This window comes from Plecotus auritus, assembly GCF_963455305.1.
Source record: "Plecotus auritus genome assembly, chromosome: 2".
NCBI classification, from domain to species: domain Eukaryota; kingdom Metazoa; phylum Chordata; class Mammalia; order Chiroptera; family Vespertilionidae; genus Plecotus; species Plecotus auritus.
In genome coordinates this window covers 102787128-103075485 of record NC_137771.1, presented here as the reverse complement: position 1 = coordinate 103075485, position 288358 = coordinate 102787128, and the positions used below count along the sequence as shown (strand labels likewise).

The 288358-nt window shown below is 43.2% G+C and overlaps 4 protein-coding genes across 4 annotated transcripts; 1 reads left to right on the top strand and 3 right to left on the bottom strand.

The window, feature by feature from the left end:
* Positions 1-16962: 16962 nt before the first annotated feature.
* On the bottom strand, positions 16963-20979 carry FOXI3 (forkhead box I3; the record flags this gene model as incomplete). The annotated part of the gene is made up of 2 exons (XM_080655646.1): positions 16963-17579; positions 20292-20979. 2 exons carry the CDS (start codon positions 20977-20979, stop codon positions 16963-16965), a joined length of 1305 nt encoding a protein of 434 aa, XP_080511772.1.
* A 39966-nt stretch (positions 20980-60945) lies between these two features.
* On the bottom strand, positions 60946-62954 carry LOC308241388 (xaa-Pro aminopeptidase 1-like; the record flags this gene model as incomplete). The annotated part of the gene is made up of 1 exon (XM_080654795.1): positions 60946-62954. The coding sequence occupies one exon, from the start codon at positions 62952-62954 to the stop codon at positions 60966-60968; it is 1989 nt and encodes a 662-aa protein (XP_080510921.1). The 3' UTR covers positions 60946-60965.
* A 33066-nt stretch (positions 62955-96020) lies between these two features.
* Positions 96021-98979, top strand: SPMIP9 (sperm microtubule inner protein 9; the record flags this gene model as incomplete). Its single annotated transcript, XM_080658452.1, has 3 exons — positions 96021-96047; positions 97139-97231; positions 98557-98979. The coding sequence occupies 3 exons, from the start codon at positions 96021-96023 to the stop codon at positions 98977-98979; spliced, it is 543 nt and encodes a 180-aa protein (XP_080514578.1).
* A 48776-nt stretch (positions 98980-147755) lies between these two features.
* Positions 147756-267678, bottom strand: EIF2AK3 (eukaryotic translation initiation factor 2 alpha kinase 3). Its single transcript, XM_080657770.1, has 17 exons — positions 267165-267678; positions 249557-249686; positions 220954-221148; positions 218659-218789; positions 216229-216460; positions 214887-215049; positions 212408-212548; positions 211233-211355; positions 209728-209957; positions 209267-209379; positions 205686-205808; positions 200742-200891; positions 171219-171996; positions 166926-167093; positions 157858-157959; positions 151287-151349; positions 147756-148921 (listed from the first exon to the last, which is right to left on the bottom strand). The coding sequence occupies exons 1-17, from the start codon at positions 267626-267628 to the stop codon at positions 148715-148717; spliced, it is 3513 nt and encodes a 1170-aa protein (XP_080513896.1). The 5' UTR covers positions 267629-267678; the 3' UTR covers positions 147756-148714.
* Positions 267679-288358: the final 20680 nt, after the last annotated feature.

The window sequence follows — 288358 nt, the reverse complement described above, 5'->3', positions numbered from 1 at the left end:
GAATCATTGATTGGGTACCTCCTGCATGCCCCACACTGCAAATCGAGCCCATCTGAGAATCAAACTGTGACCTCCTGGTTCATTGGTCAATGTTCAACCACTGAGCCACACTGGCTGGGCTCTATTCTTTGAATTACCTTCTTTGTTTTCTATTTTAAAGCTAAGGTTGCCATTTTGTAGGAATTTTTTTTTGTTTCCTTTTCTACCTTGTTAATATTGTATAATGGAAAGAAAATATGTTTTCCATATTTATTTTATAAACAGCAACTTTATTGAATGATCTTACTAGGATCTCCACACTGAAGCCTGAATATGACTCTCGTCAACATGGAAATCTAGTCATGCCACTCCTCTGCTTAAAATCCTCATGTCTCCCCAGTATACACAGAACAGTGTTCAGAATCCTCCTCCTGGCTGCATGGGATCTGCCCCACCACTCCAGGCCTTGTTCCTGTGCTTGCTCACTCAAGAAACTTGAGTCCCCCTAAGCTACTCCCTGTCCCTCTCCCCTTGGTGCCCTGTCTTCTGTCTGAGATGCCTTCTGCTTGTCTACTGGGCCAGCTTAGCCTCCAGGTGAAATCTAAGGGTCTTTGGTGACTCCATCGACCTTGTTGTATCTGTAGTTATTCATACAATTATTTGTTTACTGACTACCTCCCCCTTTGGAATACTTTTTTATTTTAAATTTAAATTACAGTAATTTATTTTTGAATAGACAAAACATTACATAGCTCAAAGTTAAAAAGTACAAGAGATTCTGCACTGAGGTGTTCCTTTCACTTCTTCCTCAGCACCCTACCCACCAGTCCAGGGTCTCCATAGATCCAGCTTCTTTCATTGCTATCAGGAAGAGTTTATGCATTTATAAACAAAAACACATTATCTTTTTCCTTCCCACCACATTTTCTTACATAAGTTGTTCTAGATTATATATATTATATACACTTGTCTGCTTGCTGTCTTCTCTCTCCCGTTGTCGTCTGACTTTTTAATTTTTTTTACTTATTTTAGTAATATTTCAAGAGAATAAAGATAAATCTTCATTCAATCAGTCATGTTTAACTAGAAGCTAAATGGGATTTTTTTCTCATTTCTTTTTGTAACCATTTTTAGGTGGTATATAAAAAGTATGTTAATATATATGTGTTTATCTTCTTCCAACCACTTAAAATTGGCAAAAAAATAAAAAATAAGCAATATTTATATCACCCATTATTGATGAGGGGATATAGGAACTTACCGGTTAATAATGCAGATTATTTTCAATAGATGGAGTTACACATATGTTGATATATATGCTATTTGATATGTATGCTATTTTGTTGTATTGACAGCAAGCTTCAAAACTTCATATGTCAAATTTGCTGAAGGTGTTAACATCATACGTATCTTTACGCTTAAAAGTGTCGAATTTCATGCTAAAAAAAAGAGCATTTGCGGGAAGTTTTAATTCATTACTTTATTTTGAAGAAAAGTGCTGCTGAAAGTTATCGTATACTTCGGGAAGTTTATGGTGAACATGCTCCATCTCAAGATACATGTGAAAGCTGGTTTAAATGCTTTAAAAGTGATGATTTCGATGTGAAAGACAAAAACCATCCAGGTCAACCGAAAAAGTTTGAAGATCAACAATTACAAGCATTATTGGATGAAGATGTGTGTCAAACTCAAAAACAACTTGCAGAAAGATTAAACATTGTTCAGCAAACAATTTCTGATCGTTTACAAGCAATGGGAAAGATTTTAAAGGAAGGAAAATGGGTGCCACATCAACTGAACGAAAGACAAATGGAAAACCGAAAAGTCATCAGTAAAATGTTGCTTCAACGGCATGAAAGAAAGTCTTTTTTTGCATCGAATTGTGACTGGTGATGAAAATTGGATTTATTTTGAGAATCCCAAATGCACAAAATCATGGGTTGATCCAGGTCAACCATCAATATCGACTGCAAGGCCAAATCGCTTCAGAAAGAAGACAATGCTCTGCGTTTGGTGGGATCAGGAAGGTGTGGTGTATTATGAGCTTCTAAAACCAGGTGAAGTCGTTAATACTGAACACTACTACTGACAACAAATAATCAATTTGAACCATGCTTTGATTGTAAAATGACCAGAATGGGCCAGAAGACATGGCAAAGTAATATTGTTTCAATGATGATGCACCATCACACACTTCAAAACCAGTTAAAGACATTAAAAGATCTTGCCTGGGAAGTATTAACCCACCTGCTGTATTCACCAGACCTTGCTCCTTCAGATTACCACTTGTTCTGATAGATCTTTCTGAGCAGCACTTCAAAATGTACGAACAAGTGGAAAATTGGGTCTCTGAATGGTTTGCCTCAAAACAAGAAAAGTTCTATTGGAACAGTATCCACAAATTACCTAAAAGATTGGAGAAATGTGTAGCTAGTGATGGACATCATTTTGAATAAAGCACTTTTAATGTTCCTCTTGAAATTATCGTGTTTTCTTTGATTACAAAATCTGCATTATTAACCAGTACACCTGATAGGTGGCTGGCAAACTTTTAGAAAACAGTTTGACATTTTCTTTTAAAATTAAAATGACAAATATGGTGCACTGGCCATAATAGACCATCCTTTCTTTGTTTCCTTTCTTTATTTTCATTCAATGTCTTTGGTCTCTGGGACATATCAAACTCCCTTTCTTCCCTTCTGCTCATTCCTCCTATGCCCCTTTGGTGGAGTCATCCCCTTCTACCAGTAACTCATGGGAGTCCTCCACTCAGCTGTGGTGCCCTCTTCTCTCCTCATTTCACACTCCACTTGCTAACTGATTTCGTCCACATCTACTGCCTCAATTAATATATTATTAATTTTGGAAATTTCTCAGCCTTATTACTTTAGTTTTTCTGTTCTTCTCACTTTCTTTTCTTTCTGGTATTCTTGTCACATGTAAGTTACACTTTTGTAATCATTCCACAGATCTTGGGTAACCTATTCTGTCTTTGTCACCCTTTATTTTCTTTGCATTCCAGTTTTGGAAGCTTCTATTCTATCTTCAAACTCACTCTTTCCTTGTCTGTGTTCAGTTTACTGATGAGCTCATCACAAGCATTCTACATTTCTGTTAGAGTGTCTTAGATTTCTAGCACTTCTCTTTGATTCTTTCTTAGAGCTTCCTGCTTACCCACCTGTTCTTGAATGGTCCACTCTTTCCAATAGAGCCCTTGGCATATTAATCAGTTATTTTAAATTCCTAGTTTAATTGCAATACCCCTGCCACATTAGTCTGGTTCTAAAACTCTTTTGTTTCTTCAAACTATTAGCATGCTTTGTACATGTTTTTTTGTAAGCCAGTCATGATGTATTGACTTAAAGGATCTGAGTCAGATAGGTCTTCAATGTGAGGGTTTATCGTATCTTTATTCATCTAGGAGTTAGGCTATGTTTACTGTTTGCTATAACTATGTGTCAGAGGGTAACACTTCCTTTAATGTCCTCATATTTTTCATTCACTGTTGTCTTTAGGGTTCCCTAGAGACTCCTTCTTAAAAAAGAGGCTGATCCTTATAGTTCTTTTAGCTGTGATCCACTGTTACTATACAGGAGCCTGACTGAGGTGGTGGTGAGGAGTGGGGGCAGGGAAGCATTCCTTCCTCCAGGAATCTGCCTTTCAGTGGCCTGTGCTCCCAGCCTGTGCAGGAGCCGACTGAGGTGGTGAGGTGGGGGGAAGGGAAGCATTCCTCCCTCTAGGAATCTTTCTGTCTTCCATAGAGAAGAGGGTACCACAGCTTAGGGTACCCCGCCTATGACCTTCATAGGTGTTTCTGGGCTTTTTTTGTTTTTTTCCTTTAGATGAGACATGAAGACTAGAGGAGGTTGGAGTTGGCTATTTCCCTTCCCCCAAGTTAGTTAGGCTCCGATAAAATAAATAGCGCAGGCTGTTATGGCCAATAGAACCTCTAGTTTATTCAAAATAGTTACTTTCTCCCCCTTCCTACCCTCTCACCCCCTAAACCCTCCTAATACCCACCCCATAAACTCCCCTCCCACCACCCCCCAGTCCTCCCAACCCCCCCAGCCCTCCCACCACCACCACCCACCTCCCCCATCAGAAGCGAGAGAGGATTTTTTTCTCCAATCCTGACTCTGAGAACCTGAAAGGGCTCCTAGAGGTAAAACTCATGACAATGTGGGGACCCCGTGAGACTGAGCCCTCAGTGTTTGTTATTTTAAGTTGATTTGAGAGAGAGAGAGAGAGAGAGAGAGAGAGAGAAACATTGATTTGTTGTTCCACTTGTTGTTCCACTTATTTATGCATTCATGGTTGATTCTGGTATGTGCCCTGACTGGGGATCAAACCTGCAACCTTGGTGTATCGGGACGAAACTCTAACTTGCTGTGCTACCTGACCAAGGCCCGAGACCCCAGTGTTTTAACTCTCGAACTTGTTCACACTGATCTTTCAACAATTTGTCAATTACATCCCAGTTTTTCCTACCAGTCCTGGCTCCAGTAGCAGGCTTATGCTCCCAGTAAACTGTGATCCTCAGTATCCACTTCTCTTTCCAGTTTAGGGGCAGTGGTTTGACCCCTGATGAATCTAAGAAAAGTTGATTTCGGTTTTCACCTTTTTCTTATTAGGAGTATGGAAGTGCATGTCAGAAACAAGAAGTCTTTCAATTAATATTTGTATACCAATGACTCATAAGTTACATTTCCAGCCTAGACTTCTCTTCTGAGTTCCAGAATCATCTATATTCCCATTTAAATATCTCAGTAGCACCACAATTCAGCGTATCTGAGACCAAATTTATTATCCTCTCCACCCCTTCCCCCAAATAATAACTGATCTTGTTTCAATTTTCCTCATCTCAGAAATGGCTACAGATCTAAAACTCATCCTGGATACCTTTCTATCTTACACTGCTGTACCCAATTCTTGTTGATTGTACTACCTTGATACCTTTCAAAAGAATCCATATCTGTTTCTCTATTGTCACTATCCTGGTCCAAGTCGCTTACCTGAAAAACTGCAATAATGTCCTGCTCTCTTCACCTCATTCCTGAGACTCACCCAAGCACTGAAAATGCAGATTTGATTGTGTCCCACCCACCACACTGTTCCCTGTGCCCAGGCCCTTGGAGTGCTCTTCAGCCACTCCAGGGTGCGGCCCTCTTCACCACAGGGAGTTGGTAAACTCAGCTCCCTCTGCCTGCAGTGTGCTTTCCTTCCTCTCACTGGTCCATACTTGCCCACTTTTTCAGACTCAAGTCAAGGCCCGGGGCCCATAGGGAAACCTTTTCTGGCTCCCCAGGCTAAATTACTTATGAGTTCACAGAACCATGTCCACCCCTTCACAGTGCTCAGGCCACTTTGCAATGACATGTTCATTAGTGAGATTATTTCTATTTATACTAGAGTGTAAACTCCAAGAGAGAAGGAACAAGTCTGTTTTACTCACCATTGTGTCTTTAGCCCATAGCTCAATGCCTAGCAAAGACACTGCTGAGAATTATTTATTAAATGACCAAATTAAGTCTCTCATACACATCCTGGTATCTCCCAGGTTTACATAGCCAGCCTGGTTCCTCCTTCCTAATCTCAGTCTACAAGATTTCAGCTCCTGCCGGAAAGGTCCTCGTGAGTGGCCCAGACAGCCTCCTCTTCTGGAGGCCCTGACCCCAGAAGCAGAAGCACCCTCCCCCTGCTTCAGGCAGAGCTCTCACAGTCTTCCTGAGGGCCTTCCATCCCCTGAATTGCCACTTTCAGAAAACCACTGAGTATGTCCCTGCCTGCCTCCTAAATGTCTCTCAAACTTCCCACTGTCTTCTTCTCCAGTATTCCCACCCTACTCAGACTCCCATCACCTCATTTATATTACTACAGTGGTTTCTAGAGGGTCTCTCTTAGATTTTGTTTTTCCAAAGAATTCTCCACAAAGAATTGTATTTTACAGATTTCATTCTCAAAATTAAATTGAATTCCTTTCTATTCTGTTTTATTCCGCCCAATTCTATTCTCCTGATGGACTTTATCAGACTCCAGATTCACCTCCACCTCTGTCACTGCCCTTTCCTGTCTAAAAGTGCTGTATGTGACCCGCCTCAGTATAGCTGTTCTCAGTTCCCCGAAGAAGCCGTGGTCTCTCATTGCCAGGCCTGCACTCTGCTTTCACACAGCCCAGCACATACATGGACTTCCTCCCTCCACACAGCCCCCCACACATGTTCTGTAGTTTTCCGAGTACAAGTCTTTTACCTCCTTGGTTAAGCTTATTCCTATGTATCTTAGTTTTTTTGTTGTTGCAATGGTAAATCAGATTGTTTGTTTAGTTTCTCTTTCTGAGAATTAATTATTGGTGTATAAAAATGCCATTGATTTCTGAGTGTTAATTTTGTATCCTGCTACATTGCCGAATTCATTTATTAAATCTAGTCTTTTTTTGGGGGGGGAGGGGGGGCTATGTACACTATCATGTCATCTCCAAATAATGAGAGTGTTACTTCCTCCTTTCCAATTTGGGTGCCTTTTATATTTTCTTCTTATCTGATCTCTGTGGCTAGCACTACTATGTTGAATAAGAGTGGTGAAAGCAGACATCCTTGTCTTGTTCTTATTTTTAGGGGAAATGGTTTTAGTTTTTGCCCATTGAGTATGATGTTTGCTATAAGTTTTTCACACATGGCCTTTATCAAGTTAAGATATGCTCCCTCCATTTCCACTTTGCTGAGAGTTTTTACCAAAAATTTGTGTTGGATTTTGTCGAATGCTTTTTCTGCATCTATTGATATGATCATGTGATTTTTGTCTTTCATTTTGTTTATGTGATATATCACATTTATTGATTTGCAAATATTGTACCAGCCTAGCATCCCTGGAATAAATCTCATTTGGTCATAGTCTTTTTAATATATTGTTAGATCCAATTTGTTAATATTTTATTGAGGATTTTAGCATCTATGTTCATCAGGGATATTGGCCTGCAATTCTCTTTCTTTGTAGTGTCTTTATCTGGTTTTGGAATTAGGATAATGCTGGCCTCATCAAAGAGCTTGGAAGTGTTCCTTCCTCTTGGATTTTCTGAAATAGTTTGAGGAGTATAGGTGTTAGTTCTTCTTTGAATGTTTGGTAAAACTCCCTGTGAAGCCATCCAGACCTGGGCTTTTGTTTGGTGGAAGTTTTTTTATTACTGCTTCTATTTTATCAGTTGTTATTTTCCTGTTAAGGTTTCCTGATTCTTCCTGATACAGTTTTGGGAGGTTATATTTTTCTAGGAATTTGTCCATTTCATCCACATTGTCCAGCTTGTTGGCATATAGTTGTTCATACTATTTTCTTACAATCTTTTGTATTTCTGTGGTGTCAGTGGTTACTTCTCTACTTTCATTTTTTATTTTATTTATTTGGGTCCTCTCTCTTTGTTTCTTGATGAGTCTGGCTAGGGGTTCATCAATCTTGCTTATCTTTTCAAAGATCCAACTCTTGGTTTCATTGATTTTTTTGTATTGTCATTTATTTCTGCTCTAATCTTTATTATTTCCTTCTACTTACTCTGGGCTTTTCTTGTTATTCTCTTTCTAATTTTTTAAGTTGTAGGGTTAAATAGTTTATTATTAATGTTTCTTATTTTCTGAGTTAGGCCTGCAGTGCTATGAACTTCCCTCTCAGGACTGCTTTTGCTATGTCCCAGAGATTTTGGGTTGTTGTGTGTTCATTTTCATTTATTTACAGGAAGTTTTTTTATTTATTTCTTGATCTCATTGGTAACCCATTCATTGTTTAATAACATGGCTATTTAGCCTCCATGTTTTGGGGTATTTTTACTATAGTTAGTTGATTTCTAATTTCATTCCACTGTGATCTGAGAAGATGCTTTATATGATTTCAATCTTCTTGACCTTGTAGAGACTTGTTTTGTATCCTAACATGTATCTCTGTGAATGACCCATTTGCACTTGAGAAGAATGTATATTCTGCAGCTTTGGGGTGAAATGTCAATTAAATCCATCTGATCCAATATGTCCTTGAGAGTCACTGTTTCCTTATGAATTTTTTTTGTCTGGAAGATCTATCCAGTGAAGTCACAAGGGTGTTAAAGTCCCCTGCTATGACTGTATTGTGGTCAACCTCTCCCTTAAAGTCCTCTAGAAATTTTTTACATACTTAGGTGTTTCTATATTGGGTGCATGTATGCTTACCAGGGTTATATCCTCTTGTTGGATTGATCCCTTTAATATTATGTAGTGACTTTTGTTGTCTCTTGTGATGACCTTCATTCTGAAGTCTATTTTTTCAGATATGAATATTGCTACACCAGCTTTTTTTTTGTTTTTCATTTGCATGGAGAACTTTTTTCCATCTCTTCACTCTCATCCTATGTGAGACTTTTGTTCTGAGGTGCATCACTTGTAGATAGCATATAGTTGGATCATGTTTTTGTATCCATTCAGCTACCCTACGTCTTTTAATTGGAGCATTTAATCCATTTACATTTAAGGTTATTATTGATACGTACTTATTTATTGCCATTTCAATTCTGTATGACTAGGTTTCTCTCTCTCTCTATTCTTCTCATATTCTCTGTTTTTTCCTTTAGCATTTCTTGTAATTCGGGCTTGGTGATGATGAACTCCTTTAGCCTTTTTGTTTGTTTGGAAGCCCTTTATTTTACCATCTATTTTGAATGATAGCCTTGCTGGATATAGTTATCTTGGTCTCAGATCCATGCTTCCCATTACCTTGTGGACTTCATGCCATTCTGTTCTGGCCTGTAGAATGTCTGATGAGAAAGCAGATGACAACCTTATGGGAGCTCCTTTGTAGGTAACAATTTGCTTTTCTCTTGCTGCCTTTAAGATTTTCTCTTTGTCATTAATTTTTGACATTCTAATTATGATGTGTCTGGGTGTAGACCTGTTTGGGTTCTTCTTGCTTGGGACTCTCTATGACTCCTGCACTTGTGTGACTTTTTTCTTCACCAGGTTAGGGAAATTTTCTGCCATTATGTCTTCAAACACATTCTCTATCCCTTGCTCCCTTTCTTCCCCTTCTGGCACATCTACTATGTGAATATTGTTTCATTTCATGTTTCCCCACAGCTCCCTTAAGCTGCCCTCTTGCTTTGTAATTGCTTTTTCTTTTGGTTCTCTGATTGAATGATTTTTCTACCCTGTCTTCTAATTCACTGATCTGATCCTCAGCTTCCCCTAATCTTCTGTGTACTCCCTTCCAATGTGTTCTTTATTTGTGCTATATCATTCTTTATTTCCAACTGTTTTTTTTTCATAGTTTCTATATCTTTTCTCATGCTGTTGAGCATCTTTACCATCATTATTCTGAATTCTATATCAGATAAATTGCTTATCTCCATTTCATTTATCTCTTCTTCTGGAGAATTCTCTTATTCTTTCATTTGGGGGTTGTTTATCTCCTCATTTTGGCTGCCTGTTTGGGTTTGTGACTATGTATTAGGTAGCTCTGCTATGCCTCTCATTTTCTAGTGCAGGATAGTGTCAAATGCTGCTTCTGATTAATTAGATCAGGCAAGAACTCTAAGCCTCCAGAAACCACCTCAGTCTACAGACTGATTGGATTCAGTCTTGAGTAGCCCTCAGGCAATCATCCACAGGTGGTGAGAGGTTTTCCAACAGGGTGGCACAATTGCTTCTGCCTGGAGGCTAATTATTATTCTCAGTCTCGTAATGGGCCTCAGAAACTCCACACTGTGGGGCAAGGTGTTTTCCAATAGAGTGGGTTAACTGTCTCCCCCTCAGGCAAAACCCCCTGGATAGCAAATATATGCTTGAGAAAGATGTCCTCCACAACATGAGGGAATGACTCAGCACAGGAAACTGGGACATCTGCCTTCTGAGCTCTAACCCCAGAGCCCCCAACCCTGGCTTCTGCTCACATAGCTCCATTCTACCCGCCCTCTTCCAGAGCACAAGGTGAGTGGCTACACATGAAATTTTGTATGTTGGTCTTTTAAGAGTGTGCCTGCATTTCCAGCTGTCTTTCCCTTACAGACAGCATTCCTGCTGCTTTTCACAGCCAGATGTTATGTGGGTAACTTTCTCAGTTCTGGTGTTCTCTGCTGGGGGGCCTAGCTTGGGGATTAGATACCAGAGTTCTCAGTGGCAACCCCCCACAGCTGAGATATCTCTCTTGAACATCAGCTGCTGTCTGTGGGAGCCCAGCCAGCCCTTTTGTGCCTCTGCCCTTCCTACCAGCCTCTATGTGGTCTCCACTTTCCATCCTTGGTTATCAGGGTTCTCTCCAGGTAGTCTTCAGTTGATGTACTTATTCAGGATGTACTTTGGTCATAATTCCAGTTTGGTCCCAGGAGCATTTCTGTGTAGCATCCACTTACTCTGCCACCATTTTTTATCTCTGGAGACCAATTTGGGATACTAGAGCAAAGAGGTCTTGCTTAGGGCTTGGATGTGGAGGGTGAGGGAAACAGAGGAAGCAGAATAAGTCTTAGTAGGTGTTCAGAATATTTATCACTGGACTCTTCCATTAACCAGATCAGTTACTGAGTGAACCTCCCTTTCCTGGTGGCTGGGTGGCTCTGTTTTTACTTTTCTGTAATAGGAGGACAAATTACTGACCCTGTAATGCTGTTGGAAAACAAAATGGATAATATTGACCTCAGTCTTTCTGAAAAGAGACACTGGAGGCTCTGAGGGTGGATGAGGATCCCTTCTTGATGTTACCATTGGGCAAACGCACAGATTCAATATAAAGTAGATATATTAACCTTCTCAACAGTCCTGTGAGGTAGATATTGCTATTTGATACCATTGTAATTTAACCTAGTTATGAATAACTGGTAAGTAGCCAAGGGAAGGCCAAATATTGTAGCATGCCCAGTAAAGTCTGGGTGAAATAGGGAAGTTACTTTCCTGTCAGTCACACCTGGGAACAGGTCATTTCCCAGAGTAGGTGTGGGCACTGCAAGTGTGGGAAGATTTGAGATACTTAAGCTCCTAAACAAAAGAGTTTGTTTTCTCAACCTCTTGCTCTTGTGTTCTTTAGACTCTTGTTGCAGGGTATGTGCCCTCTTGGCTCCCCTGCACTTCCCTACATGGCCCACAGCCATGTGGACCAACATACAATGGATTAATGGACTGTAAGAAGCTTGATGCTACACTGGACCCAGCTCCACCATGGACACTGGCTTTGCTTCTAGCTCAGCTGAATTCCTAGCTGCACATTTTCCAGGACTAGACTAAGGGAAATGGGACTTTGGAAACTCAAGAATGTAATTCCACTCAAATAAAGCTTTCTACCACATCTCATCCTCCCATGCGGGCCTCTCAAAATGCTTCTTCCAGTGGTATCCCAAGAATCCCACTTGCACTAGCAGCAGAGAAAGGCCATTCACGCATTTCTCTGTTAACACTATGATTCATTTTATAGAGGTGAAGACTGAGACCTGGGGAGTTTGTGCATCACCAGGTGTGGAGCATTGGAGGTGAGCAGTTACAGAATGGAGTTAGTTGGCATCATCTTGGAGATGAAAGAAAAGAGAGGTCCTCATGCTTGTTAATGCTCAGCTTTAAGATCTCAACATGGAGCAGAGGGATCCCTACAATGTGGTTTGTTTAATGCATTTCAAGAAGGTAAAGTGGGGAGGAGGAAGCCTCAAGCTTCCTTGGAATTACAGGACAGACACCATTCTCTGCCCCCTGGGGCTGGGGCCAGGGCTGGAAGCTGACAGCCGGGATGCTATGTGGCTTCACTGTGGCTGGGCCAGCCAGGACTGGAAAGGTGGGAGGGAATTGAAAGGACTTTAGTCTGCACCAAGGCCCTGGGCCTTTAAGAGCACTCTACTTACCCTCTGGTACTCTGTCACTCAGTCAGCCCAGCTTTGAATAACACTGGTCCAGGTCCTGTGTCCTTACACCAGATACAGGAAAGAGAAGGAGTGATGGTGTAAGTTTTCCAGATTAAACCATCCTATCTCCCCCATCACAGGCTGGTAGCCAGGTGGGGGAACCTCACTTCAGCCTGGGAATATTTGTTCTAGGCCACCACTGGCTTGCTAAGGATCATCTCAATGCCTAGTACAGGGTCTGATAACCGAAAGGGATTTCTTGAGCCAATGGATAAATATCCAATGGAAGTCAGTGTCCCCAACCTCTGGCTTCCCTCAGCAGCTTCAGAGCCTGAGATCTGGGCCCCTGACCTGGCTGTTGGCTGATCAAAGAAAAGTGACTTTTCTCCCCATTGCTTACCTTCCTGTGTCCTGGAAAAAGATCCCCAGACACAAAAGCCTAGAGAGCATACAGAGGAAATTCCTGAAGAGAAGCTCACTATGGGGGATAGCAGGCAGGAGCCCTGAAGCTAGGCCCAAATCTGCAACCAACAAGCTGTGTGGCCTTGGGCACCTCATTTAATCTCTGTGCCTCTTTTCATCTCCAAAACAGAGATGCAGCACAGAAGGTAAGGGCAGCTGGGCTCTGACATTGGTTGGCCTGATTTTGAATCCTAGTTTGACCACTTTCCTCAGATTTTTGACTAAGGCCTGGTTACACCCATGCCACAGGCCTCAGTGCTCTCATTGCTGAAATGAATAAAAACAGTATCTACTAATGCACTGTTGGGAGGTTAATATAGCTAATTTATAGACATGCTTTGGGACAGTGCCTGGCATCCAAGAAGTGAGTTATTATTATTATTGTAATGTTCCCTTGTTTAAATGATAAAGGGCTGCTCTCCTGGCCTCCTAGGGTTTTGGTGATGCCCTGGCATCATGAATAAAAAACCTGGGAGGAATTTGGTAGCTACCTGATTTCTTTTGTTTTCAAATCTGACTGGAAACTCCCCTCTTTAGTGGTGCTAGCCACTCACCCCAGCTGACTGCTCTCCATAACAAAAGGCAAGGCCTGGTTGGCCCACCAGGTCTTTACCCCAGAACTGGCCAGCTCCTGCTGGCACAGAAAACCAAAGTGGCTGCTTTTTCGACAACCACTGGTGCAAGAGCATGTAAAGAAGACAAGACCCAGTTAGACCCCAAAGATTTAGGCTCTTTCCAAATTTGGGGATCTGAGAGAAGGAGCACACTTTTGGAATTCCCTCCAAAGTTCAGTGAGGCTCTTCCTGTACCCAGTTGGCCCTGGGAGGAACCGGGAAATGCCCTTGGGGGTTGGGGAGGAGCTGGGTTAAGGCACTGTTTTTTTTGTTTGTTGTTGTTGTTTTTAATATATTTTATTGATTTTTTACAGATAGGAAGGGAGAGGGATAGAGAGCTAGAAATATCGATGAGAGAGAAACATCAATCAGCTGCCTCCTGCACACCCCTCACTGGGGATATGCCCGCAACCAAGGTACATGCCCTTGACCGGAATCGAACCTGGGACCTTTCAGTCCACAGGCCGACGCTCTTTCCACTGAGCCAAACCTGTCAGGGCTAAAGGCACAGTTTTCAAAGTCCTTTTCCATTAAGTTTAAGAATGGGGTGAAAGGATCCAAAAGTATTAAACAGAAAACCTGAGCACTGCTGATTCGGTTTTCACCTTCTCCTTGGCTCCTGGCTCTGAATAGTACACGAGGTTCTAGAAGGCCAAAGGCAGGTGCTTTAGGTTATAAAGGTGCATAATTGGCCTCAACCTGACATCAGCCCCCAGTCCAGGAACCCCAGAGAATGAAAGCTGTGGAACAGTGTGCCATAGGTCCACATCCTTTCCTCTGCAGTTCTGAGCACCACAGAGTGAAATTTGGCTCAGGTTTGTACTTCTGACCTGGTTCCCAATTGGAAAGTAGGTGCAGACTTTGACCCGAAAATATTACAAGCACAGGCAGCTTAGTCCCCTTCCCTTTAATCCCATGCCCAGCAGGAGGCACAGCTTCCTCAATCCTGGGAGTGGGATCTGAGGCACCTGCTGCTCTTCCCAGTTAGTTGTTCTTCTCATCACCTTTGCTCTCACAGATACCAATGTTCTGGCATTTAATAGCCATCAACCACCCAGATCTAGATACTTCCAAATACAGGTTAATCATGTTCTTTTAGCATGTCCTCCCTATGCCTGTGTCCCGTCCCCACCCCCACCCCCACCCCCACCCCCACAATAACCCAGATCATTTACTACTGTTCAATTAAAATTATCCCCAGCCTAGATCTCTAATAAAAGAATTAGATGCCAAGAAGGAAGAAATCTATAATCAACAACTAAAATATTGAAGGAGCCTACCTCCAATGTGACGGGGCGAACCATAGGTCCCAGGCTTTGAGAAATGCCCGTTACTGGGTTACACCTGCTCACAACTTATTCTCCTTAGGAGAAAAGGCATCTCAGGACAAACTACCTGCACAAGCCCAGAGGTCTAACTCATTCAGGGCTCAACTGCTAGCCCCAAGACCCAGGACTTTCTGTTGGGGACTGAGGGGGCTTCCTTTCCTCCTTGACAAACTGTGGTTGTTGGCCTACATCAGTGGTTCTCAACCAGGGCTCATTTTGTCCCCCAGAGTACATTGGCAATGTCTGGAGATACTCTTGGTTGTCACTCATGGCCAGGGCCCTGGGGGGGTGGGGGGAGTCTAATGGGTAGGGACCAGGAATGCTGCAGACACCCTGTGGTGTAAAGGGCCACCTCCACAACAAAATTCAGCAATGCCCAAACATCAGCAATGCTGGTGCTGAGAAACCCTAGCCCAGAAGCCTATTTCAGGTTTTTACAGACGAAGCCATTTTCAAGTTTCCTGGGAAACGCTGGGCTGCCTGTGGCCCCCTCGAAGACTGGAACACCTGGGGCTGCACCCAAGGTGAAACTTTTCCAGCACATTTCTTTCTGCAACAGAAATTGTCTGGTGCACTGAAGTGCACTTTAATCTAAATGACAGAACTGTGACTCTAATAAAATGCTCATGCCTGTAAGACCCTCCCCAGAGTGGCTGCTCCATCCCTGCTCTTTCAGATGGGGGTGGTGGAAAGATGCCAAAGGTCAGTCGCACCCCTCTCAACACAAAGTCCCTGTGGTGGCATTGGTGCCATGACACTCACATCTCTTCTTTTAGGAGAAAGAAACTGAAGGCAGAAAAATAGCAATGCAGAAAAATGGCCAGAAGTCATCCCACTTAGTTTATTTCATGAGATTCTCAGCACATAGTGTACTTTCCTAGGGAAAATTTTTGTCTCAGTTCACATTATAAATTATTTTACAAATATAGAACTGTGTTAGAAATAATATTTATAAAAGTCCATAGGATTTTCACATAAAATAATATCCCCTGAAACTAGATTTTGTGCACAGTGTGGGTGGGCAGTCTCTTTGGTTCTTTCTGCAGGCAAGCCTTGGATACTGCAGTTTTCTGTGCCAGACCATTCCTAGAAAGCAAGTGTCATCTTTTTGCTGGTGGGGGGTCTTGCCTTCAATTTGTAAAAAAATGCAACCTCTGTGAAGCTCAATAAAACCAGGTACACCTGTTCATAATATTTAAATAATGGTGATGTTACTTGTACCTCAATAAGCTACTTTAAAAATAGTTTTCTGTAAGTTATTTCAAAATAAAAATTTAAGAGTAATGCTGTGAGTTTCAAGAAAGAATACACAGAGGAAAGCTAATTTTTTTGACAATGTACTTGTGTTCCTTTAAAAAAAAAAAATTAAAACCCCAAACCAACAACATGGCACTAAGGCAATTCATAGGACATTATCTTCATCTTAATGTAACATTGTTCCAATAAAATCAACTAATACTTTTTGGATAAGTTCAAGTTCAAGCAATGACTGGGTGTCTGCCAGGCACCAGGCTCTCTGCTGGGTGCTGGGAGGCTAACCATACAAATTATTCAAATGAAAATACCTCTTGAGAAGTAAAAGGGAGTGCTAAAAATAAATTATATTTTAAAAAAATTTACCACAAATGGTTTTTTAAAAAAACCATTTGTGGTAAATAAAAATTCAATTTAAAAGCTATTTTTAATAAAATTCTAATACTTCGTTTAAAGAAAAACCCAGGACACATGCTAAAAGCAACAGGATGTCAGGTTCGCGAGGACAATGGTCAGCCCAAGCCTCAGGACTATGGCAGCAGAAATAACACGGAGGTGGGGGTCCATCCGTGCTGCTCATGGGAACATCTCAAGTGACATTTATTTCAACTGGAACCTTTGGTCAAATGTGATCTAGCTCATTCCTACTCTCTATGCACTGTCTGCCCTTAGGAACTAGAAACACAAAGCTATAAGCACCAGCTCTAGAGCCAGACTGCCTGGACCTGACCCTGCCCTGCTGCATGGCTGATACCTGCATGGCCTGGAGTGAGCCACCTGACATCCTGGTGCTTCACAGCCTCATATGAAAATGAGGCCAGTAATATAACCTGTCTCCCAGGCTGTGAGAGTTAATGAGTGCAGTGGTATCTACCATGTATCAGATGCTGAGCATGAGTCAAGGGGACTCATGAGCTGGATGGAGCTCATGGGTTTTGGGGGTTTCCCAGTACAGTATTTTTTAAACTTTAATTAGCGGCCAAGAATTCAAATGGAGGTTTCCTATGAAAATACAGATGTGTCTTTTCTAGGAAAATCAGAATGTTGCCAGGCAGAAGGAAAGAATTAGCTGCCCACAGCAGCCTTCAGTGGGTCAGTCCCAACTACTCCCTGATGCTTCCAATGCCAATTGCTATCTTTTTCCTCCTCAGTAACATCATTCACTTTTTTTTAGCTGGCCATGTACACATTTGAGCTTGTAACCCTGATCTACAGTGATGAATGGAACAGATGTGGTCCCTTGTCCTCACAGGGCTCACAGGTGCTGTCATCCTAGGACAGAGTGGGATGGCTGTCTCTCCAGGGAGGCCCTATCCTGAGCAACCTGGAGAAGCTTGCTGGGTTGTAGAAAGAGTTGTCTACTACACCCAGGCTACTCCCAGATGTGATTAATGGACCAGATCAGCCAGGAGCTCCAGAGAAATGCAGAACCTGCTCCAGACCAGCTGCCGTGGAATCTGGATTTTAACAAGATCTCAGGTGTGCATCTTCAAGTCTATACCTCAGAGCCCTCCCGTGGGTAGATGAGGCTGTTGACCATGCTGAAGTTGTAGAAAGGCGGGCTGAAGGGACTGCTCTGCCCCGCACCAGTGCTGGCAGGGAAAGGACTATAATAGGAAGATCTTTGGCTGCTGCCATTGCTAGTGCTGGTGCTCAGCTGCAAGTTGTCTGAGGCTTCTGAGACGGAGCTGGCGGGAAACGTGCTGCTGGAGGGCAGGTGGGCCCCCTGGATCCCTAGGGGGTGGCCACCAGCCACAGCTCGCTGGGTACTCCCACTGCTGCTGACACTTAAGGTGCTAAGGCTGCTGAAGAAGGTGTTGAGGCAAGGGGTGGAGGTGAGCACGGCTCCTCCAGGGGAGGAGACACTCTTGGTGCCCTCAGGAGGCTCTGGAGACTGGGAAGGCCTTAGCAGAGCAGAGGGGCTGTCTTCTTCCGGCTTCCCACCCGCTCCAGCCCCTAATCCTGAAGACAGACCCTCTTCTGATTTTGACGTCCCTGCAGCCACTGTGGAGCTGCTGCTGGCCTCAGAGCGGCGCTTTCGCTTCCGGCGGAAGTTCCCGTTATCAAACATTTTCTCACAGTTTGGATCCAGAGTCCAGTAATTACCTTTCCCTGTGGAGATGAAAAAGACAGGTGTTAGAGAAGGAGCTAGTTTATGCCTGCTCATTCAGCTTCTATTTTCAGAGAAGGAGGGCAGACTTTCATTAAACGCTGATGAAGATGCTCAGTTGACTATACTGTCTAGAGCAGTGGTCGGCAAACGCATTAGTCAACAGAGCCAAATATCAACAGTACAATGATTAAAATTTCTTTTGAGAGCCAAATTTTTTAAACTTAAACTTCTTCTAATGTCACTTCTTCAAAATAGACTTGCCCAGGCTGTGGTATTTTGTGGAAGAGCCACACTCAAGGGGCCAAAGAGCCGCATGTGGCTCGCGAGCCGCACTTTGCCGACCACTGGTCTAGAGTTATTCTTATGGGGGAGATTTTATTTACCTTTAAAGAGAAATCTGGAACAAAGAGGTTCTGTCTGCTTTCACCTCCTCCTGGCAGTGTCTGCTACTTAAATTTTAAAACCTAATTCAATTCACGAGGCACTTATAATTACCCAACACCTTCCCTTCTAGATCCAAATGGAGTGGCCTCCCAAAATCCCGGTGCTATTTAATAGGGATAAGAATAGCCCCCACCTCATAGGTTGGTTATGAGGATTAAATTATATCTTTGCCCAGTAGCTGGCAGTACACAGTAAGCAGTGCAAAAACAGTAACTGCTATCACTATTATTTGCTGAAAGTGTATAACACTTGTCCCTAAAAATACTCCCCTGGAAAAAAGGCAATCTCAAATACTCAATCCTGTGCCTTGCTGAACAAAAAAGACAGCAGTTAGTACTGAGCAACCACTTGTTTTAGCGTCTTGGATGGTACGTTGGAGGACAAGGGAACGCCTCTCCTAGAGTCTCTGTATCCCACACCCTAGGCAGGAGGTGCCCCCACATCTCTTCCAGGTATTCCCTCCACTGGGCAAATCTCGGGGATCAGGGCTCCATTTAATGCAGGCAATGCTAGTCTCCTGCTTAGAAAATTTCACTCACAATTTATCTAACACAATCATCTTGGAGGATTTTATCTCTCAAAAGCTCTTTTCACTTCTGGCAAAAACAACTGTCGGTGTTTGAAAGTACTATTAAGCACTTATCCTGTATTGAGTGCCTTGCATGGACAGCCTAGGGTACTCCTCACAGCTCCATGGAGACAGGTAATTTATTGCTTCCATTTCTCAGATGGGGAAACTGAGGTGCAGACTGGTTAGTAACCTGCCGTATTCCCAGTTAACAATAGTAGAGCCAGGAATGCTCTAGACTCCGCATACCTCACTAGCCCCTGTTATGCTACCTCACAAACTAACACACACTCCTCACACCCATTTCTCCACTGACACATTCTCCGCAAAGTCTCAGAAAAAAAATATATTCATAACTACCATCTCAATAATGCCCTCACCTATCGGGATAATTATATTGTGCCACCTTTGTACCAAGTACTTTGACAAGACACTCTACAGATCCTTGAACTTTTGGAAGGTCCAAGGAGTGCATGTAAAATTTATGTGGCCATCTCAGGTGCTTTAGAGGCGGAGTTGGAAGATGCACATCTAGAATTGCAAGCCTGGTCCAGTGCAGTAATCACCAGCCCCACGTGGCCGATGGGCACCTGAAAAGTGGCTAATCCAAAGCGAGATGTGGGGTAGGACACACAGGGTTCTGAAGACTTGGTACCAAAAGTAATGTAAAGTACCTCACTAATGATTTTTATGTTTGTTATAGGTTGAAACAAATTTTGGTTTACATAAAAAACACATTAGGATGAAATTCACCGGTTTCTTTTTAATAATGTGGCTACTAGAAAACTTACAATCACATGAGGTTTATACTGTATTTCTATTAGAAATCACTATATAATTTAAACAAAATTCTAAATCTCTGGAGTATGCAACTGAAACGGTTTCTATTTCTTTTCTTTTTCTATCACAACTCTGCCCATACCGCCCTTGTCCTGGGCTCCTTCTGAAAACCTCAAGTAGGATGCTGTTTCTCTCTCGTTTTCAGCTTTTCCGCACCTCCACTCCCCAGGTAGAAGGAAACAATCACAGCACTCCAACTGTACCCCAGCCCTCCTCACCCCAGGGCTCAGATCAGAGAGAAGCAAATTGGGGGTTTTAATTTTTGCATTTTCAAATACTTAAAGTACCAAAACCACAATTTGCAGGACTCAACTGACGCTCTCTGATCCTTCTGCCCCGTCTCGTGTCTGTGCCACTTATCCTCTCAAGAAAGGCAGAAGATCTGCTTTGTGAAGGACCCCGGAGGCTCAGGAAACTGGTGCTGGTGCGGGAGGCTCTCACCACGTCTTTTGTGAAATGTGATGGGATTCTCAGCTCATCCGAATCCCTTTATAGTCCCCTTCATCTGAGAGCTCACAGGTTCTCTCTCAGTCTACTTCCCCTCCGGCGGCACGGGCTCAGACCCGCCAGCCTCTCCGAGTGGAGACTGGGGGTTGGGGGCGAGGGGCGAGCTTCTCCCTCCCCGGGTCTCGCTCAAAGGATCCTCTGATACTTTTCTTTGTCCTATGGGTTCTCCTCACCCCAATCAGACGAGGTTTGGGTGGTTATCCCTCCACTGGCTCTCATCCCCAGTTAGAACCAGAAGACTCCGCGTGGACCTCAAGTTAGCCACGCCGAGAGCACCCACCCATCCACCCTGTCCGCGCGCGGCTTCCCCGCGCTCCGGCCCGGAAGGAAGCACCTGTCCAGCCGTCCTCACCTGGGTCATCCTCGTCGCGGGGCACCTTCTTGAAGCAGTCGTTGAGCGACAGGTTGTGGCGAATGGAGTTCTGCCAGCCCGCCTTGCTGCGCTGGTAGAAAGGGAAGCTGTCGGCCACGAACTGGTAGATGTGGCTGAGCGTGAGCTTGCGCTCGGGCGCGCTCTGAATGGCCATGGCGATGAGCGCCGAGTAGGAGTAGGGCGGCCGCACCATCTTCATCAGGTCCTCGCGGCTGGCCATGGACAGCCAGCCCAGGTCGCAGGGTGCGGCGGGCCCCGAGGGCGCGGCGGGCGCGGCCTGCGCGAGGGACCGCTGGGCGCAGGCGAAGGTGCCGGCGGCGGTCGGTGGCTGCAGGAAGGGCCCGGCTGCGCCCCTGGATGGCGGCGGCGGCGGGGCGCCCAGGTACGCGGCTGCGGAGGCGCCCGGAGAGGCGCCCGCGCTCGGCCCGTTGAGCCACAGGTAGGGATTGGCGGCGGCGGCGGGCGGGGCGGCGTAGTCGGCCAGCCCGTAGGGCGTCCTGGAGGCCGGGGGGGCGCCCGCGGCGGCGGCGGCGGGGGGCAGGCCGGGCTGCGAGTACACGCCGAAGTTGTCGCCGCAATAGAGAGACATGTCGGTGGACGCCGGCGGCTGCGGGGCGGCGGCTGCGGGGGGCGAGCGGGGCTGGTCTCGCCGCTCAGGCAAGAGCATCCCTCTGGGAGCCAAGCCAGCGGCGCTCGGCCCGCAATCTGCGACCGTCGCTCTGGGCGGGGGCGGGCGGATGCGCGGAGCGCCGGGGAGCCGTCCTCTTATACCTGTGTGCGCGCGGCCCCCGGGCCGGGTTGGGCGGTGGCCCCGGGCGGGCTCCCCTCCCCCACCCCGCCCCACCTCCCCCACGCCGCCCCACCTGCCGCGCGGCCCGGGAGCGCGCCCCGCCCTTGCAGCCCCTCCTCGCTGGGCCCGGAGCCCGGGAGGCCGGGGGAGACTGGCGACTCCAGGTGTAAGACGAAGAGGACCCTTTCCTAGCTAATATATTCTTAGCACAATCATGAAATAAAATAACGAATATTAAAACAAAGAGATGATAACCAAGAGCACAAATATTTCTCATAAGTCCGTGCGTTAACTTTGGATGGCCGCTCGGGCCACCTGCCTAATTCCCTCTGATTTTCCTACCTCCAGCCTCTGCACTTTTTGTGATTGAGGTGCATTGAGGTGCAGGATTCAGGTCTGGTCTCAACTGATCCGCTACCAGCTAAGCATAATAGATGTGATTTACAACTCTTTGGGATACAGCGTAGTTTATATTAACAGGCATCCTCTGTGATCAGAGGGACTGAAATCGGTTTTTAATTTCTCTAAACGTATAACTATTTGTTCGTTCACATTCGGGCCGTATTTGTTCATTTTTATGTTCGCTGTGTGCATTCCTTTGGTGTGATTTGTCTTCAGAAGTAGAAGGGTGAATGTTTCAAAAACATTTAAATAAGTGGGTTCGGAATTAGCATTTTAAAGCCAAGTTCAATTTATACTGTGTGCAAGAAGCGCTCTTTAAAAAGAAGAAAAGAAGGAAGGAGAGGAGGAAGAGGGGTAGGGGGTTGGGGGAGGAGGAGGTCACAAATTATGTGTTACTTTTGTAAAAACGTACTTTTACAAACTACTTCTGTAAATTCTCAAATGCAGTTCCTGCCTGGGAAAACAAACAAAACCAGTACAATCCTGTATCGACACCACATGCCACGCAATCATTATTTATTGGCTCCCAACAACAATAAGAAAATTGTGGATTTTTTTACAAATTAAAACTCTCCCTAAATATGTTCTTAATAAGTGACAGGTCTGAGATTCTCATTTAAGGCAGAGGGGAGAGGAAAACGTTTTTCCCCTACTTGCCAATTGCAGACTGGCAGCTCAGAGTACTTAATCCTAAACCCACACACCTCCCAACTTGCATTTATTTTCATGAGAAAATTAGTTATGTACTTGGGGGGAAATTATCGTCTTCTGCATATAACTTCAGGGTGGTGGGGGGGCGCAAATGAAATCTAGAACTACTTAACTAGCAAATTTTGGTACCTGAGATCCAAATCACACTTCAAATGTAACTATTTTCCCATCTTTTCTGGAACCAGAAAGGAATTAGTTGCCAACTCTTAAAGCACACTATTTCTTTCAATCTCCTGACAAATGCTATAGAGTGGGATAGTATTTGCCTTAATTGTATTTTGATTTAAGGGTCTAAATGTTTCTTAAGTTAGATAAGCATGGGCTTCCCCCCCCCCCCTTCCCATATAGTCCTAAATGAAGTTGTTTTGTTCTATTATTCTCTTGGGGTGTTAATAAGGATGACAAGGATAGTCCAGGAAGTTGGAAAGTAATTTTTAATGAGTTATAATGCCCAAGTTTAACTTTTTTTTCTTAAAGGTAACAGTCTAAACTAAATAGGAAAAGTCCAAAAGAAAAGCTGGGGCCCTAGCCAGTTTGGCTCAGTGGATAGAGTGTCAGCCTGCAGACTAAAGGGTCGTGGGTTCAATTCCAGTCAAGAACATGTACCTTGGTGGCAGGCTTGCCAATCTATGAGACACATAGATGTTTCCCTCTCTCTGTCTCTCCCCTCCCTTCCACTCTCTCTGAAAATCAATAGAAAAATGTCCTCAGGTGATGATTAACAACAACAACAACAACAAAAGCTGGGAACCAAATGGCAATAAATTAGGAAAAATTTGGAACAACCTTTCCTTTAGTAATTAGCATCCTTAAAAATATACCTTCCCTTATTTCTTAGCAAATTGCTTACCTATACATACTTTGCAGTCTTGCAGGGTTATTTTTAAGTCTAATTCTCAATTGAATAGCTCCAAATTATTCTGAGAGGCCATAATTGCAGATTTTTGTTTCTTGCTTTGGTTAAAGGTTTTGCCTACTAGAGGTGCTGTACAGTATTTTGTTCCTTAACTATACATTATCTTTTTCGGACTTCAGTTTTATTTAAAAATGACAGAGCCACCTAGTGGCTCTTTACCGCTGTTACAGTGTCTGTCGGGGGCGGGATCTGTGAGACAGACACACCCTCTAAGGATCTGGAAGTTCCTTTTCTATTTCCAATCATACCTTAATTAGGCAAGATTGAAACTATTCTTGGTCATAGCCTGTGTTTTTTAATGTCAAAATGATAATAATGTTTTAAAATCTCTATTTTAAATATTAAACAAATTTTAAAAAACAAGTTCCTCATAATGTTTTGTCAAATGTCTTTTCACAGGAAGATATAACCAAGGCAATTAATTAATGTATCTCTGCCAGTATAAAATAAGGATGGACTGATCAATATTTTCATCACTGGAAAATAAACATTTGGGATATGATTCTATACCAAAAAAAACCTCATTTATTTTCCACTAACATTTTATAACATTCTTGTTCTTCTTTGAAATAGCTGAGTGATTTATAATGGAATGCTGTCATTTTAAATAAATTATGTAACAGAATGTAAAATGTATTACACTCATGAATTTATAGCATCATAGAAACATTGGCACATTAATGTTTGCTAGTATTTTTACACATTTCTAGAGGAAGCAAATGGTAATATAAATTGAAAATAGCCTCAGTGCTCTTAACTTCTAATGGCTGCCAACTTAGAAGAACACTGAGCTGTGCACAGAGTCGGTCCTCCTATCTCAGCATCATGTGTGCCTGTATCATCTATGAAAAGCCACAGGTGAAAATAATGAAATCTGCTCATGTCTCCTACTTGGTTTTCCACCTTGCATGATTATTATTATGCCTATGTGACCTCTTTGAGTAAATAAGAGTTTTTTTCAAGACAAATCCTTTTTAAAACAACATTCACCCAAGAATATGTTTATTGATTTTTAGAGGGAGGGGAAAGGAGAGGGTGAGTGAGAGAGAAAGAGAAACATCAATGTGAGCAAGAAACATTGATCGGTTGCCTGCCACATACACCCTGACCGGGGTTAAACCTGCAACCTGAGTAATGTATGGAGAACGCCTCAACCAACTGAGCCACATGGGCCAGGGCAAAGACAAATCCTTTTATGTAATTTTGTTTTTTAAACATCTTGCCCACCATAGAATAAACAAACATCAATTTTAAAAAATTAGTATCTGTTGAATTAAAGAATTACTAGTAAGTGCCACATGGAATATACATAAGCCCACTCAAGGATGTATAAACTCGTGGGCACACACACACACACACACACACACACAGGACTAGGGAAAATTTTCTATAACAAAAAAGAATAGAAGCATTACTTAGATGTGGAGGAAAAGCCCAACTCAAAATAATTTACTAGATTAATGGGAAACATTTTTAGAAAATATCTGTTTTGTTCTCAGTGAGACATAAGAAAGCTTGGCTTTTATGAAACAAGAAATCAGACTAAGATAAAAGGTAAACAAACTCTGGTGCAAGTAGGAATGAAAAAGGAACTAGAAGAAGTGAGAAAAGATACAAGATAACTTGAATTGTAGTTGAAGAGCAGTTTAGAATAAATGAGGTGAGAATAACTACCACATAGGCCAAATATATAAGATGAATTAGTGAATTTATTGTTTTGGTGAGAAAAGGATAGATTATTTAAGAAAAGATGCTGAAATAACCAGACCTGGACCCATTAGTTCATTACTTACTTGCTGTAATTTATTTCCAATTTTCTCTACTGGTTCTCATTTTAGAGCTGGTAGTGTCATTAATGAGGGGCCAACTGAAGAGCCTTTGTCTCCACCCATATATACCTCAAAGGCTGTGACTTACAGGGGACTGAAGCAGAACTCAGAGGGACCATCATTTGTTCCTTTAACAAGTATTTTAGGGCTCTACTTACTGAGTGTTGATGGGAAACTGAGGCAGCTCTTTTCTCCCAGAACCTCAAGCTTTCCACCAATTTGGAATTTATCTCCTGTTCCAATACTTTTCCCTTGGAAGCCCTTAATGTTGATGTTGCCAAATTGTCCCAGCCAGTCACCCACTCGGCCCCTGGGGGTCAGGGAAGACTGGAGTGAGCTGCAAGTACTGAGCGGGACAAAAATCACTCAGGGAGTCTCAGAAGCAAGGGCATGGCCCAGAGATAACCCAGCCTCATGCAGCTGACCCCAAGGCTCATAACCCTCTTTCCACTGCAACATTAGGCACAGGAAGTGTAGCAAAAGGGATAAATCCTGAGGATTGTGGAAGCCTAAAGCATCTGGGGATACCACAGAAGTTCCATATAATTAATTCAGAAAAAAATAATCAATCAGCCAAAACACTGGGCTCCAACCAATTCCTTTGAACAATTATTGATCTGCATCCCCTCTCCTCCCCCTGAAGCTCTTCCAGTTGACTCACTGCCCCTCCCTGTTCCTCTGGAATGCTTCCTGGCCTCTGGCTCCATCTAATTAGCCCATTCCTCAGCTAACTTCTCAGACTTTTCCTTCTGCTCCAGGCTTCCAGAGTGTCTTCAGCTTTCCTTCAGGATTTGCTGTGCACAGCTCCCTGCCCTGGGGCCACCTTAAGTGAAGGTTACACATGCAGCACTCCCTCCTCTGGGCTAGAAGGCCCTCTAGCCCTGCTATCATGCTGGGTGCTGCCCACATACGCCTGGATGGCTCATCCAACAACTGGCCTTTTATTTCCAGTAACCAACTCCTCTTCTCCAGGTCAGTACTCACTATACTGGGTGTTACTAGATGGGGAACCTCACCTTTTTTTGAGCTAACAATTAAGGAACTGGTACTAAATACCTGGCACTATCTCATTTAATTCTCACAGCAATGCTATCAGATAAGAGCTCTTAGCCCACATCTTACAAGCAGCAGGCAGTAAGGAATTTTGCTGTGATTTGCTGTGGAGCCCATGCCCTAATTACCTCCTCCAGTGTTTCTGCAGTGCCCAGTGCAGTACCTGACATTAATGCATGCTCAATTATTGCTAATTGCTTGACTAAATTAAAGAGCTTTGTTTTTTAAGTATAAAATGGAAAAAGTCTCACGCCACAACCTCCTACCCCTCTTTGCCTCTCAGCAAAGGCAGTTGCTGGCTCTCAGTGTCTTCTGTTTTCCTCCGGAATGTTCTGAGGTGCTTACCACACAGCTGTAACATTTCACAGTGTACAGAAGTGAAGCCCGTGCTACTCGCATGGCTCTGCACCTTCCACGCACATGAATATATGTTGGATCACTTTCCAAAACAGCCCAGATGTCCCTGTGTGAGCCTAATTCTACCACCTGACAATCCTTTCCTGTGGTCTCAGTGAGGACTCGCCCGGTATGGCTGTGTGAGTGGTCCATAGCCAGTGTCTGCTCCGATTTGTTTGTGTCCCTCCATACATGTTGGGCAATATTTTGAATTTAACTTCTTTTTTATGTGTATTTGGATTATTTCCTTGTTTTATTTTTCAATATATTTTATTGATTTTTTACAGAGAGGAAGGAAGAGGGATAGAGAGTTAGAAACATCGATGAGAGAGAAACATCGATCAGCTGCCTCCTGCACACCCCCTACTGGGGATGCGCCCGCAACCAAGGTACATGCCCTTGACCGGAATCGAACCTGGGACCCTTCAGTCCGCAGGCCGACGTTCTATCCACTGAGCCAAACCGGCTAGGGCTATTTCCTTGTTTTAAAAAGATGCCTTAGCCCTAGCCGGTTTGTCTCAGTGGATAGAACGTCGGCCTGCGGACTGAAGGGCCCTGGGTTCAATTCTGATCAAGGGCACATGCCTGGGTTGTGGTCTCTATCCCCAGCAGGGGGCATGCAGGAGGCAGCTGATCAATGATTCTCTCTCATCATTGATGTTTCTGTCTCTCTCTCCCTCTCCCTTCCTCTCTGAAATCAATAAAAATATATATATATTTAAAAAGATGGCTTAATTTACTTATGACAGGAACCCCCTAGCTGGGGTTTGCTGGGCTGGTGAGTGTGTGTGCCTTTAATGTCTGACTCTGACAGCGCCTACCCAAGACCACTGTTCTACCACAGCAGGTGCCCCTGCTTTCCTTCACCTCCGCTCACACTGGCTTTGCCTTTTTATTTTTGCCAATCTTAAAAGCACAACAATATTTCTCAAAAATATTTTGATATTTTTTTCTTTAAGAATGAATTTCAGTACCTTGTCATATGTCATTTTAATTTCTCTTTTTGTGAACTGCCTGTTTTGATATTTTGCCCATTTTTCTGTTTGTGTATCTTTTTTAATTGATGTGTCTGAGCTCTTCGCAATTAAGTATATCAACGCTGTTGCAAATCATGGCTCCCATGTAAAACTGTCCCTTCTCTTAGGATTTGTGGTAACCTGCTGTCCTGGCTGTTTTCTTTCCTCTTCTACATCTTCCTCAAGGACATCTGTGTCTCACCTCATCCTTCAAACAGTGTTTTCTTCCCTCAGGTTCCTAACTTCATCCCTCTTATTTTTCTTCTACACATTCTTCATGGGTTGCCACAGTTCCTTCTGTGGCTTTAGAATCTGCAGTGGGCATGGTTTGTTGTAGCTGTGATGGCCTATTTAACAGCCCTGTAGGAAAAGCTCTCATTATCCCTGGTCCTTGAAGATTGGCTGGAGAGTGAGACCGGCCGCCCTGTGAGCTTCTCACTGCTCCTGTGATCTATCTGAGGTGCTGAGTGATGTCAGACAGGTCATGTAAGATCTTCCTCAGGACTTCTGCAGGTTATCATTCTTCACAGGGATTGCTTTCTGTGAAGAAATTGTAGTCCTGAAATGGACACTTTTGGTACCATGAGAGAGAGCCTGCCTATGAATGCAGGTGACCCCACGTAAAGTTAAGTGACATAAGTGAAAACATCCTGGGTCCAAGAAATGAATCCTTTCATCCAGAATCCTCCTTTACCCACTGCCCTTGAACTTCCTGGTTTTGTTAGCCAACAAATTTCCTTTTCATTTAATAAGTTAGGATGGTATTTGTTATAGGCTAAATCATGTCTCCCCACCCCACCCCCCAAATTAATATGTTGATATTCTAACCCCTACTAGTTCAGAATGTGACCCTATCTATTTGGAGATAGGGTCTTTAAAGAGTTCATTAGGGCCTGGCCAGTATAGTTTAGCGGTTGAACATCGACCTGTGAACCAGGAGGTCACGATTCAGTTCCCAGTCAGGGCACAAGCCCAAGTTGCAGGCTCAGTCCCCAGTAAGGAGCATGCAGGAGGCAGTCAATTAATGATTCTCTCTCCCTTTCCCTTCCTCCCTGAAATTAATAAAAATATTTTTTTAATTGTTAATATTTTTAAAGTAAAATGAGATCATCAGGGTGGGCCCTAACCCAATATGACTTCTTCCTTTTAAGAAGTGATCAGGACAGACATGCACACACACAGAGAAGCCATGTGAAGATCCTGAAACGAGACAGCCATCTACAAGCCACAGAGGTACCAAACCTGCTGACACCTTGATCCTAACTCCAGATATATGAAGAAATCAAGTTCTGTTGTTTAAGCCAGTCGGTCTATGGTACTGATATTTTATTTTGGCAGCTTGAGCTGATTGATTGATACAGGTGAGTTTTTGTCTCTTTCTAAAGGAAGTACTGGTGACTCTAATCCAGATCTCTTCCATGAGCTCCTGGCCCAGTAAATAACTCCTACTGGATATTTTTTCATTTTCTTACAATTCACCTCAAGTACAACATGTCTAAACAGGTCATCATAATTTTCTTAAACTCTACTCCTCCTTCTGTATTCCATATCTCTCTGAAGGGCCCCGTTCCAACCCTGACCCAGGTATCTAAGTCAGAAACCAGAAATTCTTCTCCCTTCGCTCTCTGTGTCCTACTTGCAACACCAAGGTTTAGGCCACCATCATCTGTCGCCTGGATTATTGAAGTTGGCTTCTAATTGGCCTCCCTGCCTCCTCTTGTCACTGTCCAATCAATCCTCTCTTCACACCACTCTCATAATGAAACTGTAAAAGTCATAAACCCTCTCCTGCTTTCATTCTTTAGTGGCTACCACTACTCTATTTTGTTTTGTTTTGTTTTTGTTAATCCTCACCCCGGGGCATGCATATGTGTGTGTGTGTGTGTGTGTGTGTGTGTGTGTGTGTGTGTGTATATATATATATATATATATATATATATATATATATATGACGGAATGGAAGGGAAGAGACAGAGAGAGAAACATCAATATGAGAGAGACATCGACTGGTTGCCTCCCACATGCACCCTGACCAGGGCTGGGGATCAAGCCTGCAACCGAGGTACATGCCCTTGACCAGAATTGAACTTCAGTCCACAGGCCAACACTCTATCCACTGAGCCAAACCAGCTAGGGCTCCCACTGCTCTTAAGATAAAGTCCAGCCCAGCCAGCATGGCTCAGTGGTTGAGCATCAATCTATGAACCAGAAGGTCATGGTTAAATTCCCGGTCAGGGCACATACTCGGCTTGTGGGCCGATCCCCAGTGTGGGGCATGTAGGAGGCAGCTGATCAATGATTCTCCTCATTGACCTCTCTCTTTCTCTCTCTCCTTCCTCCCTCCCCTCTCTCCTCTCTGAAATAAATAAAAATATATTTAAAAAGATAAAGTCCAAACTCTGTAAGTGATCCTGGGAGAGTCAGCTCATTTTGTAAGCTGATCCAAAACTGAAAATATATTCCTCAACTAATGATCAACTTAGTAACAGTGATGCTCAGCTTAATGGTGCTTATTTTAAAATTAAGATGAAGACAAATTTCTACATTAGTAAAACAGTTTTAACCATCATGACAACCTGCAATTTACATGGGAATGGAAAAAGGCACATAATCGCCCCACTTGATAGGTTTGGCTATTATTCACAAAGGTTGATTCAAGAAGCCATCTGAAGTAATCCTTAGGATCTGTTGTAATTTGTGAAGACATAATCCAAGATTACATGCAAAACGGGATAGAGCAAGGATTCTTGTGCCCTGACTACTGCCGCTGGGTGCTGCCTATGAAATCCTGTCCCCAATCCTGTCAAGTGTTTTTTACTCTCTTCAAAATATTTCCGGCAAATCTTTCAGGTGACTTTATAACCTGGTTCATTTATAAATTCAAGAAATAGTTATTGAGAAGGACAGACCCTGTCCCTGGCTCCAAACAAACAGGATACCATGAGTCCCTACCTTCACATAGCTTCAGACAAGGAGGAGTTTCCACCCAAAATAACCTAGAGGACCAAGGGACCCAGGCTACAGGCTTACGGTTGTCAAGGTCACTGTATCTGGCTTGAGAATACTGAAATAATCTTGTCTTTCAAAGGTAAATTGGGCTTTCAAATGAGGAAGACTTATCTGTAAGATATGCCAATTTGCAAATCCTCGCCAATCATGCAGATGATGTCCATGGAGACAGAAGTTTTCTTATAGACTTAATTCTTCTCCTATTTTGAAAAGACAGGCCTGGGGCTGCATACGAAGCAGTAGTCACTGCCCAACACTTCATAAAGTTGAAAAGATTGAGAAGACAGTGACCTATGGTTAACATAACTTGACAATTTAACTGCCTCATGGATCTTCCTGCCTCTCTTCTGTGGCCAAGACTTCCCCAGTGTACACAGTGGATAGTGTTGGCTCTCCAGCCTGAATGAAGGGCATGCATTCCTCTACTGAGCCAGCCACAACCCCAGCATCCTCCATGCTTTTCCTAATGCATTGTTCCCATGTCTTGTTATGTTTTGCCATGAATGAATCAATAAGTTAAAAAAATAACTGCCGTGAACAGTGTGGCTCAGTTGGCTGAGCGTTGTCCTGTGCACAGAGCTTTTGATTCCAGGTCAGGGCACATGCCTGGGTGTGGGCTGGATCCCCAGGACAGGACATACAGGAGGCAGCCAATTGATGCTCACATTGATATTTCTCTCTCTCTCTCTCTCTCTCTCTCTCTCTCTCTCTCTCTCTCTCTCTTTGAAATCAATAAAACATATATTTTTTTAAAGTTAAAAAGTCAGTTCTCTTCCTCAGATGTAGTAGGCAGGTCAAGATATATCTATGAGTGCTAGCTGATTTGGCTCAGTGGATAGAACATCGGCCTGTGGACTGAAGGGCCCCAGATTCGATTCTGGTCAAGGGCCCTTACCTGGGTTGTGGGCTTGATCCCCAGTAGGGGTCCTGCAGGAGGCAGCTGATCAATGATTCTCCCTCATCATTGATATTCCTATCTCTCTCTCCCTCTCCATTCCTTTCTGAAATCAATAAAGATATATTTTAAAAAAGAGAGAGAGAGAGATCTATGATCCTAATTGGGCCTATTTGACAAACACACAGATGAGCTGATTTTATAATATCCATGGTTTTGGCAGTTTGCTAGCCTCCATTCCATATAAAACCTTTGTATAAGCATCAGATGCATTTTACTGGTTTACTGCCCCTCTTTTTAGCCAACGTCCAGTGGAACCCAGATTCATTCTTCTAATTTCAGTCCCCACATCCTTTCTGTCCTGGAGCCCTTTACTTTTTTCCCTACTTTTTAAGATTGGTAATTGCCTTTCATATAATATGTACCCCATAGATAGTTTTTGATGATAATGATGATGATAAACTTGACCTTATGGCTGCTTCCTGACTCTACGATTGCTTGGGTCAACCCCACTTAGCCAGGGTGAAATTGAAGCTGGATTGACCTAATTTTTCAGTCAGTATTTCCCAGTCTGTGGTAGAGCTTGTTAAAATACAGATTCCTGTCCTAGCCGGTTTGGCTCAGTGGATAGAGTATCAGCCTGCAGACTGAAGGGGTCCCAGGTTTGATTCTGGTCAAGGGCACATGCGGGTTATGGGCTCGATCCCCAATAGGGGGTGTGCAGGAGGCAGCCATTCAATGATTCTCTCTCATCATTGATGCTTCTATCTCTCTGTCCCTCTCTCTTCCTCTCTGAAATCAATAAAAAAAAAATATTTTAAAAAAATACAGCCTTGACCCCACCCCCATGAGTCTGACTCTCTAGGGTGGGGTACCTCAGGCTGTATAAGCCCCATTCCACCCCTCACCCCATTACCCTGACACTTGAGTTTGGGAGCATAATTACCTATTCAAAACTTTAAAATGAGAGAAAATGTTGCTTTATAGATACACATAAATGATAAAGCAGTGATTCTCAAGTTGGGAAGATTAGAGAGGGCCATCAAAAATCAAAGTGTTGCCCTGGCTGGGTGGCTCAGTTGATTGGGGCATCCTCCTGTACACCAAAAGATTGTGGTTCCATCCCGGATCAGGGCACATATCTAGGTTGCAGGTTTGATCTCCAGTCAGGGTGAGTACAGGAAGCAACCTGATCATTATTTCTCTCTCACACTGATTTTTTTTTTTTTTTTTTTTTTTTTTTTTTTACTCTCTTTCCCTTCCTCTCTCTCTAAAAATCAATGAAAATATATCCTCGGTTGAGGATTAAAACAAAAATATCAAAATCTTTTTCAAGTCAAAAATCCTTCTCCTTGCCCTTGTCTCTTTTGGAGAAGACTGTCATGGCAAGCCGGGACCAGTAAGTGTGTGCCTGTAGCACCCCTCAGAAGTCAGGGGCAGCGGGAGACAGTTGACAGCTATGCTGAGGAGCAAAGAGCATACAAGAGGCAGAAATAATCAAAGAACACTTCTTTTTTTTTTTTTTAAATATATTTTATTGATATTTCACAGAGAGGAAGGGAGAGGGATAGAGAGCTAGAAACATCGATGAGAGAGAAACATCGATCAGCTGCCTCCTGCACACCTCCCACTGAGGATGTGCCCGCAACCCAGGTACATGCCCTTGACCGGAATCGAACCCGGACCCTTCAGTCCACAGGCCGACGCTCTATCCACTGAGCCAAACCAGTTTTATAAGAAGAACACTTCTTATAAACATGTTTGTATACATAAATTTTTTTAAAGAAGGGAAGTTCTTTGGGGGAAGGGGAATTTTTTAATCCATAATAGAGAGTTGGAAGGTGAAAATGGAGTGAACTTGAATGCAGAGAAAATCGTCGTGGGATGCCAGTTAGATCTACCCTCCTAAAGCAGGTCCTCCCACAGACCGCAGACACAGCCACAGAAGCATTGGGCCCCAGAGCAGCATGTCCCAGGTGTCTGGTTTCTGCAATGGAAGAGACCTGGGCTCAGGTCTCAGTTTTGCTGCTTATGAAGCTTAGGGAATAGGACCACCAATAAGAATCTCTGAGTCTTGATTTTCTCATGTGTAAAATGTAGATGGCAGCTGAAATTGTTAAAAAGATTAAAGGTGGTCATGTGCATAAAGCACTAAGTGATAGCTTTTATTATTGCCTATTTTTAATTTTTTAAATTGATAAACCTGAGAATGAAGTGTACTGCTTTTGATCATAGTTAAAGCATGGATTAAGGACTTATTAATAATTATTAGTAATAAAACTACTAGTAATTATTAGTAAATAGTTATTAGTAACAAAAATTAGTAATTTCATTATTTTCTAGAGCTCTTTATATTTGGGAAAGATTGAGCCTTTGTCTGTAATATGAGTTATAATTTTTTCCCAATATTCTCTTATGACTTTGCAGTGTTTTGTTTTGTTTTTACTCTGCAGATGTCATTTTACATCATCTTATTTAAGGGCTTCTGGGTGTTGGTTGCATCATAGTTGTCAGGCTTCCACATTCTGAAATTAGGAAGCAGTTCTCCCATGCTTCCTTCTAGTTCTTTGGCAGTTTCTTTTATTATATTCAAATCTCTGATCCACTGTGACTCATCTGGATGTGAGATAAGGCTTCAATTTTATTTTTCCAGAAGGCCACCTGGATGTCCTAACACCATGTATTGATTAGTCCCCTTAAGTTGTTTGGGCTTGTCTTACCTAATAATAGACAAACATGTAAATTGACCATACCTCCCTTATGCCCACAGCCAATCAGAGTGATTATGCAAATTAGAAGGCCAAAGATGGCAGCCACCCAGCTGCTCCAGGTGCGGAGTGGCCAGGTGGGCCAGGACACCTGCTATGAAAGGGAGGTCGGGGGTGAAGGGATCTACAGGAGCGGAGTGCCAAGGTGAAGACAAGACTGCAGACTCCGGAGTCTGCAGCAAAGACGAAGACGGCAGTCTGCAGTGAAGACGGCAGACTCGGGCTGGAGTCCGCAGCAAAGACAAGACGGCAGACTGGCCAGAGCGAAGGCCTGGGTCCCGGGTGCCAGAGAAAAACCGGTGCTGGAAGCCAAGGGAAGGAAGGCCTATTGCATGAATCTCTTCATGCAAGGGGCCTCTAGTAGATAATATAAAACAGTTTGGTATTGAGTTCTGATGGCAGAGTGACTGATATTCAATAATGATGAACCTGAGGCTTCAATAAAAATTAAATCATGTTGTTGTGTAGCCTCTGTTAAGAGGGAAAGGGAGTGAATGATTTATATAGAATGATTTTAAATACTCATTTATCATTTTGTTGTTTAAAGGCAATCATTTGAAAGTTTACATCTCATCACCCAATAGTCAAAATAAATCTTATACAAAGTAGAAAATGAAGCACTCTTTTTCGTATTTTTAAGCTCTGAGGTGGTAAAAATTCCTTGGTAACTAAAATGAATATGAAAACCTCAGAGAAACCCTGTCTGCAATGATGAGCCACTGACAGCTGAGGCTGCATGGGTCCAGGCCAGCTGGCCTCACACACTAGTGTTCCAAGATCAGAGCCCTGAGATTCAAGAATTCTGAAACTCTCAGTGGAAAGAAGCCTGGGGCCAATATATAAGCCAATCAACAGTATGATTTTTCTCCCAGCCCTTATCCAGACTGAATATAAACAAAGTTTGCTAATATGATAAATAAAAAATATCTCATTTATTGTTTTACCTTGCTGCTTTAAATTTTAGTAATCTATATATATAAAACCCTAAAATGCAAATAGACCAAACGGCAGAACAACCAAACAACCAGTTTCTATGACGTGTTCTGACCACCAGGGGGCACTCGCGGAACATGGCAGGCATCGGCCGCGATGGGATGGTAAGCGGGGACGCCAGACCAAGGCAGGGCACTGATCGCTGTCATCAGGACGAGCCTCTGGTGATTACTGAAAATTCTTTGCTCCCATGCGCACTGCAATCCTGCCTGGTTTGCACCTGCTGCTGGTGCCAGCCCCACTCGCACCCATTGCCAGCGCCCGGTGACAGTCCTGATCACTCGGCACCATCAGCAGGTGCAAGCAGCTGCCAGCCCCGAACACCCCTGAGGGCTTCTCCACCTCCCCCTGTTCCTAAGGGGCGATTGGGGCAGCAGCCTCCACTCATACCCGCTGACGGTGCTGGCCCTGCTCTCACCTGCTGTTGGTGCCAGCCCCAATCACTCCACACCGTCAGCAGGTGCAAGTGGGGCCCACGCTGTCAGCATGTGGGAGTGGCAGCAGCGGGAGTGGGGCTGCCGGCAGACAGGGGACCAGGGGCCATAGTGGGAGGGGCTGGGCGGGGCATGGAGGATGGGGTCAAGACCTGCTCCTGTGCCCACTGCAGCCTCGTGGCCCACAGTTCCTTTCAAGGTGCACGAATTTATGCACTGGGCCCCTAGTTTCATATATTTTTTATGTGTGTTCTTTTTCTGTGAATAATGTCCTTTGTGCATTATCATTGAATTGCTTGACTTTTTGTTATGTGTTTATAGGAATATTTGCATTAAGACCATGATAGACAAATCACTTAGCTTCTCTAAGCCTCAATTTTCTAATGTGGATGATGATTGTTAACTTGCATTGAGCACTTGCTGCAGGCACTTTGCTAAGCAGTTATCCTCGTTCAGGATGCTAGTCCATAAGGTGCCTCTGTAAAAATTAGGAAAGGCGCCCCCTCCTCAGGTGGGCACCACCCTGCACTAGGGCACAGGGCTTGGAGAGCAGGCAGTGGATTTCAGCCCTACTTATCGTCTTAGTTGCTTGCCCTCATCCAGGGCTCATCTGCCCAGCTGCTCACGGAGCGAGTCACAGAGCAAGTCAGTGGTGACTTTGTGGCCCTGGATGAGCCACTGTGCTGTGTGACACCCACGCACAGGCTGTGGTCAGTGTCAGGATGGCCTCATGGCACTCCGCGCGGTGCCTGACAGATAACATACCCCTATTAAATGTACTAATGGGAGCCCTCAGTCTGTTGTGTGCTGCAAAGATTGCTTCCAGTGTTGTCATTTGGCATTTGATTTTGCTTGTGGTGTTTCCTAACCTACCCAATTTTTATACAATCAGATTTCTTTATCTTGCATTATGAGTTAGGTTATGACTTTTGGTTATCATTGTAACAACAAAACAGTTAAGATAACCACTCCAGTGTTAATTAGGGAATAGGCTAACTTAAAGAGACCCCAAAATACAAGATTGCGCTGTGTATGTCTCTTACAGAACAGGCTGGGCTTGGGAAGCGGCTTTGCGCCAAGGCTTCCCGGGGACCCCATGTTCTAGGAAGGCCAAGGGAGTGGAAATAGAAAACAAGCAATTTTCTTTAAAGGAACAGACATTCATTTCAACTTAAATCCCACTGGAACGTAGTCACTTGGACATGCCTGACTACAAAGGAAGCTGGAAAATTTAGTCCTAGTGGGTGGCCTGTGCCCTGCTGAAGCCAGTGGCCTGGCAGGCAGGGGCCTGGCTCCCATGCTAAAAGAAGAAAGGAAAGCTCACCAGTCCACACCATACCTCCCAGACCCTGTGTTCTCGGGTGTGACAGTGCTCACTTGCTGAACTCACTTCTGGATAACTTTTGCTCAAGCTGCAAGAATTTCAGTTCTTGTAGATGAAGTTTTTTTGTTTTGTGTGTGTGTTTTTCCTCCCCAACACCCCATGCCCCCCCCCCCTCTCCCGCTCCTGGCCCAAGCTCTTTTGTTGGGGTTAGTTATAAGAGGTAAGTCAGAGTTAGGAAAAGAAAAGAGAAATAATACTCCTTGCCTTCCAAGGGTCTTGGCAAATTCTCCTTCCTGGGCCTGGACCACCTCCCAGTCTTCCAGCCAGTTAATTGCTACCTGTTCTTCAGATGCCAGTTCAAAACCCCATCCTCAAAACAGTGCCCAGCTCTTTCCCTCCTCTGCCTCCCAAAGTAAATGAGGGCCCCTTTATCATCAGCTCATGTTACTTTTATTCACAGAGTAGGTGCTCAATGAATGTTTGCTGGATGAATGAATGAGTGAATGTTGAGAGAGGAAGACAGAGGAGCTCTGAGAGAAGGAGGCTGAGATAAACGTAACTGATACCTTAGCATGGCCATGGGTGGCCTGTCAGAGGGTCAGGTGGGCTGGACGTGGGGAGGGGCAAGCGGAGCCAGACAGGCCTGCTGGGCGCTGCTGAGTTCCACATGCTCTGCACTGCAGTCCCCAGTTGTCCACGGGTGGGGCCAAGAAGGTGACATCCCTTTCAGGACAGAGGGGTGCCGTGAGAAGTGCTTGCTCCAAGTCCAGTGCCAGCTCGAGACCTCTGTCCCTTTAGAAGGGGTATGGACACTTAGTAATCGATTGCTAAATTAGTGAAATGTTCCGTGTTGGAATTTTCCCAACCTTAGCTGTGAAATAAAATTACTTGTTCCTTGACTTCATCCATTTTTCTTGAATGAAGCTAAATCCTCTGTCAGGACCTACAAGTGATATTGACATTTAAGGAAAATCTACACAGTCGTCCGCCTTATCTGTGGAGGCAACATTCCAGACCCCAGAGGATGCCTGAAGCTGCGGACAGCACTGACTCCATGTAGCCTATGCTTCTTCCTACACACACACACACATGTGATAAAGTTTAATTTATAAATTAGGCACAATAAGAGCTTAACAATAACTAACAATAAATAGCACAACTGTAGCAATATACTGTAATAAAAGTTAGTTAATGTGTGCGCTCTCTTAGGCCTGTTACCTGCCTCTATCTTCCCAGTGATTTTTATATATTTCATTGCAAACCTATTTCTGAACTTGTGTGACCATCCCTTATTACAGTAAATGTCTTGCTGTCTTGTTTCAGGGCTTCCTTTCTGAAGTCTTCCTATATGCTCAGTGCTTTCTTGAACATCACATCGATTGAAACACATTTTCTGTTCATATTTTCCACCCACATGTTTAATGCCTTTTCCATTGGAACTGAGCACTTACCACGCACTGTGGTGTGACTTTTGCAGTGCCACGGCAAAACTAGCAAGGGTTTCTTTTCACCTTCTTCACAGTTTTACAGATAGAAGATTCGTTCTTACCAACCTCATCATACAATTTTTTTTCTTACCTTATTAGTCGAGCACTTTCACCTTTTCACTTAAAGGAAGCACTTTACAGATTCTCCTTGGCATGTCCAAATTCCCAGCATCACTGCTTTTGCACTTTGGGGGCGTTGCTAAGCAAAACAAGGGTGACTTCAGCACAAGCACTGTGATACCTGGACAGGGGATATGATAACCTGAGATGCTACCAAGTGACTGATGGCGGGGCGCTTATGCCACATGCAGAGGCTGGAAGAAGGGATAATTTACCTCCCCGGTGGAACAGAGTAGGAAGGCCACTCTGGCCTGCAATTTAAAACTTATGAATTGTTTATTTCTGGAATTTTTCACTTAATATTTTTGGACCTCAGTCAATTTTCTGTGTTTAAATGAAACCGTGGAAAGTGAAACTGCAGATAAGGGGTTCCTGCTGTATCAGGACAGCATAACAAACGCAATCAGGGCCCCATTGTTTCCTGTTGTCGGTGCACCTCTGGCATTGTTCCTGGCATTTGGCAAGTGTCCTCGTCAGTAAGGTGCACAGCATGTTGACTATAAAACTGCTGAGATACTCTCATTTCGCACAGATGTAAATTACATTGCATGTACTGTATCTATCTTTTTTTAAACTTGAGATTGCTCAAAGTTTCTGCCTTTTTTATAGGAATGAGCAAATATTTTAATTAAATGTTAAGAGGAAAAAAACACTTTGGAAAGCATACAGAGAAAAGTAGTCGATACGGAATCACTTATAAGATGGAACCTCAGGGAGTCTAACAGGAACTCACCTTCTATCAACTTTTGCTTTTGTAAGTTCCGAATCTGACTTCATGTCCCAATGTATATGGAAACAACAGCTGCTGAGAGGGAGTTGGAGAAAATCCCTAGAGAATCAAAGGGTTTGGGCTATTCTCTGGAAGTTTCTTGATCTGCTCTTTCTGAATTTCACTTTCCTCTCTCACTGTCGCCAAGGAGTGAGTAGTCCACGGCAACCTGCTGGAAGAAAACACCCTGTAATGTTTTCACTTTTTGAGCTGCATCTACACATGTGTTATTGGCCAATGACAAAATTTGCACTCCTTCAATTTGGAACATTAAAGCCCTTTGCAATAGGCCATCTCCCTGCTTGCTCTCCAGGTTTTCTCAGCTTCTAGGAGATGAAAGAAAACAAAAGCCAGAAGGGATGAGTCAGCAGTTCCTTTATCCTGCCTATTGCACAGCACAATCAATGCACCGTTGTCTCTTGCAAAAATTATTATTATACGATGTGATTCTAATTTTCTCTTATGAACACATCTGCTAGATTTTTATTGCCTGAATTAGTCCATTTTTATTGTTGCCATTATGGAGAATACTCCTCGGAGGAAAGCCATTTGAAAATAACACTGATAGCATCCAGCTGAGGCACCTGAGGGCTCGAGGAGCAAGTCTCTGATGGAAGGTGTGAATTGCAGCCACTTCAAAACAGGTGGTGTCTCTCCTGCACAGCCGTGAACGCATCTCCGTGTCACTGAATTTTCAAATCTTGTCTGGCCAAAGATTAGGTCTGAAAAGAGAAATGATTTCAAGTCTAAGGAAAGCATTAGGACGAAGGCCAGGAGGACGGAGCTGGAAGCACCGGCCTCGGACGCTTTACACTTGAAAGCCATGGTTCCGTGGGCAGCTTTATGCCTTAAAGCAGGGCTTGGCTTAATCTGCACCTGCAGACCCACAGGAAGCAGAGATGAAGTTTCCCACTGGGCTCTTCACAAAGCCAAGAGCAGCCTTGGAGTCAGCCCCAACCTCTGTCAGCCTAGCGTTCTCTCTCATTCCCCAAATGCTGAGAGTAAGATGAGGGGGTCAGAGTGGCAATTCTTTATGATTCCTCCTAAGTCAGAAGAGACGCTTTTCTTAGAGAGCTGTGGAAAGGAATGCGACTGCTGAGTGCTTTGGGAAACTTGATTTAAAACACCTGTGGTGACTGCTGCTTCCTCAAAGCCACCCCCCTGCCCAGCCCCAGCCCCTGCCCTTGCACACTGCGATTCCTCTAGCTGCCAAAGACTTGCTCCTTCAGTGTGAGGACTGAAAGGGGTCCCGCACCCACTGCCAAAGCAGGATGCAGTCGTCGTTATTGGCGGGAATGGAAAGCTCTGTTACACCAGGTAATCTGTGCCTGCCTCTCACTGCAGCACTCAGGGCTGCTCATGCACACACGGGCTGGGCCGGGCTTCTGGAACTGGGGAGACTTGTGCCCTGGTTGGTGCTCCTCTTCAGGATGGGCGCGCTCAGAGAAAGTTCTGCAGAAACACAGGGCCCTGAAGCGGCTCCTGCCGCCCTTGGCTGGTCAGTTTACTCCTTCGAGGTCGGAGAGCCCGAGAGAGAGGACTGACACAAAGCATCTTGTCACCTTTTAGATGGGCAGGACTCAGGGACTCGCCTCCTCTCAGATCAGGGCTAGTGTGCTGGGCACGCAGCTAGTCCTCATGTCTGGCTGGCTCGTCTGTAAACCCAGAAAACAAGAGCTGCCAACAGGGATGCTCAGAGATTTAAAGCTTCGTTTTAAAAAATGCTGTTAACTCCTCAGAACAAAACTGGTTCTGTAGCTACGTAAAGAGTTGAAATCAGTCCTGCCTGAGAGAGGCGGTAAAGGAAGCAAGATGACTGCTACTGGTCATCACTCTGTCCAGGGTGCAAAGAAGTCTGTGGCTTTAGAAGGTCCCTTGCCTGAGAGGTGCGCGGGGACTGCCCGGGGGAGCCCTTCCCTCCCGGATCCTGTGCCAACTGCAGGCAAGGGCTGGGACTGCGGTGTCCCCGCACTGACACGGAGGCTCACTCAGATCGCAGGCACATCGCTGGCTGATGGAATGCTGGCTGGAGTGCTGTCGTTAATCAATTAGCAGGGTTGACAGCACCCTACCGCCTCAGGTGTGTTCATGTAGCTTTCAAAAAAATCCGCTTCTCTGAAAGGTAAGGGGTGTTTATTTTTCATTTCGAGCTTATCCTTGAAGGAGCTTGTAACTGATGATGGCACTGCTTTTATTCAACTGTTTTCACCTACAAAATATGCATTATGGCTTAGTTGATAATGGCCCTTCTGTTGCAGATCGTGGGCTTTCTGTAGAAAAGTGCCATTTTCAGATGTGTGACAGAATTGCATGTCATCGACCATTTCTCCACTCTTGCTCATTCCTATTAATCCTGTCATTTTACTATAAAGACTTATATAAAATGGGGAATATTGAAGCCATTTTCCTGTTTGAATCATTCCAGGTTTAAATTTTAAAATTGATTTCTCAATAAATACTCTCAACAAAGTGAATAAGCAGTACTCAGTTAACTTTGTAGCATATTCCAGTGATAAATAAGATTAGTTCCAGATAATAATTTGCAAATGCACAGGAAGAAATTACTTGAGTCTAAGTAAGCAGGGCTCTGGCATCCATAGTTTTAGTGTGGAGCCCTGGAATCCAAGTCTGCATGCAGTTGGCTTACAGAATTAACATCTAATTATTAATTGGAGAAAAGACTACTATACCTGAATCTCCTCTACAGAGAAAGAGAAAATGTCGTTGCTAGAAATAATAACATGCAGAGACTGTGAAAATACACCTGAATAGTTCTCTCTTACCAAGCAGATATATTAAGAGTATATCTCAATTATACAGTGTCTACAGACCGCAGAGAAATTCAGAGTTTTCAGAGATAATAACCAGTTTATTATTTAATCAAAGTCTGAGCTATAGCTCTAATGGTCCTGATACCCCTACCTGAGTTGCTCTGATGAGAGACAGTGAAGGAGAGGGAGAGGGAGAGGGAGAGGGAGAGGGAGAGGGAGAGGGAGAGGGAGAGGGAGAGGGAGGGGGAATAGAGAGGGAGGGGGAGAGGGAAAAGGAGGGGAGAGGAGAGAAGAGAGGAGAGAAGAGAAGAGAAGAGAAGAGAAGAGAAGAGAAGAGAAGAGAAGAGAAGAGAAGAGAAGAGAAGAGAAGAGGGAGAAGAGAGATGGAGGGAGGGAGGCAAGCCTGGCTTCTTCTGTAAGGGCAAGAGCATTTCTTTAGGGATGTCTGAAGAAAGAAACAACTTTGAGAAGCACCATCTCAAAATCACAAAAGAAAAAACTGAGAAAATTAACAGTTGTAGGTCTGCATCTTTCAGTAGAAATGTTCATGTTTTAAAAATGTTCATCTCTTGCCCAGCCGGGATAGCTCAGTGGTTGAGCATCGACCTGTGAACCAGGAGATCACTGTTCCATTCCCTGACAGGGTATATGCCTGGGTTGCAGGCTCAATCTCCAGTGGGGGAAGTGCAGGAGGCAGCCCATCACTGATTCTCTCTCATCATTGATGTTTCTCTCCCTCTCCCTTCCTCTCTGAAATCAATAAAACAATATTTTTTAAAAATGTCCATCTCTTAAAAATGTTGATGTGGAAAAACGTTGATGAGAAGTCTCCTTTAAGGGACTCAGGCTCTGTGAATTGTAACTGGCCAATATTTGAGTTTAGTATTGTCATGGGCTGTGTTAGTAGACTGGAGCAGATTTGGATTTGATGTAGGGCACACTTTTTATTACAGGAATGCACTAATATATTACATGCTTTATTTTACATTACAAAAATATGACAAAAAGTGAAACAAGCTGGCAGTCCTAATAGCAAATCTGAAACATGTAAAACAACTGGCAGTTCTGGGTTATCGCATCTCAGCAGTGAGCGATGCAGAGCATGGACACCTACTTTATCTGCTTCTCTTTCTTACCCTGTGGGAGTTTGCGGCAGGGGATGCCCCAAGTCCCCCCAAAATGCTGTAGTGTCTGTACATCCGTGATCAAATCCACGTGGCAAGCGAAGACGGCCAGATTCTTATTGCAGCATTTCAGGGGAGGAGCCCTGGCGGAGTGGGAGTTTAATTTCTGAAAAGCATAGATGCAGAATCTCTGTACAGGTGGTCAGGGGACCTGGGACAAGACTGTCCTCTATCACTATAAAGCTGGAGTCCACTAATTAGCATAACATCAACGACAGTTTCCTCCGCTCCCCCTGTCGCTGCTGCAACATTCATATGGGTTTTTACAGAAGAAAATGTTCCCATCCCCTTTGGACCTCCAAACAGCCCTAATTACGTGATTTGCCTATGGGATCATGGCCAGTGACTGGCAGAGCTGGGCCTCAGAGTGTGGCCTCCTGACTGCAGGACTAGTGGCAGCTGCTGGGCAGGCTGCTTCTGGGAGAAGACTAGATTTTATGTGTTGTATTTGCATCTGCTTTTGTTATTCCTCCTACCTCTGCTCCTCCCATTGTTCCCCCTTTCCTCTGACTTTTTCTCTATCGTTTCCTTTACTTCTTTTTCTTTTCTTTTTAAAATTTTCAGGTATAACTGATATCATCAACTGCACATATTGAAAGGGTACAATTTGGTAAGTTTGGGCATAAGTATGCAATGGCAGAACTGTTGCCACAATCAAGAGAGTGACTTATCCATCCCTCCCCACACACAATGCCTCCTCCTGCTTTTCTAGCCCCTCCCTCCTACCCCCAACCCCCTCCCTGCCTGCCAGCCCCTCTGGAGCTTTATAGACATTGAGTCAGATAGTATGTACACTTTTTAAGTCTGGCTTCTTTCACTCAGCAGTTGGACATCCAGCAGTTGGACATCCCTCTCACAATCCAGGACTGCTGGCTCCTAACCACTCGCCTGCCTGCCTGCCTGATTGCCCCTAACCATTCTGCCTGACAGCCTGATAGCCCCCTAACCGCTCCCCTGCCAGCCTAATTGACGCCTAACTGCTCCCCTGCTGACCCGATCGCCCCCAACTACCCTCCCCAGCCGGCCCGATCGCCCCCAACTGCTCTCCCCCGCCGGCCCTATCGCCCCCAACTGCCCTCCCCTGACGGCCATCTTGTGGTGGCCATCTTGTGACAACGTTGGGGCGGCCATCTTGTGATGACGTGGGGGCACGAGGGCCACCTAGGCTTTTATTAGTATAGATTGCTGAGTAGTGTCCAGTTCAATGGATTTACCACAATTTGTTTATCTACTAACTTGTTGATGGACATTAGTGCTGTTTCGAGTTTGGGGTATTACAAATATAGCTTCTATGAGCATTCATGTACATAGGAATAGAATGGCAGGTGGATGTTTAAATTTAAGAAACTTGTCAATTCTTCCAAAGTAGGCTACAGCTGACATCCCCAGCCATGTGTGAGAGAGTTTCCGTTCCTCACATCCTCACCAGCACTTTCTGTGACAGTCGTCTTTATTGTAACCACTCTAATGTGTGCATAGTGGTATCTCGTGCTTTTAATTTGCATTTTTCTGATGACTAATGATGCTGAGTCCTCTTTTTTTTGTTGATCACTTTTCAGGACACATGAAAACTTGTATTAATAAATCTTTAAGGCCTGGCTGGGTAGCTCAATTAGTCAGATTGTCATCAAACCCTAACAAGCCTGGCAATAGCGATGCACAACGTGATTGAGAAAGTTTTGCTATTAAAAAGGATAATAATTACACAGACACACACACATACATGCACACTCATGTGCTCATACTGAATGAACTAGAGGGAGTGATTAGTGCCTGGTGGATTTACATTCTAGTTTAAGCTCCTAGGCTATCTCCTTGGAAACTAGAAAGAACCGGCTGCAGACTGCCCTGGTCCACAGACCCATTTTGGTGGCTTCGTTCTAGAGAGGCACAAGCAGCTTTTGGGTTGAGCAGAGAAGGGTGAGTGATTAATTCTGAAAAGTATGTTTTCATTCTCTGGCATATATGGCATGTGTTCATTGGCTTCAAGGCAAGGTAGTATATTTCAGGAAACTGCAAAGATCAAAGCACTTTAAATTACATGTTCATCTTAAAATTAAACAAACATTACAGTTGACTACATGTTGTAAACAATAGGGAATTAATATTTGACAAATGAAATAAGTGTGTAATAAGCATAATAGTATTTTTACTTATCAGCCTTTGAGGACTAAATGACATTCTAACCAACCTGGTTTACATCAGTGAGACATTTTGTCAACATCATTGCCCTATCTCTGTGGGCACCAAGCACTGAAGTGTCATCTCATATTGTACAACCCAGGCACGGGTTCCCGCCAACCTGGCAAGAGACCTTGGCAGGCAAAGGAATGTTCCCCAGGGATGGCCACAGACCCCGGAACTGGGGACCATGCTCCCTTACTTGGTGGAAGGGAATTTGCATAGGTCATTAAATTAAGTTCCTTGGATGGGAGATGACTCTGGATCGTCCAGGTGGGCACGATGTAACAGCCACAGGGCCCGTGTGAGAGGGAAGCTGGGGGGTCAGTCAGGTGTGAGGAAGCTGGAGTCATGTGCTTTGAAGATGGAGGAAGGAATCCAGGGGACTTGTAGGCACTGGAAAAGGCAGGAAACAGGTTAGCGTCTCCCCTGAAGCCTCCCAAAGGAATGGAGCCCTGCGGAGACCTTCACTTTAAGACTTCTGACCTCATCACTATAAGATAATAGGTTGGTGTTGTTCTAGGCTGTTAAACTTGGAGAGATGTTTGTGGCCACATCAGAAACGAACCTGGAGAGCGGGGATAACAGCAGTGCTGTTGGCTGCTCGGCTGGCCCTGCTTCACAAGCTTTCCGCATAGTAACTCATCAGCCTGTCTCAGCCACAGGGTGGCTTCTGTTATCAACTGCAGGTTACAGATGAGGGAACTGAGATGGAGGCATTATGGTCAGGGTCCCTGTGGCTTCAGAATGTGTGCACTAACTCACCACAGCTTATCGCTCCTCCATCCAGAGAAAGGCTCAGTAGTGGTCAGCAAGAGGAAGAGTTACCAGCCACACGTCACTCCTAAAGGACACTTACTCTGTAGCTTCACCACCATTCCCCACAAGATATTGTGAAAGACAAGACAAAAATGATAGCTCATCTCTGTCTTTCTGTCCTCTGCTCAAGGGGCCACCTTACCCAGTGACAGCACGCCAAGTATGAAAGGTCACACCATGGGCCTGCTGCACCGAGAGTGGGTCTGAGCTGTCATTCAGCAGAAGTGCCTGCCACTGAACCAGAAACAGGAGGTCCTTTACATGTGAAATCAGCTTTTAACTATCCTTTACAGTTTTATTTCAAAGCATTTTCAGTGAGAAATGATCATGTTTTGCTGTTAGAAAATGCTCACTTATAATATTGATCATTTTTAATATGAAAGCATACACACACACCATTTTAACTGAAATGTTTAACAGAAAGGTTAGGAGATAAAGTTGAGGGAATTTCCAAGAAATGAGAACAAAAATACAAAGAAATGAAAATAGGAGAGAATAAGGAAGAGTATTTAAGCCAGAAGGCCCAACCAACATCCAATAATATGAATTCCAAAATAGTCAAGGAAATGGAAAGAATCCTATATAATAAAAGCCCAGCAACTGAACAGCAGAACAACCAGAACAACTGGTCGACCAATCGCTATGACATGCACTCACCACCAGGGGACAGATGCTCAACACAGGAGCTGTCCCCTGGTGGTCAGTGTGCTCCCACAGTGGGAGCACCGCTCGGCTGACCAGGATGAGCGGCGCTCCCACAGCAGCCGATCCCCGCAGGCCATGCCCCCCACCAGTGCACTAATCCCATGCACCGGGCCTCTAGTAAGAAAATGATAGAAGAACATGTTCCAGTTTTGAAGCCTCAGGTACCTAAGTTCAAAGGATCCACTGGGGAGGCCAGCTCAGTGACCCACCAAGGTTCAGCGACTTCAGCACCAGGAGTGAGGAGGGTCTTCTGAAAGAACAGAGTGGGAGTCTGAAGTCACCACGAAGGGGCCTGCAGACTGCAGCCATACCTGGGTAATGGGGTACCTGGGAGTGTCTCTCCAGCTGGAGGGATAGCCAAAAGTGGGAACCACCAAGTGTCCACTAATTGGTGAATGAGTAAATGAGAGTGGGATATCAATACAAGAGAATGCCATCCTATATAATAAAAGCCTAATATGCTAAGTGTCTGGTCATCTGGTTGTCCTTTCAATCAATCAAAGTGTAATATGCTAATGATATGCTAAGGCTGTTCAACCACCCGCTATGATATGCACTGACTACCCGGGGGCAGACAGTCGACCAGTCAACCAGTTGCTATGATGTGCACTGACCACCAGGGGGCAGATGCTCCAACTGGTAGGTTAGCTTGCTGCTGGGGTCCAGCCGATCAGGACTGAACGAGACAGGCCGGACATGCCCTGGAGCCCTCCCACAGTCCCTCCCTAGCTGGCCAACCTCCCGCGTCCCTCCCCGTCCCTGATTGTGTACCAGTGGGGTCCCTCAGCCTGGCCTACACCCTCTCACAATCCGGGACCCCTCGGGGGATGTCAGAGAGCTGGTTTTGGCACGATCCCACAGGCTAGGCCAAGGGATCCCACTGTGCATGAATTTGTGCACCAGGCCTCTAGTTTGGCAATAAAAAAGAACAGAATACTCATTGGTGCTGCCGCACAGAGGATCCCTGAAGATGATGCTGAGATGCTGTTACAATGACTACACGGGCAGGATTCCATGTAAATGTGGGCATGGGGAGGAGTTGCTAGTGGGTTTGGAGTTTCTTTTTGGGGTGAAAAAAGTGTTTTCAACTGTGTCTTGGGGATATTTGCTGTTATGAACTATCACTTCCACTTGTTTGACCATTGGGATATTGTTGAATTGTGTGCTAAAATCTCTTGTTTTCAGTCATCAGACTAGCCCTGGCTGATGTATTGGTTGGTTGAGTGTCCTCCAGTGCACCAAGAGGTCATGGTTTGACTCCCAGTCACAGAACTCAATCCCTGGTAGGGGGCATGCAGGAGGCAGCTGACTGATGTTTCTCCTTCTCCCTTCCTCTCTCTCTCTCTCTCTCTCTCTCTCTAAAATCAATTTAAAAACATATTTAAATGAAAGGAATCATCAGACTAAATAGAAATGTCTTTTGGAATGGGTATATTTTATTTCCTAACACATCAGTTACCAGTTAATAACTTGGAAGAGTTTCGCTGTGGATGGAATGTGGGAGTCTCCCAGACCCCAGAAAGCCAGGGTGCTTGCCTGCTCACCTAGCCTTCAAAGGCCAACAATGAGCTGTGGGAATGAGTCCTTAAAAACCGACTTGGTTCCTTGATCCCCCTGTCATTTGCTTCCCACCGCCTGCCACAGGCCCTCTGCTAGATGCAGGGATGCAGAGGTGAACAAGCCACGGAGCCATCTACATTTTTCTCTTGAGCAAAGAAGGAAAATGCTCAACACACTTCCTTATATTTTTGTTCCTGACCGCCTTTCCTCCACTCTACCTTTAGTGCTATTGGGGCAACTTCTCTCTTCCTAGTAAACCGTGTGGGGTGGGAGGGTGCATGGCTGTGATGCGTGCCCCTCTGGCCGATGGTGGCGCAGCCATCAGGCACCTCCCCCTGCATCTTTCAACAGGTACTGTGCACCTGCTTCTGTGAGCCAGGCCTGTGGCCCCCCCAGACCAGGCCCCTTCTTTGTGTGAAGAGGAGGAGTGAGGGCTGCCTTGGATAGAGTGGGCAAGGGCAGGCCTCTCTGCAGGATGAGAGTAAGACGGCTAGGCAATGAGTTGGAGGCAAAACATTTTCCACTACACCACATTGGAGGCAGGCATTATCGACCCTGCTTCACAAAGACGGAGTCCGGCTCCCAGAGGTGGAGAATGTCTCAGACCCTGTAGCTTTCAGTTAGCAAAGAAGACATTGAGCATCCAAATACATACAAAAACTCCTGGAAGATATCAAGGGATAGATCAACAACAATACAATCATAGTAGGGGACTTTAATACACCACTGACATCACTGGATAAATCCTCTAGACAAAAAATCAGCAAAGAAACAGCAATTCTAAATGACTCACTAGATCAGATGGACCTAACTGACATCTTCAGAGCATTTCACCCCAAAGCCACGGAATATATGTTCTTCTCAAGTGCACATGGGACATTTTCAAAAATAGACCACATATTGGGTCACAAGCAAAGTCTTGCCAAATTCAAAAAGATTGAAATCATATCAAGCATTTTCTCAGACCACAATGGCATAATATTAGAAATAAACTACAATAAAAACATTCCAAAAAATTCAAACACTTGGAAGTTGAATAGCATGCTATTAAAGAATGATTGGGTTATCAATGAGATCAAAGAAGAAATTAAAAACATCCTGGAGACTAATGACAATAAAAACACAACATTGCAAATGCTATGGGACACAATGAAAGCAGTCCTGAGAGGGAAGTTTAAAGCTCTACAGGCCTACCTCAAAAAGCAAGAAAAAATAGTAATAAATCATCTAACTCAACAACTCAAAGAATTAGAAAGAGAGCAACAAGAAAAGCCCAATGTAAGCAGAAGGAAGGAAATAATAAAGATCAGAGCAGAAATGAATGACATAGAGACCAAAAAAACAATACAAAAGATCAATGAAACCAAGAGCTGGTTCTTTGAAAGGATAAACAAGATTGATGAACTTCTAGCCAGGCTCACCAAGAAGCAAAGAGAGAGGACCCAAATAAACAAAATCAGAAATGAAAGAGGAGAAATAACAACAGACCCCACAGAAATACAAAAGATTATTAAAAAAATACTATGAACAACTCTATTCTAACAAACTAGACAACCTGGAGGAAATGGACACATTTCTAGAAAAATACAACCTTCCAAAACTTAGGAAGATACTAAAAATCTCAATAGGCTGATAACTATGGAAGACATTGAAGCAGTCATCAAAAAGCTTCCAGCAAACAAAAGCCTGGGGCCAGATGGCTTCACAGGAGAGTTTTACCAAACATTCAAGGAAGAACTAAAACCTATCCTCCTCAGACTATTGAAGAAGAAGGAATACTTCCAAGCTCCTTCTATAAAGCCAGCATCACCCTAATACCAAAACCAGATAAAGATAACACAATGAAAGAGAATTACAGACCAATATCCCTCATGAACATAGATGCCAAAATCCTCAACAAAATTCTAGCAAATCAGATCCAGCAGTGCATCAGAAAGATCATACACCATGACCAAGTAGCATTTATCCCGGGGATGCAAGGATGGTACAATATTCGCAAAACAATAAACGTGATAAATCACATAAACAAATTGAGAGATAAAAACCACATAGTCATATCAATTGATGCAGGAAAAGCATTTGACAAAATCCAACACCCTTTCTTGATAAAAGCTCTCAGCAAGGTGGGAATACAAGGATAATACCTCAACATAATAAAAGCCATATATGACAAACCCACAGCCAACATCACACTCAATGGGCAAAAACTAAAACCATTTCCCCTAAGAACAGGAACAAGACAGGAATGCCCACTCTCACCACTCCTGTTCAACATAGTGCTGGAAGTACTAGCCATTGCAATCAGACAAGAAGAAGAAATAAAAGGCATCCAAATTGGAAAAGAAGAAGTAAAACTGTCCTTATTCGCTGATGGCATGATACTGTACATAGAAAACCCTGAAGACTCCATAAAAAAATTATTAGACTTAATAAATGAATTCAGCAATGTAGCAGGATACAACATTAATGCCAAGAAGTCTATCACATTTCTATACACCAATAATGAACTTACAGAAAGAGAGACTAAAAAATCAATCCCATTTACCATCGCACCAAAAAAAATTAAGATACCTAGGAATAAACTTAACTAAGGAGGTAAAAGACCTATACGTGGAAAACTACACGACACTGAAAAAAGAGATAGAAGAAGACATAAACAGATGGAAGAACATACCATATTCATGGATTGGTAGAATCAACATCACTAAAATGTCCATACTACCCAAAGCAACCTATAAATTCAATGCACTTCCCATTAAAATACCAATGGCATATTTCACAGACCTAGAACGAACTTTCCAAAAATTCATCTGGAATAAAAAAAGACCTCGAATAGCCACAGCAATCCTGAGAAAGAAGAACAAAGTAGGAGGGATCTCAATACCAGATTTCAAGCTGTATTACAAAGCCACTGTTCTCAAAACTGCCTGGTATTGGCACAAGAACAGACATATAGACCAATGGAATAGAATAGAGAACCCAGAAATCGACCCAAATCACTATGTTCAATTAATATTTGACAAAGGAGGCATGAACATACAATGGAGTCAAGACAGTCTCTTCAATAAATGGTGTTGGGAAAATTGGATAGATACATGCAAAAAAAATGAAACTAGACCACCAGCTTACACCATACACAAAAATAAACTCAAAATGGATCAAGGACTTAAACATATGACAAGAAACCATAAAAATAGTAGAGGAATCCACAGCCAGAAAAATCTCTGACATATGCCAAAGCAATTTCTTCACTGATACTGCTCCTAGGGCAATGGAAACTAAAGAGGAAATAAACAAATGGGACTACATCAAAATAAAAAGCTTTTGCACAGCAAAGGAAACCATCAATAAAACAACAAGAAAGCCCATTGCATGGGAGAACATATTTGCCAATGATATCAACGATAAGTGTTTAATCTCCAACATTTACAGGGAACTCATGCAGCTTAACAAAAAGAAGATAAACAACCCAATCAAAACATGGGCAACTGATCTAAATAGACACTTTTTGAAAGAAGACAGAAGGAAGGCCAAGAGACATATGAAAACCTGCTCAAAGTCACTAATCATCAGAGAGATGCAAATCAAAACAACAATGCGGTACCATCTCACACCTGTCAGAATGACAATTATCAACAAGTCAACAAATGACAAGTGCTGGCGAGGATGTGGAGAAAAAGGAACCCTCGTGCACGGCTAGTGGGAATGCAGACTGGTGCAGCCCCTGTGGAGAACAGTATGGAGTTTCCTCAAAAAACTAAAAATGGAACTCCCTTTTGACCCAGTGATCTCACTTCTAGGAATATATCCCAAGAAAACAGAAACACCAGTCAGAAAGGATATATGCACCCCTATGTTCATAGCAGCACAATTCACCATAGCTAAGATTTGGAAACAGCCTAAATGCCCATCAGCAGATGAGTGGATTAAAAAACTGTGGTATATCTACACAATGGAATACTACACTGTGGTAAAAAAGAAGGAGTTCTTACCATTTGCAACAACATGGATGGAGATGGAGAGCATTATGCTAAGTGAAATAAGCCAGGCAGAGAAAGATAAATATCACATGATCTCACTCATTTGTGGAATATAATGAACAACATAAACTGATGAACAAAAATAGATCCAGAGACAGAGAAACATCAATCAGAATGTCAAACCTCAGGGAAGGTAGGGGACGGTGGGGGTAAGGGGGAGAGATCAACCAAAGGACTTATATGCATGCATATAAGCCTAATCAATGGACACAGACAACATGGGGGTGGGGGCATGAATGGGGGGTGGGAGGTAATGGGGGAATAAGAACACATATGTAATACCTTAATCAATAAAGAAATTTTTTAAAAAAGAAAGTGCTCTAAAATGTTTAAAAAAAGAAGAAGAAGAAGACATTGACCGCCCACCCTCTGCCTGTGCCTACCCTGGCCGTGCTCTGTCACCCCATCGTGTCAGCTGGAAGCAGAACGGCAGAGGACCCTGAAATCAGACTGGGAAGGAGAAGGATCCAAGCCAAAAGCTGAAGGACAAGGAGGGAGAGGTGGCCCAGAGGAGCAGGGGAGTTAGAGCAGGGTCCCCCTTCCCTGCTCTTCCCTGGCCACCTCTCCCTAAGCACGGCACTTGGTTGGGGAAGATAACCTATCCAAAGAATTGAGACTTAATTCTTGCACCAAGAGAAGGCTTGAATCAAACATGTTACTGATTTTTGAGCATTTGAGAAGTGTGTGGGAAACCACCTACCACGCCGGCCTGCCAGGGATGCTTTATCTCCTTACCTGTCCCGGAAAGGCCAGCGACTGGTGGTCAAGGAGGGAGGGAGGAGGGGAACACACAGCTCTCTGCACAGGAGGCCACAGGATGGGCCTCGTGTTGTGCCTGCAAACTTTACTGCTCATTCATGAAGAGCGGGCTTCCACAAAGCTCGAGGCCCTCTGTCCATCATCAGCCGCTGGGAACCTGGTCCCACCTGAGCCATCCTTCTTCTTCAGGACACTTCCCCAACTGGGCCTCTGAGAACCATAAATAAAGACCTCTGCGAATGGCTTTTCTGTCTGACCTTTTCACCTGAAATAAAAATAAAGCTTGGAGAAGGTAATCCTGACTCCAGTCTCCTTCATGGACCCTCCTTCCCTTACCTGTTGACAGGTGCCTGCCAGACCTCACAGTTACCTTTGATTTAGCTGTAATGGCATCTCCACACCTCTGCAGGTCTGCCCTGAAACCCTCTCTGAAGCTTAAGTCAATCTTCACGGTAACCTGAGAGCCGTTCCTCCCTCCAGATGATGTCACTGTCTGTTAACACACTGAAATGATCACCAAACCCACGCTTGGGGCAAGGACAGCAGAGCACTCTCAAAGCCAGAGATGGGAGGGAACAGATGTTCAACAAATTTTCAAAGGAGGCTTTATTCCCATATACCTTTTTGTAAATTCCTAAGATATTTCAACACTTGTTTTCAAAGAAGTGGGCATGGTTTTTTCTGAATCAAAATCTGCACCTAAAAAGTCTAAATGTATTTATGGTGATATGGGTGGAAATTTTTAAATTGGACAGAAAAGCATGGACATAATACTAACCAAAACCTCCAACTGAACACTTAACCATGGGTTTTTCTCAACTCAAACCCTAAAATGTGTTTGCATTCAGGAAAGGGGCCCCAGCACTTGTTTGTTAGAACACAGTTCTGACTAAAAAGGATTCTAAGTTTCTTTGTTCCCAATTTATTTGGGGCTCCAGAGTGAACAGTGTAGCACTTTCTTTGTGTTAAACAGTATCTGCTGAGCACAGTAAAATTGTTGTCACTTTGTTACAAGACAGAAATTTATGTTTGTTTCCATTTTGCTTTAAATGTGTGGAAATGATCGAAATAAATAATCTAATTCCAAAATATCAGTGTTCTCCTCCCCTAGCATGTTATTTTCCTATCGCTGCTGTAATAAATTACCACCCCCTTAGCAACTTAAACAACAAATGTATTCCCTCGAGGTGCTGGAGGTTGGAAGTCCAACCTCCGCTGTCACTAGGGCTGCACTCCTTCTGCCTTGTCCAGCTCCTAGAGGTCCCTGCATCCATAAATGTGTGGTCCCTTCCTGCATCTTCAAAGCACATCACCCCAACCTCTGCTGCTGTCATCACATCTCTGATCTGACCTTCCCATCTGCAGACCCTTGTGGTCACCTTGGACCTGCCCAGATAATCTATATAATAAAAGTCTAAGTGACCATTATGGCGGAACGACTAGAATGAACGGTCGCTATGATGCACACTGACCACCAGGGGGCAGACACTCAATGCAGGAGCTGCCCACTGGTAGTCAGTGCGCTCCCACAGGGGAGCGCTGCTCAGCCAGAAGCCAGGCTCACAGCTGGTGAGCGCAGCGGTGGTGGTGGGAGCCTCTCCTGCCTCTGCAGCAGCGCTAAGGAGCAGAGAGCCCAGCTTCTGGCTAGCGAGTGCAGTGGCAGTGGCAGGAGCCTTTCCCACCTCCACTGCAGGCAGGCAGTAAGGAGCGAGGGGTCCCAGACTGTGAGAGCCCTGGACTGTGAGAGGGATGTCTGACTGCCAGCTTAGGCCTGATCGGGATTGGGCCTAAGTTGGCAGGCGGACATCCCCACTAGGGGTCCTGGACTGCCAGAGGTCTCAGGCCGGGCTGAAGGACACCCCCCACCACACCCCGTGCACTAATTTCATGCACCAGGCCTCTAGTCAAGGATAATCTCTCACCTCAAGATCCTTAGTTCAATCACATGTTTTGTAAAGTATTTGCCTTGTAAAGTAACATATTCCTAGGTGCCAGGGATTAGAGCACAGGCTGTCTTTGATGGTCTACCACACTTACTGTCACAGTCTTTACAAACCTGTGAACTAAAAGTAGGGCTTCCATAGCAATAGCTGAAATGCTGATGAAGAGTTGATTATACACCTGGAGTGTTCTCCTCACTCTAGGAATGGGCTTTTCTGTCTGATCCTCGGCCCACACCCTTCTCCTCAGTGAGTCATCACCACCAGGTCTGGTTCTAGAACGCGCAGGTGCTGCTCTGCACTTGGGTGGGGTGGCTGGAAGGGCATTGGACTCAGAGTGACTTAAAGCAAGACTCTCAACCTCTCTGAGGACAGTTTTCACATGTGTGAGGGGAAGTGACAATACACTCTGCAATGGCGGTGAGGGGTGAATGAGGTTGATGCTAAGAGTGCTTTATAAACTGCAGGACTTTGTAAATATGCATCACTGGGGGACTCAGGGTATGAGGGGTGTGATGTCTGGGGCTTGTGTGGCTTCACAGGTCATACAGCTCATCACTGGCTGAACTGTGGCTGGAACCCAGTCATTCCACTTCCTGGATCTGTGTTCTTCCCATTGCATCCCAACATAATGGTAACGTGTTTACTCAGTACACAGTAATCCATTCACTGGGCTTTTCTCCATCTTATTTCAGTCTTCTTTGATTTATTTCACTAGTATTTTGTAGTTTCCAGCCTACAGACATTGCACATATTTTGTAAAACTTATACCTAAGTATTTTATGGCTTTTTGATGCTAATATAAATAGTACTTTTTAAATTTTCAATTTTGAATTGTTCATTGTTAACACATTGTGGACCAGTAGTTTTATTGCTAGCTTTACCCAGTTGCCAGATAAGTTTCTATTGAATGAGTAAAAAAAAAAAAAAAGCCACGTTTTACATAAATGTTAAAGGCACACCTTAAAATTAAATACCCATTGCATTTTGAAGTTATTTATTACATGTTCCTATAAGCTAATATCTTTTTAAAGTATGATACTTTGTAAAACACTGTGTAATATGAAAACATGAGAATTCTCATGATCCGTCTGCATTAATATATAAAAACCAGAGGCCTGATGCCCGAAATTCGTGCAAAAGTCGGCCTTCCATCCCCCGGCTGCCGGCACCGGCTCTCCTCTGGCACCTGGGACCTGGGCTTCCCTCGCAGCCCCAGCTTCAGCTGGAAGGTCAGTCTAATTAGCATATTATGCTTCCATTATTATAGATATGATTGACTTCTATGCCAACCTTATATACTGTAACCTTGCTAAAGTTACCTAGCTTTAGGAGCTGTTTTGTATATTCTTTGGTATTTTCTATATAGGCAATTATTTGCAAACAATGACAGTTTTATTTTTATTTTTCTTACATGTATGTATTTAATCTCTTTTCTTGCCTTATTGCACTAGCTAGGACTCTGGTATGATATTGAATAAGAGAGAGGAGAGTGGACACCCTTGCTTTGTTTCCAGTCTTTGGGGGAAGGCATGTACTCGTGCCAGTTGTACATACATTAAGGAGGATGTTAACTATGGGTTTTCTGTAGGTTCTCCTTACCAGGTTGAGGAAGTGCCCTTATAATTCTACTTTGTTGAGAGTTTTTGTCATGAACACATGTTTATTTTATCAGGTGCTTTTCTGCATCTATTGAAATGATCACAGGGTTTTGATATGGTGAATTACATTAACAGATTTTTAAATGTTAAATTTTGTATTCACAGCATAAACCCTATCTAGTCCTAAAGTATTTTTTAACATACTTTTATTTTCATTTTCTAAAATTTGGTAGGAATTTTTGAGTCTATGTTCATGAAGGATATTAATATATTTTCTTTTCTCATAAGGTCCTTATCTGGTTTTGTTAAAAGGGTAATGTCACCTCATAAAATAAATTAGATGGTGGTCTCTCCTCTTTAACTTTCTGGAAGAGTTTTTTAGAATTGCTATTATTTTCTTCTTAAATGTCTGGTAGCATTCACCAGTGAAGCCATCTGGGAGTGGAATTAATTTTGTGGAAAAGATTTTTGTTTGTTTGTTTGTTAATATATTTTTATTTATTTCAGAGAGGCAGGTGAGAGGGGGAGAGATATAGAAATATCAATGATGAGAGAGAATCATTGACCGGTTGCCTCCTGCACGCCCCCCACTGGGGATTAGCCGCAACTCTGGCATGTGCCCTGACCGGGAATTGAACCATGACTTCCTGGTTCATAAGTCAGCACTCAACCACTGAGCCACGCTGGCTGGGCTATATTTGTGGGGAAGTTTTTAATTACAAATCTGATTTATTTAATAAATATACTGTAAAGCTATTCAGATTATGTACTTCTTCTTGAGTGGGTTTGGGTAGTCTGTATCTTTCAAAGAATTGGTCTATTTCATCTGAGTTGTCAATTGTACTGGCATAAAGTTGTTCATAATAATTCTCTTATTATCCTAGTCATGTTTCTAGGATCTGTAGTGATGGCCTCTCATTCCCAATGGTTGTAATTTTTATATTTTATTTTATTTTTCTTCTGAATCTTCTTAGAGACTGTATTAATCTCCAGAACCATTTTTTTTTGGGTGGGGGGGGGGGTTCATGGATTTTCTGTGTTGTTTTTCTGTTTCATATTTTATTGATTTTTTTTCTCAAATTTTTATTAAGGTATTATATGTGTACATATCTTACCATTGCCCCCCCCACCCCACTCCCATACATGCCCTCACCCCCCAATGTTTTGCATCCGTTGGTTACTCTTATATGCATGCATACAAGTCCTTCAGTTGATCTCTTATTTCCCCCACCTCTCCCTAACCTTACCACTGTAATTAGACAGTCTGTTTGATGCTTTACTGCCTCTGTAACTATCTTTTTGTTCATCAGTTTATAATGTTTTTCATTATCCCCAAATGAGTGAGATCATGTGGTATTTTTCTTTCATTGACTGGCTTATTTCACTTAGCATAATGTTCTCTAATTCCATCCAGGTGCCTACAAATGGTAGTAATTCCTTCTTTTTTATGGCAGCATAGTATTCCATTGTGTAGATGTACCATAGTTTTCTGATCCAGTCATCTGCTGACGGGCACCTAGGCTGTTTCCAAATCTTAGCTATTGTAAATTGTGCTGCTATGAACATAGGGGTGCATATATCCTTTCTGATTGGTGTTTCTGGTTTCTTAGGATATATTCCTAGGAGTGGGATTACTGGGTCAAATGGGAGTTCCATTTTCAGTTTTTTGAGGAAACTCCATACTGTTCTCCACAGTGGCTGCACCAGTCTGCATTCCCACCAGCAGTGCAAGAGGGTTCCTTTTTCTCCGCATCCTTGTGATTTTTTTTTTGCTTGGAACTTTATTTTTTCCCTTTCTTCTGATTATTTAGACTTTAATTTGATCTTTTCCAGTTTCCATTGTTTTTTGTTTTTATTTTTTTACTTTTTTCTTGAATTTATTAGGGTGATATCCTATCCAATAAAGAGACAATATGCAAATTGACCATCACTCCAACACACAAGATGGCCACCACAAGATGGCCAGCAGGGGAGGGCAGTTGTGGGCTGGGCGATCAGGCTGGCAGGGGAAGGCAGTTAGGGGGGACCAGGCCTGCAGGGGAGTGCAGTTGGGGGCGACCAGGCCTGCAGGGGAGGGCAGTTGGGGGGGACCCAGGCCTGCAGGGGAGGGCAGTTGGGAGAACCAGGCCTGCAGGGGAGGGCAGTTGGGGGCAACCAGGCCAGCAGGGGAGGGCAGTTAGGGGCAATCGGGATGGCAGGGGAGCAGTTAGGCATCGATCAGGCTGGCAGGGGAGTGGTTAGGGGGTGATCAGGCTGGCAGGCAGAAGCAGTTAGGGGCAATCAGGCAGGCAGGCAGGTGAGTGGTTGGGAGCCAGCAGTCCTGGATTGTGAGCGGGATGTCCGACTGCCCGTTTAGGCCCGTAGGATCGGGCCTAAACGGGCAGTCGGACATCCCTCGAGGGGTCCCAGATTAGAGAGGGTGCAGGCTGGGCTGAGGAACACACACCCCCATGCATGAATTTTGTGCACCGGGCCTCTAGTTGGTTAATAAAATTATATAGGTTTCAGGTGTACAATTCTATAGTACGTCATCTGTATATTGCACTGTGTTCACCACCCCAAGTCAACTCTCCTTCTAACACCATTTATGCCCACTCTTTTTCTAGTTTCTTAAGGGAGAAGCTGAGATCATTGATTTATATTGGTTTTCAACACAATACAGGATGCTCAATTAAATTTTAATTTCAGATAAATAACAAATATTTTTAGTATAAAATAAGTATATTCCAAATATTTAGTGTGGGATATACCTACACTAAAAAAAATAAATCAATGTTTTCCTGAAATTCAAATTTGGCTGGGTATCCTGTATTTTTATTTATTTATTTATTTATTTTTTTGCATGTAAACAGTTTATTGGGGGATGGCCTCAGGAAACAATGGCAGGAGAAAAGAAAGTGAGACACAGAAAGAAAGAAAATAAAGGGTGTGTTATTAAACAAGTTATCATAGTGGGCAACTAGGGCTCTACCCCATGGGAAAACCGCAGGAGGCAGTATGGCCCACGCCTCAGACATCCCTGCCAGGGAGTGTGGAAGTCAGTTTCCCCATCCCCAGCCATGATGGTCTGAGGCAGTGGTCGGCAAACTCATTAGTCAACAGAGCCAAATATCAACAGTACAATGATTGAAATTTCTTTTGAGAGCCAAATTTTTTAAACTTAAACTTCTTCTAACGCCACTTCTTCAAAATAGACTCGCCCAGGCCGTGGTATTTTGTGGAAGAGCCACACTCAAGGAGCCAAAGAGCTGCATGTGACTCGCGAGCCGCAGTTTGCCGACCATGGGTCTGAGGTCACAGGGACATTAGCTCTGCCACCCCTTCGAGCTTGCCCCACATGTGCAAGTCAAGAGAAGCCCTATTGTCTACAAGTAATAAGATCTTGAGAACTGCGGTGCTATAGGTGAGGCAGGCCCTGAGGCTAGGGTCCAAGGTTAGGCTTCAAGGCTCCAAGGCTAGGCTAGGCTCCGAGGCTCCAATGCTTTCAAACATTTTTTTTTTTTTTTGCATATTAATGACACTTTAAAATCAGAAAGAAAAACTGATAATAAAAACACTCACCAAAATATTAGGTTTTCTAAGAAAAAGAGGCTTACCACTGAGCCAGACAATGTGCAGGGAGCCCAAGTTCCTCACCCCAAAGGCAGCCTTCAGTCTAATATACAATGTCTGTTCCAAAGGCCACCGGTCCTGGAGACGAGCTCGCCTGACATGCAGGGCGGCCAGCACCGCGAGGAAAGAGACAGCTGAGACAAAGCACTGTTGGGCTTTTTATTCACTGGTCATAAATAGCATCTCGTGAGCATCAAGGTGATCATGGGTAATGGACTAGCACCTGGAACTTGGCCGTCACAGAGCACTCTGCTTCCCCATTGCCAGCTGAGAACTCGCTGCAGCTGCTCCACAGCTCCCGGGATGGAGCGCGCAGCTTTGAGGGGACCCGGCCTCAGGTGCAGCAAGTTTATTCTTGGCTCGTTCTTGCCAATTTTTTAAAAAATCATAAAAGATCAAGTGTTTGCAAGAAAATATCAAAGAGGATAAGAAGATTATCCATTCTTCTCAAATGTCTAAAAGTAAAAAGGAGAGGTAAGAAAGGAGAAAAGGAAAGGGGGAAGATGGCAGGGGCTGCCCAGTGTCTTCCTTTCCCCAGAGCATTTTCGGAAACGAACACCGGGCAGGTGTTAGTGCTGCTTGGAGATGGGCTGCATCTCTCTGATGAGCCACTCGAGCGCTTCCTGGCGGCCCTGTTTCTGCAGCTCCTTCCCGATCACGTCCCTGCAGGTCTGGTGGTAGTTGTTGAGCCAGTCACACTCTTTGTCTGTAAGAGAATCCACATCTATCATCTTGGTCTGTATCGGGACCAAAGTTAGAGGTTCAAAGGTCAGGCTTCCCCGGTTGCTGAAGTTATACTTGGTCTTCACAGGAACCACCAGAACCACATTCTCAATGCGAATTCCAAAGGCCCCGTCTTCATAGTACCCTGGCTCGTCAGTGACAATCATGCCCACCTCCAGCGGCTCGTCAAAAAACGTTTTATAACTGATGCCACAGGGACCCTCGTGAACGTTCAGGAAAGACCCAACACCATGTCCGGTCCCGTGCAGGTAATCCAAGCCCGAATCCCACAACGCTGAGCGGGCAAAGGAGTCAAGAAGGTGGCCTTTGGTTCCGGTTGGGAAAATGGCTGCGCTCACAGCTATGTGACCCTTGAGGACATACGTGAAGCATTCCTTCTCATAGGCCATAGGGGTCCCAAAATGCATCGTCCGGGTCATATCTGTGGTTCCATCTTTGTATTGAGCACCCGAGTCAATGAGGTACACCTCATCAAGTGACAAGTTCCTGTTCGTCTCAGGGACCGGCGCGTAGTGAATGATGGCACCGTTGGGTCCCATACTGGAAATCGTTGGGAAGCTCAGGTCCACAAAGTCAGCCTGTTGCCTGTGAAATTCCTCTGCTTTGTCGGCAGCTGAGATCTCTGTCACGCCACCTTTGGGCACCTCTTTCTCCAGCCAGTTAAAGAGTTCACAGAGGGCAACAGCATCTTTAATATGAGCTCGCCTCATGCCGTCTGATTCGGCAGAATTCTTCACAGCTTTGGCAATGCAGATGGGGGTGTAAGGCATACAGCAGCGATGCTCCTTGGGGATGGCCTCGCTCACAGCGTAGCTTGCCTTGTCGCTGACCCACACCTTCTCCTTCGGGGAGAGGCTGGTGCACAGAGCCTTGAGCTCATTCAAAATGGACTTGTAGGGAAGCACCTGGATTTTGTACTCAGCTTCCAGGCTCAAGTCAAGCAGCAGGTGCTCCTTCACGCTGGGGGCGTCTATGCGGTCACCGTCAATGAAGAGCTTGATTGTCTCTAGTCCTATGATTGCGTAGGAGAAAAATACCGGATTGTGCTCCACATCTGATCCTCGGAGATTGAACAGCCACGCAATCTCATCCAGGGCGGTGACCACAAACCACACCACGTTCCTCTCGGCCATTTTCAACCGAAGATCCACAACCTTGTCCTTCCAGGAGATGCCTGTGTAATCCAGGCCCAGAGTGAGGAGGGGCTTGCACGGGCGCTCAGGACGGTCTGTCCAGATCTTGTCTACCAGGTTCTCCTTGACAGGAATGAGGTGGTGGCCGGCGCTTCGCAGGACCTTGGCCATCTTCTTCCAGTAATCTGTAGGAATGATCAGTGGGTCCACACCAACCCTGGATCCTTCCGGAAGCACACTCACCAGCCAGTCTTCCTGAGTTGGTGTGTCCTTCAGACCCATCTTCATGAGCGTCCAGTTGCTGTCCATCTGCTTGGCAGCCTGGAGAAAGTAGCGCCCATCCGTCCACATGGCTGCATGGTCTTCTGTGATGATGGCTGTGCCCGCAGAGCCATCAAATCCAGAGACGAAGGCTCGCCGACAGTCACACGGAGCAATGTACTCACTCTGGTGGGCATCCCCCGACGGGATAATGTAGGCCTGGATGGGTTCTGTCACACACTCCAAGTTCCTCATGGCTTGTCTCAGCTGCCGAAGCAGCTCTGAAGTTACTTTTGGAGGCATTCTGCCGTCTGGGTCTCCTGAATATATCACCTCGTAAGGTTCAATTATTCTTAAGTTTTTCAGCTGAAAGTCACGGTGGCTTGCCCTTACTCGCGGTGCCTTCCTGGAGGCTGCCATTCGCGGTGACGTGCCCCGACCCACGTCAGGGGGTGCACAGACCAGCTGATCACCCACGGAAAGGATGGAGGGAGGCGGTATCCTGTATTTTTATTTGATAAATCTGGCCACCCTAACTTTCTTCATTTCTAATATATGTATTTAATTTATTTGCATCACACAAATTTTGATGTTACCTTTTCATTCAGTTCAAAATACTTTATGATTTCTCTTTTGATTTCTTTTTGAGTTATTTAGAAGTGTGTTATTTAATTTTCATATATTTAGAGATTTCTCAGAGATGTTTGATTTGATTTCTAATTTAATTCCATTTTGGTCAGAGAACATGCTTTGTGTGATTTGAATCCTTTCAAATTTATTAAGACTTGTTATAAGGCCCAGAACATAGTCTACCTTGGTGCATGTCCATGTGAATGTAAAAGGAATGCCTACTTCACTGTTGTTGGGTGAAGTATACTATAAATGTCAATTCAGTCAAGTTGGAGGGTCATACTGATCAAGTTTTCTCCATCCTTACTGATTTTCAGTCTACTTGCTCCATTAAATATTGATAGAGAGATGTTGAAATCTCCAACTTTAGCTGTAGATTTATTTCTCCTTGTAGTCTTTCAGTTTTTACTTTAGTTTTGAAGCTCTGATGTTAGATGCATAAACATTTAAGATTGTCCTGTTTTCTTAATGAATTGGCCCTTTCCTCATTAGGAAATGACACTCTTTACCCCTGGAATCTGAAGTCTTTTTTGTCTGATATGAGCATAACCAGACCAACTTTTCATTTTAGTGTTAGCATGGTACATATTTTTCCATATTTTATTTTTAATTTACTAGAGGTCTGGTGCACAAAGTTTGTGCACTCGGGGCATCCCTCAGCTCAGCCTGCACCCTCTCGCAGTCTGGGAGCCCTCGGGGGATGTCCGACTGATGGCTTAGGCCTGCTCCCTCTGGACATCCTTAGCGCTGCTGCCACTGTATTCACCAGCCATAAGTCCGGCTCTGGGCTTCAGGCTGAGTGGCGCTCCCCCTGTGGGAGTTCATTGACCACCAGGGGGCAGATCCTGTATTGATCTAGTGGTCAGTGTGTGTCATAGCAACCGGTCATTGCACCGTTTGGTCAATTTGCATATTAGTCTTTTATTATATAGGATTGTATCTTTATATTTATTATTTATTTATGTTTCTGCGTGTGTTTCCAGGGACACGTGTGTGTGTGTGTGTGTGTGTGTGTGTGTGTGTGTGTGTTAGATGGGGTTAGTGTAAGACTGGGGTGTGTGGGTTCTGGAGGACTTTGGAATGTGTGGGGTTTGTGACAATTAAATATTATTTGTGCCAGTTTTGGTTTCCATGTTCTGGTTCCCCTTCTTCGGTCTCACTGGCTCCCACCCAGCTCCATGGTGACTCTGGGTGTGGGATCCATGCAGAGGGTGAGGCTGGCTGGCCGCTGTTGTTAGAAGCCATTTAACTCTGAAAGTGCTCAAGAGTCTTGTATGAGAGGGAGATGGCTGAGAAGCAATGACATGCCCACCTGCAAACCTGGGGTCCCCTTCCTTCTCCTGGATGGTCAGAGACTGGAGCCATGGCAAATCTGACTGAGATCAGAAGGGTAAGAAAAACTGGGCATGAGGGCACCACATTTTTTATTTTGCCAATTGTTTTTTAAGCCAACTTATTTTTAGTATATTTTCAGCCAATTAATTATTTTAGGGATTTTATATGCTAACTAGTGGCCTGGTGCACAAATCTGTGCACACTGAAAAAAATTAATTAGAAAAAATATTTTAATATCACTATTCACCCTTTCTCTATGATAGAAGTGTCAACCAAATTCACGATCAACAATGACAGATCGAAACACACGTGTGTGATTGGCGCCCGCGAGAACTTTATATGTATCACACATGCGTGAGTCAAGTTAGCCTTTTATATATAGAGAATAAACTTAATTAAACCTGCTTTGTGATGTAGCTAAACTTTTTCCAGCCCAGTGAAGCACCCCAATTTCTCTTTCAGGTAATTGTCAGCAACACAGCAGTAAATATCAGCACAAAGCAGATTATTATTGTAGATCACACAGGGAGAACAAAGGTAAAATATTTAACTGTAGCAGTATTTGACTATATTCTGCACAGTGAGAAAACCTGAAGTCATTTTCAAGGTCCACCATTTCTTACTTCTTTTCAGTTGGGTCAAGTTTCTAAGCTTTCTAAATCTCCATTTTCTGGCTAATGAAAAGAAAATAGGATTCCACCAAGTCTCCTATCTACTTACTCCAGGACTTCTGTGAGGATCAAATGAGATGAGGCATGGGAAAACGCTTCACAGACATTTGGTTACAGTGTGAAATGTTCCCATCTGGCTATAAAGCAAGTCATGTTCCTGGGCTGAAGAAACTGAAAGGAGGCTAGTGGCTAGGGAGAGGAAGTTGGGCATTGCTACGGGACATCATTACCTGGTGCCCACAGCGACTGTTTCTGGGCTGGGCTGGGCTGTGGGCCACATTTTGCACCATGGGGTCTCGGCAGCATCAGCTGCGATTTAGTGGGCTGCTGCTCCGGGGTGGTGGTGAGGCCTGTGTACCACTTGGGGGAAGCTGACTGTTGCTTTGTGGGCACCAGGTCTGCAGTGCCATTTCTCTGTAAATGGCCAGTGCACGTCACAGCAGTTCCTACATTGAGCATCTGCCCCCTGGTGGTCAGTGTTCATTATAGTGACTGGTCGGTGGACACTTAGCATGTTAGCCTTTTATATATAGACTAGTGACCCAGTGCACGGATTCGTGCACATTGAAAGGAAATTAATTAGAAGGTGGCTGGTGGGGCAGGACTGTGCAAGATGGGCCGGACACACCCTGGAGCCAACCTCCCGTGGTCCCTCCCCAGCATCTGCAGAGTGAGCAGGGTCCCTCTGGCAGGTGGGGTCCCTCAACCTGGTCTGTGGGGATTGGGCCAAAACTGGCTCTCCAACATCCCCCAAGAGGTCCCGGAGTGCGAGAGGGCACTCTGCAAAGTTGCTGTCGTACAGGATATGGAACACAAATGCGAATGTGCAATAAACCAGATTCAGGGCCAACAGTGCCACAGCAACAACATAACCCAGGGCCAAAGGTGGAATCGCGCGGCCCCATGAGGAATCAGGCTCCCTCCTCTCTGGTTTCAGGGTGCGTCACCTGAAAACCGCCACTGCCAAGTCACTGTAGCTCGGCAGATCTTTCATTGAGCATCTGCCCCCTGGTGGTCAGTGTGCATCATAGGGACCAGTTGGATGGTTGGACACTTAGCATATTAGCCTTTATATATATAGATTTGCTTTTATGGTGTTTCTAAAAAAAAAAATCAGTTTTAAGGTGTGTGTGGGTGTGTGATTTAAAGGTTTATGTTTTCTGAATTTTGTTGTGTAATTTGGAGAGGGATAATTTGGGAGGATACTTAAAGCCAGTAGGTTTTGCATTTTTCTAAAGCTGAGCTTGATGGAGGGGCCGAGGAGAGAGTAGCCTGGCCTGGGGAGGGTGGATAGCGATGCAGTGGGCAGGGCAGAAGGGTCCCTCTGAGGAGGATGGTACAGGGAAGTTTCAGAGCAAGATCTGACTGAGAGGTCCCTGGTCACAAGGACAGCACGAGGAGGATGGGGCATTTTGCAGAATTACAACAACCTGGCTCACTTCCACTTGCTGGACACCTTTGGAGGTGTACCCCGTGGGCAGCAGGGTTGTGGATGGACAGGGCGATCAGGAGCTGGTGATGCTTGGCCTCTCTGAAGGCTGCCAGCTCCCTGGCAGTGGTGGGAAGACTGCATCCAGGTGATGTACTGGGAAAGTTGTCAGGAAGCATGGTTGGCAAGGCCCACACATCCCTGTGGAGCTTGACAGGGGGACACAGCAGGCGTCCAGAGGAGCAGGTCACAGCTGCAGAAGCAGCACTCTCAGGAGGCCACCGCAGCCTGCTGAAGGGCAAGCGGGTCCCCACAGACAAACTGGGGTGTCACTGGGCGGCGAGCAGCAAGCTGTGCCAGAAAGGCTGAGGCATCCAGTGACACCAGCATCTGCTTGCCCATCAGAAGCTCCATTGGTCTCTGCAGCTGTGGAGGAGGTTCATGAAGTGTGAGAGGAGAAGGCTGCTGTCCACTTCCGTGCCTTTACATTTAAAGTGGGGGTTTTGTAGGCAACATATAGTTGTTTTCTTATTCAATCTGATAGTGTCTGACTTTCAATTGTGAAGTGTAGGCGTTTATATGTATTTACATATCAGACATTTAAAGTAGCTCTTTTGGCCTTGGCTGGTGTGACTCCTTGGTTAGTGACACCTGCGCACTGAAGATCGTGGGTTTGATTCCTGTCAAGGGCACAACCTGGGTTGCAGGTTGGTCCCCAACCCTTTTGGGGGGCAGAGGAGAAGGCAACCAATGTGTGTGTGTGTCCCCTTCCCTCATTCCCTTCCACTCTCTCTAAAAATCAATGGAAAAAAATATCTGTGGGTAAGAATTAACAACAACAAAAAGTAGCTCTTGCCCAGCCAGCATGGTTCAGTGGTTGAGCATCAACCTATGAACCAGGAGGTCATGGTTCGATTTCTGGTCAGGGCACATGCTTGGGTTCCATGCTCCAGGCTCAATCCCCCTCTCCCTTCCTCTCTGAAAGCAATAAAAATATATTAAAAAATAAAAAATGTAGCTCTTTTGCCTGAAAGAAGAAATACCAAGATACATAGATTGGGTAAAAGGGCTGGCACTGAGTACCATAAAATAGAATGTTTTCAAGGTCTGCATTTCATTCTTGGTGTATTTACAGATAGTTCCAACTTGCAATGTTTCAACTTACAATTTTCAGACTTTATGGTGATGGGAAAGCAATATGCATTCAGTAGAAGCCATAATTCACATTTAAAATTTTTATCTTTTCCCAAGCTAGCAACATTTGGTATGATAGTAACATGATGCTGGGTAGCAGCCATGAGAGGATTTTGCCCACCTGTCGCTAATGTAAGTGTCTGAGCACATTTAAGGTGGCTGAGCAAAGCCATGACATTCAGTAGGTTAGGTGCATTAAGTGCATTTTTTACTCCCAATATTCTCAACTTGTGATAGGTTTGTCATGACATAAGCCCACTGTAAACCAAGGAGCATCTGTATTTATTGCATTTATTCTAAAACTTGAATGAATAAAAAAATCACCAGGTTTTGAAAATTCAGGTTCTTGGGTCCCACCACCAAAAAGTTTAATATGGTTTGAGCGCCAATGCCTGTGCTTTATTGCACACTCTACCCTTGTCCACCATCGTCCTGCCACAGCACCAAGGTGGGAGGGCCCAGATCACAGCTGGAGGAACTGTGGGAAGCAGTCGTCCACTGATTTCTGTCACCTGATTTCCTTTTTTTTTTTTTTTAAGTTATCAAAAATACTGAACAAATATCCTGGGCTCTGTGACAGCACAGGCTAATGTCTACTGACATAGTTGAGTCCATTAGGGAAGTAAATTTATTCTTCAGGCCTAGATCTCCATCCTCTAGCTGCTAAAGTCTAGCAGAACCTATGTTATCAAGGAATGGAAGATGAAGAAGGCAGCTATTCAAATGAAATCTGAATCTAATGAGGACAAAGTGTCGGATGGTTCAATGGCATCAATAGATCATATATAACCATAGGAAAGCATCCTGTATTCACCAATCATCTATTTTTAAATTATTTTTCCTTTTTTTTAGATTTTTTTTCCCATGCTGGTGCCTTCCTCTGAATGAGGAAGGCTCATCTGAATCCTGCCCACTTTTTAAGATTCAGCCTAAATAGTTCTTTTTCCACAATGCTGTCACTCCGATTTACCATAAAGCCGATGTTGATTAGGCAAATTGGACATTTGGTGAATTGATTTTCAGCTAATTGGCCTATTAGACCCATGATGTTATAAGAAATCAACATTAGAAGCCAGATGTCAAATGAAGAGGACAAATTACATCCGAGGCCCAGGGAGAGGAAATTTTCCAGAACCAGTTCCTCGGATGCTAGGATAGATGAGAAATCCCACCTGCCAGAGCAGATGCTGAGAAGGAGCAATTGGTATGAGGAGAGGGTACTGCCAAATGCAGAGCACTAAGGATATTTAAAATTTTTCTTGTGCTAGTAAATACATGTAAATAAATTCAATAAGCTTTCATTTAACATTCCAGCGGCAAGGAATCATTTAGCATCGCCAATGCCAACAGGTCCCTGATAGAGTCTCAGCCCACGTGGGACAGGAGCCAGGCACGTAGACAATGCAGCGACAGGCTGGCCAATCAGAGGCGGCTTCCAGGGAGGTGCCCTGAGCTGGGTGGCCTCTAAAGAAGGAAGGGTGGGCGTGGGGACAAAATGAATACCACAGAGGTTTATAAAAAGATGGCAGCTGGCAGGGAGAAAGAATCATTTAGTGAGATGAATGGAAGTAGCAGATGAGCCTGCAAAGGTGGGAAGCTGAATCAGGACCAGACCAAGAAGAGCCTTATGCGTCAGAGGGTTAGAAGTTGTAAGAAGGCAGGGTCTTTCTGTTTGGTTGTGAGACCTTGTCAGCTCATCCAGTATCTATCGGGAGCCACACGAAGATACAGAGACAATATCTTGCATTGTATAGCAATTAAATCAGCACTTGATTTTCTTTTCTTTTTTTTTTAAATGCCTGTTGAGGTTTCTGGGCCATTTCACAAGCAATCGGCAGTAATCTGTGCACAAACCAAGCGGTGAAAGAAGGTAGATCACCAGAGGAGGGGCTGTGTTTACCCACAAATACCTTGACAGCTTGCAGTGACGGAGAGGAGAAACAGGCGCACTGTCTGGGGGCAGGTAGCAGGCAGCGCTTCTCCACGCTCAGCTGCGCTTGTCCTTTCTCGTGGTGTTTCGGCAGCTTCTCACTGCTGCTGCTCTATGCGAGTGTCACTAATGCAGAGATCTTTTTAAGTATTATTCTGAGCAGATGTTATATGCTACCGAATACAAGCTGGGCAGCTTCAAATCCAGGAACAAGCCCAGCGGGAGAACGGGATTTGAGAGCTCCAGGAGTGGTCTGCATGGCTGTCCTCAGCTGTCATTTAAAACTGGGCCAAGTCCTTTTTGGGCCTCATATAACTCCATATATCTCACAAATAGTATAGATACAATATTCAAGTGAAAAAAAGAACTGCTCATGGTGGTTATTTGAGTCTATACCTGATATTAGGATGCTGCTCATGGAAATATAACATGAGAGACTGTGGGAGAGAGTGCTGGACAGAATGGAGGCTTGTATATTTTAAATACTTAACACTGATTCAAATCATCAGCAAACTGTTTCTTTAAAAGTAAAGTCTATAAAGTGAAATATTACAAATGAATATGCATTTATTATAGAAAACTTTAAAAAATACTCAAAATGTTGAAAGAAAAACATCACATAGTTCCATCAGTCTAATACAACTGTTAATATTTTGGTGATTTCCTTTCAGACATTTTTCCTACACATAGTTTTGAAATCTTTCTTAAATAAAAAGAAAATAAGCATTTATTAAAAAAAAATGTCAGGGAAACAGTTGGGATCTCAAGAATAGTGTTTTAAATGAGGGAAACTCTAAGCCAGATGTCCTCCAACATCTGGATGTGTCCGTAGCAGCGCCTGACACCAGCCTTAAAGTGGAAACGAATGTGGATCTTGGTTTCCCTCGCCAACACTGAGCTGTGGTCTGACCAGTGCTAGGGACCAGGTATCTTAAAACCAACAAATTCTCCAGATGGCTACTGTGACAAGAAGGTGCACTGAGCCAGAGCTCGTAAGCACTGAACTCAGGAGTGCGCTTTAGGCAGAGCCACGGGTGGGCCGAGGATTTGGGTGAGGACAGGACAGTGACAATCTGAAGATCAATGGAGACCAGGAAGAGAAAAGAAATATTTTCCTCAATTAAAACACAAACAGAATGTGGTTGAGATATAACATTCTGTAAGGGCACAACCAAATTACCCCTCCAGGTGGACTTGCCCAGCAACTGGGTAAAGGAGTGGCAGAGGGAGCCCCTAGGAGGAGCCAGTCTCCTTCAGCAGAGCCCTGCTGCTTCCCAGAGAGGGAGCTACTCTCCCCACCACCCCCACAGTCCCACCCGGGAGAGAAATGCCATCTCCCACATTTATCGATGGCAACTGTCGTCCAGAGGGATCCAGGAGCCTCTGCAAGCCCACAGCCCAGGAAATGTTGCAGCCAGGATCCAAACAGTCTTTTCTACTCTTGAAAACAAAGCCTCATCTCTGAGCAGAGGCTCCGCACTGTGGGCAGGGTGGGAGGACACAGCAATTTCACTACCAGGTTCCCCAAAACCATCTCCACAATCAGAGCAGCTGCCCCCAGGCCCACTGCTTTTGTCTACACTGCTTCCAGGGTGCTCCTGGCGTCTCTCTCACTTCCAGGATTTCTGATTTGTAAAAGTATTTTCCACTTAACCAAACGGACAAGAGTGGGGTTGGAATTTCTGGGGGAGTGGCTCTGGTTCCCAATGCTCATCCCTGCTCTGGCTAATCACTTTGAAATTAACTGGGCCTTAGGGCCTTGCAGTTGGGGGCGCAAAGACTCATACAGAGAGAATGTTACCTTTTCCTGCATTGCCAATGGTCTGCAGTCATAGGAGGGAAACCAAAGGAAAAATAAGGAGGAAGCTTTAAGACAAGGAAAAACTCCATTAGCCTTTCCCCTCGGTCTCCGGTTAGGCAAAGCCCTCTTTTGCCGAGGTGTGTCCATGGGATCGGTTTAAGCTAATATTCATGAGGAAAGGACAGAGGGGAGGCGTGTAATTGAGGACTAAACAAAATGCTGCTATGATGACGATGAGTTTCAGTGGTACAGAGCTATTGCATTTTGATTCTGGTACCAAAAGATTGAAACTTTATTATTAAAAAAATAAATCAGAGAAGCCTGCAAACCCCCACAACTGTTTCAGAACCACAGATGTCTCGTTTCAGAAAGCACTGACTCGCTTCGAGCTTCTTGAAGTTTGGGAAAGCAGCTGAGGAATGCCAACTAGCTTCCTAAGTGTATGAGGGTCAGTTTTCACTAGGAAGGAAGTGAGACGAGATGTCTGGGGAAAAGCAAACACTTTGCATTTCAAGGTGGATTGAAATTTCTCTCTTGCCCTGCCCCTCTTCTCCCATGACCCCTGAGACAGTGTGCACCTTAGCTGAGTCCAGATCAAAGGGAAAGTTTGACTCTCGGCACAAACTGAAACCATCCTGTTGTTTAATTATCTCTTGATGGGAAAGGCCAGGTCTCGCTTTGCTTTTCCTTCAGTGTAGTCAGGTGGCTGGTGAGTACCATGGCATTTATATTCTGGACAGGTTTATGCCACCTAATAGAGCACAAGTGGGCCAACAGTAGAAAATCTTGGACTTCATTATCCATTTTGGAATGATTCTTATAGACAACAATAATCTAAGGCATGTGGAATGTATGCTGTGTACTTTCAATTTGGAATCTGATGCTAATCACATGCTGAGGTTTTTTAAAAAAAAAGTTCTACAATTGCTAAATTCCTTACTGATTCTAACATTAAATAAAATATTCTCTGCTAGTTCTGCTTACGCATCTCCTTCATTAGCTTCAAGTTTAGGAAGAGAGGAGTTTCAGTGAATGCAGCCCTTACCAAGAGTGAAGTGGACACTTTCACCTGCCGGTGGGGATACACCACCAACATGGGTCTGAGTCCAAACTGAAGGTAAAACCAGAGGGGCAGTGCAGCGGCCAGCAAAGAGCAGATGCTTAAGTCACAAATCCTGGGCCACTTCCTAGCTGCGTAACCCCAGGCAGGGACTGAAGTTCTCTGGCACACGCTTTTCTCATCCGTAACATTAGCTCGTTGGCACATGACAGGACTGTTGTGAGAATTAGTGATAACATCCATGGAGCCCACAGCACGTAAGGGAGTTTGGGTCAAGATTATACCAGCGGCAAATTCTCAGAGCTATAGTTCATCAGGTAGTGCCCCAGTTTTAAATACAAGCCCAGCAAATTTGGGGATCATAGCATTCTGCTTTGACATTCAATTTGGACCCACCAATTAGATATTATGCTGTAAGTGAAATATGTGAAAAGCACTTTTATTTAGTTATTTATTTTTTGCGAAGCACTTTTAAATCCAAAGTCCCCTAGAAACAGTAACCAAGAAAGATAACTATAGTGTCAACAATTTGTAGTTCTATTAGGGGAACAAGTCAATTACTTTTGTAGCAAGGGTGTTCGGACCAACGGATAGTGTTTGAGACCTGCAGAACTACAACAATGCTGACTATTCTGCAGGAAATCTACAAGTCAGTTCAAAGGCAAGTTCAGGTTGAAAATTAAATGTCTATACATTTAGCTGTGGCATCAGCTTAGCCAAATGATGTAGCTAACGTTTTGTTTAATTTATGTTTGTGAGATTGAGTGGTTTGTTATGGTAACATTGACTTGAAACACAGAATATATGAAAGGGACTAATACTCTGATGACAAGAAACAGATATGGGTGAGAGTTTATGAGACTATCTATACTAATAAAAGGGTAATATGCAAATTGATCATGACGCCCTCACAGTCACAACCGAACAGCAGGCTGCGTGGGGCAACCAGGTTGGCAGAGGGGATAGTGAGGGACGACCAAATGACTGTGTGGGGTGACCAGGCTGGCAGAGGGGGGCAGTAAGGGGTGACCAGACTGGCAGGGGGGCATTTGGGGGTGACCAGGCTAGCAGGGGGGGGGCAGTTAGGGGTGATCATGACAGCAGGGGGTGAGCAGTTAGGGGCAATCAGGCTGGCAGGCAGAAGCAGTGAGGGGTGATCAGGCTGGCGGGGTGGGGGGGCAGTTAGGGGCGATCAGGCAGGCAGGCAGGTGAGCAGTTAGAAGCCAGCAGTCCCGGATTGTGAGAGGGATGTCCAACTACCAGTTTCAGCCCGAAACTGGCAGTCAGACATCCCTCAAGGGGCCCCGGATTGGAGAGGGTGCAGGCTGGGCTAAGGGGACCCCCTCCCGCATGCTTGAAGTTCATGCACCATGCCTCTAGTGTGGTATATGTGTGCACGAGGGAGAGACAGAGAGAGAGTTATAAAATGCAAGTCAGAGGAAGGGAGAGAGAGAAAGAGAGAGAAAGAAAATGTTTAAAAACATTGCCAATGAGTTGTTACCTATTAAGGGGAAATGTTCAAAGCAACTGCTAATAGCCCTCGGATTATGGCTCATCAATGAGCACCGTAGTTTTATTTTATTTTTTTTTTAAATATACTTTATTGATTTTTTACAGAGAGGAAGGGAGAGGGATAGAGAGTTAGAAAATCGATGAGAGACATCGATCAGCTGCCTCCTGCACGCCCCCTACTGGGGATGTGCCCGCAACCCAGGTACATGCCTTTGACCGGAATCGAACCTGGGACCCTTCAGTCCGCAGGCCGACGCTCTATCCACTGAGCCAAACCGGTTAGGGCGAGCACCGTAGTTTTAAATGCAAGTCCAGTGAGTTTTGGGATCACAAGAATTGTGCTTTCATACCAGATGTGACCCACGAGTAGGATATAACACTGTAAGTGAAAGAAAGAAAAAAAAGTAACCGTGGTTTCTATAGTTGCTGATGAGATGTGAGGCGACGTGCCCAGAGCACAGACGTTTCTTGGGGCCATGCTGCGGGGTCATGATCAAGACCTGGAGAGCCAGAGTGGTCCTGCCGCTGTGGCTGCTGTGTGACTGGACAATGGCTTCTCCTGCCGGGGTAACGATGCTGGTTCATGGTGAGTACCATGGCATTTATATTCCGGACAGGTTTATGCCACCTAACAGAGCACAAGTGGGCCAACAGTAGAAAATCTTGGACTTCATTATCCATTTTGGAATGATGAGGGTTGAATGGATAGTGCGGGTGGGTTCTGAGGACAGCTTCTGGCTCAGAGAAATGCTCACAGATACCTGCTGTGTCCCGTGAAGCAGGAGACGGACACCTGTGCACAGGACGCACCTGGGAGAGACTGCAGCCTCTTCCTCTCGCCATCAAGGTCTAGTAAGGGGCATTTCCGCTGTTTTAGGTTGAACAAGTGAAGTCAGTAAGTGGTATGTGAAATGCACTTTTCCCTTCTAGAATGGGCACTGCCACCAGCAACCTTGGCTTTCTTAGCTGCAGCTCGAATTGGATTCTGACCAAACAGGGGGTGGGGACAGTGCCCTGGCCACACAGAGCTGGTTACCGACCCCACTAGCAGAGCCCAGCACTGAACTCGGCAGTGGTGTTTGGGGGCACACGGCACAGTGCTGGAGCCAACCCGGTCTGACTCTCAGGGCGGCACTTCATGAGCTTTGCAACTCAGGGTAAGTTGACTCCATTCTCTGAGCCTCAGTGTCCTCATGTGCAGGGTGGGTGTGGCAATGGGACCTCCTTTTTCGTGCTGGCGTGAAGAGGGTCATGAGGTGGTGAGCCTTGCAGGGTGTTTGCAGCGCCTGGCACCTGGTACTTAATGCTACCTATTAAGTAGCACGCGTGGAAAGGTGCTCACTGCGTGCCTGGCCCCACACTAAAGTATGCATCTGAACGAGCTCTTGTGCAGCACCTGCGAAGTAGGTGCTGGAAATGCCCTCCTTCACAGATGTGGCCTCCAGGAAGGAAGCTGGCGGAAGCTGCCCATGGTCAGCAGCTAGGGAAGGCAAAGGCAGACTCATTTCCAAGGATCTCCCTGTACCCACTGCACTCCCTGGAAGGTCCTCAGGATGTGCCCACACCAGTGTTCCCCAGACCCTCTATACTCAGAGGGTGGGGAAGGGAGGAGCAAATGCCCTGGCCCAGGAAACCATCTGTAGATCACTCAGATCTCCCAAAATGTACGATATGGACCCAGAACAGTGATCTCTTTGGTTTATCTGGCATCTCTCTGTGCGGGCACATAGGAAGCCGTGGGTAGGTGTTTGTGTGCTGGAGGAACCTGAGGGGGAGTGAAGCTTTCAACAGCTGTGTGGCGAGAGGGTCAGAGCACTTCAAGGAAGAAGCTAACCTTCAGCATTTAGGGGAGGCCTCACTCACATCAAGAGAAGGTTTGTTTGAAGGAAGTTTTAATGAAGTTGTCTCGGAGTTGCAGGACGGACTCCCCACACTGCTGTAGAGGCCCCACTTTGCCTCTCTGCCCAATCAGCGCCCTGAGTTAGCAGTAGGGCCTTGGACTCCGTGAGTCTTCCCAGCTCAGCAATGCTATCTCTGTGGTCTTAGTGGCACTATCATTTGACCACGTGGGTGGGCCTTGCAATTCCAGTGAGATTAATGCTGTGGGAACTGGAGATAGGGCTCCCATCCCGGGCAGCCAGGTTGGGAATAACATTTCATTTTAGCTGTTCGCCATCTCCTGCTCCTAGAAACCAAGAGAACATAATCGTCAGCAGAAATTGATGTTCTGTGCCCCCATTGATCTATTGAATTATTTCAAGTTATTTTTCTGGAAATACATATAGAAATGAATTTGATATTTAAGCCTTCAAAAGTAGTCAAATGACGCAAAGGAAACAGCAATGCAAACAGGATATCTTTGCAGCAAGTCCTGAAGCCTTTACCATCTTCTTCACATTTTTTAAAAAATATTTTTTATTGATTTCAGAGACAGGAAGAGAGAGGGAGAGAGAAAAACATCAATGAGGAGAATCCTGCATGCCCCCTACTGGGGACCAAGCCTGCAACCCGGGCATGTGCCCTGTCCAGGATTCGAACCCTAAACTCCTGGTTCATGGGTCAATGATCAAGCACTGAGCCACACCGCCGGGTGACTTTCAATATTTATATCACAGTGTGCATGATGCTGTCATAGATGACTCTCCTTCCGGCCTCCAGAGGGAATGGCTTTGAACCACATGAAGAATGGGCCGTGCTCACAAGCCTGCCCTGGGTTAGAAGGGACTTTAGAGTTCTTTGAATACATTCACTTGGATGTCGCATGGCATCTCAAGTTGAACGTAACCAGTGCATACTCGGAGGGACAAGCCTGAAATGAGATGCAGGAGGCAATACTCTGAAAACCAGGCTCTCGTGACCTCTGTGAGGAGGGACATTTGCGACCTGGAAGGAGCCTGGAAAGAGTCTACACATGCAATGCGTTAGACAAGTCAGTTGTCGGCAAACTGTGGCTCGCGAGCCACATGAGGCTCTTTGGCCCCTTGAGTGTGGCTCTTCCACAGAATACCACGGCCTGGGCGCGTCTATTTTGAAGAAGTGGCGTTAGAAGAAGTTTAAGTTTAAAAAATTTGGCTCTCAAAAGAAATTTCAATTGTTGTACTGTTGATATTTGGCTCTGTTGACTAATGAGTTTGCCGACCACTGGACTAAGTCATTGAACTGTATGTGCATAGTTTAAGGATTTTTTTTAATGTAAAGTTTTTACAATGAACAACAAGGAAAAAGGATGTGTTACCCACACAAATCTAGCTCTCCCTACCCTCTGTGATTTCAGTAAGTGGTGGCACCTCCATCCATCCAGTTACTAAGGTCTAAGACCTGTGTACATGACTCTCTTTTCCTCCCTCTCCTTCTACCCCTCCATCAATTCCATCAGTAGCCCCCGAAGTTCACCCCTCCCTCCAGTCCTCACCTCTCCTCATCCACTGCACGCTGTCCAACCTCCGTCTCGCCTTATGATAGCTGAGATCCTCACACCCACTCTTCCTCCCACAAAACAGGGAGCCTTTTAAAAAAAGTTCTACTTGAAATGATTATAGGTTGACAGGAAGTCACAAATGCAGTACAGCAAGGTCCCACATATCTCTAGTTGCCCCTGATGTTAACATCTTATATGACTATACACACGATCAATACCAGGAAGTGGACAGTTACAGAGCTTATCCAGATCCACCAGTTTCACCAGCACTCATTTGTGTGTGGAGTGTGTGTAAGTGGGAGGGTGGGTGGATGGGGGTCAGTCTGTGTGACTTATGACAGATCCAGATGTGTGTAGCCACCACCATGATCAAGACACAGGACTGCTCCTTCCCTGCTGAGGTGAGCCTCAGGCGCACTCCCGTCCCTAACCCCTCTCATCTCTATAATTTTGTTATTTTGAGGATATTATATAACTGGAGTCATGCAGCATGGGACCCTTCAAAATCAGCTTTTCTTCTTCACGCACACCCAGTGGCAGTTTGCTCTTTTTCCTGGCTTACCTGTTCCGCACCTGCTGCATGCCTCAGCACAGTGACAGTGCGTACCAGACACTAACAAAAGAATGAGTTGAAGAAAGAAGCGAATTGGTCTCTGAAAGAGGATGCTGATAATTATAATGTCCTGGTACCTGGCCTTGTTCCAGAGAGGGATTCCGGGCGGCTTGCAAAAACACAGACAAGGCGACAAGATAACTAATAAGGTAACAATGGCCTGGCCGCGGGTGCGAGGTGAGCCATGCGGGAGGTGCAGGAGAACCCTTCTTGCTCACCTTGGAGCCAGGCCTTAGGGCACCATGGTGGAAACCCAACCCAGCTGGACAACCAGCAAAAAATACACGAGCGGGGATTTCAGGCTGTGTTGAGGGATATAAAGAAAGTAAAAGTTGCCCTGCCAGCATAGCCCAGTGGTTGAGTTTTGACCTACGAACCAAGAGGTCACAGTTTGATTCAGGGCACATGCCCAGGTGGTGGGCTCAATCCCCAGTGTGGGGCATGTAAGAGGCAACAATCAATGATTCTCTCTCATCATTGATGTTTCTATCTCTATCTCCCTCTCCCTTCCTTTCTGAAATCAATAAAAAATATTTTTTAAAAAAAGAAAGTAAAAGTTAAACGTTTAATTTTTGATGCCATCACCATCCCTGCTACATGCAATCACTCTGCATTCCGAGCCCCTCCCTTGGGTTCCCTCAAGACCTGGCCAGCCTTCTTTCCCTTAGATCAAACATGTCAAACTCACCGCCCGTGGGCCGCATACAGCCCACAATGAGTATTTTTGCAGCCCAGCCAATATAATGGTATGTAAGAAATGTTTTAATAAAAATTTGGGGAAAAAAATTTTGTCCCTTAATTTTTACAATATCCTGTTATACATAGTTATTAATAATGAACTACAACGTACGCTGACTGATTACTATGCGCCTTATGTGCAGGAGCACCATTTCTCTCCACTAATACTAGCAGCGAATATTTTAGCAGCTGATTGCCATTAGTCTTGTAGTTTGTGCAAGTCAGAAAATATTTCGCTTTCAGAGAACAAGAAAAATAGGTTTATTTGCGTTACACTTATTAATTTGTGCAGTTATTCAGTGTCTGGTAAGTTAATGTTCAAGAAAAAATACTAATTTTTATTAAAATGTTCTATTATTTTATGTTAATGATTATTCATTTATTTCAGCCCTTTGTATTCAGCATGTCTCTATCAAAATAGACCTATGTTTCTATGAAAATTGAAGCTTTTGTTTTTTTGCGGCCCACATACACTTAAACCTTGTTTATTTGGCCTGTGTTAGCCTTTGAGTTTGACATGCTTGCCTTAGATGCTGCAACAGACATCGGCCTCCTGTTAATGGCACCTGCACCATTGGACTCAGCCATCTCTATAGATGAAGTGACTGGGGCTCAGAGGACTTGGCATTGCTTCCTGAGGATGACTCTTCAATGTCACTGTGTCAGTAACAGTCCAGGAAGCTCGGGCTCGGCTGGGTGCCTGTTCTCAATGCAAACCCCTGCCCTCTGCAGTCTCACCGAGTCAGATCCTCTGTGGCAAGGCTCAGGCACCAGAACTGCTGAGAAGCTCGCTGGGCAATTCTTAGAAACTGTGAGTTGGACTCTATTTTATTCTCAGGTCCGATTACATCCTCTGCAGTCTCTTCATACATATCTGTCAATTCATTGATTAGCAATAAATAAGTGTGTCTGGGGGTGTTATATACATGGACTGTGGGCCTCAGGGTCAGGAAGAGTCCAGGCCTATTGTGATCGTCCTTTGCCAAGAAACCTGTCTCAAAGCACACAGGTCGAGGCTTCGGGAAGGTTCTGGGACAGCAGGTGGAGATGGGCTGGCAGAGAGAGAGACGAGCAGTTTCTTCAGCAATCCGAGGGAGAAGGGCTAATGATGAGAACCAGGGAGCATTATGAGGATGAAGAGAGATGGAAAGATTGGGCGGGGGCGGGGGGGGGGTGGGCAAGGGCAGGAAAGAATGAGGTAGAACCAATTGAGTCTAGTGACATGGCAGAGAGGAAGGAGGAGGCATCAGACCAACTCTTCCTAGGTTTCTGGCTTCCAGGACCAGTGAGACCTTTTGTACAGCTCAGGTGAGTCCAGGTTTGAGTCACCCATGTGAGCCTGGTAAAGTGTACAAGTCCTCTGAGCCTTGGTCACCTCATCTATAGGGAGGGCTGATCGCAAGGGTGAAAGTACCATTAATAGGGTTACAATGACTGTTGCAGCATCCAAGAAATGTGTAGCTATAAATGCAGTTGCCATCACTCCCACTATTACTACCAAAGTGGTTCTGGAGGTGGCAGGGCTGGCTGGGAGGAGTGCACGGTTTGGACATGCTGGGTTTCACATGTCTGTGAGGCAGCCTATTTGTAACTTACAGAGATATTTGCAAGTTCTGGATGGGGGTGTTGAGAAGACAACAGTTGTATGATCTATATTTGGATTTGGTTGAGTTGTTGCAATCCGTGGAGACTGTAGTAAGGGACCTTGAGGATAAGAGAGCAGCTGAGGTTGGGAGGGAAGAGACTGAAACAGGAGATTGGAAATGAAATGGGCAAGGGGCTAGAGTGGACTTGATGAAAGTATAGTGTTTTTAAAAGAGTTACAAAGCCCAAAGGAATTGAGTTTGTGGCTGGGGCTGTGCAGAGTTGGTGTTTAAGGTTTAGAGGGAGTGAGGGGATGAGTGGTGACCTTGAAGCTAATGTGGAAAGGAGAAGAACTTCATGACATGGAGGAGGCTATGGACCTTGCAGTGACCTGCACTTGCACCTGACTGTGATGGAGAGGGGCAGAGAAGAAAACATGTGCTCAAGTCTCATAGAAATCAGGAGGCGAGCAGATGCCTAAGACATGCTCCGGTTTTGAGGGGTAGAGCCAGGGCCATCCACTGGGCCAATGAGGAGTGGCTCCAACTCGCTCTTCTGGACCTGGAGAAGGGAAGGCTTCCCTGTCTGGGACATTAGAAGAATAAAAAGACATCACTCAAGGGGTGGGGCGTGGCTTCACAGCATCTCCAGAGCTCCTGCCTGGGCTGCATCTCTAGGATTGAGTGCAGGGTCAAAGAGAACAGGGCACCGCATTGGCTGATGTGTGAAAGTTGGAAGGTGCAAGTAGTATGAAGAAGAAGACAGGCAGTAGCGGTGCAGCTGAGATGTGCATTGCAGCTCACTATCACTCTGCAGTCCAGCCCAGAGCCCCTCGGGGCTGCCAGGCAGTGCTTCATGGTGTTGCTGGGGCAGGGGGGATTTTTCTTTTTAAAGCAAGGTCCCTGATCTAAAGGGATGTGGTTAAATAGGGCCCTCAAATTCATGTCTACCTGGGACTTTAGAATGTACCTTATTTGGATATGGGGTCCTCGCAGATATAATTACAGTAAGGACCAAGATGAAATTCTACTGGATTAGGGTGAGCCCTAAATCCAGTGGGAGTATCCTTGTAAGAGATACACAGAGACGCACAGAGAAGGTGGCCACGTGAAGACTGAGGCAGGCAGAGACTGGAGTGATGCTGCCACAAGTCAAGGAACACCTGGGGACACCAGGAGCTGGAAGAGCCTTCTGAAGGGCAAGGCCCTGCTGACACTTTGACTTTGGACTTCTAGCCTCCAGAACTGTGAATGAATAAATTTCTGTTGTGTTAAGCCAACAAGTTTGCGGTAGTGTGTTCTGGCAGCATAGGAAACCACTCAAGGGACTTCTCACTGAGGGCAGTTTGAACTGCTCGGGTCACTGCCACCATGCACAGAAAGCTGCTTATAGCAGAAGAAATCAATGCAGTGGGCAGCTTGGAGACAGCGAGGGCCAGGTCCTATAGCACACCCTATATACCCATCCATTAGTAACTAAGACAGCCTCATTCTGCAAAGCTTATGGGAAGAAAGCAGAATTTTCTATGAAGATCAAGACTCATCACTAAAAGCAGAATCAGAGCATTTGCAAGGCAGTAAGTAGCCTGAAAGAAGCCAGGCAGTGTCAGCCCAGGGGAGACCAGGAGAAGAGGAGCCAGGCCAGCTCCAGGGCTGCTCCCGAGCCACACCAGTAAGGATCGCCAGGGCCTCTGTGATGGGTGGACACACTTATTGAGCACCTACTTTGCACCAGGCTCAGGCCCAACAGGGAGTATTGGGATTGGGGGTGGGGGGAACAAATGCAGTTTTCAGTCTCAAAGAGCACATAATGTGTCTCAGTTGAGGAGATTTTGGTTGCAAGTAACAGAAAACTCAACATAAATTGATTTAAGCAATAAGAGGAACTTATTAACTCCAGGAACTAAGGGGTCTGGGGCTTGAAGTTCCATTCAGTCAAGATCCTACTTTGTTTCTGTGATTCTGTGTGTATCACTTCTAGCCTAGTAATTTCACTTTTGCTCAAAAGAGCAAACATCTTGCCCTAGCTGGTTTGGCTCAGTGGATAGAGCGTTGGCCTGTGGACTGAAAGGTCCCGGGTTCGATTCCAGTCAAGGGCACATGCCTGGGTTTCGGGCTCTATCCCCAGTAGGGGGCATGCAGGAGGCAGCCAGTCAATGATTCTCATCACTGATGTTTCCATCTCTCTCTCCCTCTCCCTTTCTCCCTGAAATAAATAAAAATATATTAAAAAGCCCTGACCGGTTTGGCTCAGTGGATAGAGCGTCGGCCTGCGGACTGAAAGGTCCCAGGTTCGATTCCAGTCAAGGGCATGTACCTTGGTTGCAGGCACATCCCCACTGGGGGGTGTGCAGGAGGTAGCTGATCAATGTTTCTAACTCTCTATCCCTCTCCCTTCCTTTCTGTAAAAAAATCAATAAAATATATTTAATAAAAAAAAAAGAACAAACATCTTGCACAGTTGCAAGATAGCTACCAGCAACATCTGCAGTTACTTGCTTTGCATTTAGGGGCTGGGGGGAGAGCTGCTCTCCTGCAGTCACTAAACCATCATAAATCTAGGTGTTCATCCCTGGCTCATTCATAAGGCAAAGGAAATAAGATACCCTAATTGACTTAGACTAGTGCTACTCAAAGTGTGGTTGCTAGCCTCTCCTGGGAATTTGCCAGAAATGCAAATGCTTGGGATCAGAAACTGAATCTAAATTCTGGGAGTGGGACCCAGGACTCTATGTTTAACATGCCCTCCCGCAGGCTCTGATGCTCTGAAGTTCAAGAACTGCGCTTGAATGAATCAGATCCCATCTATGCAGCTGGTGGTCCAGGTAAATCAACCCAAACTGTGTAGCTGCTGTGCAATGCAGAAGGATGGAATGAATGTTGGGTAAGCAACTGTCATGTCCACTACCCTTAATGATGACAGCTACTGTAATTGCCAGCATTTATTCTGATTATGTGCCAGGTCACTGCTGAACACTTTACATGCATGATCTCATTTAATCTTCACCACAAACCTGAGGAAACTGAGGCCCAGTGCAGCTTAGTAAATTCATTTAGGGCTTTAGGGCTAAGTATCAGGATTGAGTTTGAACTTCACAAATGACCTCAGAGGCAGTGTGCTAATAAGCAGCCAGCTGCCAGGACATGAGATGAGCATCATGACAGAGGCAGTTCAGGTGCACTGCAGCAACTTGGAGGCACCTTACATGCTCTAGTTGTGGGCAAGGGGGGCTTCCTGGAGAAAGTGACAAGCTGGAAAGGAATTTACTAGCTGGGTGAAGAGGAGGAGAAAGAGTATGCAAAGTCCTGGAGCCCAGAGATGGCTTGGCATGTCAGAAGGACTGGCTTCAGTGTGATGCTGGGGTGGAAGGAAGGAAGGAGCGACTAAGTGGTGGGCGGAGGCTGGAGCTGGAAGATACTGTCCACTAGGGAAGAGGTTCGGCTTTATCCTGAAGGTCATAGGGAGCATGGGGACTTGTCCGGGAGTGAATATATTGGACTTGGCCTTTAGAAAGAAGTCCCTGTTTGCAGGGGGAGAATCGAGCGGAGGCGGACCCCATTGCAAGGTCCATCTCATGAAATTGATGGTGGCTGGAAAAGGGCATGGGGAAAAACAGACACATTGAGGGCTTGGTGGGTCTTGAGTCCCTGGCCTGGGCTGATGTGTGACCTCTTGAGAAAGATGAGGAACAGCAAGTTTTGGGGAGTGAAACTCAATTTTTGACCTGGTAGGTTTACCAAGAATTATAACAAATTGTAAATGTGATTGTCTTTTTAAATATAGGGTTGGGTTTCTTTGGTGGGGGGGAGTGGCTATCATTTGTTGAGCTTTTACTGTGCACCAGGTGCTTTATATACACTATTATGATTATATACTGTATTATTATATGTCTAATAATATTGTGCATATTAGTATATATATATTATTTCTAATTCATTTAACTACTCTGTGCAGTAGGCATTCTTATCTGCATTTTCTGTAAGAGGGCGTAGAGCTAAATAGCTTGCCCAAGAGTCACACGAACACACGGTCTGTGCTCCCTGCAAGGACTCATGCTGTTTCCCTGGCCACAGCCACCAGTGGATGGCTGTGTTCAGGCACTATTTCTAGAGTTACATTCATGTGATTAGTATAAAACTCATTCCAGATAGTGGAATCACAAAGGGTAAGCCATATTCTTTGTCCACTAATATATTCCAATGCCTGGAACATTGCAGATGCTCAGTGAACATTTGGAAGAAGGGACGGAGGGAGGGAGGAAGGGACGGAGGGAGGGAGGAGGAAATTGGTGAAAGTTTCCAGGTGTTGTTACACACAGGTGAGTCATTGGTTTTAACCAATGAAACAGCTCCATGAAGAAATTTGGTATAAAGAGTAGGAAAAAACTAAAATTTACTTTTTATACTACAGGTTACAAATGAATATAAATAGGGAGGAAAATTTTTCCCTCAAGTTTTAAAACTTTTTTTTTTTTTTTACTAATGCTTATATATAGATCTGAGCTGTTTGCTAATTGAGTCAGTACACATTGTGTATCTACACAATATGTCTTGAAGTTGTCTTTTTTACAATATACAAAATAAATCTATTACCAGATTGTAGATACAAAATAATTAGTCATTTACATGCAATAAATGAAGTTGTCTTATTTTCTTCCTAATGCTATTGGTTTTTGGTTTATCTTATGTCTGATATTGCTGGAGTGTACACAGAGGAACCCACTTAAATCAAGCTTTATTTATTTCTAGTTATTCTCTACATCAGGGTCCTGCCAAAATGCTTCACACAAAGATATAATCAGTCATAATGGGGTCCTGAAAGACCCACCCATCGGCAAAATATCAATGAGGTCTCCCTCAGTTGTCCCCGGACTTCAGGGTTCAAGAGAACCCCTTTGAGAGCTGCTTTTACATGCTGACCGCATGCCTGACTCCAGCCTGCCCATGGAATCCTGATACAGAAGGTGTGGAGCGGGATCGTGAGACTCTGCGTTCTTCGTAGTCTCTCCCAGAGGCCCAAGGACCACACTCTAAGATCCACCAGCTCATCTGGAAAGTGTCTGTGACCAAAAAGGTCAATCGAAGCTCCCACTGCCATGTTTGCCTTATGAGGTATGAGGAGAGCTGACCTCGAAGTGACTGACTCATCTGTCAGCGAGATTCCTGGGAAGATGCTGCTCTCGGAGCTTCCCTCTAGTGTGCAGTGTGTGGGCTGAGGAGATCCTCTCCCAGATTACGGGCCAGTGCCAGGTCAGGCTGAGAGGGAATGGAGCTGTGACTTACTGATCACCTTGCCCTTTCAACATCTAAATGGCCGACCCACTCCTGACCCCGGACTCATGGCCCAGAAAGCATTTAAAGGAATGTAGGAAAGGTGACAGGTAAAGGGGACAAAATAAGCACTGCTAACATGCTGCAGTATCTGGTAGGCAGGGTAAGTTCTTTTAGGGACAATTTTTTTTCTACTTATTTTGGGCATAGACTCTTCACCATTACCATCTCCGTCATTGTCAACAGTAATCATAACAATTAATAGTTACTGAGCACTCAGAGAGTGCATCTTAGATTTATCAGGAGAAAGAGACCCTGAGGGTAATAATTTTCCATTCCCTTTCCAGTCCTTTTGGCAAAAGAGAAGCTGATAATCTAGATGAATTTTTAAAATGTTTTTATTCTTTTTTTTTTTTTTTTTTTTTTCAGAGCAAGAAGGAGGGGAAAAGATAGAGAAATAGAAACATCGATCAGAGAGAAACATCATTGATTGGCTGTTTCCTACACATCCCTATTGGGGATCGAGCCCACAACCCAGGCATGTGCCCTGACTGATGGGGAATCAAACCAGTGGACCTCCGGTTCATGTGTTGACACTTAATCACTGAGCCACACCGGCTGGACTAGATGAATTTTTTGTTGAGAGGATAATCACCTGAGGATATTTTTCCATTGATCTTTTTTTGTAAGAGAGAGTGGAAGACAGAGAGAAACATCCATGTGAGAGAAATACATCAATTGGTTGTCTTCTGCACGCACCCTGACCAGCCATTTCCTTCCCACTGTAACACTTACAAGGAAACTGAGCAGAGAATATAAGGCCCCCAAGGACAGGTGGTTTGCAAGTGGCAGAGCTGGGTTCAAATGAGAAATCATCTGACTCTCAAGTTCTCCTCTTCGCACTCAGGCTCCCTCTGAAAGTTTCCACTCCTTAGCCCGGCATGAGGGTCTTCAGGGTCCAGCCCCCACCTGGCCTTCCAGCCTGCCCTTAAAAACCCCCCAAACAACCAAAGAACAGACTTGAGGGGCCAGCAGGCCTAGTCTGGCAGGCTCTGGGAGATGGAGAGGCAAAGGCAGTTCAAATCTTTTGGCGAAGTAAAGCATGCATAACTAAATGCAGACATGGAAAAGGCATCAACTTAGAGACAACTACCTGCTAGACTAGAGTGTCATGCACAGTCAGAGAAAGGGAGTGGCAGGAAGTGACTCCCCCTGAGTCAGGGGTGCTGGAGCTTCACTGATAGGCCAGATTTGGACACAGAGAAGCTCGTGGTTGAAGACTTAATTCCATCACTGCATCTCCAGTCCCTCTGCACCTCATCGCCCTCCATGCTGCACTCCCCATCTAGTTGCCCGTTCCCCTCTGGGCACTTCCTCCCTCCTCCCCTCACCAGTTTTTTTTTTTTTAAATAAATCTTTATTGTTCAGATTATTACAGGTATTCCTCTTTTTTTCCCCCCATAGCTCCCCTCCACCTGATTCCCCACCCCACCCCATGCCCTTACCCCCCACCACTGTCTTCATCCATAGGTGTAAGATTTTTGTCCAATCTCTTCCTGCACCCCTCACTCCCCCTTCCCCCTGAGAATTGTCAGTCCACTCCCTTTCTATGTCCCTGATTCTATTATATTCACCAGTCCATTCTGTTATCAGATTTTTTATTCACTTGATTTTTAGATTCACTTGTTGGTAGATATGTATTTGTTGTCATTTTGTTGTTCATAATTTTTATCTTTACCTTTTTCTTCTTCTTCCTCTTCGTAAAGAATACCCTTTAGCATTTCATATAATCCTGGTTTGGTGGTGATGAACTCCTTTAGCTTTTTCTTTTCTGTGAAGCTCTTTATCTGACCTTTTCTTATCTGTGAAGCTCTTTATCTGACCAATTCTGAATGATAGCTTTGCTGGGTAGAGTAATCTTGGTTGTAGGTTCTTGCTGTTCATCACTTTGAATATTTCTTGCCACTCCTTTCTGGCCTGCATAGTTTCTGTTGAGAAATCAGCTGACAGTCATATGGGTACTCCCTTGTAGGTAACTAACCGTTTTTCTCTTGCTGCTTTCAGGATTCTCTCTTTGTCTTTTGCCCTTGACATTTTAATTATGATGTGTCTTGGTGTGGTCCTCTTTGGATTCCTCTTGTTTGGGGTTCTCTGTGCTTCCTGGACTTGTAAGTCTATTTCTTTCACCAGGTAGGGAAAGTTTTCTGTCATTATTTCTTCTAATTGGTTTTCAATATTTTGCTCTCTCTCTTCTTCTGGCACCCCAATAATTCAGATGTTGGTACGCTTAAAGTTGTCCCAGAGGCTCCTTACACTATCTTCATATTTTTGGATTCTTTTTTCTTTTTGTTTTTCTGGTTGGGTGTTTTTTGTTTCCTCATATTTCAGATCTTTGGTTTGATTCTTGGGGTCCTTTGATCTACAGTTGAATTTCTGTATATTCTTTATTTCAGACAGTGTATGCTTAATTTCTGACTGGTCCTTTTCCATTTTTTTGGCATTCTCATTAAGGTCCTTGTAGGTCTCACTAACCTCCTCGGAGGTCTCATCAAGTTTCTCAGTGGTTTTTAGAAGATTCTTGAGTAACCTTATAAATGTGGTTTTGAACTCTATGTCCAGTAGTTTGCTTTCCTCCATTTCTTTCATTCATGACATGTTTCTTTGTCTACACATTTTGCTGCTTCCCTGTGTTGATGGAGTGGTTTTCTGTGGTAGGTGACCAGTGGTTCAGCCTATCACCTGAGGTGGACACTCTTGGTACACCCCTTTGTGGGCTGAGTGCAAAGTCTTGGTGTAGTTAAGCCTTGATTGCTGTTGGTACACTGGGAAGAATTGACCTCCAGGCCAACTGGCTGTGAGGACTTGCTGTGTCTATAATGGATGAACTGCAGTGCTGGAGACATGCTTATGGGGCTGGACTTGCTTCAGTGGGGCTTTGGTGCTCACTGAGTCTGCCTCTTGAATGTGTCACTTATGGATGTGAGTAGTTGAAATCTGGTGTCATCTCACACTGACCACTAGGTACACTAGCTTCTGGATCTCCAATGGGGTACAAGTCAGCTACTGTCTGAGGCCACCCAGCAGGCGCTACAGCGAGAACTACAGTTTTCTCCTCTTTGCTTGGGGTTTGGAGGTTTTGGAGCTGTCTGACGAGAGCTGCAGTTTGTTAGGTTAAGCTGAGATAGGGCAGGCCATTTATATGCAAAAGCCGCTGCGTGGAGCTTGGGTGGGTTTGTAGATTGTGCGGGGCGGGGTCTCAGGGAGTCAGTAGGCTAGGGCGTGGCAAACAGCGATGGCTGCCAGTCAGCCGTCTCTGCGTTTCCAAGTCCCCGCCTCCCGCGCCCCAGTGCAGTAAACAATGATTGCTGCGCGCACCTCTGCAAGAAAGCCACCCTCACTTTCCGACCCGATGGCACACAGTCCAGCTTCACCCCGTAGGAGTTTGGGTCCCCCCGTCTCCCCAGAAACTGGAGTTCAGAGTAATCGGGAGCTTGTCTCCCTTTGGGTTGAAAAAAGCAGCGCTCCCAGTCGCCCATCGCCAGCCCGATATGCGCGCCTCCATACCTCAGCTTTTCAGTGCTTGTGCACATCTCAATGCTCTTTTCTCTTTCCTTCTAGTTGTAGAACTTCCACTCAGCCAGCTTTCCCGTGGTTCTGGGTAATAGACGTTTTGTCTTTTAGTTGTAGTTTTGAAATTGTTGTGTGAGGCAGCAGTTTAGGTGTTTACCTACGCAGCCATCTTGGTTCGGTCTCCCCCTCACCAGTTTGTAAAGTGCTAGATGGCAGGAGCCTTGTGTTTTTCATCTTTTAAAATCACCCCAACACACCCTTCCTAATCCCACAGTCACAGGCACACACACCTAGCACCACACCTTGCTCACCTAAGGCAGCCAATACCTGCACCAATGAAGCAAAGTCCCCAAGTGCTTATCCCAATGTAACAATTTCATGAGCTCTTTTGGTACCATTTCTCATGAAATGTGCTCATCCGCCATGCCACACCCATCCCAGCCTGGGCCCTGCTTGTCTGAACAAGTCCCTAGAAGATTCTGGAATGTAGCTCCCTCCCCTGTGAAGAGCAGGGGTGGCCCAGCCACAGTTCTCTCCTGTGCCTGCAGAAGAGTCACAGGAATCGCCAGTGAAGCTTGTTTACAGGTACCAAGGGCTTGGGTCCTTCTCTCCAAGACTCTGACACAGAAGACGGCAGCAGAAACCTGGGTGTTCTATGTATCCCAGGGCACTCTGAAGCAGACGGTCACTGGGCTGCTCCCGGAGGAACCCTGTCCTGTGTGACCCAGCTGCTCTCTATGAATCTGAAATGGAAAAGGTGGCCGCTGTGTTTGGTAAACCCCCATGTGATGACCTCTGAAGCACAAAGGTGTCTTGATTTTCAGAGCCTCCACTTGCAAGCTAAAGGCCAGGTTGGAGAGGGAGGCTGTGGGACAATCCAGCATCAGGCGGAGCTTCCCGGGCCCTCCTGCCCGCTGTGACCCTGGACTGATTCCCATTAACTCTGCTGCTGCTTTTGTTTATTTGTTCTTCACGGGAAGGGGTTTCTATTTCTGCAGAGGGCCCTCCAGGCGAAGGCACCCACTTTGGGAAAGGTGGCTGTGCTTGCTAAACCCAAACCCCAGAAGGCTCCTGGCTCCAGGAGAGGGATCAATATCCCGGTCTGGGAGGAGGCCTTTGTAGTGTAGACTTGCTGTTTGTGTTTCAGGCTCTAAGGGGAGGTTCGCTCCTAATTAAAGGCGTAAATGCTTTAATTCCTGGCCTGAGGGCTTCCCATGGCGCATTAGCGTATTAGGGAGGAAATGGATTGTAATCCCTTTAATATAAACTTGGAGGAACTCAAGGGCTTCTGGTTTGGGAGAAGAATTTCCTCCTGTGATTTAACAATATTAACGTGCTGGATTTGCATAGACAGAAACTGGGGGCCTAGCTTTCCCTCCAGAGAAGACCAAGTGGAATCTCTCTCAAATGAATGAAGGTTGCAATAATGAAACTCGTGCAGCATACCAAGCCATATGCCAAGTCATTGTACATGTTTTTCCTCTTTATTTAGTGTTCCCATCTAACTATGAATATGTATTGAGCCAACTATTTTATCAATAAAAAACGAAAAGATTCAGAGGTGACTATCCTCCTGGGGGAGGGAGACTAGGGTGAGCCCTGGGCTTTGGACACACCACATTGAGTCCTGTCCACACCACCTTCTTCTGTGTGCTTTTTAGCAACATTTGCATCACGGGGACCATGCTTTTAAACGTACACTCATATTAGTTTCTATTACACAATTTAGTTTATCTTATCCCAGACAATTTGAATCCAACTCTTGTGTGTAAATTTAGAACTAAAAAAAACCCAAACAAAACTTGCTTTCTGATTTATTTTTCATTCTTTTTAAACGTTGAAAATATCTGCCCTCACATGCTGCTGAAGAGACAGCCAGAACCATGAGCAACTCCCCTGTGTCTTGTACTTTGGGAAAATAACTTGTATCATGCTGTAAAAACTTAAAAGTCATAGGTACAATGTGACATTTTGCAGTATTTCAGTGCAAGTTTACAAAAGTTTAAAGCTACATTGTTGTCTGGGCGGAGGAAGTATTCCAATTGTCCATGAAAATCCAGGGACTCTGAGGCCCTGAGGAGAGCCGGGTGGGCCTGCTGAGTGAGTGCCTGTAGGCATTTGGGTGACTATTGCACGTTGATTCTGAAGCCAAGAGATTCAGCAGAAACTCCACCACAGCGCAGGCAGCAAGCACAGGGGACTCAAAAGAGGCCTGAGTACATGGACCCCCTGACCTTTCACTCCTCTGGCCTGATTTCCCTCCTGCTGCCCTTGACCACTCTTTATGGAGGCAAAGGATGCTGTTAAGGCAGCATGGCAGCACAGGGCTGTGGGGAGGTACAGTGCCCAAATATGGTAACACTTCTCTGTTAGTTTCAAATACCACCCCTATCACCAGCATTTCCAGAGTATGTAACACATGTCCAGAGTGTTCTTCCCTGACCTACGGATCCTTTTACCCAGGTGTCAACTCACCTTCTCCCCTCGGAAGCCACACAGGCTGCACAACCACAACCCCAAAGTCTTACTCCCCAGGATGGCTCCTCCCCCAGCATGTCCCACTTGCCCAAAGGACCATCACCGCCCAGTGACTCATTCCAAATAACTTTGATTCCTCTCTGACTTGCCCCTGCTGCTTTCTAATACTGATCAAATTCTATAGTGTTTACTTCCAAAGCAGCTCTTGAATCCATCACACTTTCCATACCCACTGAACCTCTCCCAGCCTGCCCAGCCACCATCGTCATGCAGTGGCCTGCAAACTCCTCCCCCTGAATCCTCTGTTCCCTTCACACAGACCATTGTCCAAGTGAGCTTTTTTATATGCGCCTCCCATGCATCATTCTACTGCTTCACCTGCCCAGTACATCCCATTATTCTCAGGACAAAGTCAACCTGCTGGACGAAGGCCCCGCTCCCTGTCCAGCCTTGCCGGGAGCCGCCCTTGTCCCACCTCACTTTGCTGGAGCAGACCAGCCTCTCTTCCACCCAAGACCAGCCTCCCTCCAGCCTAGCAGCAGCCACACAGCCCCCAAGAACTCTCCTTCCTGTTGAGGACTGAGTGAAAATGTCCCTGCTTGAGGCAAGTGCTCCCAGACCAGGCCCAAGACTGGATCAGGTCCCCACATCCTATATACATCCTTCATGGCACTTGTCACAATTGTAATTAAAGACTCATTTGTGTGATTATTTATATAATACACTTGTCCCCAATTATACTGTAACTTCATTAAGTCTGAGACTGTTGGTTTTATTTCATTCTTATAATTGTAGATCCTTGCACAATATCTGGCATAGCACAGAAACTCTGAAAGTTATGGGTGATTATTGCCGTGGAGAACACCAAGTACCTTCACAAACATCGATGTGACATCCTACTTTCATTCTAAGTGGATATAGAATGTTTACAGATGGTCCCAACTGACTTCTTTTGAACTTACATAATTTACCAAAAACATGAAGATAATGTCCCAGGATTTTAAGTCCAGACTCCAAAATCTACTTGGTAATAGTTTCCTGAAAAATATATTCTTGAGGCACAAAAATCACTTAGGATCTAGCCATCCCCTCTACTGCTGTCTCAACAGCCATTCTGTTTCTACCCTCTTCTTTGCCATTTCCTTCAGTTTTATTAAATTCACAAGCACTTTTTAACCCCTAAGTGTGACAGTGCACTGATGGACGTGAAAGTGAGTAAGACCTTTACTGTAAGGACCCCCCAGTCAGTTATGAGGAGTAACTACTTAGCCCCCCAGCCTTGAATTTGTGGAGACTGCTTTAGCTGTAAGTTACATAAACTCAACTAAAATTGCCTTTAGCAAGAAAAGAAATATATTGGCTCACATAAACTGCAAAATCCAGATGTAGTTAAGCTTCAGGCATGGCTGTATCCAGGGGCTCAATGTCCTTGTGATGAAGTCACTTTCTCTCTCTCACGTCACTTCACTGATTTGCCAAAGGCTCGCTGCTTAGCGCTTTTACTTTGAGTTTTGCTCTCACCGGAATATGAGCTTTGTGCACACCAGGATTTCCACTTATTTAGTTCATGTTAAATCTGCAAGGTTCAGAACAGTGCCCAATACACAATAAGGGTCCAATGAATATTGATTGAATAAATGAAAGGGGACATCTGGTGAGAGACCATGGAAAAAGTGGCCCTTAAACAGAGTGGCCTTTTAACAGCCCTGGCCAGTGTTGCTCAGTCATTAGAGTCAGGGCATGGACCAACGAGTCACAGGTTTGATTCCTGGGTCAAGGGCACATACCTCTGTTGCAGGTTCCCCAGCCCCAATAGGGGCATGTTCAGGAGGCAACCAGTTGATGTGTATGTATATCTATCCCCTTCCTCCCTCCCTTCAACTCTCTCCAGAAAACAATGGGAAAAAAATATCCTTGGGTAAGGATTAAAAAACAACAACAGTGTAAATAGCATAAAACTTACCATTTTGGGAGAGTTTTTGCAAGAGTTTATTTGAGCCAAAACTGACAATTGCCGGGAAGCAAGTTCTCAAATGCTTCCCTCATTTTTAACCTTTTAAAAAAATCCTTACCCAAGGATATATTTTCATTGATTTTAGAGAGGGGGGAAACATCGATGTGAGAGAGAACATCAATTGGTTGCCTCGTACACATGCCCTGACCAATGATTGAATCTACAACCTGGGCATGTGCACTGATCGGAAATCAAACCCACAACCTTTAGGTGCATGGGATGATGCTCAACCAACCGAGCCACACAGCCGGGGTCATTGTAACAATTTTTAAGTGTACAGTTTATTGGCATCAAGTACATTTATAATGTTGTGCAATCATCAGCACCATCCATTTCCGGAACTTTTTCTTCTCAAATTGAAACTCCATTTTTATTAAACACTAACTCTCCATTCCTCCCTCACCTCAGTGCCTGTAACCACTAGCCTACATTCTGTCTCTATCAATTTGATGACCTAGGTACCTCCTATAAGTGAAATCATACAATATTTGTCCTTTATGGCTGACTTACTTCACTTAGAATAATGTTTTTCATGGCTTATCTATGTTGTAACATGTGTCAGTACTTCATTACTTTTTAAGGCTGAAAAATATTCTATTGTCTGTACCGTCTTGTTTATTTGTTCATCTGTGGATGGACACTTGGGTGCTTCCACCTTTTGGCTATTATGAGTGATCCTGCTGTGAACACAGGTGTGCACCCATCTTCTTAAGCCCCTGCTTTCCGTCCTTTTGGGTATGTACTGAAGTGGAATAGCTGGATCAATCGGTAACTCTGTTAACTTTTGAAGGAACTGCCATGCTGTTTTCCACAACTGTTGCACCATTTTACATTCCCACCAGCAATGCTGGTCCCAATTTCAAGGGTTCCAATTACTCCACCTCCTGGCCAATACTCCCAAGTGTGAAAGAGGGTGGAATTTTGAAGAACAGAAGTGGATAAGCTAGCCTTTCAGGCAACAGAGGCCTGGAGTGGTGATGGTATCAGACAGATCCAGTCACACACAGTCTGATGTCATAATTCTCATGGGGGTCTGTTTGTCCCCCTCTCCTGGAAATAGACTGATTCTGCAGCTGCTGGAAAGCTCTCCTGGGTCCCTCCCAAAGCTGCCAGGTTCATGGTGGCTCAGGTGTGCTGGGACTCCAGTGGCTCACTGCGAGACAAGGTGGCCAGGGACAGGGGCACTGACATGCAGGAGGTTGGCCAGTCACCTCAACACAATGCCCAGGGTCTGTGACCCAAACAGCCTGCATCATGTAGGTCAGGGTTCATCTCAAAGACAGGCATGGCCGTGGGCGGAGCCTTTCCATGCAGCGGGCCCCTGCAGTCAGCTGGGCAGGAGCAGCATCTCCCCTCGGCAGCAAGACTGGCAGGGGCTGGTCCCAGCCCCAAGAGGGGCCCGTCTATACACAAAAAGTAGGGGCAAGGAGCCAAATGAGGTCCGGCAATCAGAGCCCGCTGAGTGGAGTGGGGTGCAGGGCAGGGCTCCTTGAGAATGAAGTGGAGGACCAATCGAGAACCTCAGGATCCACGACACAAGCGAGGGTGGGCTCAGGGAGCTCCCCAGTGCCTGGTATAAGGCCTCCCAACAGGACTTCAGGGCTGGGGACCAGGGCCAGGGCTGGACCCACACATGCTCTTGTTTAGCTGGAATACGGAGCCTCACAACTGTCCTCCACTGGACACCCTGTCTCTATTAGAAAACACGGTGTGTGCTTCTGAATCGGCTGCCTACGTCCTGGGCGTGCCTCCTCTCGGCAGCTCAGAGCCTCTGTTCAGTGGGGCCTGTGCTGGACGCAGCGCCTTCTGGCTCTGAGGGCCCAATCTGGGTACATCTGCAAAACTCCGCATCAGTGATGACGTGCGGAGAGCTCGACATGGCCACGGTGGAGCCTGTGCCCACAGAAACTGGCCAGTGCTGTAAACCGGGCTTACTTGTTCCCAGAGCAACTGTTAAACATGACCAGGCTGCACTTGCCCTTCTTGAGAGGCGAACCTGATGTTCTCACAGCTCTAATTCCTTCTCAGTCCTGCTTTAGCCCCTTCGTCCCAGGGCCCCAGTCCACCAGCCCCTTTATCCCTGCTGCAGCCAACCCCCGATGACTGAATAATGTACAGGGTGGGGCAAGGAGGACTGGGCAAGCTGTGTCTGCTTGGCACAACATGTGAGCAGTGGCTGTTTTCCCTGCCTGTAGTAGAAGCAGGGCTAACCCGCTTGTCTGTGCCTAGGTCATCTGCGATGGCAGGTGTGGTGTGCCCCCTAAAGGTGAGTGCCCTGGCTTTCTGTTTCTGTCCCCTGTGACCATCTCAAGGTCGGCAGCAAACAGGCCAGGGAAGGGCTGGGTTCTTAGGCTCTGGGGCTCCCTCAGGTCATGACTCTGGAATGTTTGTTGTTGTAAATGGGCAGAGGAAAGCTAAGGGTTTACAATTTTCTGGAGGTTCATTTATTTACTCAGTATACGTTTAGTAGGCACCCTCGGTGTGTGGGGCACTGTGCTGGGACTGTGTAGACAGCACCTGGGAAGGCACATGGGCATTATTTAATTATTGTCAGCTGAACCCAAGGCGACAGGCAAAGCCACGCCCTGGGAACACGCCTTGCCAAAAGGGCAAGGGTGTTGTCAGCTTGACCTTCATTTCAGCCCTTGGTGTGGGGAAGTAGTTTTGATATCTAAATCTAGCCTAGCACCAGCAATGCTCAGGGCCTACTCAAGAATGCAAATAATCTCCTTTGGTCTTGACCTTTTGGTGAAACTTCCTGGTATTTGGGATATAAAATAAACTCGCTGGATTGGCTCTAGGTCCCTGTCCCTGTCTCTCCATCAGAAGAGGACGGTGGTCCCAGCTTTTTCCTTCTATATCTGTGTCTTGTCTCTTTCTTTTATTTCTCAATCCCCAGCCGCCCCTACTCAGGAACTGGACCCGCTCTCTAGCCGCGCTGGACGTGCTGGACGCGGAAAGAGAGAAATACCTACAGGACTGGGGGCTGCAGGGAATGCCTATGGTTAGGTCCTAACCCAGTGCACTCATTAAGTCAGTGCAGTGCACACGACAAGTGCGGGTGAGCAGAGGAGAGAGGCCGACTCTTGGAGAGATGTTATGGGGGAGAGAGTTAATCTGGGTCTTGGAGGATATGTAGGAGTTTGTCAGTCGGTGAGGTGAGCAACTAGTGTCTCCAGCAGGAGATAAGCGTGCGTGCCACGCACCTGTGAAGAGAGGAAAGATGTGAGGCTGGAGGAAGAAGGCATGGAGGGGAGCAGGGTGCATGGGAAAGGTCAGCGGAAGCCAGATCACACTCGTGCCGAGCTCCCAATGCCAGGCACTAGCACCTTGTTTGTACTCGCCCTTGCCCTTCAGGCCCCTGTGGATTTAGACATATACCAAAGCTCCTACATGGTCGACTATCAGCACCACGGGAAGCGCAAGTACTCCAGCATCTCACCGCAAGAGGTAAGACGCGTTCTGCACTGTCTTCCATTCAACTGCCCACTGACATCTTTATTTCATTTCGATACGCATGTGGACTTCGGAGGCACTTGCTTAGGACAATCCCTAATGCCAGGAGGTCGAATAGTAAGAGGTCTTTTCTGCATAGGTATGTGTGAAAATGTATACAGGCCGTGCATACAGAATAGCGTAAATAATATACACCAATGGGTGAGACAGCACTGACACAGCAAACACAGATGCAGTGACGGGCCCTCCGGGCCCCTACTCAGCCTCGCCCACCTTCAGAATAGCTCCCATGCTGAGTGTGGGGCAAGTCATTTCCTTGTGTGAACGTGTTTTTAAGAAGAAATCATTTTACCCTGCATGTATGTGCACTTCTAGACCAATTGTTTAGGTTGACCTTCAGGAACTTTATTATATGTTGGGTCATATTGCATCTTCTGTGACCTTTGTTTTTTGCTGCACATGTAGATGGTCTTCATGTCCTGCATGGCACAGTATGCCACACAGGCTGCCCCTTCTGGTGGCAGACATTTGGGCTTTTTATTTGTTGTTAGCCTCCTGCCCCCAGACACTGCAGTGAAGATGCAGCACAGCCTCACGTGCGAGAGGTCACCCATCCCTGGAGTGGCACTGGTTGCCACTGGGACATCACTGGTTGCCACAGTGGTGGCATCATTGACTTTCTCCCCAGCAGAGGCAGCCTCGCCTGCTACTCTCTAATCTTTCCAGTACTTGGTAATACCAGACATTTAAAAATTTTACCAATTTGGTGGCTTTGAAATATTTTCCCAATATCTTTTCACTTGTTATAAATATTTTGAATTGCTTGTCCCTTTCTTATTATTTTGTAGGAGTCCTTTAAATTCTGGACAGCTTTCATTTATCAGTTATATGTAAAACATCCTTTTCTATCTAGAAGTAGCTGCACTAAAAATAATGTCTACACAAAGGTGGAACAACTTCTGAGATACGTTATTTAGTGGAATCGAAGTGCAGAATTCAATTATAATGTGCATTGTTTATACACCAACCAAGGGCTTGGATATATACACACATGTCTACATGTACAGATGATATTTCTAGAAAGTTACAAAAAAACACTGGTGACAGTGGTTGCCTCTGGAGATGGGAGGATGGGAAAGAGACTTTTCACGATTAACCCTTTTGTATTATTTCAGTATTTCCCTCTGTTGTTTATATCACCATTTAAGAACTAATTTAATTTTTTTACTAAAGTGTGCTCTGTCTTAGATACTTCCAAGGAAGCCACCCCATCCTCCATCTCAATCTGCCCTCCATTCATGTGTGATTTGTTCCCACAGCAAGTGAAGGTGGACACCCAGCTCAGGGAAAAAGAATTTTATAAGCTCACCCCCAGCCTCAACCCCAAGCTAGAGGATGGATACCCTGCCTTCAAAAGACCTTACATGAATGCCAGAGACCTGGGACAGCCCGGCTTCTTCCCACCATTGGACCGCATGAGCACCGAGGAGCACAAATGCAGGTGCACCAGCATCTGCCCCTCCATGTACCCAGCTCCCCATGCTCTGTCCCTGGCCCAGGGTGATCCGAACTGGGGCCACCAGAGTGCCGAATTCCCGTGCCTCCTCGAGCCAGAGCTCCAGCCTGCTGCAGAGGAAGGCACAGGCTACCTCCTACTGCCTGGCTGCCTCTGTCCTCACCACCCTACAACCAAGGTCCCCATCTTGAATCGATGGGGCCCCCTACTGCCGTTTTACCAGTAGGAAGGTCACCATGGAGATCCCTCCCTCTCACAAGGAAACCCCTGCTCTGGCCTCAGATTCCAGAGAGGAGAACTGAAAATAAAACCTCAGAAAGATGTTCCAGCACCATTGGTACTGTGCCTGTTCACCTTGCTCCCTGGCCTGCCTGTGACACAGCATCCCACCAAGGAGAGAGAGGGGAGCAAAAGAAGGAAAACTGTGTATGGAGGGCTGCGATCTGTGTGGTGTTTCATTATCATTAAGAAACCTGCTGTAAAGATTCTTACTGTTTTAGGCATTTACTTACAGAATAGAAACAGTTATGCTTCCCATAGTTACCTGAATGTTAGGTGTGACCATAAAACTTGACATGCTGAGTGATAGCTTTCCCCTCACTACTCTATCTTCAGTTTATTCACTTCCACCCTGTAGCAGTCCGGAGTGACCATTTAGAAGCCATCAGTTTATACTCTTCTTCTTACTTAGTAGAGCTATTGTAAACAAATACATGTACAAGCCTAGGAAATAGTCTAAACTGCTGTGATAAAGAGAACACACACACCTGGGCAGTCAAGGAGGGTGTGGCTTCCATCTCTGGGTCTAAGTTGGCTTCTATGACTACATTGTGTCCACCCAAAATTCATATATTGAAACTCTAACCCCCAATGTATTTGGAGATAGGGCCTTTAGGAGATAAGTAAGGTTAAATGAGGTCATAAGGGTGGACCCCTAATCCAATAGGGTTGGTGGCCTTCTAAACAGAGGAAATTTCTTTTAAAATGCTCTAGCATTTTATAATAGGGGAATAGGGAAACAATACCAGTGGCAAAATAAAGGTTGTAGCTGAGTGATAGGTACATGGAAGTTCATTATCTTACCTTACCTACTTTTTTTGTGTTTGAAATTTTCCATAACAAAATATTGAAAAAGGAATGGAGAGAAGAAGGAAGAAAAAAAGGAAAAAAGGAAAGGAGGGAAAAGAGAGACATGCCCCTTTAGGTTACTATTAGCCGTTTCTAAGTATGTCTAATTTATAATATTCTTCTCTCCTTGCTATGCATTTTTAGGGGAAAAAAAGGAAGAAGAAAGGAGAGATGGAAGGAAGAAAGTAGGAAAGAGGGAGGGGGGCAGGAGAGAGAAAGAAAGGAAAATCTGATAGTTTAATAGTATAGTCTTTTTCATCCCTGGTGAGATGGAATAATTTTGCAAATCTTTATTTCTTCTTCGGTTAGAAAATGTTTCCTCATTAGTTTGTTTCCTTCTTCCTTACCAGTACAATCTTTAGAGAATCTGTTTTATCCAGAGTTCCTTCTAGGGTGTCTATAACACAAAGTGTCTATGAACAAAAAAATTTACTACTTCTCAATACTTGTTAATAAGTAAGTTTTTTTTCCATGTAGATTAATTGACAGTTTTAACACATAGGTATTTCCAAAAATGGTTTAGTTGAGTTGAAAACATTAATAATAACAAGAGCTGCTCCTTATTGATCATTTATTATGTATTGGGCTCTGACCTGCTCACCTCACAGGCATGATTTCATTCTCACATACAGTTGAAGAAACAGAGATTCAGGGAGCCCAAGGCTACATGTGGCAGAGCCAGGATTTGAATCCTATATTCATCTGATTCCAACTCCAAAGTTTCAGTCATTTTTGAAATGTTATATATCATTTTTATTCTAAATAAATGATGGGAAGAACTTAAATACAATAAGTGTCTTGCTCCCTAATGTCCATGTTTCATTAAATAACCATCCACTGGTGTGGACAGTGACCTGGCCTGGGAAGCTGGGATGGCCTCAGAGTTCTCCTTCTGAAGCTCTAAGTCTGAGGTGTTCAGGAGGCCATGCCTTCATTGTGGACTTACAAGGGGTATGACTGGCTGAGCTTAGGATATAAAGGAGCCCGGCCAGTTTGGCTCAGTAATTGAGCATTGACCTATGAACCAGGAGGTCATGATTCAATTCCCAGTAAGGGCATATGCCTGGGTTTGGGCTCAATCCCCAGTGTGGGGGTATGCAGGAGGCAGCCAATCAATGATTCTCATCACTGACATTTCTATCTTTCCCTCTCCCTTCTTCTCTGAAATAAATAAAAATATATTTAAGGGTTTTGAAAATGGTGGCCAAATAGGCCGTAGTGTCACGCACCTCCTCCTAGGGCCAGGCCAGATAAGCAACTAAATCAGAGAACACCCATCCTGAATTAACAAATTAGACAGGGCTGAGGAGACAATTTTCATAAGGAAGGGCAGAGGATGCCTAGAGAACGCCGCTTGCCAACCATAATCTATGTGGAACCACCGTCGTGACCCGGCAGTGAGTGGCTCAGTACCTCCCAGCAGGCTCCCAGACATCCACAGGGAGCACCTGTCATCAGAGTGTCCTCCTGCACCAGGCCTCCTCACCAGCTGCTTGGATCCAGCACCCTAGGATCTGGCTCCAAGATCCCACAGTGAGTGCAAGCCAGAGGGAACCCTGTGCCCCACCCCCACCCCAGACCCAAGAACCATGCTACTAGCCTGGCCTCAAGCCACCCGGCACCCACTCTACCCCCAGCCCCAGGACCTGCTGTCAGGGTGACCCAGAGCAACCCAGAGCATGCCCCAGTTTAGGCCACAGGGAGCTCTGACTGTGCAACCCAGAGCAACCTTTGCCCACTCTACCCCAGCCCCTGGGACACTCCTGCCAGGGCCATCCAAAGCAACCCAACCTGCACCTCACTCTAGGTGACAGGGAGCATAGACTGTGTGACCCAGAGCAACACCTCCCTGCCCCCCCACTCCACACTGAGGAGGGGTGAACTGGAGAAACCCAGTGTGCATCTCACTCCAGGCTACAAGAAAGTGGGGACTGTGTAACCCAGAGCAACCCACGCCCACTCCACCCTGAGCCCAGGGTCTTGCTGCTGGGGCAATCTGGAGTAACTCAGCATGTACCTCACTCAGGCCACAGGGGAGCTCTGGCTGTGCAACCCAAGGCAACCCACACTCACTTCTCCTCAGCCCCTGGGACAGTCCTGCAGGGACTACCCAGAGCAACCCAGCATATTCCTCACTCCAGGCCATAGCAAGCAAGCAAGCTCCAGCCAGGGGCCACAGAACCAAACTGCAAGTGCACTGCCAGAGGGACCTAGGGTGCCACCCTGCCATGGGTGCCGTGGCCACACAGCGAATTGCATGCAAGAGGGCTCTGGGTCCTCACAGGAAGTTGCACACCAGAGGAACTGTGCATGCGCTCCCACCACCCCAAGTATCTGAAAAAGACAACTGAGGGACCAGATCCGTGGGAGAAGGGGATCCAACTCAGAGCAGGGACAATAAAGGCATGAGACTCAAGGCAGACCCAGCCTCTGGGCTAAAAATTTCCAGACCATTGTCCTGATAGGGTCTTCAACCTTTCAAACCCGAAGCAGGGTGCCCAGGGCCAGAAAGAGACAGAAAATGGGGAGACAAAGCAACAACCCCCAAGGAAAGAAAAGGAAGAATTGCCAGAACAGGAACTAAATCAAATAGAGGCATGCAATATGTCAGAAAAAGAATTCAGAGTAAGTGTCATACAGTTCATAAACTGGATGGATGAGAAAAATCAACAACTTATGTAATAATCAAGAAGAAATAAAAATGATATAGATACAATAAAAAATACAATGGAAGGTTTCAACAGCAGAGTAGAAGAAGCAGAGGACCAAATTAGTGAGCTAGAAGATAGGGCAGAAAAACACACCCAATGTGAACAACAATTGGAGAAAAAAAATAGAAACCAGGAGGAGACCCTAAGGGAGCTTTGGAACAACATGAAATAAAGTACAATACAAATAATAGGGGTACCAGAAGGACAAGAAGAGGAGCAAGGATTAGAAAAACTATTTGAAGACATGATGACAGAAAACTTCCCTGATTTGGGGAAGAAAAAGTCCCACAAGCACAGAGAGTCCCAAACAAGATGAATCAAAAAAGACCCACACCAAGACACATCATAATTACAATGGTAAATGTTAACAACAAAGAAAGAATCTTAAAGGATGCAAGAGAGAGACAGTTACCTACAAAGGATCTCCCATTAGATTATCAAGTGATTTCTCAACAGAAATACATCAGGCCAGAAGGGAATGGAATGAAGTATACAAAGTGATGCAAAACAAGGAACTGAATCCAAGAATACTCTATCCAGCAAGGCTATCATTTGAAACTGAAAGGGAAATCAGAAGCTTTGCAGACAAACAAAAAAAAGCAAAAAAACCCAACAACAACACCTAAGGGATTTTATCACTACCAAGCCAACAATGCAAGAAATGCTAAAGGGACTGTTGTAAAAGAATAAATAGAAAGGGAAGAAGGAACACAGGCATAAAGAATAAAAATGGCTACAAGCAAGTACCTACCTATCAATAATAACCTTAAACATAAAGTGAAGGCCATAATAAGAGATAAGGAAGGCCACTTCATAATACTAAAGGGATCGATACAACAAGAGAATATAACTCTGGTAAACATATACGCACTCAATGCAGGAGCACCCAAATACATAAAAAAAAACTTATGGAAGGTATCAAGGGAGAGATCGACAGCAATACAATCATAGGAGCAGATTTTAATACCCCAATTGACATCACTGGATACATCCTCTAGACAAAAAATCAGCAAATAAACAGCAATCCTAAATGACTCACTAGATCAGATGACCTTAAGCGACATCTTCAGAACATTTCACCCTAAAACTACAGAATATACATTCCTCTCAAGTGCACATGGGACATTTTAAAAGATAGACCACATATTGGGACACAGGCAAAGTCTCTTCAAATTCAAGAAGATTGAAATCATATTAAGCATCTTCTCAGATCACAATGGCATAATATTAGAAATAAACTACAATAAAAAATTCAAACACTTGGAGACTTAATAGCATGTTATTAAATGATGATTGGGTTACCAAAGAGATCAAAGAAGAAATAAAAAACATCCTGGAAACAAATGACAAAGAAAACACAACAATCCAAAATCTATGGGACACAATGAAAGCAGTCCTGAGAAGGAAGTTCATAGCATTACAGGCCTACCTCAAAACAAACAAACAAAACAAAAAAACAAAAAAAAAAAAAAAACAAGAAAAACGGGTAATAAATTATCTAACTCTACAACTTAAAGAATTAGAAAGAGAGAAACAAGAAAAGCCCAGAGGGAGCAGAAGAAAGGAAATAATAAAGATCAGAGTGGAAATAAATGACATAGAGACAAAAAAAAAAAAAAATACAAAAGATCAATAAAACCAATAGTTGGTTCTTTGAAAGGATAAACAAGATTGATGAACCTCTAGCCAGGCTCACCAAGAAGCAAAGAGAGAGGAACCAAATAAATAAAATCAGAAATGAAGGAGAAGAAATAACAACAGACCCCACAGAAATACAAATGATTATAAAAAAAATACTATGAACAACTCTATTCCAAAAAACTAGTCAACCTAGAAGAAATGGACATATTCCTAGAAAAATACGACCTTCCAAAACTCAATCAGGATGAATCAAAAAATCTAAATAGGTTGATAACTATGGAGAAAATTGAAGCAGTAATTAAAAAAAAAAAAAAGAAAAGAAAAGAAAGAAAAAGAAAAACAACCTTCCAGTGAACAAAAGCCCTGGACCAGATGGCTTCACAGGGGAGTTTTACCAAACATTCAAAAACAAAAACAAAAACAAAAAAAACTAAAACCTGTCCTCCTCAGACTATTCCAATAAATCCAAGAGGAAGAAACACTTCCAAGCTCTTTCTAGGAAGCCAGTATTATCCTGATCGCAAAACCAGATAAAGACACTACAAAGAAAGAGAATTAAAAGCCAATATCCCTGATGAACATAGGTGCGAACATCCTCAACAAAATTCTAGCAAATCAGTCCAGCATTACATTAGAAAGATCATACACCATGAACAAGTGGGATTTATTCTGAGGATGCAATGATGGTACAATATCCACAAATCAATAAACATGATACATCATATAAACAAATTGACAGATAAAAATCACATAATCATATCAATTGATGCAGAAAAAGCATTTGACAAAATTCAACACCCTTTCTTAATAAAAACTCTCAGGAAAGTAATAATGGAGGGATCATACCTCAACATAATAAAAGCCTTATATGACAAACCTACAGCCAACATCATACTCAATGGGCAAAAACTAAAACCATTTCCCCTAAGAACAGGAACAAGACAGGAATGCTCATTCTCACCACTCCTATTCAACATTGTACTAGAAGTGCTAGCCATAGTGATCAGACAAGAAGAAGTAAAAGGCATCCAAATTGGAAAAGAAGAAGTAAAACTGTCATTATTTGCAGATGACATGATATTGTACATAGAAAACCCTAAAAACGCCATTAAAAAACTACTAGATTTAAAAATGAATTCAGTAATGTAGCAGGATACAAAATTAACTCTCAGAAATCCATGGCTTTTTTTATACACCATTAATGAACTCACAGAAAGAGAAACAACAACAAAAAACAATCCCATTTATCACTGCACCAAAAAAATTAAGATATCTAGGAATAAACTTAACTAAGGAGAAAAAAGAGATAGAGGAAGACATAAACAAGTTGAAGGATATATCGTGCTCATGGGTTGGTAGAATCAACATCATTAAAATGTGCATACTACCCAAAGCAATCTATAGATTTAATGCAATTCTCATTAAAATACCAATGGCATATTTCACAGACCTAGAACAAACTCTGCAAAAATTTATATGGAATAAAAAAAAACCCTGAATAGTCACAGCAATCTTGAGGAAGAACAAAGTTGGAGGGATCACAATACAAGATATCAAACTATATTACAAAGCCACTGTTCTCAAAACTGCCTGGTACTGTCACAAGAACAGACATATAGACCAATGGAACAGAACAGAGAACCCAGAAATTGACCCAAGTGATTATGCTCAATTAATATTTGACAAAGGAGGCAAGAGCATACAATGGAGTCAAGACAGTCTCTTCAATAAATGTGAAAACTGGACAGATACATGCAAAAAAATGAAACTAGACCACCAACTTACACCATACACAAAAATAAACTCAAAATGGATAAAGGACTTAAACGTAAGATGGGAAACCATAAAAATCTTAGAAGAACCCATAGGCAGCAAAATATCAGACATATGTTGTAGCAATATCTTTACCGATACAGCTCCTAGGACAATGGAAACTAAGGAGAAAATAAGCAAATGGGACTACATCAAAATGAAAAGATTCTGTATAGCTAAAGAAACCATCAAGAAAACAACAAGAAAGCCCACTGCACAGGAGAACATATTTGCCAATATTATATCCAATAAGGTTTTAATCTCCAACATTTACAGGGAATTCATATAATTTAACAAAAGGAAGACAATCCAATCAAAATATGGGCAAAAGACCTAAATAGACACTTTTCAAAAGTGGACAAAGGCCCAGAGACATATGAAAACATTCTCAAAGTCACTAATCATCCAAGAGATGCAAATCAAAACGACAATGAGATACCATCTCACACCTGTCAGAACTGCTATCATCAACAAATCAACAAACAACAAGTGCTGGTGAGGATGCGGAGAAAAAGGAACCCTCGTGCATGGCTGGTGGGATTGCAGACTGGTGAAGCATCTTGGAAAACAGTATTGAGTTTCCTCAAAAAATTAAAAAAGGAACTCCCATTTGACCCAGTGATCTCACTTCTAGGAATATATCCCAAGAAATCAGAAACGCCAATCAGAAAGGATATATGCTCCCCTATGTTTATAGCAGCACAATTTACAATAGCTAAGATTTGGAAACAGCCTAAGTCCCCATCAGCAGATGAGTGGATTAAAAAACAGTGGTACAACTACACAATGGAATACTACACTGCTGTAAAAAAGAAAGAACTCACTATTCGCAACAGCATGGATGGACATGCAGAGCATTATGCTAAGCAAAACAAGCCAAGTTGTAGAAAGATAAATATCACATGTGGAATATAATGAACAACTTAAACTGATGAACAAAAATAGATCCAGAGACAGAGAAGCATCGAACAGACTGCCAAACTTCAGAGGGAAGGCAGGGGAGGGAGGGGAGAGTAAGAGATCAACCAAAGGACTTGTATGCATGCATATAAGCATAACCAATGGACACAGACAGTAGGGGGGTGAGGGCATGTGCTGAGGGCTGGGGGTTGCTGGGGAGAGGTCAATGGGGGGGAAAGGAGACATATGTAATACTATATGTTATATGTAATACTGGTATAAAATAGATCACCGGGATATGCCCCGGGAGTGGACAGAGCAAGAAGGCTGACTGTAACCTGGGTCCCTTGGAGTAGGAGAGGACTGTGTCAGGGGAACCCAGAGAGAAATCCACTCAAGAGGGGAGCATGAGCTAAAACCCCAATATGCTGCAGTTCAGGCACTTGCTGCACCTCCCCACCCAGAGGCTTGGACTCTGGACACAGCTACTGAGGTTCTGAGATTCCACTTCAGAAATCTCCATCCAGGCCCCACTGCAGCAGGCTTATTCTGTAGTTCCTCCCCTGGTACCCTAGGGACCCAGCACATCTGACTATTTCTCATCTCCCTACATCACCACCCACTGGGGCCCTTCAGATGCGGCACAAGCCTTCCAACCTCACCTCTCGTCCTCTCCAGCATGCACGCTCAATGTTCCCACCTCTGTGTCTTCGCACTTGCTGTTGGCTTCTGTCTGCCGGAAAGCCCTTGTTCTGCTTCCCCCTCTGAATTACTGCCTCTTCTCAACAAGCTCCAGTCCCACCAGTCCACTACTCTGTGTGTTCCCAAAGCTCTCCATTACTCTCTCTCAGTGGGTGCTATGAGGATTACTAGTACATGAATGAACACCCAGAGTCTGGTGCAGAGTGAGGGCTCAACAATTGTTAAATCTTTAAAATTTCTATTATCTTTAGAATTATTACTGTTTTATTTATCTCAGAGACTGTTTTATGTATCTTTGCTGCTCCTGGAACCTAGTATATAGCAGGTCCTCAAAACAATACTGAAGGAATGCATGGGGATGTGAGACAGAGGCTTTCTCGGGAAGGCACAGGACAAGGTTGCCCAGTCCTGACCGCCAGGCGTCTTCTGTAGCAGCTCTCCAGGTTCTTCCCTCCGCAGCTTCAGCCTCCTGCCAGGGCTGTGTCCACCATCAGTCAGAAAAGCTCTCAGTACCTGACAGTGTCAGGTGGAGGCGCCTGGGAAGATATCCCCAAGGCTGGCCCACAACTGTGCCCACTGAATTCTACTCTCTACCAACTGCAGTCATCTGTGGGAACGCAGCAGGCTGGTGGGAACTCCAAATTGGGTTTGCCTCCTGCCCCCAAGTGCCTTCCTAGCCCAGCACTGGCCCAGTCTAACTCTGGGTTTAGTCAGTGGATCCAGGAGACACCTGCTTTGGATGACAAACATGTTAATATTCTCAAAAGAAGACTTAGCTCCTTGCTCAGTTTATTTCTGGGGCAGACATGACTGGATGCCAGCAGCCACCCTCATTGTCTTTGTTCCTCTCACATTTTTGAGGGCCCTCAATGTGAGGGCGAGAGCAGGGAACCTGGATAGTGCTGTGACCCTGGGTACCCTCAGGATGCACCAGCCACGCCAGGCACAGCACACACATTGTCTTACTGCACACCCATCATAACCACCAACTTAGCACAGTGCTCACCCCATTTTATAGCTGAGGAAACAGGCTCAGCTGATTTGGCCAAATGTCATGGATTTGAAGCATCGCTACTTACTTCCATGAAATCTCACTTCCTTCAGTTTTCTCATCTGTAAATTGAGGCTAATTATGCCCATCTCATAGGGTACACATAAGAATGTGCGTAAATACACTAAAACTTTTGCTGAGGTTAATGAAGTGTTCCTTTCGCTGATACACATAAAGCAGGGAGAGCTGAGGCCTGCGCCGCACCTGCTTGTCCATTTGCCTGCACTGTGCTCCCCTTGAAGGTGCTTGGTCAGTCCTTGGCAGGGTGGGAGGGCGGGTGGGCTGATGACCAGGCTGCAGATACCAGACTGGGAAGTTCTAAGATAATGCTGAGAGCCCTTACATATTCTCAGAGTTTACAAAACCAAGCCCTGGGCGGTATCTCCCTAATTCTTGTTTCATCTCTGTGACACAGGAACTCTTACCCCCATTTCACAGAGGGGTAAGTAACCAAGTCTGGGATGCAGACCCCAGGCTTGTACTTCTGGTCAAGCTGCTTCCCACTGTGGACCCCTAACTTGGAAAGTGTGTCCAGCAGGGGGTGACATGAGAGCATCCACATGGTTGTACAACCATCATCACCATCCATTTCCAGAATTTTTTCATCATCTCATTCCCCCCTCCTTTCAGTCCTGGGCAGCCATCATTCTACTTCCTGTCTCTATGGGTTTCAGTACTCTAGGTACTTTGTATAAGTAGACAGTAGATATAGTTTTTAAAGTATGGAAGTTACTTTAAAACCTGCTGGAAAGGCTGATGCCCCAGTTCCTCAGGTCTGATGGAGGGTGACTAGTCCAAGCAAACTCTGAGGATCTGCACCTTACCAATTCACCTGGAAGTTGGCACTCTGGATCACACTTTAAGAAGCAACAGAAGAGGATCTGGTGTTCCTGGAAGTCCTGAGCAGATGCCAGTCAGTCTCTGTGGGGAGGACTCACAGACAGTGCAGGGGGGGGGGAGGGGGGGGGCGTCGGGGGTCAGAGTATGCATAGAGTGAAATACCTCAAGAATGTTTTGACCAAGCAACATGTCAGAATGTGTACATTAACTTCCATACTTTAAAAACTATATCTACTGTCTACTTATACAAAGTACCTAGAGTACTGAAACCCATAGAGACAGGAAGTAGAATGATGGCTGCCCAGGACTGAAAGGAGGGGGGAATGAGATGATGAAAAAAATTCTGGAAATGGATGGTGATGATGGTTGTACAACCATGTGGATGCACTTAATGCCACTGAACTATATACAAAAAATGGTTGAAATAATAAATTTTATATTATGTGTATATTTAATCAATTATATGTATGCACACACACATGCAAAAGGAGTCTTCTCTAACATAAAACGTAGAAACTATAAATTTAAAAATAAATACATTGCCTACATAATAATAAAAATGTCTGCATGGGAAATAAACAAAATCAAATTGCAACACAAATGACAAAAGCATCTGAATCCCTTACACACCAAGAAGAAAAAACCCAACAATGCAGGAGAAAAACTATTTTAAATTTTATCATTAGTGAAAAAGAAAAGCCAGAGAGACAACCAAGATGGCGGCATAGGTAAGCACCTGAACTTGCTGCCACGCACAATCATATCAAAACTACAACTAAAAGACAAAATGAATATCATCCAGAACCACGGGAAGGCTGGCTGAGGGGAAAGTCTACAACTAGAAGGAAAGAGAAAAGTGCATTGAGTCCGGTAGGAGGTGCGGAGGTGTGGAAGTGTGGCAGTACAGAGGCGTGCATGAAAGGGGCTGGCAACTGGGTACACTGTTGTCTTTTTCAATCAGGAGGGAGATACAAGCTCCTGTCTGCTCTGAACTCCAGTTCTGGGTGAGACTCTGGGGACCCAGACTCATACGGAGAGAAACTGGACTGTCTGGCATCAGGCCGGAATGTGAGGGCAGCTTTCTCTCAGAGGTGCTTACAGCGATCATTGTTCCTGCATGATGCCAAGGGACACAGAGACCCGGGGGCCTCTTCAAGGCAGGGCTGATGGGCAGCCATTGCTGTTTGCTCCGCCCTGGTGATTCCCTGAGACCCCGCCCCACCCAACTTACAACCCCACCCAAGCTGTGCCCAGCAGCTTTTGCATATGAATTACCTGGCCTTTTGCAATCTAAAACCTAACAAACTGCAGCTGGGTCAGAGAGCCCCAGAACTTCCAAAAGAAGGCCCAAGGCTCCATAGCAGCTTGCATTGCTTCACAGCTGGGCCTCATCTGGGCACCTCCAAACCCCAAACAAAGAGGAAGAATCTGCAGATCTCTCTGTAGCTCCTGCTGGGTGGCCTCAGGCAGTGGCTGACTTTGTACCTCCTTGGAGATCCAAGAGCCAGGGTACCCAGTGGTCAGAGTGAGACCATCCAGATGACAACTCTTCAGATCCATAAGAGATACACTCAGGGGGCAGACTCAGTGAGTGCCAAAGCCCCACTGAAGCAAGTCCTGCCCCATAAGGGTGTCTCCAGCACAGAAGTTCTCCCATTGTAGACACAACTGGTCCTCACCTAGAGGTCAATTCCCCCCAGTGATACCAACAGCAAGCAAGGCTTAACTACAACAAGACTGTGCACACAGCCCACAAAGGGGTGCACCAAGAGTGTCCACTTCAGGTAATTAGGGAGGCTGAACCACTGGGCCCTATAGGACACCTAGGACACAAAGCCACTCTATAAACACAGGGAAGCAGTCAAAATGTGGAGACAAAGAAACAGGTCACAAATGACAGAAATGGAGGAAAACAAACTACTGGATATAGAGTTCAAAACCACAGTTATAAGGTTATTCAAGAATCTTCTAGAAACCTCCGAGAAATATAGTGAGACCCTCAAGGATATGAAAAAGGACCAATCAGAAATTAAGTATACACTGACTAAAATAAAGAATAATATACAGAGATCCAACAACAGACTAGAGCAGGGGTCCTCAAACTACGGCCCGCGGGCCACATGTGGCCCACCGAGGACATTTATCCGGCCCACCGGGTGCCGCTGCCTGTCCTGCTTAGCAGCCAACTCGTCCCGGGCCCGCAGTGCGCATAGGAATTGGTTCATAGTTGTTTTTTTTAAACTATAGTCTGGCCCTCCAACGGTCTGAGGGACAGTGAACTGGCCCCCTGCTTAAAAAGTTTGAGGACCCCTGGACTAGAGGATCCCAAGAATCAAGTCAAAGATTTGAAATATGAAGAAGCAAAAAACACCCAACTGGAAAAGCAAAAAGAAAAAAGAATCCAAAAATATGAAGATAGTACAAGGAGCCTGTGGGACAAATTCAAGCGTACCAACATCCGAATTATGGGGGTGCCAGAAGAAGAGAGAGAGCAAGATATTGAAAACCTATTTGAAGAAATAATGACCGAAAACTTCCCCTACCTGGTCAAAGAAATAGACCTACAAGTCCAGGAAGCGCAGAGAACCCCAAACAAAAGGAATCCAAAGAGGACCACACCAAGACACATCGTAATTAAAATGCCAAGAGCAAAAGACAAAGAGAGAATATTAAAAGCAGCAAGAGAAAAACAGTTAATTACCTACAAGGGAGCACCCATACGACTGTCAGCTGATTTCTCAACAGAAACTATGCAGGCCAGACGGGAGTGGCAAGAAATTTTCAATGTGCTGAATAGCAAGAACCTACAACCAAGATTACTCTACCCAGCAAAGCTATCATTCAGAATTGAAGGGCAGATAGCGAGCTTCACAGACAAGAAAAACCTAAAGGAGTTCATCACTGCCAAACCAGTATTATACGAAATGCTGAAGGGTATTCTTTAAGAAGAGGAGGAAGAAGAAAAAGGTAAAGATAAAAATTATGAACAACAAAGTGACAACAAATACATATCTATCAACAAGTGAATCTAAAAAGCAAGTGAATAAAAAATCTGACGAACAGAATAAACTGGTGAATATAATAGAATCAGGGGCATAGAAAGGGAGTGGACTGACAATTCTCGTGGGGAAAAGGGTTTGGGGGTGCAGGAAGATACTGGACAAAAATCGTACCCCTATGGATGAGGACAGTGGGAGGGGGGGTGGTAAGGGAAGGGGGTGAGGTGGGAACCGGGTGGAGGGGAGCTATGGGGGGGGAGAGGAACAACTGTAATAATGTGAACAATAAAGATTTATTTTAAAAAAAAAGAAAAGCAAAAACTTGGGAAAAAGTTTAAAAAAAAATTTATCATTGGCTATTTAGTAATTATTTGTTTTACTACTTATGTGCAAGGCACACATCTTAGTGCTGGGAATAGAGCAACAATAAAAACAACAAAAGGAGATTCCATACCAGTTGGGGGAAATAATAATAAACCAAATAGGAAAGTATATAATAAAGTGGAAAGTAATAAGTGATACAGAAAAGTAAAGCAGGTATGGAGGGACAGAGGACTGGATGCAGGCATAGGTTCCGTAGGATCCTCAGAGCAGGTCTCCTGAGAAGGTCACACTGAAGCAAACCCCTAAGAGGAGAGAGATCTTCTCAAAGGGATGAGTGGGGCCTAGTGACCAGGCAGAGATCCTTAGGGAGATGGGCCTGGGAGGCCAAGTCAGGGAAGCAGAATAAGGTAAAAAAGCTGCAGAGGAACTGCAGGATGGCCCGTGGACAGGTGAGCCTTTGCAAAACTCCGGGTCTTGCCCCAAATGCGATGGGATCCACTGAAAGGCATGAGTGAAGAGATGGTCTCCAGAACACCTCTAGTTTTATAACCTGATTTCTACTTTTAAAGGAAGCCTTTGGCCACCTGGTTACAAAAAGACTGAGAGGGCAAAGGGCAAAGCAGAGAAGTGGATTAGGATAATCTAGGTGTGAGTCTGTGGGGACCTGGACCAGAGTGGCAGCTGTGGAGACAGAGCCTGGGGAAGTGGTTGGCTTTCAGTGTATGTAGAAGCACAGCCCTGGAAGTCCCCGCAGGTGGTGGGAACACTCAAGGAAGGACCCAGGAGGTGCTGATGGATGGCCTGTACAAACTGGAAGGCCAGCCGCTGTCAGCTAGGAGTGGCTGACAATCAGAATGGTTTTTGAGAGAAGATCAAAATGGATTTTTGAGGGAAGATCATTTGCTTTGGAAATGTTTCATTGGAAATGTGTCTAGGACATGCAAGTGCTGATTTGTGAAAGCTGCTGGCTACACAGGGGAGAGGTCTGGAGAGGTTGCTGGCGGGAGCTGGAGATCTGGCAAATTAGCAGCCTGTGGGTGGTATCAAAAACCGGGAGACGTGACCCCATTGCCAAGGCGTGGAAGTGGTCCAAGGACTGATGTCTAGGGCAAGTCAAGGAGAAGTCAGGGAAATGGGGAGGGGCTGCAAGGTAAGAGGAAAACTAGAGGTGTTCTGGAGACCAGTTGAAGAGAGATGTCAGGGAGGAGGGAACTATCAGTAATGAGCAGGGTTAGATACTTCTGGGCCAGGAAGCATGAAGACTAAGGATTTACCTGTGAATGCAGCAACAAAGTTACCAGTGACCTGCAAAGAGCCTGGGAGTAAATGGGGGAGAGGGCATCAAGAGAGAATGAGACAGAAGAAATGAAAACACTGAGTATGGATAATTATTGAGAAGCTTTGTAGTAAAACAGGTACATAAAAATGTGCAAAGATATGGAAAGTTCACAGAAAAGAAATACATGTGGCTTTTTAACCTATGGGAAGATGCTAACTTCACAATCTAATAAGTGTGCATGTAAACAAAAAAGAGGTGTCTGTTTACACCCATCACATCAGGGGAGATTAGAATGTTGGTACCACACTGCTGGAAAGGAGAGAACCAACTTGTGGCCACTGTTCTTAGCACTTTACTCACAAGCCTTTCTGGTCAGTAAAAAGGCGATTACACTTCAGCCCAGTAATTCTAGTCCTCAGAAGTTGTCCCAATGGACAGAGGCACACACATAATCAATGACCATGTACAGGACATTCACAGCATTCTTGTATGTAATGGCAAAGTCCTGGAAGAAATCCAGGTGTCCACCACGGAGCAGTCAAAAATGGAACAAAGCCACTGTAGGGACAGATGTGGCACAAATGGGCAGACTGGTCAACAAAGAAAGCAAGTGCATACCCTCTCTCCTCGTGTGCTACCAGAAGGGACACCTATGTATATGCCTGGATAGGTCTGGGGGTTTCTGGTGTTGCAGAAGACCAAAGAAAGCCAAGGACACTTCAAAGAAATGGAGGGACACTGTTTAATACACCGGCGGACTCAGTGAACAGCCTTCCAAATCTGAGTGAAGGAACATGCATGGGTCTTTCCTTTATATCTCCCTGTGGTCTTTGTCCCACAAACATGGATTATGCTTCCGGTCCTTTTCACGGGCCTTGCAAGAAGGCCCCCAGGTGTTGGGGGTCTCCAGGCCATATCTGATGGTCTGGCCTGGTGCCAGCGTTAATAACCCTCCCTCCGGGGCAGTGCACTATTCACAGTAACAGGTTCTGCAAGACCAGTATCTGGGAAGGGGATAGGTACTTAATCATAGGTTATCAGGAATGTACACTGAGCTTGCTGGCTTGGATTCAGATCACTAGTCCCAAATATCAGGGTTACATTGGAATTAGGCCTTTTTAGCCTTCTCACTGGGCTCACACACTAGCAACTTAAAACAGGGATGACCTAATAGGGAGGACTGAGGTTCAAAGGTGGGAAGCACATTTTATTTCTTATCCTTTGCACTGTTCAAAATTTTAACCATGAACATGTAATGTTAAATTTAAAATAAAAACTTATGCAGGAGTGTCATACCATGGAGAGTTAGAGGGGACTTTCAGGTCATCTGACCCAGTGGTTCCCACAAGGACTGATGTGCAGGTTCCACCCCTGTTCCCAGGCTGGGAAACGGACGGCAATCCTTGGGCGGCTCTGAAACATGGGCAGGAAAAGGCACTGGGCACTGAGCTCTGCAACACTCAAGTCCCTGGAGCAATTGAGGGCCTCCCAGGTGTCACTTTGTTCGGGGCTTTCCCCACAGTGAAGAGACAAGCAAGAGGATCTCAAGGAGCTTCCCTGCTATCAGAAGAGATGGCTGATAAAATTATTTAATAGCTCAAATTAACTATTTTACAGAAAATAATTAATACTCCCAATGACCCTAAGAAAGCAGGCACCATTGTTATGAGAAACAGAGGCACAGAAAACTCACACAGCTAGTAAGTGGTTGAGCTAAGATTTAACCAATAGCAGTCTATCTCTTTTTTTTTTTTTAGAGTGGATAAATTGTTAAATATTATTTTTTATTTTTTTTAATTGTTTGAAGTATTACAAATAGTAGTACATACGTCTCCTTTTTTTTCCTTATTGACCTCTCCCCCAGCCTCCCCTACCCCCCAGTATATGCCTTTACCTGCCCCCCTCCCCGTGTCTTATATCCATTGGTTATGCTTATATGCATGCGTACAAGTCCTTCGGTTGATCTCTTACAGCTCCACCCCCCAACCTCCCCTGCCTTCCCGCTGTAGTTTGACAGTCTGTTCAATGCTTCTTTGCCTCTGTATCTATTTTTTTCCCCATTTCTTTCCTTTAAAAAATTTTGCCTCTGCAGACTAGAAATAAACATATAATAACAAAAAATGTTTGAGTCCCAATTTCAATGTCCAACAGTTCTGAGTCCCTGTTTCAATGTCGAACAGTTCCTTATGTGTACATGTCAGCAATGATATCTGGATGGTGGGCACATGGTGGCAATGCAGGTCCGACCCTCTCTGGTTTGGTCCTAGGCAACCTGCTGCGACGCACAGCTGCTGACTGCTAGCGTGGCAAGACGTCGTCAGAGTCTTCCATCTCTGGACTGTTTCTCCTCTTGTCTTAGTGGTTGGAGCAGACCTGTCAATTCCTCTCTGTTGCAGGAATCCACATGGTCTTGGAGTTGTTTTCTGAAAAATTTCATTCTTTTTGAATTTGGGGAGACTTTGCTTGTGACCCAATATGTGGTCTATTTTTGAAAATATCCCATGTGCACTTGAGAAGAACATATATTACGTGGCTTTGGGGTGAAATGTTCTGAAGATGTCAGTTAGGTCCATTTGATCTAGTGCGTCATTTAGAATTGCTGTTTCTTTGCTGATTTTTTGTCTAGAGGATTTATCCAGTGATGTCAGTGGTGTATTGAAGTCTCCTACTATGATTGTATTGCTGTCGATCTCTCCCTTGATATCTTCCAGGAGTTTTTTTATGTATTTGGGTGCTCCTGCATTGGGTGCATATATGTTTACCAGAATTATATCTTCTTGTTGAATTGCTCCCTTTAGTATTATGTAGTGGCCTTCCTTATCTCTTGTTATGGCCTTTACTTTGAGGTCTATTTTATCAGATATAAGTATCGCAACCCCAGCTTTTTTCTCATTTCCATTTGCCTGAAAAATGTTTTTCCATCCCTTCACTCTCAGTCTGTGTGAATCCTTTGCTCTGAGGTGGGTCTCTTGTAGACAGCAAATATATGGGTCATGTTTTCTTATCCATTCAGCTACCCTATGTCTTTTGATTGGTGCATTTAATCCATTTACGTTTAATGTTATTGTTGACAAGTACATGTCTGTTGTCATATTTTTCCTTAGTGTTTGTGGGATTTTTTTTGCCTTTCTCTTTCTTCTTTTTACAGCAGTCCCTTTAGCATTTCTTGCATTGCTGGCTTGGTAGTGATAAACTCTCTTAGCCCTTTTTTGTCTGTGAAGCTCCTGATTCCACCTTCAATTTTGAATGATAGCCTTGCTGGGTATAGTATTCTTGGATTCAGACCCTTGCTTTGCATCACTTTGTATATTTCATTCCATTCCCTTCTGGCCTGGTGTGTTTCTTTATCTGGCGGATCTCTGCCCTTCCCGGCTGCAAACTGTCTCACCAGCTGCGCCTCCTTCGCCAATTCCGGCTGGATTCCACTCGTTTCAGCTGCTTCTTCTCTTTGCTCCGGGACAAGGCTCAGGACACATCCATCTATTCCGCCGCCATTTTGTCTCTCAGCAGTCTATCTCTTAAGATTAGATATACAGAACAAAAAAAATGGTGGTGGAATAAGTGGAAGCTACACTGACATTCTTCCAGGACCAAACTAGAAATAAAACTAAAATACAGAAAAATCACCATGAAAAATCAACTGAAGACTAGCTGGAGAGAACGCTGATAACCAAGGATGGAACGTGGAGACCACATAGAGACTGAAAGAAAGTGCAGAGGTGCGAAAGGGCTAGTCAGGCTCCCACAGACAGCAGCTGGAGTTCCGGAGAGATATCTCAGCTGTGAGGGGTTCCCACTCAGAGTTATCCCCAGCCCAGAGCACCAAAACTGAGAAAGATGCCCACAGAACATCTGGCTGCAAAAAGCAGCAGGGTTACTATCTACCAGAGAGAGATGGCTGGAAATGCAGGCACCCTCTTAAAGGGCCAATGCACAAAATTTGGTGTGCAGCCACTCACCTTGGGCTCCAACAGAGGGAGGACGGAGTGGATTGAAGTTGTGTGAGCAGAAGCCAGGTTTGGGGTCTCTGGGGTTGGAGCTTGGAGTGTAGCCACCCTGGTTTCCTGGGCTGAGTCACTCCCTCACACTGCATGGGACATCTTCCTCCAATGAACCTTTCTATTCAGGCAGTTTTTGCCTAGAGAAAGGCAGTTGCCCCATGCTGTTGGAAGACCTCTCACCCCACCCTGTAGTTGATATCCTGAGGCTAATCAAAACTGAGTGTCAATAGGACTGCAAGCAGAGGCAGGTCTCTGGAGGCTTTAAATCTGTCTAATCTAATCCAGAGTCTGGGGCTAGGAAAAGCAGACCTTGGTGCAAATCATGGTCCTTCCCAAAAGCACCCTGCCCCAGGAGAAGGAACCACAAGCTGTGAATTGCTGATAGTGCCAAACAGGGTACTCTGAGCCAGTTACAAACAGTGTCTGACATGTTCTTGCACTAGAGATTGGAATTCATAGCAGATCTACCTAATACACAGACATACACCCAAAAGGCAGCCAAAATGGGGAGACAAAGAACAAGCCCTACATGAAAGAACAAGAAAATTCTCCAGAAGAAGTGCTAAACAAAATGGAGATAAGAAATTTATCAGGCATAGAGTTCAGAATAATGATGGCAAAGATGCTCCAATAGCTTGAGAAAAAATATAGTAACTATGAAGAATGACATAGCACTAATAGTTAACACAGTGGAAGGAATACACAGCAGATTAGGGGAAGCCAAGGATCAGATCAGTGAATTGGAAGACTAATTTAAAAAAAAAATCACTCAGAGAACCAAAAAGAAAAAACAATTTAAAAAAAATAGGAGGACAGCTTAAGAGAGCTGTGAGACAACATGAAACATAACAAAATAGTCACATAATAGGAGGGCCAGAAGGGGAAAGAGGGGAGCAAGGGATAGAGAATGCTTTTGAAGAAATAATGGCAGAAAACTTCTCTAACCTGGTGAAGGAAAAAGTCACACAAGTTCAGGAGGCATAGAGAGTCCCATGCAAGAAGAACCCAAACAGGCCCACACCCAGACACATCATAATTAGAATGTCAAAAATTAATGACAAAGAGAGAATCTTAAATCCAGCAAGAGAAAAGCAATTTGTTACCTATAAAGGTGCTCCCATAAGGCTTTCAGCTGATTTTTCATCAGAAACTCTACAGGCCAGAAGGGAATGGCATGAAGTATTCAAGGTAATGAAAAGCAAGGATCTGAAACCAAGACTACTATATCCAGCAAGGCTATCATTCAAAATAGATGGTGAAATAAAGAGCTTCTCAAGACAAAAAAAAAAAAAAAAAAAGGCTAGCAGGGGTCCTCAAACTACAGCCCGCGGGCCACATGCAACCCGTCGAAGACATTTATCCGGCCCGCTGGGTGCCACTGCCTGTCCTGCTTAGCAGCCGACTCGTCCCGGGCCCACAGTGCGCATAGGAATTTGTTCATAGTTGTTTTTTTTTTTTAACTATAGTCCGGCCCTCCAACGGTCTGAGGGACAGTGAACTGGCCCCCTGTTTAAAAAGTTTGAGGACCCCTGGTAAAGTAATGCAAGTAATGCTAAAGGGACTGCTGAAATGAGAAGAAGAAATAGAGAGAAACAAATGGGACTACATCAAAATAAAAAGCTTCTGCACAGCAAAAGAAACCATCAACAAAGATGAAAAGGGAGCCCACTGTATGAGCGAATATTTTTGGCAATGATACATCTGATAAAGGGTTAATATCCAAAATATATAAGGAACTCATACAAGTTAACAAAAGAAAAATAAACAATCCAATCAAAAAAATGGGCAAAGGACCTATCACTTCTCCAAAGGGAACATACAGAAGGCCAAGAGACATATGAAAAAAATGCTCAAAGTTACTGGTCCTCAGAGAGATGCAAATGAAAATGACAACGAGGTATCACCTCACACCTGTCAGAATGACTACTATCAGCAAACCAACAAATGACAAGTGCTGGTGAGGATGTAGAGAAAAGGGAACCCTAGTACACTGTTGGAGAGAAGGCAGACTGGTGCAACCATTATAGCAAACAGTATGGAGTTTCCTCAAAAAATTAAATTTGGAACTGCCATTTGACACAGTGATCCTACTTCTAGGAATATATCCTAAGAAACCCAAAACACCAATTGGAAAGAATGTATGCACCCCTATGTTCATAGCAGCACAATTTACCATAGCTAAGATCTGGAAACAGCCCAAGTGCTCATCAGTAGATGAGTGGATAAAAAAAGCTGTGGTACATTTATACCATGAAATACTATGCAGCTGTAAAAAAGAAGGATCTCTTACCCTTTGAGACAGCATGGAGGGACCTGGAAAGTATTATGCTAAGGGAAATTAGCCAGTCAGAGAAAGACAAGTATCACATGATCTCACTCATATATGGACTCTGATGAACAAGATAAACTGATAAACAAAATAGATCCAGAGACATAGAAGCATGGTACACACTGTTGAATCTCAGAGAGAAGGCAGAGGTGGGTGGGTGGGTGGGTGGATGGAGAAGAGTTCAACCAAAGAACTTGTATGCATATATGCATAACCACACAATGGCAAAAGCCACACAGAGTGGGGGCGGGCAATAATGGGTCAATGGGAGAAAAAAAAAGGGGACATATGTAAGACTTTCAACAATAAAGATTTTTTAAAAGATTAGAAATACAATGTCAACAAAAAGATTCAGACTGGCAAGTGTTGTAGTGCACCTCTGGGTCTGGTGGTCCTCTCTGAGACCCAGACAACAGGGGAAGCTCTGGAGTGAGAGACTCCTGCCAAGCACAAGACCATCTGATGGAGAAGACATCTGGGGTGCTCATGGAACATAAAGAAGACCAGTGTGCTAGCTGTAGGGATGGAGAATGAATAATTGAAGGGCAGACTGAGTGGATGTCTGATTGTCTATGCTCTCAAGGTATGACTCCTTCCTCAGTGGCCAGGAGCACACTGCCTATTCCATTACATGACAGTTGTGCTCCTGAGGGATTCTTCCTTGGCTTGAGCTCTGCTAGATCCTGCAATGGCCATTCTGTCTTCCATACTAACAGAAATCCTCCTTTTCCAACTGGGAATATGATTACATTTCGCAGCTTCCCTTGCATAAAACATGGTCATTTGACTAAGTTCCAGCCAATGGGACATAAGCAGAGTGATATGTGTATCTTCCCCTTCTCCACCCTGCAGATTGGACAAGCTGTGAGCCAAGTTGGATCTTGTGGTTGGGATGACAAGAGAGAGAAAGGCTAAATTCCTGAGTGGAGAGCAGCAGCCATAGCAGCTCTGGAATGTCCCATGGCAGAGAAATAAACCATCAACAGCTCTCAACCTTGACTGTACATTATAATCACTGGGGGAACATTTAAAAAACTATTGATGACTGACTTGGACAGGTACCTCAGTTGGTTAGAGCATCATCCCAATACATCAAGGTTGCAGGTTCACCCCCGGTCAGGGCATAGCAAAAATCAACCAATGAATGCATAATAAATGGAACAAAAAATTGAGATTTCTCTCTCCTTTCCTCATCTCTAAAATCAATAAATAAAAAAAATTTAAAAAAAAAACATTGTTGACTGCCCCTCCTCCTCAATTTCTGATGTAATTGGTCTGGGGTATTGTCCTGAACACTGGATATTTTAAAGTTCTCCAGCAGGGGTTGAGAGCCATTGGTTTGTGACACTATTGATTGGGGTTTGTGTTATATACACCTAAGCTTATATCCTAATTTGTCCAAGTTCAGGTGGGCTTGACTCTTAAATGCTGTGCCCAGGGAACAGTCATACTGCTCTCACTGGACAGTTCTTCAAATCGAAAGTCAGGTGGCACACCTCCTCCGATGACATTTCACTGGGATGAGAGATGATCAGGAGGTGATTCACAGATACCATAATCTTGACACTTAACCTGGGATGGACAATTTCCAGGGGGTGAAGGTTACCATGGGCACAGGGAGTAGAGAGGGGGTGACAGAGAAGCTCAGGAGCATGGCAGCTTGGGGAAAGGTCAGTGGTTCAGTCATTATTCCTGAACAAAAAGTGGGAGGTTATCAAGAACTGAGGTTTAGCTGGGTTCGTTGGTAGAAGGTCTTGTATGCAAGCTCATGTGGAAGAAAAAGGGGCACTGTAATAATTTAACCAAAAGTGATCTGATCTTAAACTCCAAACTGGGAATATTATAGTGGGTCATCATGCATATAACTTCTTGTTAAAAGACTTAACTTTGCCTTAAGCAAGCCCTGTTCATTGTTTTTGCATCTAGGTTAGCACACCTTTGAAATGCCTCTTTTTCATTCCCCTTTGAAATGTAACCACTCTCAGAGCTCACTTTTGTTAACTATCCTATAATGCAATACCTGCCCTGCTTTCTCCCACCTTCATGTAATCTTCCTTATGTTCCTTCCTTAATTACAAATGTATAAAAGAAACAGCAAAACTGTCATTCTCTGGAGCATTTGAGATCTTGCTTCTTGTCACTGCTGTCATTTGGCTCAAATAAAATTTTATAAAAATTATCTACAGGTTTGGACATTTCTTACATTGACATTTACTTAGTGTAGCCAGTAGGATGCTGAGGAAACCCACCCAGGATCACCCCAGCAGGGGTGCCTGTGCTCCACCAACTCCCTGCTTCGCATATGGCGAACTTGAGGGAGCTTTCTCTTGGAATTCCACGCCTCCCTGCTTTAAGTAGCAGGTCTTGATTTTATTTGAGCTATTCTTAGAAAATCCTCAGGTGGATAACCGTTGTGATGACCCTGGGAAAGAAAGATAAAAGGGGTTGCTGCTTTTAATTTTGTTTTTTATTGGATTGCTTATTGAGAGTCTGAACAAAATCTTTGTGGTTAAATTAAAGGCTGAACTCTCTTTAGCTGCAAAAAGAAAGGACATTTGCTTACCCAACCCAAATCTTGGGTATTCTTAGGTGACTAAGGGTCTTCGTGGGGATGCCTGAGGGAAAATTTCCTCTAGTGTGTGAAGTGGTCTTATAGGGATATTCACCACATTTGGTTCATCAGGAGACATGAATGTAAGATATCATAGAGATTTGTTTAGACTCTACAGATCTCAAAGGAGAAACCAAAATTAACATGGAAATCATGCTGCCAAGACCAACAAGTCCCAGGACAGACAGCCTCCCATTAACTTTAGCCACCATCCCAGGGAAAAGCAGACCCTGTTCTTGGAAGGTAGTAGATAGTATGGACCCAATACTGGCTATGCTGAACAGATTTCCCATTTGGGCAGACTTTTGCTGAGATATTTTGCCCAATACATTCATTGTGCCTCCCAGAGTTTCAGCGGTGTATCTATAGTCTTTGAATGGAGCACTCAGGTCACAAAGGAGGAGCCACGGATGAACAACTACCTTTAGTACATTACACAAAGAGAGGTTTACAAGTAACTGGAGGAATGGAGAAAAGAATGGAAGTGGACACAGATGGAGGTTGGACACATCACTTCACATGTTTGCTTGTGTTGCAGGTACATCTTCCTCTCAGTGGCTCACCTTATGTCTGGTACAGGTAGTGGATTTTTATTACCTTCCTAATAAAATCAAAGAGAGAAATCAAGTAAATATTCCTTCAAAAAATCCTCTACAGTTACAAAAGACTTTCTGAAGAGAGCTAGTGGGTAAAGGAACCTTGAGGCAGAGCAGTACCTTTGTCCCAGCAGACAGGCACTGCCCCATGGTGGCTCCATGAGAAATGGCAAGAGCGCTGTCAGCAATAGCAGCCAAAACAGTGAGCCATCTCCCCAAGCTTTCCTTTAAATGAATTACATTCTGTAAAAGTCAATGTTTGTGGGGTGCATTTTAGTGCAAGTCAACATCTTGGCATTTCTCACTGTGAAAACATAGGCTGGTTCCCAAGTGCACTATTTCAGGGAGCACTTATTGTGCATCTGAGCCAGACCCTGGGTCCCAGCATAGCAAATAGAGAGGGAAAGTGTTGGGAATAAACTGTCTACCTCACAGCTTTGTGTGTCTGCTTTAAAATACATACATACATACATACATACATACATATATACATATGTATTTGTTAAATCTTCTTGATCATATCAACAATAAAATATTTTTAAATGGGAAAAACTACAACTCGACATATCTGTATAATGCCATCTAAATTCATAGAGAGTTTTTAAAGAATGGGATCACTATATCTTCAGTTTTTCACTCTATATAAGCAATTATCTCATCCCTTTCGATTTCTATAAAACATGTTTCATCACTACATAGTATTCCTTCTAAACTCTTATACATGAATGACCTGCTTCTGTCATTCCTGTGTCCATCTTCCTCCAGCCATCAAGCTCCCTTTTCTCTGAAAGTAGACTTCACCTGCAGTCATCTCCAGTCACCTTCACCATCTAGAATTATTCACTGAACTTGCAGAGTCCTCCCACTTGTTTGTTTTCTCCCAGGATGCCAGGCGTGTCACACCATATCTTACTGTCTTTGTGCCATGTGGAGCTTCTCCCGGCCAACTGCTGCTCAATCAAAACATACTTAAGCCCTTAGTACAGCATTTGGCATATGGTAAATGCTCATTTTTGGTTTAAAACACACTAGGAATCTAAATGAGTTACTCACTGTGGCAGAGAACTTTAGTTCTCCATCAAAATCCATTCTCTTCTTGCCCAATCAGCATGGCTCAGTGGTTGAACATTGACCTATGAGCTAGAAGGTCACGGTTTGATTCCCAGTTGGGACACATGCCTGGGTTGCGAGCTCGATCCCCAGTGTGGGGCTTGCAAGAGGCAGCCAATCAATGGTTCTCTCTCATCATTAATATTTCTGTCTTTCTCTCCCTCTCTCTTTCTCTCTGAAATCAATAAAATATATATATTTTAAAATCCATTCTCTTTTCTCGGGGCCCACAACAGGACTGCCTCTCCCAGCCTCATGGACACACGACAGTGTTATTCTTTGCCAATGCAAGAGGAAGCAACTGCATTACAGACCTGGCTTGTGAAAACCTCCCGCATGCATTTCTCATGGTCTCCCACTTCTGATGGATGCTGAAGGCATGGAGAGGTCACATGGTTGGAAAAGTCTGGTTTCCTGAATGACCATGTGAAAAAGTGCAGTCTCTCCAAGCTTAACGCCCACGCAGCATTGGTATCTGCAATCATATGTAGTGATGTCCTGCTGAAATTATGGAAGTTATGTGGTCATGCAGCATAACCTAAAAGGTAGAGTGGCTCAGGTGGCTACTCCAGTAAACTTCTGGCACCAACACACAGTCTTGAGGAAACACAACAGCTAGTAAATTCTGGGGCAGAAAGACAGAAGGCCTCTTGTTAAGGTGGGCAGTCAACTCTCAGTAGGGACTGTCCACGGCCATAATTCTCTTCCATGACAAGCACAGGATTCTCCCTCTTGTCTATGCCTGTATCACCCTGGGTTTTTGGCTCTATGTAGGGAAATACAATATTAAGAAAAATTCTATCTTTTGCCTCGAAGTACTGTGTGAACCTGGATGAGTCACTTCCCATCTTTGGGATACAACCTTATATTGACCATGGCGGATGAAGGGGTGACATCGCCCATAGAATTCTGAAGACCAGTTTTCACCTGTTCCACATCCATTTCATCTACCAGTAGTTCCTGAATCTGTTTCTTTTTGGGAAACTATGCCTCCTCCCTTGGTCCACACAGTTAAGTGAAACTGAAACCCTTTCTTGGCTGCAGGACAGAAAGTCCTGCTGAGCCATGGGAGCAACTCTACCCTTGAGGAAGGCCAGAGGGTGCTCTTGATGCCCCCGCAACATCGGTCACAGGGAGCTGGGACCTTGGACTGCTTCCAGGTTGAATGCAGGTTTAGCAGTTCCTTGTCCATCTCACCACTATACAATTGGGAAACTGAGGCCTTGAGAGATGAGGACAGGCCAAGGCCACCCAGGGGCAGAATTCTTAGATGGAGAATATGAGCCTTCCAGGCCAGGGTTGAACTTCACCCATGGGATTAGCTTTGGGAATGAGAGCTGTCAGGACTGTAGCCCCCTCACTCCCACCCATGTAGGCTCTTTTATATTATAGATCCACACTGGTGCACACACTACACTCAACCACTCACATCAGAAGAGGGGAAATTAAGGCATGGGGTCAGAGGAGGTGTGAGGCTTGGGCAGGTGACTAAGCCAAGAGAAGAAAAAAGTTGGAGACAGCTCTGCCATGGGACAGCAGTATCTGGTCTCCCAGAACATGACCAGGGCCCAAAGCATGGGGAGGGAGGATGTCAGGATGATGCGTATGGGGAACCCCAAGGTGCTGGGGTCTGCCTGGGCAAGGACTGTGCCCAGGACATGCAGAAGACAAGAGGGTCTAAAATCCACCACTCTGGATACTATGTTTTTGAAAACCACATTTCTATATAAAGCCTGTTTAAAAATGCAGAACCAATGTAAATCACATATATTTGCAGAATTCAAGTACACATTTAATTTTGTTAAGGAATACCATGGATAAAAACAGATGAGATGAGACATAAATATGCATACTAATAAAGTATTCAGTAAATGCACCCTGGTCTTACTAATGCAAGAGAAAAGTTTCTCTTCAATCATTATGTGAATTATGAACATTGTCATATATAAATTATAGGAATAGAGAGGTAAAGATAACTAATTAAATGGGACAAAGTTAGATAGATGCTTGACCAAGTTTTATTTTTACTTGATTTGTTTGAGAAGAGTGTGCTACTGTTAATATTCTATGCAAAAAGCACAGCATGAGTAAAACACACAAGGAAAATAGAAATGAAGATGGAAAGGGAAGCAAGATGGTATCCTAGGTAAACAAGGTACTTGCTGCCTCCCACAACCACATCAAAATTTACAACTAAGCCCGGCTGGTGTGGCTCAGTGGTTGAACATCGGCCTATGAACCAGGTGGTCTCAGTTTGATTCCCAGACAGGCACATGCCCGGGTTGTGGGCTTGATTCCCAGTAGGGGGCGTGCAGGAGGCAACTGATCAATCATTCTCTCATCATTGATGTTTCTAACTCTCTCTCTCCTTTCTTCTCTGAAATCAATAAAAATATATTTTTTAAAAATTTGCAACTAAAATACAGAACAACCATCATTCAGAACCATCTGAAATCTAGCTGAACAGAAGTCCTACACTAGGGAAGTAAATAAGAAGCACATCAATACTGGTAGGAGGTGCGAACACAGGGCAGAATCACAGAACCAGCTGGTCCCATACCCACATATGACAGTTGAAAATCAGCAGGGATATCCTGGCTGTGGAGGTTTCCCTGAGAAGCAAGGGGTCTCTGCTCCACACCAGGCCCAGCCCAGGGTTCCAGTTCTGGGAAGAGAAGTCCCCACAACTTCTGGCTGTAAAAACCAGTGGGGTTTTGGCTGAGTGATACAGAGGCTGCAAGACTCCCAGGCAGCTTCATAGTTTCTCTCTCTCTCTCTCTCTCTCTCTCTCTCTCTCTCTCTGTCTCGATTCTTTATTGTTTAAAATATTACATATAGTATTACATATGTTACATATGTCTCCTTTTTCCCCTATTGACCTCTCCCCAGCCACCCCCACCCCCCAGCACATGCCCTCACCCCCCTACTGTCTGTGTCCATTGGTTATGCTTATATGCATGCAGACAGGTCCTACAGTTGATCTCTTTCCCCCCACCGCCCCTGCCTTCCCTCTGAAGTTTGACAGTCTGTTTGATGTTTCTCTGTCTCTGAATCTGTTTTTATTCGTCAGTTTATATTGTTCATTATATTCCACAAATGAATGAGATCATGTGATATTTATCTTTCTCTGACTACCTTATTTCTCTTAGCATAATGCTCTCCATGTCCATCCATGTTGTTGAGAATGGTAAGAGTTCTTTCTTTTTTACAGAAGCGTAGTATTCCATCATGTAGATGTACCACTGTGTTTTGTTTTGTTTTCTTTATTGATTAAGGTACTACATATATGTCCTTTTTCCCCCATTGCCCCTCCACCCCCCCCCCCCGCTCCTGCCCTCACCCCCCTGATGTCTGTGTCCATTGGTTAGGCTTATATGCGTGCATACAAATCATTTGGTTGATCTCTCCCCCTTACCCCCACCCTCCCCTACCTTCCCTCTGAGGTCTCATCGATGCTTCTCTGTCTCTGGATCTGTTTTTGTTCATCAATTTATGTTGTTCATTATATTCCACAAATGAGTGAGATCATGTGATATTTATCTTTCTCTGACTGGCTTATTTCGCTTAGCATAATACTCTCCAGTTCCATCCATGCTGTTGCAAATGGTAAGAATTCCTTCTTTTTTACAGCAGCATAGTATTCCATTGTGTAGATATACCACAGTTTTTTAATCAACTCATCTGCTGATGGGCACTTAGGCTGTTTCCAAATTTTTGCTATGGTAAGTTGTGCTGCTATGAACACAGGGGTGCATATATCCTTTCTGATTGGTGTTTCTGATTTCTTGGGATATATTCCTAGAAGTGGGATTATTGGCTCAAGTGGGAATTCTATTTTTCACTTTTTGAGGAAACTCCGTACTGTTCTCCACAGTGGCTGCACCAGTCTGCATTCCAACCAGCAGTGCACAAGGGTTCCTTTTTCTCCACGTCCTTGCCAGCACTTGTCATTGTTGATTTGTTGATGATAGCCATTCTGACAGGTGTGAGATGATACCTCATTGTTGTTTTGATTTGCATCTCTTGGATGATTAGTGACTTTGAGCATGTTTTCATATGTCTCTTGGCTTTCTGTATATCCACTTTTGAAGAGTGTCTATTTAGGTCCATTGCCCATTTTTTGATTGGATTGTTTGTCTTCCTTTTTTTAAGTTGTATAAATTCCCTATAAATTTTGGAGATTAAACCCTTATTGGATATAACATTGGAAAATATGTTCTCCCATGCAGTGGGTTTTCTTGTTGTTTTGTTTATGGTTTCTTTTGCTGTGCAGTAGCTTTTTAATTTGATTTAGTGCAATTTGTTTATTTTCTCCTTAGGTTTCCATTGCCCTAGGAGCTGTATTGGTAAAGATATTGCTATGACATATGTTGATATTTTGCAGCCTATGTCTTCTTCTAAGATTTTTATGGTTTCCCATCTTACGTTTAAATCCTTCAATCGTTTTGAGTTTTTTTTTGTATATGGTGTAAGTTGGTGGTCTAGTTTCATTTTTTTTTTTTTGCATGTATCTGTCCAGTTTTCCTGACACCATTTATTGAAGAGACTGTCTTGACTCCATTGTATGCTCTTGTCTCTTTTGTCAAATATTAATTGAGCATAATCACTTGGGTTGATTTCTGGGTTCTCTGTTCTGTTCCATCGATCTGAGAAGATCTTGCTATAATTTCAATCTTCTTGAATTTGAAGAGACTTTGCCTGTGTCCTAATATGTGGCCTATCTTAGAAAATGTCACACCAGGCAGTTTCTCTTAAAGGGCCAATGCACTGACTTACTCTGACACACTCCACTCTGAGCTACAGCATTGGGGCAGTAGCTTGAAAGGAACCTGGGACATTGGGGAGGAACTAACTTGTCTGGAATCAGGGCAAGAGCTGGAAGGGCAGCTTTCTCCCAGAGAGAAGTGCTGGCAGAGGCCAGTGTTCCTTTGCTGAGCCCTCCCTGCCACAGAGCCAGCTGGCATGGCACCATATCTGAATTTCCATCAACCTAACTCACACTTTTTGCCTGTCCTGGTGATTCCCTGAGACTCCACCCCTCCCTACTTATAGGCTCATCCAAGCCATTTCCAATGGCTTTTCCATACAACTGACCTCTCCTGCCTCATACTTTGGACTTTTCTAAACTCTCTCATACAAGCAGCAGCTGGCATCAGTGTGTCCCATACTTCTCAATAAGTAGCCCCAGGCCCAGCACTAGTGGCAACTCACCCTGATTCACAGCTTGGCCTCTCCTTGGCACCTCCAAGCTCAACATAGGTAGCAGCCATATACAGATTGCTTTGTAGCTTCTACTGGGTGGCCCTGGGAAGGGCTCAGGCAGAGGCTGACTTTGCACCTCCTGGGAGGCCCCAAAGCCAGTGCACCCATGGTCAACTTTGACCATACCAGATTACAACCCTACCACCTCCATGAGTGACACACTCAAAGGGAGGATTCATTGAGTACTAAAGCCCCACTGAAGCAAGTCCTGCTCTATTGGGGTGTCTCCTGCACAGCAGATCTTCCCCTATAGTTGCAGCTGGTCCTCACAGCCAATTGGTCTGGGGGTTAATACCACCCAGTGATGCCAACAGCAATCAAGGCTCAACTATGACAAGATTGTGCACACAGCCCAACAGGGACACATCTAGAGTGCCCAGCTCAGGTGACTGGGGAGGCTGAGCCACTGGTCCCTACATGGACACCTACTACACAAGGCCACTTTACCAATTCCAGGAGACATAGCAGTTCTACTTACATATAGAAACAAACACAGGGAAGCAGCCAAAATATGGAGACAAAGAAACATGTCACAAATGAAAGAACAGGAGAAATCTCCAGAAAAAGAACTAAATGAAATGGAAGCAAGAAAACTACCAGATACAGAGTTTAAAACAATGATTAAAAGGATGCTCAAGGAACATAGTGAGAATTTCAAGGAACTTAGTGAGAACATCAACAACATAAAAAAGGACCAGTCAGAAATGAAGCACACACTAACTGAAATGAACAATTTACAGCAGATCAACAATAGAGTATAACACCAAGGAGCAAATCAAGAATGTAAAATATAAGGAAGCAAAAACACCCAATCAGAACAGCAAAAAGAAAAAAGAATACAAAAAACAAATGAAGATAGTATAAGGAGCCTCTGGGACAACTTCAAGCATACCAACATTCACAAAATGGGGGTACCAGAAGGAGAAGAGGGAGAGAAAGAAATCAAAAACCTATTTGAAAAAATAATGACAGAAAACTTTCATTACCTGGTGAAAGAAATAGATATAAAGTCCAGGAAGCACAGAGAGTCCCAAACAAGAGGAACCCAAGAGTCCCACACCAAGACACATCATAATTAAAATGCCAAAGGTTAAAGGCAAAAAGAGAATCTTAAAAGCAGCAAGAGAAAAGCAGTTAGTTACCTAAAAAGGAGCACCCATATGACTGTCAATTGATTTCTCAACAGAAACTTTGCAGGCCAGATGGGAGTGGCATATATTTAAAGTGATGAAAAGCAAGGACCTAAAACCAAGATTACCCAGCAAAGTTATCATTTAGAATTGAAGGCCAGATAAAGAGCTTCCTAACCAAGGGAAAGCTAAGGGAATTAATCACCACCAGACCTATATGAAATGTTAAAAGGTCTTCTTTAAGAAGAAGAAATAAAAGATAAAAAAATATGATCAATAAAATGGCAATAAATGCATATCTATCAATAATTGAATCTAAAAATCAAAATAAATTAACAAGGAATCTAATGAACAAAATAAACTGATGAACAAAAAGAACCAGAGGCATGGAAACATAGAACAGATTGACCAATCTCAGAGGGAAAGAGGTGTGGGGGGAGGGGGATGGGAGAGATTAATTAAAGAATTTATATGCATATATAAATTACCTATGGGCTCAGACAATAGGGTGGTGAAGGCCTGGGGTGGAGCAGGAACTGGGTGGAGGGGGGCGATGGAGGATAAAAAGGGGGCATCTGTAATATTCTCAACAATAAAGGTTTAAAAAACTATGAAAGCTGGTTATATTAACTCCATTTATTGAAAAATTGGATTTCTTCCCATTTGATTTGAAATGTTTCCTATTATGGCATAAATTCTTAGATGGCCCAGCCAGTGTGACTCAGTGGTTGAGCATCAAGCTATGAACCAGGAGTTCATGGTTCAATTCCCAGTCAGGGCACATGCTCAATCCCTGGTAGAGGGCATGCAGGAGGCAGCCAATCAATGATTTTCTCTCATCATTGATGTTTCTCTCTCTCCCTCTCCTTTCCTCTCTAAAATCAATAAAATTATATATTTTAAAAATTCTTTGGACTCATTGCATTTTCACTTTGGGTTTTTTTGTGTGTGTGTTTTGAGGTTTTTATGATACATTTTTTATGTCATTGATGAAGTTCTTTCATTTCTCCTCTCCTAAATTTTTTTTAATAAATCTTTATTCAGATTATTACAATTGTTTCTCCTTTTTCCCCCCATAGCTCCCCTCCACCCAGTTCCCACCCCACCTTCTGCCCTTACCTCCCCCCCCCCACTGTCCTCATCCATAGGTGTATGATTTTTGTCCAGTCTCTTCATGAACCCCCCATACCCCTTTCCCCCTGAGAATTATCAGTCCACTCCTTTTCTATGCCCCTGATTCTATTATATTCACCAGATTATTCTGTTCCTCAGGTTTTTAATTCACTTGATTTTTAGGTTCACTTGTTGATAGATATGTATTTGTTGTTCATAATTTTTCTCTTTACTTTTTTCTTCTTCCTCTTCTTTAAGAATACCTTTCAGCATTTCATATAATACTGGTTTGGTGGTGATGAACTCCTTCAGCTTCTTCTTATCTGTGAAGCTCTTTATCTGCCCTTCAATTCTGAATGATAGCTTTGCTGGGTAGAGTAATCTTGGTTGTAGGTTCTTGCTATTCAGCACATTGAAAATTTCTTGCCACTCCCATCTGGCCTGCATAGTTTCTGTTGAGAAATCAGCTGACAGTCGTATGGGTGCTCCCTTGTGGGTAACTAACTGTTTTTCTCTTGCTGCTTTTAATATTCTCTCTTTGTCTTTTGCTCTTGGCATTTTAATTATGGTGTGATTTGGTGTGGTCCTCTTTGGATTCCTTTTGTTTGGGGTTCTGTGCGCTTCCTGGACTTGTAAGTCTATTTCTTTCACCAGGTGGGGGAAGTTTTCGGTCATTATTTCTTCAAATAGGTTTTCAGTATCTTGCTCTCTCTCTCCTTCTGGCACCCCCATAATTCTGATGTTGGTACGCTTGAAGTTGTCCCAGAGTCTTCTTACACTATCTTCAACTTTTTGGATTTTTTTTTTTTGCTTTTTGCTTTTTCGGTTGAGTGTTTTTTGCTTCTTTGTATTTCAATTCTTTGACTTGATTTTTGTGTTCCTCTAGTCTGTTTTTGGGTCTCTGTATAATATTTTTTATTTCAGTCAGTGTATGTTTAATTTCTAGTTGGTCCTTTTTCATATCTTCGAGGGTCTCATTATATTTATCGCCCTTTTCTAGGATATTCTTGAAAAGCCTTATAACCGTGGTTTTGAATTCTATATCCAGTCGTTTGTTTTCCTCCATTTCTTTTGTTTGTGATCTGATTCTTTGACGCCGCATTTTCACTGCTTCCCTGAGTTGGTAAGGTAGATTTGTGTGATAGGTTTCCAATATGGCCCAGTGGGTCTGCCTCCCCAGGTAACCTGAGGTGGACACTCTTGGTGCACCATTTTGTGGACTGTGTGTACAGCCTTGTTGTAGTTAAGTCTTGATTGTTGTTGGTATCACTGGGAAGAATTGACCTCCAGGCTAGTTGGCTGTAAGGATCAGCTGTGTCTACGCTGGGAGAAGTTCGGTGCTGGAGACAGCCTTATAGGATTAGACTTGCCAAATTGCAATAGCCTCTGTGCTCAGCTTGGATGGGGTGGAGTCTCAGTCTTGGCTTCCCCTCAGCCTTGCCCTTGCGTGCACGTGCGCGCCTTCAGACCTCTGCCTTCCCCGGCTCCTGAGTCTCCGCCAGAGAGTCCAGACTCCCCCCACAAGAGCGTGGGTCCCCAGGGGCTCGCCCGGAACTGGGGTTCAGTGCAGTCAGAACTGGGGTTCAGTGTGGTCGGGGGCTTCCTTCCCCCTTCCGCCAGAGAAAGTCAGCCAGGCTCTCAGCCGCCCTTCCTCTCTGTGCGCACAAAGACCCTTTGCCGTACCTCCAATTCTCTGTGAGCTTTTCTCTTTCCTTCTAGTTGTAGAATTTTCACTCAGCCAGCTTTCCTGTGGTTCTGGATGGTATCCGTTCTGTCTTTTAGTTGTAGTTTTGAAATTGTTGTGTGAGGCAGCAGTTTAGGTGCTTACCTATGCCGCCATCTTGGTTTCTCTCCTCCCCTAAAATTTATTGGCTGGTTGTTCCCAAACATTAATTTATTTTTCCAAATGAGCCATAAAATGAGTCCGTTGAATCTTATCCCTCATGAATTTCTGTTTCCCTGAGATATTTATAGATTTAGTGAAAAGTCATTTGCATAATATTGTGTACCTATTTTATAAAAAATATTTGTCTCAATTTACTCGAATCTGTATGCTCCCTACATATAATTTTAGAACTTATATATAGTGTCTACACATTTAAAACTTTTTATTCCTACTTATTTTATACATTTGACTTGTCATTTGTAAATAGATTGTTTTTCCCTTCTATTTTTTTTAGGCAACTTTGTCTGATATAAAAAAGCACTATTGCCCAGCCAGCGTAGCTCAGTGGTTGAGCATCGATCTATGAACCTGGAATCATGACTGAATTCCTGATCAGGGCACATGTCCAGGTTACGGGTCTTCATTGATGTTTCTATCTCCCTCTCCCTCTCCCTTCCTCTCTGAAAGCACTATGGATTATTTATTGTTTGGTTGGTGTCATCTCACTGAACTCTTAGTATTTTTAACAGTTTTTCAATTGATTCTCTTTTGTTTTTGACTCCCCAGGTTGGTGCTTTTCTTCACATATTTTTTATGTAATGACTTTTGTTCTTAGATTATTAACTCAATTGTATGTCTTCAGGTCTAACTACCCTGGTGGAAGAACTGCACTTCTGATCTTAGCTTTCTTTCTAGTCCATATTGTTCCTTGAATATCTTTTTTAATGTATTTGTTTTTATATTTTTGGCCTTTTCTCACTAGACTGAGAGCTTCATGCTCTTAGTCATGGAAGAAAATAAGAGTTTAATTTCGGATATGTGATATTTTTCATTCTTGTGGTACATCTAGGCAAAAGAAAACCCTTGGGGCTGCTGAAAATATGGGAAGAGGATTCAGGCTAAAGATTTTTATTTGGAGCTATGAGAATTGATTAATCAGGGAAAATGGGAAGGAAAGAAGAGCAGACATCCTCAAACATATCAACTATGAAGAGGGTGATAAATTTCAGAAGATCCTGCAAGAGACACAAATACATTTGACTATTAGTTTATCCTTAAAATTTAAGTACATATTTTTTTTTTGTAGAAACAAATATTCCCTAACCATATTAGGAAATATAAAATAATTGATTTTTTTTGTATTTTTATACATACTTGTCTCTAACCTGGTGTTTATTTGCTTTTTATAAAAAGAACAAATGCCTATCTATGTAAATGATTATTTTAGATAATTGACAATGCATTTACAAATTATTATTTTAAAATAACAAGCTTGCTTTTAGAACATTCTAATGTTCAAGTGAGGCTTTACCTGGGTATGTCTGCTACCTGGGTATTTTTACATCTTTCATCAGGAGGCCTGTGTACTGTATTTCTGGCTCTCACAACAGTGTCTAACACACAGGAATATGTGGTAAATGGTTTGAAAGTGCTTATTGTTGACATTTATCCTTTATTTCATTAGACATGGTTCTACTTACTAGGGCGATCATGAATTTATGAAAATTAGAAAACAACTATCATTCATGTATTTGGGCATAGGTTTTCCATGGAAAATACAAGAATAGAAATAGAGATAGCATTAAGAAATAGCAAATCAAATAATATTCTTAATTCATTTGAATGGACAAAAGAAAATACTGTTTTGAAAAGAAGCATTTCAAAATATAGTTTTTTGTTTTGCAATAACGTTTGGGAAACCACATTTTTATGTGGTTTAGGTGTGGGCTATATAAAAAGTATTCAGGATTATTTTTCTTAGACATTACTAGTAAAGAGCAGCTAAAAATGATTTTTTTGGTCATACTTTAGTGCCCTTAATAAGCAAGTGGCTGAATCAATAGCTAGAGCAGCAGATGATGAGGGGCAGGCCTTATACTGCTGACGGTAAATGTGCCTCAGTGTCTAATGAGAACTGCTAAACATGCCTAATTTATATTTTTATTCTTAAAATTTGCTTCTTATGTTTATAGAACCTAAAGTAGAATTTTATCTATCACTTTAGGCGATTTAGAAATTGCATATTCTAACTGTATGCTAAATATTTTCAGTTTTAAATAGTATATTATAGCCTAGTATTAGTTGTATTAAAATCTTGGATTATAATTTGAAAGTTTCATTAGTGAGCAAAAAAGGTGCTATTTCTAGCATAGAGACAATTTTTTCTTATTAGATTATAAACATTTTCCTCATTGTTTTTTTTTAAAAGATTTTTTAAGGTTGTCAAAAAAAAGATCTGATTTTTGGCTCTCATTCAGTAGTTGTATGCTTTCAGGTAAGTTAATTGCCTTCACTTCCTCATCTGTAATGGATGAAGATAATAATAGTACTTGTCTCACAGTAAAATCATGCACATAAAATTTTTAGTTCTGTGTTTGATTCATGGTAAAAGTAATAAAACCCATTTTTTAAAATGGTGATTGGTTCACTTTTGGAGTGTCATAGTATTTCCAACTATTTCCCTATTGCAGGACATTTAGATATTTTAAATTTTATTCTTATCACTAGTAAGATAAATATTTCTAAGATCTTTTGCTAATTTTGATTAGTACTAGAAGGGCATTACAAAGTCAAAAAGAAAGACATTTTCAAAATTCCTTGATGATAGATAGATAGATAGATAGAATATAGTCAAATTCCTTCACAGAGAAAATTGTACCAAAATATTACTCCATCAACAGTATATGAAGGTGCCTATCTCCTGTCTTCACAAACATGCAATATTATAAAATTCTAAGAGAGTTTCTAATCTAATAAGCAAAAATAACCTTTTAATCTGCATAATTATTACCACTGTAGTTCATCTTCCATATAATAACCGTAAGTGTTTTCCTATGGTGAATTTATTATTTCATAGTTCCATGAAAACTTTTGTAATATTTGTTCTAGTTCTGTGAAGTAATCCATTGGTACCTTGATAGGAATTGCATTGAATATACAGATTGCTTTGGGTATTATGGACATTTGAATGATGCTATTTCTTCCTATCAATGAACATGGTATAAGCTTCCACTTGTTTGTATCTTCTTCAATTTCTTTATTCAGGGTCTTATAATTTTCTGAGTACAAGTCTTTTACATCCTTGGTTAAATTTATTCCTAGGTATTTTTTTTAAAGTAACTGTAAGTGGGATTTTTTTTTTTTTTTTTTTTTTTTTTTTTTTTTTTTTTTTAGTTTCCCTTTCTGATAGTTCATTATTGGCGTATAAAAATGCAACTTATTTATGGATATTTATTTTGTATCCCGCTACTTTACTGAATTCATTTATTAGTTATAGAAGTTTCTTGGTGGAATCTTTAAGGTTCTCTATATACAGTGTCATGCTATAAAGCAAATAAAGACAGCTTTACCTCTTTCCAATTTAAATGCCATTTATTTCTGCTTCTTTTTAATATTAGTCCTCACCTGAGGATATTTTTCCATTGATTTTTTAGAGATAGTGGAAGGGAGAGGGAGAGGCAGAGAGAAACATTGATGTGAGAGACACATCGATTGATTGCCTCCCGCACGTGCCCTGTCCAGGGCCAAGGATTGAGCCTGCAACCTAGGTATGTGCCCTTGACCGGAATCGAACCCCGGACCCTTCAGTCCACAGACCGATGCTATATCCACTGACTAAACTGGCTAGGGCTATCTAGTATTTCTTCTCCTTGTCTGATTGCTATGGTTAGGACTTCCAGTACTATGATGAATAAGTGTGGTGAAAGCGGACATCCCTGTCTTGTTCCCAATTTTAAGGATAATGCTTGTACTATTTGTCCATTGAATATGATGTTGGCTGTGGGTTTGTCATATATGGATTGCCTTTATTACATTGAGGTATGTTCCTTCTATTCCTCCTTTGCTGAGTTTTTATTATAAATGGATGCTGGATTTTATCAAATGCTTTCTCTGCATCTATTGATATGATCATGTGGTTTTTACCCTTCATTTTGTTTATGTGGTGTATCACATTTATTGTTTTGTGGATATGGTACCACATTTGCATCCCAAGAATAACTTCCACTTGATCATGGTGTATAATTTTTTAAAAATTATTGCTGGATTTGGCTTGTTAATATTTTGTTGAGGATTTTAGCATCTATGTTCATCAGGGATATTGGCCTATAATTTCCTGCAATCCAATTCCCTTCTTGCTTTCTCCCACCTCCATGTAATCTTCCTTACTTTCTTCCTTAATTTCAAATGCATAAAAGAAGTTGCAAAACTGTTATTCTCTGGAGTATCTGAGATCTTGCTTCTGGCATTGTTGTCAGTTTGACTCTAAACTCATAAAAATTTCCTACTGATTTGGACATTTCCTATGTCAACACTCATGAGTTTGACTTTCAACCTGAGGATGACCAGGAGCTTTCAGAGAATGGTAAGCAGAATAAATACTAGCATGGCCAGCTTTATGCAGTAAAATATTCTTTTTCATGTCAGCATGAGTGGTTCAAGATTAGAGGTGGGAAGACCTGTTTTGATGTACAGTGAGAGGTGATGGAGACCAATGAGTGCAACCTATTGGAATCTGAAGTTTTACCAGATGCCTCACATTGTTGATTTACTTTCAGCGTTTAATCCACCTAGAGTTCTGATAAGTCTGCATTTGAACTGTTCTCAGGCCAATTCTCCCTCAACCCATACCTGCCCGGATTTTAGGGATGTGAAAGAAGAGCTATAGCTTCCTCTAGAACTGCCCCTTCCCCACAGGAGTTGCTCAGGAGATAGGAGTAAATTGTCCATGGCCCAGCTACTTTTCATCCTGCTGCCAGCCCAGGAGTTCCAGTCTGTAATCGCGGCAGGCAGGCTGGGGCGAGGCTGAAATGCAACCTCCTATCCAGCAGATCTGGGGTGGGACCTGAAAGTCTGCATTTCTGCCAGTGCTCCTGATCCAGCAGCCACACTATAGGTGGCAAGGCCTGTGGTTCTTTGTAGACAGCACCTGGGAAGGCACATGGGCATTATTTAATTATTGTCAGCTGAACCCAAGGCGACAGGCAAAGCCACGCCCTGGGAACACGCCTTGCCAAAAGGGCAAGGGTGTTGTCAGCTTGACCTTCATTTCAGCCCTTGGTGTGGGGAAATAGTTTTGATATCTAAATCCAGCCTAGCACCAGGAATGCTCAGGGCCTACTCAAGAATGCAAATAATCTCCTTTGGTCTTGACCTTTTGGTGAAACTTCCTGGTATTTGGGATATAAAATAAACTCGCTGGATTGGCTCTGGGTCCCTGTCCCTGTCTCTCCATCAGAAGAGGACGGTGGTCCCACCTGGTCCCAGCTTTTTCCTTCTATCTCTGTGTTTTGTCTCTTTCTTTTATTTCTCAATCCCCAGCCGCCCCTACTCAGGAACTGGACCCGCTCTCTAGCCACACTGGATGCAGAAAGAGAGAGATACCTACAGTTCTTAGTCTTGACTGCACCTGGGAATCACCTGGGAGCTTTAAAAGAAGCTGATGCCTGGGCCCCATGTTCAGAAATTGTGATATATAGGGCTGGAGTGTAGCCTGGATATTGCCATTTTTTAAAAGGCCCAGTAGTCTCATATTCTATCAATATAGAAAAGTGGTGCTTTAGAATCATGAAGGGAGCTTTTTAAAATGTAGATTCTAGTGCAAACACCCCTAAAGCTTTTACACTCTTTAAATCTTGGGGAAAGCCCTCCCCTGTGCATTTTAGCCAGCACCCCTGCAGATTCTACACGTAAACAGTACTCACCTGCAGCCTTCCCCTCAGAAGACACCCTGGGGCAGTGATCACAGGACTCAGAGTGGATAGCCCCCTCCTCCCCATTCGGCTGCTGCAGGGTAACAGAACACAGTTAAAGAAATAATCCCTTTACTTGCCATTCCCACTAAGGTTAACACTTGTTAACACTTGTGTGATTATTTCTGAAGAATTGTTGTGTCAAGGGGAGTTAGCTTTCAAATTTAGACAGATACTGACCAAAAAGTTCGTGGAAATGCATCCCCATTTGCATTCCTTACAATATGTGGAAGAGGTTTTTTCTTTTTTTTTCTAAACTTAAAAAATATGTTTTATTAATAAGGTCTAGCACCTGGACAAAATTCAGATCTTGTGTGCAGAATAAGAAACTGTATTTTATTCCCCTTTTCTCTGATCTAATCAAGTGTTTTCATAATTATTAAACTTTGGGTATATAAATATAAAAAGAGTTACTCAATTCATTGTTCATAAACTCATGAATATTCAGGATTAAGGTGATGCTTTAACTGGTACTAGATGAAAAGTATACTCTACCCTAGAGTATCATATAAATTCAACTATAAATCAGAAAGTTTTGTTAGCAGCAAAATGGTGATATTCATTAACTTAAGATTTTTAACTTTTCTTTAGTCTTAACAACTGTTTTTCCCCCAGATTTCTGAGTCACAGACCATCACTCTTAAGATTATTCTCATTTTTTTACATTACTGCTTACATTGTGTAAAAACTACACTAACTGATTTTAATAAACTTGGCAACATCTAAAAATATTTTGGGACAAGGATAATATATCACTGCCATATGGAATTTTTGTAAACAATATTAGCTGGGTTAAGAACATAGCCTTAACATAATTTTTTATTTTGTCTAAAACAGCACAATAAAAACATCCCCAACAATACATAAACCTATATATAAAATATAGAATATCTCCAATATTTTTTCCTTTATATAGTATCAGGTCCGCATATGCAAGAGGAAGTATTGTGAATGGGGCAAGAGGAAACTAATTTAGGCAGTGACCTAATTAGTCAGACATTAACATTCAAAGACCAGGTGGACAACTTCAGCCAGAAAAGCAGTATTAAAGAGCTCCTATGAAATTGGAATTTACATACTACATTCTCCATTCCTGGTCACTTCATGCATAGCTGGACTATTCTCAATCATGGTTTTTGCCTTCTTTTGTAGAAGAAAGGTAAGATTATTTGGAGGACTGAATCTATAAAGATACAGGGAATGCCTATCCCGGTATCAAATTTTTACCATGAAAAATCAGAATAGAAAGGACAAAGCTTAAAAAACAAAACAACAACTATAGAAAAAACAGGCCCAGATGACATGGCTCAGTGGTTGAGCGACCACCTATGAACCAGGAGGCCCCGGTTTGATTCCCAGTCAGGGCGCATGCCCGGGTTGCGAGCTCCATCCCCAGTGTGGGGCATGCAGGAGGCAGCTGATCAATGATTCTCACCACTGATGTTTCTATCTCTCTTTCCCTCTGTGGAAGAGGTTTTTTCTTCACACTTGCCCTCACACAGGTAAACATTTCAACAATTTTCCAGGTAATACTGGAGAAATGGGATCCCATTGTTGCTCACATTTGTATTCCCTGATGAATATCGGAAAAATAAGGTGGAGCTTTTTTCATTCATTCATTCATTCATTCATTCATTCATAAATATTTACACTTCGCTGTGAGTTGCCTGATTATCCGCCTTGGGGTAAATCTTCTGTGAGCCTCAGCTTCCTCTCTATAAAATGGGGTGATATATCCCGAGTTGTTGCGAGGGCTAGTTGAGATTTCATGGACATACAGTGCCTAGTACAGGACTTGGCATGCAGCGGGCCATCCATGAATGTTTGCCTCCCACGGAGGAACCTACCTCCCTGTGGAGGGTCGGTGGTAACTGATGACCGGAGGGCACAGCTCCTCCCTTCCACCTACTCCTCCTGGGGTGCAGTGTCCCACACCTCCACTATCCTTGGCACTCGCTGCCTCTGCCCCAGGGAACTGGGATACCAAGTCCTCTCAAAGCCCAGGGCACCCCAGTCTTTCTTCAGTGTCTTGTCGCCCCCACGTGGCCAGTCTAAGCTCTTCCTCTTGGCCAGGTCTTTGCACCAATTCTTGGCGGGGCTCCCAGCGGCCCAGGAACCAGGAGCCGGATTCCCCGCCCCAGCTGCATAGCTTTGATCCCCAAAACCTTAGGCCAGGCTGTGCCTGACAACCCTCCAAGTCAAAAGGGGGCTGATTTTCAGGCTACCTGTTGACCGACAGCTTAGGGTTAAAGCCCTAGGAGAAAGGAGAAATTCCCAGCACACTGCCACACACACACACACGCGCACACACACACACACACCTCCACGGGAGCCCCAATCCCCTCAGTATAACATAGGACATTTCTAGATTACTTTGCCTTCATATCAGCATAACACTTTTCCACACATATCAAATGCCAGCCTTGTCATATATCTAGTCAATGTCTACATTTTCAGTAACATAAGGCTTCATATAGCGTACTTATATTGCATATACTTGCATTATTATACTATGAGATTGTTTTTCTTTCCTTCTTCACCTCTTGTTTCCTTCCTTTCCATTTATTGAGTGCCCAACAGTAACAGCCAGGGGTTCTTTCTATTTTCCCCCATCTTGTAATCATAGATTTGCTTACATACTACATTTTTGTCTTTAAACCACATTATGTCATTTAATCCTCAGAATAACTCTTGACCAATTATGCCTATCTTAGAGTTGAAGAAACTAAGGTTATGACTTAATTTTAAACCTCTATTTATTACTTAGTACTTACCAGCTTCTATACTAAACATTTCCTCTTATCCCTTGATCTTCCACCCAAGTTACCTGCTGTGTAGAAAAGAGATCACTGAGCTCAGGGAAAGCTGTAAACAGGGCAGCAGGCTGTAATTGCAGAGCCAGGGGGATCTCCCCACCTCTCCCTCCTTCCTCCAAAATGCCCTCTGGATTGAAGGGAATTCAAAGTGAGAATTGTTATGCAAAGAGAGTGATAGAATAAGTGGATTATTACAAGTGTCCTATTATGCTATCCTAGTTCCTTTAATAATTGTATTGTTTCCTCACATATAAAAGCAGCAGTGAAAATATCTGAATTGCAGAGGTCCTAGAAGAAATGAGACCATATTAAATCCTTCTAAACTATAAAGCAGGATACAAAGATGAGATCAATTAAAATACTGTAGATGCAGTTTATTGGTTTCCTTTTACCTTTTATTAATGTAATAGTACTAATCCCCAAGTTGTGCATCAGTTGGAAGAAGTCAAACAATGACTGAGCTGCATGTTGAAGTTAACCTTCATCTCCTGCATGGTCCTCTCCCAATTCTACTCTCCCAAGGCAACCAGTATGGGGTTTGGTGTGGATACTTGTGAACGTTCTATGCCCATCCAAATATTTCATTTAAACACAGAGAGACGCTGTCTCTTTTGGCTGCAGTCATGCTAGTCAAGTTCCTCTATAACTTGCAGATTTGCCATTTAGCTGCTTTATAGACAATCAATCCACTTACACTGCCGCTCATTTGCATAATATCCATTGTACAAATGCCCTTCATTTACTCAGTCATTACCCTGAGTTTTTCTTCAAAAAAATTCTTTTGGAGAGAGAACACCCTTTCCCCCTTCATTACTTCTCAGTATCAAACCCTCTCAGACCTTCTCTAGGCAGCTTTGTGACCTTTCTGGGGAGTGAACATTCTGCCAGGCTCCTCCCTGGGCCCCTGAGCTGTTTCTAATCCTCTCCCCACCCACATTCCCCCTGCCTGTCTGACAATGTCTCCGGGTACCTTCTGAAAGCTCACGTCATTTCAGAAGACAGCATGTGCCCAGCCACGCGCTGAAGCAGCCCTGAAGAATCCTTCAGAAGTCTGCACTAGCCCTGGCCAGCAGCTCAGTTGGTTGGAGCCTTATCTCAATTCGCTTGGGTTTTGGGTTCAATCCCTGGTCAGAGCACATGCTAGTACAGTGGTCGGCAAACTGCAGCTCGCGAGCCACATGCGGCTCTTTGGCCCCTTGAGTGTGGCTCTTCCACAAAATACCACGGCCTGGGAGAGTCTATTTTGGAGAAGTGGCGTTAGAACAAGTTTAAGTTTAAAAAATTTGGCTCTCAAAAGAAATTTCAATCGTTGTACTGTTGATATTTGGCTCTGTTGACTAATGAGTTTGCCGACCACTGTACAAGAATCAGCCAATGAATGAATAAGTGGTACAACAAATCAATGCCTATCTCAAAAAAAAAAATGGTTTTTTTTTATTTAATTTTTAAAAAATCCACACTAAAAGGCAATAACAGAGGGTGGCCTCTGGCTGTTGGGGACCAGCATACCTTTAGCCACCGGTCCCGGGATATCTTTGGGCTCCCAATGACATGGCTGGGGTCCTCTGACCTCTAGCTGGACAGAGGCCTCTGCCTGTTTTCTCTGTCCTGGCTCCTCTCTCCCGTCACCCCCCTCCTCACTTGCCGCAGTGATCTCAGCATCTTACATCCTTCCTCAGCTCACAGACTTTCAAGGGCTTCCCATTCTGTCCAGTAAAGCCCCAACTTTTCACCACAGTTCTGTGAACTCACCATTTTCACGAGAACATCTGTCCTCTATCAAAGGTCAAGCCATAAACCAGGAGCCATCTTCCTCTCCTTCACCTGTATTCAGTTAATTCCAGTGTCCCAACCTCTCTCCTCAAAAATAATTCTCACATTGATCTATTTCTCTGTGCTGGCACAATTGAGAAAGCTCTGCTAACTCCTGCCCTCTCCTGAAACCTTCCCGAGGGAGTAGGGACCCACGACTGTTGGAAGTACTGGGCACACTGCTCCCATGTTTATTGTTTTAAGTCACTGCCCATTTGAGGAATTTAAAGGCAGTTCATGGCAAAAACATTGTGGGACTTGGTAGGTATGTTTAGGTCAGTCACCTCTAGACATGATTGTCATGCTATCCTTGTGTTTGGAGGAGGGGAACACCTTGACAGGTGGAAGTAAGGTTTTTATTTCAGCCCTCAACTATTTACTTCTTGTGGGGAAAGGTGAAAATGAGCCACCTAGTGGCAGCTACTTCTCAGCAGGGGCAGAGTCCAGGAGGGGGAAGTCTCCTTAAGCAATGCCCTGCATATCTAGTTGTGGCAAGAGCAGTGGCCCAGAAGTGGGCCAGGAAGCATCCAGAGTTCCTGCTCAGCCCTTGGCGGTGGTTGCACTGGAAGCTCCTCCACTTCTTTGGAGAAACAGAATAGCTTTTGGTATAAATGCACCCAAAGTATCAATGAGAAACCATATGGAAAAAGAAAACCACCCAAACATAATACATTTCCATTTTTCTGTCTGCTACTAGGAGGCAAAGTGCAGGGTAGGTAGCTAATTTTCAGACCTTCTCCTAGTCTTTCTGATCTGGAGACCAGTACTCACATCAGTACCGTAACCTCCCTAAAAGGCAGAACATGGACCCTGGGGGGATGTGTGTATGCCTTTCCTGGCAGGGCCCACAGGTGCACAGGCCCAGATGGAGGTGGGGTGTGATACCCTCCAGTGGAAGAGGAAGAAAAGGGACAGAGCTATGTGGGTGCTAAGTGTCCCAGCCCTTTTCTCCCCTCATTTAAGTTAAAGCGTAAGGGCCCTGGCTGGTGTGGCTCAGTGATAGAGCATTGGCCTGTGCACTGAAGGGTTTTGGGTTCGATTCTCAGTCAAGGATGTAGTACCTGGGTGCAGTTTCCATCCCCTGCCTGGTCAGAGAGCATGGGGGAGGCAACCAACAGATGTGTCTCTCTCATATCGATGTTTCTCTCTCTCTCTCTCTCTCTCTTCCCACCCCCACCCCCGCCACTCTCTCTAAAAATCAATGGAAAAATATCCTCAGGTGAGGATTAATAAAAACAAAACACACACACAAAATTAAAGTGCAAGATATCCTTCCTTTAGAAAATGTTCAAGATTTGAGCCTTTATCTGTTTTTAGCATCGGAATTGTTCAAACACCTTTTCTCCTTAAACCTTTGCCAAGTATTTATTGCAGTGACCGGCACATTCCTCATTTGGCTATTTCCTGCAGCTATGTCAGAGTTATGTTCTTCAAATTCAATTCCACAAATACATAATCCAGGATCAGGTTTTATGCTAGGCATTGCTGGCATCACAAGGTGTGCCCCTAGCCCTGGGACCAATTATTGTGGCCTTGACCATGGTAAGTGTTATTAGGCACAAAGTGCTTGAAAGAGAGGCAAGTGTGAAGGGAAGGGCTCAGAAAGATGTCAGAAAAGCAATGACTTGAGAGGAGAGTAGGTCTGGAGTCAGCAGAAAGGGCTCTGGATGAGAACACACTGTTCTGTCTCCCATCAAAGACTCGCTAGGTTCTGCTGGTCCAGTCCTGAACTTCCTGTGCCTGCTTTCCTCCTGAGGCCAGTGAAAGCACAAGCAGAATGAAAATGAAGGCAGGAATGACTATACTGTGCAAAAATTTTGCAAATGCTTAAGACAGTGTGGGACAGGGAGTAGGCAAAACTCTGACTGGAAGTCAGAATACCAGGGGTTTGGTCCCAGTTCTGCTTCTGCTGGCTTTGTGATCTGGGGCAAACTCAGCACCTTTCTGGACCTGGGTCTTCCCACAGGTAGAACAGCTATCCTAACACCTGCCAAGGTCAGCCCTCAGGGTACCTGTGAGGGTCGCAGGGTCTGCAGCTATAACTAGGGGGGTGAAGAAGAAAGGAGGTAGGGAGGAGCAACGGAAGCAGGCTGACCAAGAGAAGAGAGGTGGGATGGAGCCTGGGGACAAAGACGATGGTCAGGCTGTACTGAGGAGTCAAGGTATGAATAGAGGCCATCTAATGCCAGACGTTGGGCGCCATTTAACGCCGGTGGTCTTGATCCAGCATCTAGAAGGGTTCAGCAAACCTGGAGAAGGGGCTGTGCATAAATTAATAAAGAGTCCAGAGACAAAACATAATTTTGAAAGGCATATTGAGGCGGGGGGGGGGGGGGAGCAGAGGAGCTTGGCTGAAGAAACCAGGTTCTTCTTGACTTAGGACCCCTTGCTTTTTATTAACTCAAATTGTCCTAAGGCAAGGTGGAGATATATACTTCAAAGGGTAGGGTTTCTACAGAAGCATTGTGAAACTGGGGAATTGCCTTTGGCTGTTCAGGTGTTTGGCCAACAGGAGGCAATAACATGTAGATTAAGATGCCCTGAGCTGTCTGGCAGCAAATAATCAATTTAATGCATCCTTTCAGGTCTGGGGAAATGCCTTTAGCCATTCCCAACAGGTGATAACATATGTGACTCAGCCCTTATTAAGTCCCCAAGTTCCATCAACCTTTCGATGAAACTGTTGTAATTAGGACATGCTGGAATTGGCTTCCGGCAGCCATCCATGTCTGTGATGTGATTTCCAGCTTGCAAACTGCTCATAACTTTGTGGGACAGACATTACTTGTCTGAGAAATGGAAGTAAGCATGCACCTTGACCTTAAAGGTTGTCTGGCTAGGATGTACTAATCACCCAGCATGCCACGGGCCTTCACGTGGCACACATCAGACACGCAGTGGCATCAGCAAAGCCAGCAAGGCCACACCCTGGCCTTGAGGTCTCCCTCCTGGGCAGGGTCCTCTTCAGTTCCCAGTCCAGCTGAGTGGGGCTGAGCACATTTCTCTGGATTCAGCCCTTGGGTTCTGAAAAGGACATGGCCCTGGTCAAATCTTTGGAAAAGAACAGAGAAGACACGTGTTTGGAACAGGTTAGGGGTGAGTTTGAGGGTAATGACCCTTCTTAGATGCAGAATCACATTTTATAAATTTGAAAAACTACCATTTGTGGCTAATTCCCCCAAATCAGAGTCAACCATAAGTAATTAATAAAAGTTTTATTAAATCATTTAGACTTGAAAGAAGTCACAATAGTTAACACACTTAAGTGTGTTCTATATACCACCAACCCAAACGGATTGAGTTCAGAATTTTTATAAATAAAAAATAAACATATTTACAGTGAAAATAAAAACAAGTTAGATGATTAAACTGTTATCTATAATCAGTTTTGGGAAACTACCTGCCTATAGAATTACATATAAGACACTTAAGATTTTATTCGGTTTAAAGTCCATAAGTAAAGAAGTTAAGTGTAAAATGTGATTCATTTCTTACTATGGCCTTTTTTCATCCCCAAACCAGAACTTTTGACCAATTTACATAAAAAACTTCATTCCTTTTTTTGGAGGTAAAGTACAAAGCTCTTACACCCTCCCCAAACCATCTGAGAAACAGCTATAATGCTACGGAGGCCACTATAGGACTAGCTATGGACATAAACCATTGTGCAGTTTGTGCTACTTGTCCTCCCAAATAGTGCAGATTCTTGATTTACCCACCAGGGACAAAAATGGAGTCAGCTTTTTGGAAATCAGTTTTAAATCAGCAGTATCTCTAGAAAGCATATTTCTAGAACAATATAGCTACCGTATGTAGGGATTTTCATGATTCTGTGATATAAAAATATCTCTCTATTAATTTTAGGGATTGCTTGACCTCCCCAGGCAACAGGTGAGGGCTACAGAGCGTGGCCAGCCAGTTTCAAGAGACTCACCAAGAAAAAGGACCACATGTGATTTAGTGGTAGTTCTCGAGGACAGCAAAAATCAAGAGTTGGCTCAAATTAGGTTATGCCCCAAAATTCAGTTTAAATATGACTTAGAAAAAGTAGTCCAAAATAAAACTGAGCAAAGAACAAAGTTCTCAAGTCTACAATTTTGGAAGGTCACATTCCTAACCAGAGACTATTTTGTGTCACCTGTGAGGGCACAGGCACAACCTAAGGTGAACTATTTGGCAAAGGGCTATGGGAGTCGCTGGAGTGTCTTGACTGTTTTGTTCCTGATGAACTCACGGAGCGGGACCTCTGCCTGAGCACAGTTTTTCCTGGAAACTCCAAGTCCTCAAATACAGTATTTTCAATGATGTGTACAGCTTCAGGCCGCTCCATGGGGGATGGAGAGAGCATCTCTTGAACCATCATATACTGAAACATAAAAATTGTTTTGTGATAAACGGGTCAGATTTAGAACACTAAACAGTCGCCTAGTTCAAGAGTCACCAAATTTTTCTGTAAATATATTGTTTGCAAGCCAGTTTCTGCTGCAACTTCTCAGCTCTGCCACTGCAGTACAAAAGCAGCCACAGACAGTATGCAAACAAATGGGCATGGCTGGATTTCAAAACTTTATTCCAAAAACTAGAGGCCCAGTGCACAAACTTCATGCGTGGGTAGGGTCCCTAGTGGCTGGCCAGCAGCCAGGGCCTTCCTTCATTCTGTGCTGCCCCCTGGTGGTCAGCGCACGTCATAGTGAGAGATCAAACTCCCGGTCTGTCAAACTCCAGAGAGGAAGGACACTTTGCATATTAGGCTTTTATATATTTAGATAGGCAGCAGGCTGGACTTAGCCAACTCCTGCTCCAAATAAATATGGGCCATTGTGGGTAATTGCTTGTTATCTAACATGTAATAAAGAGTCCTAAATCATATCATTGAAACACAGACATAGTGAAAATATAATCATCTCAATATTCAATTCAAATATAACTATGCCTGAGATCAACACCTGACACCTTTAAGAATTTTTTGACCCACTGCATGGGAGAACATATTTGCAAATGGTATCACTGATAAAGGTTTAATTTCCAACATCTACAGGCAGCTTATACAACTTAATAAAAGGAAGATAAATGATCCAATAAAAAAATGGGCAACAGACCTAAATATAATCTTTTCGAAAGAAGACAGAAGGAAGGCCAAGAGACACATGAAAACATGCTCAAAGTCACTAATTATCCGAGAGATGCAAATCAAAACGACAATGCGATACCATCTCACACCTATCAGAATGGCTATCATCAACAAATCAACAAACGACAAGTGTTGGCGAGGATGTGGAGAAAAAGGAACCCTCGTGCACTGCTGGTGGGAATGCAGACTGGTGCAGCCACTGTGGAGAACAGTATGGAGTTTCCTCAAAAAACTGAAAATGGAACTCCCATTTGACCCAGTAATCCCACTCCTAGGAATATATCCTAAGAAACCAGAAACACCAATCAGAAAGGATATATGCACCCCTATGTTCATAGCAGCACAATTTACAATAGCTAAGATGTGGAAACAGCCTAGGTGCCCGTCAGCAGATGACTGGATCAGAAAACTATGGTACATCTACACAATGGAATACTATGCTGCCATAAAAAAGAAGGAATTACTACCATTTGTAGGCACCTGGATGGAATTAGAGAACATTATGCTAAGTGAAATAAGCCAGTCAATGAAAGAAAAATACCACATGATCTCACTCATTTGGTGATAATGAAAAACATTATAAACTGATGAACCAAAAGATAGTTACAGAGGCAGTAAAGCATCAAACAGACTGTCTAATTACAGCGGTAAGGTTAGGGAGAGGTGGGGGAAATAAGAGATCAACTGAAGGACTTGTATGCATGCATATAAGAGTAACCAACGGATGCAAAACATTGGGCGGGGAGGGCATGTATGGGAGTGGGGTGCGGGGGGCAATGGTAAGATATGTACACATATAATACCTTAATAAAAATTTGAAAAAAAAAAAAAAGAATTTTTTGAACCCCTATTAATGTAACATATGCTCATGAACCACCTTTGGAATTGAGTCATTAAATCTGCAAAATATATAACAAAATGATTTTTAGTAAAAATATATTTCATTTAGGTTAGTGTATCTATTATAACATTCATTTAATGCAATCCTTTATTATACTTATAATACTGAAAGATAAAACTTCAATCTGTGATAAGTCTAATTTACTTCAACTTATTTAAGAAAATTCAAGAGTAATCAATGTATAAATTTTAAAGTGTATGTGGACAAAACATTTTGTGAAATAAAAATAAACAAAAGCTGAAAAAAGAAACTGTCAAAGGTTCATCACACGTAACTTTCACCATCCAAGACTAGCTTACGTCCCACCCCCTCTCCTGACATTCTTCTGTGGCATTCTGAGCCGTCTGACTCCAACACACAATCAGTAGGACCTAGTGCCCCCCACCCCAAAGAAGCCAGTTTTTAAGATCGATCCCAAATTCACAAAGATAAAGCAATTAATGGCGTGGTAACAATAGCAATTCTGTCCTGCAAGGGCCCACCCAAGTTCAGCCCTGTGGAAAGGAAAGGTGGCCACAATCCACAAGCAGAATGCCAGCAGCTTGGGAGCACAGACCAGGCCCACGGCCCTGAGGAGCTCCAGTCTTGTTTTAACAAGATGGTGCTCTTGGAATCAGGTTCCTGTCCTCCCTACACCTAAGGACCCTTTAAATTCTAAATACATTTCTAAAGAAAATAAAAGATAAGAATTATACAAACCTCACGAGGATATTTCTGAGTAAACAGTGGTGGAAATCTGAGATTTCTTACATCAGTTAAGACCTAAAAAGAAAGAAAAGTAAAAGAAAAGGTGTTACTTACCTTTAAATCTATTTTGATATATAGATCTATTTAAACATGAAGTACTTTTGATACTTTAGAGCAGTGGTTCTCAATCTTTTTAATGCCGCGACCCTTTAATACAGTTCCTCATGTTGTGATGACCCCCAACCATAAAATTATTTTCATTGCTACTTCATAACTGTAATTTTGCTACTGTTAATGAATTGTAATGTAAATATCTGTGTTTTCCGATGGTCTTAGGTTCTACAGCAGCGGTTCTCAACCTGTGGGTCACGACCCACAGGTTGAGAACCGCTAGCAGGGTCGCCTAAGACCATCGGAAAACATTACGATTCATAACATTACGATTCATAACAGTAGCAAAATTACAGTTATGAAGTAGCAATGAAAATAATTTTATGGTTGGGGGTCACCACAACATGAGGAACTGTATTAAAGGGTCGCGGCATTAGAAAGGTTGAGAACCACTGCTTTAGAGGAATGACCAAGGAGAGAGGGTGAATATTAACAGGTGGAGAACTCATCAGTAGCTTTTCCTGATGGTAACCTACACATCGGTGATTCCTGGGCCCAGGTACACACACCATCCAATCACCAAAACCGGAGAATCACTCAGGTGTAATTACACTTGAACTATGCACATGATGCCAACACCTGGCCTGTGGCTGAGCACAGGCTGATGAGTACCAAAGTAACTCAGCTCTCAGGAATCCAGTGTGCTTCAGTGGGTAACCTTTCTTAACAGCTCCTAACATCTCTGCACTTGATTAAAAGAAAAAAGCATATTCTTTTCCTTTTTATTTTTTTGAGTGATGGAAACCAAACAATTATGCTAAATACGGAGTATAAAACTAAGCTTTTTAAAGTTCTCTGGGAAGTTTTCAGATAAATTATTACTCTTCATGTTCCAGTTTCCTCGTTTACAAAACAAAGACAATAGGGTCCGCCCTATACAACTCTGAGAATTAAATGAGGTTAATTTAAGTCAGCAACTGCACAGTACCTGGTACTTCTTTTCTTTTTTTCTTTTTCATCTTAACTTTAAAAAAAAAATCTTTATTGTTGAAAGTATTACATAGGTCCTCCTTTCTCCCCCATTAACCTGGTACTTCTAAAATGAGGACAAAACTAATTTTTTGTTGTTGTTGTTTTTAAATTTTTTTATTTTGTCTTTATTTTTTTAAATAATTCTTTATTGTTGAAAGTATTACATATGTCCCCTTTAGACAAAACTAGTTTTTAGAAATGAAATAAAACAAATAAGTATATTTCTTAAGAAATAAGCTGAAAAAGGAGTATGTGGAGGTAGAAGAGGGTAAAGGGGGGATAAATGGTAGTGGAAGAAGACATGAATTGGAGTGGTAAACACACAATACAATATACAGATGATGTATTGTAGAAATGTACATGTGAAACCTGTAAAATTTTATTAACCAATGTCACCGCAATAAATTCAATAAAAATTAAAAAAATTAAAATTAAAAAAAGAGAGAAGAAAGAAGCTGGAGTGTACTTTTAAAAAAAAAGTGGAACTAGGTTGTCATTTGTTACTTCCCACTGAAGAAAACAGAAACTTAATCAGATGAGCCTGTGCCGCAGGCCCGAGGAAGAGGGTTCCATGTGCTAACAGGTGGATCACACCCAACTGAGTGCAGGTAAACGCTGGAGAGTGAACTCACTGAATCAACTTTTAATTATATAACACTTTAAAACAAAGGTTTTTATTTAAAACTTAGAATTGAAAAATGACAACTATCTAATTCCAGAATTGAAACATATGTGCTGGCAAGGATGTTATAGAACCAGAACTCTCCTACACTGGTGTGGGAATGTAAAATGGCACTTGCTTATAAATTTAAACCACTTCACACACAGCTTATCAATCCTACCTAGGTCAGTACCCATGACAGATGAAAACATGTCTACAAAAGACTTGTTCACAAATATTCATGGTATCTTAATTCATAATTGTTCTCAACAGGTAAATGGATACATGAACTGTGGTATACATACAATGGAATTTTACTAATATAAATGAATGAATTATTGAGACACTGAGTAACATGAATGAGTCTCAAAAACTTTTTGTGAGTCAAAAAAGGGAGACACAAAAGAGTATGTTTTGAGAGATTCCATTTTTATGAAGCTTTAGAAAAAAAACAGGAAGTAGATGAGCAGCTGCCTGGGATGATTGGGAAAGAGCAAAGAAAACCTTCTGGGGTGATAGAAATGGACTATGTTTTGAATGCAGTGGTGGTTACATGGGAATATAAACTCGTCAAAACTCATCAAACTGTACACTTAAAGTGGGTACACTTTACTGTATGTAAATTGTGCTTCAATAAAATTTATTTAAAAAGGACCTTGTTCAAATCATCAAATGGTCTGTTTCACATGCACTAGAGAACTCCGGAGAGATTCTGGCTCAACATGGCATATTTCCTACCACATGTTCAGTAAACATTTGCACTAAAACAAGTGTAACAGAATGTAAAATGTATACTAAGTCTATAAGGATGAGTGCACTGGGAGAAAAGTCAAATGTCTGTAAGACAGAAAGTGGATGGAGCATACCTCAGCAGAAGAGAGGAAGGTAAGCCAAGCTGCCTACAGGGATAATGCCAATGAACAGGGGTGGACGACCTGAAAGTATGCACACGGAGTGACACATCTGCATGTAAACATATGAGGCTTATTCTCTGGAGACACTGAACCAAGGAAGTCCAGACTTGGAGTACTCAGTAGAAAGGAGGCATACGTTGTGGTGGGCACAGAACAGCAGGATGAGGTGCAGAGCTGCACACATCCCCATCACCCACACTTTCTCCTCAGGAGAACGAGAGACACTTCTCCAGAGAAAATGGTTCTAGAGGAAAGCCTACAGATGTGGACGTGAGAGTTCTCCACTACACCCAAGATAATAACTGAATTGTAGCCTGAAGTCCTTCCAGTCTCCACCTGAGAGCCCTATTCTTAAATATGAATGAACAGGTGAGGATTATCAACATGATAAAAAAATCATTAAAAACCCGAGTTAGCGATTTTAGCAGGGAGGGAAGCATGACTATGAGGGGAGCAGGAGGGAGTTTCTGTGGTGATGGAACAGTTCTGTGTCTACATTGAAGTGGTGGTTACACAAATCTATACCTGAGGTAAAATAACATGGAGCTATACACATACATTGTACCCAGGTGAAATTCCTGGTTTTGTTATTGTGCTATAATTTATGTGAGATGTAACCATTAGGAGACATTGGGTGAGGGGCACATTGAATCTCTCTGTATTATCTTTGCAACTTCCTGTGGCTCTATATTAATTTAAGAAAATTAAAAACCCAAAGGAAAGAGACAATACAGGGAGAAGAAAACTTAGAACACACACACACAACTGAGGTGCTCAGAGATAAGTAAAGATACAAAAATCCATGTAAAAAGAGTAAAGTGCTATTAAAAAGGAACAATCTTGAACAATAAAAACTGGATGGTCAAAATAAAAAAGTAATTAGAAAAGTTGAAATAACAAGTTAAGGAATTATTTTTTTAAATGTATTTTTATTGATTTCAGAGAGTAAGGAAGAGACAGAAATAGAAACAACAATGAGAAAGAATTCCTAACATTGACTCTCTGACTGGGAATCAAACCAGTGATCTCCTGCTTCCTAGGTCGATGCTCAACCGCTGAGACACATCAGCTGGGCAAGTTAAGGAACTCTTGCAAAGAACAATATTAAAAGACAGAAAGATGAAAATAGGAGAAAAAAATAATAGGTGTTTAAGATTAAGTCAGGCATTTCAGGAAAAGGAAACAGAAAAATTGAAGAATTTATTTTTAAAAAATTTATTAGACCTGAAGGATTTATATCTTTTAACTGAAAGGACCTACCAAGTATCAAGCACAGTAAGTGAGGGGGGAGGGGAAAGGTCAATGAGGACTAAATTTCATAACAGCACTGATAAAGGTAAAGCCCTAAAACTTCCAGAAAGAAAAATAAAACAGGTCAAACACCCCATATAAACAATTCAGGTATCAGCTTCTGGACAGCAGCGCTGTGGAAGCTACATGAGTTGATCAATGGCCTCAACATTCTGAGGGAAATTCCAATCTAGAATTGGAACCTGGCCAAAACATTTTCACATACTTGAGGATTCTAAAAATGTATCTCTCATATATTCCTTCTGAGGCATTTACTGCAGAATGTGCTCTAGCAAAATAAGCGAATAATGCAAGAAAAAGGAGAAAACCTGGAATCCAGGAAACAAGGGGGGCCAGGCTAGGAGGGTAGGAAAGTATGTCCTTGGCTGATGACTTATAGAAGGTCTAGGGGCGATCAGAACAGAGTGAAGGACAAAGGCTTTGAGAAGACTACAGAAAAAAAAAAATTATCTAGCTAGCTATCATCTATCTATTTCTCTGCTTACCTACTCACCCACTTTCCCGAGTGATAGATAGGTAAGTAAATAAGCTATATTGAAGTACAGAGAAAATATTGTTTGATATTTGACAGATTTTGAACACTTGTTAAAAATTACAACCAAGGTTCATAGGAAACTACGTAATTGAGAAAAGGCAATTCTGGAAAAAAGTATTGAATCAGAAAGAAAAAGTCAGAGTATACCTGATCTAGCCAGAACAATATTTGCATGGTCAAGAGAAATACTAACTTCATTTCACCAAAACCTTTTTACACAGCTACATGTTTTTTATTTTCATTTTAAAACTGAAATAAAACTCACCTTTTAAACCATTTTGAAGTATATAACCCAGTGCTTTTTATTCTATTCACATGTACAGCCATCACCACTAATTCCAGAACATTTCCTTTCCATCCCCCCAAAATAAACCCCATACCCAGTAACCAGTCACTCTCTACCCCTTCTACTCCCAGCCCCTGGGAACTATTAATCTACTTTGTCTTTATAGATTTGTCTGTTCTGTATATTTCATATAAATGAATTCATACAATATTGGTCTTTTGTGTCTGGCTTCTTTCAGTTAGCACAATGTTTTCAAGGTTCATTTGTGTTGTGGCATAGATCAGTACTTTATTCCTTTTTTTTTTTGGCTGAATAATATTCCATTGTACGGGCATACCACATTTTGTTTTGCCATTCATTAGCTGGCTGGGTTGTTTCTACTTTCTGGCTATTATAAAAATGCTACTATAAACATCTTTGTACACATTTTTTGTGTGAATATGTTTTCATTTCTCTTGGGTGTATACCTAGGAGTAAAAATGCTGAGTCATATGTAACTCTGTTTAACTATTTGAGTAACTATCAAACTGTTTTCCACAGCAGCTGTACAATTTTAAATTCCCACCAGCAATGTATGAAGGCTCTAATTTATCCACATCCTTGCCAACACTTGTTATATGTTTTATTATTATTATATCCATCCAATATGCTATGGATTAGTATTTCATTATGGCTTTGATTTGTATGACCCTAATAAATAATAATGAGCTTATTGGACATTTGTAAACCTTCTTTGGAGAAATGTCTAAGTCCTTTGCTCATTTTTAAATTGAATTGTCTTTTTGTTGTCGAATTGTAATAGTTCTTTATATATTTGGGATACTAGAACCTTATCAGATATATGATTCACAAACAACTCCTCCCATTTTGTAAACTGTATTTTTACATTCTTAGTAGGGTCCTTTGATGCCATATGATTCCTGATCCTTTACATAGGTTAGGCCTGTTTAATAACCCTTTCTGGAGGCTTTTAGGATGTTCTGAAATTGACTCATTTTGGCAGGTCCTAATGGTTAGAAGATCTGAGTCCTTTGGCTATCTGTGAGACATACATCCTCTTCTACCATGGCCAGGAATCAATAAGTAAGGTCTAAAACTGATGAAGAAATGGTGATAATAGCTTAACTTTTGGAAACAGCTTAAGTTTAAGTTAAGTGCCAGGGACAGCAGCTACAAAAGCTGAGGGTGACCATTTAATGAAGGATGGGGAAGACAGGGACAGAGGTACTTGTAAACACTTTCAGTACTGTCTTCCTTAAAAGCCATGGCCGTGGTTTGAGAGGGGAAAAAAATAAGTATGCTTAGTTTGCCAGCTTTTAAGTATATGAGTAAGTGGCAATTTGTCCTCTGGAATAGTCCCCTGTGACCACCCACTGCTGCCACCACTCCCTCCCACCACTCCCATCCCATGGCTCCCCTCACTCTGCACTTACTATACCGTCATTCAGTACTAGATACTGTTAAGTTAGGATCAATTTTAGTAACAACAAGGAACTAAAATATTCAACTAAATAATTTTTAAAAACTGAGCTTTAAATGGAAGCAAACTGTCTACAAATCTTCCCTTATAGCGCACATCACCTCCTTCACTTGTAGTTAACCAATCTGCTGGTATTAAGAATAACTTACCACCCCCCCCCCCAAAAAAAGAATAACTTATTCTCCATTTAAATTCTTTTATAAATTTAAGAGTATTTTATTTTTCCACCATTTTTGAGGCGGGGAGAACTTACCCTGACTCTCTCCATCTGAGTGCCGAATGGGTACAACAACTCAAACAGAATGAGGCCTAAAGAAAAGATGTCCACTTTATGAGAGTAGTTGTTTCCATGAATCTGAAATCCCACATAAACAAGAAATGTTAGAAAAATATTAACAGAGATAATACAATCGATAATATGACATTGGTGAATCTCCAAGTTGACTTAGTCACTTCTTAGTTTAAATGTACTTGTAGGTACAAAAATGTTAGCAAAGAGTTAATAATCTCACAAGCCTCTTTTCTTCAACTCTCTACAGCAGAGTAATTAACCTAGTCAGCATCACAGAAGGGAAGCCAGGACAACTCAGAGATATGCATCAGTAAAACAGGCCTGGCAGGACCCTGGAGCCTCTGGATGCTGGAAAGGTTTGTGAGAGCAGTAAAAACTACTCCATTACCCTGAGGTGAGGTTTTTCAAAGTGAACACTATCTAAAGCAGATCTCTCATTCCTACCCATCTTAGTCCTCACCCATTTTTATGAGAAAATCTTCATTACTCCAAACCACTAATCAACTATGGTTAGCCCTCATTAGGGCACTTAATTATGGACCACTCTGCATTCCTAGTTGTATGTTTCATGTGCATATTTCCTATTCACAACTAGAAATGAAGTCCTGCAGGGAAGGGACCTGCCTCTTTTGTATCCCACCACCCAGCACTGGGTTAAGTACAGAGAAGGCCCTCAATAAATACTTATTTGCTAAAATGAAGTCATGAATTACAACCCAAGCACTCTTAAACTAAGCCTCATTCAAATTAAGGTGACCTTGGGGTACTGAGTTGAACGCTTTTATTTGAGAAATTTACTCTGGGCCCCTAACTTGACATTTGGCAAAGTAAAGAAGGTGTCACTCTGGGACCCACATCAGCATTTCCTCATGGGGAGTCACAGGGAGCAGCCAGGATGATAAACCCTCACAGACTCCTCTCTCAACAGCACTTGCTGCCTGTCTCCCTGGGCACTCTCACAGGCCACCTGCCTCTGTGCTTACAGAACACAGAGCGCCAGATGGGAAGTCTCCAAGTCCACACCAGCTACATCACCTTCCGCTCATCCCTTACCTCTTATCCCTGGAGTTCAACAACAGAGCTTACAGGGCACAGAGAAAAAGATAGCCTCATACAATATTTGGAGAATATAAACTAACACACCTTCATGAAAAGCAACTGGCAATAACTGTTTACTCCCACTTGATGGCCATAATTAATTACACCAACCCTAGGGAAGATGGAAATGTGGATAGAGGTCTGTGCACAAGGGGTGTTATCTGAGTGATATTCCCAACAGCAAAATTTACAAGTAACTAAAATATCCAAAACAAATGTTGAATAAATTGCTTAACATAGAAAATACTATATAGCCAAAAGGTTTTCCAAGAACACTCAATAATGTGGGAAATGCTCACATTTTACTACTATATTCAAATATTTGCAGATGAGAATCCCAATTTTGTTTTCTCAAATTAGGTAAAAATGTTATAAAATATATGTACACACACACATCTTGTGTGTGTATTATAAAAAAGGAAATGACTAATGTTTCAGAATGTTCATTAGTAGTTTTTCTTTATACCTTCCTGTATTTCCCATATTCCATACATAAAGAATAGATTAACATATAATGAGGGAAAGACTCGTGTGGCTCAGTGATTGAGCGTTGACCCATGAGTCAGGAGGTCACCATTCGATTCCCAGTCAGGGCACAAGGCTGAGTGCTGGGCTCAATCCCCAGGAGGGGGTTGTGCAGAGGAGGCAGCCAATTGATGATTCTTTCTTCTACCTCTCTCTCCCTCTCCCTTTCTCTCTCTTAAATCAATAAAAAACATATTAGGAGGAAAATGCATTAAATACATTTAAAAAACAAACATGGTTCATGAACACACACAAAATGACCTTTACAAAACATCTAAAAAATAAGAAATTAAGTGTAGTTCTGAAGGGGGGCAGAATAAAAGACACCCTTTCAGAGTTTAACTGATTGTTTAATACTGTGTAATACTACAACATGACCTGAGTTTCCTGCTAATTACAACAAGAACAAAGTAACTGGTCTCTGCTCATTAGAAAGAACCTAGAAAGGTAAGAAAATTAAGAACTTTGTTAAAAAATAGTTTAAAACAATGTACAGCCTCAGAGGCTTAGATAAGATGATTCATACAAAGTGTTTTGAGAGACTTTTCAAAGCAATCCTATATAATAAAAGCCTAATATGCAAATTGTCCCCTCGGGCGGTCACTGGACTGAGAGACCAAGAGTTCGACCGCTCGCTACGATGTGCACTGACCACCAGGGGGTGGCGATGTGCTGCACCCTCTTGCTGGCTACCTGGGAGCGTGAGTGATGGGGACAGAGGTGCGGTGAGAATGCGGGGTGCCCACCGAGCTCACTCTCACTCCCCCTGCAACCCTCCCCCGGGACGCCAGGGCTCACGCACCAGGGAAGCCCATGCGCTCAGATGCGTGAGGAGCCCGCCCCGCACCTGCACAGCCTCTTCTGGGTGAGCCAGGCTGCAGCTGTCGGTCATGCTCCCTTTGGGTTCTCACAGGAGCCGGTCTGAGAGGCCAGCTGGGAAAGAGCACGCTGCCCACCCGGCTTCTGTGTGGTGCTGCTGGGCAGCCCAGAGGCCCACGCTGCACCCCGGTGTGCGGTGTCTGGACGCACTCACCACATCTCTGCACGGGGACTCGGGCACTGTGACTCAGGCAGAGGGGGGAGTGCGGGGGCCTGGGGGCCCAGGTGCTGCCCAGGGCCTGGAGGTCAGCTGGGACCTGCCCTTCTGTGCCAGATGCTCACACTTCGATCACTGGCCAGGCCTAGGGACTGTACCTGTGCACGAATTTCATGCACCGGGCATCAAGTATTTTATAAAGTGACAGCTTCTGTATTTAAAAATACTGAAGAATAGCCCTGGCTGCTGTGGTTCAGTGGTTAGAGCATTGGCCCGAGCACTGAAGGGTCGTGGGTTCAATTTATGGTCAAAGGCATGCACCTGGGTTTCATGTTCGATCCCCGATCCCAGTTGAGGTGCGGACGGTGGCAACCAATCAATGTGTCTCTCTCACATTGGTGTTTCTCTCTCCCTCCCACCTTTCCACTCTCTATAGAACAATGGAAAAAATATCCTCAGATGAGGATTAACAACAACAAAAAGAATACTAAAGAATAATAAGAGGTTTATTAAGAGAATTAAGACACCCATTTTCAACTCCCTGATTTTAACTACCATACACTGCCATGACAAAATGTCTACAGCTACCCTTGATTTTCTAGTATCTTTTACAATAACAAATATGGTATCACTTGTCATCAATCTCTTCCCTTTTCCGATGGCAAACCTTACCTCCAACAAACACACACTTACACATATGCATATACACATCACATACACACGCACGTTAGCCACAGTCAAAACACTACAGTCAGTCCAGCAGTATCAAAGGGGGATCGCCATGACTACCTATGTAGTGTTTTTTTCACTGACATTCACATTCACTCATCTACCAAACATTTATGTGGAATTCTAGGCACTGTTTTAGGTGTTGGGGATAAATTAAAAGAAGAGATAAGTTAGGTCCCTTCTCTGATAGATTATTATTTTAGAGGGGAAGAAAAACACTTACTTTGAGAGTTAAAAATGCTATGAAAAGAATAAACAGTGGCCCTAGCTCATTTGGCTCAGTGGATAGAGCGTCGACTGAAGGGTCCTAGGTTCAATTCTGGTCAAGGGCACGTGCCTGGGTTGCAGGCTCGATCCCTAGTGTGGGGCATGCAGGAGGCAGCCGTTCAGTGATCCTCTTTCATCATTGATGTTTTTGTCTCTCTCTCTACCTCTCCCTTCCTCTCTGAAAACAATAAAAAAATATTTAAACAAAAGAATAAAACAGTATAATGTGATAGACACTGACAGGGAGTGGAGGGATAGTTATCTATTTCACACAGGGTTGGGGGATGGAGACTCCATCTAGTGAGCCCTTCATACTCGCCTGAATCCAGGTAGAATGCCTTTTATTCAGTCATTCCTATTTTGTTTTCACAATACTTAAAAGTGTGAAGATATATTTCCAGCCTCTTTAATAATGATGAATTTTTAAAAATGCTATTACAAACATTTTAATGTCAATTCTGATACACACCTATGTAGAAAAATCAGAAAAGTCCAAAATATCTTTCAAAGCTCCTACACAGAAGCAGTGACTACTGATACTTTATGGTTCTTCCTTCCTGCCTTTTTTCACATGGATATGAAGATGTATTTCCAGTACTTTGATATTTCATACAGTTTTCATTTCTCCTGTTGCCAGGGTCTGCCCACATTACTTGACTAAATGATATGGTGATTCAATTACTCAGGCCAATAGATTTCTTCTACTCAAGCCATTTGGATACTTTTGGTTGCAAATAATCAACTATGCATTATAAACCTCTTATGAATTAAAATCTCTGCCATATGTATCATGTATTTTTTTAAACTATAAAAGTAAGTTTACTTAAAAAGTCACAGAGATAGAAGAAATGGGCTCAGGAAACAAGTTACAGAAGCAAAGAAAGGGCCCTTGGAGCTTAGGAGTGAGGAAGGTAAAGGTAATGTGCCTAGGGGGAGGAGAGGGAGAGGGGAAAGGTGCTGCATGCTCCTGGAAAAAAGAGAATTCATTTTTAATTTCTGAATTTATTTGTGGATTCTCCCTTTTAAGTAGATTTGCTAGATAAGATTATCTTTTTTATTTAAAACTTAAAATCTACCATGTTGTTTTATCAGTATGAGTTCTCATTCCTGTTCAACATCCTGCAGCTCCTCCTGCCTCCTACCAAGCAGAATGCTAAGTCACTTACCAGCAGGCAGTAATGTGCTTATATAATGAAGGCTTTCAAATAAATGTATCTCATAATAGAACATTGATAGCTTCCTGTGAATTTTTTTTTCATTTCTTTCACTGTTTTCTTAATACTTTGCATGAGCATGTTTTTTTTTTACCCAATAGTTACTTAGGAAGGTGTTTTAAATTTCCAGCTAGCCAAAACAAAAGCTGAAACAAACAAAAATCTAATTTAAAAAACCCCACTATCATCTTTACAGCAAAACATTCACAAGTTCTGTGTTCAAATACATTTGTGGTCTAGAAGTCTGAAATGAAAGTGATACCATTGTAATTAAACTAATTATTAATAACTTGGGGCCCAGTGCACGAATTCGTGCATCTTGAAAGGAACTGTGTGCCGTGAGGCTGCGGTGGGCACAGGGGCAGGTCTCAGCTCATCCTCCACATCCCTGCCTGGCCCCTCCTGCCGTGGCCCCCAGTACCCTGTCTGCCAGCAGCAGCCCCACTCCAGCCGCCACCGCTCCCACACACTGATGGTGCCGGCCCTGCTCCCACACCCGCTGACTGTGCGGAGGGACTGGGGCCGGCGCTAGCAGCAGGTGCAAGTGGGACCAGCGCCGTCTGTGGCTGCAAGTGGCGGCTGCTGCCCCAATTGCCCCTCAGGAGCAGGGGGATGTGGAGAAGCCCTCAGGGGCTATTGGGCCCAGCAGCCGCTGCTCGCACCCACTGACAGTGCGGAGCGACTGGGACCGGCGCCAGGTGCTGGCAGTGGGTGCAGCGCCAGCTGCAGGTGTGAGTGGGGCCGTCGCCAACAGCAGTGTGAGGGGCGGCTTCCAGCCCTGATTGCCCCTCAGGAGCAGGGGGAGGTGGAGAAACCCTGAGGGGTGATTGGGACCAGGAGCCTCCGCTCGCACCCGCTGATGGCGCCAAGCGATTGGGCCTGGTGCTGGGTCCAGGCAGCGGGTGTGAGCGGTGGCTCTGGCACCGGCAACGGGTGTGAGCGCGGCCAGCGCCGGCAACAGGTGCGAGCACCCAGCGGGACCATGGCGCACATGAGCAAATAATTTTCAGTAACCACCAGAAGCTCGCCCCGATGACAGTGACCGGCACCACACCTTGGTCTGGCACCACTGCTCCACCATCCCACCACGGCCGAATCCCGCCATGTTCCACACTCTGCTGCCTGCTGCCAATGCCAACCATGTTCCGTGTGCACCCCCTGGTAGTCAGCATACTTCATAGCAACCGGTTGTTTGGTTGTTCAGTTATTGGCTTGTTCTGCCGTTTGGTCTATTTGCATATTAGGGTTTTACATATAGAGATAGGAAAGGAGTAAAGTGCGAGGCCAGCCATTATAGGCATGCCCAGTAATGCTGGGATGCCCTCAGGAAGACACTTGTCTGTCAGTCACACCTGGGAACAGGTCATTGGCCAGAATGGGCATGGGCACTGCAAGGGCACGAGATTTGGGATATTTAATCCTCAAACAAAAGGAATTTGCTCTCTTGCTCTCTTGTGCTATTGGTATGTTGTGCTTAACTCCTGGATTGTGGGGCTCTCTCCCCTGAATTCTGAGCCCAACTCCTGCTCCCCTGAATTCACCTACAAGGCCATGTGACTAGCCCCCCACACACACCTCCACTCCCACACACACATGCAATGGACTAATGGACTAGCCTGGTGCTGAACCAGACCTGGCTGCAACATGGAACAGAAACTCTGGACACTGGCTTTGCTTCTAGCTCTACTGAAACCCCAGGTACAGTTCTTCTATAATTGGACTAAGGGAAATGGGACTTTAGAAACACCGAGAAATAATTCCACACAAACAAAAAGTACTCATCCTCCCGTGCAAGTCTCAGAAAAGTCTTTTTCTCGAGATATCATAAGAACCCCACCCTCAGCACCCAGTGGGGAAGAGGCTACCCCAATTTCCCCAATAAAAGAAGTATATCTTATTTTAATTCATTTATTAGTAAATGTTCAAATACCAACTATAAATAAAGCCTCGTATATTTTTCATCTAGCTTCCCTGCATGGGTAAAAGATCCATTCAAAGGGCAAAATAAGCCCTGACCAGTGCGGCTCAGTTGGTTGGAGCATCATCCCATGCACCAAAGGGTCATGGGTTCAATTCCCAGTCAGGGCACAAACCTCGGTTGTGAGTCCGATCCCCAATCAGGGCATGCGTGGGAGGAAACTGATCTGTGTTTCTCTTCACATCAGTGCCTCTCTCTCTCTCTCTCTCTCTCTCTCTCTCTCTCTCTCTCTCTCTCTCTTTCTCTCTCTCCCTTTCACTTCCTCTCTCTCTAAATCCTCAGTTGAGGATTTTTTAAAAAGTGCAAAATGAACTAAGGATATTAAATTAACAGAGTAAAAAACATTCAATGATACAGTGTTAGATTCCATAGGGCAAATGACTTTTAAGAAACTATCACTTATTAAATTCTGATGTACTATCAAACAGGATACCCACAATTCCCTGAAAATGCTATTAAAACATCCCTCCCTTTCCAACTACATATTATCTTTATGGGGTCAGATTTTCTTCCTTCACTTCACACAAAATAACATATTGCAACGAATTGAATGCAAAGCAGATAGGAGAATCTAGCTCTTTTAAGTCAGATATTAAAGAGATCTGTTAAAATGTAAACAAATGCCACTCTTCTCAACAATGCTTTTTTGTTTTGGGAAATATCATAAAAATATCTTGGGGATAAGATAGGTTTAATATTATTAAATTAATAAATTTTTCAGTTTTAATCTCTAACATGGCAAATACTGATAAATAAAATCCCATTAAGAAAAACTCTTGGGTTTTCAATCATATTTACATGTATAAACAGGTACTGATGTTACCATCATTCGCTAGTTATTAACAGGAAGAGAGCAAGCAAAGTCAGACATTGATAAGCATGATCAGCTGGGAAGCATAAGCCTGTTTGCTTCACTAGGAAGCTACAGCTTCACACCCCAAGGAATTGTAGCATTGTCCCTCCAAGGAGATTAACATCCCTCCCTTCTCTCCTCCCTTACTGGATTGTGTATGGAGGGGGAGCAGGAGGAGGTAAGCAATATGCAATAAAGTCAAAATGGTGCAGGGGGAGATGCTTGACCCTAGAGGCCTGTCAGTCTAACCTGGGAAAGGGATCATTGGACCCATCAGAAGCCTGGAAATCTTGGCAAGTTTAAAAAGCTCCTGGTTAAAATCCCAAGAGAACAAAGCACGTGATTGTGTTCTCTCTCTCTTTCTTTCCCTCTCTCCCCCCCCCCACCCCCACACTCACCCCATTTTGTTTGCATCTCTCCTGCCAGAGAGCATGCAACTATGCATTTCTAGTGGCCACCTGAAGCCTGCTGCAGACTGCTCAGGCTCCAAAGGACTATGAAGCAGAAACTCTGGGCATTGGCTTTTGTTTTGGTCTTGCTGAAGAGATGGTGGGACTTTTGCCATGGCAGGATGGAGGCAGGTGGGACATGGGGAAGTCAGGAGGGGAACTCCTTTGATTTTGCATCAGACTTGCCACAACACAATCTCCCCTGCATGGGTCCTTAAAATGCTTTTCTCGAAATCCCTGGAAGGGCCTGTTTCCAACCCACAACACTGAGACCAGAAAATTTGCGAATGGCTGATCTAAGCATAAATAAGCTTGTGAACATCATTATCCTAGTGGTGACTGGGCATGCTATTCTGAAGCTCCCAGGACAGTCTGCTCCCACCACTCTTCCAGGCTCTGTTCTGTCCTGTTCTGTGGGAGACTCAGCATCCACGGACAAGATATTCCAGCCTTTATCTCCTGCCACAGTACATTCTGGAAGTTGCCTGTGAATTACTATAGATGACAGCTCAGTACAGTACCTCTGGCTCTAATTTCTTTGAAAACAGTTCCTACACCATTTACACAAGGTGAACTGGAGTTAAGTATGGGAGGGGTTCAAAGTCTCTATAAATTTCTGGTTGCTGTTAGGTTATGGTTGAAAGAGTGAGCATGTTTTACGCATTTGTGTGTTTTTAATCCATCCCCAATGCAAGTTGTAGAAACTGTCCCCTAGCTGTACTGCGTGTAGAACCCTACTACCAGTTTTCATACTTTTCAGATTTCATTTTATTGGGTATTTTAAGTAGAACAGAGATGGAGATTCATGGGACATAACTAGCTTGCTATCATACTAACTAAAAATCTGTTTTTAATTAAGAAGGAAAACAAAAACACTCACCTGTTCTGGGCTCATATACAGTTTGGTCCCTACTTGTCCCGTGTGCCGGGCATATGCTGGCATTGGGGTCAGAACCATCGGCTCTTCCTCATCCTGGTCCATTGCTGTCACTAATCCAAAGTCTCCAACTTTGACCACGTCGTCCATTGTAAAGAATATGTTGGAAGGCTGGAAAAAAATAAAACAGACAAAAGCACAATGGATGTATACAGAAAAGGAAAGTGAAGGGAATTTATTAATATGACAATAGGAAATAAATACAAGAAACTAGATATTCTCAGGTATGTTTCCCTTTAAAATGAGTTAATATGAAAATACCACTGATCCTTCCATGCTGGACAAGTGCTGTGAGTAAAGAAAAGCTAGCACAGGGGTCAGCATTTACATTTAGCCATTTACCACATGAATGAGCAAACAGCATCTACTTAAACACTTAGAGACTCACATTACCTAGGGCCCAAGGTATTTAATGCTCAGTCTTATTATTCTATATATTCTCCCCCTGGCAAGCTTCTCTATATTTATAACTGAAGTGATGAATATAATAATAGTAACAACACTATCAAATGCATAAATAGCACTTAAAATATGCCAGAAGCCAGTCTAAGCTGGTTACTACTATTAACTCATGCAATACTCACAGCCCTATTAGTCCTATTAGTCTTTCATTTACAAATGTGCAAACTGAGGCCCAGAGAAGTTAGGTAAACTGCCCAATGTTATCCAGGTAGTAGTAAGTGGTGGAGCAGGGATTCAAACTCAGGCAGTCTGGCTCCATGAGAAGAGGATGTCTGCTTCAATACCACAGATCCAGCATTCAGTATAGCATGTGCCTTATGGTAACTAATCACTACTGTTTGATGAATGACTAAAACAGACTGATTTTGGGTTTATGTCCGAGAGGGGAAAAGCAGGCTATCACAGAGAATAAGAGCTCTTAACTGCAACCAATGCTGCCTCTTCTAATATCCACATGCTCTCATGTATTCCAAGACTGCTGGTCCGAGTTATAAATGCTCACATGCAACTGTTTAAGAGAGAGAGCTAACCAAATTTCTCATGGTCCTTAAACTCAAAGTCCACTACATGAACTATATCATCTTCCTTCAGAGCCTACTCTAACCCCTGCTAACAGGATCACCATTTATAGCCCTTAAAATTAGGAAAAAGAAAGCCATTTAGCTCAGGAAATTGTACTTCATCAAGCTTCAAATCCTGTCAGACAAATAACATTTTATTCCCAAACTCTAAAATGCCATTATACAATTGTGACTTTGAAGCAATGACGTTATTGCACATAACCAAAATCTATGGTAATAACCTTTTGCTCTCCCACAAATAACCTTGTGAGAGAGCTGCCTTAAATTTTACTGCTCCTGTCCTCCCATCATCTGGTGTTATTAATGAACACCGTAATAGACTTTTTTTTTTTTTTTTTTTAATTTTTAGGCTCTCCAGCATCTACTCCCCTGTACTTCACCAGAAGCATCCTGACTGGACTTTGGGAACCCTTCTTCCCAACTGTGCAGCAACCCATGGCTGCACATCCTAAGGATGCATAAACCATCAGCATAATCCTATCCCCTGGCCAGGATACTGGTTTAGGGATGGGTATGTGTCCTTGACTTTTCAGTTAGGAGGAAACTAAGGACTTCTGGTCAATGGTAGGGAAGAGGGATACTTTCCTCCCACACCCTATCTCATCACTCCAAAAGACTTAAAATGCGCAGCCCTGCGAATAGCTGGCAGCTGTCCTGAAACTGTGAAGGGAGAGCCTGCCTGAAACTGGAAACAAGAAACAGGGCGAGGAGAGGAGAGAACATGTTCTGGCCACATCACTGAATCTTTACTTGAATCTTGGACAGTTCAGTTACATGACCCAATATATTTCATTTCTGATTAAATTATTATAAGAGCTTTTGATTGCAAACAAGAGAATAATAAAAAAAAAGTTATAGGAGCATATAGAATGTATCAGACATTGTGCTAAGGATTTAATAGGTGGAAAAAAGACATGGCTTCTGCCCCTATGGAAACCAGGGGATAAATAATAGAACTGTGATGAGGATTATGAAGGAGAAACACCAGGTTCTCTGAGAACACTGTGTATTTAAGAAACTAAGAAAAACCCAGTGCAGCTTGAGTGAAGAGAAGATTAGAAGTCAGTCTGAAGAATCAGGAGCCTGAGAGCGCTGATGACAACAATTTGACCAAAATATAAAAAGGGGAGAGGGCTTAGGAGTTTTCACATTTAGCTCAAAGACTTAGGTCAGAATGGACAGCACACACAGCTTTTTGACTAAGAATAAAATTATTGGGAGAAGTGCTTTCTGGTTCACTAGAAATCTTTAAGAGAAATTCATCTTTACAAAAGAATATTTTTTTTTGATATCTAGAAAGACTAAAGGAGAAATTAATTTTCTTGAAATTTTTTTTGGTGCACAGAGAAATACAAGAGAAACCTTTAGACAACATTGTAGCATTAAACAAATATTCACCAATCCTATATAATAAAAGGCTAATATGCAAATCAACCAAACGGTGGAACGACTGCTCGCTATGAAGCGCACTGACCATGAGGGGGCAGATGCTCAACACAGGAGCTGCCCCCTAGTGGTCAGTGCACTCCCACAGGGGGAGCGCTGCTCAGCCAGAAACCGGGTTCACAGCTGGCAAGTGCAGCAATGGTGGCAAGAGCCTCTCTCGCCTCCACTGCACTAAGGATGTCTGACTGCCGGCTTAGGCCCATGAGCGGGCCTAAGCCATCAGTCGGACATCCCTCGAGGACTCCCGGACTGCAAGAGGGTGCAGGCTGGGCTGAGGGCTCCCCACAACCGAGTGCACAAGTTGTGTGCACCTGTCCTCTAGTATCTCATAAACACTGTAAAATCAGCAGAATATTCAAAATTAGTAAGAACATAATTACATGGCTTTCAACATAACATTTTGGTTGTACAGTAAGTGTTCAGTACAAGAAGAATGTGCACATTGGATAACTGTGCAAATGATAAAACTGTACCCATATTCCAATAGCCAACACTCGCTCAAGTTAGGGGCATCTGACCTCATGGAAGTTGTCTTCTCCCTTCCGACCAAAACCAACCGTCTCTGAACTTCTCACTCTTGCAGAATGATTCCTGGCAATTAGTTCTGGCCACATCCAGAGTGTGGTGATTAGGTATAATTCAATAACAATTACTTTGGAAAATAGGAATTATTTCTAATTTGAGTTCCTATTATTCCAAACTCTTAAAAATATATTCAAAGATTTAAAAACCCACTGCTGACTTTAAAAAGAAATTTACTCATACAAATAGCTACTTTGGTGCCTGAAACAAGTTTGTGGTTACATAAAACAAAACTGAAAATACCTAAAATGAGCCAAATCTCTCAAGAATTTAAGCAACTTCCATTAGAAAAATATTTATGTATTCACTACACATCTATGTTTACTATGATGATCACTATGAGCATATGGAATATGTCAGAAATTAGTTACTAAAAGTTCCATAGAGGTATTTCAGAAGCACACACTGAAGACACACTACATGTTCTAGTAGGAATCTTAGGTAATGCAGCATATTACATGGCTACAATATTCATTACTGAATGAGAATCAAAGGTGTAAGAGCTGAAAACATCATGTGGCTAACCATTTGCCACCTTTTATCATCCAGCTTCTCACCTCCTTCCCCAAAACCTGAACAGCTCAGGCACGGGGCAAAAAGAATGGCGACTGGCCCTAATTCAGAGCTGGCTAATGAAGGGACCTGTGTCTCTCCTTCCACTTGAGCCCTTTCAGTGTGCTACTTCAGGACCCCACGGGAACCTGTGCCAAGGTTACTCAAAGCCATAGAAAATGGTATTGAATTTTACATAAGATATTTTTTCTTCAGATTGGGAATGCTTTTTACTGTAAAATGAACATAAACATATTATAAAGGAGAATTCATGATTTGCCTGAGATCTATTTTATTTTTTAAATATATTTTTATTGATTTCAAGGAGGGAGAGGGAGAGAGAGGTAAGAGATCAAGCTTGCAACCTGGATATGTGCCCTGACTAGGAATCGAACCATGACCTCCTGGTTCATAGGTCGATGCTCAACCACCATAGGGCCTTCCTGAGTTTTTTAAATCATGAGATTTCTTATTTTTACATTCCCAGATCTCTGCTCCCGATGCCTTCACTCTCCTCCACTCTTAGGGTACTTCCATTAAAAAGTGACAAATACTGCAAGTACTGCATAAAACGTCAGCTTGAAACCCATGGGTGAGGTTCCATAGTACCAACCTTGAGGTCCCTGTGCATGAGCCCCTTACTGTGCAGGAACTCCACAGCCTCTGCGATCTGCAGGAAGATGTGCAGGCACGTGCCCCACCCTCTCTCCTCCATGCTGCACCGGCTATTCATCCAGTCCTTTAGGTTCTCTTTTCTGCACAGCTGCATCTGAATGTAAAGATACACCTTCGGGGAACTGGGCTGCAGCTTTTCTGCAGTGTTTTTAGTGAGATCTAGACCTAAAGTGGTTGGTCTTGGAAGAGAAATAGACAAACTAGGTTCTGAAGATTTGCTACTGGAATGTTTGGCAGCAGTTAGTTTATTAGCATAATGGCTGCCAATGTGCAGTTGGTTAGCTTTGGGCTCTTCTTTACTTGATGCATTATCACAGCCTGAATCTTCAAACACTATGGAAGAGGAGGTTCTCTCCCTGGACTTTACATAAGAAGAAGCTTCAGAGGGACAAAGTTCAAAGGAGTGCCCCTCTTCACTGCCTTCCATGGTGCCATCTTCCACATCACAGTCTGTGAGGAAGCTGTCCTGGAGGTTGTGCACTGCACCCACTGACACACTGGTGTCTCCAAGGCCTAGTCCTGAAAATTCCAGTGGAGAGAAGTTGCTCTCAGATGAACTTGTCTGGCCACAGGAAATCCCTACTGAAAAAGACCTGCTTCTTTGTGGCGAAGGAGCTATGATTTCAATATGTTCCTTTGTAGAGAAAGGATCCATTCTGCGTATTTTAACCGATGGTGCATCTACTGGACTGGGAGAGCTTAGTGGCCAGTCTGTGCTAAAAGTGGGAGAAATACAAAAGGATGAGAGTAAACAAGTGTTGATTGAATTATGTGAAATATACCCTTTGTTTTAAAAGCTTCAACTACAATAAAGCCAGTTACCAAAACACAAGCCACAAACAAATTAAAATAAAAACATGCTATGAGACCAAGAACATCACATCACATCCATTCCTTCTAAAAAGCTTAATTTAAGACATTAATTTATAGTTGGAACCATTATCTGGGATTGTCACACTGGGGCAGCCACGGCCTTTATGTACAAAACAAAGCAGTGAAGGAAAAACAAGGACAGGAACCCTCAGTGGCTGTGACTCTGAAGTCCTGGTCCCTTCAGGGCCGAAGCTCACAGGCCTGGAGACAAGATGCCACTTCATGGGATCCTTCCATGGTCTGGCTATAACACGTGTCACTGTAACAAGGGTTGTGTCCTACTTTAAGGCAGGAATTTTACTCCACCTGATTGGTAAACAGTCTATTTGCAATTTGCTTCCTCTTCATTCTCATTTAGTAGTTTTTAAAAGGCCCTTCCCACTTCCAAAGCATATTTTACATAAGAATTATCTTCAGGTTGTACAAATTTATGAATTTTTAACTGCAAACAATTAAAAACTACTTTAAAAAGGAGTCACAAATTGTTAAATACTAAGAAATTAAATAAAAAATGTTAAATATGGGGAAAAACCAAGATGGCGGCATAGGTAAGCACCTAAACTGCTGCCTCGCACAACAATTTCAAAACTACAACTAAAAGACAGAACAGACATCATCCAGAACCACAGGAAAGCTGGCTGAGTGGAAATTCTACAACTAGAAGGAAAGAGGAAAGCTCATGAAGAATCAGAGGAGTGGCAAAGGAGGGCTGAGGTACGAAGACGTGCGCAGAGAGGAAGGGCGACTGAGTGCCTGGCTGACTTTCTCTGGCGGGAGGGGGAAGGAAGCCCCCAACTGCACTGAACCCCAGTTCCGACTGCACTGAACCCAGTTCCAGGCGAAACCCCGTGGACCCAGGCTCATACAGGGGGAGTCTGGACTGTCAGGTAGAGAGAAAGGCACACGGAGACTCAGAGACTCGGAGACCCGGGGGAGCCGCGAAGGGTCTGGAGGCACGCGCGCGCGTGGAGGTTGCCACAGGCATTCCCTAGCGGAAGGGAGTCAGAAGCTCCTGACTGCACTGAACCCTAGTTCCGACTGCACTGAACCCCAGTTCTGGGCGAGCCCCTGGGGACCCATGCTCTTACAGGGGGAATCTGGACTGTCAGGTGGAAACTCAGGGGAGTCGCGGAAGGCAGAGGTCTGGAGGCGCACACGCAAGGGCAGGGCTGATGGGAAGCCAAGACTGTCTGCTCTGTCCTGAGACTCTGCCCCATCCAAGCTGAGCACATAGGCTTTTGCAATTTTACAAGTCTAATCCTATAAGGCTGTCTCCAGCGCTGAACTTCTCCCAGTTTAGACACAGCTGATCCTTACAGCCAACTGGCCTGGAGGTCTATTCCTCCCAGTGATACCAACAACAATCAAGACTTAACTACAACAAGGCTTTACACACAGTCCACAAAATGGTGCACCAAGAGTGTCCACCTCAGGTTAACTGGGGAGGCCGACCCACTGGGCCATATAGGAAACCTAGCACACAAAGCTACCCTATAAACTCAGGAAAGCAACGAAAATGCGGAGACAAAGAAACAGATCACAAACAAAAGAAATGGAGGAAAACAAACGACTGGATATAGAATTCAAAACCACGGTTATAAGGCTTTTCAAGAATATCCTAGAAAAGGCCGATAAATGTAGTGAGACCCTCGAGGATATGAAAAAGGACCAACTAGAAATTAAACATACTCTGACTGAAATAAAAAATATTAAACAGAGACCCCACAGCAGACTAGAGGAACACAAGAATCAAGTCAAAGATTTGAAATACAAAGAAGCAAAAAACACTCAACTGGAAAAGCAAAAAGAAAAATGAATCCAAAAACATGAAGATAGTGTAAGGAGCCTCTGGGACAACTTCAAGCGTACCAACAATCAAATTATGGGGGTGCCAGAAGAAGAGAGAGAGCAAGATACTGAAAACCTATTTGAAGAAATAATGACTGAAAACTTCCCTATCTGGTGCAAGAAATAGACTTACAAGTCCAGGAAGCGCACAGAACTCCAAACAAGAGGAATCCAAAGAGGACCACACCAAGACACATCAAAATTAAAATGCCAAGGGCAAAAAACAAAGAGAGAATATTAAAAGCAGCAAGAGAAATACAGTTAGTTACCTACAAGGGAGCACCCATACGATTGTCAGCTGATTTCTCAACAGAAACTACACAGGCCAGACGGGAGTGGCAAGAAATATTCAAAGTGATGAAAAGCAAAAACCTACAACCAAGATTACTCTACCCAGCAAAGTTATCATTCAGAATGGAAGGTCAGATAAAGAGCTTCACAGATAAGAAAAAGCTAAAGGAGTTCATCAACACCAAACCAGTATTATATGAAATGCTGAAAGGTATTCTTTAAGAAGAGGAAGAAGAAAAAAGATAAAAATTATGAACAACAAATACATATCTATCAACAAGTGAATCTAAAAATCAAGTGAATTAAAAATCTGAGGAACAGAATAAACTGGTGAATATAATAGAATCAGGGGCATAGAAAGGGATTGGACTGATAATTCTCAGGGGGAAAGGGTATGGGAGGTGCAGGAAGAGACTGGACAAAAATCGTACACCTATGGATGAGGACAGTGCGGTGGGGGAGGTAAGGGCAGAGGGTGGGGTGGGAACCGGGTGGAGGGGAGCTATGGGCGGGAAAAAGGAGAAACAATTGTAATAATCTGAACAATAAAGATTTATTAAATTTAAAAAAATGAAAAAAAAATAAAGTAACATCTGAGGAAAAAAAAAAAAATGTTATATATGTAGATAGCCTAGCTTGGGTGGCTCAGTAGCTGAGCATCAACCCATGAACCAGGAGGTCACAATTCGATTCCAGTCAAGGCATATGTCTGGGTTGCGAGCTCGCTCCCCAGTAGGAGGCATGCAGGAGGCAGCTGATAAATGTTTTTCTCTTATCATTGATATTCCTCTCTCTCTCTCTTTCTCTCTCTCACTCTCCCTTCCTCTCAGAAACCAATAAAAACATATAAAAAATAAAGTAAAATATGTAGACAAAAGACTATAATACCTCATTGAGAAAAGCCACTGTAAATCCCCTAGTGAATTACAATTCATAGAGTCCTATGAAGTTACAACAGAATGGACAGCTGTAATCAACAAATGACCGTTTCTCTACTCAACACATAAACACACCTGAGAGATCCATGCATTGAGACATCTGGCCATGGTGAGCATATCAGGTGAACAGGAGAGACAGGATGGAGAAGGATAAAGATAAGAGTTGCAGACCCAATCAGGCACACACTACCAGTGAAGGGTGATAGTGGGAGGGGCTCCCACAGGGCACACTGAAAAGGCAGAGATAGCAATGCACACATGAGGATGAGCTCAGGGCCGGGGCAGAGAAACAGTGCAACAGGTGGCAGCACTCCAAACCCTTCATCATCAGACAGAGGATTCCAGATTCAGGAATCTGCCCACTTGTCCTCCTCTGGCCTGCCAGCAGTAAAATCCTCACTCGGCAGATGACCAAAAGTCAGGAAAAACTTTCCAGCCTAAGTGGTCTTATACTCATTGCAGCTAAACCCATCAAAAAGACAAAATCCATAGACACCTGAACCTGTTTTCCTCCTCCAGATGCTCCCCCACACATCCTGTAGGCCCTGGTAGTAGCCTTGTCAACTCAGACAGATTGGCTCCACCTGCAACTTCTGGCTACAGGGAGAAGGCAGTGGAAATAAGGACAAGAGACCCATAGAGACCCATCACATCCCATCACCGGGATGGTGCCTGGAGACCAGGGCAACCACTTCATAAGGGCATCGCCCACCTCCTCAGGAATATGGGCACAACCAAGGCCACATTACCCCATAGATAACCCTAAAGACAGGTAAGAAAAAATTAAAACTTGTGCTTCAGCACCACCTTCTGGAAAACAAAAGAAAGACATCTACTTATCAACCTGCTAAACAGTGAAGAGTAAAATACTTTTAAAAAAAAAAATATTTCATTTCCATAAATTCCCAAGCAGAAAAATAATCTATCAATCACAACAAATAACCAAGGTAACAAAGAAATTCAGAAAGAAAATGAAAAATCTCCAGAAAATAAACTTAAAGACTTGGATGACTATGATTTAAATGACAGAGAATTCAAGGTTGCAGTTCTGGAAAAAACTCAACGAGATATAAGAAAACTCAGAGGAGTAATTCAAAGAGCACAGAAATAAAATCAACAGATAAAAAGAGTCCCTCACCAAAGAGACTGAAACTATAAAAAAAGAATCAATCAGAAATTTTGAAGCTTAAGAACTTAGTAAAAATCTAGAACTTAGCTCTAGCTGGTTTGGCTCAGTGGATAGAGCATCAGCCTACAGACTGAAGGGTCCCAGGTTTGATTCCGGTCAAGGGGACAAGCTCCAGTTGTGGGCTTGATCCCCAGTAGGGGGCGTGCAGGAAGCAGCTGATCAATGATTCTCATCATTGATGTTTCTATCTCTCCCTCTGCCTTCCTCTCCGAAATCAATAAAAAATATATTTTTAAAAATCCAGAACTGAGACATATAATGTAAAAAGAGAGGAAACAGAGGAAAAAATCATAGAATAACTGACAGGAACACAAAGATAAAAAAAATAATGGCGACACAAAAATACCAGAAAAAAAAAAGATAAAATGGAGATAGGATAGCCTCATACATCCATAATCACCCTAAATGTAAATGGAATGAACTCACCAATTAAAAGGCACAGAGTAGTGGGATGGTTTGTTTTGTTTTTGTTTGTTTTTTTTTAAAACACCCAACTATATATGCTTGCTGTTTTTAGGAGACACATTTCAACTCCAAAGACAAACATAGATTCAAAGAGAAGGGGTGCAAGATTATAGTCCAAGCAAATAGCATCCAGAAGAAAGCAGGTGTAGTCATAATTATATCAGACAAAATAGATTTCAAGATAAAAAAGGTAACAAGAGACAAAGATGGACATTTTATAAAGATGAAGGAGACAATACATCAGTAAAACATAATGTTTATTAATAAATAGGCATTCAACCTGGAGGCACCAAAATATATAAAGCAACTACTAACAGAACTAAAGGGAGAGACTGACAAAAATTTACACTAATAAAAGAGAAAGATGCAAATTGACCATACCTTCGTGACACCCACCAGCCAATCAGGAGTATGCAAATTAACCCAACAAAGATGGAAGGTTAATTTGCATACACAGGCATCAAGCAGCTGGGGGCAGGGCAGGATGCTTGCATTGTCGCCATAGAGACGATGCAGGCGTTCCGCACAGCCCCAGAAGCTCTGGGCCTCTGGGCAGCGTGGGAAGGCGGAAAGGGGGCTCCAGCTGGAGTGAAGGCAGTGCTGGCAGCCAAGAGAAAGAAGGCCCATTCTTGCATGAATCTTCATGCACTGGGCCTCTAGTACAATTATAATAGGGGAACTAAATACCCCATTGAGAACAATGGATAGATCATCCAAACAGAAAATCAAAACAGCTTTAAATAACACATTAAACCAAATGAACATAATCAATATTTACAGAGCTTATTATCCCAGAACACCAGATTATACATTCTTTTCTAGTGCACAGGGAACATTCTCAAGGATAAACCATATTATGTAGGGGCACAAAACTAGTTTCAACAAATTTAAGAAGATTGAAATGATACCAAGAATATTCTCTGACAACAACAATTTGAAACTGGAAATCAACTGCTAAAAGAAAGCTGAAAAAACCACAAACATGTGAACATTAAACAACATGATACCAAACAACTACTGGGTAACAGAAGAAATAAAAGAAGAGTTCAAAAGATACACAGAGTCAAATGAGAATGACAATAGGAAATATCAAAATTTGGGGGATGGAGCAAAAGCAGTAATAAAAGAAAAGTTTATAGCATTACAGGCCTACCACAAGAAACAAGAAAAATCTCAAATAAACAACCTAACATTTCACCTTAAAGGAATAGAAAAATAACAAATGAAGCTGAAAGCCAGTAAAAGGAAGGAAATAAAAATTAGAGAATTAAATTAAACAGAAAACAGAAGGCAATAGAAAAAATAATGCAACAAAGAACTGGTTCTTTAAAAGAATTAATAAAATTGACAAACCTCTAGCTTAAAGATGCAAAAATCACCGATAAAAGAGAAAAGTCTCAAATAAACAAAATTATAAATGAAAGAGAAGTTACAACAGACACTACAGAAATACAAAAGACTATACAAGCATACCACGAAAGGCTGTACGTCATCAAATTCAATAACCTAGAATAAATGAACAAGTTCTTGGGACTACTAGTATATAAACTTCCTAGACGAATCATGAAGAAATGGAAAATCTAAACAGACTGAATTAAAACAGTCATCAAAAACTGTCCGAAAATAAAAGTCTAGGACCAGATGGCTTCACTAGTGAATTCCACCAAACATTCAAAGAAGATTTAATATATATCCTCCTCATACCCTTCCAAAAATTTGGAAAAGAGGCAATAATTCCTACCTCATTTTATGAAGCTAATATTACCCTGATTCCAAAATCTGGCAAGGATACTACACACACAAATTACAGACCAATATCTCTGATGAATATACATGCAAAAATCCTAAACAAAACACTAGCAAATCAAATATAATACATTAAAAGAATCATACTTCACAATCAAGTGGGGTTCATTCCAGGGGCAAAAGGATGGAATGAAAATCAATCAATGTTAATACACCACATTAACAAACTAAAGGAGAGTATTAAAAATGGCGGCAGAGTAAGTGGATGCTGCACAGGCATGCTCCCAGGAACAAAATGGAATTACAATTAAAATACAGAAAAATGTCCTGAATAATCAACAGAAGACTCACAGGAGAGAACCTGATACCTGAGTACCAAAAGTGGAGACCGCATGGAGACTGGTAGGAGGAGCGGAGGTGCGAAAGGACTGGCTGGACACCCACAGACAGCAACTGAAGTCCCGGAGAGATATCTCAGCTCTGGGGGTTGCCACTGAGAACTCTGGGATATAATCCCCAAACTGGGCACCCCAGCAGAGAGCACCAAAACTGAGAAGGGTACCCACATAACATCTGGCTGTGAAAAGCAGCAGGGTGCTGTCTGCCAGGGAGTGACATCTAAAAATTCAGGGACCCTATTAGAGGGCCAATGTTCAAAATTCTCTGTGGAGCCACCCACCTTGTGCTCTGACAGAGGGAGGGTGACGTGGATTGGAGCTGTGAGAGCAGAACCCAGAACTGGGGACTTGGGGGTTACAGCTCAGAAGGCAGACACTCCGAGTTTCCTGGACTGAGGCATTTCCTCACACAGCAGAGGACATCTTTCCCACATAGACATTTGCCTTGCCTGGGGGGAAGACAGTTGACACACCCTATTGAAAAACCCTTGCCCTGAGGCCACTTAAGAGATTAAAAATAACAATTAGTCTCCAGGCAGAAGCAACGGCCCACCCTGTTGAAATAAACTCTCCCCACACCTAGGGAGGATTGCCAGGAGGGCAATTCAAATCAGAATCCTAACAATCTATAGGCAGAGGTGGTCTCTGGAGGCGTTGCATCTTTGCCTGATCTAATTACTCAGAAACAGCCTTTAACACTGTCCAGCACTAGAAATTGAGAGGTGTAGAGGATCTACCTAATACATAGTCACAAACTGAAACAGACAGCCAAAATGAGGAGTCAAAGAAACAATCCCCAAATGAAAGAACTAGAGAATTCTCGAGAAGAAGAGATAAATGAAGCAGAGATAAGAAATTTACCTAAAACAGAGTTCACAGTAATGATGGTAAAGATGCTCAACAGCATGAAAAAAGATATAGTAACTATGAAAAAAGAAGAGTCAGAGATAAAGAATGACATAACACAAATGAAGAACACATTGGAAGGAATACACAGATTAGGGGAACCTGAGGATAAAATCAATGAATTAGAAGACAGAGTTGAAAATATCAATCAATCAGAGAACCAAAAAGAAAAAAAATAAATAAATAAAAAACAGGAGGACAGCTTAAGGGAGCTGTGGGACAATATGAAATGTTACAGTATTACAATAGCAGGGGTGCCAGAAGAGGCAGAAAGAAATAGAGAATGTGTTTGAAGAAATAATGGCAGAAACCTATCCTATCCTGGTAAAGGAAAAAGTCACACAAGTTCAGGAGGCACTGAGAACCCCAAGCAAGACTGCAAACAGGCCCACAACCAGACATATCATAATTAAAATGCCCAAAATTAAAGACGAAGAGAGAATCTTAAAGGCAGCAAGAGAAAAGAAAACTGTTACCTACAGAGGAGTTCCCATAAGGCTGACACATGATTTCTAATCAGAAATTCTACAGGCCAAAAGGGAATGGCATGAAGTACTCAAAGTAATGGAAAGCAAGGATCTGAGACCAAGATTACTATATCCAGCAAGGCTATCATTCAAAATAGATAGTCAAATAAAAAGTTTCCCAGACAAAAAAAAGATAAAGGAATACATCACCACCAACCCAGCATTACAAGTAATGCTAAAAGGCCTGCTGAAATGAGAAGAAACAGAGAGAGAAACCTAGCCATACAGAATTAAAATGGAAAATAAATAAGTACCTGTCAATAATAACCCTAAATAAAAATGGATTAAATTAACCATCACTCTGCTACACCCACAAGCCACGCCTACCACCAATCAGGAGCCAGTATGCAAATTACCCAACCAAGATGGCTGCGGCCACAGAGCAAACAGGAGGCTTGGGTTTCCCCGGCAATGGAGGAAGCCAAGCTTTCCCCACACCCTGGCCGGCCCAGGCCTCCACTCAAGGCTACAAAGTTTCAATTATAGAAGATAAATACATCCCAGATACCAGGGCCTCCACTTGGGTCGCCGGGGGCGTGGCCAGCCTGCAAACCACCACAGGCCCCTCACCTAGGCCTCCCCACGCTCCAAGGGAACCCCCACCCTGATCCAGGACACCCTTCAGGGCAAACCAGCTGGCCCCCACCCATGCACCAGGACTCTATCCTATCCAATAAGAGTAATATGCAAATTGACCATCACTCCAACACACAAGATGGCTGCCCCCATGTGGTCAAAGATGGCTGCCCCATGTGGACACAAGATGGCCACCACAAGATGGCCAGCAGGGGAGGGCAGTTGGGAGGGACCAGGCCTGCAAGGGAGGGCAGTTAGGGGTGACCAGGCCAGCAGAGGAGTGAAGTTGGGGGCAACCGGGACTGCAGGGAAGGGCAGTTGGGGGGCACCCAGGTCTGCAGGGGAGAGCAGTTGGGGGGGACCAGGCCTGCAAAGGAGGGCCATTAGGGGTGACCAGGCCTGCAGGGGAGGGCAGTTAGGGGTGACCAGGCCTGCAGGGGAGGGCAATTAGGGGAAATCAGGTTGGCAGGGGAGCAGTTAGGCATCAATCAGGCTGGCAGGGGAGTGGTTAGGGGGTGATCAGGCTGGCAGGCAGAAGCTGTTAGGGGCAATCAGGAAAGCAGGCAGGTGAGCAGTTGGGAGCCAGCAGTCCTGGATTGTAAGAGGGATGTCCGACTGCCCGTTTAGGCCCGATCCTACCAGGATCGGGCCTAAACTGTTAGTCCGACATCCCTTGAGGGGTCCTAGATTGGAGAGGGTGCAGGCTGGGCTGAGGGACACACACACCCCTGTGCACGAATTTCGTGCACCGGGCCTCTAGTAAACAAATAAAAGAATATACTGTGTTCATGGATTGGTAGCATCAACATCATTAAAATGTCCATACTACCCAAAGCAATTTATAGATTCAATATAATCCCCATTAAAATACCAATGGCATATTTCACAGACCTAGAACAAACTCCAAAAATTCATATGAAATAAAAAAAGACCCCAAATGGCTGCAGCTATCCTGAGAAAGAAGAAAAAAGTTGGAGGGATCACAATAAAAGATATCAAGCTATATTACAAAGCCACTGTTCTCAAAACTGCCTGGTACTGGCAAAAGAACAGACATATAGATCAATGGAACAGAACAGAGAACACAGAAATCGACCTAAGTCATTATGCTCAATTAATATTTGACAAAGGAGGCAAGAGCATACAATGGAGTCAAGACAGTCTCTTCAATAAATGGTGTTGGGAAAATTGGACAGATACATGCAAAAAAAATGAAACTAGACCACCAACTTACACCACACACAAAAATAAACTCAAAATGGATAAAGGACTTAAATGTAAGACAGGAAACCATAAAAATCCTAAAAGAATCCACAGAGCAAAATAGCGGACATATGGTGTAGCAATATCTTCGCCGGTACAGCTCCTAGGACAATGGAAACTAAGGAGAAAATAAACAAATGGGACAACATCAAAATAAAAAGCTTCTGCACAGCAAAAGAAACCATCCACAAAACAACAAGAAAACCCACTGCATGGGAGAACATGTTTGTTAATATTATCTCTGATTAAGGGTTTAATCTCCAAAATTAAAGGGAACTCATACAACTTAACAAAAGGAAGATAAACAATCCAATCAAAAAATGGGCTAAGGACCTAAATAGGCACTTTTCAAAAGTGTACATACAGCAGGCCAAGAGACATATGAAAACATGCTCTAAGACTAATCATCTGAGAGATGCAAATCAAAACAACAATGAGATACCATCTCACACCTGTCAGAATGGCTATCATCAACAAATCAACAAACGACAAGTGCTGGTGAGAATGTGGAGAAAAAGGAACCCTCATGCACTGCTGGTGGGAGTGCAGACTGGTACAGCCACTGTGGAAAACAGTAGGGCGTTTCCTCAAAAAATTAAAAATGGAGCTCCCATTTGACCCAGTGATCCTACTTCTGGGAATATATCTCAAGAAATCAGAAACACCAGTCAGAAAGGATATATGCACCCCTGTGTTCATAGTGACACAATTTACAATAGCTAAGATTTGCAAACAGTATAAGTGCCCATCAGCAGATGAGTGGATTAAAAAACTGTGGTACATCTACACAATGGAATACTATGCTGCTATAAAAAAGAAAAAACTCTTACCATTTGCACCAGCATGGATGGACCTGGAGAGCATTATGCTAAGCGAAATAAGCCAGTCAGAGAAAGATAAATATCACATGATCTCACTCATTTGTGGAATACAATGAACAACAAAAACTGATGAACAAAAATAGAGCCAGAGGAAAAAAAGCTATTTTAAAATATAATAGAAGTAATCCTTTTATTTGCAGATTTTTAATATTTCCTACAATGTTTGTGATATTATACTGTTAGTACAATTTTGATATTATCATATTTAAAATCTTTTTTCTTGAAATACTAATGTTTAATGCATGTAACATATTTAAAATAATTTTTCTTTTTTTAAAATAATTTTTCTTGAAACATTATTATTTATTGCAAAAAACATACTAAAGAATAAAAATTCTCATATCAATAAATATATAAAAAGCATATATGGTTAAAACTCTCAATACAACGGGTGTAGAAGGAAAGTACCTCAACATGATAAAGGCCATGTATGACAAACCCTCAGCTAATATGATACTCAATGGTGAAAAACGAAATACTTTTCCTTTATGATCAGGAACAAGACAAGGAAGCCCACCCTTGCCACTATGTATTCAACATAGGACTAAAAGTTCTGGCCAGAGCAATCAGACAAGAGAAATAAATAAAAGGCATCCAACTTGGGAATGAAGAAGTAAAACTGCCACCTTTTATAGATGACATGATTCAGTAAACAGAAAATCCTAAAGACTCCACCAAAAAAGTATTAGAAACGATAAACAAATACAGTGAAGTGGCAGAATACAAAAATCTGTTGTATTCCTATCCTATCTAATAAAGAGGGAATATGCTAATTAACCATCACTCTGTCACAAAGATGGCTGCACCCACACCTGAGGCCAAGTTCCCATAAGGAGCCTTAACAAGCAATCATCAGGGACCTGAAGCTACACCCTCCCCCACCCCCGTAGGGCTTGACAGGGGACCTCAAGGTGCGCTTCCCGTCCTGGTGCTGGGCTAGGGGACCTCAGGCTGCTCCCCCCGCCCCAGTGCCAAGCCACACCTCCCACCTGGTGGGGATTGACGGGGGACCCAAAAGTGAGCTTCCCGTCCTGGTGCTGGGCTAGGGGACCTCAGGCTGCTCCCCCCGCCCCAGCGCCAGGCCGGGGACATCAGGCCACGCCCCCCACCAGGTGGGGCTTGACAGGGGACCTCAGGCCACACCCCCCACCCCAGCACTGAACCAGGGGACCTGAGGCTGTGCCCCCTGCCGATGGGGCTTAACAGGGGACCTGAGGCTGTTCCCCCTCACAGTGCCAAGCCGGGGGACCTGAGGTTGCGCCCCCCCTTCCCCCCGCTGCCTGGCGGGGCTTGACAGGGAACCTCAGGCCATGCCCCCCACCCAGCGGGGCTTGACAGGGGATCTCATGCCATGTCCCACACCTGGCAGGGCTTGACGGGGTGTGGGACATGGCCTGAGATCCCCTGTCAAGCCCCCCCTCCCCCCGGTCTGAGCTGGGGGACCTCAGGCCACGCCCCCCGTCCTGGTGCCAGGCCAGAGGACCTGAGGCTATGCCCCCTGCCCAGCGGGGCTTGACAAGGGTGGGACTAGCCAGGTCTGGATCTATCCCAATGAGGGGTGGGGGGCCGGCCGGGTCTGGGTCTCATGCGATTTTGAGGCACATGTGGGTGGGCAGGGACTTGACTCTGGGTCCCATGGTGTGCCGCAGACTCTGACAGGAGGAAGGTTTTCATATACATTTTACTAATTTTCTCTCATCTTTGACACTTATTATAGAGAAAGGGCAAATAGCAATATTAAATTATTGCCTCTAATTAATCCCCATTTAATGTGCATGAATTTCGTGCACCGGACCACTAGTATACTAATAATAAAATATTTAAAAAAGAAATGAACAAAACGATTCTATTTCAAATCACAATAAAAATAGTAAAATACCTAGGAATAAACTTAACAAAAGATGTAAAGAACCTATCCACTGAAAAGTACCAAACATTGTGTAAATAAATTAAAGAAGAAAAAGAAATAGAAAGATATTCCATGGCCGAAACCGGTTTGGCTCAGTGGATAGAGCGTCAGACTGCGGACTGAAAGGTCCCAGGTTCGATTCCGGTCAAGGGCATGTACCTTGGTTGCGGGCACATCCCCAGTAGGGGGTGTGCAGGAGGCGGCTGATCGATGTTTCTCTCTCATCGATGTTTCTAATTCTCTATCCCTCTCCCTTCCTCTCTGTAAGAAATCAATAAAATATATTAAAAAGAAAAAAAAAGAAAGATATTCCATGGATGAATCAACATAGTTAAAATGGCAATATTACCTAAACAAATATGCATATTTAATGGAATCACCATTAAAACCCTAATAGCATTTTAAAAAAATATTGAACAAAAAAATCATCAAATTTGTATGGAACCACAAAAGATCCCAAATGGCAAAAGCAATTATGAAGGGGAAAAACAAAGCTGGAGGTATCACACTCCCTGACTTCAAATTATACTACAAAGCTACAATAATCAAAACAGTATGGTATTGGCAGAAAACAGATACACAAGCCAATGGAATAGAATGGAGAGCCCAGAAGTAAATCCACATGTATATCAGCAATTCATTTTCAACAAAGGAGCCAAAAATATACAATGAAAGTAAGAGAGTCTCTTCAATAAATGATATTGGGAAAATTACAAAGCTACATGCAAAAGAATGAAACTGGACTGCTACTTATCACCCTTCATACATATTAACTCCAAATGGGTCAAAGACTTAAAAATAAGACCTGAAACAATAAAATATACAGAAGAAAACATACATACTAAATTTAAAGGCCTTGGTCTCAGAGAGCCCAATGGTAAAAGAAGAAAAATAAAAAATAAATTGGGACTGCAGGATACTAAAAAATAAATAAATAAATAAACCATAAACAAAACAAAAAGACATTCAACTGAATGGGAGAAAATACTTGCAAATAACACCTCCAAAAAGGGACTAATATCCAAAACATATTTAGAAACTCATACAACTAGAGAGATTCCAAAATGGCTGCAGAGTAAGTGGAAGCTACACTTACACACACCCAGAACCAAACTGGAATTAAACTAAATACAGAAAAACTATCCTGAATAATTAACTATAGACTAGTTGGAGCAGGGGTCCTCAAACTTTTTAAACAGAGGGCCAGTTCACTGTCCCTCAGACCATTGGAGGGCCAGACTATAGTTTAAAAAAAGAACTATGAACAAATTCCTATGCGCACTGTGGGCCCGAGACAAGTCGGCTGCTAAGCAGGACAGGCAGCGGCACCCGGCGGGCCGGATAAATGTCCTTGGCGGGCCGCATGTGGCCCGTGGGCCATAGTTTGAGGACGCCTGAGTTGGAGAGAACCCTAATAACCAAGGACGGAAAGTGGAAATCGCATAGAGACTTGGTAGGAAGTGCAGAAGCATGAGAGGGCTGGTCAGACTCCCACAGGCAGTGACTGAAATTCCAGAGGGTTATCTCAGCTCTGTGTGTGTGTGTGTGTGTGTGTGTGTGTGTGTGTGTGTGTGAGAGAGAGAGAGAGAGAGAGAGGCGGGGGGGGCAGGCAGGGGTCCCCATTGAGAACTCTGAGGTCTAAACCTCATGCTGGGATCCCAAGACCAGAGCACCAGAACTGAGAAGTTCCCACAGAAGTGGCTGTGAAAAGCAGCAGGGTTGCTGTATGCCAGGGAGAGACAGCTGGAAATGCAGTAACCCTCTTAAAGGGCCAACACACAAAATCTCTTGTGCAGCCACTCACCTTGGGCTCCAGCAGAGGGAGGGCAGAGTACAATGGACCTATGAGGGCAAAATCCAGGGTTGGGGGCTCTAAGGTTAGAGCTCAAAAGGCAGACACCCTGGTTTCCTGTGCTAAGTCATTCCCTCATACTGCAGATGATCTGAAACAATAAAATACATAGAAGACCTTCCTCCAGCAGACCTTAACCATCCAAGCAGCTTTTGCCTGGGAGAGAAGCAATTGCCACACCTTATTGGAAAACTCGATGCACACCCTATGAAATTTCTGAAGCCCATTAAGAGATTGAGAATAACAATAGTCTGCAGGCAGAAGCAATTGCCCTACCCTGTTGGAAAACCTCTCCCCGACTGCAGTCGAAATACTGAGGCTACTCAAGACTGAATAATAATCAGACTGCTGACAGAGGTGGGTCTCCAGAGGCTCTGAGTCTTTGCCTGATTTAATCTTGGGTCCAGCACTAGGAAAAATAGACCTTGATGTCCATCTTGGTCCTTTTCAAAGGCACGCAGCCCCAGCAGAGGAAGCAACAAGCTGATAGCTCCAAACAGGGTACTCAGAGCCAGTAACAAATAGTGACTGATGTTGTCCTGCAATAGAGATGGAGAGGCATAGCAGATCTACCTAAGACATAGACACAAACACAAACAGGTAGCCAAAATGGGGAGAGTCAAAGAACAAGCCCTACATGAAAGAACAAGAGAATTCTCTAGAAGAGCTAAATGAAATGTAGATAACAAGTTTATCAGACACAGAGTTCAAAATAATGATGGCAAGAATGCTCAACAACATGAGAATAGATATAGTAACTATGAAGAATATCACAGCACTAATAGAGAACACAATGGAAGGAATACACAGCAGATTAGAAGCCAAGGATCAGATCAGTGGATTAGAAGACTGGGTAGAAAAAAAATCACTCATCAGAGAACCAAAAAGAAAAAAATACTTTAAAAACAGGAAGACAGCTTAAAGGAGCTATGGGACACCATGAAACATAATAATATTTGCATAATAGGAGTGCCAGAAAGAGAAGAAAGTGAGCATGGGCTAGAGCAGTAATCGGCAAACTCATTAGTCAACAGAGCCAAATATCAACAGTACAACGATTGAAATTTTTTTGAGAGCCAAATTTTTTAAACTTAAACTTCTTCTAATGCCACTTCTTCAAAATACTCGCCCAGGCCATGGTATTTTGTGGAAGAGCCACACTCAAAGGGCCAAAGAGCCGTTTGTGGCTCGAGAGCCGCAGTTTGCCGACCACGGAGCTAGAGAATGTGTTTGAAGAACTAATGGCAGAAAACTTCTCTAACCTGGTGAAGGAAAAAGTCACACAAGTTCAGGAAACATAGAGAGTCCCAAGCAAGAAGAACCCAAACAGACCCATGCCCAAACACATCATAATTAAAATGCCAAAAATTAAAGACAAAGAGAGAATCTTAAAGACAGCAAGAGGAAAGCAATTTGTTACCTACTAAGGAGCTCCCATAAAGCTTTCAGCTGATTTTTCACCAGAGACTTTTCAGGCCAAAGGGAATGGCATGAAGTTTTCAAGGTAATGAAAAGCAAGAATCTGAAATCAAGATTACTATATTCAGCAAGGCTATCATTCAAAATAGATGGTGAAATAAAGAGCATCCCAGACAAAAAAAGGCTAAAGGAGTTAGTTACCACCAAACCAGTAGTGTAAGTAATGCTAAAGGGACTGATGTAATGAGAAGAAATTGAGAGAACCATAGGCAAAAAGAATTAAAATGGAAATAAATAAGTACCTATCAATAATAACCTTAAGTGTAAATAAATTAAATGCTCCAATGAAAAGAAGTAGAGTAGCTGAACTGATATGAAAATATGACCCAAATATATACTGTACACACAGGATGAGAGTGAAGGAATGGAAAAAAATTTTTCCATGCAAATGGAAACAGAAAAAAAGCTGGGGTAACAATACTCATATCTGACAAAACAGATGTAAAAGTAAAGGACATAAAAAGAGAAAATAAAGGTCACTACATAATACTAAAGGGATTGATACAACAAGAGAATGTAACCCTGGTGATATGCACCCAATATAAGAGGAGTACCTAAATATATATATATATATATATATATATATATTTTAAAAAAAACTTCTGGAGGACTTTAAGATGGAGATCGATAACAATACAGTCACAGTAGAGGGCTTTAACACCCCTGACTTCACCAGGTAGATCTTCTAGACAAAAACTTAACCAAGGACACAGTGATCCTAAATAACACGCTGAATCTGATGAATTTAACTGACATTTATAGAACATTTCACCCCAAAGCTACAGACTATACACTGAGTGGCCAGATTATTATTGATCTCTGAACGCATAATAATCTGGCCACTCAATTTATATATATATATTAGAGGTCCGGTGCATGAATTCGTGCATGGGTGGGGTCTGGCCGGCCTGGCCAATGGGAGGAGACATGGGGGGTTGGCCAGCCTGCCTGTGGTCAAACTCCTGGTCGAGGGGACAATTTGCATATTAGCCTTTTATTATGTAGGATATACACTGAGTGGCCAGATTATTATGCGTTCAGAGATCATAATAATCTGGCCACTCAGTGTATATTCTTCTCAAGTGCACATGGGTCATTCTCAAAGATAAACTACATGTTAGGACACAAAACAAGTCTCTACAAGCTCAAGAAGATTGAAATAATGTCCTAGTTGATTTGGCTGAGTGGATAGAGCACCAGCCTGCAGAGTGACTGGGTCCTGGGTCCGATTCTGGTCAAGGGTACATGCCCAGGTTGCAGGATCAATCCCCAGTAGGGGGCGTTCAGGAGGCAGATGATAAATGATTCTCTTTCATCATTGACTAGAGGCCCAGTGCATGAAATTCTTGCACTGGGAGTGGGGGGCAGGAGGGGTTCCTCAGCACAGCCTGCATCCTCTCACAATCAGGGACCCCTTGGGGGATGTCATGACTAAATCCGGGACACTGCATGCACCAGTGACCATATTTTTCCTACAGGTGTAAGGCATCTTGCTGTTGTAGTATGGGCAGCTATATTTTTTTGCCCTGATTATACAAAGTAGTACATAACATGATCATTTTGAGGGAGTAGTACCATTTTCCCCATGTTATAGGTGGAAAACTGAAGCAGAGAGAAGTTAAGTAATTGGCTTTGTCACACAGTTATAATTGTCAGAATCAGGGCTGACCACAAAATGTGCAAGCCAGGAGGAGAAACCAAGATGGCGGCATAGGTAAACACCTGAACTGCTGCCTCGCACCAAAATTTCAAAACTACAACTAGAAGACAAAACGGACATCATCCAGAACCACAGGAAGGCTGGCTGAGTGGAAATTCTACAACTAGAAGGAAAGAGAAAAGCACACTGAGATTCACAGGAGCTGCGGAAGGCAGAGGTACGGAGGTGCGTGCACAGAGAGGGAGGCGAGCACGTGGAGAGGGCTGGCAACTGAGTACGCGGCTGGCTTTCTCAATCGGGAGGGAGACAAAAGCTCCTGACTGGTCTGAAAACCAGTTCCGGGCAACACTCTGGGGACCCAGACTCATACAGGGAAAAACTTGACTGCCTGGCAGCAGGCAAAACTCGAGGGCGGCTTTCTCTCAGAGGTGCTTGCAGCGATTACCAGGGACACTGAGACCCAGGGCCTCTTAGGGCAGGGCTGATGGGAAGCCATTGCTGTGTGCTCCACCCTGAGATCCAGCCCCATGAAGCCATTGTTGTTTTCTCTGCCCTGAGACTCCACCCCATCCAAGCTAATTGCAAAGGCTTTTGCATATGAATAGCCTGGTCCTTTGAATTTTAATCTTACCTAACAAACTGCAGCTGAGTCAGTGAGACCCAGAACACCCAAAAGAAGGCCAAAGACCCCACAGCAGCTTGCATTGCTTCACAGCTGGGCCTCATCTGGGCACCTCCAAAACCCAAACTAAGAAGAGGAATCAGCAGATCTCTCCGTAGCTGCTGCTGGGTGGCCTCAGGCAGAGGCTAAATTAGCACCTCTTTGGAGATCCAAGGGCAAGTGTACCAAGACATCAGAGTGGGAGAATCCAAATTACAACTCCTCAGATCCATAATGAACACACTCTTGTCTCATAAGGGTGTCTCCAGAACAGAAGTTCTCCCATCATACACACAGCTGATCCTCACAGCCAATTAGCCTGGAGGTCAATTCCTCCCAGTGATACCAACAACAATCAAGGCTTAACTACAACAAGACTGTGCACACAGCCCACAAAGGGGGGCACCAAGAGTGTCCACCTCAGGTAACTAGGGAAGCTGAGCCACTGGGCCCTATAGGACACTTAGCACACAAAGCCACTCTAGCAACACAGGAAAGCAGTCAAAATGTGGAGACAAAGAAACAGGTCACAAATGAAAGAAATGGAGGAAAGCAAACGACTGGATATAGAGTTCAAAACCAAGGTTATAAGGTTTCTCAAGAATTTTCTAGAAAAGGCCAATAAATTTAATGAGACCCTCAAGGATATGAAAAAGGACCAACTAGAAATTAAGAATACACTGACTGAAATAAAAAATAATATACAGAGATCCAACAGCAGACTAGAGGGTCGCAAGAATCAAGTCAAAGATTTGCAATACAAAGAAGCAAAAAACACCCAATCTGGAAAGAAAAAGAAAAAAGAATCCAAAAATATGAAGATAGTGTAAGGAACCTCTGGGAAACTTAAAGCGTACCAACATCAGAATTATGGGGATGCCAGAAGAAGAGAGAGAGCAAGATACTGAAAACCTATTTGAAGAAATAATGACCGAAAACTTCCCCCACCTGGTGAAAGAAATAGACTTACAAGTCCAGGAAGCGCACAGAACCCCAAACAAAAGGAATCCAAAGAGGTCCACACCAAGACACATCATAATTAAAATGCCAAGAGCAAAAGACAAAGAGAGAATATTAAAAGCAGCAAGAGAAAAACAGTTAGTTACCTACAAGGGAGCACCCATACGATTGTCAGCTGATTTCTCAACAGAAACTATGCAGGCCAGATGGGAGTGGCATATATTTAAAGTGATGAAAAGCAAAAACCTACAACCAAGATTACTCTACCCAGCAAAACTATCATTCAGAATAGAAGGGCAGATAAAGAGCTTCACAGATAAGAAAAGGCTAAAGGAGTTCATCACCGCCAAACCAGTATCATATGAAATGTTGAAAGGTATTCTTTAAGAAGAGGAAGAAGAAGAATAAGGTAAAGATAAAAATTATGAACAACAAATTATGAACAAAAATACCCCACTATCACCATTGGATAAATTCTCTAAACAAAAAATCAGCAAAGGAACAACAATCCTAAATGACTCACTAGACCAGAAGGAATTAATTGACATCTTCAGAACATTTCACCCCAAAGCCACAAAGTATACATTCTTCTCAAGTGCACATAGGTCATTTTCAAAGACAGACCATATGTTGGGTCAAAGGCAAAGTCTCTTCAAATTCAAGAAGATAGACATCATATTAAGCATCTTCTCAGATCACAGTGGCATAAAACTGGAAATCAACTACAATAAAAACAATCCAAAAAAATGAAACACATGGAGACTAAACAGCATGCTATTAAACAATGACTGGGTTACCAGAGAGATCAAGGAAGAAATAAAAAACATCATGGCAACAAATGACAATGAAAACACAACAATCCAAAATCGATGGGACACAGAGAAAGCAGTCTTGAGAAGGAAGTTCATAGCTCTACAAGCCTACTGCAAAAAACAAGAAACAATGGTAATAAATTACCTAACCCTACAACTCAAAGAGTAAGAAAGAGAGCAACAAGAAAAGCCCAGTGAAAGCAGAAGGAAGGAAATAATAAAGATCAGGGTGGAGATAAACGACACTGAGACCAAAAAAACAATACAAAAGATCAACAAAACCAAGAGCTGGTTCTTTGAAAGGATAAACAAGATTGATGAACCTCTAGCCAGGCTCACCAAGAAGCAAAGAGAGAGGACCCAAATAAACAAAATCAGAAATGAAAGAAGTGAAATAACAACAGACCCCACCGAAATACAAAGGATTGTTAAAAAATACTGTGAACAACTCTATTCCAACAAACTGGACAACCTGGAGGAAATGGACATATTCCTAGAAAAATATAACCTTCCAAAACTCAATCAGGAAGAATCTAAACATCCCAATAGGCCAGTAACTATGGAAGAAATTGAAGCAGTCATCAAAAAGCTTCCAGCAAACAAAAGCCCGGGGCCAGACAGCTTCACAGGAGAGTTTTATCAGACATTCAAGGAAGAAATAAACCTATCCTCATCAGACTATTCCAAAAAATTCAAGAGGAAGGAACACTTCCAAGCTCATTCTATGAAGCCAACATCACCCTAATACCAAAACCAGATAAAGACAACACAATGAAAGAGAAATGTAGGCCAATATCCCTCATGAACATAGATGCCAAAATCCTCAACAAAATTCTAGCAAATCAAATCCAGCACTGCATCAGAAAGATCATACAACATGACCAAGTAGGATTTATCCCAGGAATGCAAGGATGGTACAATATCTGCAAATCAATAAACGTGATACATCACATAAACAAATTGAGAGATAAAAATCACAGTCATATCAATTGATGCAGAAAAAGCATTTGACAAAATCCAACACCCTTTCTTGATAAAAACTCTCAACAAGGTGGGAATAGAAGGATCATACCTCAACATAATAAAAGCTATATATGATAAACCCACAGCTAACATCATACTCAATGGGCAAAAACTAAAACCATTTCCCCTAAGAACAGGAAGAAGACAGGGATGCCCCCTCTCACCACTCCTGTTCAACATAGTACTGGAAGTATTAGCCATTGCAATTAGACAAGAAGAAATAAAAGGCAACCAAATTGGAAAAGAAGAAGTAAAGCTGTCCTTATTTGCAGATGACATGATATTATACATAAAAAACCCGAAAGACTCCATCAAAAAACTAATAGACTTAATAAATGAATTTGGCAATGTAGCAGGATACAACATTAACACCAAGAAATCTATGGCATTTCTATACACCAATAGTGAACTTACAGAAAGAGAGACTAAAAAAGCAATCCCATTTACCATCGCACCAAAAAAATTAAGATACCTAGGAATAAATTTAACTAAGGAGGTAAAAGGCCTATACACGGAAAAGTACAGGACACTGAAAAAAGAGATAGAGGAAGTCGTAAACAGATGGAAGAACATACCATGTTCATGGATAGGGAGAATCAACATCATCAAAATGTCCATACTACCCAAAGCAATCTATAGATTCAATGCACTCCCCATTAAAATACCAACGGCATATTTCACAGACCTAGAAAGAACTCTCCAAAAATTCATCTGGAATAAAAAAAGACCCCGAATAGCCACAGCAATCCTGAGAAAGAAGAACAAAGTAGGTGGGATCTCAATACCAGATATCAAGCTGTATAACAAAGCCACTGTTCTCAAAACAGCCTGGTACTGGCACAAGAACAGACATATAGACCAATGGAATAGAATAGAGAATCCAGATATCGACCCAAACCACTATGCTCAATTAATATTTGACAAAGGAGGCATGAACATACAATGGAGTCAAGACAGTCTCTTCAATAAATGGTGTTGGGAAATTTGGACAGATACATGCAAAAATGAAACTAGACCACCAACTTACACCATACACAAAAATAAACTCAAAATGGATATAGGACTTAAACATAAGACGGGAAACCATAAAAATACTAGAGGAATCCACAGGCAGAGAAATCTCAGACATATGCTGAAGCCATTTCTTCACCGATACTGCTCCTAGAGCAATGGAAGCCAAAGGGAAAATAAACAAATGGGACTACAACAAAATAAAAAGCTTTTCCACAGCAAAAGAAACCATCAACAAAACAACAAGAAAGCCCACTGTATGGGAGAACATATTTGCAAATGTTATCACTGATAAAGGTTTAATCTCCAACATCTACAGGCAACTTATACAACTTAATAAAAGGAAGATAAATGATCCAATAAAAAAATGGGCAACGGACCTAAATAGAATCTTTTCGAAAGAAGACAGAAGGATGGCCAAGAGACACATGAAAACATGCTCAAAGTCACTAATCATCCAAGAGATGCAAATCAAAACGACAATGCGATACCATCTCACACCTGTCAGAATGGCAATCATCAACAAATCAACAAACGACAAGTGCTGGCGAGGATGTGGTGAAAAAGGAACCCTCGTGCACTGCTGGTGGGAATGCAGACTGGTGCAGCCACTGTGGAGAACAGTATGGAGTTTCCTCAAAAAACTAAAAATGGAACTTCCATTTGACCCAGTGATCCCACTTCTAGGAATATATCCCAAGAAACTAGAAACACTAATCAGAAAGGATATATGCACCCCTATGTTCATACCAGCACAATTTACCATAGCTAAGATTTGGAAACAGCCTAAATGCCCATCAGCAGATGAGTGGATTAGAAAATTATGGTACATCTACACAATGGAATACTATGCTGCTATAAAAAAGAAGGAATTCTTACCATTTGCAGCAGCATGGATGGACCTGGAGAGCATTATGATAAGTGAAATAAGCCAGGCAATGAAAGAAAAATACCACATGATCTCACTCATTTATGGAGAATAAAGAACATTATAAACTGATGAATAAAAAGATAGATACAGAGGCCGAAACCGGTTTGGCTCAGTGGATAGAGCGTCGGCCTGCGGACTGAAGGGTCCCAGGTTCGATTCCGGTCAGGGGCACGTACCTTGGTTGCAGGCACATCCCCAGTGTGGGGTGTGCAGGAGGCAGCTGATCGATGTTTCTCTCTCATCGATGTTTCTAGCTCTCTATCCCTCTCCCTTCCTCTCTGTAAAATATCAATAAAATATATTAAAAAAAAAAAAAAGTCCTGCTAGGCTTTAAAAAAAAAAAAAAAAAAAAAAGATAGATACAGAGGCAGTAATGCACCGAACAGACTGTCAAATTACAGTGGGAAGGCTGGGGAGTGTTGGGGAGGGAGGGTAATAGATCAACCAAAGGACTTGTATACATGCATATAAGCACACCAATGGACACAAGACACTGGGGGGTGGGATGAGGGCATGCGACAGGGGATAGGGGAGGCTGGGGAAAGTCAATGGGGGAAAAAAAAGAAGATATATGTACTAATATATGTAATACTTTAAACAATAAAAAAATATAATAAAATAAAAATTGGAAAGAGAATAATAAGAAAAACCCAGAATAAGTAGAAGGAAGGAAATAATAAAGATTAGAACAGAAATAAATGACATGGAGACTAAAAAAATACAAAAGGTCAATGAAACCAAGAGCTGGTTCTTTGAAAAGATAAAAAAGATTGATGAAGCTTTAACTAGAGTCTTCAAGAAACAGAGAAAAGAACCCAATTAAATAAAATCACAAAAGAAATTGGTAAAGTTAACAACTGACACCACAGAAATACACAGGATTGTAAGAAATACTATGAGCAACTATATGCCAACAAGCTAGAAAATGTGGATGAAATGGACAAATTACTAGAAAAATACAATCTTCCAAAACGGAATCAGGAAAAATCAGAAAAGCCTGAATACACCAATAACAACTGATGAACTAGAAGCAATAATCAAAAAACTCCCAGCAAACAAAAGCCTGGGTACCAACAACTTCACAGGGAGTTTTACCAAACATTCAAAGAACTAACACCTATCCTCCTCAAACTATTCCAAAAAATCCAAGAGGAAGTAACACTTCCAAGCTCTTTTTTTGAGGCCAGCATTTTCCAAATTCCAAAACCAGATAAAGACAGTACAAAGAAAAAAAATTACAGGCCAATATCCCTGATGAACATAGATGCTAAAATCCTCAACAAAATATTAGTAAATCGGATCTAGCAATATATTAAAAAGATCATACACCATGACCAAGTGGGATTTATTCCAGAGATGCAAGGCTTGTAGAATACTCAAAAATTAATAGATGTGATACATCACATAAACAAATTGAAAGACAAAAATCACATGATCATATCAATAAATGCATAAACAGCATTCAACAAAATCCAACACCCATTTTTGATAAAAACTCAGCAAAGTGGGAATAGAGGGATCATACCTCAATATAATAAAAGCCATATATGACAAACCCACCACCAACATCATACTCAATGGGAAAAAATTAAAACCATTTACCCTAAGAACAAGAACAAGACATGGATGTCCGCTTTCACCATTCTTAGTAAAAATAGTACTGCTAGCCACAGCGATCAGACAAGAGAAAGCATCCAAATCGAGAAGGAGGAAGTAAAACTGTCATTATCTGCAGATGACAAGATAGTGTGTATCGATTCCACCAAAAAAACTACTAGATTTAATAAATGAATTCGGCAATGTAGCAGGATACAAAATTAACACCCAAAAACCGATAATGAACACCAATAATGAATTCTCAAAAAGAGAAACTAAACAAACAATCCAATTTACCATTAAGATACCTAGGAATAAATTTAATCAAGGAGGTAAAAGACTTGTACTCAGAAAACTACAGGACTTTGAAAAAAGAGATAGAGGAATATATAAATAAGTAGAAGAATATACCATGTTCCTGGATTGGTAGAATTAATATCATTAAAATATCCATAATCCCCAAGGCAATCTATAGATTCAATGCAATCCCTATTAAAATACCAACAGCATATTTCCCAGATCTAGAACAAATACTCTAAAAATTTATATGAAACCAAAAAAGATCCTGAATAGCCGCAGCAATCTTGAGAAAGAAGAAGTTGGAGGGATCACAATACCAGATATCAAGTTTTATTACAAAGCCACTGTAATCAAAAGAACCTGGTACTGGCACAAGAACAGACATACAGATCAATGGAACAGAACAGAGATCCTGGAAATCCACCCACATGTTACACTCTATATTTGACAAAGGAGGCAAGAGCATACAATGGAGTCAAAATAGTCTCTTCAATAAATGGTGTTGGGAAAATTGAACAGGTATATGCAAAAATATGAAACTAGATGACCAACCTACACCATTCACAAGAATAAACTCAAAATGGATAAAATACTTAAATGTAAGTCAGGAAACCATCAAAATCCTAGAAGAAACCATAGGCCACAAAATCTCAGGCCTCTTTTGTAGCAATATGTTTACAGATAGATCTCCGAGGGCAAAGGAAACTAAGGAAAAAACAAACAAATGGGACTACATCAAAATAAAAAGCTTCTGCACAGCAAAAGAAACCATCCACAAAATTAAAAGGGAGCCCACTGTATGGAAGAACTTATTTGGCCATGATACTGGTACATCTGATAAAGGTTTAATTGCAGAGATACATGCAAAAATATGTACAAGGAATATACAAGGAACTCGTACAACTTAACAAAAGGAAGACAAACAATCCTATTAAAAAGTGGGCAAAGGACCTAAATAGACACTAATCCAAAGTGGACATACAGATGGCCAAGAGACATATGAAAAAATGCTCAAAGTCACTGATCATCAAAGATGCAAATTAAAAGGACAATGAGGTATCACCTCACACCTGTCAGGATGGCTAATATCAACAAATCAACAAATGACAAGTGCTGGTGAGGATGTAGAGAAAGGGAACCCTAGTACACTGCTGGTGAGAATGCAGACTGTGCAGCCATTATGGAAAACAGTATGGAGTTTCCTCAAAAAATTAAATATGGAACTGCCATTTGACCCCGTGATCCCACTTCTAGGAATATACACTGAGTGGCCAGATTATTATGATCTCTGAACGCATAATAATCTGGCCACTCAGTATGTGCATTATATATATATATATATATATATATATATATATATATATATATATATATATATATATATATATATATATATATATATATATTAGAGGCCCGGTGCATGAATTCATGCATGGGTGGGGTCTGGCCAGCCTTGCCAGGGGAAGGGGACATGGGCGTTTGGCCAGCCTGCTGGTTGAACTCCTGGTTGAGGGGACAATTTGCATATTAGCCTTTTATTATATAGGATATACACTGAGTGGCCAGCTTATTATGCGTTCAGAGATCATAATAATCTAGCCACTCAGTGTATACTAAGAAACCCAAAACACCAATTGGAAAGAATGTATGCACCTCTATGTTTATAGCAGCACAATTTATAATAGCTAAGATCTGGAAACAACCCAAGTGCCCATCAGTAGATGAGTGGATAAAAAAGCTGTGGTACATTTACACCATGGAATATTATGCAGCAGTAAAAGAGAAGAATCTCTTATCCTTTGAGACAGTATGGGAGGGACCTGGAGAGTATTATGCTAAGCAAAATAAGCCAGTCAGAGAAAGACAAGTATCACATGATCTCACTCATATGTGAAATCTAATTAACAAAATAAACTGATTAACAAAATAGATCCAGAGACATAGAAGCATGGAACAGAATATCAAATCTCAGAGGGAAGGTGGGGGTGGGTGGAAAGAAATCAATCAAAGAACTTGTATGTGCATATGCATAACCCAAGGACACAGACAATAGGGTGGTGAAGGCCAGGGCGGGGGCAGCAGAGCAGGTGTGGGCTAGAAGGGGTCAATGGCAGAAAAAAGGGGACATATGTAATACCTTCAACAATAAAGACTGAAAAAAAACCCACGAAAATGAACAAACAAAATCATACAACTTAACAAGCAAATAATCCAATTAAAAATGGGCACAGGACCTGAACACTATCCCCAAGAAGACATACAAATGGCCAACACACATATGAAAAGGTGCTCAACTTCACTAGCTATAAGAGAAATTCAAATCAAATCCAAAATGAATTACCATCTCATAGCTGTTTGGATGGTTATTATCAATAAGATAAGAAATAAAAAGTGTTGGAGAGTATGTGGAGAAAAAGAAACCTTTATATATGGCTGGTGGGAATGTATCTATTACGAGAAATAGATATCCAAAAAATTAAGACTAGACATGATTATCTAACTATCATGCTGTACATCTAAAAATAATACAGAATAATACTGAATGTAAACTATAAACAATTTTTTCAAAATTTAAAAATAGAGCTACCATACTCAGTAATCCCTCTTTTGTGTATCTACCTGAAAAATTTGAAAACATTTATTCATAAAGATATATGTACCCTTATGTTCATTGTACCATTATTCACGGTGTCCAAAACATGAAAACATCTAAGTGCCCTTCAATGGATGATTGGATAAAGACGATGTGGTACATATATACAATAGAATACTACTCAGCCATAAGAAAGGATGGAATGCTGCCATTTGCTACAACATAGATGAATCTTGAAAATATCACACTAAGCAAAATAAGTCAAATGGGAAAAGACCATATTATTTCACTCATATCTAGAGCTATAAAACAAATCTATAGCAAACTAATAAACTCATAAACACAGAAAACAGAAGGGTGATTATCAGAGGGGAAGAGGGAGAATGAAGAGAGCAAAGGGGGTCAAGTATATGGTGAACAGAGGAAGAAATGACTTTGGGTGGGGAGCACAAAATGCAATTTATAGATTCTGTATTATAGAATTATACACTTGAAACTTATATAATGTTATCAACCAATGTCAGCCCAATAAATAAGAAATTCATGTTCTGGACAAAAAAGGGAAAAAAAATTCATGTTTAAATACTAAATGAACTTTCACCTAACAAGTGACTAGAGAACGTTCCAAAACATGATGAGAGAGAACAATAATCTGCTGTTATTTTTCCTTTTTAGAAAATCATCTGTAAGTTATAGAAATATCTTGTTTGCATAAGCAAAAAACTGACCTGAAAGGATATACTAGTTTTTAAGTCTATGTCTAACAATGTTACCTTTCATCTTTCAGCCAAATTTCATCCATTTTTTCTTGCCATTTCTCCGGTGGTGCTTCCAACCAAGCATTGAAATACCTGACAATGCCTGGGTGTTCCAGCTTGGCTAAGGCTTTAACTTCTCGCATTACCTTCTCCCGAGCCAATTCCCTTAAAAAAAGAAAGAAAGAAAGAAAATATGTTTAGTGTTTTGTTTTGTTATTTGCTACAAGCACATCTATTGCTTCATTTAAAAAATTTAAAAAAGCTGTCCTGGTTCACTAAAAATGGATGACTACAGACCTTTAAAGATTATTGCTTAATGTTTTTTAATGAACAGGAGGGTGATTAGAAACAAACTCAAGTATTCAGAAAACAGAGCTCAGGAGGATGGAGAACGACCATCCAACAGGGAACATATTACAATCCAAAAAGCTTGTCCAAGCATGTTTGTTTAAAGCAAGCCTCAACCACTGACTATCACGGGCATGAAGTTTAACTTAAAAGCATCTGGATTTGAAGTTTGCTGGAACAGCTTTTCAGATGGATGTAATCTCATATTTCTAAGGATCCTGCTCTCACCTAAAACAACATTAAGTACAAGTTATATTCTCTTCCTGCCCCAGGAGGTGGTCAGCTACTCCCACTGTTCTCCTGTACTTTGTGGTTGCTGTCCCCACTCTCTGAGAATCCTGATATGCTTCTGAATTCAACTTCTAGGTCCTCACATTCAGCTAGTTATCAAATTCGATTAGCTCCTCCTTTTCAATTCTTTACACTCATTCCTTTCTCATCTGTCCCCACTGCTGTTGCACTAATGTTCTGTATCTTAAGACTAAACTTTTGCAAAAATCAATCTCCTAACATTCTCATCTATGACCTTTGCCTCATATCAACCATCTACACACCCTCTCCAGAGTCACCTCCACTTTGAGCACGTCATTCTTCTGTTCAGAGACACAACTGTCTATGAAATGAAATCTAAACTCTTTTGCTTGACATTTAAGGTGCTGCAAACCATCTTTTCTATCTTCTCTTCCACCCCCTTCTTACCTTTTGCTCCACCCTTGCCAGAACACTCCCTGGTCCTTTACCACCTGAGTGCCTGCCAACAGCCTTTGCTCAGGCCTCTTCATGTACTTGGCCATGCCTCCCCTACACATCTGGCTACTGAGGGACAGGCTACTCTTTTTTTAAAAAAATACATACTTATATATATATCCCCTATCTAATAAAAGAGAAACAAGCAAATTGACCGTGCCTCTGCTACACCCACAAGCCACACCCACCAGACAATCGGGAGCGAGTATGCAAATTAACCCAACCAAGATGGCAGCGGCCATGGAGCTGGAGCCAGCCGGAGGCTTGGGTTGCCCCCGGCGATGGAGGAAGCCAAGCTTCCCTCCACCCTGACCTCCGCTCAAGGCTACAAAGTTTCAATTATAGAAGATAAATAAACCCCAGATACCTGCTTCCAGCCTATGCTTGGGTTGCCGGGGGGGCGTGGCCAGCCTGCAAATAATCACAGGCCCCTCGCCCAGGCCGCCCCACGCCCCAAGGGAACCCCCACCCTGATCCAGGACACCCTTCAGGGCAAACCAGCTGGCCCCCACCCATGCACCAGGCCTCTATCCTATCTAATCCTATCTAATAAAAGAGAAATATGCAAATTGACTGTCACTCCAACACACAAGATGGCTGCCCCCGTGTGGTCAAAGATGGCTGCCCCCATGTGGACACAAGATGGCCACCACAAGATGGCCAGCAGGGGAGGGCAGTTGGGAGGAACCAAGCCTGCAAGGGAGGGCAGTTGTGGGCGATCAGGTCAGCAGGGGAGGGCAGTTGGGAGGGACCAGGCCTGCAAGGGAGGGCAGTTGGGGGCGATCAAGCCTGCAGGGGAGGGCAGTTTGGGGGGACCCAGGCCTGCAGGGGAGAGCAGTTGGGGGGGACCCAGGCCTGCAGGGGAGGGCAGTTAGGGGCAATGAGGCTGGCAGGGGAAGGCAGTTAGGGGTGACCAGGCTGGCAGGGGAGGGCAGTTAGGGGCAATAGGGCTGGCAGGGGAGCAGTTAGGCATCAATCAGGCTGGCAGGGGAGTGGTTAGGGGGTGATCAGGCTGGCAGGCAGAAGCGGTTAGGGGCAATCAGGAAGGCAGGCAGGCGAGCAGTTGGGAGCCAGCAGTCCTGGATTGTGAGAGGGATGTCTGACTACCTCTTTAGGCCCGATACTACTGGGATCGGGCCTAAACGGGCAGTCGGACATCCCTCAAGGGGTCCCAGATTGGAGAGGGTGCAGGCTGGGCTGAGGGACACACACACCCCCGTGCATGAATTTCATGCACTGGGCCTCTAGAGCAGGGGTCCTCAAACTTTTAAAACAGAGGGCCAGTTCACTGTCCCTCAGACCGTTGGAGGGCCGGAAAATAGTTTTAAAAAAAAACTATGAACAAATTCCTATGCGCACTGCGGGCCCGGGACGAGTCGGCTGCTAAGCAGGACAGGCAGCAGCACCTGGCGGGCTGGATAAATGTCCTCGGTGGGCCACATGTGGCCCGCGGGCCGTAGTTTGAGGACCCCTGCTCTAGAGTGTGTGTGTGTGTGTGTGTGTGTGTGTGTGTGTGTATAATTGATTTTAGAGAAGGGAGAGGGAGAGAGAGATAAAAACATCAATGATGAGCGAGAATCATTGATAGGCTACCTCCAACACACCCCCTACTGGGGATTGAGCCTGATACCCAGGCATGTGCTCTTGACTGGAATTGAACCCAGGACCCTTCAGTCTGCAGGCCAATGCTCTATCCACTGAGCCAAACTAGCTAGGGCAGAAAGAATACTCTTGAATATTCAGCACAGATGTCACTACCCCCATAAAGCTTGCCTTCCTTGACTGCCATTCAGCTACATTTTTGCTTTTCTCATGAGAAGATACTTACTTAGCCAAGTCATGGGTCACAATCTTCCTTGCATTGTAATTATTTGAGTACATATACAAAAGCTTCAAGTAGTTACAGGTTCTTGAACACAGAAGCCTTTCCTATGTGGTGCCTTGCACATGTAAATATTTAAACTACTCAACAATTATACACCAAAGAAAGGCATTAGTTCCACAGTATCAAACCATCCCATTTCCGTGTCCCTATCTGTTGGACAGATATTCAACTACCAGTTAAAAGAGCTTAGTAATTAGTGCACATTTAATCAAGAATCCATGCTAAGTGAAATAAGCCAGTCAGAGAAAGACAAGCACCATATGATTTCACTCACATGTGGAATCTAAAGAATGAAATAAGCTAACAAACAAAACAGAAACAGACTCATAGATACAGAACAGAATGACAACTGATAGAGGGGAAGGGGGTTTGGGGGCTGGGTGAAAAAGGTGAAGGGACTAAGCAAACAAACAAACAAACAAGAACAACAACTCACAGATAGAGACAACAGTATGGTGATTATCAAAGGGAAAGGGGGGTGGGGAGGTAGAAGACAGTAAAAGGGGATAAATGGTGATGGAAGGAGACTTGACCTGGGGTAGTGAACACACAATATATAGATAATGTATTATAGAACTGTATACCTAAAACCTATATAATTCTATTAGCCAATGTCACCCCAATAAAATTCAATAAAAATTTTTTTAAAAAAGAAAAAGAAAAGAATCTATAGTAGCCTTCTATAATATGTGGAAAGGAAGGTATTACTGAAAGCTCATCATCTTAAGTATAACACTGTTCTGAGTCAGAAATTTTACTTCTAGGAATCTGTCCCAAGGAAACAGATGTGACCAAATCCTATATAATGAAAGCCTAATATGCTAAGTGTCCGGTCATCCGTTCAACCAATCAAAGTGTAATATGATAATGATATGCTAAGGCCACTCAACTGCTTGCTATGATGTGCACTGACTAACAGGGGGCAGACAGTTGACCAGTCGCTATGATGTGCACTGATCACCAGGGGGGCAGACAGTTGACTGGTCAACCAGTCACTATGACGTGCACTGATCATCAGGGGGCAGATGCTCCGACTGGTAGGTTAGCTTGCTGCTGGGGTCCGGCTGATCGGGACTGAGCGAGACAGGCCGGACACACCCTGGAGCCCTCCTGCGGTCCCTCTTTAGCTGGCCAACTTCCCACATCCCTCCGCAGCCCTGATCGTGCACCGGTGGGGTCCCTCAGCCTGGCCTGCACCCTCTTGCAATCCGGGACCCCTCGGGGAATGTCAGAGAGCCCATTTCAGCCCTATCCCACAGGCAGGCCAGGCCGAGGGACCCCACTGGTGCATGAATTCGTGCACCAGGCCTCTAGTATTTATGTAAAAGATGAACACTGAAAAGTTATTTTTAATTACACAAATTGGAAACTTAAATGTTGAACAATAACAAATGGTTAAACATAATATGGCACATGTATTAACTGGACTATTATCCAGCTATAAAATACTTTCAACGTATTTTAACATTTTACTAAAATACTAGTACTCTTATTAACATGGAAAATGTTGAGGATACAATGCAAGAGATGAAACTATACTGGATTGATAATTAGGTAAACTTATGACCAGAAAAAAAATCAAAAGGAAATACTCTAAAATGTTAATAGTGGTTATTACTGAGTAGGAAAAAAAATAGAAATTTTTTATTTTAATACTTTTCCTTATTTTCCACAATAAATAAAGAAGTTTTTAAATGATGCTATGTATTAAAATCTATAGTTACTAAAATTCACTATAGAAAAATTCTGAGTTGTTAAAAATAAAAAAAAAAGGGCATTTTAAAAAGCAGATTCAAAGCAACCAAAATAGATCACATCTTTTAGACAACTGGTTACCTGGTAGCACTTAGAACATAAGATTCAATAGTTTAGAAACTGTTTTTTTATAGTCTCTCTGGAGTATAGTAAGAAGGACATACTGCCTATAGATTAGGTTATACAGCTCCAACTCCAAGTTGACTAAAAGTACCATACATTACCTGTTGGGGAGACAGATTCTCTTGATAGCATAATTGCAGTCATCTACTTTGTTTCTAGCTTCAAAGACAACTCCAAACCCACCACGACCCATGCACTGAATTGGTTCAAAATCTGTTAGATATCTAAAAAAAATTAATTAAGTAGTTTTACATTTTATAGTATGGTAATAATCAGTTCAATCTTATTTTATGATATTTAAAATGTATAAATTCAGTAAATCTGATAGAACATACTAATAAAAATTGTAAATTCTACTAATTGCTTTCTTTGTTCTTCTGTTTGTATAAATTAAGCAAACACATTCTAATTTTTTCCTTAGAAAATTTATAAAAATATAAAAGTTTCTGCTTCATTGGGAATCACTTGTTAATCCAAAGCAACTGTAGTACTGTTCTGTCTTATCCAATATTTTTATCATCTACCAAAATATTCTATCCTTACTTCTCTAACCTTTTACTTCCTGTAGTATTCTGTACTCAATTCAAAAATGTAGATTAATCTTATGTCAGTGCCTGATAGTTTTATGGAACAAATCTAATCAATCCTATTAGAATTAAGTACTTTTCAAGCCAGAAATTGCTCTAGGAACCAAAACTATCTGTAACTGGCTGGGTTGCCTCATGAGCCAGTGTATGCTCATATCTAAAAGTATTCAGACAGAAGCTAACTCACCATCAGTTACTTACAGATGGACCTCCACACTGTAGCCTATTTCCCCCTTGGTGACTGACCTCACTTACCTGCACTGTATATTCCAACCAACTTTGCACCATGCCCTCTCACAACATCAGAGCTTTTGCTTGTGCTATTTGTTCCACTGGGATGGCCTAATTCTTTGTATTTATGAAACTATTCTTCCTTCATTCTGCTAATCTCTGTATGCCCTTCCTACGCCCCAGTCTTAATGTTCTTGCAGCACTTTGCATATAGTACTTTGAACTATTTAAACTTAATCCCAACATTTTGCAGTTATTTGTATGCAGTTCACTCTCCTACTGCCACTGGGCTGTGAGGGTCTTAAACACAGGAGCACATTCTCATTTCTCTTTGTATTTTCAGAGCATGGGCTTACCTGGCAAATAGAAGATCTAGCAAATATCTACTGAATAACGCATGAATTAATAAGTGAATTAATGAATGCATGCATGCTATGGAAGTTATCCTTCCAGCCACATGGAGGAAGAGTTGAATTAGATCATATTTGATATTTCTTATAAGGCTAAATTTACTACTTTATGATTAGCACACTCAAGTTAATTTAGTAGTTGGCTCAGCTGGTTAGAATATGGAGTTCAGGAGTAAAGGTAATAGATTCCAACCCTCCATGGACCAATTACCTTCACAAAGAATGAAGAATAAAAATATGTACCCCTAAAAATAGCTAGTCAAGGTATTTCAGTACAAATCTATCTCCCCAACTGCAAAAGCCCATGAAGTTATGTCCTACTCCTGGAGGGTCAATTGGATTATCTTCCTATGTTTGAGAAAACATCCATATGAAAATGGATATGTATTCTGAAAAGAAAAACATCTTATATATGCTTATAGACTCTATAAATATATGTACCAGCTTGCCTAAGGTCCCAACTGATAAACGAAAAGTTGGGACTGGGACTCAGGACTGAATCCAGAACACGTACTGTTAATAATGTAGTATACACGCAACATACATTATGTATTATTACAGAACTCCTACATTTAAAAAAAATCAGCTCTACTCTTCAAAATGAATAACATTAAAGGAAAATTAAGTCATTCAACTTTAGAATACATTATTCTAATTCTCTTCACAGCAGACTTAAAAATATATTTATTCATCATACCTCACTCCTCCTCCTGTCTCTTATCTACCTAACTTTTACTTACTTATGATTTAAGGTTCAATTAAAATGTGGCCTCATAGTCTATCAATGATTTTCTCTCATCATTGATGTTTCTATCTCTCTCCCTCTCTAAAATAAAATAAAATAAAATAAAATGAAATAAATAAATATATATATATATATATTTAAAACTAGAGGCCCAGTGCATGAAAATTCATGCACTGGAGCGGGGAGTCCCTCAGCCCGGCCTGCCCCCTCTCACAGTCCGGGAGCCCTCAGGGGTGGGAGGCAACCCAGAGATCAGGGGAAGGCGATGCCCCCATCACACCTCAGCTGCTGCCACTGCCGGCAGTGCAAGCCTCAGCCAGCCCTGGTTACCTGAGCCTTGGGCAGCCCTGGGCAGCCGGGCAGCCACCATCCAAGGCTTGCCTGCACCTTGGGCATCGGCTGGGAAGCTGCCATTCGAGACTTGCCTGCGCTTCGGACCAGCCCTGGGTGGCTGGGGGCTGAGGAGACTGGGGGACTATGGAGGCAGGCGGGGCTGAGGGAACTGGACGCCACCATCTTTGAGGGCGTGGCAGTCAATTAGCATATTCCCTCTTTATTGGCTGTGGGTGCTGCCATCTTGGAGGGTGTGGCAGTCAATTAGCATATTCCCTCCTTAATGGCTGTGGGCGCTGCCATCTTTGCAACAGCATGAGGGTTAATTAGCATATTCCCTCTTTATTAGATAGGATGTGGCCTCATTTATGATGCCCTCTTGAATCATCACATCCAGAGTTAGTCACTTAGTTCATGGCTTTTTCTCATATGTTTGTTTTTTTACCTAATATTACCTCCCCCATAGACTTTTAAGTTCCTCCAGGACAGGCTCCATCTCTCTTTCTCTCAAAGCCTGAAATACTGCCCTGCACAGTGTTCAGAGTAAATGCTGAATAAACAATGAATGGCTCCATAGCAGATTACCCATCGGGAGTTGTTGGATCTCTTCTCTCACTGCCCTTTTCTCACTGCCTACTGGTATTGCTGGCCACTGACAAAATAGCATCTTCATTTAGCAAGGGTCTTAAAATCCTTACCATTTGTTAGGCACTTAGTAAATTCTGCTTTAAGAAACTAGCAGTAAGCCTGGCTAGCATGGCTCAGTGGTTGAGTGTCGACCTATGAACCAGGAGGTCACGGTTCGATTCCTCATCAAGACACATGCCCGGGTTGGGGGCTCAATCCCCAGTGTGGGGTCTGTAGGAGGCAGCCGATCAATGATTCTCTCTCATCAGTGATGTTTCTATCTCTCACTCCCTCTCCCCTCCTCTATGAAATCAATTAAAAAGTTTCTTTTTTTTTAAAAAGAAACTAGCAGTTAAATTTCTGTAACACTCTATTTCTATCCATTTTAGGGTACATACCACTTTGTTTTTGTTTTTAAATATATATTTTTATTGATTTCAGAGAGGAAAGGAGAAGGGGAGAGAGATAGAAACATCAGTGATGAGACAGAATCATTGATCAGCTGCCTTCTGCACAACCCCTATTGGCATGTGCCCTGACCGGAATTGAACCGTGACCTCCTGGTTCATAGGTCGATGCTCGTTTGAATAAGTTTAAGTGACTTGAGGGTTAAGTCTACATTTTATTTACCTATTCACACATTAAAAAAATAGATAAACAAGATCTTACTTTGTAGGTCATTTCTTAGATCCAAATAGTCGCCACCAGAAGCTACAGCACCCATCCATATTTTATGACAAGACTCTTACCGTGATATATATCCAGAATTTTTTATGTCATTCCAGCTACTGTCATTAGCTTCTCCACTTACAGAACCATATTTACTTTCAGTTTGACATTGAGTTTCAGATTCCTTCCTTTGCTGACAAAGTGGGGGGATGGGGGAAATCACTATTAGTACAAATCTGAATTAAAGTTAGCTAATTACCTTAAGCTATAAAATAACATTGAAAAACAAATAATATTGAGAAAAAGAAAAGCATTATAAGAACACAAAATACCACATGTCCCTTGTGAAAGGAAGGGGAATAATAGGGTGGGAGCCAGATTGCAATGGTTGAAGAGTCAACAAAAGATAAGAAAATGGAAACAGCATGTGGGCAACAATGACTTTATAGTAAAACTTAAGTAAAAGTACCCACCAAATACACACATTTAGTTTTTGAAACTCCCAACACTGAAATAAATTAGATTCTAAAATATGTCTTACTCTGTGAGGATGAGGATGGAAAAGTCTGCGCACAATAAAAGTTGTTGCTACGATACAGAACAGAATAGTCCCGGCTATTTCTTTCCACCAGTGTAGGAGGAGAACAGGGTCCTTTCTGCGGACATTCTTGCTGTAGTCCGGGCTCTCCAGAACTCGGACTGTGATTTGGGTGCTCCCTATGCTCCGTCTGCTCCTCTCCCTCTGGTAGTATGGTAGATAATAACCGTTATCTGCAAAAACAAATATTAAAAGGTTGTTTTAATTTTTTAAAAAGATGAACCAAAGTAGATTCATCTTTATTAAAAATTATCAATTTTCCTATGACTTATAACATTACTTCTTTTGGTAACAGTCTCATCTCTTCTTTAACACATTTGATAGCCTCATTTATCTGATTTTTTTCTTTTTTATTATGCAAATATATTTTCCTTTATTCCATAAGCATAAATTTTCTTTATACTGAATAATAAAACTAGAAATAATGTAAGGGGCATCCTACTGATTAACTCATTAATAATTAAATCCTTTAAATGCAAGAAAAGAATTAGACAGTACTCAACTTCCTTGAAGGATTTTTAACTTTACTTTCATTTAGTGTCAATCAAATGCCAGATTTTACCATGAATCATTCCTCACAGACTGAAAGGAAAACATCTCTATCATACTCCTTGGTTCATTCCATGCTAAGTGAGTTTGTCTCCTTTATTGAATTTTGTGGGCAGATTACACAGTTCTCTATTACCCGGAATTTTGATCAAATCAGATAAAGGCTGCTGTTTCTAGTTCAGAGCCCTCTGTTTTGTTTTTATCAATTTAAGTTCTACAATCATTTCCCAGTCCTAGCATCTAAGGTTACTGATGAGGAATCTGTTTTGTCTAATGCAGATGTGAGGACTTTTTTATATCTAACTGTTCAAAAGACTTTTGTATATAAATATATCCTAACTTTAAATACATATGAATGTATTTCATGACAGGGTTCACCTATTCTTGACTTTTGCAATAATTTCCCTTGTCTGCGTAACAACATTAAAACCTCATTTTACAGCATTTTCACATAGCTCTATGGAAACACCTGTTTTCTTCATTATACTGACTGATTTGATATTGATTACATTATATAGGCTGATAATTGAATAAGAACTAGTAAGAAGAACTAATGCTTACTGAACACTTATTTGCCAGGCACATGTTAACACTGTATGTGCATTATCTCACTTAGATCTCACAACACCCCAAGAAACAGACACGAGGGTCACCATCCTTGTTTTACAGATGAAGGAACCAAGACAGTAAAGTTAGGTGCCCATCTCAGTATGTGGCAAAACTAATTTGAACCCTGGCAATCTGACTTTGGAGTTTGCAATTTGGCCAACATTCACAATATTGCCTTTCACAGTATTTTATTTTGACTACCTTTCACTTGAATTCTATTAATTAATTTCAAATTAATACATAAATTAGAAACAAAACAGCATTTTCAATCCAAGCGTAATCATACTTACCATATGGATACTGCAAGATTGAAAGTGCGCCATTACTGTACTCTTCATGAGAAAACTTATCATTACTAAGACATTTGTCAAATTCATCAGACCCTACCAAGATAGGAGTTCTTGAAGGAGAATCTAAAAGAAAATGTAAAAGCTTAACCGCAATGACTTTCATGAAAACGCATGTACCTCATTCATTAAAAAAACAGCTATTCAACCACAGTTTAGTTCAAACATGTAAGTCAAACAAATGGCTCAAGGTTCTTTCCCTTAAAAAGCAGTCTTGTAGAGAAGACGAATCCTATAAACAAATTAAAAGCATGTGATAAAAATATACATAAGGGACAAAAAGATAACTGAAGAAAGTAGATAACCTACTATTTGATTTTAATTCATTAAATGTTTCAAAAAATATTATATGACCAGGTAATTTTTTCATAAATATTCTTGATATAGGTAGATTAAGAGCTGACACACAGGCATGGTTGGTGAATGGTTAAAAGTTTTTCTGAATTGTACAGAGAAATATTTTATTAACATTGCATTCTAGCGAAGCAACTGCTATTTCAATGAAATCATGTTCTAAATGCTAATTAAAATTCACTGCCCAGTAGGTGTGACTCAGTGGTTGAGCACTGACCTATGAACCAGGATGTCACAGTTCAACTCCCATCAGGGCACATGCCTAGGTTGCAGGCTCGATCCCCAATGGGGGCGTGTAGGAGGCAGCTTATCAACGATTCTCTCTTATCACTGATGTTTCTAGCTCTCCCTTCCTCTTGGAAATCAATAAAAATATATATTAAAAAATAATAAAATAAAATAAAAAATTCATTAACATCTGCCCAGCCGGAGTGGCTCAGTTGGTTGAGTGTCATACTGTACACTGAAAGGTTGCCAGTTCGATTCCTGGTCAGGGTACATACCTGGGTTACAGGTTTGATCCCCAGTTGGGGTGCGCAGGGAAGGCAACTGATCAATGTTTCCCTCTCCCGCCACCCCCTTCCTCTCTGTAAACATGTGCTCAGGTGAGGATTTAAAAAATGCATTAACATCTGAAATATCTTTCTAGTTTATCAGAGAATATAATATTGTGATTTCTGTGACAGTCAAAACTAGGGCAAAGACATCATCATCAGCCCTGTAAACACGTTAATAAACTTTCAAAAAGTTTACAATTCACTTACGTATTAAGGGTTTCCATTTGATTGTTGGCAAAGGAATAATTTCATTTTTATTATTAACAGATTCCAAGGCCTTGGGATTTGTAGGAAACTTTTCTGAAATTCTGACAGATGACTGCAGATACAGCTGGCCTCTGTACATTCCTGAATTAACCAGAACATTGTCAATTATGTTTGGAATCAAGCACCAATAATTCTTTTTCAAAAAGGCTCATTTTGATTTAATAATATTAGGTTAATTCCAGTTGTCTTTCATGTATTATACAACTCTTCTCAGAGAAGAATCATGCTTGATGCACTCAAAGGACCAAAAGGCTATTCAATAAAAATATGGGAGGAAAGTTACACTGCAAGTCCATACAATGTTTCTCACTGAATAACAACTTTCAGTCATTACTGGAAAACTCACTCAGTAGGAAAATTCAAAGAAGTCAATGTACTCTTATGAGATTAATAACTTAGAGGAAGTAACATTCTCCTTAAGGAAACCTAAATACCTGTAATTCCAGAGACATTGCTAACAATTCAGTTAAATATTATCATAAAACATGTGTGACATGTTAATCTTTCAAATTCTTGCATTTCATTGAGAAGAGTGGTGGGTAGCACACTGACAGAGCTTAAAGAAATTTGTATCTGACCACCAACACTAGTTCAAAAATTAGATTCAGGGTTTTTCAAAAGTTATTATACTAAATGCCTTCAATTGCCTAGAAGCACTCCAAAATTTTATTTTTATTTTTCAGATAAGTTGTATAGATGCAAAGAAAAATTGATTCCAGTCAAGGGCACATGCCTGGACTGCAGGATCAATTCCCAATGGGGGACCTGCAGGAGGCAGCCGATCAATGATTCTCTCTCATCATTGATGTTTCTATCTCTCTCCCTCTCCTTTCCTCTCTGAAATCAATAAAAATATATTTTTTTAAAAATTCATCCATGTCTTTTTTAAAAAAAATCAATAAACATAACCTTTAAGGGAGGAACAAATTGTAAGTACAAATACAAATGTAAAAGTTTTAGACTTTAAGGACATATCAGTAATTTGAAATCATCCTATATAATAAAGAGCTAATATGCAAATGGTCATCAGGCCCTCACGCCATCATGCCCCATAAGGGCTCAGACACTCAACACTGGGGAGAGAGGAATGGTGACCAGCCAGGCACAAATGAGCTCGTGAGAGAAGAATGGGGACCAGCCAGGCTGTGGCCTGGGAGAGGGACAAGCTGCTGGCCCCGCAGTCCCGAGCGCCAGTGGCTGTGCCTGCACCTGCGGCCCGGGAGAGGGACAAGCTGCCCGCCCTGCAGTCCCAGGTGCCAGCAGCTGCACCTGCGCCTGCAGCCTGGGAGAGGGACAAGCCGCCCGCCCTGCGGTCCCGGGCACTAGCACCTGCAGCTGCGGCCCAGGAGAGGGAAAAACCGCCCCCCCAGGGTCCCCTGCAGCTGCCAGCCCAGGCAAAGCCGGCCTGGGTCCTGGGTGCCTGCGGCCAGCCAGAGGGAGGGAAACCCGAGTCCTGGGTGCCTGCAACTGACCGGAAAAGGGAATCCTGAGTCCCGGGTGCAGGGAGACACAGAGGCAGTTAGGGGCGATCAGGCCAGCAGGGGAGCAGTTAGGGGCGATCAGGCAGGCAGGCAGAGGTGGTTAGGGATGATGAGGTAGGCAGGCAGAGGGGTTAGGGCGATCAGGCAGGCAGGCAGAGGGGTTAGGGGCGATCAGGCAGGCAGGCAGGCGAGCGGTTAGGAGCCAGCGGTCCAGATTGTGAGAGGCAGTCGGACATCCCCCGAGGGGTCCAGGATTGGAGAGGGTGCAAGCTGGGCTGAGGGACGCCCCCTCCCTCCGTGCACAAATTTCATGCACCAGGCCTCCAGTGCCATATATATTAGAGGTCCAGTGCACAAAATTCGTGCACTCAGGGGGATCTCTCAGCCTAGCCTGTGCCCTCTTGCAGTCCAGGAGCCCTGGGGATATATCCGACTGCTGACAGCTTAGGCCCGCTCCCCGCAGTCGGACATCCTTAGTGCTACCACAGAGGCGGGAGAGGCTCCCGCCACCACCACTGCGCTCACCAGCTGTGAGCCTGGCTTCTGGCTGAGCGGTACTTCCCCTATGGGACCACACTGACCACCAGCGGGCAGCTCCAGCATTGAGCATCTGCCCCCTGGTGGTCAGTGCATGTCATAGCGACCGGTCGTTCTGCCGTCCAGTTGATTTGCATATTAGCCTTTTATTATATAGGATATATATAATGGCAACATTTCTAAGCCTTCCTAATACAGGTCTCAGAGAGTAAAAAAGCTATAGTAATTAAAAGTTTCAGAATTGGTTAAGTGAAACAAAATAGCATGAATGGAAACCAAAGTATAAATCTCAGGGCAACCTAAGGCAGAGAACGTACTTAGGAATTAAAATTATTATCAGCACAGTGTAAGAATCAAATCTAGATGTCAATTTGTATTATCACTAGATAAGAGACACTCACCCAAGTAAACACTATTTTCTGTGGCTCCTCGGGCAGCTTCTACAATGTCTTCTTCATCTTCTAAAACACCATCATTAGATGCATAACTTGTATCATCAAAAAGACTGATGGGAATGATTTTGCCATCCTTCACCAACCAGGCAGATGCAATGGGAGTACAAAACTAAACAAAAGTGAAAAAAAAGTTTAAAATAATTGGAAGCATTCTTTATGTATTCCAACTTAAATACTATTTAAAATAGTAAATACTATTTAAAATCACAAATTTATTTTAAATTTTTTATTTTTCTATATTTATTGAGGTATAATTGACAAAAATGTATATATAAAACAAAATGTGATATTTTGATATATGTATACATTGTGGAATTATTAGCATAATTAAGCTAATTAACACACTTATCACCTCACACAGTTACTTTGTATGTGTGGTAAGAATTTCACAATGTGTATGTACATCAAATCAGCACAATGTACAAACCAAATACAGTTTTTACTTGTCAATTATACTCAATAAAGCTAGAAAATTTCTTTTTAAAAAAAGATCTATACTCTTGCAAATTTCAAGTATACAATACAGAATTACCAACTACACTCGTCACCATGCTATACATTACATCTCCAGAATTTAGTCATCCGGCATAACTGAAATTCTGTACCCCTGACCAACATCTCCCCATTTCTCCTTTTTCCTAACCACCTATTCTCTGCTTCTATAATCTCAACTTTTTTAGATTCCACATATAGATGAAATGATACAGTATTTAATTTTCTGTGCCTGGCTCATTTCACTTGGCATAATGTCCTCCAGGTTCAACAATGTTGCAAATGACAGGATTCCCTTTATTAAGGCTGGATAATATTCCACTGTAAAAATACACACCACATTTCCTTTATCCATTCACCCAATAATGGACACTTAGACTGATTCCATATCTAGGCTACTGTGAATAATGCTACAGTGAACATGGGAGTGAAAATATTTCTTTGAGATATTGATTCACTTCCTTTGCTAATATATCCAGACTGGGATTGCTGGATCATATGGCAGGTCTATTTTTAATTTTTTAAGGAAGCTCCATACTGTTTTCCACAGTGGCTGCACCAATTTACCTATATTCCCACCAACAGTGCACATAGATACACTGTTATACACCATTCATCAACAACTCTCTTTTGTCTTTTTCATAATAGCCATTCTAACAGGTATAAAACCACAAACTTCTTAATGCATAGAGAACAAGTCAAAAATCCAAATTGGCATCATTTCCCAATATCCAATATGTTTCGTCAAACTGAGAAAGGAAGAAACAGTTCATAAATTCTCAGTGGTTTTAGTTACCTGATATTCCCATTCTAGATGTCCTCCCTTCTTATTAAAGGCCATAACCTTCCAATCCGCAACGGAGACTTTTATCACTGTGTCCACTACAGTAGCTTCCTGTTCTTCCACGTCTGAGATAATTTCAGACTCTTTGTTCTGACTGGGTTTTACAGTGCTTTCAATAAATCCGGCTCTAGTTTCCATGTCTGGAATATACCGAAGTTCAAAGTGGCCAACACTGAAATTCCACCTTAAATTTACAAATGCATGTTTTAGAAATTTACACTTGAAAAGAGGGTGCCAAATAAATAACTTTTCTAGAGGGAAATAGCAAACATTAAGATTTGGTGATGAGAAAAAGAACTCAACATAATCTTCAGGAAAGAAGCACTGCTAATTTAGGCCACAAGAGGGCATAACTTTGTCCTGACCCTTTAGAACCAGGGTTTTGGAAAGTTGTGAGCTGACATCAGCTATGGGACAGATTTTCTCTCAAAAATTAACAGATGTTCACAATTCCAAATCAGGATGATTTTTTTAAAAAAACACATCAAAGTCATATTAAAATGAGATAGCATGCAGTCCGACTTACTTCTTAATTCAAGTTTGGGCACATTTCATTCAAGTGCAGAGAAATTATAAACCAATAAACCAATAAAAGCAATGTAAAAGGCAAGATGAATACATCAATTTTAAATTTATGTGAAAACATGTCCCGAAAGGCAATGTGACCGAGTATACCCTGAAGGTCACACACCTTACCTCCAATCTCTATTGACTGAGAGCTGGCAAGTCACGTACCCTTTTCTGAGTTTCGATGTCCTTATCCATAAAGTGATAATAATAATATTCCCTCCATATTTAATTTACAGAAAAATCAATGAACTATTAACAGTATAATATCTTGTCACTTACATATAAAATGGCCTTAAAATTACATCTACTAAAAAATATATACTTAAGGAACATGGGTCTTAGACCACAGGCTCTTCCTTTATAGTGACTCAAAATTCTAATTAATTTGAACATCTGTTCCTATGGTGGCTGAGCAACCAGCAAGCACTCAAACACTTAAAAATAAATAAAAAAGCAAAATCCTATCAAGAATACAAAAGGTTAGATTGCCAGCAGATACAAAACATTACTCACAGTCCAGTGAATGTAAGAAAATAAAATTTAAAAAAAAAAACATTCTTAACTGAGTTAGAGAAAACAATTTTTAGGAAAGGAAAATGAATTATACTGCATCATAAATAACTAAATTTGAAAGTCTGGATTAGCCCTAGTTGGTTTGGTTCAGTGGATATAGCGTCGGCCTGCGGATCCAAGGGTCCCAGGTTCAATTCCTATCAAGGGCATATACCTTGGTTACAGGCTCCTCCCCAACCCAAGCCCTGGTCAGGGCTAGTGTAGGAGGCAACCAATTGATGTCTCACATCGATGTTTCTCTCTGTCTTTCCCTCTCTCTTCCACGTTCCCTAAAAATCAATGGGAAAATATTATCAGGTGAAGATAAACAACAAAAAAATGAAAATCTGGTTCACTTTCCAAAGATAAAGATAGGATCGAAAATTATTACTACAAAGGCAATTTAACATTTAAATATTAGGTTTTTAGGCCTAGCTGGTTTGGCTCAGGGGATAGAGTGACAGCCTGCGGACTGAAGGGTCCCAGGTTCGATTCCGGTCAAGGGCACATGCCCAAGTTGTGGGCTCAATCCCCAGTGCGGGGTGTGCAGGAGGCTGATTAATGATTCTCTCTCATCATTGATGTTTCTATCTCTCTCTCCCTCTCCCTGCCTCTCTGAAATCAATAAAAAATATTAAAAAATAAATAAAAATAAATGCTAGGTTTTTAAAAATCACACATGTATGTAATTTAAGAACAGCATAACTTATCCAACCATCTTATTTTTAATGACATATTTAAAAGTAAAAATTATGTAAGAATTCATTATTTGAGAAAAAAGAAATTTGACCAAATAAATTATATCTTCATACTTTAAGAAGAAAATAGACTAAAATATTATTTTAAACTCAGCGTAATCAGAAAAACTATGAAACTAGTACATAACAGAGAGAACTCAGAGTCAAAACAGTCCAAGCTGAAATAAAGCCCATTAACTTTCTCTTGAGAGATTTTTGCATTGAAAAAATGTTGATCAGTAAGCTTGCTCTGAAAAATATCATTAACCTAAGACTAAACTCATATATCATCATTGTATGAGACTCCTTCTAGTTACCATATCCTGAGCATATGGAGAGAGAAGCCCAGTACAGAATTTGTTAATAATCCTGAGGCCATTTTTAATTTAGGGCTTACATTTTTCTTGAAAGAATAGTATGCTTCTAGGGAAACAAAAGAGTTCAGAAAATCTGCAAAGAAAAATCTGAATAGTTTTAGTCTGGTTCTAAATAATACTAGAAGCAACATGATCTGAATACACACTTCTCATTGCCACTGCGAGGCCCAACAGCTCTAACAGTTTTCTGGGTGCGCTGCAGAAGCAGGATGTCTTCTTGTTCCATTTCATCATTATCCCATCGGCGACAACCCAACGCTGAACAGATGTATCTCACCTGAAAAAACATATAAAATTAGTTTAGCCCTAGCTGGTTTGGCTCAGGCGATAGAGCATCAGCCTATGGACTGGAGTGTCCCGGGTTTGATTCCACTAAAGGGCACATGCCCAGGTTGCAGGCTCAATCCCCATCCCCAGCGAGGGACGTGCAGGAGGCAGCCGATCAATGATACTCTCTCATCATTGATGTTACTATCTCTCTCTCCCTCTCCCTTCCTCTCTGAAATCAATAAAAATATATTTTTAAAAATTAGTTTTAAAAAATACAAGTTACAGGAGGCCAGGGCAATTAAAAGAATCTATAATTTATATTGTTTTAAAAAGAAAAGTATGGAAGAAGCACCTAACTATTAAGAAGCATCTTAGATTACCAATTCCTAAAATTAGTTATTTAGAACCATAAAAGCAGCAATGAATATTCCAGGGAATGATTTTAAGGACTTAGATAATTTTAGTCTTACTTTGAGCATTCCATGGAATATACAATAAGAAATGGGTAACCAGTTTTGATATCTTAACAAGATCAATACGATTTCAGATGAATTAAAAATAAATCAACCTCAGAGTTTCCATATTACAGAAGTAGTTGGTTTTTAAAATTTTGAACCTCTTCTAATAGCTGCAGTATTTCAAAGTACTTCCTTCAAATCTTCATTAAAAGAAAAAGGAAAACTCTTAGTATGAACCAAACTAAAATCCTAACAGAAAGAAGCATACCTACTAGAATACCAGAATTTTGCAGAAGCACATCAAATCAGGGACCTGAGGATCTGGTTCATGGCAGTGTTTACAGAAAACACTGAAATACACAGAGGACTTGAGGCCTCCTCAATGCACTGCAGTATCAGGAGGTGGAGAAGTAGAAGCATCTGCAGCAAGTGCTACGGACCTAACACTTACACAGGGAATCGCTCAAGTGTGAAAAACTCAAGGGTCAAAAGATAATTTTTCTATTTTTCCTTGTTTTAGTCTTAAGTCTATATATAAGACAGTCACATAACAAGGTGTTAGGAATTTAAAAAAGATTTTACCTTTCTAAAAAATATGTTTTTAATTGGTTATTCCTAATAATGGATTTTAATTGCAAGATGCAATTTTATTTTTTATTTATTTTTTAAACATATATATATATATATATTTTTATATATATATATTTTATTGATATTTTACAGAGAGGAAGGGAGAGGAATAGAGAGCTAGAAACATCGATGAGAGAGAAACATCGATCAGCTGCCTCCTGCACACCTCCCACTGGGGATGTGCCCGCAACCAAGGTACATGCCCCTGACCGGAATCGAACCCGGAACCCTCCAGTCCGCAGGCCGACGCTCTATCCACTGAGCCAAACCGGTTTCGGCTAAATATATATTTTTTTATTTCAGACAGGAAGGGAGAGGAACAGAGAGATAGAAACATCAATGAGAGAGAATCACTGATCAGATGCCTCCTGCATGCCCCCTACTGGGAATCAAGCCTGCAAATGGGCATGTGCCCTTGGCCAGAATCGAACCCGGGACTCTTCAGTCCACAGGTGGATGCTCTATCACTGAGTCAAACCAGCTAGGGCACAAGATGCAATTTTAGAAGCAGATTATTATCACATCGTAAGAGCTAATAACGGACAAAGCTTATCAGTACGACTGTCGCCAGACAGATCAAGTCAAATCTGACCTTGGAAGTTTCTGACCCTTTTAAAGTCTAAGTTTTCTCAACTTTAACGTAAGTACAACTTTCTTCTTGGATCCTCTTATTATAGGATCAAACTACTAGTAGATAAAGAAATAAGCGGTATATTATTCTTATTAGGATTGTTATTAATATTTGGAGGGTTCTTCATCTGTCCAAATGCAAACAAAAATATGTAACCCTTAGGAATACTGTGAGGATTTCAAAATAATGTGCAATAAATGCACCACCACAGAGAAGAACCTGTTGTCTTGCTCCTGCTATCCTGGCTCTGTTGTTCATTCTGTTATCTTGGATAAATCTAGTTTCTCTTAATAATATTTCCCTGTTCTACTTTATAGTTCTTTTATTACACCAAATGATATCCTTGGGGGAAATTTTAATAAACCTCAACCAGTAATAGTATAGTTTAAGAAATTACTTCTATTACTATTTATTCTGATTTCTCCCCAAATAAATTCATTATTTTCACTCACCTTTCCACTATATGCACTGAGTCCATATGTAGTGAGAGACTTTCCTCCAACCAAAACAACATCATCTCCAAATTTGTAAGAAGATTCAAGAAGTGATTCAACTGTAAAAGGGACTGTTTCCATGCTCTCACGGTCTCGGTCCCACTGGAAGAGGTCTCCATCCAGGGAAGGAATGATCATCTTATTCCCGAAAACCTAAAATAAAAGCTACCTTTGAAAAGGACCTTTGCTATAAGAGGAGTAACTATGAGCTGGAGGGACTCCAGCTTCCTTCTCAGCAGCACAGGTCACCATTGTGCTGGTGGCATTTTGTATCATCATAGTAAAAACAGAAGCAATTAAAAAGAACTGCCACCTCTCCAGGGGCCTCCATGAAGTTCTCCAGTATGCTTTTTCTCAAATTGTTTGCCAGGAGTGTCCCTTATGATATGTGAGTTACCAAAGAGTTCTGTGATCAACTGAGTTCAAGAAGAGGTTACTGCAGGGGTTCTCATAGTGATTAACATGCTAATGTAGATTTTTCTAGCGTGGGGACAGCATATGCAGTACTTTCCAGGCCTATTTTATCCAGGCCAATTGCGGTCCTAGGCTCAGATCCAAGAACACAAGTTGATTCATATAGTAGCCCAACCTTTCTTGTACTTACTTTCTCAAGTCAGCTGTGTGCTAGAAGCCTAGAAACCAACTGGTAACTTACTGATTTTATGTTCTCAGTTATCCTTCCTCCTTAACAATGTTTACTGAGGGCCTACTATATGCCAGATACTATTCTATTGCTTAGGACAGACCAATGAGCAAAATAAATAATAATAAAATAAAAACAATTTCTGCCATTCTAGAGCTCAAATTCGAGTGTCTGCAGACAAAGTAATGAATAATTATAGGGTAAGTTAGGTGATAAATGCCAGAGGGGAAAAAATAGAACAAGATAAAGGGGACTGGAAAATGTGCATATGGTAGGGGAAGAGCCAGTCAGTGAGGAGTTAAGAGTAGACCCTGCTGAGAATGCAATATTTGAGCAAAACCTAAACCTGAAAGTTAACCATGCTCACTTCTGGGGAACACCCTTTACCAAGAAGGACTTAAGGTGCAAGTGTGCCCGTCATAAGGAAAGCGAACTGTATTTAACGTATTGCTGTACTATAAACTGAGACACCATTACATCCTCAAAAAGTGCTTACTGTACGTCTAAGAAATATTTACCGGGTAAGCTAATGATCTTACATTTGTTTATAAAATGGCTGTAAAAATAATGCACTCAAATCTAGTACCCATATTTTGTTATCTAATTCCAGTCCCCACCAATGGAAACAAGGATTCCCAGACAAGTGGCTGATACCAGTACTGGCAGGGTAGGTACAAGATCAGCCTTTAACATCAGATTATACATTCTAGAAAGAACAGATGTAATTTTTTTAACTAAAAAAAAAAAAAAAAAAAGATGGGAGCATGCCACCAACAACATTTGGAAGAGTTTAAGTACCAAAAATTAAGTACTGAATTATAAATCATTAGGGAAAAAAAGGAATTCACGAGTTATACTGATAATAAATAGATAAAATAAATAATATATGGGGGAAAGGGAAGACTCTTATTGCAATAAAATGCCAAGTTTCTACTGGTAAATACGAAGGGAGGAGTGCAGTTGTAAAAATTAGCATTCTGTACCATCATAGTAAAGACTGAATCAGGTCAAAAATCAGCGATGGTGTTAAATCTAGGTGAAAATTTTGATGAGAAGCACGATATTTGAATGGTCTTAAAGTATTCCCCACACACTACTTATTATTTACAAGAATTTCAAAAACAGTAATTATATAAGGAAGAGTTCAGACAATACCTTGACTAGTGACCAAAATTAATAACCTCCCTGAATGATAAACGGATGCCCTAAGGAGGACACATCACCTATGCAGAATCCTCACCAAGTATGCACAAACTGCATCTGAGCACAAGAAACACCAGACAAGCACAGAAGGAGGAAATTTCAGTTCTTAAATAAAAGGGCAGAGAGACTCTATTTTTCAAAAATGTCAACATCATAAAGGACAAAGTCTGGATGACAAGATGTACTGAGATGGAGGATGCTACAATAGACATTATTAGGTCAACTGATTAAATTGGAATATAAACAGTAGATTAAAATATCAATATAAATTTATGAAGTTGATAACTGTACTGTGCTTATGTAAGAGAATGTCTCTATTAGGAAGTATTTAATGGTACAGGGCCATGATGAAGATTTAATATATCTTCAAATGTTTCAAGAAAAAAGTGTGTATGAGGGATGAGGGGAAGGGAAAGAGAGAGACAGACACTCAGATGATAAAGCAAGCAGGAGGTTTGGCCAGGTAAATTTGGGTGTATAGGGTTGGGGAGAGATCATTTTTATCTGGGCAAGTTTTTGTAGTTTAAAATTATCCTATCTAATGAAGAGGGAATATGCAAATTGACCAACACACCGTAACAAGATGGCTGCGCCCACAGTGGAGGCAGGGATTCTGTAACACAAGATGGCTGCACCCACAGCAGAGGCGGGGATCCTGTAACACAAGATGGATGCGCCCACAGCGGAGGCCAAGTTCCCAGAACAAGCCTTAACGAGCAATCAGTAGGGACCTGAGGCTGTGTGGCATTGGGCCCAGGCAGGGGACCTGAGGCTGCGCCCCCCCCCCCACCTGCTGGGGCTTGACAGGGGACCTCAGGCCACGCCCCCACCCAGCGGAGCTTGATGGGGGATGTCAGGCCACACCCCCCATCCAGCGGGACTTAATGGGGGACCTCAGGCTACGCCCCTCACCCCAGCGCCGGGCTAGAGGACCTGAGGCCACGTCCCCCGCCCTGGCACCAGGCCTGGGGACCTGAGGCCACACCCCCCCGCCATGCGGGGCTTGACGGGGGACCTCAGGCTGCACGCCCTGCCCACGGGGCTTGACAGGGAACCTCAAGGCATGCCCCCCATCCCGGCGCCGGGGCAGGAAACCTGAGGCTGCGCCCCCCACCTGGTGGGGCTTGACAGGGGACCTCAGGCCGCGCCCCCTACCCAGCGGGGTTTGGCGGGGGTGGGGCCGGCCAGGTCTGGATCTAGCCCAATGGGGTGGGGCCGGCCGGGTCTCGCACCATTTCAAGGCGCATATGGGTGGGCGGGGACTTGACTCCAGTTCCAGACTCGGACAGGAGGAAGATTTTCATATACATTTTACTAATTTTCTTTCATCTCTGACACTTCTATTATAGAGAAAGGGCAAATAGCAATATTAAACTATTTCCTCTAATTAATTCCCTTTTAATGTGCATGAATTTCGTGCACCAGGTCACTAGTTTCCAAATAAAAGGTTAAAAAGGAAGACACTCAAGAGCCTTGCAGGAGCTCTGTAATTAAAGCCAGAAGACTATGCCATTGAATCAAAGTTCATCATAATGCTGGCTATTTACAGATCTACAGTTATTACTTACTTACCTATTTATATTTACTTATTCATATTTCCTGATAACAAGATAACATTTTATTTTCAAAATATTGTAAGTTTTCTTTTTATCTTTTGTAGAATGTTCAACTTGAAGTTGCCACTAAGAACAGATATGGGGGAAGGAAGGGGTGGGCAGAGATTAACTAAAGAATTTCTATGCATACTAGAGGCCCGGTGCACGAATTTGTGCACAAGTGGGGTCTGGCCTGCCTGCCCCAATTGGCAGATCAGGCCAGGCTGGCCAGGGGGAGGGGCTTTGGGCAGTTGGCCGGCCCAAAATCCCAGGTCAAACTCCCAGTCAAGGAGACAATTTGCATATTAGTCTTTTATTATATAGGCTATGCATAACCTATGGACACAGACAATAGTGCAGTGAAGGCCTGTGAGGAGGAGGGGTGGAGGGGGTCAATGTGAGGGGGGGAAAAAAAGGGACATCTGTAATACTTTCAACAATAAAGAAAATTTTCTAAAAAAAACCACACAGATATAGATCAAAGTATACATACTCTATTGTGGACGAAAGGGGGCCACATGCTAACCTGACAAGCTCAGGGCCTGTGTGGTGGTCTCGCAAACTCAGAGACCTAAAGTAACCACAAAGGATGGTCTGAAGTTAACTAAAAAGCAGTTTATGGTGGGTAGTCATGTCCTTGGCTGGTATCTTCCCTGATAAAGGTCAATCTTTACCTTAACTGAACCTGTCTATTGTCATTTTGCATCTACGATAATTTATTGTTGGAATGTCAAAGTAATTTTTCTTTTTCTGGACCTCTCAAAGCACAAATACGGCTCTGCAGAGACTGCAAATCCCCTCATTCTTATTGAGTTAATTGTTGACTGTTAACTATCCTGTGGCCACCTAAGTAAAAGATGTACTGTCTATCATTTTACTTTTTATCCAATCCCAGAGGTTTCCCCACTTTGCCTTCTCTCACCTCCCTAACCAATCACCCATGGATTTCAAGTAACCCACTTACATCTCCTCTTTTGTTTTTAATGTATAAAGTAAGTAAAAAAACTGCCCTTCTCCAGAGCATTATCTCAATGTATTGAGATTCTGCTTCCTAGCATTTGTCGACAATGTGGCTCAAATAAACTCACAAAAATTCTTCAGATGTTTGAATGTTTCTTACATTAACACTATGATAACAATCTGTAGTATTTAGCCAATATGACCTCCCATTTTGAGTTACATATGTTAGAAAATCAAGTATTTATTGTTCTCTACCTTCCATATTATGTTAGGTATTCTATATTGTATTTACCAGAACAGTAAATTCAAATTATGATAAAGTTAAAAGAATATAAAAAAAAAAAAAAAGAATAGGCATTTCAGGTTGTCCAGCCCTGTGGACAGTAGTACTAGTCGAGTACAAACAGGAAAAGTAGGTGTGTATCTCTAAAAAAAAGAGGAGTGAATAGGTCTGTAGTACAAAGGTAACATTTGTTTGGACTTATTTCCTCTTCCATTAACCTCTTTTCCCCTAAAGCAATAGCAGGTTCTTAGGGAACACAATGGCTCCTAATTCCAAAATAAAACAAAACTATCAAGCTAATAATATGGATTAAAATTCATTATTGCTTTAAGAATGATCTATATACCTCCTAGTATAAAAGAAAACAAACTTATCTACAATTAAAAACATGGTTTAAATAACCAAGATTTTTAAAATATATATATTTTTATTTATTTCAGAGAGGAAGGGAGAGGGAGAGATAGAAACATCAATGATGAGAGAGAATTACTCATTGGCTGCCTCCTGCACACTCCACACTGGGAATTAAGCCCACAACCTGGACACATGCCCTGACTGGGAATCCAACAGTGACCTCCTGGTTCATAGGTTGACACTCAACCACGGAGCCACGCCAATCAAGCAACAACCAAAATTTTTTATATGATAAGCCATATTGTGAAAAATTGGCTTATTTGAAAAGTTAAATCAATGAGAAAAGTAGAAAAACCAAATCAACAACAGAAAAGCATTATGATTCAATGCTGATTCTTCATGTATTTCTGGGTTATGATTTTAAAAGTTCACCCTTATAGGAGAAACCAAGATGGCGGCATAGGTAAACACCTAAACTGCTGCCTCGCACAACAATTTCAAAACTACAACTAAAAGACAGAATGGACACCATCCAGAACCACAGGAAAGCAGGCTGAGTGAAAATTCTACAACTAGAAGGAAAGAGAAAAGCTCACAGAGAATTGGAGGTACGGCAAAGGGGCTTTGTGCGCGCAGAGAGGAAGGGCGGCTGAGAGCCTGGCTGACTTCCTCTGGCGGAAGGGGGAAGGAAGCCCCCGACCGCACTGAACCCCAGTTCTGACTGCACTGAACCCCAGTTCCGGGCGAACCCCTGGGGACCCATGCTCTTACGGGGGGAGTCTGGACTCTCAGGCAGAGACTCGAGCTGGGAAAGGCAGAAGTCTGAAGGCGCGCGTGGGCCAGTGCGCACAAAGGCTGTGGGGGTTGCCACAGGCTTTCCCTAGTGGAGGGAAGTCAGAGGATTCTGACTGCACTGAGCCCCAGTTCTGACTGCAGTGAACCCCAGTTCCAGGCGAGCCCCTGGGGACCCACGCTCTTGTGGGGGGAGTCTGGACTCTTGGGCGGAGACTCGGGAGCCGGGGAAGGCGGAGGACTGAAAGCGCGCTTGCGCCAGTGCGCACAAGGGCTGCGGAGGTTGCCGCGGGCTTTCCCTGGTGGAGGGGAGTCAGAGGCTCCTGACGGCACTGTGCCCCAGTTCTGACTGCAGTGAACCCCGGTTCCAGGCGAGCCCCTGGGGACCCACGCTCTTGTGGGGGGAGTCTGGACTCTCAGGCGGAGACTCGAGCTGGGGAAGGCGGAGGACTGAAAGCGCACGTGCGCGCAGGGGCGGGGCTGACAGGAAGCCAAGACTGAGACTCCACCCCATCCAAGCTGAGCACAGAGGCTATTGCAATTTGGCAAGTCTAATCCTATAGGGCTGTCGCCAGCACCGAACTTCTCCCAGCATAGACACAGCTGATCCTTACAGCCAACTGGCCCGGAGGTCAATTCTTCCCAGTGATACCAACAACAATAAAGACTTAATTACAACAAGGCTGTACACACAGTCCACAAAGGGGTGCACCAAGAGTGTCCACCTCAGGTTAACTGGGGAAGCAGACCCACTGGGCCATATTGGAAACCTAGCACAAATATCTACCTTACCAACTCAGGGAATCAGTGAAAATGCGGGGTCAAAGAATCAGATCACAAACGAAAGAAATGGAGGAAAACAAACGACTGGATATAGAATTCAAAACGACCGTTATAAGACTTTTTAAGAATATCCTAGAAAAGGCCGATAAATATAACGAGACCCTCGAAGATATGAAAAAGGACCAACTAGAAATTAAACATACACTGACTGAAATAAAAAATATTATACAGAGACCCAGAAACAGAATAGAGGAACACAAGAATCAAGTCAAAGAATTGAAATACAAAGAAGCAAAAAACACTCAACCGAAAAAGCAAAAAGCAAAAAAAAAAAAATCCAAAAAGTTGAAGATAATGTAAGAAGACTCTGGGACAACTTCAAGCGTACCAACATCAGAATTATGGGGGTGCCAGAAGAAGAGAGAGAGCAAGATACTGAAAACCTATTTGAAGAAATAATGACCGAAAACTTCCCCCACCTGGTGAAAGAAATAGACTTACAAGTCCAGGAAGCACACAGAACCCCAAACAAAAGGAATCCAAAGAGGACCACACCAAGACACATCATAATTAAAATGCCAAGAGCAAAAGACAAAGAGAGAATATTAAAAGCAGCAAGAGAAAAACAGTTAATTACCTACAAGGGAGCACCCATACGACTGTCAGCTGATTTCTCAACAGAAACTATGCAGGCCAGATGGGAGTGGCAAGAAATTTTCAATGAGATGAATAGCAAGAACCTACAACCAAGATTACTCTACCCAGCAAAGCTATCTTTCAGAATTGAAGGGCAAATAAAGAGCTTCACAGATAAGAAAAAGCTAAAGGAGTTCATCACCACCAAACCAGTATTATATGAAATGCTGAAAGGTATTCTTAAAGAAGAGGAAGAAGAAAAAGTAAAGAGAAAAATTATGAACAACAAATACATATCTATCAACAAGTGAACCTAAAAATCAAGTGAATTAAAAACCTGAGGAGCAGAATAATCTGGGGAATATAATAGAATCAGGGGCATAGAAAGGGAGTGGACTGATAATTCTCAGGGGGAAAGGGGTATGGGGGGTTCATGAAGAGAATGGACAAAAATCATACACCTATGGATAAGGACAGTGGGGGGGAGGTAAGGGCAGAAGGTGGGGTGGGAAAGGGTTGGAAGGGAGCTATGGGGGGAAAAAGGAGAAATAATTGTAATAATCTGAATAAAGATTTATTTAAAAAATAAAAAAATATAAATAAATAAATAAATAAATAAAAGTTCACCCTTATAGCTCCGCTCTTCACTAATTGGCCGCTTATAAGTTATACACATGAATGCTAACCTTTGTACCACTCTTCGTGAATTTTGCAGACTACATATGTGAAAGCAGATGGTGCTTTTCCTTGAGAGCCACAGGAAGCAGTACATGCATTCAGTTCAGGTAGAGAGATGACATCAACCCTCACAAGAGCATTACCTCACTCTCCAGCATAGGAATGAGTCACCCAGATAGTCAGCAGCAAATCTCTTGATGGAACAAAATATAGGTTACCCTGATGCATTTTCATATTCCACAGACTGGTCCCTGTAAGCAGCTATTTACTCTGATTTGCTGCTCTGCATCTCAAACTAATTGTGCAACTTGCTTCCCCCCTTCAGTCATTTTATAAACATAAATTCTTGTTTTCCCCCATTTGCTTTTTCTGTTCATAATTTTAAAGTAAGAGGTTTGTCAGATTGGCTAGCAAACTAGTACCAAAGGTCCGACAAGGTCTTCATGCAATCACAAATCAACTTGGTAAAGAAACTCAACTTGTTTCTGAACAAGATCTACATGGCACAATGAATATCGGTGGCACATGTCACCAGTCTGCTATTTGAAATCAGAATGTGAAAATAACTCTTATTTTCAAGTGGCAGAAAGACCTTCAAATGAGAAAATGTAGAAAGTACTACTACTAAAATGAACATAACCAGCAATAAAAACAAAAATTCCTTTAACCATGCAATCCACCACCTCCTGCCCACATACCATCCACACATACATTTTTCAGGGTATATGCAACTTCATGTTAACATATATAAAAATTTTTAAACATATAAAATATAAAATACATGTTTTATTTATTTATTTTCCTTACCCAAGGACATCTTTTCATTGATTTTTAGAGAGAGGGGAAGGGAGGGAGAGAGAGAGACTCAGAGAAACATCGATTGGCTGCCTCTGGTAAGCACCAGGACTGGTACCGGGAATGAAACCCATGACCTTTTGGTGTATGGGACTACATTCCTACCAGCTGAGCCACACCAGACAAGGCATAATAAATATTTTAATGAAAATAACAATATAATAAACCCCTTCGTATCTATCACACAGTTTCAACAATTATCAACATTTCATATACTTGTTTACTAAATTATTTTATTTAAAGTTACAGACATCATTTTATCCTATCTAATAAAAGGGTACTATGCAAATTGACCATCACTCCAACACACAAGATGGCTGCCCCCATGTGGACACAAGATAGCTACGACAAGGTGGCCAGCAGGGAAGGGCAGTTGGGAGGGATCAGGCTTACAGGGGAGGGCAGTTGTGGGCGATCAGGCCAGCAGGGGAGGGCAGTTGGGAGGGACCAGGCCTGCAAGGGAGGGCAGTTGGGGGCGATCAAGCCTGCAGGGGAGGGCAGTTAGGGGTGACCAGGCCAGCAGAGGAGGGAAGTTGGGGGTGACCGGGCCTGCAGGGAAGGGCAGTTACGGGTGACCAGGCCAGCAGGGAGGACAGTTAGGGGGCACCAGGCCTGCAGGGGAAGGCAGTTAGGGGAAAACAGGCTGGCTGGGGAGCAGTTAGGCATCAATCAGGCTGGCAGGAGAGTGGTTAGGGGGTGATCAGGCTGGCAGGCAGAAGCGGTTAGGGGCAATCAGGAAGACAGGCAGGCAAGCAGTTGGGAGCCAGCAGTCCTGGATTGTGAGAGGGATGTCCGACTGCCCTAAACGGGCAGTCGGACATCCCTCGAGGGGTCCCAGATTGGAGAGGGCACAGGCTGGGCTGAGGGACACAACCCCCGTGCACAAATTTCGTGTACTGGGCTTCTAGTTTCTCCTATAAATACTTCATTGCTGAGAAATAACTATCATACCAACATTACATATAATAGAATTAACATTAATTTTTTCCCCTTAAGAGCACTTTCCACTCCCTTTTTTGTGTACTGATTTACTTGAGAAAAGATATTTAGTCCTCCTCTAGAATGTCCCACAGTCTAGATTTTGAACTGGTTCCTTTATCCCAGTATTTGTTGAAAAGTGAGATCTGCCCTGGAGCTTTGATCTGATGCAGGTTCAATTTTTTTTGACAAGACTACTTCATACATGGTGCTATAAACTTCCTACTATATTAGAGGTCAGCAAACTATAGCTCATGGACCAAAACCAACTGTGTGTTTTGGTAAATAAAGTTTCATTGCCACACAGTCTATGTCTATGACTGCTTTCCCGCTACACCTACAGAGATCATGTGGCCTACAAAGCCCAAGATGTTTACTATCTAGCCCTTTATAGAAAAGTTTGCCAACCCCTGTGTTAGATCATATTTGTTACTGTTAATCAATGGATTCAGAGGAGTCAGTCTGCTCCCTGTTTTAAAGTGTCTCATCAACTTTTTACCATTTTAGTATCAATTGATGATTACTAGTTCAATAAAGGGGATAAAGTAATGATTTCTAATTCTATCATTCTTTCTACATTTATTAGCTAGAATTTTTCTATAAAGAACTTCCCCTCATTCACTTTGGAAGCTGGATTTGCATTTTCTCAAGTAGTGACTCAACATTCTCAAATCCAAAAAGTTGTATCCAGTGTATTCCCTAACCAAGAAGGAGGGAAAAGGAATGCACTGTCCTGGTGGTTATAAAAGCCAAATCCCAAGTATAAGCCAAGAAGCAGTAAGAGTTAAAGGTTTTGCAAATTGTGGTGGTGAGGCAACAGCAGGCATCCAAAACATGAAATAGAGACATGTCCACAGCGAGATGATCACCCCACAGCCCCCTCCACCCACCCCTCTCCTGGATCCCTTCCCCAACTCCACCAGACACTATGTAACCTTGGAATAAAACTAACACTTTACCGTTTTACAAAATTCTTCACATTAATTTACTGTACTTGATCCTCAAAATCAGTCTCCACAACTTTTTTAAAAGGTTATGTCTTTTGGTCCCCAAATTACTGATTTATGTTTCTGCCACTTTGGTGATATGTTGGCCTGCTGCTTTTCCCCCACTCCTTTTCCTGCTCACCCAACACCTCCACAGTCAAAGCAGCCCTAGCTGGTTTGGCTCAGTGGATTAAGTGTCGACCTGCAGACTGAAGGGTCCAGGGTTCGATTCCGATCACGTGCCCAGGTTTCAGGCTTGATCCCCAGTGGGAGGCCTGCACAAGGTAGCTGATCAATGATTCTCTCTCATCATTGATGTTTCTCTCTCTCTCTCCTTCTCCTTCCTCTCTGAAACACGAAAACAAAACAAAACAAAACAAACATACCAAAAAAAAAAAGACAGAGTTTTTGATATTCTCTTTTATTGTGAGACTTTCAAGGAGACAGATGAATGAATCAAAGGGTCGTCTCAGTGAGGCATTTGCATTATAAGTCAGTTATTTCTAATTGTGCAAGTATTTCTATTTATAAAGTATTCACACACCAACATGCTATCTACATGATGTATTTAAGATATTATTCTTGATAAAGTACATTAAGAATTATAATTATAATTATTGCCCTAGCCAGCTTGGCTCAGTGGATAGAGCAGGGGTGGGCAAACTTTTTGACTCAAGGGCCACAATGGGTTCTTAAACTGGACCGGAGGGCCGGAACAAAAGCATGGATGGAGTGTTTGTGTGAACTAATATAATTTCAAAGTAAAGGAGCGGAGGGGAGAGCAAGAGAACCCTCCGCTCTTTCGGCTCCGCGGGCCAGATAGTTTGCCCACGGCTGGGATAGAGCATCGGCCTGCAGACGGAAGGGTCCCAGATTCGATTCCGGCCAAGGGCACATGCCTGGGTTTCGGGCTCGATCCCCAGTAGGGGGCGTGCAGGAGGCAACTAATCAATGATTCTCTCTCATCATTGATGTTTCCATCTCTCCTTCTCCGTTCCTCTCTGAAATCAATAAAGAAATATATTTTTTTTAAAAGAATTATAATTATTAGTACAGGAAATACAAATACATTGGTAAGTATTGAGAGATTTCAAAAAAAGAGAATATTGGAAAGAAAACAAGAAATAAGTCCAAAGATCAATAAGTCCAATGAGTCTCACCTTTACTACATCAGACAAATTTCTGAACCATTTTGAGTCTAAATTTCTGAAAAAATGGGAGTTAATAAGAATATCTTATAAGGCTATGTTAATGATTAAATAAGAATGGGTTTGCTATCACTCAGCAAACTATCAATGCTAATCAAACAATAGTTGTTATGTCATGTAATAATCCAGGGCTGTTATTTTGAACCTCTAATGTACTTCATATGTGTGACTATGTGTGTGTACCATATCCTATCTAATAAAAGAGTAATATGCAAATTGACCATCACACCAAGACACAAGATGGCCACCCCCATGTGGTCAAAGGTGGCTGCCCCCATTTGTACACAAAATGGCCACCACAAGATGACCTGCAGGGGAGGGCAATTGTGGAAAGTTAGGGATGACCAGGCCAGCAGAGGAGGGCAGTTGGGGGAGACCAGGCCAGCAGGGGAGGGCAGTTGGGGGGGACCAGGCCTGCAGGGGAGGGCAGTTGGGGGGGACCAGGCCTACAGGGGATGGCAGTTGTGGGGGGACAAGGCCTGCAGGGGAGGGCAGTTGGGGGGATCCAGGCCTGCAGGGGAGGGCAGTTGGGGGGGACCACGCCTGCAGGGGAGGGCAGTTGGGAGCCAGCAGTCCTAGATTGTGAGAGGGATGTTAAACAGGCAGTCGGACATCCCTCGAGGGATCCCAGATTGGAGAGGGTGCAGGCTGGGCTGAGGGACACCGCCCTCATGCACGAATTTCACTTCTAGTATGTATATACCAGAGGCCTGGTGCACGAAATTCGTGCACGAGGGGGTGTGTCCCTCAGCCCAGCCTGCACCCTCTCCAATCCAGGACTGATGGCTCCCAACTGCTCGCCGGCCTGCCTTCCTGATTGCCCCTAACCACTTCTGCCTGCCAGCCTGATCACCCCCTAACCACTCCCCTGCCAGCCTGATTGATGCCTAACTGCTCCCCTGCCAGCCTGATTGCCCCTAACCACTCCCCTACCAGCCTGTTTGTCCCCAACTTCCCTCCTCTGCCAGCCTGGTCACCCCTAACTGCCCTCCCCTGCAGGCTTGATCGCCCCCAACTGCCCTCCCTTGCAGGCCTGGTCCCTCCCAACTGCCCTCCCCTGCTGGCCATCTTGTGGTGGCCATCTTGTGTCCACATGGGGGCAGGATCTTTGACCACATGGGGGCAGCCATCTTGTGTGTTGGAGTGATGGTCAAGCTGCATATTACTCTTTTATTAGATAGGATAGAGGCCTGGTGCATTGGTGGGTGCCAGCTGGTTTGCCCTGAAGGGTGTCCTGGATCAGGATGGGGGTTCCCTTGGGGTGTGGGGCAGCCTGGGCGAGGGGCCTGTGGTGGTTTGCAGGCTGACCACACCCTCTGGCGACCCAAGCGGAGGCCCTGGTATTTGGGGTTTATTTTTCTTCTATAATTGAAACTTTGTAGCCTGAAGCAGAGCCAAGCCTTCTGCTCGCTCCGTGGTGGCAGCCATTTCTGTTGGGATTTATGTATCTTCTATAATTGAAATTTTGTAGCTTTAAGCTGAGGCCTGGGCTGGCCAGGATGTGGGGAAAGCTTGGCTTCCTCCATCATCGGAGGCAACCCTAGCCTCCTGCTCTGCCTCCACCATTTCTGTTGGGAATTATTTATCTTCTATAATTGAAATTTTGTAGCATTGAGTGGAGGCCTGGGCCGGCAAGGGCAGGCGGAAAGCTTGGCTGCCTCCATTGCCAAGGAAACCCAAAGCCTCCCTCCTGCTCTCTCCGTGGCTGCAGCCATCTTGGTTGGGTTAATTTGCATACTCGCTCCAGACTGGCTGGTGGGCGTGGCTGGTGGGTGTGTCAGAGTGATGGTTAATTTGAATATTACTCTTTATTAGATAGGATATGTATATGGTATATATACTTATTAAGAAAAAGCATTAAAACAAAAATATATAAATTCATCACAAGGCTTCTTTTATCCTATTTAATAAAAGAGTAATGCAAATTAACCCTCACTCTGCTACACCCACAAGCCACACCCACAAGTGACGCCCACAAGCCAATCAGGAGAGAATATGCAAATAAACCCAACCAAGATGGCTACAGCCACAGAGAGCAGAAGGGAGGCTTGGGTTTCCCTGGCAATGGAGGAAGCCAAGCTTTCCGCCTGCCCATGCCGACCTAGGCCTCCACTCAAGGCTACAAAGTTTCAATGATAGAAGATACATAAATCCAAACAGAAATGGCAGCAGCCACAGAGCTTGAAAGAGCAGGAAGCTAGGGTTGCCCTGGGCGATGGAGGAAGCCAAGCTTTCCGCACACCCAGGCCGGCCCAGGCCTCGCTTAAGGCTACAAATTTTCAATTATAGAAGATACATAAAACCCAATAGAAATGGCTGCCAGCATGGAGCAAGCAGAAGGCTTGGCTCTGCTCCAGGCTACAAAGTTTCAATTGTAGAAGATAAATAAACCCCAGATACCAGGACCTCCGCTTGGGTCGCCAGGGGGCCTGGTCAGCCTGCAAACCACCACAGGCCCCTCGCCCAGGCTGCCCCATGCCCCAAGGGAACCCCCCACCCTGATGCAGGACACCCTTCAGGGCAAACCAGCTGGCACCCACCAATGCACCAGGCCTCTATCCTATCTAATAAAAGAGTAATATGCAGCTTGACCATCACTCCAACACACAAGATGGCTGCCCCCATGTGGTCAAAGATCCTGCCCCCATGTGGACACAAGATGGCCACCACAAGATGGCCAGCAGGGGAGGGCAGTTGGGAGGGACCAGGCCTGCAAGGGAGGGCAGTTGGGGGCAATCAGGCCAGCAGGGGAGGGCAGTTGGAAGGGACCAGGCCTGCAAGGGAGGGCAGTTGTGGGCGATCAGGCCAGCAGGGAAAGGCAGGTGGGAGGGACCCAGGCCTGCAGGGGAGGGCAGTTAGGAGTGACCAGGCCTGCAGGGGAGGGCAGTTGGGGGGGACCCAGGCCTGCAGGGGAGAGCAGTTGGGGAGGACAAGGCCTGCAGGGAGGGCAGTTAGGGGTGACCAGGCCTGCAGGGTAGGGTAGTTAAGGGAAAACAGGCTGGCAGGGGAGCAGTTAGGCATCAATCAGGCTGGCAGGGGAGTGGTTAGGGGGTGATCAGGCTGGCAGGCAGAAGCGGTTAGGGGCAATCAGGAAGGCAGGCAGGCAAGCAGTTGGGAGCCAGCAGTCCTGGATTGTGATAGGGATGTCTGACTGCCATTTAGGCCCGATCCCACCAGGACATCCCTCGAGGGGTCCCAGATTGGAGAGGGTGCAGGCTGGGCTGAGGGACACACACACCCCCGTGCACGAATTTCATGCACCAGGCCTCTAGTTTTCTATAAGAAAACTTCAGAAAATAACTATGGTTCATTAACACCAAATTTCAAACATTTCCAAAGAAGCTTATAGAATTCAAGTAGTTGCTCTAAAAGTAAATTCAAGGTGTAGAAACCTTAACTATGCCATGTCAATTATTTCTTTCCCAACCCTGGATCCACAACATCCATTTAAAAACAAAGACTCAAAACTAAACAAAGATGAATTCAATGTAAGAATTAAATATATCGGGCCCTGGCTGGGTAGCTCATTTGTTTAGAGCCGTGGTCGGCAAACTGCGGCTCGCGAGCCACATGCGGCTCTTTGGCCCCTTGAGTGTGGCTCTTCCACAAAATACCACAGCCTGGCTGAGTCTATTTTGAAGAAGTGGTGTTAGAAGTTTAAATTTAAAAAATTTGGCTCTCAAAAGAAATTTCAATCGTTGTACTGTTGATATTTGGCTCTGTTGACTAATGAGTTTGCTGACCACTGGTTTAGAGCATCATCCCAATATGCCAAGATTGAGGGTTCAATTGCCAGTCATGGCACATAAAAGAATCAACCAGTGAATGCATAAATACGTGGGACAACAAATCAATGATTCTAATCAATGTTTCTCTCTCTCTCTCTCTCATCAATTTTAAAAAATCAAACCTATCAAATTGTTACCAGAAATCTCTATCAGCCCTAAAATTCTCCTTTGATTATAATACAGACTAGTGACCCAGTGCACGAAATTCGTGCACATTAAAAGGGGATTAATTAGAGGCAATAATTTAATATTGCTATTTGCCCTTTCTCTATAATAGAAGTGTCAGAGATGAAAGAAAATTAGTAAAATGTATATGAAAACCTTCCTCCTGTCAGTGTCTGGGGCTCACTACGGGACCCAGAGTCAAGTCCCCACCCACCCACATGCACCTCAAAATCGTGTGAGACCCAGACCCGACCACCCCCCCCCAATTGGGCTAGATCCAGACTCGGCCAGTCTCATCCTTGTCAAGCCCTACCAGGCAGGGGACGTAGCCTCAGGTCCCCTGGCCCGGTGCCAGGATGGGGAGCATGGCCTGTGGTCCCCCAGCCCAGACCGGGGCAGGGGGAGTGCCTTGAGTCCTCCAACAAGCCCTGCCAGGTGGGGGACACGGCCTGAGATCCCCTGTCAAGCCCCGCCAAGCAGGGGGGTGCAGCCTCAGGTCCCTGGCCCAGCACTGGGAGGGGGGCACAGCCTCAGGTCCCCCGTCAAGCCCCACTGGGTGGGGGCGTGGCCTGAGTTCCCCAACCCAGCACTGGGGGTGCACCTTGAGGTCCCCCATAAATCCCCGCTGGGTGGGGGCATGGCCTGAGGTCCCCTGTCAAGCCCAGTCAGGCAGGAGGGCGCAGCCTTAGGTCCCCTGGCCCAGTACTGGGGCGGGGGTGCGGCCTGAGTTCCCCTGTCAAGCCCCACTGGGTGGGGGGCGCGGCCTGAGGTCCCCCGTCAAGCCCCGCCAGGTGGGGGGGCACGGCCTGAGGTCCCCTGGCCTGGTGCTGGGGCGGGGGGAGCAGCCTGAGGTCCCCTAGCCCAGCACCAGGACGGGAAGCGCACCTTGAGGTACCCTGTCAAACCCTGCTGGGTGGGGGGTGCGGCCAGAGATCCACTGTCAAGCCCTGCCGGGTGGGGGACATGGTCTGAGGTCCCCTGTCAAGCCCCACAGCTGTGGCGGAGGAGGGTGTAGCCTCAGGACCCTGATGATTTCTCATTAAGGCTCCTTATGGGAACTTGGCCTCAGCTGTGGGTGCAGCCATCTTTGTGACAGAGTGATGGTCAATTAACATATTCCCTCTTTATTAGATAGGACTAGAGGCCCAGTGCATGAAAATGCATGCACTGGAGAGGGGGGTCCCTCAGCCCGGCCTGCCCCCTCTCACAATCCAGGAGCCCTCAGGGATGGGAGGCGACCCAGCAATCAGGGGAAGGCGATGCCCCCATCACACCTCTGCTGCTGCCACTGCCGGCAGCACAAGCCTCCGCTGGCCCTGGTTACCTGAGCCTCGGGCAGCCCTGGGTGGCTGGGCAGCTGCCATCTGAGGCTTGCCTGCGCCTCAGGCCAGCCCTGGGCAGCTGGGGGGCTGAGGGGACTGGGGAACTCCAGAGGCAGGCGTGCAGCAAGGCCTTACCACATGTCTGCTGCCCCGGCGGGGCTGAGGAGACTGGGCACTGCCATCTTGTGGCTGTGGGTGCCACCATCTTTGAGAGTGGGGCAGTCAATGAGCATATTCCCTCCTTATTGGCTGTGGGCGCCGCCATCTTTGCGATGGAGTGAGGGTCAATTAGCATATTCCCTCTTTATTAGATAGGATGCTCTGCCAGATCGTAAAGTACTTCATCATAAAAATAAGCAACATGAAGGAAAATTAACAGGCATATTTTTTTATATTTCAGTTCTTCAAAAATGATGCACAATGTGTACAACATAAAATGGTAACTTATAATAAATCAAAATGAGAAACTGACCAGACTACTACATGCCAGAATTGACTATTTGTGAGTTAAAAAGTTCCAACATTATTGTGTTGAGAAAATACTTTTTTTTATTTCCCTGAAAACATTTAAATTACCATGATGGGGAGAGTAAGGGAGGCTTAATTGCTAAAAGAACAGTGTTCCTGGGAAATCACACCTCAAAGACTAAGAAAGATGATCTAATGTAAGAGTTTATGAGAGCTTTTACCAGATCTGAACATTAGCTGCAGAAGTCACCCTGTGTGATATGCATAAAAGGAAATGTAAATGTGGAATAGAAGTAAATGGAGAAGAAAAAACAAATCATTAAGTGATTTAGTATTTATCTTCAAAAATTGTTAATTCATGCCCAAAAGCAGTGAAATACCAAGTAAATAACTGTTTCATTCTTTCTTTCCTTAACCTAAACTTAACCTACAAAACAAAATCCCCAAGGAAAATTACCAGACTAATTTCTTAAGCATATTTTTCATATTGAGATTTTAGAAACTATCTCTGCCTTTACTTATACTAATATACATTCATGAAGTACAAAAACAATGTGCATGAGAAGTCAATTTCTTAAAAAATTAGGTCAAATCAATTTTTCACTTGGTTATAGCTTGAATAAATTGGTTTGGTTCACAGCACTGCTTTCAGCCATGCTAAGGGATTAATAAAACAAAATTGAATCAAAGCAATGCTTCATTCCTATAATTAAAAGAAAAGCAATTAGCTGAAGCAATTATTTAAATACTAGAGGCCCGGTGCACAAAATTTGTGCACTGGGCGGACGGGGGTGGGTCCCTCAGCACAGCCTGCCCCCTCTCACAGTCCAGGAGCCCTCAGGGGATGTCCTACTGACGGGAGGCAACCAGGCTGATCAGGGGAAGGCGTCACCCCGCTGCTGCTGCTGCCACTGCAGCCGCCAAGGTGTTTTCATCAACACAGACTCCAGTCCCTTCACCACAGAAAAAAGACAACTTTCTTTAGGCATTTTCAAGAGTCTCTTTCATAGGATATGACATTTCTTCTTTTTTTTAATCCTCACATGATGATATTTTCCCATTGATTTTTAAAGAGCGTGGAAGAGAAAGGGAAAGACAGAGAGAAACATCAGTGTGAGAGGCACACTTCGATTGGTTGCCTCCTGCATGAGCCCTGACTTGGGCCCCGGCCAGGGAGGAGCCTGCAACCTAGGTACGTGCCCTTCAGCCCCCCTGTGCATTTGTGTCACCGCTCCAGCCCCCCTGCGGGTTGTTCTCTCCGACTCCGGGGCTGGGCACAGGCTGCCCTGTCTGTTGTTCTCTCAGGCTCTGGGCCTGAGCCAGGCCCCTCCTCCTGAGCTGGTCGTGACCGATATGGTGTCCCGGCCTAATTTGCATATTACCTCTTTATATATATATATATAGATAGATAGATAGATAGATAGATAGATAGATAGATAGATTGATTATATATATAGATGGGCTTGCCACATGATTGACAGTGACTTTTCACAATAAACCAACACATCCATGACACAGCCAGGCTGAATATATACTAGTTAATGTACAAATAAAAACTGTAAAATGACCTGGCATTTTTAAGTATAAGTTTGAGAATCATTCTTTTTAAAGATTTTTTTATTGATTTTTACAGAGAGAGAAAGGGAGAGGGACAGAGAAAAACATTGATATGAGAGCGGATGATCAATCGGCTGTCTCCTGCACACCCCCTCCTGTAGATTGAGGCCGCAACCAGGCATGTGTGCTAACTGGGAATCAAACCAGTAATCTTTCAGTGCATAAGAAGATGCCCAACCAACTGAGCCACACTGGCCAGAGCAAAAGTTTGAGAATCTTTAAAAACTTCTTTTAATAAAGTAATACTCAAAAGGGTTTACGAATGGACTCTTTTGTGAACCATGAATCAGTAACCATAAAAAGTGTATTCTTTCCAAAGGCTACCCCACCAGGGAAGACCCTTCTTAATGAATGCAGTCTGAGTCAGTGGGCAAGCTGGAGAGCTCCAGCTTCATGGTTGTCTGTTTCACAACTGTCTGAAACAGAAACGCAGTGTCCCTTGGGGAGGAACAAGTCTAAAATAAAACAAAACCCCAAACTCTAACTATAGACGTGTTTGTTCTTTTTAAGAGGGGGGAAGGAAAAAAAAAAAAAAGAAACACAGGCAATTTAACAGAAAACTGAAACAAAAAACAAATATATCTCTAAATAAAGGAAAATATAAAGCTATTCATCTAAGGACAAACTTGTTATATACACACAATTATAATATGCATTCTATGTAAATATAAGAAAGATCTTTATATTTATGAATGTGTTCCAAGATATAGACAAGTAAACAGTTCAAGGATATTGTACCTACTTAGATTTGGTAAAGTGTAGTCCAAATGCTACCCAGAGACCTAAAGAAAAACTATGCTGATATGTTACAAAACAAATTAAAATTTAAGACCACAGCCAAATCTCCTAAATGCTTTTTGAAGGTTGAATCTACATATAAATTACCAGAGGAAAGCAAATCAGGTTTCATCTCAGGTGGTCTTTCTGAAAATTAAAAACAAAATTCTTAGCTACTATCTAAAGTACTAGGCCTAGAAACTAGGGCACATCTGTAAATGCTAATAAGAATACACCTTAAGCCCTAGCCAGTTTGGCTCAGTGGATAGAGCATCAGCCTGCAGACTGAAGGGTCCCAGGTTCAATTCTGGTCAAGGGCACATGCCGGGGTTATGGACTCGATCCCCAGTAGGGGAAGTGCAGGAGGCAGCCATTCAAAGAAACATCAATGGTGAGAGAGAATCAGCCCTAACCAGTTTGGCTCAGTGGATAGAGCATCAGCCTGTGGACTGAAAGGTCCCAGGTTTGATTCCAGTCAAGGGTATGTACCTTGGTTGCAGGCACATCCCCAGTAGGAGGTGTGCAGGAGGTGGCTGATCGATGTTTCTCCCCCATCGATGTTTCTAACTCTCTCTCCCTCTCCCTTCCTCTCTGTAAAAAATCAATAAAATATATTTTTAAAAAAATGAGAATCAATCTCTCTCTCCCTTCCTCTCTAAAACAAATAAAAATATATTTAAAAAACAAAAAAAGCTAAAATGAAGGTTAAAAAACAAAAGTAGAAAAATTAACTATAACTACAAAAAATAGGTACACAAAACAAAAATATATAAAACACTGCATCGAAAAGAGTAGAGGGCTTATATGCATATATGCATAACCCATGGACACGGACAATAGTTGTGGTGAAGGTTTGAGGCATGGACCAGTGTGGGGTGGAGGGGGTCAATGAGGGAAAAATGGGGACATCTGTAACACAACAATAAAGATAAATTTTAAAAAAGAGTAGAAGGGAAAGCAAAAATGTACTGCAATTAGAATGTGTTTCAACTTAAATGCCTATCAGCTAAAAATAGACTGCTACAGAAATAGATGGATATATATGGACCTCATGGTAACCATAAACTAAGCACATTTAAAAAAAATACACAAAAAAAATAAAAAGAAACAAACCCAATCGATTTTAGTAATGTACTGCTGAAGCAAGCACAAGAAACTCAATCAAAACACTAAAGAAAGCCAGTAAATCAACAGGAAAGAGATCAAGTGAAGAAGAAAGTAACAGAGAACAATAACAAAAACAACAAAATGGCAATAAACACATACCTATCAATAATTACTTTAAATGTAAATGGACTAAATGCTCCAATCAAAAGATAGAGGGTGACAGAATTTATATTGCTAAGACAACCATACTACCCAAAGCAATCTACAGCTTCAGTGCAATCCCCTCAAATACCAATAACATTCTTCTCAGAATGGACCATTTTCTTACACCAAGCATGTCAAACTCAAAGGCTAACACGGGCCAAATAAACAAGGTTTAAGTTTATATGGGCCACAAAAAAACAAAAGCTTCAATTTTAATAGAAACGTAGGTTTATTTTGATAGACATGCTGAATACAAAGCGCTGAAATAAATGAGTAACCATTAACATAAATAGAATATTTTAATAAAAATTAATATTTTTTTTTGAACATTAACTTACCAGACACTGAATAACTGCACAAATTAATAAGCATAACACAAATAAACCTATTTTTCTTGTTCTCCAAAAGTGAAATATTTCCTATTGTGCACACCAAACAAGTCAGTACAAAACTAATGATGTGGCAATCGGCTGCTAAAATATTCGCTTCTAGGATTAGTGAAGAGAAATGGTGCGCCTGCGCATAAGGAAAATGAATGCAACACGATTATACTAATCAGTCATTAGTGAATGTTGTAGTTCTAATTATTAATAATTATGTATAACAGGATATTGTAAAAATTAAGTTATGAAATTTTTATTAAAATGTTTCTTACATACCGTTATATTGGCTGGGCCACAAAAATATTCATTGTGGGCCACATGTAGCCCACAGGCTGCGAGTATGATATGCTTGTCTTACACCATACACAAAAATAAACTCAAAATGGATTAAAGACTTAAATGTAAGCCCTAAAAATCACAAAACTTCTAGAATAAAACATCCTCCTATCTAATAAAAGAGTAATATGCAAATTAACCATCACTCTGCTACACCCACAAGCCACACCCACAAGCCAATCAGGAGCAAGTATGCAAATTAACCCAACCAAGATGGCGGTTAATTTGCATATCCAGGAGCAGAGTGAAGACTGAACACAGCGTAGAAGAAGGAAGCCAAGCCAAGCGTTGCAGAAGGGAGCGAAGTTGCAGAGAAGCAAGCAAGCAAGCAGGGCTGCGGAGAAGGGAGGGAAGAAGGCGGGGCAGGGGAGAAGGGAGGAAAGCAGGTGGGGCGGGGGAGAAGGGAGGAAAGCAGAACACTGCAGGAAGCCCTATTGCAGGAATCTTCCTGCAACGGGCCTCTGGTAGGTAATAAACTACTTGAAATCGGGGAAACAAAAGAATAGACAAATGGGACTTAATCAAACTAAAAAGCTTTCTGCAGAGCAAAGAAAATGATCAACATAACAAAAAGACAACCTAGTGAATAGGAGAATATATTTGCAAATACTACAGGGTATCCCAAAAAATATATACATACTTTAATAGCTGATAGTTCAATTTTTTAAATGAAATGTATTTAATTATTCAAAGTGTGTGTGTATACATTTTTTGGGACATCCTATATATCCGATAAGGGGTTGATATCCAAAATATATAAGAAACTCCTACAATTCAATAAAAAAAACATACACAATTTGATCAAAAAGTAGGCAGGAGACATAAAGAGACATTTCTACAATGAAGATATACACAGGGTCAACAGATATATGAAAAGATGCTCAACATCACTAATCATCTTAAAATGCAAATTAAAACCATAGTGAGATATCACGTCACACTTGTCAAAATGGTTATTATATTGCCCTAGACGGTTTGGCTCAGTGGATAGAGTGTCGGCCTTCGGACTGAAGGGTCCAGGGTTCAATTCCGGTCAAGGGCATATGCCTCAGTTGTGTGCTCAGTCCCCAGTGGGGGTGTGCAGGAGGTAGCCGATCAGTGATTGTCTCTCATCATTGATGTTTCTAACTCTCCCTCTCCCTTCCTCTCTGAAATTAATATATATATATATATATACATATATATATATGTATATATATATATATATATGGTTATTATAAAAAAGTCAACAAATTACAAGTATTGACGAGGATGTGGAGAAAAGGGAACACTTGTACACTGCTGAGGGAATGCAAATTGGTGCAGCCACTATGCAATACAGTATGGAGATTCCTCAATAAACTAAAAATAAATCTACCATATGACCCAGAAATTCTACTTCTGGGTATATATCTGAAGAAAACAAAAATACTAATTTAAAAAGATATATGCACCCTTATGTTCATTGCAGCATTATTTGCAATAGCCAGGATATGGAATTATCCTAGAGTCTATGGTTAGATGACTGGATAAAGAAGATGTGGTGCAAATATACAACAGAATACTACATAGCAATAAAAGAAGATGAAATCTTGCTATTTGCAACAACATAGATTGACCTAGTAGGTATCATACTAAATGAAATAAGTCAGAGAATGACAAATACAATATGGCTTCACTTATATGTGGAATCTAAAAAAAAAAAAAACACAAAACCACCACCACAAAAAGCAAGCAAGTACAATAAAATAAAAACAGACTCATAGAAACAGAGGTCAAAGGATGGTTACCAGAGGGAAAGGGGCGGGGAATGGGTAAGAAAGGTGAAGCAGAATAAAGTCAGTAACATTGTGATAAATTTGCACAGTGACAGGTGATTACTAGAATTAGAGGGGTGATCACATTGTAAGGTATAAAAATGTTAAATCAGCCCAGCCGGCGTGACTCAGTGGTTGAGCATGAACCTATAAACCAGGAGGTCATGGTTCAATTCCCAAGTCAGGGCATATGCCCGGTTGTGGACTCAGTCCTCATCACTGAGTTTCTATCTCTCTCCCTCTCCCTTCCTCTCTGAAATAAATAAAAAAATATTTTAAAAAAAGAAATGTTAACTTATTTTTTAAAAAGTCTAATTACTGCCCTGACCGGTTTGGCTCAGTGGATAGAGCCTCGGCTTGTGGACTGAAAGGTCCCAGGTTTGATTCCGGTCAAGGGCATGTACCTTGGTTGCAGGCTCATCCCCAGTAGGAGGTGTGCAGGAGGCAGCTGAGCAATGTTTCTCTCTCATCGATGTTTCTAGCTCTCTATCCCTCTTCCTTCCTCTCTGTAAAATATCAGTAAAATCCCTGACTGGTTTGGCTCAGTGGATAGAGCATCAGCCTGTGGACTGAAGGGTCCCAGGTTCGATTCTGGTCAAGGGCATGTACCTTGGTTGCGGGCACATCCCCAGTAGGGGGTATGCAGGAGGCAGCTGATCGATGTTTCTCTCTCATCGATGTTCTAACTCTCTATCCCTCTCCCTTCCTCTCTGTAAAAAATTAATAAAATATACATTTTTTTAAAAATCAATAAAATATATTTTAAAAAGTCAAATTACTATATTGTTTACTTGAAATTAACATAATATTGTATACAAACTATATAAGAAAACCTTCAAGTACAATTAGCTGCTTATAATTTAAACTAGAGGCCCGGTGCACAAAATTCGTGCACGGGGGGCGGGGGTCCCCCTCAGCCCAGCCTGCACCCTCTCCAATCCAGGACCCCTTGGGGGATGTCCGACTGCCAGTTTAGGGCCGATCCCGGCAGTCGGACATCCCTCACAATCCTGGACCACTGGCTCTTAATTGCTCACCTGCCTACCGGCCTGGTCACCCCCAAATGCCCCCTCCCTGCCAACCTGGTCGCTCCTAACTGCCCCTGCCCCACCAGCCTGGTCACCCCTTACTGGCCCCCCTGTTGGCCTGGTCGACCCCAACTGCCCCCCCCCCCCCTGCCGGCCTGGTCACCCCACACAGCCTGCTTGTTCAGTCGTTTGGTCGTCAGTCCCTGCCGGTCTGGTTGCCCCATGCAGCCTGGTTGCCCCCAACTGCAACCCCCGGCCAGCCTGGTTGCCCCTAACTGCCCCCTCCCACTGGCCTGGTTGCCTCTTACTGCCCCCCTACCAGTCTGGTCGCCTCTTACTGCCCCCCCGTGCCAGCCTGATTTTCCCTAAGTGCCCCCTCTGCTGGCCTGGTCACCCCACCTGCCCGCCCTGCCGGCCTGGTTGCCCCTCACGGCCCCCCCGCCGGCCTGGTTGCCCCACGCAGCCTGCTTGTTCAGTCGTTTGGTCGTCTCTCACTAATCCCCCTGCTGGCCTAGTCGCCCCACGCAGCCTGCTTGTTCAGTCGTTTGGTCGTCCCTCACTAACCCCCCTGCTGGCCTGGTTGTAGGCAGCCATCTTGTGAGGGTGTGAGGGTCAATTTGCATATTACCTCTTTATTATAAAGGATATACTACAGCATTCAGGTTATTACCACTATTTGCACCCTACTCTGTTCATACCATGCAATTTATCTTTCATGAATGTGTATGTTTTACTTTGCAAACACATACATGCTTTGCATCCCTGCAGCACATTGTAATATTACCTCAGATGTAAACAGCTTATAATCTTCTGATTTTGCTGATCCTCTTTTAGGTCTAGTTTAAAAATAAAACAAAATGTGCATACCCAAGCATAATCCCAACAGAACACAAACAAATGAATGTTTAGCTCGAGTAGTAATCATTTGAATATTATACCTGATTCAAAAATTTTAATATCATTTTTAATCAAATTGCTACTTGTATTAATATTTCATAATACAACAGAAGTTCACTATTCTGAACAGATATTTTCAGCATACTGTCCGGTGAATAGCAGGCACTCTGAAAGTCTAGTCAGGGCTTAGCACACAGCAAATGTGGAGGTTGGGCAGTGCCACCTCCCTAAATGCTTTCCTGGTACTCCAGGAAAACTCCAGGCTAGGTTTCCTGGGGAGCAGATGGGTCACTCAGCAGTACTTTTCCCATCAGAAAATTCCTTCACCACTAATCAATTCATTCTCAAACCCCTGGTGTTAAGATCTGCCTTTTTTCAGACTTGATACCAGCTAAGAAGCTTTTTGAAAGGGAAAGACAGATGAAAATTAGAGTAAAAAGGGAGTGTCCCAAAGGAACACTTGGTGAGGTAGAAGGCTGAGGGTATTCTGGAAAACAGACATGACTGCTTTCATGTGAGCAGTCACAACTTAAAAGAGGGACTTATTTTAAATAATTTAAACAGGAGAATAAAGCTCCAGAAAAGGAGACTAAATCCATCAGAGTCAAGACTAAACATGAGAAAATACTTGCCTCGTTTACACATTCCCCTAACCTCCTCAAGGAAGGAAATGTCTGAACTTTCGTGATGAGGACACTAATGCTCTGAGGGGCTAAGCCACCTACCTAAGTCTTAGAGTCACGTGGCAGAGTAGTTTTGGAAGCAGGTCTCTTGTTGCAAATAACCAAATTTGTCTAAAATTACATTCCAAGAAAATTTCAGATGAATTATGCTCACAATAAGGATGCACACTGGAGGGAAACTGTACAGAAAGAATCATTTATGAGGTTTTGCAGTATGTACAGGGTGGGGCAAAAGTAGGTTTACAGTTGTTCGGACAGAAAATAATGCAATAATTAATAAATAATAGTAAAAGAATAAACTCTTGCCCTGGCCAATGTGTTTAAGTGGTTAGAGCATCAGCCCATGCACTGAAGGGTCTTGGGTTCGATTCCCAGTTAAGGGCACCTACCTGGACTGCAGGTTCAATCCCCCTGATGAGGGCGCATGTGAGAGGCAACCAATCAATATACACTGATGTTTAAAAAAAAATAAAAATAAAGAAGAAACTTTTACATACTCACAACTGTAAACCTGCTTTTGCTCCACCCTTGTATTTCTAACTATTAAAGCACAGTTAAGTTACTTATATTTAGTTTATTATTTAGGGACCATGTGACAATAACAAATGATCATGTTACAGCTTAAATAATGAGCTATACTGATATAGCAGATAGTATCCTTAGTTATTCATTTACTAGTGGCCTGGTGCACAAAATTCGTGCACATTAAAAGGGGATTAATTAGAGGCAATAATTTAATATTGCTATTTGCCCTTTCTCTATAATAGAAGTGTCAGAGATGAAAGAAAATTAGTAAAATGTATATGAAAACCTTCCTCCTGTCAGAGTCTGCAGCACACCATGGGACCCAGAGTCAAGTCCCTGACCACCCACATTCACCTCAAAATCACTTGAGATCCAGACCCGGCCGCCCACCCCCACATTGGGCTAGATTCAGACCCGGCCATTCCCACCCTTGTCAAGCCCCAGGCAGGGGAATTAGCCTCAGGTCCCCTGGCCCAGTGCCAGGATGGGGGGTGTGGCCTGAGGTCCCCCAGCCCAGACCAGGGCGGGGGGCGTGCCTTGAGGTCCCCTGTCAAGCCCTGCCAGGTGTGGGACATGGCCTGAGATCCCCTGTCAAGCCCCGCTGGGTGGGGAGCACGGCCTGAGGTCCACTGTCAAGCCCCGCCAGGCAGGGGGGCACAGCCTCAGGTCCCCTGGCCCGGTGCTGGGGCGGGGGGTGTGGCCTGAAGTCCCCTGTCAAGCCCCACCTGGTGGGGGGCGCGGCCTGAGGTCCCCCAGCCTGGCGCTGGGGTAGGGGGAGCAGTCTGAGGTCCCCTAGCCCAGCACCAGAATGGGAAGCACACCTTGAGGTCCCCCATCAAGCCCCACCGGGCGGGGGGCGTGGCCTCTGGTCCCCTGGCCTGGCACTGGGGCGGGGGTCGCAGCCTGAGGTCCCCATCAAGCCCCACAGGGTGGGGGCGTGGCCTGAGGTCCCCCAGCCTGGTGCCAAGGCGGGAGGCGCGGCCTGAGGTCCCCTGTCAAGCCCTGCCGGGCGGGGGGTGCAGTCTGAGGTCCCCTAGCCCAGCACCAGGACGGGAAGCGCACCTTGAGGTCCCCTGTCAAGCCCTGCTGGGTGGGGGGGTGCGGCCTGAGGTCCCCTGTCAAGCCCCACCAGGGTGGGGGAGGGCATAGCCTCAGGTCCCTGCTGATTGCTGGTTAAGGCTCCTTAAGGGAACTTGGCCTCAGCTGTGGGTGTAGCCATCTTTGTGACGGAGTGATGGTTAATTAGCATAGTCCCTCTTTATTAGATAGGATATGATTAATTCATGTCCAAAACAACCCTAAGAAGTAGGTGATTAATATCATCTACCTCATTACAACAGGGGAACTGAGGAATAAAAAAGTAATTGCCCCAAGGGGACATAGTAAGAGGCATACAGGCCTCACAGCTAGGCAATGGGGCCCTGAGCCCTAGCTCTAAAGGCAAATAAATAGTATTAATATCAGCAATTGCTCATTACAACTGAGTTTTTCTGTTAAATGAAAATTCTTACCTCTGGTTTGCTAAGGCTGGATGAAACCAAGGAGCCGGATCCCACATCCAAATCCCATTGCTTTTTACCATGATTCTCTGGATCCAAGGCAGCAATTCGCCCATCTAATGTGCTGATAATCACTAATGATCTGTAAGTTTAAAAATTAATAGGAAAAAGTTTAAAAGATATCTAAGATATTGAGCCCCTACTCCACACACTTGAAAGAAAACCAGCCCCTCCCAGGCTTCTACTTGCAGGAGAGAAGCAAGGCCCACCTCCTCATATTACTTACTGTCCTGCCACTACTATCTGCCTCTAGCCTCCAAGACAATGGCACTGTGTCCTTTATCTGTTTATATCACTTATGAAAAGTCTCAGTCTACTACTAGAGCACCCCTCATTCCCACACTCTATTCCCCATATGAAACTCAACATTCTCTGCTCTGTTCTCTTCTACCTTCCCCAATCCTGAAGTCTTCCCTGAATGCTCACTTTCCTTCTTGCTCTAATGAAATCTGACTTTCCCTGAGAACACTGCTTTGGAAGCAATAACTGTTTTCTCCATACCCTTGACTGCTGGGTCTAGTGATAGGGTAGGTGCATTCCTTGTACCTTGTCACAGTCCCCAGACTACTTTCTTTCTCTCCTCTCTAAAAATCCTCAGGATCAGACTATTCCAACCATTACCCCTCTAGCAATTGTTTACTGACCCTCAGGTCACTAGCCCCATTCCATGAGCATTTTAGGTCCTGGTTTACCGTCACTATTAACACATTCTTTCAGTTTCCATGATCTGTCTACCTTGCCTCAGTTACTCCCAAGTTCAGACCCTTGTCCTTGTTATTATCAAGCACAACTTCCTGTCCCACTGAAATTTCAAGCATCCCACCCCAAGCCAACAACCTCTTTCCAGCTCACCTCCTCTACTTTCCTGACTCCTACAAACCACTGACCACACCAAACCTACAAGCCATATTGATCCTATTACCTACCTTCGCTACCATTATGCTTTCACTTCTTTCTCATGCAGTTGAAATTCCAGTCCTTCATTTTAAGCACTTCCTTTCTTACACCTTCAACCCCTATTCCGCTTTTGCATGTCACACTTGACTGGCAGAAATCCAACCCTAGTTAAATTTAACTTTCTGCCTTTTTTTTTTCATTCTTGCATCTGTGCAGTTGGATGTGGCTAAAGAAAAATGTAACCATGCTGACTGGTCTCACTTTAATTATGACCACCAAACCTCAAAGGGACTATTACTGATGCTCAACAATCATATGACACTTCCCTACTCTATCCACTTGCCCAATGTCCTAGGTTGACTATCAAATTTCTCATTTTTCCTCCAATTTCTGACACCAGCTCTTCCAAGCTCATGCACCTCAGGGATTATGCTACCTATTTCTCGGAGGAAATCAGAAATAATCCAACAAGACTGTTTCCCACCATCACATGTATCCATTTATCTGCACCTGGACCCATGTATTCTTCTCCTCCTGTTACTGTGGGGAACAGTCCACACTCCCACCTCCCACCACCATTTCCACCCAGGCAAGAGATCTCTCTCTCATGCATACATGTGGACTCACACCTGCAAATCTCTCCTCTTGCCCCCAGACCAATTATTCTCCTCTACCAGACCATTCCTCTCAGTATTCCAATCTGCTATGATTTCTCCCAACATAAAAACCAACCCAGATTACACAGAAATAACCACTCTCCCCCTCTAGCTTCCAATTCATTCCTTGCCCGTTTTGGAGCAAATTTCTTGAAAGAGTTGTTATATACTCTATGTCTCCAAATCTAACTATTTCTAATCAAGTTTTTGTCTCTACCACTCCAATGAAAAGGTTTTAGCTGGAGTCACCTATCACCTTCACATTGAAAACCCCGTGGTCAGGTCTCAGTTCACTTGACCTCTGATCAGCTCCTTCTCCCGCCCACCATGAAACACACTCTTAACTCGGTTTCCAGAACACCATATTCTCCTGATTATGACTTGCTTACAGTGTTACTTTATTGCAGTGGTCTGGAACTAAACCCATAAAATCTCCTAGGTCTGCCTGTATGGCTAGCTCACCTAGCTCAGAGGAACAAAATTACCCCTGATCATAAAAGTCAGGTGGAGTGCCTATACAAACCAGTAAAGTTTCACAGGTTCCAGACCCACAGGGTCTTAACAAGTACCCCAGGTGAGTCTCATATTAAGGCCAGTTTGGCAAACATGATTTAGCTGAAAGGACTATTTCCTTAGAGTGAAATTATTATTATTATTATTATTATTATTATTATTATTATTATTACCTGAATGAAGAAGGCCTATTGATCAACTCTGTCAGTAAACTCTATCTCTTACCTAACCTTGCTTTAGTTTCCTAAGGCCGTGGTCAGCAAACTGCGGCTCGCGAGCCACATGCAGCTCTTTGGCCCCTTGAGTGTGGCTCTTCCACAAAATACCACGGCCTGGGCGAGTCTATTTTGAAGAAGTGGCGTTAGAAGAAGTTTAAGTTTAAAAAATTTGGCTCTCAAAAGAAATTTCAATCATTGTACTGTTGATATTTGGCTCTGTTGACTAATGAGTTTGCCGACCACTGTGACCTAAGGCAATGTTTGGATGACTGGACAACAAGCACTATTAGCTCCTCTCCAGAAAGGTCAACAGCAACCTCCTCTCCCAATGGCCAGATCCATTCTCCTAGTCAGGTGTGTCCCTGTGGCAGCAGGTGACAATGTGTGGCTCCTCATTCTGGGCATTCCTCTTTCCCTGGCTTCCACAGCACCAGCCCCTGCACCCATCCTCACTCGCATTCCTGCTCTCAATCATCAACAAGTAGGCATGGAGTTCTAGCTTTCTCCAACGCCCACAGCTTCACCTATTACATGACAGCTCCCACATCCACAAAGTATTTACAGCTCCTCTCACTCCCAACCCTGCTCTGGCATTTTCAGCAGGACATACTTGTTCTTTGCCACAAAGCACGCAGAAAACTTAACTTTTTTCCACACATTTCTCTATCCACCCTGTCACTTGTCATTTAAATCAGACATCAACTCTACCTGCTCCCTCACACTCTACATTTAAACAATAATCATGTACTCTTGATTCTATTACTTTAGCGTCTTCTAAATATTTCCCTTCTAGTTCATTACCACTGCCCTTGACCTGGAACAGAGTCTCATTAATTATTAGAACACCTATAAAAGCCTTTCTGACATATTCTCTTTCCCTTCTGCTCTTCCTACAGTTTTGTTTCCACAAAAGAAACCATGTAAACTTCTGACGCCCCATGTGCCCATTAAATAAAGTCCACATGCTTAGGTATGGCCCACATCTCTGCCTGCCCTCCCCCCCTACACACACACACACTCTCGTTTCTAACCTTTTCAACAAAGTTCCCTGTTAATTTATTTTGTCTCAAGTCTTAAATGATTTCATTTGCCCAATAAACACCACTTCTAGTGAATTCCCAAATCTTTAGGGGAAATATTTAAGTACCAAACAAAATATTCAAGATTTCTGGAAAGAAGTAGCTAAAATTACTATATTAAGTTTGATATAATTCTAGCTCAAAGCAAAGAAACATTGACTTTTAATTTTTTTCCTGGTGATATATATTTTTAAAATTTTATTTTTAGCCCTAGCCAGTTTTGCTCAGTGGATAGAGCGTCAGCCTGCAGACCAAAGGGTCCCAGGTTCAATTCCGGTCAAGGGCATATACCTTGGTTGCAGGCTCCTCCCTGGCCTGGGCCCTGGTTGGGGCTCCTGCAGGAGGCAACCAGTTAATGTGTTTCTCTCAGATGGATTTTCCTCTGTCTTTCCCTCTCTCTTCCACTCTCTCTAAATATTAATAATAATAATAATGGAAAAATCCTCAGGTGAGAATTAACAACAAAAAAAAATTAAAAATTTTATTTTTAATTACAGTTCACATTCAATATTATTTTGTATTAGTGTCAGCTGTTCAGCATAGTGGTTAGACAGTCATATACTTCACAAAATGCTCCCCTGATATTTTCAGTACCCACCTGGCACCATACATACTTATTACAATACTAGTGTCCTGATGCATGGATTTGTGCACATTGAAAGGAAATTAATTAGAAGAAATATTTTAATATCGCTATTTGTCCTTTCTCTATAATAGAAGTGACAACCAAATTCATGATCGACAATGACAGATAGAAACACATGCGTGTGATTGGCACCAGCAAGAGCTTAATATGTATCGTGCATGCAAGAGTCAACTTAGCACTTTATATACATAGAATAATCTTGCTTAATTAGACCTACTTTCTGATTTAGCTAAACTTTTTCCAGCCCAGTGAAGCACCCCAACTTCTCTTTCAGGTAATTGTCATCAACACAGCAGTAAATATCAACATGAAGCAGATTATTACTGTAGATCATGCAAGGAGAACAAAGGGTAAAATATTTAACTGCAGCAGTGTTTGACTATATTCTGCTCAGTGAGAAAACCTGAAGTCTTTTTCAAGGTCCACCATTTCTTACTTCTTTTCAGTTGGGTCAAGTTTCTAAACTTTCTAAATCTCCGTTTCTGCCTAATGAAAAGAAAATAGGATTTCACACAGAGTCTCCTATGTACCTACTCCAGGACTTCTGTGAGGATCAAATGAGATGAGGCTCGGGAAAACGCTTCACAGACATTTGGTTAAAGTGCAAAATGTTTGCACCTGGCTATAAAGCAAGTCATGTTCGTGGGCTGAAGAAACTGCAAGGAGGCTAGTCGTTGCTAGAGAGAGGAAGCCAGGCATTGCTACATGACGTCATTCCCCGGCACCCACAGCAACCGTTTATGGGCTGGGCTGTGGGCCACATTTTGCGCCATGGGGTCTTGGCAGCATTGGCTGAGATTTGGTGGGGTGTCGCTATGGGGTGGTGGCGGGGCCTGTGTCCCACTTGGGGGAAGCCGATGTTGCTTTGTCGGCACCAGGTCTGTGGTGCTGTTTATTTTTAAATGGCCAGTGTGCATCATGGCAGCACCTGCGTTGATCATCTACCCCCTGGTGGTCAGTGCACATCATAGCTACCGGTTGGATGGATGGACACATAGCCTTTTACATATAGAGATTATTGAGTATACTAGAGGCCCAGTGCACGAAATTCATGCACGGGGGCGTGTGTCCCTCAGCCCAGCCTGCACCCTCTACAATCTGGGACCCCTCGAGGGATATCCAACTGCCCATTTAGGCCCAATACCAGTAGGATCAGGCCTAAACGGGCAGCCAGAAATCCCTCTCACAATCCAGGACTGCTGGCTCCCAACTGCTCACCTGCCTGCCTTCCTGATTGCCTCTAACCGCTTCTGCCTGCCAGCCTGATCACCCCCCAACCACTCCCCTGCCAGCCTGATTGATGCCTAACTGCTCCCTGCCATCCTGATTGCCCCAAACTGCCCTCCCCTGCCGGCCTGGTCACCCCTAACTGCCCTCCCCTGCAGGCCTGGTCCCCCCCCAACTGCTCTCCCCTGCAGGCCTGGGCCCCCCAAACTGCCCTTCCTTGAAGGACTGGTCACCCCCAACTTCCCTCCTCTGTCGGCCTGGTCACCCCTAACTGCCCTCCCCTGCAGGCTTGATCGCCCCCAACTGCCCTCCCTTGCAGGCCTGGTCCCTCCCGACTGCCCTCCCCTGCTGGCCTGATCACCCACAACTGCCCTCCCTTTAAGGCCTGGTCCCTCCCAACTGCTCTCCCCTGCTGGCCTGATCGCCCACAACTGCCCTCCCTTGCAGGCCTGGTCCCTCCCGACTGCCCTCCCCTGCTGGCCTGATCGCCCACAACTGCCCTCCCTTGCAGGCCTGACCCCTCCCAACTGCCCTCCCCTGCTGGCCATCTTGTGGTGGCCATCTTGTGTCCACATGAGGGCAGCCATCTTTGACCACATGAGGGCAGCCATCTTGTGTGTTGGAGTGATGGTCAATCTGCATATTACTCTTTTATTAGATAGGATAGAGGCCTGGTGCATGGGTGGGGGCCAGCTGGTTTGCCCTGAAGGGTGTCCCGGATCAGGGTGGGGGTTCCCTTGGGGCGTGGGGTGGCCTGGGCAAGGAGCCTGTGGTGGTTTGCAGGCTGGCCACGCCCCCCGGCGACCCAAGAGGAGGCCCTGGGATCTGGGATTTATTTATCTTCTACAACTGAAACTTTGTAGCCTTGAGTGGAGGCCAGGGCCGGCCAGGAAGTTTGGCTTCCTCCATCGCCGGGAAAATCCAAGCCTCCTGCTCGCTCTGTGGCCGCAGCAATTTTTGTTGGGATTTATTTATCTTCTATAATTGAAACTGTAGCCTTGAGCAGAGGCCTGGGCCAGCCAGGGTGTGCAGGAAGCTTGGCTTCCTCCATTACCGGGGAAACCCAAGCCTCCTGCTCACTCCGTGGCTGCAGCCATCTTGGTTGGGTTAATTTGCATACTCGATCCTGATTGGCTGGTGAACATGGCTTGTGGGTGTAGTGGAGGTACGGTCAATTTGCATATTACTCTTTTATTAGATAGGATTCTCTATGCTGTACTTTACATCCCCATGACTATTTTGTGACTACCAATTTGTGGAAACATGACTTTTTAATTAGTCTTCTTAAAGAATGTCCAATTTCCATCAAATTATTTAAAAAATACTGACCTCTCACAGATCCCCATTTTTACCTTGGCAGATCCATAGGGGTCCAGAAACCCCAAGTTGGGAACCACTGCTCTGTGCCCTCACTCGCATCACCCTTGCTATCTAGCCTGTCCTGAGCTTCACAGTCAAGAACTCGCTCACTTGACAGTTCCATTCTTTTCACTCTCATACTGCTCTTATGTCACTATTTTCTATTCATTATAGTTAATTGTTTAACATGCATTCTCTGTCAGACTGAGTTCAGGACAAGCCCAGTGGTCCATTTTTTTTTTACTAACAGTGCCTAGCCCCTAATAAAATAAAATAAAATAAAAATGCAATTAATGTTTGTTGAATCAATAAATCTTGATAAGGCAGATACTATTATTCACATAAAATAAAAACAAAAAAAAAGCTGGGAAAAATATGAAAAGTTGTAACTTGTGTAAGGTCATGCATCAAATAAGAGGTTCTGAACAGAATTTTGAAGTGTAAATTTAGGTTTTCTAATACTAATTCTATCATGCCGTTAACTGTAAGTTTATGTAAGTGGCAACTACTATCATACTATAATGTGCAGCTTTTATTTCCTCCAGACATTTCATCAAGATGCTATTTATCCTGTTATTGTTCAGATTGTTGAGATTAATGCCCTCAACTAAGCAAAACTGACCTTATTCCAAAATGAACACCCAATTTAAAAAAAAAAAAAAAACTGTTTGATTTGACCTGTCCATTTACAATTCAATTTATCAGAGTCTGACAAGTACATGCTGAATTCCTTCAGTACAATAATTTTATCTGCAGAAATTTCCCATGCGAAGGAGAGGCAGGTGACACAAGAACATTATATTGATTGGATACTTTCTACATTAACAACTGCTTATTTTATTTTTTTAACGTATTTTATTGACTTTTTACAGAGAGGAAGGGAGAGGGATAGAGAGTTAGAAACATCAATCAGCTGCCTCCTGCACACCCCCTACTGAGGATGTGCCCACAACCGATGCTCTATCCACTGAGCCAAACCGGTTAGGGCAATAACTGCTTATTTTAACGGTTCATATTTTCTTTCTTGGGGAAGGAAAAAAAATCCACAAAGTTAATAATCTGATTTGGTTAAATTGTTTTTTGATGTAGCCAAGAATCTCCTCTCAGCTGGTGGGGGGTGGGGGTGGGGCACGGAGCTTTCTGTCAGACAAAAGTGCTAGCAGAGGCCATTATTACTTTTCTGAGCCCTCCGCCCCACAGAACCCGCAGGTGGGTACCATATCTGAGTCTCCATCAACCTGGCCCACATTGTTCACTCGGCCCTGGTGATTCCCTGATGGCCTGCCTCACCCAACCTATGGGCCCACTCAAGCTGTTTCCGGTGGCATTTCCACATAAATAGCCTGACTTGGCTTATGTTTCAGACTTTCCTAAAATCTCTCAAACAAGCAGCATCTGGCCCCAGCCTGCCTGGGTCTCGCTAGTGGTCTCAGGCCTGACACTAGAAGCAGCCAGTCTTGATTCACAGCTTGACATCTCCTGGGCACCTCTGAGACAGCACAAGTAGCAGACATCTGCAGATCACTTTGTAATTCCTGCCAGATGGCCCCAGGCAGAACTTAGGTGGCAGCTGACCTTGTCCTGTACATCCCAGGAGGCCCTAGAGCCAGTGCACCCAGTGGACAGCTTCAGACCACATCAAAGCACCACTCAACCACCTCTACAAATGACACACTCAAGGGGCAAACTTAGCAGGCACCAGGGCCCTGCTGAAGGAAGGCCTGCTCTGTGTGGTTGGCCCCTGTACAACTGAACCTCCTGGATGGTAGGAGTCCATCTTGCAGCCTACTGGCCTGAGGGTCAATCCCTCTCACTGATGTGCCAATAACAATCAAGGCTCAATTACACCAAAATACACAGCCCACAGTTGGAGCGGGGGTTGCACCTGGAGCTCCCAGTTTGGGTGACTGGAGAGGCTGTGCCACTGGGCCCTACAAGACACCTAAATACAAAAGGCCACTCTACCAAGTCTGGTAGATGTAGAAGCTCCACCTAATACGTGGATACCAACACAAGGAGGCTGCCAAAATGAGGAGACAAAGAAACATGTCCCTAATGAAAGAACAGAACAAACTCCAGAAAAAGAACTACACAAAATGGAGACAAGCAATCGACCAGATGCAGAGCTCAAAACACTGGTTAAAAGGATCCTCAATGATCTCAGTGAATATGACAATAAAGAGATAAGAAAACAGCCCAGGCTGGTATTTCTCAATGGTTAGAGCATTGGGCATCACACCCAAGAGTCATGGTTTTGATTCCCAGTCAAGGGCACTTAGCTGGGTTGAGGGTTCACTCCCAGCCCCCAGTGTGTGAGGCAACCAATCAATGTGTCTCTCTCACATTGATGTTTCTCTCTCTCCTTCCCCCTCACTCCCTTGCACTCTCTCTCTGCAAAGCAAATATTCTCCGGTGAGGATTAACAAAAACAAAACAAACAAAAAAGACAGGAAACAGCCCTGGTTCAGTTGGTTGGTCATTGTACCACGCACTGAAAGGTTCCTGGTTCGATTCCTGATTGGGGCACATGTCCAGGTTGTAGGCTCAATCCTGAGGAGCATGCAGGAGGCACTCTCACATCGACATTTCTCTCTCTTTCTCTCCCCCCCCCCAACTCTCTAAAAATCAATAAAAATATTTTTTAAAAAGATAGGAAACATAAAAATGAAACTAGAAAATATAAAAAAGGACTAGTCAGAAATTAAGCATACACTGACTGAAATAAAGAATAATACACAGGAATTCAACAGTAGAGTAGAGGATTTTGGGAATCAAATCAACAATTTGAAATATGAGGAAGCAAAAAACACCCAATCAGAGGAACAAAAAGAAAAAAGAATCCAAATATATGAAGACAGTGTAAGGAGCCTCTGAGACAACTTCAAGTGTGCCAACATTCGCATTATGGGGGTGCCAGAAAGAGAAGAGAGAGAGCAAGATATTGAAAACTCATTTGAAGAAATAATGACAAAAACTTCCCCTACCTGGTGAAAGAAATAGACTTACAAGTTCAAGAAGCACAGAGAGTCCCAAACAAGATGACTCCAAAGAGGCCCACACCAAGACCCTCATAATTAAAATGCCAAAAATTAAAGACAAAGAGAGAATCTTTAAAGCAGCAAGAGAAAAGCAGTTAGTTACCTAAAAGGGAGCTCCCATATGACTGTCAGCTGATTTCTCAAAAGAAACTTTGCAGGCCAGAAGGGACTGGCATAAAATATCCTATCCTATATAATTAAAGGCTAATATGCAAATCAACCAAACAGCAGAACGACTGGTCACTATGACGCACACTGACCACCAGGGGGCAGACACTCAATGCAGGAGCTGCTCCCTGGTGGTCAGTACGTTCCCACAGGGGGAGTGCCACTCAGCCAGAAGCCAGGCTCATGGCTGGCAAGCGCAGCGGCAGTGATGGTAACCTCTCCTGCCTCCGTGGCAGTGCTAAGGATGTCCAACTGACGGCTTAGGCCCGCTCCCTTCAGGGAGCCATCAGTCAGAAATCCCCTGAGAGCTCCCAGACTGCAAGAGGGCAAAGGCCAGGCTGAGGGACCCCCAGAGTGCACGAATTTCGTGCACCAGACCTCTAGTTCAAAATAATGAAAAACAAGGATCTACAACTAAGATTAGCCAGCAAAGCTATCACTTAGAATACAAGAACAGAAAGCTAAAGGAGTTTATCATCACCAAACCAGTATTACATGATATGTTAAAGGAAAAGATTAAAAATATGAACACCGTCAAACCTCAGAGGAAAGGTAGGGGAGGGTGGGGGTAAGGGAGAGAGATCAACCAAAGGACTTGTATGCATGCATATAAGCATACCAATGGACACAGACACCAGGGGATGAGGGCATGAGCAGGGGGTGGGAGAGCAAAGAGAGGATAAGGACACATATGTAATACCTTAATCAATAAAAAAAGTAAATAAATAAAAAATATGAACAATAAATGGCAATAAACATATCTAAAACAATTGAATCTAAAAAAAAAAAACAAAATAAATAAGCAGAAGAGAAATAGACTCATAGATACAAAAAACATTTTGACATTTGCCAGATGGGAGTGGGTTTGGAGCTGGGTGAAAAGGTGAGGGGATTAAGAAGTACAAATTGGTTGTTACCAATAGTCATGGGGTTGTAAAGTATAGCAAAGGGAATATAGTCAATAATATTCTAATAACTATGTATGGTGTCAGATGAGTGAGAAATTTATTGGGATTACTACTTAGTAAGTTGTATAATGTCTAATCACTGGGCTGTACACCTGAAACTAATATAATAGTGTATGTCAACTATAATTGAAAAATAAAAAATGATTTAAAAATAAACATGTTCTCGTTCAAAAACAAACTAATACTCACTGTACTTTACTTCTTAGTCCCACCTACTAAGTAAATCTTCAAATCAAACCTCCTTTATTTAAACATATCACAAGACTATCCGTGCCCCAAATGAAAACAAATATAATGTCAAAAGTTACCAACAAGCCCTAGCCGGTTTGGCTCAGTGAATAAGAGCATCGGCCTGTGGACTGAAGGGTCACAGGTTCGATTCTGGTCAAGGGCATATGCCCAGGTTGTGGGCTCGATCCCCAGTAGGGGGCGTGCAGGAGGCAGCCAATCAATGATTCTCTCTCATCACTGATGTTTCTATCTCTCTGTCCCTCTCCCTTTCTCTCTGAAATCAATAAAAATATATTTTAAAAAAATAACTTTGACATATCCACTAAACCTTAAAGAAACATCATCTAAGTTTTTAGTGTTATAGACAACATGCAAGTGACAAATATCCTTTTCCTACTAGATTAAGACATTTTTGGAAGCACATTTTTTTACTTTATGAAACATTTTTAATCAAAATGGTTATTTACAAATAGAACAGGGTGAAAAAATAAAAGTAACATTACCCTTTCATATTTAGTCCTGTAACCTACAAGTTGTCCTCTTTGTATTTTAAAACATTTTCTAATAAAAATATAAAGTAGCCCCTCTCTTACAAAAAAAGTAAAGGGAAAAATAAAACAGATGGAGTTCCTAGGCAGTAAAGCATGAAGAGCCATGTCCAAACTACAGATTACAGCAGCTGACAAAGACAGGACGCCCTGTGCAAAATGGCTGCTGAGTTCAAATTAAGTAGAGTTCCCTCAATCCTCGCACATACCATATCTAGAGTCCAGATGTCAATTAAACTAAAAAGACAATTATAGACAGGAAGGCTTGCCCATTGCTTGCCTAAAGTCTGTTTATTTTGGCTTACAACTTGCCATGAAAGTTATGCGTAAGTTCTTCCTTAAGTGTGCATTTTAGTCAATGTTAAAAGTCTAGAGTTGAAAAAGTTTCCTTTCAACACTGCATTCTGAGATTCTATTATTCCATGGTCTTATTTTTTTTAAAAGTGTGACTATGAATCTGAGAATCTATACAATTTCTGATTGGATACCACTGATTCACATCAGATCAGTTTGTGAAAGGACAGAGAGAAGAATAAAGAGGAACAAAATCATCTTGCAGAGTATTTTGATGCTATCTCATTAAATCTGAAAAATCAAATTAAAGATACACAAATTGAAGAAGCACCATAGATTATCAAATTTTGTAACTTTTGTTATAGGGGAATTGGAGGCAGAAAAAAGGAAACAAATACTTTACAAATTAAGAGTGATTGTTAAGATAAAACTAGTTCTTGACAACTTCTGAGTTTGTCAGATGTCCTCAATAGGAAGATGCCCATCCCATCCCAAGAACCACCACCAGTAACACTTTGTAAATTGCTATTTCTGTTGGAGTCAGAAAACTGGTATCTCAAATTATGCCAACTTGTATAAAACCTAACAATGAGGTAATTGTCACTTTCTTCCCAACTCTGTGCAATGGCCATCCCATTTAAATTTCAAATAAATGTAATATTTAATAAACATACTTTAGCACTCACAAGACTGCTATTAGAAAACTACCTTTATTTTAGCTACTTTAAAAAAAAGTTTAAGTCATTCATTCACATGCTTGAGGTGCAGAGTAAGCATTTAGAATGAAGCCAATGAAAATGCCATCAAAAGAAAAAAATGCCTGGCCTGGTAGCTCAGTTGGTTAGAGTGTCATCGAGATATGCGAGATTTCGGATTCAATCCCTGGTCAAGGCACATACCAGAATCAACCAATGAATGCACAAGTGGAACAACAAATTGACCTTTCTGTTTCTCTTTCTCACCCCTTTCCTCCCTCCTTTCCTCTCTCTCTAAAATCAAGGGAAAGGAAGGAAGGGAGGGAGGGAAGGAGGGAAGGAGGGAAGGAAGGAAGGAAGGAAGGAAGGAAGGAAGGAAGGAAGGAAGGAAGGAAGGAAGGAAGGAAGGAAGGAAGGGAGGGAGGGATTAGTGACCCTTATACTGCTTCTTGGGCATCAAGACAACATGCAAAAATGACGATCTTTGCCCTGACTGGTTTGGCTCAGGGGATAGAGCATCGGCCTGCAGACTGAAGGGTCCCAGGTTTGATTCCGGTCAAGGGCATGTACCATGGTTGCGGGCACATCCCCAGTAGGGGGTGTGCAGGAGGCGGCTGATCGATGTTTCTAACTCTCTATCCCTCTCCCTTCCTCTCTGTAAAAAATCAACAAAATATATATATTTTTAAAAATGACCATCTTAATTCCCCACCTCCCTCTTTTTAAGTTTGCAAGCGGCAAAATTCTTCACAGCTGTTTGTAATAAACACTTGGTTAATTCAAATCTTTCTCCTAATCCTCCTCCTTGAAACAAACAGAATATTAGCCTATTAGTATGAACTGATATTCTCTTTTTTTTTAAAGAGAATTTAGAAAAAGTTCTATAAACATTGCATACTTACCTCCTGTTGACTCTGTCAATTTACTTACCCAAAGTTTCTCAAACTTCCCACGTTATCTTAAACTACCAGGCAGACCCCTGAATCTGGGCCTATGTCTTCCTAGACAATTGTTTGCCAAAAGTCACTTACATTCTGCCAGGCAAAATTCCTCTATTTTCACCTTGTTTCTGAGAAAAGTGAACCTCCTGCTTGCCAAGTAGTATCTCCCCAGCTACCTTCACCTCCTCCTCCAATCCTCTTTATCAACCTGTGCAAATAGGCTCTCCCCTCTGTGTGTGTAATTAAGATCAGAAGTTCCTGTTCCTAAAATTTGCCTCCCATCAGGTTTAACTGTGAGGGAAGAAGGAGCTGGGAATGAAAAGGAGGAATCCTTAACCTTCCTCTTGCTATCTGAGTACTCTATTGCTTTAATAAACCCTCTAAGTGCACTCATCACCAAATCCTTCATTCTTCTCAGTCCTTACTCTATACCACCAACCTAGCCAGTGGTAGTTGTCACCTTTGCTGTCATGTCTCCTCTAAAATAAAGGCATTTCCTGAGGATTTATCATGAGCCTCTTTTTCTCATAGCTTCAACTATTTATCCTGACTGCTCTCCAACTTCAGTCACTCATTTCCACCTGCCTACCCAAATATCTCCCTCTCCAGTGGTTCTCAACCTTTTTAATGCCGCGACCCTTTAATACAGTTCCCCATTGTTGTGGTGACCCCCAACCATAACATTATTTTCGTTGCTACTTCATAACTGTAATTTTGCTACTGGTATGAATCGTAATGTAAATATCTGTGTTTTCCGATGGTCTTAGGCAACCCTGCTAGCGGTTCTCAACCTGTGGGTTGCGACCCACAGATTGAGAACTGCTGCTGTAGAGCCTAAGACCATCGGAAAACACAGATATTTACATTACGATTCACTAACAGTAGCAAAATTACAGTTATGAAGTAGCAACGAAAATAATGTTATGGTTGGGGGTCACCACAACATGAGGAACTGTATTAAAGGGTCGCGGCACTAGGAAGGTTGAGAACCACTGCTCTAGAGTCTAGAGTCCTGCCTGGACCTACAAGTCACCATGTCCATCATCAAATCCCTTCTCTTTTCTTCCCTGCTCCCCTAATCCTCTCACTTTCTGGCCACCCAGTCTCAGTCTTTGGATAGGAGTACCAAGATAGGTAGAACTGACTCATTTGCTAGGAACCAAGACTCTACCTCAAACATATTCCCTCTGTTCTCCATCCACTTAACAGCAAACCTCTCCTCTGAACTGTTAACACTGTCCTTGTGGTATCCTCACGTCAAGCTTTCAGTACATGTTATTGCTAGAGAAACATTTCTTAAGCACAAACTTTAATTAGGACTGGCACTTGAGATACTTCACACATCACTTATCCAACTGTAATGTGCATGTGAAGCACACGGTAATCTTGTTAAAACACAGATACTTCCTCAGTGGGTCTGAGTGGTGCCTGATTCTGGACTTCTAACATGCTCCCTAGTGATGGCCATGCTGCTAGTGTGAAGCTAGATCTATACAATATGGCCCCAGCTATTTTCCTAGTCTCATTTTTACTCCTCCTTGCCCAGCACTCCCGAATGTCTGTCTATATCTCTCACATACACACAGGTCTCACACAGATGTATATGAATAAAAGATTCCCGAGCCCAGCCGGTGTGGGGTGTGGGTGTGGGATGTGGCTCAATGGTTGAGCATTGATCTATGAACCACGAGGTCACAATTCAATTCCATGTCTGGAGCACATGCCCAGGTTTCAGGCTAGATCCCCAGTGGGGGTCGTGCGGGAGGCAGCAGACCCATGATTTTCTCTCATCCACTGATGTTTCTGTCTCTCCCTTTCCCTTCCTCTCTGAAACAAATAAAAATATATATTTTTTAAAAGTTTTCCTAAACGTATTTTCTAGCTTTTGTGCCTTTCGCTGTTTCCTCAAGTTTTGTGTCTGCCCATCACAATTCTAACCACTTTTCAGGAACCACCTCATTCTGCCTTTGCTTATCTTCTCATCTACCTCATCGCCTGTACCCCACCGAATGAAAATCACAAAAACCTCCAGACACTGGTGGCACTTAATTTGCACTGCTTCTGCTCTGTAATGTCATGGGTCACTTCACATAATCCTAGGGCAGTGGTCGGCAAACTCATTAGTCAACAGAGCCAATATCAACAGTACAATTGAAATTTCTTTTGAGAGCCAAATTTTTTAAACTTAAACTTCTTCTAATGCCACTTCTTCAAAATAGACTCGCCCAGGCTGTGGTATTTTGTGGAAGAACCACACTCAAGGGGCCAAAGAGCTGCTTGTGGCTCGCGAGCCGCAGTTTGCCGACCACTGTCCTAGGGGCTAGACTCGACACTCTTCCAGGAGGGCTGGATCTGCCCATCCTCTGGAACCCCAGAGCATCGTGCAGGCCTTTGTGAGTACCCACAAGAACCTGCTGCAGTGGATTTGTAATCTAAGAAAAATGAAACATCTTAATTCATGGAACTTACTTTGAGCAGGCACTTCAGAAGTTTCAAGATAAAACACTTGAAAGTTAATTAATTAGCAAAGCCTATGAAAATTGTCAAGCATTTGCTATTTTTTAAAAAATACTATATAATAAAGAGCTAATATGCTAATTAGACCAAACAGCAGAATGACTGTCTGGATGACAAGCAGGGGCTGTGAGGGCCGAGCCACTTGCATGAATTTCATGCATCCGGCCTCTAGTTTACATATAAACATTCAAGTGGTGAGACTTTTATTACTTATCCTATTTGCAGTTTGCAGGTACATTGATCAAGGTTCCGATATTTAACTGAAAATTAAATCTATTTGTTATGATCTACTAATCAATACGTTATAAACGTACAATACTTTGTGACCTACAATTGTAGCCCTCCCTGGTTTAATTTACCTAACACTGCTTTTATCATCCCATTTGTTAAATGGGACATCACTTTCTCTCCAGGTGTGTTAAGACAGCTGTCTGCAAATTACTTTACCATTAAAATGCCTTACATTTGCCGAAACCGGTTTGGCTCAGTGGATAGAGCGTCGGCCTGCGGACTGAAAGGTCCCGGGTTCAATTCCGGTCAAGGGCATGTACCTTGGTTGCGGGCACATCCCCAGTGGGAGGTGTGCAGGAGGCAGCTGATCGATGTTTCTCTCTCATCGATGTTTCTAGCTCTCTATCCCTCTCCCTTCCTCTCTGTGAAATATCAATAAAAAATATAAAAAATGAATAAATAAAATAAAATGCCTTACATTGGTGTCCAGACTTGGAAAAGTGCTTTAAAACATGGATCTTTAAGTACCATTTTCAAGGAGGCTAATCAATTCAACCAAGACAGCCTTATATTTAATGTTTATATGGTAAATTCTCTACATATCAAAATTGCCAAAATTCAAGAACCTACCCATAGCTCTTAAACTTTGTCTAGTGTGTTCAAAAATTGTCCAGTTTGCTTGTTAAATTTGCAGATTCGAGGTTCTTACCCAGAAAAAGTCTGATTCAGTGGATTTGGGGTGGAGTTTACTAGCATCCCCAGGTATTCTGATGCAGGTTTTCCCAGATCTCAATCTGAGAAGTACTGACATTACCCCTGCTCCGGGGCACGACAGGGTTGTGTTTAAAAGGGAATGTAGAGCCGGGCTGGCTTGGCTCAGTGGTTGAGCATGGACCTATGAACCAGGAGGTCACGGTTGGACTCCCAGTAAGGGCTTATGCCCGGTTGCGGGCTCCATCCCCAGTGTGGGCTTGCAGGAGGCAGTCGATCAGTGATTCTCATCATTGATGTTTCTCTCTCTCGCTCCTTCTACCTTCCTCTCTAAAATCAATAAAATATATATATATATTTAAAAATAAAAACGGGAAAGTAGAAATCTCTACGTAAAGTCCTCTCCCAAAACAGTTGTCACACCAGCACAGATAACTGGTGATTCACGAAAGAAAAAGAGGGTGAAAGCACCTGCCGGGACCTACGGAAAGGCGGCCCGCGCTCGCCCCAGTCACCGCCAGTTCTCCGCCGGTGAGAGGCCGCAGCCTAGGAGGACCCCGGCCCCCGAACCCTCGAGGCGCGCGCGCGCATACCAGCCGTTTCCCCGAGTTGGCGCCCCTCACCTGCCATGCGGCCGCAGCTCTGGCTCTTGGTCGGGCTCGGGCTCCCACGGCTTCCGCTCGCCCGTGGCCGCCGGCAACGCCTCGGCGTCCTCCACCGTCACCTCAGCCGCCGTCAACGCCCCAGCCGGCACCCGCGCGGCCCAGGTAGGAGCCGCCGCGGCCCCCAGGCCAAACGCCGCCTCCGCTGCCGGGGCGGGTAGGTCGTGGGCGCGCCCAGCAGCTTCCGTCAGCGCCAAGAGCCCCAGCAGCAGCAGCAGCGGCGGCGGCGCCCCCGCGAGCGGCCCCGAGCGGGCAGCGCGTTCCATCAGCGGTCGGCCCGGCGCGCGCGCATGGAGGTGAAGTCGCCGCAGACCCCGAGTAGCTGAGCTGGGGATCCCAACAGCCTGACAGCCAGTCCGGTCCTCCCGCCACGTCTCACCTCGGTCTCCGCCACCGCTACTTGAGTGACAGTCTCTCTCGGACATCACCCATTGAGCAAACTTTCCGCGTGTCTACTCTCCGATTGGCTGCGGTCACTGCCACTCTGGGAACCCAAGCTAGTCCTGTTGGAGAAGGTGGGCTTTCCTCGGTTGTCAACATCACGCCTGCCAATCAAATCGTACTGTCCCCCCACGTCCCCCGAAGCCCGGCCCTGTTCCGGAAGCGGTTACCCGTAGAAGGCTAGAAGTTCATTGGTGGAAGCGGATGCCCCGCAAAGCGCTGAGATAACTTCTTCCTGATTGGTTGGAAGAGGCACTTAATACGTGGCCAATTCTGACTGTGGAAAGGTCGGTCCCTAGTGACAGACTTGGAGGCGAGTCCTGGGTGCTCCAGAGGCGGAAGCTCTTCTAAAGCCTGGTGTGTTTAGAAAGGCAAAAGCAAGGCGAGAAACATTAAGTGGCTGCACAAGCCATGTGGTTAGAAGTGAAAGGGATGAAGTGGTTTTAGAACACCATATCGCGTGCAGTCCCTAGTGTGCTGAGAGGTAAGGCTTCTTAGAAATGCTGGCGATCTAACAGGAGATCCTGTCTACTCAACACGCCCCTTCCCCTTCGGAATTCGTCCAAAGTCACAGAGCAGAACCGCGACTTTAACCTGAGCCTTCTGACCCTGCTGTGGCATGCTTTGTACCTCATATCGGACTTTGGAGAAGAAAGAGATAAAACTGCAAAAGTCAAAACTGGAGATTTGAATATTCAGCTAAAGAATTGGAACCTCAGGCAGCAGTTAAGGACACCCTGAAGATTTTTGAGCAGAGGCGTGAAAGAATGAGAGTTATGGTCCTAAACTTGAGGGAGATGCATCAATCAGCGGTGTATTTAAAAGATTAGCATCAAAGATGAGAGTAGCTGGGAAGCTATTGTCCCATCAAAACTGTGAAGGGGGCTGTAGGTGATAAGGACGCATGTAATACCTTAATCAATAAAGAAAAAGAAAACTGTGAAGATTTTTTAAAGATACTGGCATAAACATGCTGTAATTTCTTAACATCCAAAAGCAAAACCTAAAAAAGCCTACTTCCCCCTCCATCTTCCATCACATTTTCTTGCTCCTACAAATACAGCAAAACCTACAGGTTGTCCTAAATAACTTGCCTTCAGTTTTTCTCAACACATGAGTCAGGCTTTCATGCCCAGTCTCCCACCAAATTGTTCTTGCTGAGGCCTCCATTGCTCATTCAAACAACAATTCTCAGTCTTTATCTCATCTATCCATATATATATATATATATATATATATATATATATATATATATATATATATCCAATATGCAAAGTGTCCCCTCGGGAGTTCGACCGGGAGACCAGGAGTTCGATTGCTCACTATGACATGTGCTGACCACCAAGGGGCGGCTCAGAATGAAGGAAGGCCCCTGCCGACAGCCGGAAAGCCCCAATCGGCCCTGATCGCTGGCCAGGCCTAGGGACCCTAACCCATGCACATATTTCATGCACATGGCCTCTAGTATATAAAAGGCTAATATTCCAAGTGTCCCTCCGCCCAACAGACAGGTCACTATGACACTCACTGACCACCAGGGCCCCGATACTCAATGCAGGAGCTGCCAAGACGCGCACTGGTCATTTACAGAGAAATGGCAGTGCAGACTTGATGCCAACAAAGCAACACTCAACTTCCCCCAAGTGGGACACAGGATCCACCACCACCCTGGAGCGACACCCCACCAAATCTCAGCCAATGCTGCCATGGCACAAAATGCGGCCCACAGCACAGCACAGCACAGCCTAGAAATGGTTGCTGTGGGCACTGGGTAATGATGTTGTGTAGCAATGCCAGCTTCCTTTCCCTAGCAACGACTAGCCTCCTTGCAGTTTCTTCAGCCCACGAACATGACTTGCTTTATAGCCAGGTGCAAACATTTTACACTTTAACCAAATGTCTGTGAAGCATTTTCCTGAGCCTCATCTCATTTGATCCTCACAGAAGTCCTGGAGTAGGTACATAGGAGACTCTGTGTGAAATCCTATTTTCTTTTCATTAGGCAATAATGAGATTTAGAAAGTTTAGAAACTTGACCCAACTGAAAAGAAGTAAGAAATGGTGGACCTTGAAAAAGACTTCAGGTTTTCTCACTGAGCAGAATATAGTCAAACACTGCTGCAGTTAAATATTTTACCCTTTGTTCTCCCTGCATGATCTATAATAATAATCTGCTTCATGTTGATATTTACTTCTGTGTTGCTGACAATTACCTGAAAGAGAAGTTGGGGTGCTTCACTGGGCTGGAAAAAGTTTAGTTAAATCAGAAAGCAGGTCTAATTAAGCAAGGTTATTCTATATATATAAAGTGCTAAGTTGACGCTCGTATGCATGATACATATAAAGCTCTCGCTGGCGCCAATCACATGCATGTGTTTCTATCTGTCATTGTCGATCATGAATTTGGTTGACACTTCTATTACAGAGAAAAGGCAAATAGCAATATTAAAATATTTCTTCTAATTAATTTCCTTTCAATGTGCATGGATTCGTGCACTGGGGCAATAGTCAACTATGTTTAACCCAGCAACTCAGTCTTGTCTTGCTTCCCATAAACAAGGTCACACTTTCTAGGTTTCATTTTAATTTAATCATCTTGGTAAAGGCCTTATTTCCAGTATGGATACATTCTGAAGTATGTGTGCGGGGAGGGGTGGGTGGGGGGTAGGTAAGGGCTTCATATGAATTTGAAAGTAAAGGAGACACAGTCAGTCCATAGCCCATAACCCCAGATAGATGCTCACAAAGCTTGTTCCTTCAATTTCTTGAAAGCTCATTGAAGCCTTTCCTGAATACTTTTTTTTTTTTCAATTGCAGTTTACATTCAGTAGTATTTTGTATTAGTTTTAGGTGTTGACCATAGTGGTGAGACAGTTATGTACTTTGTAAAGTGTCCCCCCCTCCACCCCCCCCCCTGATATTTTTAGTATCAACCCGCACCATAGACAGTTATTACAATATTATTAACTATAATTCCTATGATGTAGATTTTATATGGAAAAGGAAAATGGCGGGGGTGGGGGGGGTGGGCGGGTGCTTGCAACTAGTTCAGTATCTGGTTAAAACTGTAGTCTTACTTCCCCACTCTGACTGACTTGGGCGGAACTGCAGAGCCTAACCCCAGGGCCCCGCCTCAGCTGACTTGGGCAGAGCTGTGGAGCATGCCCCCAAGACTGACTTGGGCAGAGCTGTGGGGACCTTCAGGGGCCCACCACTGGAGGAGATATATAGGTCAGAGCCTCCCCATGAGTTCAGTTCAGGCTTTGGATCCAGAATTCCCCTGGACTAGCAGATCTGTGAAATAAAGGTTAAACTTTCTTCTCTCAGAGTGCTGGCTGATGGTTCTCCCATGCATTCATTCTGCCACAACAATATTAAATGACTATTTTGTAACTGCCAATCTGTACTTCTCTATCCCTTAACCTTTTCCACCCAATCTCCCAACCCCCATCCCCACTGGCAACCATCAATTTGTTCTCTGTATCTATGTCTGTTTCTGTTTTGTTTGTTCATTTATATTGTTCTTTACTAGTAGAAGCTACATATAAGTGAAATCATATGGTATTTGTTGTCTTCTGACTCACTTATTTCACTTAGCATAATACCCTCTATTCTAACCAACCTTTTTAAAATTGAAACCCTCCTGCATCTCAGTCTCTGAACTCCTGCCCCACTTTATTTCTCTCCTTATGAAGCATCCATCTTATATAAAAACTGCTGTTTGAAATTTTAACCCTGCTATTTTGGCTTCTGTAAATGCTTGCTTGCTTAAATAATAAGGAAATAAGACTACTCCCTGTTTTAAAGAGGCCATAAACCTTCCCCAGACGAACTTATCAGTGCTGGGGCCAGGCCAAGCCTTTGGTTGAGGTCTCAAAGCCCCAGCACATAGGGCCCTTTAAGAACTTGCAAAGGGGACCCGAAAAATCCTTATTTGGGAGACAAAGAAGGTAAAAAAATATATAGAGAGAAACTTCCGGTGTGACTTGGCCCAGAATTTGAGAGGCATTTTCCTCTGGGCCCATGCATCATCATCATAATAATAAGTGTAACTCCCATCTCTCTAAGTGTTGCTTGGTTCTTCTCCAGTTTTCTGTAACACTTAGACCTTAAATACTATAATTTATATATTTGCTTTGTTTGTTGTTTGTATCCCTCCACTTCTATATAAGTTTTATGAGGATTTTCTCAGTAATACAGGGTGTCCCAAAAACATGTATACACATTGTGGATGAAAGGGGCCACATGCTAACCTGACAAGCTCAGAGAAGGCCTGCATAGCAAACTCAGAGACTTAAAGTAACCACAAAGGATGGTCTGAAATTAAACTTTAACTAAAAGCAGTTATGGTGGGTAGTTGTGTCCTAGGCCAGTATCTTCACTGACAAGGTCAACCTTTACCTTAACTGAGCCTATCTGTCTTTTTTGCATCTATAATAACATACCCTTGAAATGCCTGGGTAACTTGCAACATCCCTTTTTCCGGACCCCTTAAGGCACAACCTAATGTGCCTGGGTGCCAGGACAGATGCCACAAATTCTTTCATTGTTATGTTAACTATAGACATTCGTGCACTGGTGTGGGAGGTCCCTCAGCCCCGCCTGAGCCCTCTCGCAGTCTGGGACCCCTCGGGGGATGTCTGCCTGCCTGCCCGAGGGGTCCTTAGCGATGCTGTCCTGCTAGCTGTGAGCCCGGCTTCTGGCTAAGCGGCACTCCCCCGTGGGAGTGCACTGACCACCAGGGGCCAGCTCCTGTGTTGAGCGTCTGCCCCCTGGTGGTCAGTGTGCATCATAGTGACCAGTCATTCCACCAATCGATCGATTTGCATATTAGGGTTTTATTATATAGGATTGTTGTCTGTTAATTATCCTGCACCCACCTAAATATGTGTCTATCATTTTGCTTTTTATCCAATACCAGAGTTACCCCCAACACACATGCTTTGCTTTCTCCTGCCTCTCTAGTCTATTACCTATGGATTTCATGTAACCCACCTATGTCCCCTCCTTTATTTATTTTTTATTTTTTTAATATATTTCTTTATTGATTTCAGAGAGGAAGGGAGAAGGAGAGAGAGATAGAAACATCAATGATGAAAGAGAATCATTGGTTGGCTGCCTCCTGCACGCCCCCCACTGGGGATCGAGCCTGCAACCCAGGCATGTGCCCTTGGCCGGAATCAAACCTGGGACCCTTTGGTCCGCAGACTGACGCTCTATCCACTGAGCCAAGCTGGCTAGGGCTGTCCCCTCCTTTAATTGCAATGTAAAAAATAGATGAAAGACTGCCACTCTCTGGAGTCTGGAGTACTATCCCAATCTGTTGAAATTCTGCTTCCCAGCAATTGTTGACAGTTTGGCTCAAATAAACTCACAAAAATTCTTTACAGGTTTGAATGTTTTTAAGTTAACAACACTTTAACAGCTGATAGCTCAATTGGTGTTTCTTTCTATTCAGCCAGACTAAGCTTTGAACAAAGGGAATTCATCCTAAAATGCTACTGGAAGTTTGAAAACAAAGTTGAAGTACAAACCCTGCCTTTATAATTATTCAAAGTGTGTATAAATTATGCACACTTTAACAGCTGATAACACTTAATTTTCACTCCTTTTCAGGTTTAACATAGAAAATTATCCACTTTTTATAGGGATGCATAAAAGATAAAGTTTACAGTACAAAACTGGCCACAGTTGACAAATTGAGGGTGCACAAAACAAATACCAAATGAAATGATTCTTGATGTTTACTATTCCATTTCGTCGCTTTATCAGCCATGCCTGGACCATAACGGTCATCAGTTTGAAAACAGAGGTTGATTTAAAAAAAAAAATTCACGTCTGTATATTCTTTTACATTTTGAAAATGAACTATGTTAATAAACACGGGTTTTATAATCATTCAAAGTATGTATACATTTTGGGGGAACATCCTATGTATGGCAAGAGCCTAAACTGACACAGGGTGTTTAGTAAGCATTTAATAAATATTTGTTGAATGAATAAACAATTTATTCAATAAGACATAAGGGAAAGAGACAAGTTGAAAGGAAGAGATTATAATTCCTGTAGTGTGATTAAGGAAGCAAGATCCCAGGGTTATCTGGAGGAAACAAGGACATGCCTTTCAGACTGAAAGTAGAGATTAGGAGTGCTCCTAGAGAATAAGTTACTTTGAATTGAAGAGAAAAATAGATGAGAGAGCTCAAACTAGTATTTACTCAACAAAACAGGAGATAATTCCAGGTGAGGATTTTAATAAATAGTCTGAGAAAGGAGTCAGAAAATTAACATGAGATGAAAATTGATTGTTGATTGCTTGTAATTGTCTGTTTGAAATTAGCTAGTGTAGATATTTTAGTGAACCTAGTAACTTTCTTAAAAAAATGATCATGGCATGAACAATAATCTGAGCTAATAAATTAGGATTCTGCTTGTCACCTCTAAATGATGTGGAACTTTTGTTCATTCATTTATTCATTGCCATTCAGGGAGTATCACATGGCCACCTGCATGTGATGGGCATAAAGATGTGAATCAAACAGGCATGGTTTCTGCCCTCTGAAGCTTAACTTCTATCCAGTTAGGGAGACAGACACTACTTTAATACGCATACATATATTTACATTATGTAGACAAACGTAAGTGCTATGATGAAAAAGACATAGGCAGGAGAGCACAGCGCTGGAAAATGCCAATAAGAAGAGTCAAACACAATACTAAGGGGAAAATGCAAATATTTCCATTATGGAAAAAAAAGACAGTCTTAAGTCATGGCTAGTTGCCTGGGAAAATGTCTTATAGAGGGGAAAGGAGAGTCTGAGTTTTGGTACAGCCTGGAGAGGCATGGTGACTGCATGGGAACTCTGGAGTCTGAGTCAGTACCTCAGGGAAGTGTAAGGAAAGTTGGGACTGGCCTGATAGCTGATCCACATAAAGAAGTTGATGCTTAGGAGCCTGAGCCAGTGTTGACCAGAACAATTAAGATTCTAAGACTGTGTATGGTCCAGGAGGTCAGGAAAATAGGCTGGAGATTTAGAATCATAGACTTAGTCCATTAACAGAGAAAGTCTTTATCTGTTGAGATTATATTTGGTTGTAAATAACAAATGTCCAATAAGCCAAACAGTATTTCAAAGTGGTTCTACCTTATACCCCACTAGTGGTATATGAGAGTTCCAGTTGTTCCATATCCTCATTAATTTGATATGATCAGTCTTTTATCTGTTGCTATTCTAGTGGGTATGCAATTGTGGATATTTAATTGTGGTTTTGGTTTGCATTTCCCAGATGACTAATGATTTGGGACATCTTTTAATGTGCTTATGGAATATATATATATATATATATATATATATATATATATATATATCTTCTTTTGTGAAATCTCTATTCAAGCATTTATAAAGGAAAGAATTTATATGGGTAAGCACCCAGCAGAGTTTGCCACACATTGAAATAAACTGTATCAGCTAGCTATTGCCATAACAATGCTGAGTAAGAAACCAGCCCAAAATGCAGCAGCTTAAAGCAACAAAAATATACTCTCACACCCTTCACCTGGGGGCTGACTAATCTAGCCAGGACACATTTTCCTTATGACAATGGAAGAAACATGAAAAAGATGAGTGGAAACTTACAGGGCCTCTTGAGGCTAGAGTCAGAATAGAGTACTATTACTTCCATTCATATATGCTAAGGCAAGGCATATGACCAGGCCCAACAACAGTGGGGCAGGAACAGATGTCCTGTGTCTAGTGAGAAAAACTGCAAAGTCACATTACAAAAGACATGAATACATTGGGGAGAAAAATATAATCTACCACAAGTGCTATGAGAGTAATCAATTGTATCTATGTCTGAATCTAGCATGAGCAATTGCTTCAAAGCAATACACACAATGAGATACCACTTTATATCTATCAGAAAAGCTATTTAAAAAAAAAAAGAAAGAAAAGGCAATATGAAATGCTGGCGAGGATGGGGAACAATTGGAAGCCTCATACATGCCTAATCTGAACACAAAATGGTAAAACTATTTTGGAAAGTTTGGCAGGTTTTTATACAATTAGACATACACTTACCATATGACCTAATAATCCTTCTCCTGGTTACCCATCCTATCTAATAAAAGAGTAATATGCAAATTAACCATCACTCTGCTACACCCACAAGCCACGCCCACAAGCCAATCAGGAGCGAATATGCAAATAAATCCAACCAGGATGGCTACAGCCACAGAGAGCAGGAGGGAGGCTTGGGTTTCCCCGGCAATGGAGGAAGCCAAGCTTTCTGCCTGCCCTTGCCGGCCTAGGCCTCCACTCAAGGCTACAAAGTTTCAATTGTAGAAGATAAATAAACCCCAGATACCAGGGCCTCCACTTGGGTTGCCAGGGGGCGTGGCTGGCCTGCAAACCACCACAGGCCTCTCCCCCAGGCCTCCCCATGCCCCAAGGAACCCCCACCCTGATCCGGGACACACTTCAGGGCAAACAAGCTGGCCCCCACCCGTGTACCAGGCCTCTATCCTATCTAATAAAAGAGTAATATGCAGATTGACCATCACTCCAACACACAAGATGGCTGCCCCCATGTGGTCAAAGATCCGGCCCCCATGTGGACACAAGTTGCCCACCACAAGATGGCCAGTAGGGGAGGGAAGTTGGGGGTGACCAGTCCTGCAGGGAAAGGCAGTTGGGAGGGACCCAGGCCTGCAGGGGAGAGCAGTTGGGGGGGACCAGGCCTGCAGGGGAGGGCAGTTGGGGGGGGACCCTGACCTGCAGGGGAGAGCAGTTGGGGGGGACCAGGCCTGCAGGGGAGGGCAGTTAGGGGTGACCAGGCCTGCAGGGGAGGGCAGTTAGGGGCAAACAGGCTGGTAGGGGAGCAGTTAGGCATCAATCAGGCTGGCAGGGGAGTGATTAGGGGGTGATCAGGCTGGCAGGCAGAAGCTGTTAGGGGCAATCAGGAAGGCAGGCAGGCGAGCATTTGGGAGCCAGCAGTCCTGAATTGTGAGAGGGATGTCCGACTGCCCGTTTAGGCCTGATCCCACCAGGATCGGGCTTAAACGGGCAGTCGGACATCCCTCGAGGGGTCCCAGATTGGAGAGGGTGCAGGCTGGGCTGAGGGACACACACACCCCCGTGCACAAATTTCGTGCACCGGGCCTCTAGTGTGTGTGTGTGTGTGTGTGTGTGTGTGTGTGTATATATATATATATATATATATATATATATATCACTTTATACCACTAACCATAGACAAAATTATTTCTCACATGAGTACTGCCAATATGTTCTTCATGGTCAGCAATTACAGAATAAGATACTTTTTAATTTTCTGTTTTAATTTGAATGATAATTTTTTAAATTAAATATAATTGTAGGATTATCTCTTTGGCATTTCAGGCCCAAGTATACAACTCTCATATAAGATCTGGTTTTATACCAAATATCTCACTGAGAATGACTGTAAAGTTAGATTAAAAACAAACACATTTTGTATGGTAACAGAAAGCAACCAAGGCATCTAGAACTTGAGGGGCTAAGAATGGGGCAGAAAAAAAAATGCAATAACATCAGGGTAACACTCTCCATTGTTTCTCTCCTTGAGACATTTGCTGCATTATAAGAAAAAGTGCATGACTTGGCTGGTTTGGCTTAGTGGATGAAGCGTGGGCCTGTGGACTGAAGGGTCCCAGATTTGATTCTGATGGGGGCGCATGCCCAGGTTGTGGGCTCAATCCCCAGTTGGGGGGATGTGGGAGACAGCTGATCAATGAGTCTCTCTCATCATTGATGTTTCTATCTCTCTCTTCCTCTCCCTTCCTCTCTGAAATCAGTAAAAATCTATACTAATAATAGACTAGGGCCTTCATGATCAGACAGACCGGTCCAGGCCAGAGCTCCGCACAGGGGCACTGGGTCCACCGCCAGGTGCAGGAAAGTGGAGTCCGGGCGGGAGCTCCGTGCAGGCGCACTGGGCCCGCCAGGCGTGGGAAAGTAGAGTCCGGGCGGGGGTGGCCCGAGCACGTGTGGCTGGGCGGCCTCGGGGGCTGTGCAGATGGATGGACCGCGCTGGATGGCGCAGGTGGGCTGAGCGGAGGGCCGCAGAAGCACGGAGCTGTTAGGGCAGTGGCCCGTGGGGTTAGTGAGGCTGGGGCGCCAGGTAGGCCCCAGGTCCTCAGGCATTGCCGGGGGGAGCGTGGCTGTCCAGAGGGGGAGAAAAAGCCCTTCTTTCCAGAAGAACGCGGATGGTTTAAACGTGCACAGAGAAACTGCAGTGGTACCGACATGCCTATGTCAGTTCCCCGAGCTGCCTGTCAGTGACCGACTGGAGGCTTCACTGTGGGGCGTAGGCCCAGATGTGGGCCAGAACATGGCCTTGGCAGCCGGACTCACCCCCTGGGGTTGCCTCAGCATCACGACTTCACAATGTCACCCGCAGGTGGCCATCGCTGTTGGTCTGTGGGCCCCTGTGAGCCGGCACCATGAGTGCTCGGGGTAGTGCTCTCTGTGTTTCCGTTGAAAGGACACCGTATGTGATGGGTGCTGCTGATTCATTACGGTTGAAAAGGGGCAGCCTGAACTTGCTTACTATGCGATCTTTTCTCTGTATTTTACCGCACAGTCTTCTCGGGCTCAGGGAACCGGCAGCCACTGGAGGGCCAGCTTGGCCATCCCACACAGCCAGACGCCAACAGGAAGCACAGAAATGCCAAAGCCCCAACAGAACCCATGGCAAAACAGACCCCAGTTCACATACTGGAGCGGAAACAAGAAAACTGTGGCACCTGTTGACCTCAGCTGGGACTGTGCCCGCGGGCCTGTCTGCAGGGTTCCTGCACCCTGGCCATGGCCCAATGGCCGAGGAAGCTCTGCAAGCCTTGATTCTAGAGTTACGGATCTTAGCAAGTAGGCAGGTGCACAAAGGTGGAGTCGAAAATAGCAAGGTTAGACTGTGTGTGAGTGTGTGCATTTATACACATATATGCCCATTGCCCCCGGTCTTTTTCTGAGCTGTTTGAGAGCATGCTCTACACATGACAGGATGCCTGGATACTCCCCTGTGTATTTCCCAAAAGCAGACACTCCTACATAACAATTCTCCACCCAACCACGTCAGGAAATCTCCATTCAAATGGTATTAAGGTTCAATCCACAGACCCCATTTGAATTCTGACAACTGTGTCAACAATGTTCCCCACTCCCCACCCCCAGGATCCCATCCACCTAGAATGGGTCCTCTGTCATTCCTGACCCTGACAGTTTTTCAGTTTTAATTAAAAATCATAGACTTTTGCCCTAAAATTTTTTTAAATAAATAAAAATAAAGAAAGACCCACTGGCACTCCAAGTTGGGAGCCAGTGGTCCCAGATTGTGAGAGGGATGTCCGACTGTGGGATCGTGCCTAAACTGGCAATCGGACATCCTCTGAGGGGTCCCAGATTGGAGAGGGTGCAGGTCGGACTAAGGGACAACCCCCCCCCCCCTGCATGAATTTCGTGCACCAGGCCACTAGCATATTTGAAAAAAAAAAAAAAAAGTACAGAACCTAGAGGCTAAGCAGAAAGAAGCAGCTTACAGGCTCATGGGGTATCAGAACGAAATGTAATATTCATGGCTAGCAAATAAGCCAGGATTGGAAGGGCTCAGATCCCAGAGAAAAGAGAATTATTTGAAAATGAGTTGGTATTCCACCCCACTTTTCCCATCAAGCATTTGTTGATTCCTAAGCCATGAAGGTAAGATATCAAAAGCCCAAGCAGAAAGAGGCAGACCCGAGGCTAAAAAGTGAGATAGTCTCACTGTGCTGAGGAGTCTGAAATTGGAAGTCAGGTCCCAGCAAGGAGTCAGAGCTCTGAAAAATACCTCCAGGGTTTTAGTCAAGACTCCTGCCGAAACCGGTTTGGCTCAGTGGATAGAGCGTCGGCCTGCGGACTGAAAGGTCCCGGGTTCGATTCCAGTCAAGGGCATGTACCTTGGTTGCGGGCACATCCCCAGTGGGAGGTGTGCAGGAGGCAGCTGATCGATGTTTCTCTCTCATCGATGTTTCTGGCTCTCTATCCCTCTCCCTTCCTCTCTGTGAAATATCAATAAAATATTTAAAAAAAAAGACTCCAGACAGATGGCAAGTAGGAGTTAAGGACTAAGTGGAAATAAATAAATAAATTAGCTTTATAAATCCTAAAACTCCAGCCTCAAAATACCACATTTCCTAATTGGAGCAGGGTGATCTGCCCCTACTCTTTCTGCCAAAAGAAAATTATATTATCTCTGGAGAAGGAAAACATCCTACAATTGTCTAAAACTTGATAAAAAATCTACAAGTGAAATCAATAAATAGAATCAAGTGACAGAATATCAGAAGAAGGAAATAGAAATAGATTAGATTCACAGGAGACTGAGATATTGGAGCTATTAGACACAGGCTATATACAATTATGATTAACTAGAGGCCCAATGCATGAAATTGGTGCAAGGGCCTCAGCCCCAGCCGCCATGGCTTTGTCCGGAAGAAGGTCCGGAAGGATGTCTGGTCTAATTAGCATATTATGCTTTTATTATTATAGATTATTATAGATATCCTAAATGCATTTGTTCCCTTCATTTCATTTCATGATTTGATAACTAGTTCATGTCCTTTTAGCACTGAAAAATAGTCCATTGTCTGGAGTTACCACAGTCTATTTATTTACCTACTACAGGACATCTTGATTGCTTCCAAGTTTTGACAATTAGAAATAAAGCTATTGTAAACATTGACAGATTTTTGCATATACATTCAAAACTGCTTTAGATAAATATCAAGGAGCATAATTGCTGAGCCTCTTGGTAAGCATATGTTGAGTTTTATAAGAAACCAGCAAATTGTCTTCTAAAGTGGCTGTACCATTTCACATTCCCACCAGCAACGAATGAGAGTTTTCTGTTGCTCCACATCCTTGTCAGCATTTGGTGTTGTCAGCATTTTTGGATTTTAGCTGTTCTAATAGTTGTGCAGTGGTATTTTATTGTTCGTTTAATTTGCATTTCCCTCTTGACATATGATGTGGAACATCTCTAGGTAATCAATCTCTCCAGGTAACAGGAGAATTTTGAGTGGACATTGCTGATCAAAGACAGGAATGATGGTTCTTTTGGTTGAGATAGAAACCAGGATTCTGATGAAACAGACAGTGATTGGAGGGCCCATGCTGTCCCAGACAGCTTTATGACCACCCACCCAGAAGTTTGATAGCTTTGGAGACAAGTGTTGAGATCATTATGATCCAGACCCACATCATGGTGGGTATTGAGATGAGTATCATGACAGCCAACACAAGGATGTGGGTTGACATGGGGGCTTGGGATCACTATGACAACTGAGGCAGCAGAGACTATGACAGAGGCTATGGTTCCAGGACAGACAGTGGCAGAAGAGCATTTGGTAGGGGGTACTATAGGGATGATGACTACAAAGGAGGGGGGCACGCTTTGAAGACAGAGATATGACAAACAGAGATGATTATTGGTGTGACAGAGGTTCATCCCAGAGACACAAACTGACTCCAAGGCCTCAGAGTATTCATAAGGAAGATGATTCCTCTGCTAGCACCTCACAATCCATCAGTCAGCCTCTCTCTGTGGAGGGACAAAGCCTATTGACACAGCTGCTAGAGAACAAGAAGCAGAGGAGCAGCTATGGACGGACAGGAGACATTGCAGTGTGAGCTGGATGAGTCAAACAAGCACATCAGCCTCAGAGAGACATCCACACTGGCGAAGTGAAGGAACTCAGGAACCAACTGGATGATAGAAGACAGGAGGTGAGTCACCACAGACTGGGACCTCAGTCATATCTGGCAGAAATGCAGGAAGGAGAGAGAGTGAAAAGTCTCTGGAAAATGAAACACTCAGGAGGAAGACTGTCACTCTCCAACTTCTAAGTCTCTGAAACCTGAACTGAACAGCCTCTGAAGACAATGCTAGTCCCTCCGCCCTGAATGGCGGCAGCAATCTTGGGGAAGAAGAACAATGCTGTCCCCTCACCAAAGGAGAATGCATAGAAATCTAGCATTCATTTTTTATTTAAAAAAAAAAACTCAGCAAAGTGGAAATAGAAGGAACATACCTCCACATAATAAAGGGCATATATGACAAACCTGCAGCCAACATCATACTCAATGGACAAAAAAACTAAGTGTTTCTCTTAAGAACAGGAACAAGACAGGGATGTCTGCTTTCACCACTCTTTTTTTTTAAAATTTCTTTATTGATTAAGGTATCATATATTTGTCCTCATCCCCCCATTCCCATCCCAAACACCTCCCCATGCATGCCCCCACCCCCCTGTTGTCCGTGACCACTGGTTAGGCTTATATGCATGCACACAAGTCCTTTGGTTGCTCTCTCCCCCTTACCCCCACCCTCCCCTACCTTCCCTCTGAGGTTTGACAGTCTGATCGATGCTTCATCAGTTTATGTTGCTCATCATTCTGGTGTCCGCACTGCCCCTGTCTGGAGTGCAGTGAGGGGCACGAAGTGAGCCGTAGTTGACTGCCATGCCCCCTAATCTGGGATCTGTGCCTCCCCTCCAGTTCCTGGAAGGAAACCTCCAAGGAGTTGGCAGTGCCCCTGGGCCACTGCTAACAAGAACCTGGCTAACAAGGCCCAGGTGGGGGCTGCCTGTGGCTTCTGTCTCCTGCTCTGACCACATCTGAGCCTGGCAGAGACCACCTGCCACAGCCCAAGAGTGACTCCGGGAGTAGAGGGGGATTATTCATCCTACTCCCCTTTTGGATTTGAAATTCACCCCACACTTGAGCCTTGTGGTTGCAATGTGAAGTGCAGGCTCCAGAAGGTATTTGAGAGTTCCAAGCTGTGCACCCAGGAGCAGGGTGGGCTAGGAATCACCTCCTGTGTCTCCAAGTGCCCAGGCTATTGAGAACCAGCTCCTGTGCCTGCTCCAAAGGAGAGGATGGGAGAGATTTCCAGGATCTGAGACTCCCGGACCATGGGTACCTATTTATGTTTTCAGCACCGGGCACTGTGAGTGGCGGGGAGGAGTAGCACTGCTCTGGTAGCAATTTCTGCCCTTTGTAAATTATTTAAGGAATCTGCCTTGTCATTTTATTAGAAAGAAATCAGTGTGTAACTTCCCTCTATAATGTTGATTTTCCATGATAAAGACTCTCGTCATAGTTGGTTTGGCTCAATGGATAGAGCATCGCCCTGTGGACTGAAGGGTTCCAGGTTCGATTCTGGCCAAGGGCACATGCCTGGGTTGTGGGCTCAATCCCCAATAGGGGGCGTGCAGGAGGCAGCCAATCAATGATTGTCTCTCATCATTGATGTTTCTATCTCTCTCTCCTTCTCCCTTCCTCTCTAAAATCAATAAAATATATTTTTAAAAAATTAAAAAAAATAAAGACTCTCTTTCTGATAGACTGACAAATCTCAGAGGGAAGGCTGGGGGGTGAGGGAATAACTAGCAAACTTATATACATACTAGAGGCCCTGTGCATGAAATTTGTGCACTTGTGAGAGTCCCTCAGCCCAGCCTGTGCCCTCTTGCAGTCTGGGAACCCTCAGGGGATGTCCAGGGAAATGGGCCTAAGCCTTCAGTTGGACATCCTTAGCGCTGCCACAGAGGCGGAAGAGGCTCCCGCCACTGTCGCTGCCAGCCATAAGCCCGGCTTCTGGCTGAAAGGTGCTCCCCCTGTGTGAGTGCACTGACCATCAAGGGGAGCTCCTGTGTTGAGCGTCTGCCCCCTGGTGGTCAGTGCACATCATAGCAACCGGTCGTTCCTCTGTTCAGTCGATTTGCATGTTAGCCTTTTATTACATAGGATACGCATAGCCCATGGAAACAGACAATAGTGTGGTGAGGGCTGCAGGGGGAGGGGGTGAAGGAGATCAATGTGGGGGGAGGGGATATCTGTAATACATTCAACAATAAAGATAATTTTTTTTTTTATTTCAGAGAGGAGGGGAGAGAGAGAGAGATAGAAACATCAATGCTGAGAGAGAATCATTGATCAGCTGCCTCCTGCACATCCCTGACTGGAGATCCAGCCTGAAACCCAGGCATGTGTCCAGACTGGGAATCAAACCATGACCTCCTGGTTCATAGGTCGATGCTCAACCACTGAGCCACACTGTCTGGGCAAAGATAAAAATTTTTAAAAAGAATGAATAGGGGAAAAAAACCAAGATGGCAGCATAGGTAAACACCTAAACTGCTGCCTCACACAACAATATCAAAACTACAACTAAAAGACAAAACAGACACCATCCAGAACCACAGGAAAGCTGGCTGAGTGGAAATTCTACAACTAGAAGAAAAGAGGAAAGCACATTGAGACTCAGAGGAGCTGCAAAAGGCTGAGGTATGGAGACTCGCACGCAGAGAGGACGGGCGGCTGTGTGCATGGGCGGCTGAGTGCGCAGCTGGCTTTCTAAAGCGGGAGGGAGAAGGAAGCTCCCGACTGCACTGAACTCCAGTCCTGGGCAAGACACTGGGAAACCAGACTCATTTGGGGGGAATCTGGACTGTTAGGAAAAGAGAAAGCACACTGAGACTCGGGAGCTGCAGAAGGCGCAGAGAGGACTGACTGCTGAATGCACAACAGGCTGAGTTCACGGCTGGCTTTCTAAAGCGGGAGGGAGACAGAAACTCCCAACTGTGCTGAACTCCAGTTCCGGGCAAGTTTCTGGGGAGAAACTGGACTGTCTGGCAGCATGCGAAACTTGAGGGCAGCTTTCTCTAAGAGGTGCTTGCAGCGATTAACAAGAGACACTGAGACCCAGGGGCCTCATAGGGCAAGTTTGACGGGAAACCAAGGCTGTCTGCTCCGCCTTGAAACTCCGCCCCATCCAAGCTGAGCACAGAGGCTTTTGCAATTTTGCAAGTCTAGTCTCATAAGAGTGTCTCCAGCACATGAGTTTTCCCAGCGTAGACACAGCTGATCCTCACAGCCAATTGGCCTGGAGGTCAATTCCTCCCAGTGATACCAACAACAATCAAGACTTAACTACAACGAGGCTGAGCACACAGTCCACAAAGGGGTGCACCAAGAATGTCCACCTCAGGTAACTGGGGAGGCTGAGCCACTGGGCCCTATAGGACACCTAGCACACAAAGCTACTCTGCCAACTCAGGGAAGCAACGAAAATGTGGAGACAAAGAAACAGATCACAAATGAAAGAAATGGAGGAAAGCAAACGACTGGATATAGAGTTCAAAACCACAGTTATAAGGTTTTTCAAGAATTTTCTAGAAAAGGCCGATAAATTTAGCGAGACCCTCGAGGATATGAAAAAGGACCAACTAGAAATTAAACATACACTGACTGAAATAAAAAATATTTTTTAAAATATATTTTATTGATATTTCACAGAGAGGAAGGGAGAGGGATAGAGAGCTAGAAACATCGATGAGAGAGAAACATCGATCAGCTGCCTCCTGCACACCTCCCACTGGGGATGTGCCCGCAACCAAGGTACATGCCCTTGACCGGAATTGAACCCGGGACCTTTCAGTCCGCAGGCCGACGCTCTATCCACTGAGCCAAACTGGTTTAGGCTGAAATAAAAAATATTATACAGAGACCTAACAGCAGACTAGAGGACCGCAAGAATCAAATCAAAGAGTTGAAATACAAAGAAGCAAAAAAACACTCAGCCGAAAAAGCAAAAAGAAAAAAGAATCCAAAAATTTGAAGATAGTGTAAGGAGCCTCTGGGACAACCTCAACTGTACCAACATCAGAATTATGGGGGTGCCAGAAGAAGAGAGAGAGCAATATACTGAATACCTATTTGAAGAAATAATGACCAAAAACTTCCCCCAACTGGTGAAAGAAATAGACTTACAAGTCCAGGAAGCACACAGAACCCCAAACAAAAGGAATTCAAAGAGGACCACACCAAGACACATCATAATGAAAGTGCTGAGAGCAAAAGACAAAGAGAGAATATTAAAAGCAGCAAGAGAAAAACAGTTAATTACCTACAAGGGAGCACCCATACGATTGTCAGCTGATTTCTCAACAGAAACTATGCAGGCCAGACGGGAATGGCAAGAAATATTCAAAGTGATGAATAGCAAGAACCTACAACCAAGATTTCTCTACCCAGCAAAGCTATCATTCAGAATTGAAGGTCTATAAACAAGTGAATCTAAAAATCAAGTGAATAAAAAATCTGATGAACAGAATAAACTGGTGAATATAATAGAATCAGGAGCATAGAAAGGGAGTGGACTGACAATTCTCGCAGGGAAAGGGGTGTGGGAGGTGCGGGAAGAGACTGGACAAAAAGCGTACACCTATGGATGAGGACAGTGGGAGGGAGGTAAGGGCAGAGGGTGGGGTGGGAACTGGGTGGAGGAGACCTATGGGGGGGAAAAAGAGGAACAATTGTAATAATCTGAACAATAAAGATTTATTAAATTAAAAAATAATAATAAAAAATGAATAGGAGAGTTCAGCAATATAACCATATACAAAATATACCAAAACTAATGTTTTCTTGATGTACCAGCAGTAAGTCTATGGACAACAATGAAATATAGATTCTCATTCATCATTTAAAAAAAAAAAGAGAAAGAAATAGAGGAAGATACAAAAAAATGGAAACCTATGCCATGTTCATGGATTGAAAGAATTAACGTCATTAAAATATCCATACTGCCCAAAGCAATCTATAGATTCAATGCAATTCCTATTAAAATACCACTGGCATATTTCCACAGATCTAGAACAAATATTCCAAAAATGTATATGGAATCCCCCCCAAAAATATCCTGAATAGCTGCAGCAATCTCTAGAAAGAAGAACAAAGTTGGAGGAATCACAATATGAAATATCAAATGATACTACAAGGCCATTGTAATCAAAACAGCCTAGTACTGGCACGAGAACAGACATATAGCTCAATAGAACAAAACAGCCCAGACTCGACGCAAGCCTTTATGCTCAATTAATATTTAACAAAGGAGGTAAGAGCATACAATGGAGTAAAGATAGTCTCTTTAATAAGTGGTGTTGGGAAAATTGGACAGGTACATGCAAAAAAAATACAACTAGACTACCAACTTACACCATACACAAAAATAAACTCAAAAGGATAAAAGACTTAAAAATGTAATTTGTGAAACAATAAAATTCCTAGAAGAAAACATAGGCAATAAAATCTCAGACATCTTATGTACTAGAATTTTTGCTACATTTCCTATGGCAAGAGAAACAAAGGGAAAAATAAAGAAATGGGCCTACATCAAACTAAAAAGCTTCTGCACAGAAAAAGAAACCATCTTCAAATGCAAAGGGAACCCACAGTATGGGAGAACATGTTGGCCAATGATACAACTGATAAGGGGTTAATCTCCAAAATATATAAAAAACTCATACAATTCCACTAGAGGAAGACAAACAATCCAATTGAAAAATGGGCAATGGACCTGGAAACAGCCCAAGTAAGTGCCCATCAGTAGACGAGTGGATAAAAAAGCTGTGGTACATTTGCATAATGGAATAATATTCAGCTGTAAAGAAAAAAAGAGGGTACTCTTAACCTTTGCCACAGCATGGATGGACCTGGAGAGTATTATGCTAAGTGCAATCAGCCAGTCAGAGAAAAACAAATATCACATGATCTCACTTATATGTAGAATCTAATGAATAAAATAGAACCAGAGACATGGAAGCATGGCACAGACTGATGGATCTCAGCGGGAAGGGGGAAGGCAAGAAGGGCAGAGAATAACCAAAGAATTTATATGCATATATGTATAATTTATGGACACAAATAATAGTGAGGTGAAGGCCGGTGTGTGGTGGGAATGGGTGGAAGGGGCAAAGGGGAGAAAATGTTGGACACCTCTAATACTCTCAACAATAAAAATAAAGTCTGGCCGGTATGCTCAGTGGTTGAGCACCAATCCATGAACCAGGAGGTCATGGTTCTATTCCTGGTCAGGGCACATACCCAGGTTGCAGGCTCATCCCCAGTAGGGGGCATGCAGGAGGCAGTGGATCAATGATTCTCTCTCATCATTGATGTTTCTATCTCTCTCCCTCTCCCTTTTAAAATTAAAAAATAAATAAATAAATAAAAATATTTTTTTTTTTTTAAAAAAAAAGGAGAATGCTTGGCTGAAGTAGGGTTCTCAACATCCTGCTGAATCTTGGAGCTCAGACAGAACAGCAATCCCCTACAAGGTGTGGGGGGTTAGCGACAGGGGAAGTATTTCTAGCTCAATCATCTAGGAAGGACCAGCAAGGAAAAATGAAAATAGAGTGGGTGGGATGAATGTTTCTTAAGGCCAAAGGAAAAACTCCAGTCAAGGTCCAGGAGATGGAGGGAGCAGACCATTGGAAGGAGTCAGATAGAAAAGATGATGGAGAAAAACCAAGATGGCAGCATAGGTAAGCACCTAAACTGCTGCCTCGCACAACAATTTCAAAACTACAACTAAAAGACAGAATGGACACCATCCAGAACCACAGGAAAGCTGGCTGAGTGAAAATTCTACAACTAGAAGGAAAGAGAAAAGCTCACAGAGAATTGGAGGTACGGCAAAGGGTCTTTGTGCGCACAGAGAGGAAGGGCGGCTGAGAGCCTGGCTGACTTTCTCTGGCGGAAGGGGGAAGGAAGCCCCCGACCGCACTGAACCTCAGTTCTGACTGCACTGAACCCCAGTTCCGGGTGAGCCTCTGGGGACCCACGCTCTTACGG

Bases quoted from the DNA above. Each gene is read 5' to 3' on its own strand.
- EIF2AK3 (XM_080657770.1), bottom strand. From the start codon at position 267,628: ATGTCCGAGAGAGACTGTCACTCAAGTAGCGGTGGCGGAGACCGAGGT. The intron at 218,790-220,953 runs GTGAGTGAAAAT...ATGTTTTTTCAG, and splicing joins TCAGTGCATATAGTGGAAAG to GTGAGATACATCTGTTCAGC. The intron at 148,922-151,286 runs GTTTGTATAATT...TTTATGTTTCAG, and splicing joins CTCAGAAATATCCTCGTGAG to TATATGATGGTTCAAGAGAT.